The sequence below is a fragment of the Parasteatoda tepidariorum genome, chromosome 7, assembly GCF_982258835.1.
Source record: "Parasteatoda tepidariorum strain Cologne lab strain chromosome 7, Ptep-v5.0, whole genome shotgun sequence".
Taxonomy (NCBI): Eukaryota; Metazoa; Arthropoda; class Arachnida; order Araneae; family Theridiidae; genus Parasteatoda; species Parasteatoda tepidariorum.
Window position 1 is genome coordinate 72,162,514 of NC_141761.1, and position 288,358 is coordinate 72,450,871.

The 288,358-nt window shown below is 28.5% G+C and overlaps 5 protein-coding genes across 6 annotated transcripts; 3 read left to right on the forward strand and 2 right to left on the reverse strand.

Moving 5' to 3' along the window:
* The first annotated feature begins 23,630 nt into the window (after positions 1 to 23,630).
* LOC107455609 (protein sax-3) lies at positions 23,631 to 178,866 on the forward strand. The gene is made up of 29 exons (XM_087168058.1): positions 23,631 to 24,391; positions 87,403 to 87,693; positions 100,271 to 100,552; positions 103,184 to 103,322; positions 106,049 to 106,176; positions 107,660 to 107,784; positions 109,327 to 109,483; positions 111,027 to 111,221; positions 111,330 to 111,419; positions 113,541 to 113,702; positions 113,823 to 114,002; positions 115,887 to 116,011; positions 118,501 to 118,720; positions 124,287 to 124,402; positions 126,886 to 127,057; positions 128,818 to 129,009; positions 130,751 to 130,778; positions 138,355 to 138,474; positions 140,906 to 141,038; positions 144,372 to 144,435; positions 152,602 to 152,664; positions 154,516 to 154,709; positions 158,229 to 158,490; positions 159,336 to 159,464; positions 161,939 to 162,079; positions 163,861 to 164,013; positions 171,805 to 171,995; positions 173,768 to 173,808; positions 178,588 to 178,866. Exons 1-28 carry the CDS (start codon positions 24,340 to 24,342, stop codon positions 173,786 to 173,788), a joined length of 4,125 nt encoding a protein of 1,374 aa, XP_087024184.1. The 5' UTR covers positions 23,631 to 24,339; the 3' UTR covers positions 173,789 to 173,808; positions 178,588 to 178,866.
* Positions 178,867 to 197,088: 18,222 nt separating this feature from the next.
* On the reverse strand, positions 197,089 to 203,770 carry Vang (Strabismus domain-containing protein Vang). The gene is made up of 3 exons (XM_087168059.1): positions 203,341 to 203,770; positions 199,938 to 201,221; positions 197,089 to 198,069 (listed from the first exon to the last, which is right to left on the reverse strand). The coding sequence occupies exons 2-3, from the start codon at positions 201,175 to 201,177 to the stop codon at positions 197,642 to 197,644; spliced, it is 1,668 nt and encodes a 555-aa protein (XP_087024185.1). The 5' UTR covers positions 201,178 to 201,221; positions 203,341 to 203,770; the 3' UTR covers positions 197,089 to 197,641.
* Positions 203,771 to 203,929: 159 nt separating this feature from the next.
* On the forward strand, positions 203,930 to 219,988 carry eIF2D (eukaryotic translation initiation factor 2D). The gene is made up of 7 exons (XM_043055193.3): positions 203,930 to 204,147; positions 207,407 to 208,561; positions 211,007 to 211,096; positions 212,984 to 213,073; positions 213,875 to 213,995; positions 217,046 to 217,217; positions 219,846 to 219,988. Exons 1-7 carry the CDS (start codon positions 204,092 to 204,094, stop codon positions 219,905 to 219,907), a joined length of 1,746 nt encoding a protein of 581 aa, XP_042911127.2. The 5' UTR covers positions 203,930 to 204,091; the 3' UTR covers positions 219,908 to 219,988.
* Positions 219,989 to 221,635: 1,647 nt separating this feature from the next.
* Positions 221,636 to 248,524, reverse strand: LOC107455623 (uncharacterized). The gene is made up of 7 exons (XM_016073252.4): positions 248,393 to 248,524; positions 243,143 to 243,296; positions 231,362 to 231,568; positions 230,076 to 230,342; positions 228,548 to 228,664; positions 223,265 to 223,648; positions 221,636 to 222,025 (listed from the first exon to the last, which is right to left on the reverse strand). Exons 1-7 carry the CDS (start codon positions 248,435 to 248,437, stop codon positions 221,928 to 221,930), a joined length of 1,272 nt encoding a protein of 423 aa, XP_015928738.1. The 5' UTR covers positions 248,438 to 248,524; the 3' UTR covers positions 221,636 to 221,927.
* Positions 232,749 to 239,679, forward strand: SC35 (SR family splicing factor SC35). 2 transcript variants are annotated; one of them, XR_001585610.4, is made up of 4 exons: positions 232,749 to 233,445; positions 234,035 to 234,118; positions 238,251 to 238,542; positions 238,924 to 239,679. XR_001585610.4 is itself a non-coding variant. In XM_016073253.4 (3 exons), exons 1-3 carry the CDS (start codon positions 233,069 to 233,071, stop codon positions 238,471 to 238,473), a joined length of 684 nt encoding a protein of 227 aa, XP_015928739.1. In that variant the 5' UTR covers positions 232,749 to 233,068; the 3' UTR covers positions 238,474 to 239,679. The 2 variants fall into 2 exon arrangements, 1 of the variants encoding a protein (XP_015928739.1); XM_016073253.4 differs by having other exon boundaries at positions 238,251 to 239,679.
* Positions 248,525 to 288,358: the final 39,834 nt, after the last annotated feature.

Below are 288,358 nucleotides of genomic sequence, written 5' to 3' on the forward strand. Positions count from 1 at the left end.
CCGGATCAAATTACAATATAAAGTACAGGCACTTTGGTTGCCTCATCCGTAAAATCCCTCTTGCCGTAAAATATTCAGTAATTTTACAGTAATATTTATTATAATTATTATTATAATTATTATTATAATTATTATTATAATTACTATTACAATTATTATTATAATTATTATTATTTATTAGAATTAATGTGACTTAGAGATTTTACGGTAATTATTGTAGTAGAAATTACGATGCATTAGGTGTTTTGTTCCGTATCTTGCTCCTGTAAAAAAGGATTTCATGGGTAAAGAGTACCGACACCCAGAGTGCTTTCTATCATAATTTGATATGGAAATATTTACAGTGAGGCTACCAAGATTATACCATTCCATTTCAGTGGATTTTTTTTTATCTGGAATTATCTTAAATGATTGGTCTCCAACCACAAAAATTTCATGACCATAAAACAGAATTTGGTCACGCAATTGGCGCGATAAAGGCAGATTTAAGTAGGAAAGTGGAAGAAAATTGGAGATTCAAGATTAATTTTCTAAAAACATTTAGAGATGGTCATTTGCTTGAAGTGGTTTATAATTAAAATGCGTACTTTTTTTCGTTCTTTATTTTCTTCAAGAAATTTATGAAGTAATAGTTATTTTGCAAATTTCAGAGATATGAATGAGCGATGGAATGATATTTTTGTACTTGGTTTGCATAAATTAAATCATTAGAATCTATTATTACAGCACTATTTTAGCAACTCTTTGAAAATATATAGCAACTTCAAATTTCAAAAATTTCGTAAATTTCACAAAAAATTTATTAATGTAACGTTTTATTGAAACACTAACAAAAAGCAAATTAACTATTAATAAATCATACATTTTATTGTAGAAAATAATCCAGACTGTAGTTTGATAAAGATTTTGTTGCTTTTTATTAATTAATTATTTATTAATTATTAATTTTAATAATAAAATTAAAAATTAATGAAATATTACATTTTTATACATATTGCTGTTGCAATACTAAATATGCTTTAAAAATGACTATTCAACACACTTTGCATTTAGATTAAAACAATGAATTCATCAGAAATATTTGTTTTCAATTGTTTTGATAAGCTTTGATAAGAATTTATAAGTTGTTAATTTAAACAAAAAATGAAACGCTATTAAGCTGAAATTACGGCACAGTACTTGTCTAATTAAAATGTTTCTACTTCTGTGTAATATTTTGCGTTCCATTAAGTACAAATACAATCAATGAGATTCGAGTTAAAGTTATATATAGAGAAAATTAAGGAAAATTATAGAATATAATCACATTATAGTAGATTTTTGTATGTAGTTTTGAAAGTTAATAGAATGAAAGAAATAAACTAATATTTTTTCTTTAAAAATGAATATTATTTATAATTATTTGACATAGAATAATCACTTTAATGTTATACGATACATGAATTAAAATACTTTTGCTTTTTATTTAACAATAGCAAAAATTGTGTTCGACTACGGAAACTGAGATATTCATTCAATTTGTTTTTGTATCTTTACTGCTTACGTTGATTTTACAAAGGAAAAAATCAGAATGAAGCAGATAAACTTGCTGTCTAATCAGTAAGTTTAACCAATACAGCTTAAGAAAGAGGTGTATGCCCGATCACATAATCAAATGCAAAATCTCCAAGGACATCTCCACTCTTAAACTAAATCGAAAGTGTCAAGTAGGGAGTATGCCCGGCCATAATCTCTAAAGAATAATAGCCAGTTTTTAGAAATAGTATTTTTTTTTTTTTGGAAGAGGGATACTCATTTTCTAAAAAAATGTGTAATGCCGAATCTTTTAAAATAAACAAATATATTTAATAAGACTCAGAATAGAAATGCCTTCTCATATAGTCAACTTTTTAATGCTTTTCCAAGAGCTAACGAATTCAATAAAAAATTAATAAAATATTTAAAAAAAATTATATTTTATTTATTAGCTATTTTCACCCTCAAATAAACATTTTGGTACTGTACAACACAGAAATTAAAATACCTTTACATTATATTTAACTATAAAGTGCATTGAGATTGAGGGTGACTAAATAGGACTTATAGTGACTAAATAAGACTTAATAATTTGAAGTAAAAAATGATTCGCGTTATCACTGTAATCTCTATCACTGTGATTGCTTTACCACTGTGAATATCTGAATTTATGTCTTAAATAAAAGTTCTATGCTTTCATAAAAATTTTGCTCTTTGAGGCTGTTACAAAACTTGAGAATCTTCCACAAAAGAAAATCTTTGCCAAATATTTACCTAATAAGAACCTTTCCCCCGACAAATCAGTTTTCTGTATTCGAGTTTTAATAATTTTATTGAGAAAAAACACACTGACAAAATACATTTGCATGCAATACAGTATTCTGTATAGAAAATTATTTGTTATGATAATAAATTATTGCTCAATAGCATAAATATTCAGTAAGATATTCAATTTCTCTATACAAAACTTACTTTAATAAAATTTAGCAACTTTTTGGTTAAGCATATTTATCGCTTTATATCAAACGTAGCTCTGTGTAATTTAGTTAGAAAGATTTAGAAAGATTATATTGGTATTAATAACTTTAGAGTTATACTGTATTTAAAATGATTTCATAGAATTGCGATAGTTTAAAGTTATAGAGACATCAATGTTCAGAGTTCAAGAAAAAAAGATGAAATATATATTTAAGCTTCATGTTAAAAGGATATATTTATGTTTTATATTTCACCAATGATTTAAGATTAAGACTTAAGTTCATAATGTTTACCGAGTCGTAAACTTTTCTTAAATTGAAGTAGATTATGTTTGAAATATAGCAACTGTCTTTAAAATTTTGGATAAAAATGTCCTTTATTTTTAAGACTGTCCATTTGAGGGATTTTTCTCTATCTGAAAATGGATCTTAAGACTACCTTTTTTTTTTTTACTCCAACTATATTATAAGAACTCAATATAAATCCCAGAATCATATTTCTGCTTATCTCTAATCACCATTTCAGCTCTTTAAGCCTCCTTTTGTCTTCTAAGTGCTCACCGTCGAACCAGTAGCATTTTCTGCAGAGTAGACAGAAAAAATCCCTACTTCTATTTTACAAAAGGGAAAAAAACCGATAAAAGAATGCTAGAAAAGAAGTGAGAGCCTCATTTATTTTAACAATTTAAGACTTTTTACTCTAAGGAACTATAAAAATAAATGGGTGGAAAAGCGGAAAGAATGGAAAAGGTAGAAAAGGAAATGCAAAAAGAAGAAATTGGTTGGGGATAAAAAATTGCAAAAAGAATTGCGTGAAAGATCAATGCCTGAAATTTAGCTCTTATAATTGACGTGTAGCAGGGAATTTCAACTTAGTGATTAAGGAAAAAAAGAGGAAAAAAGTTCCAAAGCGACTTAGAGAAAGCGCGTGACAGAAACCGATTGTTAATGAAAAGATTTTAACACTGGAATTAAGGAAAACTTTTAAAAATAATAGTCTGACGAAATTCCCCCGTAACTGCTTTCCCCCTAAACAACAGTTAAGGGTCGCTTGGGGGGGAGTACCAAATCCCCTTATCCCCCTCATAACCTGCACTTTTCCCTGACTCTATGGTGTTCCTAAAATCTCCAGAGTCGCTCCCTCCCCTAACGCTGCCACCCACACATAAATCTCTCCGCACTCATCTTCTAGCTTGCCCCCTTTTGAAATGGGGGTCTTCGAATGCTTCCTACCTACTCCCCTTTCTGCTTCTTTTGCAAGGGCTATGTTCCCCTTCACCGACACCCCTCACACACTTACAGCCTCGGCTACTCTCAATCGATTCTGATCCCTGGTTGTCATGGTAACCGCTCCCCCGATCCAGCGTTCATCAGACTTATTCAATAGAGTTTGCCAGATTGGCGTAATTTTCGCCCGCGAGGATTATTTCTTTTTTTTGTTTTGTTTTGTTTTTATTATTTGCTCTTTTCGAAGATTTCGACCGAATTTCGAAGGTTGTTAGCATTCGATTTGAGTTTTCTTGAGCAAACTAGAGAACCTTTTTTATTTTAGTTTTCATCATAGTTCTCTGTTACTTTTTTTTTGTTGCATTTATTAAATAAAGTAGAAAAAATCTAATTAAAGTACAGTAAACTTATTTGGGGAAGGAAATCTCTTTTTAATATAGATTGTCAAAATGTTTGGAAAAATAATCTCGGAGTATAAAATGATATTGAACTATGAATTTTATTACAAATTGCATATTTTTTTTTATCATAACAGAAAATTTCCTTAGAAATAGATGAAAATGAGAAGTTGATTTTAAAATGTTATTAAAATGTGCACTGTAGAAATAGATATACAAATTTCACGAAAGAAGGGCATATAGAACAGAGAGAAAAATTACACCTATGCCCGAAGCGGGTTTCAAACCTGTGATCGTTTAAGTTCATGTACAAATCCTTGACCACCATAGAGCCAAGTCGGTTTGCACCGTTACTTTATTTTCAATTGTCTAGTCTGCTTTATAATTTCGTTATTGTAGTTAGCTATCTCCCACAAAGCATTAAAATGAGGTTTCAAGTTAGGGAAACATTTGAGGGTTCGCGTTTCGACATAAATCACGCGATTTAGGGACGAAATAATTCTCAAATTTAACGAGATGTAACTTAAGGATTGCTGAATCGTCAAAAGTGAGAATTTTATTTCTGAGAGTATGTAGTTTCACATAGAAAATGGATTGCTTTTTTTGCAAATCAAAAACTTGTTGAGACAAAAACATGCAAAATCCTTTTAAGCAATAAAGTTTTTTATTTTAATTTGAAAAAAGCCTCGAACCTAAAAGTTAATGGTAAAATGTAATTCAGACATATTCTTAGTAATTATCCCAAATTTTTGTACCTTAAAGTAAACACTTTTCTTTCCTTTTATTCCGGAATAACTTTTTATGATTCAAAATACTAGTAATTTAAATTCGGTGAAAATTTAGCTTCGAAATTCCTTGATAATGTAAGTTTAATTATGATAATAAAAAAAAAAATAAGTGCTTAAATCATTATAATTTAATAAGATAAAAACTGTACCTATACAACACTTTTCATCTTCAGCTCTTGGTTGGTAAATGATATATTTTAGTAAAAATAAAAGGAATAAAAACCCTTGTACAATATTTATTGTACAAAGCGCAAAAAAATCGTGTTTTTAAAATTCGATTTCTCAGGAAACTAATCCACCAATTTTGCTCAATTTTGTTTTGTCATGTACCGTTGTTTATATACCTTACAATTAAAATATTTGTTTGACTATTATTAAATTAAATAGAAAAAGATAATAAATATTTACTAAAAGTTATTTTATGCATGGAATTATCTTCGGATAAACAAATTTCGTAATTCTGTGCAAAATTTTTTCAATTCATTTAAAAAGTTCTCAAGATATGGTGAAATACGCAAAAAATAAAGAAAAAATTAACTTTGGAATAAGGTGTCTAATCATTGGCCAGCTCTCCTGGCAGGATTTCCTATTTGGATCATATATATTCCTGAGTGTCGCTACTCTCTATATTTTGGGGGTAAAAAATCCGAATCGGTCGAAAAACAGGTATGTTAATTTGGAGAAAGTACGGTTTTGTGTCTGATTTTTCAACTTTAGATATAGTTTGCACTAATTAATTAGTATACTTGAGGTCACTCCCTTGAACCATTAAAATGTAGTCCTAGAACGTAAAGATCCGACCATTAAATTAGAAGTTATTCAGGGTCGTCCGTTTTTTTTTGCGCACTGTACTGTGATAACATATGATCCTAATCCTCTCTGGTATTCTACAAGTTGTAGAAACTGAGATATAAACTATTATTGTTATAATGGTACGCACTCTGATTTAGTTGATACTTAGTATAAATTTTTATGTACGGTATTTTCATGAAAATCTAGGGCACAAAAATATTGTGTAACTGATTATTCAAGGAAACAAATTAGATATATTCAAAGTAAAAGTTCAAAAAGTTATATTTAATCAATAAATGCTTTGCATTCCCTTCAATATATATAAGAAGCATACATGCAAGCTTTGTTATAGTACTTATGTTTTCTGTTCTTAAATTTCTTTATAAAATTTAAGAAAGAAAATGTAAGAAGAACATTTGTGCAATATGCTGTGGAACAATTTGTAACATTACTTTTTGAACAAAATACTGCTATAAACTATGGGTACTAAGGTAATAATAACAGTAATAAAAAATAATAAAAATAATAAAAATAATAAAAATAAAAATTATAATAATAATAATGGGAATAATAATAACAATGGGAATAATAATAATGAAGGGAATAATAATAATAATAATTATACAATAATAATAACAATAATAATAGCACAATTTTGGGAAAATGATTGTATTTAACTGAAACTATATTTATTTGAAAATTTTTTTTTATCCGGGAGTTAGAATCACCGCAATTGGGAGAAATTGTTATTCATATTATTTTCATTATTCTTGTTATTATATTTCTACTTCTTTTTATTGTATATCTTATTATTTATTTAACCGGGAAAGTTGCTATGATTAAGGCAAATATTAAACAAAATAAAATTTCAAGCATTTAAGTATGGTTAAGTAAAAAAAGAATAAATCAAGCATGAATGAAAGAGAGAGTAATTAATGATTAAATGATAATGGTATGATGATGAAAAATGTATACATGAAATTAGTTTCAGGATAAAACCATAAGGTTTATTAGCTGTTTAAAGTAGAAAAATTGAATATGATGAATTATAAATTATTAAAAAAAATGATATTTACATTTGCATTATTTTTAATCTTCAAATTGTTAGTTATTTTTACAAGTGTAAAAAAAAAGTAATGAAATTTTTGATTATTTGATTTTTTTATTAAAATTTTTTTTAAAATTTTGATAATGGCAGCATTCTTCAATGTTTTTTTTAAACGGTAGAACTTTACATGCACTTATATGTTTTGATCTAGTAAAATATGTGTATTCTCAAAATGCACAACACGTATCAATAATTTAGTAAATTTGATAAACAAAAATAAACATTATGCAAATAATAATGGTACAAAATAAATAAATTAGCAAACGGAAGTGCTCAAGCTTTTCCGTTCGTAAAATTAAATTCAGATTAAGAAAGTATTCTGCTTTATTTTTACAATTTCTAAGCAAAACAAAATTATGTATGCCAGCACATTTACGGACTCTGAATGTATTCCAAATGAATAATAACATGACTTCATCTTAACTTTCTTCAGTTTATTAAAAAACTGACCACCTTCTTAGCTCTTACCAAAATCTGCTACACTTTTGTATAAGAGAATTGCTCTGTGTACTCTGTATGGAATAAATATTAAACATTGTAGAAGATTGAATTTTCTCAAACTTAATAGACTGAACGGAAGTAGCCAATTATTTATATTATGATTTGTGCAGCAATGAACGAAGGCTATATAAAATTAATTCCAATAATTAGTGGAAATAGGGGTCAATTTACAAAGCATTTATTTCATGGGAATCTCCAAACTTCAAAAGCTATCGAAAATTGCTAAGCCCCATATTTTATTTCACAACCGTTGTTGAACAGACGACCCAATGTTGAGTTTACCGTAGCCTTGTAATTTTGAACAAAATCCTGAATACTCCTGGGTCAAATATTGTGAAAAGTTGCTTGATATTTTGATACAATTTAACTTTTTGACAGAAATAACCCGAATCGTGTTAAGTGGAGAGGAAAACCACAAAAGCCTCCCACGGTTAGTTTGGCGGCAAGGGGGTTCACCTGTCCACTATTGAAGATATTTTATGTCAGCACAGGGGTCGGTTCGAGCCATGGGTGAGGAATTCGTATCAACCAGTTATCGCTGGAATTCGATTCTGAATTGATTCCCAGAGCAACCACTGCTCTAAGCTCTATATTATTATATGAATAATAAAGTGAAGTTTAGAAATTTCCGATAGCTTATTTTTAAAAATATTTAAATTTAGTCTTTGTTACAAGGTTGCCACTATAGGTAGCCACCAGCCCTGTTCGCAATGAGTTTTTTCAGATGTACAAAATTCACTATCATTAATATTTAGCATGGCATAAGATTAATTTTAAATTACATTTCCAATCCATTTTCATTGCAATTATGAAACCAATTTGAAATTTGTAATTAATAATTAAATTATACTAACCATGTATGGGTTCTAAAGGAACAGTTTGGACTGCTTAAATTTTTAAGATCATGTTTAAAAAAATTTAATAATATTTACAGCCCGACTGAAGAAGCTATAAAATTACTTCTAAACTGTATGAAACCATTAACTTGGTAACTAATTCAATCACAAGTTAAAGCTACATGTTTTTAAAAGCCATACCGTTGCTTTTATATAAATGAAAAACTATAAAAATATTTTTATTTTTTTCTTTGACTTCAAAAATAAACTAACAATATAAATAAAATATACTAATTTGGAGAAGATTCAAACTGTATAATATATTTGATGCAATCATAAACTAAAAATATCATTTTTGTAACTTATTTCGCAGCTTTTATATAAATGCTTAAATAAAATGTTTAAATAAAAGCTTTTTACTATCGTTCATTGATTTTTAAAATGTATATTACTGTAGAAGAGATTTAAATCCTAATGCAACTGCAAATTTAAATCACGCTTTCATATTTTTTATCACTAAGTTTAAATTATATTTAATTAAATTATATTTCGGATAAACCCAGAGTGGTTTTACGCTACTTTCCATTATATAGTCTTTTCTGGCTTTGAAAAGGAGTTTTTGATAATTTAACTATTTATTTTTTCCTTTCTGACACATTGATGATATTACTAAAATGATTTTTTTTCTTCATATTTGTATCTCTTTATAAAATTTTAGTCAGTCAGTTACAAATTTTAAAAATTTATAAATACATATTTAATTTGCTTTAAAGTCAATATATGGTATTTCGAACAACTGGCTGTATTAGCTTAATATGAGTAAACTTTAATATGAATAGGCTTAATATGAATAAACTTTAATATAAATAAACTTAATATGAATAAACTTAAACAATAAATCGGTAGTACACAGTATTTAAATTTGTGTTCTAATGATGAAAAAATTAAATTAGATTAATTAAATTTATTGAGTACTTGTGCATGCTCATTAAAATTTTAAGTAATGTATGTTTTAAAAATTTATATTAAAAATTAATGCTTAAAATTTGTGATCTTTTTCTCTTCTTTTTAAAAGAAAAAAAAGTGTAATAAAGATATAAATTGATAATGTTTGTAATTATTAAACATATAATTCTAATTATTAAATATATAAATATATAAATTGTATATATTAAATATATAAATTGTGTATATTAAATATATAAATTGTATATATTAACTATATATTCGTTATAAGAATACGAAAATACATATCAAGTACAGCAAATACCTAATATATATATCTGCATCCCAAGGATACACAATTTCACACTGCTTTCAGAAACTGCCTTCATTACTTTTAAAGCTGTATTTATGAATTTAAGACTACTTCTTAGAACTATAGCACCTTCATAAGGCCGAAAAATAATATAAATAGAAAATTAAAAAAAAACTTTTTTTTAAAGCTAGGCAAAATTACAGTGCTGTATGGTTATGACACTTCTGGTTAAAAACACCCATTAAATATACTGTATTTTTCCGTTCATATGGTAATGGTTTACCGGAAATTCTGTTTCCAAATTAAAGCTATATATTTAATAAAAAATACAAAACTGAAAAAAATAAATTAGCAGAATAAATGATTTTTGTGCCATAATCTAAGGTATCATGAAAAAATTACTAAATTTTACCACATTTGCCAAATTTTATCACATAATACAAAACCATATTTTATTGATAAATTGACTAATATTACTGCCAAAGTGCTTCTGTAAAAATTACTGAAGCTACCATAGGGCCAATAGCTCGAGCTACCATACCTATTCTGTCAGTTTTGACCATAATTTTTTTTCTAAGTACAGAGTCGATTTTTTTTTTAAAAAAGGCTTAAATACTCTAGTTGTGGTGAGTTTTTTTTCTAAACCCAGGTTTAGTGATCTCTCTTTGTTATAGTACACTGTTTAAAATTTTGAATTTTAAAAATAATTAACTAACTCAATATATATTATTTAACTTAATACTTTCTATTACTATAATATGATGCTAAGTTAACTTACTTACAACTTTTTCTTTAAGGACACTTTTCACATTGCTACAAAATGTCATTGAAAAAAAAAAGAAAATGGTAAAGGAAATAACTTTTAACACTCGATTCGATTACTTTCTACTCAAAAGAGTGATACAAATGATGCCATTATAGATAATATACAACATAAAAAACTATACAATACATAATAATACCTTTTTAGAATCAAAACTTTAGTTACTAAATAAAAAATCTGATAAAATTGACTTTTGATATTAATGTCAGTTACTTACGAAGTAGAAAACTATCTTTTGCACGTCAACTTTTAAAAATATCGTTTTCCAAATGATATGAATATATTTTTGTCAGATATATTTCATCTAAACCTTTCTGAAAAGAAAACTGACATGGAAGAAAAAAAATCAAGAGCCATTTTTTATCGCACCTTAAGAAACGGTGGAGAATCTAGACTGTGAGGAATGACCATCTACCATATGTCCATATATCATCGTTGACCAAAAGCCTAGCAGATATCAAGAGTATTAGCTTTGTCAGATCATGAGCTGTGATATTTATCTTACTTTATCTTTCATAACAGGAGAACATCTAACCGGGCATGTATTTGTTTTTGTTTCTCAAACAAAGTCACTTTGCTGACAAGCTAATGCAAAAGTCTCATCGCAAGTCGAATGTAATTATTGTCTCCTTGCCTTTTCTTATGCACGGAATATATTGTGGTACGTATTTGAATAAATTATAAGCTACGGGGCTTTTTGGAATAATAATACTGGATATTGCTCAAATGAAAATGTATTGGAAAAACATGGATAGTGCTTTTCAGGCTTTTTTTTTGCTGTATGTGCATTTGAAATCATCTGCAAATCTACTGAGTAACCACATATTTTACTATTATTTTTTATTATTATGTTTGGCTTTTTTTCATTTTGCCGGTAAAAGTAAATTCAGTTATTTTATTTATTTATTTCACTTTTTTAAATGCCCATTAAAAAATAAATAAAGTAAAAGAAAGTTTAATTTACTAGCAACCGTGGACATTGCATTGGCAATTGCATCGCTTGTGCCGGTGATATGGAAAAGATCCTTATATTTATATCATAATGTCATACAATTCAAAATTTATCAACATATTCTTGATTTATTATTTATTTATTTATAATCTATTTATTCATGATTTATTTACTTATAATTTTTTATTTGTAATTTATTTGTTTATCATTGGATAGTAAGTTTTGCTTTTAACTATTTTTATTTATGCTCAATATATTGTCATATGCATTTTTTCATCTGACTGATTGTTTAGAGTATTTTCATTTCCAATTCGACTGAACTTTGAATTTTAATAATTTTAATTAAAATAAATCATTATAAGCAACGTAAAAACATACATGGCATATCACATATATTCTATGCTAAGGAAAAAAATTAGGGTAAAATTACCATACTTAATTACTATACACAATTATCATGATAAAATTTAGCGTGCTTTTGGTTTCTATAGAAACACCAAAAGGCTCACTAATTTCTACCGAAGCACTTTGGTTATGATTTTGGTTAAATTAGCAATAAAGTATGGTTTCAAATTATGTGATAAAACTTGGTAAATGTGATAGAATTTGATAAATTTATCGTGGTACCAGCGTGGCATAAAACCCTTCCTTTGGTTAAAGTAATTTTTCAGTTATGTATTTTTTACTAAATGTATGGTAATTCGAACTATAATTTTGAAAACTAGAATTTCTGGAACACCGTATATTTCGATTTCGTTAACCAAAATTATGTTTTTATTTATTTATTTATTTTACACCAGAAATACTTTATTAGCAAACAGTACGGTAATTTTACCAGAATTTTTTTCTCCGTGTATTTAATTAGAAAAAATTCTGCAGGCTGTGTTATGATTGATAATTATATTCCACTAAAGTTTAAAAAAAAACCCAGATAAACTCACTACAGACAAAATAAAAATCACTTCATTAAATGATTTTAAATAAATATAAAGTACCATTTATATGTACTATTTTCAGAAGGATTCCATGGTTATAAAAGGTTTTAATAATAGTAGCAAAAATTGAACAATAATTTAAATTGAAATTATTTCGTGACCATTACTAATTATTATTATTTAAGGAAAATTTAGAAATTATTCCGAAATTTACTTTTTCTTCCTATCTTAGCATTTAAGTCATAATTTTAAATTAGTAACCTCATGTTTCTGTGAATTAGTAACCTCAATTAAAGTTTTCTAATAGACCCGAAGGAAATTGGTTTTAGACTAATTCTTTTCAATGAAGAGCGGAAAAGTTCCTAATATGAGACACGCTTTTTGAAACTAAGATTGGATCATAATTATTGTAATGTTTCTTATCATTATATCGAATGAACTTGTGAATGGTGTAAATTATTTGGAATCAGCCGAATTTCCAAAAAACTCAAAAGCAACGCAATAACTTTAAAAAAAATAAAAAAAGAGCTAGCAAATTTACAAATTCTAAAAAGTGTTTCCTACACTGAGAAAAGCGTATGATTAAAACTTTTTTTTCTCTACTGAATTTACAGTACTGCTTCGATATTACTTTTGGTAAAATTAGCTATAAAGTATTGTCTTATAATGTGTGTTAAAATTTAGTACATATTGTAAAATTTAGCAATTTTTCATACCTTACAGCATAGAGGATTGTTGTAGTTGTTGTTTCTAATGCAAGTAGCCACACGGGCAAGCCTGCGTGGTGAAACCGAGCAAATTTAAGGCAGAGTATGCGTTTCTTGTTTTTCAGTGGTGCAATCCTATGGCCAAGAATTCGTCTTCAGCCACACACAGCCTGTTTTATGGGGTGGACCCATTCATTCATCCACAGATCGTAATTTGGACCTGAATCAGAGAACGGTCGATTTCCAATCCAGTACCCCAAGAGGTAATGATTTGTTATGGGAACATGGAGGACTTTGCGACTCGATAGATTTAACGTGCATCAGTCATCATTTACTACACGAGGAGTCTTCGGCCGGCGGGGTTCGAACTCACGAACTTTCGGACATGGGACCAGCGAACTACCGACCTGGCTATCCCGGCCTGCACAGGGGATTAAAAACCATTTATTCGGTAAAACTTATTTTCCAGTTTTGTATATTTCACTGAATGTTGCAATATGAACTATTATTTTGAAAACCAGAATTGCTACCTTACAAACCGTTACGATATGAGAGGAAAAATTGAAAAATGAATTTATTTAAATACCGTATATTTTGGTTTTTATTATATTTGGTTTATTAATACCATATATTTTGGTTTTATTGTGGTTTTTATTTACCAGAAATGCGAAAACCATGCAATGGGGTAATTTTACCAGAATTATTTCTCCGTGTTGTACGGAATAGCACTGAAATATATCAAATACGTAAGTTACAATTGTAAGTTCTAATAAAATCATGTTCGTAAATTTTTTATTTATTATTTAAATAAAGTTTTTATCAGAATTTTTTTTCCGTATAGCATGGGAATAAAACCATGCTTTTAGAGAAATTAATATTTTTTAAATAAAGTTTTAAAATAAAAATTGCTTTATAAAATATATTTGCTGATATATGACATTCTAGGGAGCAAACCGTTCAAATAAAGGGAATACACATTTATCTGAAAGTATTATAAAATATCTGCTTAAGAACAGAGAGATATAAATGATTATCCAGGTTACAGCTTCAAAAATTCCATTTTTAGAATTTTTCTGTGTTTTTCTCGGATATTTTTCTATTTTTGTTTCTTTTTGATGAAAAATAAATAAATACAGTTTTATCATGAAAAATGGCAGCATTAGACAGAGATGAAGAAAAGGCGATAAAGCCAGATGCAGCTTTTAAAAATGACTTTACAAAAACTTTCCGATGCCATCAGAGCGTTACAGTAGGAATGAGTGTAGGCATGTCAAATATTCCCCCTCTAACTTGATTAAAAACTTCATCAATTTCAAAAACTTACAAACTTGAAATAACAGTCGATATGTTTCAAGCGCTTTAAACTTAAGGAACACGATAAGTATATCTTTTATCAAGAATATGAGAAATCATCAGTTGCTGCATATTATTGGAATCTTGAGCATAAATTCAATTTCGACACTGCCTAAATTATTTCACCTCGGTTACAACAGCTTATCTTGATAACCTGGAATCTTGTTTTATTCATATGAATGCTGATTCCCTTGCTAACGACATTAATTCCATAGTTTTCATAGCCCGTGGAAATACATTTTACCCCAATTTGCTCCTCTCGGTCGCTGTGGTTTTTCTTTTTCTGTTTTTTTCCTTGTCTACTGTTGTTTCTCACCTTTATTTTTTCCTTTTTCGTTGGCAACCTTACGTTTATATGTTTCAAATCACTTTTGCTTCTTCTCATTCACGTCTGGCAAATCTTGAGAATGGGTGCCTGTTTTTGAGCGCTGGATATATGCCAGTTGTTATTTCCAATTTGTATATATTTGAAGCAAATTAAACTATTAATCAAGTATTATAATACCACTTCAGTTTCTTGATATTATTTATTTGATACTCTCCTTCTTCTTCTAATTTTTGCCTTCTTCATGCTTAAAATATGGTTTTTTTAGCCAATATTATTCGAATGATTTTTAGTGTATTACTGGTGGATAAAGTTTAATGAAAAAATATAGGTGTGATCTTTAAAATAGTCAAATAGGTGAGCAACTCTGACATCCCATTCGTAACCATGATAGTTAGAGAAACATAGGTAGACATTTTTTAAGAGCATATTTGCATATTTTCTCGCATACAAAAGTTTATTCCATTCCCTCAAACCGCATGATTGCTAAAAGATCATATGTCACCAAAAATTTTCATTTCATGATCAGCCTACTTATTTAGGCGGTACTGTTTATTTATTTTAAGGGGATGCAATTTCAATTTTCATTGCTGTGGTTCCTCAACTAAATAAATTTGAATTTAATTAAACGAAATAATTGATCAAGTGATGGAGAAAAGTTTTTCTCAACATATTCAATCAAAACTAATTTGATTTTAAATATTATCAATTAAACTTAATTTAGTTATGTTTTTTAGCATATTTTCCAATGTGGACTTCATTTATGAATCAACTAAATTTTACTTGTAATAAACTTACTTTAAAATAAACAAATTAAAGGTTTAAATGTTAATAACAAAATTTAAATATGACCCTATATCTTTGTATTAAAAATTCCATTGCAGTTTTGGGTGTTCAACTTTAAGTTGCCTTTTGCTTTATTTCTCAAAAACTGTAATACTTAGAAACTTGAAATACGAAAATGTGTAGAAGATATACATGGAATATGATGCAATAAAGTAATTATTATTCGAATTCATTGCTATTGCATTTGAGTAAAAACTTAACAATTCAACTGTCAAACTTTTGTTTTAATTAACAGTCAAACTTTTAGTAAAAATATTATGCTTCCATTCGGCTACCTGCGGAAATGCAACAACAGAAATTTGATGTGCTTCTTTATTTATTATGTTTTTATTTATTATATTTTTATTTATTATATTTTTATTTATTATATCTTTATTTATTTGTAAATTTAGCTCAAGTTTTTTCTTCTAAGTTGTCACTTGTTTGAAAGTTTTTGCAATTTAAAGTGTTTTTTCTTTCATAATTTTTCTCATTTCGCCGTAAATAATGTTTATTGTTCCATATTGTTGTAAGAAATCTAATTTAATAAGAAATTAAGAAACCATATAATTATCTATTAATATCAAATTTTTTAGGAAATCTTGCTTGACATTTTTATTTTATAAATTCGCATATAAATTGATACTGAAAGCAATAAAAAAGGAAAGATATTACGTGGTTGAATATAAATCTTAATATTTGTTATGAAATTTTGCAGTACATAAAAAATTAAAGAGAGATAAAAATATAATGATATAAGGTTATCGCTATTATTTATTTTATCTTATTGTGTTACGCATTCATTATTTCTAAGTTTAAATTTTACTCTTAAATTACAGCTGATTATTTTTTAAATCCGTGTAATCATTCATTTTGCTACGATAAACATATTAACAAAATGTTCTTACATAAAACTTTTATTATTATAAAGAAAATGATATTTTCGTTAAAAAAAATATCGATTTTTAAGAAAAAAACATGACAACACAATTACGATGATTAGTGAATAGAACAAGTGGGAATTAAGAATCTTTATCCAAATAAAAAAATAGCAATTTCAGATGGGCTGGCTAAATAATATCAAGAAGAATGATCACATAAATATTGCTGCCGCATATGAACCTCTTGCGTTATAATTTACCCATTATTATCAACTCATTTCCCCGATGTTTATAGGATAAATGAATTGGTAATAATTGAACACAATTAATTAATTTGTGTTGTGACTCTTTATACACTTAAAGGAATATTCTTTCAAGATATGGAAGGAGGTTCTTGTTTTATCGAATCAAAACTATTCACGTTGCTTACATACACCGAAGAGTCATTACATTATGACCACCCTGCTAATAACATGTAGGACCACCTTTAGCCCTCAAAATTGCTAGCACTCGCCGTGGCATTGATTCCACAAGGTGCTGATGGGTAGTCTGAGGTATCTGGTGCCAAGCGCTCACCAACTGGTCTTGCAATTGCCTCACATTGCGAGGGGGTAGCGTGGCAGCACGAATTTGGTTTTCCAAGTAAGACCACAAATGCTCTATTAGATTCAGGTCAGTTAAATTTGGAGGCCAAGACAAGACTTGAAAGTCACTGTAATGTTCCTCGAACCAATCCATGACGATTCGACCCTTATGACGTGGTGAATTATCCTGTTGGTGAACACCATCCCCTGAAGGAAAAACTGTTGTCATGAATGGGTGAACCTGGTCTGCAACTATGTTCAAGTAGCTTACAGACGTCAGGGATTGTTCTATGAGGATTATGGGTCTTAATGTGCCCTATGAAAACATTGTTCCTGGGCGAGAAAGACCTGGCCATGAAGACCTGGGCAAGCCCACTGTTGTAGATGAAGGGTGGTCATAATGTAATGGCTCTTCGGTGTAAGGCTTATATGCAACAATAAGCTTCATTCACGTTGTTTTGCTATTTTTATACATACCTAGCACAAAGTATACTCTTGCCTCATTCAAATATCTTTTTTCGCAAACATGCTTTAAAAAACTAAGTGTTTAAATGTAAAAGAAAAATTGTAAAACACGAATCACATACAAATTAAAAGCAATATAATTGGATGGCCAAATATTAGCAAGAAGATTAAGTCACATAAATATTGCTCTCGTATTTGAGTGTCCTAAGTAAATAATCAACTCATTATTACCAATCCATTTCCCTCATGATAAAGTCTCAGGAGAGTATCATGCTTTATCATCCCCCTAGTGATATAGGCTTTCCGACTTTCCATATATACCTGATTTTGCGAAGCAGTTTTGACTTGAATGATGAGCAGAATAGCCTAAGTAAGGATACTGGTTTATAGAGGGTTCATTTAGATGGTTAAGAAATCCGATAGACGGATGCACTTACTTTTGACAATTTAAAGTATATTCCCAGAGAGTAAAGTTTTTTGTAGCCCAGAGCTTTTAAATTAATCGGTTTCTATGCTTGCGCATTCACGAATTCTATGAAATTTTGTAGTTTTGTATAAGTAAACATACTTAATAATTTGTAACACATATATTAAATAATTTGTACACTTTTATTATAACTGCTATTAATGAAGATACATTTAAACATAATATTTTTATTTGAAATCCGATTTTGAAGCGGAATAAAAAAAAACTAGTAAAATAACGAAATTTCTGTAAAAAAAACCCCATAATTCTGTTAATGAAACCATAATATAAGGTATTTAAATCATTCATATGGTATCGGTTTCCGTTCCTATGGTAACGGTTTGCCAGAAATTCCGGTTTTCGAAATTATAGTTCTTATTACCACATATTTGAGTTTAAAAAAAAAAAAAAAAAAAAAAAGCAAATTTAATCAAATAAATAGTTTCTATGCCAGGCTTTAAGTAATAATGATAAAATTACAGCCATTGTTGATTTGCCGACTTAATTTTGAGTTTACGACTATCAGTTATCAAATCTCTAGCCTTTAATTTTGAACCCATTTTTGGAAGACAAGGATGAAGTATTGGGAAAAAGTTTGCTTGCGTAGAGGACTTTTTGATGGAACTAACCCACATTTGCGTTACACGGAGAGGAAAACCTCGTAAACCTCCCACGGTTAGCCTGATGGCAAGGGGACTCTAAACCATGATTCGTCTAACACTGAGGATATTTTTCGTCAGCCCTGTGGTCAGTGCGAGCTGAGTGCAGAACTCGTATCGACCTGCCATCGCTAGGATTCGAACCCTCACCTTATTGGGAGGCGAGTGCTCTATCCCCTGAGCACCACGGCTCAATGACAAAATTTTATCATATTTACTAAATTTAAGCGCATATTACAAAACAATAATTTATTGCTAATTTTACCAAAATCATTACCAAAGAACTTCGGTAAAAATTATTGTGCTTTTTAGTGTTCCCATACAGTCAGAAACACGATAAATTTTACTAATTCTGGTAATTTTGACCATATTTTTTTCCTCACTGAGGGAAAATATCAACATATAAAATAATAGCTATAATACACCTGTATATTTTTTTCATAATAATTTTTTATTGAATTGAAATTATTATTTAAAAAAATAAATATTAAAAACAAGCTTAAAGGTTTTATGGTTATATCTAAACAAAAACGAAAAGCAATGGAATCTGAAAGTCTTCTACACAACTTTCCATTTGACATTTGAGTACGATCGTAAGATTTGTGGCAGAAGTGGGTAATAAATAAATGGCTTCAGATGGTTACTTTTCTTGAACTGGCCAACACACTAATCAGAATGCTTAAAGAACAATCTCAGCTCTCGAAATTGTTCGTCGGTAAAATCGTTTGGAAAGAAAGATAGCGAGACAGAAAGTACCACATTCTTTCTTGTTGCTAGATTTTGTTTCTGTTTTTTGGCGATTTCGGATTTCTGGTCTACTTTTTAGTACTTCTTCTAAAAGGAAAAAATAGAATTATTCCTTTTTCTAAAAGGTACAATGGCTTGATTTGCTACATTGGTTGTTTCTTTAAAAATGTTTACTCTGGTAAATCCTTCTATTTCAAACTATTTCTAATGCTTGTAGATCAATAGAACATTTCTTAGATAAATAGTTTTGTTTTTAATTGAAGATTGAAAAGAAAAAGACTTAGTATCAGACTGTAAATGAGTTAATCATTAGAAAAATCCGTTGGAGGTTGTGGTGAGACACATGTGAAATCATTGTTACGGTTTTTGTACATCGGAAACAAATTTTACATTCTTTTTGACGAAAAATATTTCTTTCAGCAAAACACTTATTTTATTCCAATTTATAATTATGGTAACATATTACAGGATGTTACCTAATGAAATGCTTTAAAAAGTGTAAATGTTTTAAAAAGAAAAATTTAGAAAAAAACGGTAATTTTAGTGGAATAAAACTACAATTTGGTTAAAGTTTATTTTAAATAGCGTTTGAGCTAGCATCACAAAATTTGGACAGTTATGGTATGTTCAAGGATCATCCTAAAAATTGCACAAAAATTTCAATTAGATGATTCGAGAGAGATGTTTGAAAATTAAATTTTCTCATTGGTTTAGAATTAGCCATTGATATAAATCAAACAATAAAATAATTGTTTTTTATTTTATTTCAAATATTTGAAAGCTGCTACTCGTGAGATTTGTTTACTTTCAGCTCAATTGGGTATAATATGAAAAAAACACAACTACTTCGATTTAGTAGGAACAACATATGACGCAATGCTAAACGAATGGAATTTAGTTGTTGTTTATTTAGTTATTGTTATTAGTAGTTGTTGTTATTTGTTTTAGTTGTTGTTGTTTATTTAGTTGTATTTAGTTTCAATAACTTTTCTTTATAATGCAATAAAATCTGGCGAGCAGCTATTTAAACGATCGAACACTTCGTTTGTTTATTTGTGGCTTGAAGTTAGGCTCGCAGAAAATGCCGTTCATGGGTTAAATTTAGTAGGAACAACACAACCTGTGACGTAGGCTATATTATACCCAATTCAATAAAAGAAAGTACTTATTGCAGGTTTTTTGATATTTAATTAATTCTATTCGCTAGTTTAGGGAAAATAAATGATAAACGTCAATGGCGTGATGTCGATGAATTAGTATTTCTTAAGTATTCTGAAATTCAGCTTTTAATTTCCATAAATTTAGGCTTTTGAAAGATATTTCTATCAATATAAAGTAAACGATTTTTGAATTAAAGGAGGTAAAATACTAAAAAGCATAACATAGCGTTATAAGTATGAGGTAACATTGGAGTTAGGTTGGAGTTGAGCTGTATTTATTTAAGCGAACCTTGGAATGTGACTTAATTATTTTATCTAGTAGTGCCATGTACAGTTGGAAAATTAATTTGAATTTTTTTTCGTGTTAAGAGGTACTGCCATCATTGTGGAAATGAGAGTGTCGTATTTCGTAATGACGATTTTTCCAGGGCCACTAATTGAGGAGTGTAAAACACTGAAAATTTTTCATGAGTTGGAGGGATTGAGGAAATATTGTGGTTTCAATGCTGGGATTTGAAACCCCGTTTAGCTGGTCATGAGATCGACAGATTTTCCCTATCGACCCAGTTGCAAGGAACTAAGCGGTTTTATAAAGTGTTCACCACACACTTATAAAACTAATGCGCATCCGATGAAAGAAAATAAAAAAATGAGCTCGCAATCATTATCAAATGGCTTAACTTCAAGTTTTCAAAGAACGTGTGCTTGATTCTCATTTGTTGCGAGTCTAGTTGTCGCGGAAAAAATTCTGGTCGTTTAACCGTATTAGATGAAAAGAGTCAATGATTTTTCTCTAAGTTAACGGCATGAATATCATTTTTTTTGTAGTTGTTTGATTATTTTGGTTGAATATGATAAAATAACAATTACATAAACTGCTATTTAACTCTTTTTTTTCTGTGAAATTTTCAACAAGGCAGAGAAACATTGCAATTTATTTTAGTAAATAGTCCTACTGTTATTGTGACAATAGGTTTTGTTTTAATAGACATTAAACATGCAAATATTTAATTTCGGAACTGTGATAATAGCCCCCGAAAGATACATAATAAATTACTTGGTTGAGGTAAATTTTGATAATCACGAGTAATCCACAAGCCATAGCAACATGTCAAATGATACCAAATACACTTTATCCTCATTTCGATTGAATGAACATCTTAATACCTGTTTCGATTAATTTAATAACGTAAAGAAAACATTAAATGTAATAGATAATAAATATAAATAAAATAAATTTAAATTTTTAATTTTTTTTATTGTGTTTAATTTCATACGGTATTCAGTTTTGTGCCCGATTTCGTAGTGTTGTTAAATAGCTAGTATTGTTTATTGATATCGTAATATTGTTTATTTAGCTTTTTTCCTCCCCCGAAGTATAGATATTTAAGTTCGTGAAGTATAGGTACTGTAGTAAATTCATAATTTATGATATGAGGTTGAATGTTAAAACCTGCCAAGTACACTGAAAAAAATTATGGTCAAAACCATCAGAATATGGTAAAAATTACTGAGTTTCTGGCTCAATGAAAAAATCAAAAAGCTTGATAATTAGTACCGAATCACACTCTTATGATTTTGGTAAAATTAACACTCAAATATGGTTTTATGAGTGATTAAATTTGGTAAATGTGGTAAAACTTGGTAATTTTATCATGATACCTTAGAGCATAGCATCAAAGTCGGTTCAAGTTACTTTTCAGATTTGTTTTCTTTACTAAATTTGTGGTAATAAGAGCCATAATTGAGAAAACCAGAATTTTCATTAAACCATATGAACGGAAAAATTAACGAATCAACGATTTAAATACTATAAAATTTAGTTTTATTAGCCAAAACTGTTCTTTTTTATTAAACTATTAATGTCCTTATTAGACATGAATTTTTTCTCCGTATGAATGAGAAAAAAAGTTACATTTATTTTATTTAATTCATAAAATGCATTAAACTCAAGTTTGAATATGTTGGTAATAAAAAAATTTACATTTGCCTGATTTGATCGGTATTGTAATTAATTTTACAATTTCAATAACTATATGAAGGTTTTTAAAAAAAAAATTCCGTATGGAAAATTAAAACAATTTCATTTTAATAAATATAAAATTGGATAAATAAATGATCGAAATGGATTTTAATAATTTTGTCCACATGACATTTGGAAAATTTCATTTGGACAAAGTTTTATTTGGGCAATTAATTTTAAGATATGAGATAAAACATTTAGTTTCAAAATCTGAAATTTTACCAAAGATGAGTCATATTAGCATGCAATTAATTACAAATTGAAGTTTGGATAGTAATAGCAAATCAATTGCATTTATAAATCCGATTTTTTTCATATATATTTTGAAAAAAGATATGAAAAATATTAAAAAAATAAGTTAAAAAAGAAGAGTTATTCACAAATTCTTTCAAAAACCTTTTCATGCAACTAGTTCAGTATTTTAACAAAATTTAAAAAGAAATAGCTAATTAAAAGCAGATTTAAAAAATAAATAATAAACGGTTTACCAAAAGAAAAAAATCAAAATGCAAAGAGGCCAGCTGTCACAGATTTTCCGATTAACTTTCAATCTTAGAAACTTCCTCTTTACTGTAATCAATTAAGCTTTTGTCAAACAGACTTGATAGATTAAATTTATATTTAAATAATCAAAGACCTCGTTATAATACTTCTGTAGGATGTTCATGGCATGTTTCCCGAATGTTCTCAAACGAATCTTTATTTAAAATTAATGTTATAATTCATCATTTTTCATGATGGTAAAATATACGAAAGGATGCATTAGATTATGAAAGTAAAGACAATGTCACTTTGAGATTGATGGCATTTTATAATTTCCTGTCTCCAAGAATTCGACGAGGAAATAATTACTCTACATTTAAAATTTACTTATTTCATATGCATCGTAGATAACCGATTTCTTAATTAATATTCATGTAACATGTCACACCCCTGTCCTAAGTCTCTTTCAGGGATCCCCATCTCTTCTCCGTATCGATTAAAGTAGAAGTGCTTAATTTTATATCTTATTAAATCCTTGTTTCGATGAAGAAACAAGTTAAATAATTGTTCCTTCAACCACCCCCACCATCCACTTTCGGCAGCTTAAATTCAAAACCACGAGCAACGAATTTTCTAAAGCTTTTCTGTTTTTTCGAATCATTAATTTTTATTCGCACCAGTACACTCTGTAAGGTGTATGTATAGCCATTCTCCCCATTTCTGAGAAGATTGGAATTTCAAAGATAGGGTGGGGTGCAGATCGAGGAAAAAAAAGGTGAATTTATTCGCCAATGTTTATAGGTCGCCAATGCTTGGCGATGATTCGTGAGGAGATCTTGAATGGCAACCCTAATTGAGGTTACAATAGATCTCCAGCAAAGAAGGAAAATGCTCCTGGATGGGTAGACGAAACTACAGGGAATGTACACATCTTTGGCAGGAAAGATTGGCTGTCATTGGACGCTGTCGATAGACGAAACGATGATACTAAATTTAACTGTAAACAATTCATTGGCCCAGTGATTGCTATGGTTCATAGATCAAAGTTGGTACTGGAAGTAAATTTCTTTTATCTTTCTTAAGATGTTAGATTAAGAAAGCCGGATATATTTTAAAATTAAAGAAGAAACAATATGGAATTAAAAGAGAAACGGTGTGATTGAGATTCTTTATTACTGCTTACATACAAATATTGATAAAAAAAATTTAAAAACACATTCAATATGCGATTTTTCTGAAATTCATTGAAGGCAAGTCATGATATATACTTAAATAAGCCATGAGCAGCGTTACAGAAGCACTTGTTTGTTGTGAATTCATCTTATTGTTGTGATTTATGTGATATTTAGAAGTTAGAACTTATTAAAAGTTAGTAAAATAGTAGTTTATTATAAGTGGAACATATGTGTTGTAAAAGAAATTTAAATTTTTCTTGTTGGTCAGCGGCTGTGAATCAGGCAGTTATGTTTACTTTTACTGTTTGTGTTGGGATTAAAGATGACGCTTAAAAGATGCTGGAGAACACTGGAGGAAATGAACTAAAATAAAGAAATGATGTTGTTTTTGGCTTGGATTTGCCTAGGATGCATTCTACAATCAAGAGGTATAGATTTTTCGTTATTCAAATATTTTTTTAAATCCTTTTAGGAACTTTCATGATAAAGCTAATACGTTTATACTCGCGTAGCATTTAAAAACAAAATGAACGAAAACTATTTTGAATGTGATTATTTTATATATATAATATATATATATATATATATATATATATATATATATATATATATATATATATATATATATATATATATATATATATATATATATATATATATATATATATATATATATATATATATATATATATATATATATATATATATATATATATATATATATATATATATATATATATATATATATATATATATATATAATGAATTAGTAATTAGAAAATATTTATAAATTCTTTAAAAAATTATTTAAATAAACTTTATTCCCCTATAAAAACGGGGAATATCTGCCGACAAAAATAAGAACAGGTGTATATATTATGAAAATTATAAATAATAAGAATATAATGAAAATTGTTGATTCTTTCATTGAAAGGTATGTACTATTGTTGACTGCTGATGAGTTACAACAATTTTTATTATTTGTATCTTTTTGTTATAATATATTAATTATATATATATATATATATATATATATATATATATATATATATATATATATATATATATATATATATATATATATATATATATATATAGCAACATTTCAGTTAATATGCATCCTTTTAATAACTCTTTTTATAATGGAAAGCATTATTTTATTCAAATATGGATGGAATTCCACTAAGATCTAATTTTTCGATGCTTCTCTCTAACTTATTTTGCACTATTTATATTCTCATTTTTATTCTTAGACTTATTGGTAATTTAATTATCTTTAAGTTTCCAAATAATCTAATTTTGTTAGATAATATCTTTTCCGAGGAATTACTAAATTACTATTGTTTCATAATCATGACGATAATGTTCATTTTAATTTTTTTCTATTGACGTATTAAAAAGGAAATAAAATGTATGCATTATTGACAAATGCTATAAAAAGAATGATTTTAGATTTTTTATAAATAAACTAATTACATGGAATTCATATGTCTCTGAAAACATTAAATTTTAAAAATTTTTTTAATCAAATAAATAAAATTAAGAGAACATGTAATATTATTTAATTGCACAAAAAGCTAATAGACACGTTTTGCAAAATTTGATTAAAAACAACGTGTATCCAACAAATGTAATTAAATTCTGTTTAAAATCATTGATTTAATTCTGTATTAAAAATTAATAAAAGAATATGCTTATACACAAATCTTTTTGTAACCTAGATTGATATCTTAGCCATGTGCAAATCCAATTCGAAAAAATCCATGGCGGAATTTTTTTTAAATTAAACTTACAAATCGAATGCGGTTTTCAACTTCAGTATAGAAGCATTTAAAAAAATATATCCCACTACTTTCTATTTATGTCTTAATTTCATATTGTGCACTCTGGCAACTTTATGAAAATTTTTCTAGATTATTTTTGAAAGTTTTTCATAAGTACATGACATCCGTTATCCCTTCTGGCTTTATTCGTTACTAAGTAAGAATTTCTGTTTTTTCTTTTTATTATGATTTTCTTTAATTCTTCCAATTTTTACTTGATAAAATTTCTTTCTGAATCGGTTTCTTCCTTTTTTCCCCCTTTGCACCTTCTCACACTATATTATATTGATATATTTTGCTTTTATTATATTAGTAGAATATTAGAAAACACTATTTTTGCGGTTATTGCCTTATTTTTTCTTACAGTTTGGAAATTTTAATATGCTGTTTCGTTTCTTTTACTTATTTTTTCTCTTTTTATTTTTATTCTCTGTTTTCTTTCTACTTTTCTTTTTTTATTGATTTTATGTGCTCGCAGATAATTTTATATTCTTAAGTTTTCTTTGAAATTTTCTCTTATCTTTCAACCTTAATTGTCACATATGTATATACATAATCAAAAAATTGAATTATTATAAAAATATCTAAATATATAGATTGTTTAACTTAATAAAAATACTCCTTAAAGTAGATAGACTAAAAAATTTCATTAAATTTGTTTGCAATTATTACTAGCATTGAAGTTACTTTTTTTATTTCATCTCACAATCACACCAATTAATTATTTTTACCTTAGTCTTAGCTTCTCAGTTTATTATTTCTGTTGTTCAAGATAATGCTTTTTTTAAATTAAACCCATTTGATATATTACTAAATTTATTCATATTTATTAAATTCATCTAAAGTAATTACTTGAAGTTTCTCAGTCAATATAATACTGTGCCACATTTTAATATTATTCAGAAAAGCATTAACAAAAAACGTCGTGATTTCCCTGAAAGCAATAAAATGTTCTAATTTTTGTGTTGCCAGTAGGTTAAAACTCTGGAAATTTTTAACGTATCTATCAGAAAACAATACAAAAATTGTTTGAAAGTAAAATTTCTCTTTTAGAAAAGATATGACTTATTACATTATAGCAAGTTCTTTAAATATATGGCCATTTAAATAATTATAGTCCGACAAAATACTGCAATTTGAGAGAGTTCTTAAAAAATTTGCATTGTTGTGTTGTAAATTTAAATGGAACCACTATACATCAGATAGCAATTTTGTGTAAAAAATACAGAAATTCAGCTCTAATATTGATTGATGCGATGTATTTCCACATAAATATTTTTTAAAAGTAATTTCTTAAGTAATTCTTTAAGTAGTACATTTTTTCTTTTTTTCGAAATAAACGAGTAATTGAGTTCACGCATATTCTACATATGTAATTGCCATGACTTTGCTTAGCATATTGAACTTCTCTTACGCATTGCATTAAATATGAATATTATGCACCCTCGGTTGGGGAGAAAGAATATGAGCAAACACTAATGTAAATCATCCCTAATAAATCATAAGCTTATGTATTTCACTCCCTCCTACCTTTATGCTTGTCTGTTGCTTAGGGTTCAACCAATAGAAAAACTGAATCTCATTCTTTGCATTTACAGTCCTTAAAAAATAACGCAATTTGACTTAATTCCATATTCTAGCAATTGATTAAAATTCTACTGATAAAATTTTTGTCGATGTATAGAACGTTTTTCTTTTCCTTCCTTCTTCCTTTTTTTTAAAACAATTTTCGATTTAGTTTTGAATGCAATGTTTAAGTTTTCATGCTGCAATGATTCATAATCTATGTATTCTCTTGTGTGGCATTATAAACTCTGATATTTCTCTATCTATTGGCAAAGCTATACTTATTCGTTTTGTTAGTTTGTCTTAAGTAATCAGTTATAATTTAAGTATTTATACAGATTCGTTTTTTTAGGTTGTCTTAAGTAATAATAAGTAGTGTTGAATAGTTTGTTGAACATTAAATATATATATATATATATATATATATATATATATATATATATATATATATATATATATATATATATATATATATATATATATATATATATATATATATATATATATATATATATATATATATATATATATATATATATATATATATACATATATATTATAGTGCCTAGCTGACCCATATTTATCACACTTTTTACTTTTGCTTATTCCAAACTATGAAGCAACTTGAACGGAGATATCACTCTCAGAAATAAAGCTCTCACTTTTGGCGATTCAGCAATCCTTGAGCAGTTAATTTTGAAAATAATTTCGTCACGAAATCATATGATCTGTGACAAAACCCGAATTCTCAAATATATGAAGAAATGCATCTTGGGGGATTATTAACTAAGATTACGAAACTGTAATGAAGACTAGATACTCAAAAATAAAGTAACCAACCTCTATGATGGTCAAGGAGTTGTTCTCTTTCCCGGAAGATCCCGTGTTCGAATCTCACTTCTGGCATATTTTTAATTTAATTCTCTGTTTCACATGCCTTTCTTATGATATTGGGGCGACAGTGGTTCACCCATATAGTGCCCATGATAAAATGACAGTTAAAAAAGTTAGATACTTCGGGCACTACAAGTTTAATTTTATTTTTACTTTCGGTAAAAAATAGAATGACCAAATATATCTTTAATCTTTGCGAAATTTGTTGCCTCGAAAAAGTGACGATAGTTATGTTGTCCATTTGACGAAAAATTCGCTCGGGCGCATACTAAGAAACGGATTCGTCAAAAACTAAAAAAGTTTCCTGATATTTGACTATGCAATTTTCACAGTGTAGAGTTTAATTTATTACCGTATAAAAATTTGAGGAAGTTTGAACTACACCATGGTTCAAAATACTAGTATTACAGTTTAACATTGAAACGAATTTTCTAAGAGTGAATAATATGTGAAAGAAGCGTTATCAATTTTATCATGGGTGAGGATTCCAAAATAAATGCTTTCATGAATATTCTTTTTTTAATTTGATAACTGAATTATCTCTAATTTTGTGATGCACATTTTAAAGAGGGTTTCGAAATATTTTCGTAATTTACCTTCCCTGTTGAATTTTAAGTTAATAATTAGTTTTTCTCTAGAAACAAAAATAAATTGATGTCATTTTTAACACAAAAAAGCACAGTTTCATGGTAAATATGTTACTTCCATGATCAAGGCAGAGTTCATCGAATTTTCGCCACATTCTGAAATGCATCTGACCTTAAAATCTATTTATATATAAATAAAAAATTAGTATGGTTAGCGTGTTATATTTTGAATGCCTATACTTTTATCCATTAACATTTATAAAATACTTTTTATTAAGCATAAACGATGCTTTATTATGCATCTTAAGATACAGATCCTAGCTTTTTATAATAAGAATTTGCATTTGCTATATCAATGTTATATTTTTAGAGTCCATTTTTATGCTTCTTGTGATATTCATCCCAGTTTTTGAGGAAAAAAAATTAAACGGTATTGATAATTAATGTTACGAATGGACAGTTAAAATTACGAATTATATTTTGCATTTATATTATCAAAATTTGGTCTTTTTACGTACCTAATAATAGATTTTGAGCACTAATGCATTTAAATAATTGTTTTTATGTATCTGAGATTTAGGCAGGTATTTGTGAAGATGAATTTATATTTAAACATTTGAATATTAAGACTTTTATAGATTATTATGTCTGCATAAATTATTATGAATTAAAATATAACTTTATGCGTTTATTATAATTGATTTAAATTTTGAAAAAGTCAATCTATGAACTAAACATACAAAGAGAAAAAAAAGTGTGATTAAAATTGCCAGGATATGGTGAAATTTAAAATAATTATTTTTCTGGTTCTATGGGAACACTAAAAAGCATGGTAAATTTTACCCAAGTGCATTTTTGATAACTTTTGGTAAAATTAACCATAAAATGTGGTTTTATTATAATGTTGTTTGCTAATAAATGGGGTAAAATCTAGTAATTTTATTATTATACTTAAGACAACGACATAAAAAGCCTTTATTCGGAGAAATTTACTATTCAATTTTGTATTTTGTCTAAATGTGTGACAATAAGAACTTTTATTTTGAGAGCCAGACTTTCTGGATTATATTTACCGTATAAATGAAAAAGTTACTTAATTAACTGCTTTATATATTTCGACTGTATTAACTAAAATTATGTTGTTGTTTTTTTACTGGAAATTTTATTACTGTACAGTACTGTTATTCCACCAGAATTAGTTTTCCATGTGAAGATGTGGATACTTTTTTAAGATTTTTTTTTTTGAAAAACAAATTTAGTAATCATTCGTTTCGGATTTCTTGCATCGTTTGCATTTTCCATATCGACCATTCATATTTTTAGTATCTATTCGAATGCCTCAAACATATTTTAATTAAGCACATTAAGATTGTAATTCATATGATTCAATAATGATAAATTTTTGTTTAAAGAAATTTAACTAACATTTGTCGCTTTAAATACTGAAATTTTTTTCAATGCTAAAAGTACAGCACACACCTTCTGCGGAAGTGTTTGAGGAAATTAAAAATTTAAAAGTTTATTATTTTTTTTAATTAACTTATATACTCGATTGTTATGCTACTCTCAAATATTTTTATTTCTATGTTTAGCTCACTTGCTCACATTTTTTAAAAAAAAATATTATTGAATTTTAGAGCAAATATTATTTACATTTTAATATTTAAGAGGTTTCAGAATTCGTGTAAGGTTCTTTAATCACCAATACCAATTAAATTTAAAGACATTACGCACTGAAATATGAATCTAAGCGTTTAAGAAGTAAAAGCCTCCCTTCATCAGGCGCTTAAGTAACACGCTAATTACAATCGACTGCTTGTAGAGGTAAAGCATGCTTGTCATAATACGCATAGTCTAGTTCTAGTACATATTCATATATTTCACTCTAGCTATAATTATTAAATTAGTTTAATTAAGACTTTAAAAAAGCGAAACATTTAATTTTAAAGAAATATCGGAACATACATTTTGAAATGTCTTAAAAGTAAAAATAATTTGTTTATGAAAGTAAATTTGCTTTTAAAACATTTTTAGTGAAGAAATAAGTAAGAAAGACAAAATTAGGAAATAAAAGACACATGCAAAATACTGCAAGATTATTTCTTTACGAAATATCTACGTACAAAATTTTTTTTGTTTTTAGAAAATAAAAATATAACCTTATTTGCAGGCTGTAAATGAGAAACAGTTAGAATGTTTATAAACAATATAAACAATATGATTTATTAAAACATAACGATAAATAAAATTAAAATTTTCATTTTCTTTAAATTGATCGTATTTCACACACACGCATTTAAATTAGTTAAATACAGCTGTAACAACTTAACTTTCTCATAGAAATTTTAATAAGATGTTTGGTCTTCATTTTTATTTATTTACTTTTTAAGTTAAACTTAAAAAGTAATAGATAATATTACTTTTCATGTTTAACTTAACTTATGTATATAAATAAATATTTTTAGCGTGGAATATTTCTTTTTCACAATAAAATATTCAGCAACTCCATAAAATCAAGTGAAAAACTGAAAAAAAATCAAGGTTATGTAGCATAAAAAAAGAACACAACTTTAGTACCAAATTGAAATGTTAACAAGCAGCAGTCAGGTAAAATAAACATTACTTTTTATTACTTTTGCCTGGGTAAAGCGAGCGCATTATCTGGAGTAAATAAAGTCAACAAATGTATTTATATTTACTTTTTTACACGTATTTTTTATAATCAGGTTCAGGAAAGATTTGTAAAATTTTCTTTCACTACAGTATCAGTTCACTTTATTTTTTCAGTTGGATTTGATACAATTTTTAAGAGTCAAAATAAATTCATCAGTTAATTCATTAATTTGTTGAAATTCTTTTTAACAAAATTATTCATATTTTTCAACGAGTTTATCTTAGATAAGTGTTGTATATTATAATGAACAAGCCATCTTTGGCAACCAGCTAGTACCAGCCCTTAAAAATCGTCTAGTACAGGCTAATGCTTGGTAACCTTCAAAGGTTACCAAGCCGAATGCTCAGCACAATTGTAATTGAATGTTCTAATTCTTCAGCTCATCCTATAATCTTAGCTCTTTAATTAATTTTAAACAATAACAACAAATCTTAACAACCTTCAAAATCGTATTTGTTAATAATCTTAAAAATTTTTTCGTCATCTAGCTGTTGCCCGCTACATTACCCGTGCGGAGGAACCTTTGATTTCAGTTTAAGAAATTTTTAAGAGATGGTCGAGATATTATCAAAGTTTTCTGTGTATTGAATTTTAGTTACAATTTAAAATTAATCATTCAGCAATTAAATCATATAAACCACCGGAAGTATGAGTTGGGGGAGATTTCAGCATAGTAGGCAGCAGAAATATCAAAATTATTTCCACTTTAGTAGCGAAATAAGATAGGAAAACTCATTCCAATGCTCCACTACGTGCTGTACTACTTTCTCACAACGTACCTACAATATATATATATATATATATATATATATATATATATATATATATATATATATATATATATATATATATATATATATATATATATATATATATATATATATATATATATATATATATATATATATATATATATATATATATATATATATATATATATATATATATATATATATATATATATATATATATATATATATATATATATATATATATATATATATATATATATATATATATATATATATATATATACATATATATATATATATAGCATAATGAATAAATACAATAAGGAAAAAAAAGGGGGGAAAGAGAAAATAATAATAAAAATAACAAGAAACTGGAAAAAAAGTCCGAAAAGAAGAAGAAAAAAATGAATAAAAATCCGGAAAATAAAAGATATAATCTTTTCATCAGCTCACACGATTATATCCGCAAAAAGGAGTGCTTTCTAATATTGTATCAATATAGCCAAGGCAAAATACATCAATACAATAGTGTGATACAATATTAGAAAGATTATATCTTTTATTTTCCGGATCTTTATTTACTTTTTTCCCCTCTTTTCGGATTTTTTTTCCAGTTTCTTATAATTTTTTTATTATTTTTTCTTTCCCCCCTTTTTTTCATTGTTCTGTAATTTTTTCCAAATTTTCTCTATTTATATTTCTCCAAATTCCTCTCCTATATTCCTATATTTCTCCAAATATATATATATATATATATATATATATATATATATATATATATATATATATATATATATATATATATATATATATATATATATATATATATATATATATATATATATATATATATATATATATATATATATATATATATATATATATATATATATATATATATATATATATATATATGGTAATGCTTAAAAAAGCAAAGGCATCATCCGTCACCGATAATTGTGCGATAGCACTTACCACCATAGCACCCGTTATGCTTACAATCTCTACAGCCATTTTAGAAAGGATAAAAAAGGAATCTAAGCAATTACGCCGTAACTAATTTTTTATTTCTATAAAAAAATGCATAATTATTCTAAATAAATATTTAACGTTTAACTAACGATTCAACATTACTTAAACTATCCCTTAAGACAACCTAACACAATGAATATAAATAAGTAGTTAACGTATAACGAATCTTTTAACATAACTTAAATTATTACTTAAGACAACTTACCAAAATGAATAATAACTATAGTGTTGTAAATAGATAAATACCTGAGTGTATAGCGCCACATAAGAGAAATGTATATACGTAGATTTTGTTATGATTGACTTAACTTTTTAAATTGGATTTGCATCAGTTTTTAAGAATCAAAACAATTTGATCGGCTAAACTATGAATTTGTTGAAACGAATTTAAAATAAAGCGATTTATATTTTCCCCCTGTTTATATTTAATAGAAGTTATATATTATAATGAATTATGCATTGCCTCAGTCCTCTCATGATGAGGATAAATGAGAATGAAATTAAAGCATTTATCTTCATAATATTTTTTCTTATCAAAGAAAAGCCTCGTTCTTCAAATCAGAAAAATGATCAGAGCTACAGCTTCAGAATAAGATAAATCATCTAATATCACATCCACCCCTTTTTATTCCGCTTTTTAACGATCAATATGTGTTATAGGATAAAAACAAAGACACGATCGAAAAGCGGGAGGAAAGGAAAAAAAATAACCTTCGATTGCGTATAAACAGTTTATTCCGTATTTTTTATTTAAAAATGAAAAGCTGAAAAAGTTCTACCCAGTTTACGAACGCCTTAAAAAAAAGTGAGAAAGATGGGGACTTGAGATAAAATGCGCATAAATTTCAAGCTGCCTTCTCCGTTTCCAGCACTGTGGGAATTCATTCAATTCAAAGGTAATTCTGGTGCCTTTTTTTCACACGAATTGTGAAGCTCTTGAATAAATATGAATATCCCGGCGGCTGCGAATACATATATGCATTTTTGCCACTTTTCTAAATTGCTTACGAAATCAGAGAAGGCGTGTTTACATTGTTTTGTATGTATTAATAATTTTTAAAAGGTTCAAAGTTGAAAAAAAAAGCTTTTTTTAAAAATATGATAATAACTTTTTGCTTTCATGTGTTTGTGTAGGGTTTACTTAAGATTACCATGCTATTCTTCTTTAAAATTAATGTATAAACAATTACAATTGGCTGTTTTTTGAACGCTCTATACTAAGAGCGAAAGTAAAAATACCAGATATCAGATAATCTGGTTAAAAATACCAAAATATGTTAAAATTTACATTATTTTTGACTCTATGGGAACACCAAAAAAGTTCCAAAAATTTTACCAAGGCACTTTGGTGATGATTACGGTAAAAATAGCAATAAAATATTGCTTTATAATATACGATAAAGTTTAGTTAATGTGGTAAAATTTACTAATTTTATCATGCATGCATTACATGAAAACTATTTATTCAGTTAAATTTACTTTACAGTTTTGTATTTTTAACCAAATGCGTGCTAATAAGAGCAATAATTTTGCGAACCAGAATTTCCAGTAAACCGTTACCATATAAATTAAAAAATGACCAAATGAATTGTTTAAATACCGTATATTTTTATTTTATTTACCAGAATTGTGTGTGTGTGTGTGTGTTTTTTTTAAATCAGAAATGTCATTGCCATACAGTGCGGTAATTTGGCCAGAATTTTTTTCTCTGCGTATAAAATAATGTTTTTTTGGCAAATAGTATGCTATTTTTAAAATTCTTTTAGTGTTTAACAATTAATTTTGGTTATTAGATTAAATTATTTTCTCTTTTGGCATGATAAGTTGATTATGATAAAGGCGTGAAATATGTAGACGAAGAAAAGTTGACAAAATGAAAAACGATTGTAATTTTTAGTTATTTTTATTATTTTAAAATTTACTCAAAAGCTTCATTAAGCCGGTGATGACTGGCCCAATCGTATTCTGCTCGCAGATCACACTGACCACAGTGCTGACGTAAATTATCCTCAGTGGTAGTCCATTCATGGATTAGAATCCGCTTGTCATAGGCTAACTGTGGTGGGTTTTCGTGGTTTTCAATTCCATGAAACTCAAATGCAGTGTATCTTATTAGAAAGTCCCCACTCATAATTTGTTAGTTTCCTGAACTAACAAGTTAGTTTCATGATGGAACTAATTAGTCTTTTCAAATAAGTTTCGTCAGGTTAGTCTGTCCTAGTCCTTGATATATTTTAGGACTTCATCGTACAACAAATCCCTTACATGATCAGAATAATGTTTCAGGTAGGGAATCCCAAATTTGCTGCCCTTTCTCTGTGAGAATTGCCACAACACTGTACCTGCGATAGACTGTGAAACAGCAGTAGTTTTAATGATGCAACAAAAGATCTAACCATAATAATAATTATCAATTGAAAATACAAGGCTAAGTACAAGAAGGTTTGGAGTAACAAAGATCAGCAAGGCAAGAGTCACAGTCGGCGGTAGCTTTATAGAAGAAGAAGACTACAGGTTAAAAGTATTTTAGGAAGTCTTTTAATAAAACAAGTTAAATAAATTGTTACATCTTGACAATCTCTGTAATTTTGAATCTAAAATCAAAATTTCAAATATTTATGAAGTTCATTGAGTATCATGATAAAAAGAAATATAATTAATTTAAAATTATTTTCGGAATCTTTTAAACCAATTCTAGCTATTAGTAATTTATTGTATGAAACACATCAACAGCAAATTCAAAAATTTTACTAATAATAGTGAAAGTCAACTTAACGTCTGATGCGATATTAAAAAGTACAAATGATATTTTAGTCATCACGCAGCAAGTCTATTCTGTTAATTATAAATTAAATATTATATTCTGTTTTACGAATCTGAAATTGCCTTTACAAATTACAAGGCGTATTTTTATTTATAACGTTACATAAGTATACAAGAATACTATTAATTGAACAACTATTTCATATTTTGGTAAATATATTTAGTTACATTCTTTTTTACCTTAAAAATTAGAAATTTCTTAATTAACAACAGATTTTTTCTTTCTTCTTTCATGTTACAATAGAAATTAATTCAAAAAATTGAAGTCAATTAATAGAATTAACAATTTAAAATGACCAGTAAAAATTATAGAAAAAAACAGAAGAATATGGCAACTCCTTCCAATTTTCGATACCAGCTCCCTCTATCGGGCAATCTTTGTCACGTATAATTTCTTTTTTCTAACCCTTGACTTGACGTTGAATAAAAAGATAAGAGAGAAGCAATGCCTTTTACAACTTGGAAGAAGCGTCTTAAGGCCAAGGAACTGATTGATTGTACGATATACCGGGTAATTGATCAATTGTCCAGTCTTAAGGAACGCTCTGGCCAATTGGGCCCGGGATAGTCAGGCCCTTTTGTGAGATGATCCTGTTTTCCCGTTTCTAAATAGCCGTTGGTGACATCCGGTAATTTATCGCTTTTCGGGATATATCGATGGCGGTTCTTGTCTCCCAGGATAATTGGAAAAATATATTCGATGGAATAAATTTTGGATGAAAGAGAGATAGCTTTTACAAATCCAGCGCCGAGGGAAAATAAATCCAAACTAATAATAAATCTTCTATTCTCATCTACTGTTAAATTTAGCTTGTGTTCCAGACATATATGTATCCTTGCCTAGCTATTTAGCAACAACAAGAAAATGTTTTACTTAATCAAATCAAATGACAATTTGACTTTTTTAAGAAACACCTGTTTTTGTTAAAATTAAGAAAGATAAATGAGTCACGCTAGTTTATTAATATGGGACATATTTTGAGATTTTTTAGGGGCTTACGTTCAATAATAGGCTATTGTTATTAAAAAACCTTAAAAAAAATTCTGCTTTTCTCTTTCAGAAAAAAGGAAGAAATCAAATCTAATATATATATATATATATATATATATATATATATATATATATATATATATATATATATATATATATATATATATATATATATATATATATATATATATATATATATATATATATATATATATATAATACTTAAATTTCCAAGATATTAGTTCATTTAAGTTTATAAATTTATAGCATTTCAATCAACAAACAAGTATGCACCTACCCTGTGAATCCCATCACCTTCGGCCGGTATTTTTTTTTTTATCATTGTAATTATTTTACTATTATTTAAAGGGTTTTAGAATTTTATAAATGGCCTGAGTACTCGTATGTAGGGGTTCCAGTGGGGTTCCAAAAAATAAGTAGACGCTTTATATATGTGACGCAGAAGTAAGATAGAAAATGAAGCTGAAGTCTACGGGATGTGCATGTCGTAGGCTTGTTGAAACAAATCTCTTTTAAAAGGCCGCGATCAGTTAGCAATGTATTAGGCTGATTGTAAAAGTTTACAGTATTTTCTAATATGTATCATATTTTAGGCTTATTAAAATCAGTCCATATGATTTTAATCAAATTAAGAAATGTAAGAAGTGTTACTCTATCAAACTGAATTCACTTAGTCTTAGAGAGCCCCTTATAATTTGAAAGTCCATTTACGAAAAGCCTTCTCTGCTCTGGGCTTAAGCAAAGTGTCTGAAACAAAGTTTATTGAACCATGAATAATGCACTTTCTAATTAGCCTATATATATATGGGCTCCTTGAAATATGCCAAAAATTTGCCAGGGTAATTGAAAAATACTGAATAATTGTCCATATAGCTTGGTGCATTGCAAAATGAGGGTAACTGTTTACAAGGAAGCAGATTATTCAATTAGCTTACTGGATGAATATCTAGGTAACAATAAAAAAGGAAAATATTATTAAGAAAATTGAATTTTTTTGTAAGTTTTTTCACCTTGCTTTTATTTAATAATATTTAAACTAAATAGTAAACCACGAAAAATATTTACGTTTTTCTCTTATTTTCAATTTATAAAGCTGTACTGCCTTTATTTATTTATTATTTTGTTGCTTTAGCGTTATTTTTTTTTTGTTTAACTGTACTACTTGTACTGCTTTTGTTAACTGTACTGCTTGCTTAATTATTCATGTGAAATAATTAATATTGCTTGATTAGTATTGAATGACGTAAGACATCATAATAGTACCTTAGATTGCTTTAGAAAGGTAATAGACAAATTTAATTCAATTAAAAAAAAAGACAAAATATGATTATTTTTTTATTTATTTATTTTGGTTTCATTGAATCAGTAGATATTAAGAAGGCCATATAAAATAATTTACAAATATTCACAAGTATTGCAATAATTGTAGTACATAAATAATAATATTTATTCATGACTTGACAAACTTCTCATGCAATTCCACAAATACACTTTCAGATTCTGCAATAAAAATTTCATAACTCTTCTTCTTCAAAAGTGAAAACTCTTTTAAGAACAAATACAAGTTTATAATAGTTTTTCTTATAATCAGTTGCTAAAAAAAGTAAAGAAGTCAAAAGCTGAAAAGAATGACACCGTTTAAAAATACTTTAATTAGCACTGAGAATAACAATGAATATTAATTCCAATGTAATAATAATAATAATATTTATGGCCTTAGATTTAATTATATAAATAATTTATCGTTAAAAAGAGTCACAACATTATTTCGGGAAATGAGATGTAACAGTTTTTAATAAGGCTGTTAAAAAACTACTAACGTAGTTCCCACATCACTATGAATGATAATCAGAACTGTTTTGACCGTGGCTCTAAGTCAATGTCACGAACCTTTTTGGAGCTAACTTATAATAACAGTTTTACTTACAGATTAATGATAACTAATGACCTCATTTTCATGAAGACCCCCAGACATCACCACCCCTCCTTCTTTTAACAACCACACCCACTTACGAAATTAAGCGGAACCCCTTAAATTTATAACTTCGATCTGGAAATAAAGTAAAAATAAAAATTGGCTAACAGACTGTTAGAATTAGGGAGAAATAGAGATGGAATAGGGAATATATTGCCAGCACTTAGTAATTCCGTGACATCCATACCTGATCTCTTTTACTACCTGTTCCTCAGATAATACCCGTGAACTTCAAAAACCAGTATTTGATGGATTACTTGGAAATGGGCAAAAACCTTCACTGCTAAAATTGGGAGTTCTTTGGAATGAAGAGGAGGGGAGCAAATATCGATCGCAAAGAGAGGTGGGGGATGAAATTTTGGGGGTGGTTTCGTAATGAAACGAGTTGGGATTGGAATTGATCGTAGGGTTAAAGGGTTACTTTTGGCGCGAACGGGTTAAATTACGGTGGGGATTTTGTACGAAACGTTTTGTGATGAAACAAGGGAAAAAGGAAAAGTAATTTAATCGAAAGATTGGTGGGGAAGAAAAGAAGAATGGTCTGAAGATAGGAATGTCCTTTCTGTTTCAGCCTTCAACATAAGAAGATAATTTTTTAAATCTTTCCCGAGTAGGAACTTATGAAAAGGATTTAATTAAAGTAGTAAAAGGATTTAATTAATGCATCTATTTGTTGATATCTCTTTTAATAGTTTTAGAATACATTTATGATAGTAATTATAAAGCTACAAGGGGGTTTATTGTAGTCTGTGCTGAGTAAATTGAAGTAATTTATTTTGAATTCAAAACTTTAAAAACTGATTATAAAAGTTTTAATTAAGATTATTTTTGTCATTTAATACAAAAGTATTGTCGAAAAAGACAAAAGCAAAATTAGCTCATTAAAACTACACAACTTACTAGCATCAGCAGCAATTCATCATCAGTGCTATAATGCAGTACGTCCCAAATAAAACACAACTCAGAAGAACGAAACATGGACAACTAAGAAAAGGAATGCTTATTGAACTCAAATTACAAGAATTGTTGAAAATGACCTGCATTAACGTTTCTGCAAGCATAGGCACTGCTAACAAGATAATGGTTAACTTAAACCAACATTTGTGGAGAAACTTTTTTGATCTCTTGTTTAATTCTCTCCTTTAGTTGGGTGGTGGCTGTTGGATATTGTGCGTGCGCAGCATTTTTTTAAACGTCCCCATAGAAAATAGTCCGGAGGTGAAAAGTCTGGATCTCGGGGAGGCCACAGTCGTTTAGAGATCAGGCGGTCCCCAAAAAACTCTTTAAGGAAAGACATGGTTAAAGCAAATGCATGGGCATCTTTCTGCTGGTTCTATTAGACTAACTCTTGGCGACTGATATCTGCTTGCGTTGGCGCTATTTCCCTGTTTTTCATGGGTTGTGTTTTATATAAGACATACTGTATGTAACGACTTCAGTTATCATCTCCCTTAACATATACACTGATAGCTATTAAAATTATCTAAAGGCTTTAAAGCTTTTATTCATAAGTATCAGGAAAAAAGAAAGAAACGAAAAGAATTGAACAATCATGATGTTGGATGTCTAACTGGACATGGATGCTTAGTCAAGCGTCTAACATCATCTTTGTCTGTTGTAAAATAAATCGCCTTTTTTCCAATTTTGTAGCATTTTTGCAGAATAATTATGAGAGAGTATTTAAGGTCTGAAACTACTGAGTGTTGCTAGTTTTACTAGAAATTTTTTCTACTTCAGCAGAAAAAAATTCTGTTCTGCTAACTTAATTCACAAAATGAGCATAAACAAATTTTGTCACTTAATCAATTTATGCGTGTTTAATTTGGTTGTGTCTGTTTATGTCGGATTCCACTTGACATCATTCAGAAAATGGAAACCTTTAATTTCCTTACATGCATAGAAAAAAAATGTTTAAACATTCAAATATTAATCTTAACAAGTTATTGTACATAATTATAATCAAGATTACTAGGTAATATATAATAGATTAATAGATAATATATAATAGGTTCAATAAGTAATAGGTAAAGGTTTATTATACACTTTTTGCAAGGTTTATTATACTACTCTAGGTTTATGATACTTACCCTGATTTGTCAGGCAATACCCTAAATATTACCTGACGAATTATTTAGCTCATTACATAGAGTTCAAGGATTTAAAATATTTTAGTAACATATAACGAGTTAATAGGTAATATATAATAGGTAATAGGTAAGTCCGCTTTAAATTTTCTGAGGTAGAGAAAAAATGCTACACCCTCAAAATTGATTCAACATTGAATCATAGTAGTATTGCAATTTTAAACCATAGTTTCCAGCAAATTTAATTCAACCTTAATATGGTGTTAAACCGAACATTAGTTCTGTTCAAGTTGAGTCATACTATCGTGTAATCAAGGAAAAACTAATTTGCACGATAGTGTGGTTCAATTTGGTATTGCATTAATTTTGCAGCAAATTTGAATGACATTATGGTTGGATATGCTCCAAAATTTTTAATCATACCCATTTACTGTAACAAGTTTGTAAGAATGAACAGCTAAATTTTTGTGTTTACTTTTGACCCCCTAAGCCACGAGTTTTTTTTTCTCGAAAAAACTGGTAAAAAATTACCGAGTTTTTTTTTTTTTTTTTTGACAGAAAATGAATATATAGGTATAATATAAGTTATTTTTTGAAATTCCAGTTGTGAGGGGTGACTAGTGAGCGGAGGTTGGTGCAAAAGTTATAAAAAATTACTGTACAAACAAAGTTTAAACAATTTGACTACAGTTTTATTTTGAATTTTGAAATATTAAAATCAAATTAAGTCAATATATCAATTAATAATCAAATAATAATCAGTAAATTAAATTAACATATCAAATAGCTAATCACCAAAATGCACCACGTGGTTTACATAAGAAAAGAGCTGCGTAGTGCTGTCATCCATGGTAAATAAATTTAATTATAATCTAGTCTATCCATTTTCATTAGAACAGATCTCAGACGGGCATTAGAAACAACACGAGATACAACATTGCCCTTGTAAGACATGGACACGTGCAAATTTTCCAGTAACTTTCGCCCGTGTCAGACACTGGCAAATGCTTTAAGGGGTTAACCCATACTTTAAGCTATATCCAAAAATCGTATTCGGTTTAACCAAAGTAGTTTAACCAAAATTTCCTTAACCGCCGTTAAAGTTCTTGGTCATATTTCGTCTAAAATAAAACACCAGGGTCACAATTCAGTCCCGATCTCTAAATATCTGAAAGTCTCCAACAAAGTCACTTTTCATAGCTTAACGGGGGTTTTAAGACAGGAAAACTATTAAGAAATCCAACCAAACTTCTCAAGTATATTCAAAGTCCACAACTTTCCTCCTTAAAATATCTTTGAGAAATCCTGTGCCGTCGAAACGTCTTCGCCAACGCACTGGACCTCAACGAATAAATCACACGCATTTGAAGTGTGTGAGACGCCAGGTTTCCGATATGCATCTATAACAGGCCAGACTTGAGCCACTCTACTTCTAGACGGTAAAGGGTCGTTTCAGTTTGGCATTTGGGCGCTCCAGAAATTTGCTCCACGAATGAATTTTCCCGGAACATTGCTGGAGGAAGAGGACGGTTATTCTCCTCGAGAAAGACGTGCCGAGAATCTCTATTTTTGACGTATGGGGGAGAGGAGTATCCTGAGTGCAGGTGTCCAGGAGGGAGAACCTTCCCACGGGTTGTCTCTCCTTCCCCGCTCCCGTTTTCGGGAGATGAGATTCGAGAATCCAGTTTTCGTCGAGTTTTGATCGTTAATAACGACAACAGCGAAAAGTAGATCTGTGAGAACGTTTCTTGGGTTTCTCGGAATTAGATTTGGGGTTGGCGAGGAAAAATCACTCGTTCCTATCTCGGCCAAGGAGGAATCTTCATTGTTGTGTCTTCGTCGGAATTCGATTTGGCGAACCAATCTGCTTTGAGGGATATAAGCTGTGCTTGGATATCTCACTTTGGGTGAAAAAGGCTCAAAGTATTAAGTGAGACTTTGTTTGGGAAAACTTTATGTTATCTTATTAGAGTAAATGGATACCTTCATATGGGAGATAAATTTGTAAGCGCACCTGAAATAAGTATCTTATACTGCCTGAATTGTAAGTCTTCATTATGAAATAAACATGTACGATATACGCGGAGAAAAAAAAATTCGTGTAAAATTACTGTGCTGTATTGTAACTACATTTCTGATAAAAAAATTGGTTAACAAAACTAAAATGCATAGTATTTAAACCATTTAATAATTTTTCACTTCATTAACGGTTTACTGGAAATTTTGGCTTTTAAAATTATTGTTCTTATACTACACGTTTCGAAAAAAATTCAAAACTAAAAACTTAAAATAAATTTAACCGAATAAATGGATTTTAATCGAATGGCTTTTCTGAAAAAATGGTTTTTGGTTTTTAGTATCATGATAAAATTATCAAACGTTATCACATATTATAAAACAATATAGTACATTTTACCGAAATCATTACTACAGCAACCTGGCAAAAATTACCGAAGTGTGTTCCCATAGAGCCAGAAACATGGTAAATTCTACTATATTCTAGTTGCCTTGACTATGCTTTTTTTTTCTTAGTGCAGTTTATTAGCAGCCATTATAATGATAAAAAATGCTTTTTTCATTTTTACCTAAACTTTAAAAACTAGATTTATTTATTTTAATTTTAAACCTTATATAGAATGAAAAGTAAGATTTTAAAAATGTATAGCAAAATATAGCAGCTTAATGTAGCAAAAATTAATGTGCAATAAAACTCTACGAAGTAGTTAAAATATACTTAAAGATAGTTATCAAAAATATTTAAAATTATACTGAAAAATATACTTGAGTTTACATTTTAAAAAAATTAAAAAATGCAAAAGGGAAAGTTGAACTTTCCTGAGAAAATAAACACATTAAAGATTTCGTTCTCGAAATAAATTGTTCAATAAATTTTTTGCATTTCATTTATATTCTACTTTCATCTAACTTAATCTAATATAATCTTTACTCTGTTCAACAATACTATACTATACTATACTATACTATACTATACTATACTATACTATTTAGTGAATGAGAGGAACTATAGTCGAATTTTAGTATACTATCCTTCATTTACTAGTTTACATTCATTGTTTATTCATAATGAAATGTAGTGATACAAAAAAGTAACAAAGTAAAGGCAATATCGCAAATAGCTTCAGTTGCTCTAAAATCTAATTGATACTTATTAGAAATCTACATAGTGTTCAGTATCTGCAGCCCTTAATGCGTAATTTTAGAATTTCTGTCAGAAATGAAAATAAAAAAGTATACACATTAGGGCTTGCAAATTAATAATTAAGTGAAGGTCGAATCAATAGTGAGAAAGGCGGAATGAAAAACATTAAAATCGGTTTGATTGCCGAAAGAAATTTGGAGAACGTTTTTTAAAAATGCCATTTATTTAAAAGAAAAATTGGATTTCGTTAGCATTTTTAAAATAAATTTATCAAACCAATACTCTCACATTTTATCCATGATAAACTTCTAATACTGAATTTCTATTAAACGTCAATATTTCACCTTATCCTTTTATGAAAAGTAACTCTATTCAATTTTAAATCTTATTAAAAAATTATAAAATCATAGAGCAAAATATGTTTAACCGTATAATTCTTCTGGACATGAAAATTTGAAAGTGATTTAAAATTTAGCGAGACTATTAAAGCGTTTTGAAAACTTTATCTAAAAACTGAGTTGCATGAATGGTGCTAAATAAAAAAAAAACTTGATTGGACAATAAAAATTAAAAATGAATACCTTTAGTCACGATGCTAGAAACTTAGTTTTAAGTGCTTAATACATACGTACCGTAAACCGGGGTGAGTCTACCCATTTTTTCAGTTTGTCAACTTTCAAGTGGTCAAACTTTTGTAAATATTAAAGAAAAAAGGCTTTTAATAGGTGTTTCGGAATCGCTATTTATCCCTCTTTAAAGCTGTGAAATCGATTTTAGAAAATATTAAGAGTTACGCTGTTACTGTATATTTTTATAGAACTGCTGACAAATCTTTCGTATGGGGCGAGTCTACCCATTCTACTAAAATGAATGTTAACATTGTAAATAATCAAATTTTACTATTAAATTGTTTTTTTAGTTACTATATAGGATATTTATGAAGTAAAATTCATAATTTTATTATATATTCCATTTTTTTATTCATAAAATAACACAAATTGAGTATTTGATTGATTATCACATTTTGATCACAGTTTTGTTTTTATAATCATTAACATTACAAAATAACATTTTTTTCTGATCAAATTTGATAAAAATAAATTAAAATTAATATAAATTTACAATTAAATAATTAATAAGTAATAATAATTAAAGATTATTAACAAAATCGAAATTCAAACATTAGGAATCATGAAAAATCCTTTTCCCATTCTTTTGGGAGGTAATAATAATTTATAAATAATAATTTATTTAACTTGCATTAAATAAAAAAAGTTAATTTTGTAATATAAAAATTGAAAAAATAGGTAAAATAAACATATTTTATATTTACATTTATATTTAACCTATAAATTTTCCTAATAATGATAAATTTATCAATGCAGAATTAAAATAATATACTCAAATTCATTTAAAATGACTTAATTTTAATATAAACAAAGTTCTAAATTATATTATTATGCTTTATTAAAACTGAATACGAATGGGTAGACTCGCCCCGCGAATTCTGGCTTTTTGTTTACAACAGCAAAACTTACATTCTTTTTTTTTCATATAAAATTAATGTAATCTTAGTCTTAGATAAGTTTATCACTTAACCAAAGTAAAAATAGTAATAATAATAATATACTTACGGAGCACCAACTAAAAGTTTGCTGATTTTCAATACAAATCTCTCAAAAGACGTTTGAACAGGTCGGTTAAAAAGACACCAAATAAATAAAAACGGATCAAACTACTACAGCGCCATCTTCCTTAGAGTCTGAACTAAGTCCTCCATCGGAAATTTTTTTTTTATTTGCAATTTAAAATAGTGAAAATTAAATAAAACTAAAATGGGTAGACTCGCCCCTGGATGGGTATACTCGCCCCGGTTTACGGTAATACAGTGACATACATAATACATATGCTACATAGATACATAACATACGTCATACAGTGACATACATAATACATAACATGCGTCATACAGTGACATACACAATACATATGTTACATAGATACATAACATACGTCATACAGTGACATACATAATACATAACATGCGTCATACAGTGACATACATAATACATATGTTACATAGATACATAATATACGTCATACAGTGACATACATAATACATAACATGCGTCGTACAGTGACATACATAATACATATGTTACATAGATACATAACATACGTCATACAGTGACATACATAATACATAACATGCGTCATACAGTGACATACATAATACATATGTTACATAGATACATAATATACGTCATACAGTACAACAAAATTAAATAAACGGACCACATTGTACTTTTGATCTAAAGATCGGATCTTCACGTTCGATGATTTAATCTTAATGGTTCTAGAGGGAGACTTCAACTATGCTAATTTGAGCAGATGATAGTTTAAATTATGAAATCATACTCAAGGACATACCTTCGCTGAATAAACAACTTTTTTTTCTTGTTTTTTTTAGACGGATACGGATTCTTGACCCTCAAAATATAGAGGGTAGCCACATTGGATTCCAATAGTTTAGTCAGGAAGGGGGCAAAAGTTTAGACCCCTTAATGTTAATTAAATTTTTATGTAATTCACTATATTTCGAGAACTTTTTAAGCAAATTAAAACTTTTGTTAGGATTGAATACGACTTTTTCAAAATTCGATTTCTCAGAAACTTTTCGACCGATTTGCTCAAATTTTGTATCTCGCTATTTAAAATTGCATTCATATGAATGATGAAAACAAATGTGTACTTTGGAATAAAAATTTTTTTCAACAACTGTTAAATAACATAATAAAAAACTAAAAAATATTTAATAAAAAATATATTTTGCATGGAATTAACTCTTAATAACGAATTTTATAATTGTGGGTAAAAAATTTTTTTCTATTCGCTTATGTTCGCGAGACATGATGAAATACGCAAAAAGGAAAATTAACATTAAGGTGTCAGAACTTTAGACTGCTCTCTTGACTAAACTATTAGGACTCCCCTTGTATTTCGGGTGCCAGAAATCCGAATTTGTCGAAAAAAAGATATGCTTTTCCAGAAAAAAGTTCATTTTTGTGTCTGATTTCGTAACTTGAAATCTCCTCTGCACTAATTAATTAGCATATTTGAAGTCACCTTCTCAAACCTCTAAGATTGAGTCCTAGAACGTGAAGATCCTAGTCTCTTTTTTTATTTCGAGCACTGTACACACATAAAATACTTAATGTGTTGAATTTCACAAAATAATATTACTAGCATTATAAATAAACAAATAAGAATCCATGTTCTTTTTAGATTTCTTTTTATGTAAAGTCATTATTTGTTTTAACGAACCAGCTACTAATATGACTCTTTATTATTTTAAGTAATCGTATTAGTAATCATTTTTAGTAATCATGTCAGTAGTAATCATATTAGTAATATTATTATATACAGCTACATTAAATTCCCCCCCCCCATTCATTAAGAGAAAATTTGATCACATAAAATGAGTGATGGATTTCATCAAATTACGTGTATGTTAAAATATTCTTTTCCATGAACCCATACTATAAATGCTTGCATAATTTGCTTGGAACCAGATATGAAAGAAATAGGAAACTATAATGGATTTTCCACTTTGTTTGTATTATGATTGTAACATAATATTAAAAGAACTAATTTATTATAATAATATATGTGATGTTTAAAAGACATAATTTTGAAATAAATTATTTAATCTCTTCACGCTCGTTTGAGTTTTTTCCATTAAAAAGAAAAATATTCTTAGATCAGTCGGAAAATATTACACAATACTTCAAATAAGAAAATAAAACAATAACAATTATATTCCAATAAATATTTTCTGTCCAGACTTTTAGATAACATATATTTATTACGAACTAATGCAAATATAAGAGTCTTTTAAATTAAAGGACTCAGAAAAAATTGAATAAGGATATGAAATTTAAGCTACTTGTTTCATAACTTAAGGAATACAAAACTTCATAATTTGAATTAATTATTTTAGAATCGAGCCAATCAATAAGCATTTCAAATGAAATTCTAATCATTTGATCAAAGCTCTTCACATCCTTTATGTCTGGAATTTCTGAGATCATTAGTAAGAACCTTTTGATCTATAGTGATCAAAGATGTCATATTTCCCTTAGAGAACCTTTTCATCAAGCTCGTTGCTTTACATTTAGAGGGTATATATATGTACCTAATTTTAATGGTTGATTTCATTAATTTCATTGGAAATACTGGGTATTCCATAATAGCCACTCTTATTATATATATTTGAAAATTTTTGTCAATAGAGAAATCAACACTAGAGATGGGGTCAATCAACAATGAACATTCGATATTTTTTACTTAATAGCACCTAATAGCAGTACTTAATAGCACCTAATACTTTTAATGAATACGTCATGAAAATAGCTAGTACATATTGTGTCAATTCATTTCTAAAGTATAAGGTTAGCTAAAACATAACTCTTAAAAAATGAAAATTATTTTTAATTCTCATTAATCTAGATGGTGGCACCATGTAAAACAATCTTCTATTTATTTTGCAATCATATAATTTTAAACTAACTCTACATTAATATCAATGAAGAGCAAGTATCGACTTGAATCATTTTAGTATCGATACGTAATAATGGAAAAATTGTTTTTAAATATCATTAATCTAGATAGTGACACTTTGTAAAACAATCTTCTATTTATATTGGAATCATATCATTTTAAACTAACTCCACATTAATACCAATTATTAGCAAGTATCGACTTGAATTATTTTAGTATCGATATGTAGAAATTGAAAAGTTATTTTTAAATATCATTAATCTAGATAGTGGCACTTTGTAAAACAATTTTCTATTTATTTTGGAATCATATCATTTTAAACTAACTCCACATTAATATCAATGAGGAGCAAGTATCGACTTGAATCATTTTAGTATCGATACGTAAAAATTGAAAAATTATTTCTAAATATCATTAATCTAGATGGTGGCACTTTGTAAAACAATCTTCTACTTATTTTGGAATCATATCATTTTAAACTAACTCCACAAGCAAGTATCGACTTGGATTATTTTGGATCGATTTGTATCATGCACCGACTTGGATAATTTTGTATTTACTTGTATCATTTTACTAACTTCGCAAAGCGATTACTCTCTGGATGCGGCTGTATTCAGTAGCTGCGGATTCATTAGTTCCAAAAAGTTCCTCTTTCAAGCTTGTTATAAGGAAGTTGATATTTGATGCAGATTTGATCTGCAATCGTCACTGATTTTCAAAAGGATTAATATACTATATGAATGCATTTTCGTTCTATATTAGATTAACCGCACGATATTTTAATTTGTTTCAAAATTATAAAAGAATTTCTATAAATATTTATTGTAAGGCCATCTATTATAATTGTTTTTAAATGTTTATTTCGACTATGATTTTTGCTTCCTTTTTTTAGAAAAATATTCCAAATATATTAAAAGAGATTTCTGCGGTACACTCTGTATGTATGATAAAGTTAAAATAAATGTCATTTCGTGACATTGTTTTTAATTGAAAATATCCCTCTAAATATTGATAGTGTAAGAATCCTTAATTTATGCATTATCTCATTCAAGTTCGAAGTTAATTCGTAGTTAATTTTGTCATTAAGTAGTTAAATCATCAGTCATTCAGATTGATAATTTGATTTTCTGTCATAAAATCTATTAATTTCTCCATAAATTTTCATAAAATCTTAATCAAAATTTTCTTTAAATTTAAAAATTAATAGATGATAACCTTAAATATATAAATCAGAGCAATCAATTCTAAAGATAAAAGCCAAGCTTAATTCTGCATTTTTTACTGCCGCTGTTTCCGAGAAAAACAAGAACAATTTTTAAAAGTTAGCAAATGTAGAATGGTAAACTTTTTGGTGACCAAAACTACAATATGCAGAAAAATTGTCATACGTTTGTTGGTAAAAATTAATGGTATTATTTATTTAAAACAAGCTTCACATAAGGTTTAAATGATTCCTGTATCATCTACATCTTATTAAAAGTCATTAAAGTAAGAAAAACAACAGAAATATTTCCATACTTTTAACACTTCGTGTTTGTCAATTAAACGAATCGGTTTTCTGAAATGCCATGAATAAATTTAGGAATTGTTAATAACATTTTCTTAGAGATACAACTACCATAGAAAAGCTAATTTGTAAGCGGATTCCTTATTTCAAAAGCTAAAAGCAAAGGAAATCGACATGTTTTATGAACAGCTTCCTGATTTTTCCGTTCTTTCTAAAGATTACTTTTTAAAATTATATTGTTTTACTAAATTCTACAAATGAGTCATGTCTTAAGAATAAGAGAGCATTACATTAATTAACTTTCGATTAAGTAATGAATAAATTAATTAATTTTTAATTCATTCAATGAATTGTACAATGGTACAAGTTGCCGAAAATGAGATAGATATATTTTTTAAAATTTTGATTAGATTTTCTGGATTACTAAAAAGTAATAACATGCAAAGTCGAAATACATTACTATTATTTTTAGTTATTAATACTGCACTGACAAAAAGTATGGTCAAAACTACCAGAAAATGGTAAAATTTACCATATTTCTAACTCGATGGGAATACCAAAAAGCTTGGTAATTTTTACCTATGAGCTTCTGTAACGATTTTTCTAAAATTAACAATGAAATATAGTTTTATAATAACTGATAAATTTGGTAAAAGAAGTAAAAGTTGGTACTTTTATTATGATATCTTAGAGCCTGGCCTAAAAAAACATTTATTCGTTTATACTTTTGAGTTTTGTAGTTTTTACTGAAGGTTAGAACTTAGTTTTTAAAGCAGAATTTCGGGTAAACCGTTACCATATGAAAAGAAAAATTACCAAATGAATGGCTTAAATGCCGTAAATTTTATAACTAGAGTTATGTTTTTTTCTTTCCTTTTTTTTACCAGAAAATATCGGTACCATACAAGTACTCTAACTTTACTAGAATCTTTTTCTTTTTGTGTTGAGTTTAAAAAAAAGAAACTCGATTCAAAAGAAGGATTTGACGAAATATATTTTATCCAAGTGCTCCTCAATGAAATATGTGTAGTATCTTTTTTCATTTGTATAAACTTAGGCGTATCTTTCCAGATAAATGATCTCAGATGGACGATTTATATATCTTACTTTTAAAATTTGGCTGGATTTTACTTTTAAAAAATCAGATTTGGATTTTTTTCCCTTAAAATAATAAATTTGCATTTTTATTCTGAATTATTTATATTGGAGCAAACACAAATAAATAAAAGGCGAAAGAACAAAATAAAGCGATAATTCAGTTGGAATGTCATTTGCATTTCACTACATTTTCAAAAACTAGCTTTCGTGTCTGATATGATTGAATTTTGCAATCAAAATTTCAAACCCTTGACAACTAGCTAAAAATCTCAAATTTAAATGCAGCTTTATGATTGATTACAATGCAAGTTTTAATCATTTTGCAACTGATACAAGCAAAGTTAATCGAAGCATTACTGCCCAACCCGATAGAGATTATCGCTAACAGAAATCCCGATTACTTTTTGTTCGTCTGCAAATACGGAAAACTAAAATTTAAACATCAAATATTGTTTTCTGGTGGAAAACATTTTGGGAAATTACTTGGTTAAAAACTTCATTCACTTCAAAAATTTATTAATTGGAAATAAGAGTTTACATTTTTCAGTTGCTAAAAAATAGACGCTCATTTTCAAGACTTGCCTGACATGAATGAGACGAAACAAAAGCCATTCGAAATATAAAACTTTTTTTCCAGCATATTTGAAATATAGAGTGATTTGAAATATTTGTTTTGTTTTTTATTTCCTCTGGCAAGAAAATTACGTAAATCATCCTTAAAGACTTTCTGAAAAAAAATCCTATTTTTGAAGTTCAATGAAATAAATATTGATAATTACTTTTCTTCAAAAATGACTACATAGACGCGTAACTTTATATGAATAGAAGTCTGGCAAAAAAGTTTAAAGTTTGATACATTCAGTATTACAAATTACATAACAAGTCGAAAATTTGCAACGGTGCATTTGAATTACGAATGAAATATATCTTTCCCAAACACGAATAACATTTATCTTTGCTAATGTATTCCAACATAACTGAAACTCATTCATTAAATCTTAAGTGTCCACTACCCCACCCTTAGCAGCACTGTAACTCAGTCCAAAACAGTAACATATCTACCATTATCGCCTTGCACCCGCAACAATGTCAAAAAGGAAAACAAAATTTATAAATTTCCATATTTGTATTACTTTAAATCAAGTTAATTATTTTCAAAAGGATAATATATATAGTTTAAAATTAATGTATTTTTTCGAGTTTAAGGTATTCATAGGTTTGTTTTAAATACATTAATAAAAAGTGCCTTACGTATTCAAAGGTACTTATTACTTTCCTTGACAAAAGAGCTTCGTAGATCACTCCTGGTTTCGGAAAATAATTTTATTTTTGAAGTTCAATTCAATGAATAATAATTATTTTGCCAAAAATGGTGACAAAGGCACGTGATTCGTTTAAGGAGGAAGTCCTGCGAGAAAAGTTCAAAGTTCGATACAAATTACATAACATGTCGAAAATTTGCAGTTGTGTATTCGAATACAAAGTTAATCTATCTTTCCCAAACACGAATAACATTTGTCTTTGCTAATGTATTCGAACCTAACTGAAACCCATTCACTAAATCTTAAGTGACCGCTACCCCGCCCTTAACAGCACTGTAACTCAGCCCAAAACAATAACATCTGTCACTTTCGCCTTGTACATTTACCCGCGACAATGTCAAAAAGAAAAACAAACAAAAAGAATTTTTGGAATATCATCTAAGATAAATCAAATAGGAAAAAAAAAATACATAATAATAAAGGTAGTAGGCAATCACGAAAACGAATTCGAGTGACAGCACAGAAACTTCGCCCGGAAACTGACGATGGGGCACGCGATGTGAACAAGGGCGGTTCCGTGGAATGCGCCCTATCCTAGAGCGAAAATTATCGATCTAGAGCAAAACTCCCCGTTCGGCTAAAGTGAATTATCGGTCTCGGGGAAACACAGGAGAATTTCGCTACCGTATTATACATATCTTGTGAGCATTTGCTGACTAGTCTATAACTTAGACATCCTTCGCAGAAAGGCGTGGTTATTAGGGGGTGGTATGAAACCCCAGGCTATGTTGATGTGCCGAACCCTCGAGATTGCAGGAGTTCTCTAAAATTAGACAGACTAATTGTTAATATGTTTCTCTAGATGGCCCTTGGCAATGTGGAAGGTGGTGTTTTCAAAATCAATTGATTCAATTAAGAAAATTTAATTTTTTGGTGGCAATAAAAATCATTGGCTCAAACCCCCCAACCGATATTGGATCTTAAATTAAATATATTCTTTAGGGAGGGGTTAATTTGTGGTTTTTGTAGAAAGATTATCAGACTTTCTCTCAAAATAATGACTTTGGAGGAAAATGTACAAAAATAATATTTTTTCTGCTTTCTTAAAATAAATAATAGAAAAATTGCTTTGATTATTGATCTTTTTCCTATATATTGTTTTTGAAAAATTTAATGTAGGCAAGGAAAAAGGAAAAAAAAGGAACAAACCCTTGAGTAAGGAAGAATTCGTGAAGACATTTTGTGTACCCATATTTACGAATACTTAAGTTTGGTGCATTACATTAATAATGCAAAATAAATCGGAAAGAAATCAATACAACTCAGCACCAGTGTCTATTGCATTGACAATACATCAAAACAAACCCGAATGATACACAAAACGGACAGTATAATTATCTTATTCCCAATGTAACAAAACAAATTAAAATTAAAGTCATAACAATACATATGAGTGTTTTTTACTTTTATGATTTCACATTAAAAACTGGCAGGAAGTAAATCATATTTTTGGGCATAATGCAGTTGAACCCAATAAATGAAAGTTTATTGTAAGTAAATAAATATAAGAAAAAATTACCATTTCAATGCTCTCACAGCCAAAAAAAACACTCATTGTTCAAAGAAGAATCTTCCTTATTCATGCTATTTCACTAAAACCTGGCAAAAAACACTATATTTTGATATTTTTCATACTTTAAAACACAATGCATTATTGCCAATTGTGAAAGTTCTCTGTAAATTTACTATATTAGCACCAAATAGTGTATTTCAATACCGCTTTGGTGGGAACTCACTGCGAAAAAAGTGGGTGCCATTATTTTTAGTGACAAGATAGACTAAACATTTTAACTCTGCATATAGTCACATTTTTTATTTACTGTTTTATAGTTACAGATTTTTAAAAAAAAATTGTTTATTTTTTTTGTTCGTTTATTTATTGAAAGCACAGATTTTCATGCGCATTCAGAATTAATTCAATAACTCCATTGTAAAAATATTTCGTTTAAAAAAAACACATAGTAATATATTCACACTAATTCCTTCAGACAATTGTTTTGTCAATTTTATGTAATTTTTTTGAGATGTAACTACAATTCGGTACTTAAAATTGAATTTGCAATTAAAATATAAAACTGTCACAAATATATTCGCAAATATGAAATTATTATAAATTCTTTTTTAAGTACAGGTCATTACTATACTGGTGCTCAAAAATGTATTTGTAATTAAGTAGGACTTATCTATCATAAAATTATACAAAATTGACAAAATAATAAATGTTATAAAGAATTATTGCAAATATATCACCAAAAATGAGCTTGTTTTTTTTTTATCAAACTGAAATTGATTTTACAGAAAACTACAACAGTGGAAAAGTAAAGAAAAATTGTGATTGCATACATTATAAATTTTTTAGTCCATATCAACACAGAAAATGGTGGAAAAAACTTTTTTTGCAGTGTACTTTACATCCAAATGGTGTTATGGAGCAATATACAAATTTATTTTGGTTTATAACATAATTCCTGGTGTAATGATACACCAAGAAGGCCCTTTTGCGTTACTTGGTGTAAAGTAACTGGCACCATTTGCTAGTAACACTAAAATTAATAATAACAGTGAGATATGATACACATACGAGTGAGTAAAGTTGTAATATGATACAATATATTTTACGATGCTATATAAAGTAGGAATCATTAATTTAGAATGCATATATTTACTAATTCTTAACAAACATACACACAGCAGAGAGAGATTATTAAGATGAATATTAACTAAGCTTAACAAAATAGAAGTGAATAGAAATTTTATTTTATGAAACTATTTTATACAGATTTTTGTAAATCTTAGCATGCGAACATGATTATCTGTATTACAAAATTAAAAACATACACGCCTTTTAATAACAGTTTACTGCCAGTTCTGCAGAATGATCAGTAGCAAGCAAGACAACAATAACTTTCTCCTCGTGCAAACATTGACCGTTGCCAAAGTAGGCCGAAATTATTCATGAATGGAGTAAATGCATATGAGCTTGGTGTAAAATTTCTCAATTATTGAAGATTTCTTATTATTGCAGATTTCATTACACTTTTTAAGGCATTCATTCAATTCAGTTTTTTGAGATTTAAAAAAAAAAAAATCGAAATTCGGATAAGAATTTCATAAGTATCGCATAAGTATTACAGGTTTTTTACGGTGCTGGTGTAACGTCTTTGATCTCTGTAAATCAGAACTTTTAAGATATTTGGTTAAGAACAGATAAAAGTAAGTTAACTTATTTTTATGTTAAACAAAATATCTATTTTAATATTTTTCCTTCTTAATTATTGTGAAGGAAAAATGCTTTATTAAATTATTACTATTTTTTAGAAAATACTAAATTATGAAAAATGTAACATTACTTTAAAAGCCGCCGTATATTGATTAGCTTATATTTTAATGTCTGATTCATTGTTTTGTGTATTTAATTTCAGGTTATTTTCCTCACCACAACATTTACAAAATGATTCAAAAGTTCATATGAAAAGTTATGTTGTTCTAGTTCTTTCGGGGTGCGGCTTTCGAAAGGTTTATAAAATTATCAAAAAATCTGAACGTTTTAGTTTTTAATAGACTGCTGCTCTAAAAAATATTTAGTCGAAAAACGTAATAGTTCGCTGCCCTGCTTACGTAGGAAAGAATATGATTGTTTTCTCGAAACTTCTGCTAGTAAATATTCAGTAATTTTTCTCCTTATCGGTTTTTGTGAATTTTTTTAAGCAAACAAATAGATTATTTCGATAAATAGATCCTGTTAACTTTAAAAACACATGCTTAGTTCCCAGACTTAATGATTGTCTGGAAAGTTCTAAGTTAATGTATTTCATTTGAAAATATACAGGGATGTGTATTACCAAAAGAAGATCTATTGCACGTTGTAATTAATACAATTGAAAAAAGTGGATGCAAAAAATTTATGTTGAAATATATAATTTATATAAACTTGTGTTATAGTTTAAAAATCCTAATTATTGTGAGACGCAAGTAGTCTTAAAATGAATTATAGTGTTCTTAAAATCTGGTTACACAATCACGTACAGAAAGAGTGTATTGTAGGTTCATAAAAATTCCTTAAGAAAAAATATTAATAATAATAAATTATATTTCAGTTAAAACAATGAATTAAAAAATAAAATCTTTCTTTAATAATAAAAATAAAAAATAAATAAAATCTTTTAAAAATTTTTAGATCTTTGGCCAAGATCTAAAAATTTTTGGTAAAATATGTAGCCAATATTGCTTGAATAAGTAGAAATTATTTTTTTAAGAAAATCTTTAACTCATAGTCCGTTTACCCATCTTTATTGTCATCTGTATCATCTGTATTGTGCAGTTATGAGCTTTGTGCGAGCTAGACTCTCGTCCAGACGTGGACTATACGGTTAAGGGTTTTGCAAACCTAGGTACGTGTCCACGTCTGGAAGAAAAGAAAAAGAAAAAAAAAAGTCCATTTACCAGAAAATTGATTTAATCAGTTACAAATAACCATATATTTAAGGATATTATGAATATTTGGTCTACTACGGTAAATTAAGATCTCGGTTAGAAAGTTTGTGAGAACCATCAACTATTCTTAACATTTTTGAACTTTTCGCATACTATTTCGTTCGAAATGTTCAACGGAAAATTAAAGTTATCATAAGTTATATACTCTGCTCTACACTCGGTAAATTTCGCGAAACTAAATTTTATAAAAAGGAGGTTATTTGTATGTTGTTTAAATGTTATGTCAAGTTCCTGGGTTTGCATGACGACTATATTCTGAAATAGATAATAGCAGTATTATCTCGGAAAAGGAGAAAATTCTGTATGAGTGTTTCTTACTTGGAGACAAAACATATACTTTGTTAAATATGACTAAATAATGGACAGGAGAATTAACTATTGATATATTTTTAATATATGCAACAATAACAAGTATTTAATTGACATCCATAGTTTTTATTATAGGACGCTCACCATAGAAAATCCTCAACGAAAATCGAACAAGAAATAATAATAAAATAGAAACAGAAACATTATGCAAAACAGTTGCCAGAATTTTCGAACTATCTTTCACTTGGCGACAATAACAATTTTTCATTTATGAAACATACTTTATGAAATATTATGAAAAAATTTAAAAAAAAGCCTGTTTTTGATTTTTTTAAAAACTGCATATATATATATATAACATATTGTGGTTTTTAGTTTCCAAGGCATTTTAACGCTGTTGATTTTTTATATTATTCGTTATAAATTCTCCTGAAAAATTTCCCTTCAGATTATTTGATTTAAATATAGCTCATTTTGAGAATGCAATCAATTAGTTTGTTATCAGTTTGCTTTTTGAATGAGATATGTTTACACAAAATCTCGGTAAAATGTAAAATAAACTAAGAGCTGACATATTATTGTCCTTACCCTTTTTTAGACACAAAGAGAAAAGAAAACACTGCTATCTTTTACAGTTCAGTTAAATCAACTCTGAAGGGACTCTAATTCATAATTCTCTTACCACTGGGTTATTTTTTTGCCTTTTTTTTTGTGGTCGCTGAACTGGATCTGCATTTGAATAAACCTGATCATCAAAGGAATGCATACATCTCCTCAGTGGGAATTGGCAGCTCTGTCTCCTAAGCACAGGAACTTATTTCTGCTTCCTTATTTAATGAAACAAATGAAAAACATTAAAAATTTGGACTTTAGCCAATACGGTGGGAGCATTTAATTCCTCAACTTCTGAATTTAGCTACCTTTAGTTTATATATTAACGATATACCTAATTTTATTTTAGTCTTCCTCTTTTATGCAATTTTAGCTTTCTAATAAAGCTTCTCAATTATGTAAGGAAAAAATACACGCATCTCTCACGCACTGCTAGATAGACATCCACCAAAAAACAAGAAACACTGGACTGCAACAAGGGAAATATGGTGCACGAGGGAGAAATAGATCCATCTTGAATGGTCATTTGTATTGCCGGACATTTACTTACTTATAGGGAAGTGGGGGGTCAGCTATCAGGTGTTGCCATTTCCAGAATTGATTATTATGCTGGGCATTTCGTGATGGCGGTGGCTTTTCGTGCGTGGGCGGCATAAATGAAAAGATGTATGTCCGAGTGAGGGGGGAATGCTTATTTATCCTCCCCCCTCCCAACGCCAGAAGAACCAACAATCAACTTCAATCACTGATTGTCACGCTTTTGATTATTAGACGTAAAGCGTCGTTATTTTTAAGTAACTCTTCCGACAACTTTTCCGTCAACACTGATGTGAAGAATTAGAAAGTATATATTTAGCTTTAAATACCTTTTCAACTGAAAGCACGCGGAATCTTTTTTTTTTCCTCTAGAAAGTTGGCAGTAATTTGTTAATTTCTTTATTAAATGCATTGTAAATTGATATATTTTTTTGTAACTCTTAATAGTTTATTGCTATAAGACTTATATTTTCAAATAGTTAAAAACATGAATTTGTTAAACTATTAAAGGATGTGTTGTTAGTTTCTAGTGACATTTAGAAAAGCAAACCTCACCGGTCATTGGCATTGTGCGAATTACGTTAGGAAGGGGTGCCTTTTGTTTTGACAAGAAAGCACCACTAGGGTGAAAGTAAGTCTGAGCTCCGAATCCAACCGATAGAGGGCAGACCTTTCATTGGCGAGGCCACTTGAATTTTTACATGGATCTAAAGGGGAAGGAAATTTCTTCCAGATCCCTGTACTTATGCCACCTCTAAGTGACCGACCGCAGGATTTTCGATTTCACATATTTTATGAGCAGGTATATCGCCTGAACTCGGTATTTAAAACCATGCGAAGGATTTAGAAAAATGTTAAAATAACTTAAGCATTTATACCCTATTTACAGTTTTTAAATTTATCCCTGATTCTGTATTGAATGTGTGGATTAAATAAAATTTATTTTAAAAAACACATAAAAGCTCAAGCTTTTACATACGTTAATAGACCTTCTAATTTCTCCGCTGTGGTGTTATTATGGGTTATAGCATTTCATTCATGGTTTTAATATATTTTTAAAAACTTTAAAATCGGAACAAAAGACATGATAAACGTAAATAAAATAGATGATAAGCGCTTACAAAATTCCGACCACCAACCCAAATCATTCGAAATAATAAAATTAAAGTCTGCATTTTATGTAAATTAGGTTATATTAGTAAAGATTTGAATTGCAATTTCAATCGAAACATATAAATACCTGCTAAATTTAATAATACTTGTTCCACATTACTTATTCAAAACTTTTGAACATTCTCTTTTTTTTTTTTTTTTGATCATTTGCCGCGTTTTTGTTTGAACAAGCCCGCTAAAGTAAACGCTTATACTTATGCATTCAAATGACTTTTTAACTCTAGAAACCGCAAGGACCACCCTTTTATAATCCCAATCCGGAAGATGTAAGGTTTCCGATTATGACTAGAACGTGCGCATAGCTCGGAAAAACAAAACAAAATAATGCCAACAAAGAAAAATGTTTCAATAAGTAATTCCTTGAATCAGATACTTATTCTTTTTTATTATTTGCGTTAGTACCCATGTCCCCTAAGAAGTTTCTAAGAGAATAGGAAACCATTTGGAATAATTTCCTTCTCCCAAACCCCTTCAGAATAAACTGCAGATTGTTCCACGATGCTAATGGTAATGGCTACTGTGTTGGCAGCAATGTCTTGAAACGCACCTGCTGCCCCCTCGCGGTCGATATTGAAAGCGATCGAAACTGTGTTCCTCGATCTATAGTGTATTGTACTGCAGGGAGATGGAAGAATAGGGGCATGGATGGCGTATTGGGGAGGGATTTTTTTTCTTCTTTTTTCTTCCCTTGTCTTATCTAAACGTATTCTTTCTTTTATTGCAGCGGCACTAGAATTCGTTTGGGAGAAATAGCCGAAGAAAAAAAATATTCTTTTGTTTCTTTTATTCCCTTTATTTTTAAAATACGAAATTGGAATTGTTGGGAAATTAATGAGATCGGATAAGAAGTGTAAGCACTAGATGTTTATATATCTATATATATGCATAAGAAGCAAAACTGGTATTTATATAAGTGCACTATTGCTACATAAGTTTATTAAAATTAGAGGCATACATATATTTTTTCTCTAAATACATTTTTTTATATTTTTGCAAACTCCAATTCTATGTAACTTAGAAAGACTAAACTTAATGCATATGTTACTCTGTAAGTGCGGATTCCATTAATCTGTGCATTTTCTAATTTTATTTTATCAGGTTAAAAAGTAATATCACCTTATTTTTATACTTAACTTTGCTGCTGAGTACATCAACTTAGTCTGAAACGTAGGAGTCTCGAAATTTTATTCCTAGGAACCAAAGACTAAACTTAATGCATATGTTACTCTGTAAGTGCGGATTCCATTAATCTGCACATTAAGTAATGTTGACATCATCTAATTTTATTTTATCAGGTTAAAAAGTAATATTACCTTATTTTTATACTTAACTTAGCTGCTGAGTACATCAACTTAGTCTGAAACGTAAGAGACTTGAAATTTTATTCTTAGGAACCAAGGACTAAACTTAATCCATATGTTACTCTGTAAGTGCGGATTCCATTAATCTGCCCATTAAGTAATGTTGACATCATCTAATTTTATTTTAACAGGTTAAAAAGTAATATTACTTTATTTTTATGCTTAACTTAGCTGCTGAGTAAATCAACTTAGTTTGAAACGTAAGAGACTTGAAATTTTATTCCTAGGAACCAAAATCTGAATATAATCAGAGTAGAGAGGCTGCTATTGTAACTTTTGTTGCCGAACATCCATTACGCAGATAAACTGTTTATTTAGAAAGATGGCATTAGTATTATTGACTATACAAAACCAAGATTCAAAATAGCTTTTGCTACTCATGTGTTTGAATTCTAACGAAGACTAATTGATTCTTATACAATTCCCGGTTTACAATAACTACATTGCTTGAATAAAATATTCAGAGAGTGTAGACAAATCCTGGCTTATAAACCCTTTGCTATCGGATTAAACATGGAATGAAGTTCCTTTTTCTTTACTCCTTGTAACGCCAATGCGGGTTTGTTTTGCCCAAAAAGTTTTTCCTGGAGTTTACTTCGTATCTTGCTTTTGAAGTTTCCTTGTATTTTTGGTTGAACTTTCATTTACAAGGCTAAGGAATTGCATATCGAAAGCAATGCATTGGATATTGATTTGATTTTATGCACTAGTGATAAAGTATTAAGTTTATGTAACGATTTTCAAGGCTTAATATAAGTTTAAAAAGAAGTTATATGAAGGTGGATAATCAATAAACGCCGCGTAATTTAGGTATGGTTTATTTGATCGAAATAGGTCTACTTGTTCCAGAGAAATCAGATTTTTCAAAATTCGATTTCTCAGGAACTATTCGACCAATTTTGTTGAAAATTTGCATTCTACTATACTTGGTACAGTGCAAAAACAACAATGGAGCATAGCACAGCTTATAAATACAGCAGTTGCGCATAATTTAGATATTAGTTTGCTTTCCCCCATGTTGATTTTTAGTGCAGATCATTGCAGCGACAAGCTGTAAAAAAAGTTTGCGAACGTTGTGGCTGTGCAATAATAAGCATCAAATGTATCAATAAACATATTACTGAAAGTATTCTATAGGAACATGTTGCTAAAGTATTTACTGAAAATTTGAAATAGCGAAATTTTTTTGTAACTATTTACATTTAAATGACACGTCTTAGCCTTAATAGGTATTTACAAAATCGCGGTAATGACTGGCGATTACGAGATGCGCCTTTGAACTGAACAAAAGTAACTTCATCTCGTGATTGCCAGACAGTAGTCATAATGTTAATCACCGTGCCATCGCGACTATGGATACCAAATAAGAGAAAAGAAATTATTATAAATTTTGCAACTATTTACATTCAAACGACACTTTTTGGTCTTAATAGTTTTTTTTACAAAATCGCGATAATGTCTGGCAATTACGGAATGAACTTCTGAACTGAACAAAAGCAACTTCATCTCGTGATTGCCAGACAGTAGTCATAATGTTAATCACCGTGCCATCGCGACTATGGATACCAAATAAGAGAAAAGAAATTATTATAAATTGTGCAACTATTTATATTCAAACGACACTTTTTGGCCTTAATAAGTTCTTTTTACAAAATCGCTATAATGTCTGGAGATTACGGAATGAACTTCTGAACTGAACAAAAGCAACTTCATCTCGTGATTGCCAGACAGTAGTCATAATGTTAATCGCCGTGCCATCGCGACTATGGACACCAAATAAGAGAAAAGAAATTATTATAAATTTTGCAACTATTTATATTCAAACGACACTTTTTAGCCTTAATAGGGTTTTTTTACAAAATCGCGATAATGTCTGGAGATTACGGAATGAACTTCTGAACTGAACAAAAGCAACCTGACGGAGAGCTTATCTCTTGAATGACTGAGAGTAGTTATACTGTTAACTACTGTGCCATCGAGGCAATGAGCATCAAATAACAGAAAGGAAACAATTATAAATTCTTAAATTTGCTTATTAAAGCGTAATATGTATATAATGTAGTGAGAGGTTTAAGAGAATAAGAAATATGATACGACTAAAATGTTATTTTTCTAATTTTGATTTCACGCATAATATTAAATATTTTCATTCCTGACTGAATCAGTCATACTATTGTTTTGTGTTATTTTTAATGTTATTACATTTGTGTGGTGAGAAATACGTAGGTTTTCAAACATTACAATGCAATTGCACTATTATTACACATATTTTCAAAAACTTTTTTTAAAATGAAAATAGTTCAACTATTCAAAGAATCACAAAAAAATATGTTATAGAAATTTAATTCTGAAATATCTAAAATGAAATGCATCTTTTCTCGTTTTTAAATAATACAAGTAGAAGAAGAAAGTGATTAAGGATATTATTAGTTCGATAAGCAGTTTAAAAAAGAGAACAAATTCAGGCATATTTTTTTTATTTGTGTAGAAAAATAAATGTATTAAATAACCAAAATTACTCATTTATTATTCATTTTTACCCAGATTTAAATATTTTATATAATATTTAAAAGCTGTTATTCATTTGGAGCAATATTTATGCAATTTACTTGAAAACAAACAAATCTTTATTTATTATCATCTAAATTTGATTTGCAGTACATTTCTTCATAAAAAAAAATTTAAAAATAATTCAGTGCTAAATTGCTTTTATCATAATTTATTTTTAGATATAGGTTGTTATTCTTATAAATATACACAATTCAAATTTCTTCGTGTAACAGATAAAATGTTTATAAAACTTTAGTGATTCCAAATTTCAGAGCAATCATTTTATATAATAACTACTTAGCTCTGAGGGAAGAAATTAATTGTTTAATTTTAAACACGAATATTAATAAAACGGAAAAAATAGAGGTAATTTCTGAAATACAGTAGTTCAACGATCTTTTAAATTCCGTGTCCCTTCATTTTTCGTTAAATATTGCATTTCCTTTTACGTCAATTCAAGAATATTGATGTATATGTCTTTACCATTATGTCCGATATGTCTTGCTCGTTTCCTTCATCAACATGAAACTTTAATGAGGCTTCAAAAACAAAACCAGACTTGTCTCACATATATCATTAAATATTTATACCTTACATAATACATTAAAATATAAGGCCACTTTTGTAATACTTGGAAAGTAAAAGAAACAAACATTTATGATTCAATGAAACAGAATTGATAAGTTTGAAATAATTTCGATTTTTTGGATGTCAACATGTCTTCAGAAATATTAAGAAATAAACACAAATCCGTATTGAATAGTTAAATAAACATTAGTAAAAATTTGTGTTTCATACTTGCAGTGCTTGAACCAATGTGTATAATATTCCCTAACAGATAAACAGTGATCCATATTTTATGTATATGTATATATATATATATATATATATATATATATATATATATATATATATATATATATATATATATATATATATATATATATATATATATATATATATATATATATATATATATATATATATATATATATATATATATATATATATATATATATATATATATATATATATATATATATATATATATATATATATATATATATATATATATATATATATATATATATATATATATATATATATATATATATATATATATATATATATATATATATATATGTGTGTGTGTGTGTGTGTGTGTGTGTGTGTGTGTGTGTGTCTTCTTCCATCTTGTTCGATATTAAATAAAAATCCTTTAGTTTGATACTAAATAAATAAAAACTCATTTTATCAAACATGTCATAAATCAGTTTCAAAGCATTATAAAATATTTTTAAATGCGTTCCATTGTCAAAAATAACATTTACGAATGCATTTATTTAAAATACGATGGCGTAAAATTTGTAATACTCGTAGATAAGAAAACCGTTTATTAAAAAACAAACAAATTATACTTCAGACCTAAAAGGTAATCTGTTTCCTATATTATGCTACTATGATGTAAGGATATAACATAATATAAAGCTAATACTATTAGTTACTAATGATGAAATACGAAAATATGCTTCTATTTAATCAAGTAAAAATTTTTTAATGTATTTTGCTTCACTTTATTAATTTAAATGTATTATGATGTACTTGATTACCGAATTTTAAATTATAAAGATGTAGGCATGGACATCGTAGTAAGCAAGTGGGTAAGCATCTGGTTAATGTGGGCAAATGCAATAGTTCTAAGTTTTTAGATCTACTAAAATTTCTAGTAGATTCTCAAAATTGTTTGGCTTTTTAATATGCAGTAACATGATATACGTTGCTAAAAAGAAACTTTATTTTATTTTATAACCGTCGTTGAACAGCTGACTAATTTTGGGTTTACGGCTATGGAGATGATCATTAGATCAACTCCGTAGTCTTGTAATTTTGAACCCAATCCAGAAGATAATTGAACTCGTGGATCAAGTATTGGGAGAAATTTTCCTTCGTGAAAGACTTTTCAGATGGAACTAATCCGCATTTGCGTTACATGGAAATGAAGACCACGAGAACCTTTATGTATATATATAGCCTGGTATGTATATGGCTTTATGTATATATATGGCTATATATATACTATATATATATATATATATATATAGTATATATATAGCCGTTTAGCCTGGTGTCAAGTGGACTAACCCATGATCTGTCCAACACTACTTTAAAAAAGAAGATTTTAGTCTTGAAATTTAAAATTTTATACAAATTTAAAACAACTGTTTCAAAGAATGAAATGAAACAAACATTCAAAATTGTTAAATAGTTGCCTTATAAATAAAAGAAATTGCGTCATTTACATAATTCTCAGTTGGCTAACAAGGAAAAACTAGAATTGTTTCTTTTTGTTCTAAAAGGCTAATAAGTTAATGGATAGCTAAACGCACTAAATCTTTTTTTCTGCTTATTGAAAAATAGTGCTTTTAAGTCGACTTTATTAACCTTTATTAACTAAAAGCAATATTATCCGAACATGTACTGTTTTTAAAAAAATTTCTAAGAAAAAAATGTTTAAAAATCATTCATATTGTGAAATAATGCCTTTCTACTAGTTGATAGAAGCATAAGAAATAAATTAGTCTTTTCTGATGCAGTGGTGCCAGTTTATCAACACTTAATCCAAAAATGTTGCAAACCACTATAAATATAAATCTGTTTGCTTCTAAGCGTTCACTAATTTTTAGCTACCGCTACTCGTAAAGCTACAAAAAGATAAAGCATGCGTCTTCAATAAGAATGCTCTATCTGAGGTAACATTTGATAATGCGTGACCTGACTAAAATTTTCAACCGAAATTTTCTGTTCCCCAAAGAGTTAAAATCTAATTCTTAGACCAAGAGTTATAATAAGAGTCAATAAAAGAAAGTCGAAATTACCAAAGCTTAATTCTCTCCTTTTATTATTCTCTAAAAACAAAGTAAAACTCTTAAACTAAATCATAAATAGAAAAAGGAATTTCATAGAAAGCCTTCTCCCCACATAAATAGGATGGAGAAAAAAAAATTATTTTAAAAATAAATCAGTACAGGCACGCTTTTATAATAACCTATGTTCCTTTAACTTCAATTCCTCTTCGAATTTCTTCTCCACACTTAAGAGGACACAATCCCCTCTCAAAGCCAGTAGCTAAATGCTTTTTCTTTGGGAGCTTCATTTGTAAAAAAAATTTTTCGCATTTTGATATTTTGATATTATCAGTATTTGAAATTTCATAGTTTACTCTAATTTTATGTGATTTCACTTTTTTTTAACTATAAATTTTAAATTATTAATTGAGTTGAAACATCGGTAATCGAGTTATCATTTAGAAATCCGTTTTTTGTCAAAATCCATTCAGTGAATCCTTATTTCTGAGATCAAGTACACGTACTATACATTTCAAGCTTCCAAAAAAAATACTTCGTAATTATTTTCTTCAATTATTAAATATGTTATTATCAAAAAAAGATTTTCTTAGAAAAGATCTTTTCTAGTAAAATTGGCTTATTTACTAGAAATTACCAACTCTTAATTCTTTCCCTTTGTTAAAACAAACTGAAACAAACTCTGAAAACGAACTCTTTGAAAACAAACTCAAAACTTTAAGCTAATTCATAAATATTGAAAATAATTCCATAGAAAGATATTTCACCACATATATAGGATAAAGAAAGCAATTTATTTTAAAAACTAATCAATCCAGGCACGTTCATAATAACATATGTTCCATTAACATCAATTCCTCTTCGAAATTCTTCTCCGCACTTAAGACCGAGAATCGCTACGAAATAAACCAATTTTACTAGAAAAGATCGTTTCTAGTAAAATTGGCTTATTTACTAGAAATTACCAACTTTTAATTCTTTCCTTTTGTTAAAACAAACTGAAACAAACTCTGAAAACAAACTCAAAATCTTAAACTAAATCATAAATATTGAAAGGAATTCCATAGAAAAATATTTCACCACATATATAGGATGAAGAAAGCAATTTATTTTAAAAACTAATCAATCCAGGCACGTTCGTAATAACATATGTTCCATTAACATCAATTCCTCCTCGAAATTCTTCTCCGCACTTAAGACCAAGAATCGCTACGAAATAAACCAATTTTACTAGAAAAGATCGTTTCTAGTCAAATTGGCTTATTTACTAGAAATTACCAACTTTTAATTCTTTCCTTTTGTTAAAACAAACTGAAACAAACTCTGAAAACAAACTCAAAATCTTAAACTAAATCCTAAATATTGAAAGGAATTCCATAGAAAGATATTTCACCACATATATAGGATGAAGAAAGCAATTTATTTTAAAAACTAATCAATCCAGGCACGTTCATAATAACATATGTTCCATTAACATCAATTCCTCTTCGAAATTCTTCTCCATACTTAAGACCAAAAATCGCTATGAATTAAGCCAATTTTACTAGAAAAGATCTTTTCTAGTAAAAATGGCTTATTTACTAGAAATTACCAACTCTTAATTCTTTCCTTTTGTTAAAACAAACTGAAACAAACTCTTTGAAAACAAACTCAAAGTCTTAAACTAAATCATAAATATTGAAAGGAATTCCATAGAAAGATATTTCACCACATATATAGGATGGAGAAAGCAATTTATTTTAAAAACTAATCAATCCAGGCACGTTCATAATAACATATGTTCCATTAACATCAATTCCTCTTCGAAATTCTTCTCCGCACTTAAGACCAGGAATCGCTACGAAATAAGCCAATTTTATTAGGAAAAAAATCAACAAAAAATTATTTCCCTATTTGTTTTCCGTTACAATCTGTAAAAGTTGCATTTTTATTTTATTTATTATTCACTACATAGATATTATTTTACGTCTCTGGGGGGAAAAGAGGAAAGGAAAATATTTTTCGCTCATAACCCATCGAAGTTTTCTGAATACTTTTGGTTGCCAAGGCAAACCAATTTCCAAGAAAAGCTTTCCTCTCTTTCCCTTTTTTCTTCCCTTCTGCCATATTTTTTCCTGTTCTCGTACCCATGAGCCAATATATACTGGCAAATATAAAATTCAATAGATTTCCCCTTTCATCCGCGGCTGAAAAAGTTGAAGATAAAAAAAATATGGTAGAAATGTATGGGCTTTTGTTTTGTTATGAAGGGAAAAATATGAAGGATTGTGAAAAATAGGCCATACTATTCTTATTTGCAAGACTAGGAGGCTAGTTGAACGAAGGAGAGAAACTGTATTTCAAAAATAAAAACATGAAATAAACGTAAATATAATTTTGAGTATTCGTCTTTTCGTAATGTTGAGTTTTCTACTTCAACTAAGAAATTCTAGAAACTGCGAGAGACATATTTTATTCCATTGGCATAAAATTCACACTTTAAATTATTTTTTAAGAATAATTATTTATAAATCATTACTTACTCATCATTATCATCTCAAAAGTAAGTTTTCGTATAAGATTATATAGTATACGAAGAAAATACAGAAAAATAAATTATGTAATTTATTAATTAATTTAAATAAAACTTGATTATTTTGGCAAATAGAGAAAAGTAATATGGCTCATAGGTTTGTATGAAAGTGTTAAAAGACACTAAGATAGATGAAATGTAGAAACTACAAAAATATTTTATTCCATTGACTTAAAATCCACACTTTAAATTATTTTATAAGTATAATCGTATACGGAGAAAAGGCAGAGAAGGAAATTAGCTAATTTATTAATTTATTTACATGAAACTTTATTATTTTAACAGATGGAAAAATGTAATATGGCTCATAGGTTTGTACGAAATCTTTAAAAGGTACAAAGATAAATTGTAGAAACTACTAGAGAGATATTTTATTTCATTGATATAAAATTAACACCTCAATCATTTTAGAAGTATAATCGTGTACGAAGAAAAGAAAGAGATAAAAATTACATATTCATTAATTAATTTACATAAATGTGTGTTTTTTTTTGACAAATGGTGATATTATGAATGATATGAATGATGATATGATTGAAAATGGTTTATAGATGAAATGTAGAAACTACTAAAACATTTTATTCCATTGACTTAAAATCCACACTTCAAATTATTTTCTAAGTATAATCGTATACGTAGAAAAGACAGAGAAAGAAATTAGCTAATTTATTAATTTATTTACATGAAACTTGATTATTTTAATAAATGGAAAAATGTAATATGGCTCATAGGTTTGTACGAAAGTTTAAAACATGCTTAGATAAATAAATTGTAGAAACTACTAAAATATTTATTCCATTAACTTAAAATCTGCACTTTAAATCCTTTTATAAGTAAAAATCGTATACGAAGAAAAGACAGAGATAGAAATTTTATAATTTATTAATTAATTTACATAAATGTTGATAATTTTGGCAAATAGAAAAATGTAATATGGCTCATAGGCTTTTACGAAAGCTTTAAAAGATACGGTCGGAAAAAGCAATTGTGGTAATTGAAAATGGTTCATACAATGGTTCTTCTTGCAATAGATATTTAGTACCTGATAACTTGAGTAACATGTTACTTTAAAAGATTACTCAGCAAAGATAGCTGTTATTATTTTGCTAGCAAAAACTTAATTTCCGACTTATTGTTTTAAAGTATTTCAAGTATTTACCAATTACTTGAAAATTATGAAATTATATACACTTTGTTTTTAATGTATTTTGTAATTAATTAGAAAAATAATATTTTCTTTCTTGAAAAAATTCCTGAAAATTTTTATTTGCAGGAGATTAATTTGTGAGACAAGATGAAATACGCAGTAAAAAATTTTCGGGAACACTAATAATGGTGGCAACTACTTTATAATACCAAGGTAATGATTCACTAAGATAAGGTATAGAGATGTTTCACTGAGATACGGTATAGTAGAGCTTCACAAAGATACGTTATGGAGGTGTTTCACTAAGATTCACGATACAATCTAAAGCAAACCATAGGTTTGGGATTCATCTATACAATATTTCTTGAAATAAAATTAGTTTGTGAATCGAACATACACAAAGAACAGAATATTATTACGAATTCGAAAAGGAAGTGAATAGAAGTTTTAAATATTATAAAATTACTTTATACAACTGACAGATATAGGTAAATCTTATGAACACACAAACTTCTTCCTTATGCAACTGAAAATATACATGCATTTTATAACAGTTTATGTGAGTAGTTTGTCAACCAATCCGACAAGAAGAGTGAAATTACTCGGCAAATAATCGACCACAAACAATATTCTCAATAAATTAGTAATGAGTATTTAGATTTACTTAGTATTAAATTAGGTGATGAACAGTTCGTCAATTCGATTCGACAAGAAGAACTCATTCTAACAGCTAACTTCAATGTAAACAAGCTGCCATCTTGTCTCTATCTTGAAATTGCACAATTATTCGCCTTTAAACTTCTAATGAGATGATACAAATGCATTAGTTATCCGTTTAAAACATTAACTACCATCATTTCATACAAGAAATTTTAGTTAAAATAGTTTAAATATACACTAATTATTCAGCAAATTCAAGGAGTTCTGAAATAGATACTCAAATTTTACGAAACTTTCGTTGTTTTTGACGAAACTACTTCTTGGTATAGGCTCCGAGCGGACATTTTATCAAATTGACGAAATTACTGTCACCACTACTTCGCGGAAATGAATTTCGTCATTTTAAGATATATTCTATCATTTTAAGATATATTTCGCCACTTCATTTTATTTTAAAAAATATATCATGAGGCAGATATCTAACGGGAGGCTTTGTTGATCAATCTTTCGTGGGCGCCATGACGTAGGAGAATCGACGTCACCCCAATAATATAATAAAGGCAGATAGAGCAGAAAAGTAAATTACATCCATGCCCGAAGCGGGATTTGAACACGGGATCTTCCTGGTATGAAGCCAACTCATTGAGTCAGTTTAGTTTCGATCGTCTGGTTTTCATCCCACACATTCTTCACTCTAATTAACAATCTCACACAAATCACGAGATTTTATGACGAAACGATTCTCAAAATTAACGAAATGCAGCTCAAGGACTACGCAATCGTCAAAATTGAGAGTTTAATTTCTGAATGCGAATAGAAAAATAAAACAGTTTCCACTGTTTAAACCTAATCAATCAAAGAAATTTGTGCTATCTAAAGTTAAACAAATATTTATTTTTCAAGTTACAAATTTTAATTACGCAGTTGGATAATAAACAAAAAAAAAAGAGTTTCTGATTAAAACTTTAATTGCCTCACTATTATTTTTTTAGTAAAAAAAAATGTCAGTTATCATTAATGCAAAGATTAAAAAGCACACTGAAGTCATTAAAAGCGAAGATGGCGTGCAAATTTCAATTTTAATTGTTCCTCTCGATAACCAGTTCAAAATTCTACAGAGAATAATCTTCAAAGAAGGGAAAACATTTTCATTAACGAAACAGTCAAGAATTATTTTTGAAAGAAGAAAATAAATTTTTGATATTAAAAACCTCCGCCATCAGCTGGGAAGGAAAATTTTTAAGAAAGTTAATTATTCCCTCGGAAAGAGTGTGGTTTAATTAATGATCTAAAAATAAAATTACATTTTCTTTCTTTAAAAAAAATACAATAACTTTCTTTTCATTTTTGGTCCTTCAATATCCTTCTCGTCGTTAAAATATCTTTTCGATTTTTATTTTCTTTTTACACTTAAGTAATTATTAATTAATGCATCTGAGCTGTAAGCTAGGCTAAGGGAATTATGGAAAATTTTGAGTAAAATCTTATTGTTGTGTTTCTTTCATTTCCGCTTAATTGTGTGAGTTTTCCCGTGTTCGAATAATTTTATTTCTCTTCTCTTAAATTTGCAGATGTCGTCTCAACTTTTTTGACTCATTAATTTTGGCGAGTTCAGAATTATCTTTTCTTTCTTCATATCATTCTTTCCGCTTTAATCTCACCATTTAGATCTGAGTTTATTAATTTTTAAACAGGGTATAGCGCAAATTGAGTAATGTTAAGTCAAATAGAATCAAAATGTCTGTAATTCCAAAACTCATTTTTACAAGTTATGTTGACTGTAAATTATTTTCGATGAATATTAATATCCCTCTGATCTATTTGTTCAAATTTATGTGAATATATGGTGTCAAAAAATCAAATTTCGGAGCTATGTTTACTGAAATATAACTTATTACACTTGTTAAAAGTTATGAAAGAGAATTACTAGAGACCATAATTATACTGCAGAATATGGAAAAATTTAATTCATATCAAATGAGTAAGGCTACAAGTGATAATTACTTGTAACTGTATTAACAAGTAAAACTTATCACTAGTTGTGATTAAAGTTTGTAATTATTTACAATTAAAGTTTATCTTCATTTACGATTACAAGTAATCTAAATATATTATTGCAATTATAGCCATGTTTGAAAGCGTCTATAATCTGTAATTATAACTAATGGGGATCTACTATTACAAATAATGATTATTTGCAATCTTGAATATTATTGATCATAACATACGATTACAAGTTACTTAGTGTACTTATTCGTTAAATTTTCTTTATAAAATTTTGATTAAAAGCTATTAGCTGAAATGATGACTCAAAAAGAGAACATTCGAGTAGGTACGAATAAAATTTATTGCACTGCGTGAAATCATCTAGAGAAATCTTCTTCCAAAAAAGATTTGCCTTGTCATTTCTTTGTAGACGGAGGCTTTAAAGCACCGTCACTAAGAGAAATGTTGAATCCATCCGTTTTTTCTTGAAAAATAAATGGCTCCTTTTTACTATTGTTTTTCAGATAGGAAACTTCCAAATTCCCATCATCACGTACGAAGATCAAGGTGGAAGAACGGTTTATGTTAACAAAAAACTGATTCTGAGAAGAAAAAAAAACGAATTTTGCCCGCGGACAGGAACCGTTTTTCTTCAGCACGTCGATTTTCACTATGTAATAACTCTCGGATAAAACCGATTTTCCTCATTATCGATTTGTCAAAACCACTAATATCCACAATTGCTAATCCCTAAACTAACATACAAACAATAAACTTATTAATTGTCAAAATACAAGAGATGGGGGAAATTATTTTTGGGGAAAAGGGATATAAACCGCGATTCCTACTTTATCTTCATGTTTAAATATTTTTCTGAAAAAAATTGTTTGTGTAGAAGCTTCGCAACCTTCATTTCTCCTGTGCATCAATTTGAAAGTTTTTTATTTTACCTCTCTTTCGCTCTTTTTTCATTATAACTGATCAGACATAAGTGTAGTGTCAGCATCCACTTTGAGACAGATTGACATACTATATTCTATTCAGCAAGAACTAATAAATGAAGTAAACACAAAGGTTTGTCATTTATCATTAATATTTACCAATTTTGGCCGGTTTCACGTTGAGTTGGCGATTTTTAAAATAGTGCTATTTGCCATACAACATTGCTGCCCATCAGTCAAAAATATTGCCAAATGTGTGGTTACTTTCTACACTTTCGCTATTCGTTTCCCTGTTCAGAGAATAGTCAATTTGACTCACTATGCTTTTTTTAAGGAAATGAACGAAATTATTCCAATGAGAAAAGTAAACCCCGTCGATATCATGGCTATTTTAGTATGAGTTGGTTTGGAACATCGGACTCACCTTGAATAAATTCCATAGTACTTTCTAAAGAACAACTTTAAACTACTTTATTGCCTTCAGCAAGTATCATGTACTAGCACTTTTAGTTAGCCCTAACTAGATTCAGTACTTTTGGCTGATTGCTACTTGAATATTTAAATTCTATTAAATATAGGTAAATATTGTGTGTTTTATAGCTTTCAACAAGTATTGTGTATAAGCACTTTTAGCTAAGCCTAACCAGAGACAATTCTTTCGGTTAATTGCTGCTTGAATATTTTTATTTTATTAAATATCGATAAATCAATAAGAATAAAGACTGAATTTAATTTCCCTTCCAAGTGACCAATGAAAATGTTCCTTAACGTTCGGACTATTTTCACCGAAGTACAGGAAATTAAACAGAACGCTTACATCTTTTATCGCCAAGCATAGTCTTTGTTATCAATGAAACGGTAGTGGACCGTTTCTAGTTTTGTGACCAGTTTATGACTCCCTGGCAATGGCGTATACGATACAATTACTTCACTGAGATAATAAAGTCGTATCCAACTTAATCTTGAGGATGGGGCTTGGGCTCGCTTATTTTAGCGCTAAACGTCAGACCTTTTAAACTCAAAACACGTAATCCATTGTTCTATTTAAGATGAGAATATTGCTGAAAGCATTTTAACGATCGCGTTCGTACTTACAGAGAGTTCGAGCATTGCGTGTAATATATCATTCTATTCATTTATGATATTTTTGTATGACTTTCATTTGTGTGAAATAGTTTATATTTGAGTTGGAACAGCATAATTTAAGTAAGTTTTAGAATAATAACAAACTTAGTAAATGAAGATTATCTGCGTAACTTTGGCACGCAGTTTAATAGCTTAATTATGTTGTTTTGATATGTAACTTCGACACGTGAAGTTTTATAAATACGGAGTTTCTGACGCTTTATTTTCCTGTACTTTCGCGTCATTCTTAATGCTATTTTAATATGATTCCTATTTTAAGCGTTCTTTTATATTTTATTTTTTAACGAATACATTATTTTTTTAACGGATTTCTTGTTGTGCTGACGTTTCCTATAATTTCGTTACCTATTTCACGAGCAGAAGGCAAGATCGAAAAAAAAAAACTTTTAATCTAATGATTGGACCTTTCATGTACTAGGATTTAATCTTTAAGGTTCGAGAACCGAACTTCAAATATACTAATTGATTAGTGCAGACGATATTTTAAGCTGCGAAATTAAACACAAAAATGGACTTTCTCTGGATAAACATATTATGGACAGATTTTAATGGGCAGATTTGAGTTGTGTGATGTAGTAAAAAATTTCATAAATTACAATTTAATATTTTTTGATCAAAATAAAATAATGATAAAATAATAAACATTAATTAGAAATTTTATACTGAATGTAATCATCTTTGAATAAACGAATTTTATAATTGTGTGCAAAAAAATTGATTTGCTTAAGTAGTTTTCGAGATATGGCAAAATATTCAAAAAGTTAAATTTACATTAAAGGGTCCAAACTTTCGACCTCTTTCCTGATCAAACTATTGGGAACATATATTCCAGATTACAAGTACTCTCCACAGAAGGTCAAGTACCCGAATTCACCGATAAAAAAAGTATGTTTATTCAGAGAAGGTACATTTCTGTAACTGAACCCTTAACTTGAAGTACCATCTGCACTAATTAATTAGAATATTTGATGTCAGGACTTCAAACCTTTAAGATTGAGGCCTGGGGCGTGCAATTCCGATCATTAGATCAAAAGTTATTCAGGGTATTCAGTTTTTTATTTAGAGTGCTGTTTTTTATGTTCTTCATGCTTCTTTACAGTTTTCATGAGTTTTTTCACGTGCTTTTACTTTCTTTTTAAGGGAATAAAATTTCGCTTGTGGTTTCAACAACAGTAATTTTATACCTTACTTCCTTCGTTATCGCATTTTTACATGTCTTTTCTCACGTATTATTTCGCATGCGTTTTGAATGTTGATTCATGCGTTCCCCGTGTTTTTCTTTTCGTATTTCATCATGAACTGTTACTGGTTTCTTCTTATTTTATTTATATTTCACTTGTCTCCATCTCTTTCTTCGAGTTTTTCAATGCATAACCTCATATTTTCAGGACTTGCTTCATGTTATTTTTTACTTACAAATTTGTTGTTTTTAACTTGAAATCAGTGATACCAAAATTTCCTACGGTTGCTTAATTTTGTGCATTTACAGATAGCAAAATCTCTTTATTACGGTTCAGCACATTGAAAAATTTCAAACTGTGTATTTTCTGCAATTCATCTTTGAAAACAAATTTCCTCAAATTCTCTAAAATATACATTTAGTTCTTCAACTGGAACAGTTGATGCATAACAGAAAATAATATATATTATAATAAATAAATAGTCCTGAGAAACTGAAGCAGTAATATATTACTTGACTCAAAACTTGACCCGCTTTAAAAACATACAAATTGGAAATAAAAGACAAGTTTAAAGATCTCAAATATAGGTGCCCATTTTTTGCCAGGCGTGAATGAGGAAAAACAAAAGTGATTTGAATTATAAAACGTAAAGTTGCCAACAAAAAATGAAAAAATAAAGGTGAGAAGCAAAACTAGAAAAAATTTACTTACTGAAATATACTTTCTGTGCAACTGTGTTTTACACCTTTATTTTTCCATTTTTCGTTGGCCTCTTTAAGATTTATATTTCAAATCACTTTTTTTCTCATCATTCACATCTAGCAAGTCTTGAAAATGGGTGCCTATTTTTGAGCACTTTATACATGTCGACTGTTATTTCCAATTCGCATATTTTTGTGGGAATGAAGCTTTTAATAAAGTAATGTGAATTATATTAGTTTTTTATTAATTATAACAGAACATGCAAAACAATTTGGAAATCACCTTTTTAAAATATAAAATGGTACTGAATTGTTTGTTTATAGCTCTTCTCTATTAAATTCGATTAAGAAAAACAAGTTTGCTGCAAAGAATACAACTATAAGAACTGATTTCAGTATCGGCAATTTAAGCGTTTATGCATGGTGAAAAAAATATGATCAAAAATATGATGTGACCAGAATATAGTAAAAACTGCCATATTTCCGGCTTTATGCTCGTTAATTAGCTCGTTAATTTTTACCTAAGGTATTGATTTTGGTAAAATTAACAATAAAGTATGGTTTTATCAAGTGTGGTACAATTTGTTACATATGGTAACATTTGGTAATTTCATCATGATGCCTTATAAAAGGACATAAAAACTATCAATTCAGTTAAATTTACTTTTTAGTTTTGTATTTTTTACTAGATGCGTGGTAATAAGAACTACAATTTTGATATACTAGGATTTCCTGTAAACCGTTACAAAATTAATGATTTAAATACCAAATATTTTGATTTTATTAACTAGAATTTTTGAATTTTTATACCAGTAATGCCATTACTATACAGAACAGTATAGTAATGGCATTTAATAATTTTACCTGATAATAATAATTTTACCTGATTTTTTTTCTCCAGGCAAGTAAAAAAGTTTGAGAATACTGAAACCTTAGGGGGATCATTATTTTCTAGATATGTTAGTTTTCTAGTTAATTTTCTAGTTAAAATATTTTTTTAAGCTTGAGAATGATTTAGAACAAGAAATTAATTTAGTTTAATTACCAAACCTTTAAGACTATTTCTTGGTAGAAAGGTGGATGGGATTTTCCAAATTTTATCTACTGCAAAGAATTGGCCGTCAACTTGAACTTCTTTGTTTATAAATAGTCGAATTTACTAATTCGGAGTTTATAACTACAAATAAACTAGATGAGAAATGATGAAATGAAGGAAAATCTTGAAAATAGCTTCTCAGTTTTTGAACCCACGCCAGCCTTTACTTTTGTCGAGATTTATGGAAACGAAATCCCTCATTGTTTTATTTTCGTATTTTCTAAAGATATCAGAAGGCGGCTGCGGGAACCATAAGTATAAAAATGACTTCCCATTAACGTTTAAAAATTGAGGAAGGTGGCGGGAAGTATATTTCTCACGGTCTTATAAAGGGTTAATGCTAACTGTTTAATTGCCCTAATACAATAAGATGCATTGCAAATCTATAAATATAAAAATTGAGGGAATAGTTAACGATGTCCCAACAATAAACGATGTCATTCTTTTAAGGTTTAATGGTCTAAGACAGCGGTTCCCAAAAGATGTTCAGCAGAACCCTAGTGCTCCGTGGAAGGATAAACAGGGTTCCGAGAGTTATGACATTTTTAGCTGATAATGCTCACATTTATATTCAATCAATAATCCATGATATATTTAATATTTCGCTTGTTTATAGGAACTTCTGTATGTAAAATGCGAATGAAAAATAGTAGCAAGATTTAAAATATATTTATATTTTCTTAACAACAATAAATTGAATAAATTATGAAAAGAATATACATTTATAAACATTCATAAGTAGGGAGGTATTTTATTTACGTTGCACTAGAGCTGTACAATAGGCTATTGGCGACGGTCTGGGAAACATCTCTGAGAATGATCAGAAGACATGTCATCACAATTTTGATCCTCTGCAGAGAGGATGGCCTCTCTGCTTTGGACGACTTGTACACGAAGTCGAGCACTTTACGGTAGAACAGTTTAACGAGGATCTTCGGTCCCTACTTAGGTTGATCAAAGTGGTCACCCACCCACTCACTGACCGCAGCCAGTGATACTTGACTTTGGTGGAAACCATGTCTTTGCGATCAGTCTATTGCGAGAAAATTTTCATAAGTATTTCTCATCGAGATTTTAAATTTAAAACAAAACAACTAAATTTGAGAAGAAATAAATGCGTTTCCCTCATAACTATTCTCATTGTTTATAAAAGTTCTTTTTCTAAAAACCATAATTCTGCTTATTTTATTTATTTTGAGCATAACCTTTACACTGACATTACACCAAGAAAAAATTCATAATATTAAATATTTCACTGCACGAATTAAATACTTTGAAAATAACTAGTATTCCTTCTTTTGCTGTTAGTATGATCACAGCTGCTAATGAACTTTTTCTATAATGCCGAGGGTTCCACCAAAAGAGACTCGATCATTTAGGGTTCCATAACCAAAAAGAATGGGAACGCTAAGAAACTTATTTTAAATTAGATATTATTTTTTATATTTATTATCTGTCTTTTTGAACATTCATAAACGCAATTGAGCTCTTATTAAATTGCTTGCAAGTATTTAGGAAATTCAGATAATTGAAAATAAAATAGCATAAGCTATTTTTTTATTATTTGTTAATGAATTTATGAACATTTAGAGAAGAAAAAAAATGTGTAAGAAAATATTTTTCCTTACGATCAATATTAGAGGGATTTTGCCTTATACACATTCCTCTATTCCTTGATAAGCACGTCTTTTTCTGATATCCTATTGGTTCGCTCCGTTGGCGCGAACAGAAATACGAGATTACGCTCGTTGGTCGCATTTTATTGTGTTCTGTCCAACACGATCGTCTGCAAAAAAGTCAGAAAAAAAGAAAGAAAAAATAAAATCTTACGACTGAGGCTACGATTAAATTGCAGAGCGAGCCTTTGGTTTTTCTTTTCATTCCTATTTCTATTTTTATGTCAGCTTCGGTTATAGTTCCGATGAAGGAAAAAAAAGAAGAATAAAAATGCGCAAAGATTGAATGACTAAAATTTTCTTCTTTTTTTCTTTATTTTATTAGATCGATTTTTTTTCTCCAACCTAACATTTTATGTTTCGTGACTTTTGATAAAGGCCAAACCGTAAAAGATGTAGGAAAAAATTACGTCTCATTTAATGTTATCAAATCTTTTACGACTGCTTTTAGGGAAACGGGACTTCCAGAAATGAGAAATTTGAGTTAGCGCGTCAAATGATGTCTTTCATTTCGAAATTTTGATTAGTGATGCATGCTTACACTTTTTATGTTTTATTTTCAATTAGGAAAATCTTTTTATTTTTATTTCTAATGCAATCAGATATCAAATGCCATGCTGAATGAAAAATTTTATTAAAATGCTTAGGTGAAAGATGTTTTACAACTAAGGAGCGGAGTTAGTGTTGTTGCTTTATTTAAACTAAAACAGGAAAAATATTCAACTAAATCAACAAAAACTGTAAAAGAGGACGAAGAAAGTTTAATAACTTTTCGAAGTTTTTTACCTTTAAAAAGTCGCTAAATCTAAAAAATTCTATGGTTTTCCATTATCTTTATTTAAACCATATATCACAATAATGTTCCCAACAGACTTAATTCACTTTCATTTTTCATTCATTTTTCATTCTTAATTCATTTTTCATTCATTCCTCACTCGTTTTTCATTCATTTTTCACTCTTAAACAAGTTATTCTTTAACCTATCAAATAAACTCCCGTGTATTTAATTTATATTTAATTACAATCTATTTTATTTTCAAAACAAGTTTCCCACACCCAGAAAAACATATTAAAAACTACCAGAATATGGTAAAATTTATCGCGTTTCTTGCACCAAAAATTGCTTTGGTTATAACTTTTGGTGAACTTAACAAGAAAATATGATTTTTTTACCTAACTGATTGATAGTAAATGGGGGGAAATTTGGTAATTTTATCATGATACCTTAAAACATGGCATGAAAACCATTTATTTGGTTAAATTTACTTTTCGGTTTTGTATTTTTACTAAATGTGCGGTAATAAGGTAAAGGATTATGATTTTGAAGACCAGAATATACGGTAAACCGTTATCACATGAGCGGAAAAATTACTAAATGGTTTAAATACCGTACATTTTAGTTTTATTAACTAATTTTTAACCTTTTTTTTAACCAGAAATGTTGTTACCTTACAGTATGGAAATTTTGCAAGAATTTTTTTCTCCATGCAAATAGTCGATAGAGTTTGAGAATAATGAAAAATATTATGAATTCCGCTGCACAGAACTCTTGGTGGGTACTCTAAATTCTTTCACCTTTTAAAATGTCAGCAATCATTTGACTATCGACTTCTCGAACAATCCAGATCATACTTTCAGGGTGACGTCATTATTTTTTATTTAATAATAATTCATTCATCAATATTGTAATTAATTCCATCTGAAAAACAAACTCTGTACAGATATTTTAATATACAATAATCTCAAATAGTAAAGTATAAATAAAGTTCAAAGCGTGATTTTTGTTGTAAACTTCGGGAATATTCTTTCTGGATCTGATTTTACCATTCTGCATTAAATACACCAATCAAATTTTCAATTTCTAAATATATAAGTTTACTTAGAAAGTGTACCTAACAGCTTTTGAGTAAAAAGAAAATACGAGCATCATACATGGTAGTATGAAAAGGTGCTCCATTCTCGAAGAAGAATGTGTTGGAACTCTTATGAATCCTATGGTAGACCACACAATTTTTACTGCATGAATACATTTCTTTGCTTTACTATACAATGGAGTTTGGAAGTATTTCAATTATACATTCAAAGATCTGTGGCCAATATTGTATTAAATTTTTACTCAACTGCTGTTTATGCATCATGCCAGATATTTATTGTATAATAATGGCTTTCACATGAATCAATTTAAAAAGAAAATAATGGCGTAAGATTTGTATTTCGAAAATATATTTAAAGAAAAGAATGAATTAAAAAAGGAATTAATTTAAAAAAGGATTAAATAAAAACTAATTTTGTATTTTTTGCATTCTCTGACTTTTTCATAAATAGAAAAAAAAAAAAAAAAAAACCTTATATTAGCAGACGCTTCGTAAAACGAGTTCATTTATATCCTTCGCAGGGAGAAATAAAACTTTTCTATATTTTCTTTTTCGAGAAAAAAAATTTCCGATTTTTCTATTTTAAAAAACTTTTACAATTTTAAAAAAAATTTCCCCAAAAAAATATTTTAGTAATAAAAAAATATTTTTTTCGACATGAACGAAAATTGCCCGAAATATTACTTTTCTGTATGAATAAAAAAAATTACATTTTAGTACATTAACTTTCAAAAAACATTTCTTGAAGAAAAATTCCTTTAATAATAATAATATATATTAAAAAAATATTTTTTAAATTTTTTTCTTAATTTTTTTCTTTTTTGTAAAAAAAGAAATTCTTATATGCACAAGAAAACTTTTACTTTAAAAAAATATTATCTTCTTTAGTTTTAAGAAACACTATCTGAAGAAATATTTTTTATGTAAATAGAACTTTTCTCATGCATAAAAAACAGTTTCAAAATTTTTCTACGAAATTACATGAAGAAGAAACTGAACTTTGAATGCGACAACAATAATTTGCTGTTCGAATATTTATTTTTAGAGCTTTAATCACGCATTTCTGCAATCGAATAGAGCAGTTTTTTTTTAACAATTCTATTTACTCTATATAATTTTAAGTGGCATCGAAATATATTGATAAATTGAACATAAAATATATATTTTTTTACATGAGCTGATTTTATGTTTCTTAAAAATTTGTTTATACGATTCAAAATATTCTTTTCAGGCATCTTCATAAATAATTTCTCTTCTAGTATTTCAAAGGACAGATTGTTTCCACAATCTGTTACATATTTTTGGCTTTTTCTTCGAAACCGAGCTGGAATTCCAGTTAAAATTTTTCTTCCAAGTCCACAGTTTCCTTTTTTATCTTTGAAGAGTCTCTTCTAGCTAGTTTGATCACTGGATTCTTTATGTTTGGAATTTCTATCTGATTCTTATTAAATTCTGTTATTTAAAAATGTGTATATTCCTGCAACTTTTGCAATTACAGAATTGCTTTCCTGATCTGTTGTTATCTTGTTCTGATTTGTGAAATCCACTTTCTGAAAGATATTTTTCGTCAGTTGACGTAATTTTGATAAATGATTTGTTACTTCGGATCTTTCTTTATCTTTATTCATTTGGACTTGCATTAAATAATTTTAAAATTTGGAGTAAGTATGCATTTGAATTTGGGAAAAGAACTGAGATCTGTTATGATTTTAAACCTATCTCACTTAAATATTTTTAAGACGGAGAAAAATTTCCTTCTGTTCCGTTTGGGTTAAAAAAACACATGAAAAAATGTTTTTAAGGCTTATTTTTTATCTGCAATCCCTTCCATTATTTTCGTTAATGAACTAACTCCAAATTCTACAGGTATGATTTTTCTATTTTTTTTTCATGTAAAAAATAATAATTGAAAAATAAAATAAGATTTAATTTCGTTTTACATAACAAAACAACCTCGGAAAGAAATTTTTCTATAATAATAAGGCAAAGAATATTTTTTTTACCACAAAAAGCACAAAAATTACAATGAAAGAAGGTAATTGGCAGACAATGGTGTTGCCGATAAAAGAAATATACATAAAATTAATTTTCCAATGCAGGAAAGGCATTTAAAAAAAAAAAACTATTTTTCAATTGGATTCCTGCTAGTGACGTCACGCGTGGGTAAATTGTAGCTTCTTATGATGGCATGATTTAGTAACAAATCAAGTTTGACAAACACGCGTGACGTAGCATGCAGGTATCTAATCCCTGAATTGATTCAGCGTGATAAGACAAGCCTACAATAGCTATAACGTTAATGCGCCATGCACAACCATGTGATTTTAGCGGTCTTCTTCTCGAGTTGCAGTTGCTCAATTACTTTTATCGTATCGTTTGATTGGTCGAATCAAATTTTTTTCTGTTTGTTGTTAACAACACATTTAAAATTGTGCAAAATACATTTCATTAAAACAATTGTTTTTTTTAACTACAATAGTCTTCCCTCGCACCTATCTTCATTAATGTTTTTAAACCAAACTGTTTAGATATAAAGTAAATTTAATGCATAATATTTTATATTATACATTAATGTATAATATTAAAAATTAAAATAATAATGTGTTAATGTGTATAATATTAATATTATACATAATATATATTATAAATGAATGTATAATATGTATTATGTATAACTAGGAGGCTCCGCCCCCTGCTCGCTAACGCTCTCCAACCCCCGAGAATTGCTACGCAATCCTATGTGGTTCACGCCGTGAACAATGGCTCGCTGCGCTCGCTCACCAATGAACACTATGTTCTAGCACAAAGACACTGTATATTATCATCAAAGACATAGTATTTTATCATCAAAGACATAGTATTGTACTTATGTAGAAGAATTCTATCAATGTTCTCATTGGCTTTTAAAAAAGTATAGTAGCTATTCAGATTGTACATGGTGAAAAAATCAAAACATTAGCTAAATGAGAAACATATTAGCAAAATAAATGATGAAATATTGCAGTTACTCACCTAAATTCAACTAAATGTGTATAATAAATTAGTTAATGCTAGAAATTCTGAAAGTTTTAGAAAAAAATTTTATTATTTGAAAATATAAACTTTAAACCCTACCTTTTCCTTGTGAGATAATAACCCTCAAAAAGTCTTTCATTTTCAAGAACACAAAAATTTGTTTTATCGCCAAATGAAATATTTTTAGTGATCAGGCATTATTGAAATCAATTTCTATATTAATTAACATTTGTGATAAAGTACATAACATTTTAGAACAAAATAAGGATGTCTTACATACAATAAATTAAAATGCATGACTGTTAGCATTACCCGAGAAATACCACGTGGAGGTCGGCATGCTGCATTTCTAATCGGGGAGTTTTGATTTTGGCAGTTCCCCTTGCCTACTGCCAATAGAAGTTTCAATTAAATTTTTTCCAATTTTTTTTTTTCTGCAAAGCTCTAAGAAATTAACACTAAGCATTTAGAATTTCTTTGAAAACACAATTATAGATTTGGCATCTTGGAGCAATTACTGAAAGTCTGTCAAATGACTTAACTCTTGACAGGCCAACATAAAGTTGTCCATGACTAAAAACTTGTTTAGTCAATACTAAACTGATTTTCTCAAAAGTTTGACATTGGGACTTATTTATAGTCATGGAGAAGGCCAGCCTAATTAATTCCTAATTGAGTTTAAATTAAATATTATCATGTTTTTAGGGCATGAAACTGAATTGAACAACCTGATAATGCTCACTCTGGTTATTGTTTCCTTTTTTAAAAGCGCTATATGTTGAGCCACCTCATGTGACATTTGCCATGTGACATTTTTAACAGCAATCATTGGTCGATTTTCTAACGTTGCCATTCGGGGAGTTGTAATGAGGCTTTTTTTTGGTGCCGTGTAAGAGAAATATATACACTGGTTATCATAAATTAAGGAAAATTCACAAAAATCGCGATAACTCAAGAAATTACACATGGAATTTTATGAAACTTACCCACAATATACAACACATAGTAAGGTATTAAACAACATAAAAAGAAATTATCAGACATTAATAGTAGTATAGAAATTAGCACATGTATAAAATAAACAAATTGGAAGTATCGGTTTGCAATAGAAAAAGTACCTTTAATATGGAATATGATTGCCTCTAGAAGCAATACAGCACAAACAGCGATGTGTGATGCTTTCAATTATGCGGTCTATCAGTTCAATAGGAAGTGAGAGCCATTGCTCTTGTAAAGCAGTTGCAAGCGTGGCAAGGGTCTGAGGGGGCGGATTGATGGCAGATACACGCCTCCCTAGAGCATCCCAAACGTGCTCGATAGGATTCAAGTCCGGGGATCGAGCTGGCCACTCCATGCGAGTAATTGTTTCCTGTTGAAGATAATCATCAACAATGCGAGCTCTGTGTGGTCTTGCATTATCGTCCTGTAACAGGAAGCAATCACCAATTGCCCCGGCATATGGGCGCACATAAGCATCAAGGATGTTGTCTCGATAAACCTGAGCATTCACGGTTCCCCTTGGAAAGACATGGAGGTATGTGCGCCCTCCTAAGGATATGCCTCCCCAAACACAGACACTGCCTCTTCCGTATGCATCTCTTTCACGGATGTTTGATGGATGATAACGGGTCCCAGGTTCTCTCCATATCAAATAACGTCTACTGTCACTTTCTAGACTAAACCTGGACTCATCCGTAAAGAGAACAGGCCTCCATTGATCTGACGTCCAGTGGACATGTTGTCGGGCCCACTGCAAACGGTCTCTCCTATGGCGTGATGTGAGCGGCACGCAAATGGCTGGTCGTCTCGCATACAGACCACCTTCGTGGAGCCTTCTGCGCACAGTTGACGTTGACACCAACCTTCCGGTGGCTGCAGCAAGAGAGGATCTAAGATGTGTCGGAGTAGCGGTTCTATTCCTGCGTGCACTTAATGTCAAATATCGGTCATCGGCACTGGTCGTAACAGTTGGCCGTCCTTGACTGAACCTCCTAGATGCCGAATCTGTGGTTTGAAATTGCCTCCAAAGTCTATGAACCACAGATGGACTCACATTTAGCCATCTGGCCACTTCTGATTGACTCTGCCCTGCCTCTAGTCTCCCGATGGCTCTCCATCGTAGTTCTTCAGGCAAATGATGCCTAGAGGTCATTATTACGAATTGGCTATCTCAGATTTTCAATGTCGCAATCACAGTAAAATTTGTGTGCTTTCTCTCAAACTTGGACTTTTATGCTCCAGGCAGATGACGTAAGCCGAGTGCAGCGCCACTAATTTGCATATTGCAATTTTACTCAGCTACTCTTAGTGGACAACATATGCAAATTTTGCACGGTTTGGCTTACTTTTGAAAGAGTTATCGCTATTTTTGTGATTTTTCCTTAATTTATGATAACCAGTGTATATAGATATTAATAATATTATTAATGTATAATATTAATAATTAAAATTTATAGTATTTTTATCAGAATACATCAATTATGTATGCTTTAGTTTTAAATTAAGATATATTAATTCAAGAAGAAAAAAAATTTATAAAAGTTTTCATATCTTCCCGAAAATACTTAAAATACGCTTACAAATTTTTTTTAAAATTTTGGTAAAAGTTTATCTTCAGTTACAGATGTATTTTATTTTAGAGTTCACTTAATTAAGATGAGTTTTCTTTCTTGTAGCCCAACATCCACCTCGGATAACGGAGCATCCATCAGATGTCCTGGTGCCAAAACATGAGCCCGCCACGCTTAATTGTAAAGCTGAAGGAAAACCAGAGCCAAACATCGAGTGGTTCCATGATGGTAATAAAGTGCGGAACAATGCCAACAGAATGGTCTTGCCAAGTGGATCACTCTTTTTCCTGCACGTACTTCATACCAAAAGAGAGCAAGATACTGGTACATATTGGTGTCTGGCAACAAATGATTTGGGAAAAGCTCGCAGTAGAAATGCTACGCTTGAAGTTGCTGGTAAGATAGCTTGCTATTATACTTCACTGTGCTTATTATACATAAAAATATGTGTTTTTTAAATATTACATTTAAAGGAACCCCTTTCTGTGGCTTTTTGGTATCCTCACGTGCTATCACCACTCGTGACACATTGACTCTGATGATGATTTGATGCTTTTAGCTGTTCTATCTAAGATCCTTGAGCAGCATTTTTCTGTATATTTGGATTACCCTCATAGACTCGCCGCTTCGTGGGTCCCTATTGATGATACTTAGAGATTAAACAAAATAAGTTCTCAGATATTCAAATATTTCAAAGGCCTGTTGTTACACACTGTAAAAAATTACTGATAAAATTGCTGCAAAAAAGTACTGGCAGTCAGGATGTTTTTTACCGTAACATTTTACGGGGGGTAAATCTGATATACCGTAATTTTTATATTATTTATTTTATTTTATTTTATTTTATTTTATTTTATTTTATTTTATTTTATTTTATTTTATTTTATTTTATTTTATAACCGTCGTTGAATAGCCGACCCAATTTTCTTGGATTACGACTACTAATGTTCAACTCCGTAGCCTTGCAATTTTGAACCCAATCCAGAAGACAAGGGAACTCCTGGATCAAGTATTGGGAGAAATTTGCCTTCGTGGAGGACTTTTTTGATGGAAGTAATACACATTTGCGTCACATGGAGAGGAAAACCTCCCACGGTTAGCTTGATGGCAAGGGGACTTTAACCCGTGATCTGTCTATCACTGAGGATATGTTTACGTCAGCACTGTGGTAGGTGCAAGCTGGATGAGCAATTCGTATCGACCAGCTATCTCTGGGATTCGAAACCGATTCACCTCATTGGAAAGCGAATGCTCTATCCTCTCAGCCAGCACTGCCTTATAATATTTATTGAAAGACTGTAATTAAATATATATTTCTGTAAAAAATATGGTTTAAAATTTTATGGTGAAAATGAATTTTACGGTGAAACATTCTGCCACGCAAAATGCCTGTACTTTTTACCGTAATTTTATCAAGCATTTTTACGATGCATTCTCACAAACTCTCTAGTTCGCAGGTCCGTGTTGACCTTAATGGTTCTGACATTCCTGCACTGAATGCTTTCTTCAGCCACAAAAACTTTTCGAGTTGCATTATTTTATATGTGCTCTATAAAGAGTAAGTATTTCTTTCCTCGAATTATGATCGTAAAATTCGAAGTCAGAAGTGAAAGAATTACTATGTGAAAATTATGTGACAAGTGAAGACTAAAATTTTTTTTACCTCCGAAGTGATTTTATATAATTGCCAAATTAAATGTTTGAATTATTTTGAATTTTTACCGTAATATAGCTTCCTATTTATTTTCATTTTTGAAAGCAGAAATTTTGGAAATAGTTTTAGTTGTCACAATCGATAAATAGATCGCTAATAGGTCCGAAATAAATAATAGTTGAATTTGAAAACTTTATGTATTCGAAATTAAAACAGCATATACTCATTTCTCTTGAAGCAGTCTTGAAAAAGATGTGAAGGGAGAAATGTGTGAGAGAGACATTCGTTGGCTACCGGCAGGTTACGAACCAAGAGCCTTCCGGATAGCAGTAGGATGCCTTAACCACCGTGAACCATGGTACACCATGAACCAGATAAAGTTAGAAAGCTTTATATAGTTGCCACCACAATTATACATCATGGCATAGTAGTTTCCAATTTCAATGGTACTAAGGATTACAATTTGGAAAATATGAATCCAATAGCTTTTCACTATATCTTAAAAACTTTTAAGAAAATGGAATATATAAAGCTTCTTTATTCTTTCGGGATTGAGATGTGCAACTATGGTGGTTAGAGCATCTTACTACCAACCGAGGTGTCCACAGGTTTTTAATTGATGTCTCTCTTATACATTTCCCTCTTGAGAGACTATGTATTTTGCTCAAAACTCGGTGCATTCTATTTCAATTTTGGGGTTTTCAAATTCAACTATTAATTCTTTCCGAGCTAATTCGACACATTTTTGCTCAATTTTGAGAAACTCTTTTTTAAAATGACTAGGAATAATAATAATAATAATAATAATAATTAAATAAATAAAAGTGCCAGTTTTTTACTGAATCGTAAAAGCAAACAATAGCTCAATTTTATCTTAATATTCGTGAGAATAAAACAAAACTATGTTTTAATTACTGTACCATTTCATAAAATGAAAGCTTAAAATGTTTTATCAGAAATATATATTTAGAAAATGAAGTAAGTTAGTTCCAAAGGCAAATTATCCAAACCATCAAAGTACAATAGATATTGCCAATCATTTTTTCATGTGAATTCAGAAAATTCTTTTAAGAATAAGCAAATTAACTGTATTCCTATTACTAGACTTTTTCATCAAAGCATCTTCGAATTAAATTTTTCTACTTTATTTGTGTTCATATCCGTTGCCTCTAACACACTATTATTAAATCTGAAAAATCAAAGAAAAAAACTGTGTACTTCTAATAGGCTCATTTTTAAGGAGACAAATTTCCTCCTTTTTTATTTGCTCAAATCTATTCAAGATAAGAAAACCTAAGTAAGTATTTATAGTGATACGAAAAAAGTATTTTAAGAAAAATATTTCTTTTGAAAATGAAGTAAATTACTTTCGAAAGTAAACTATTTAAACTATCAAAGTCCAATAATTATTGTTAATGATTACTTAATTTGAATTCACAAAATTCTTTAAAGAATAAACAAATTAACTGCATTCCTATTACTTGCCTTTTTCATCAAAGCATCTTTGAATTTTTGTCTACTTTATTTGTGTCCATGTCCGTTGTCTTTAACACAATATCATTAAATCGGAAAAATCAACGAAGAAAAACTGTATACTACTAATAAGCTTATTTTTAAGGAAGGAAAAATATTTATCTTTTTTATTTCTTTAAATCTATTCAAGTTAAGGAGGCCTAAGCAATTACTGATAGTGAAATGAAAAAAGTATTTAAGAAAAATAAAAATACCCTTTTTTGCTGGCCGCAGGCTTAGAAAAAATAAAAGGATGTTACTTTTCTCCTGTTTTCCTGAGAATTTTCATTTTGTTTCCTTCGTCATTCGCCACTGTTCTCTGCCTCATCTATCTTTAAATGTTTTTAGAGTTTTTCTGTGTTGTATTGGAAAGATTTTTATGACCGAAAGACTGACAGAACAAATAATTTCTCGCCAAATTTTTCCTCCCACGAAAAGCATTGTTTAGTTTCAAACCTCAGGCAATTTGTACCTTTCTTTCAGCTCTCTTTTGTTTTTTTTTTCTTTCTCTGTTCTGTTCAGAAAGGAATTACATTTTATTGTAGAAGAATTGGGTAAAAATATTAACGATAGTATTTTTTTTTATCTTTAAGAGATCAATAAACAACAAATTGGTAAGTTTATATGACTTCTTAGTTAGTAACAAAAACGAACTGTCGTAAAAATATTTCATGACACTTTGTTACAAAGGTAATAAAAAGCCAAACAAAACAGATTTTAGAAATTAATAGAGGGAACTTTTTAAATTTTCAATTTGCTTTTAAGTAGCTTTGTGAAATGTTAATTGTTTTCGAACGAAATCTTCCTGTCTCAGCTTCATTTTAAGAGTTTTAGTTTGTCGTAGCTTTGGGCCACTGTCAACAAGAGTTGACAATTGCTCATATTTTTTAACGGAAAAAATTATAATAAAAATATTTCACAGTCAAATAAATTATCCCAAGAAACTGTAGCGGTAATATCTAAAATTTCATTCACTTCAAAAATATACGAATTGGAAATAACACTCGACTTGTTTCAGGCACTCAAAATCAGGTGCCTATTTTCAAGATTTGCCAAACGTGAATGAGAAAAAGCAAAAGTGATTTGAAATATAAAATGTTACCAACAAAAGATGAAAAAATAACGGTGAGAAACAAAATTCGAAAAAGCCTGCTGAGAAAAAGACTCGTTGTTAACTTTACATTTTATATTTCAAATAATTTATGTTTCTTCTCATTCACGTTTCGAAAATCTTGAACTGATCAAATATTATTTTGAATTGTATTAGGTGCAACTCGGTAACATGTTACTTATGTTACAAAGTGAAAGAAAAGGTACGGTCGAAACTACCAAAATATGGTAAATTTAACGTGTTTCGGGCTCTATGAGAGCACCAAAAAGCTCGATAATTTTTACCGAAGTGCTTTGATAATGACTTTGGTTAGATTAACCATGAAGTAAAGCGTTAAAATAATTGATAAAATTTAGCAAATATGGCAAAATTTGGTAATTTTATCATGATTTCTTAGAGCTTGACATAAAAAAAAAACTATTTATTCGGTTAAATTTATTTTTCAGTTTTATTTCTATTTTTTACTAAATGCTTGATAGTAAGAAATATATTTCTGAAAACCAGAATTTCCAGTAAATCGTTGCCATATGAACGGAAATTACCAAAAGAAAGGTTTTTAATTGTATTTCTAATGGTAGATTGAAAGACAACTGTAGACAGAAAAATAAACAATAAAATTGGAACAAGAAACAGAGACAACTGCAACAAAACTGAAACTACAGTAAGTCTATAAATCGGCCATCTTGTGCCGAGCTCTCAAGTATTTCTCCCCCTAGTGTCCCGAGTCCAGTGCAGGGTATTGACCCACAGGGTTCCGTCCATTTTTTCAAGAATGTTGCACAATTGGTAGAAAGGACTTGAAAGAATATTTATAAATGAATGGCTTTTAAGTACCATATATTTATTTTATTTCCAGAACAGAAATGTCATTACCATTCAGTACGGTAATTTAAATAGACTTTTTTTCTCTCTGTATAAGCTAATATTACCCAGATTTGGTTAGGGCTAATAAAATGTATAAATTTCCGGAACATATTACGGTAAAATGTACTAGCACCCTACGTGTCCCGTAAAATTCCTTTTTACTGTAAAAGTTTTGTAGTTTTTGCAGTAATATTTATTAATTGCAGAGATTTAATAGTAAATATTACAGTAAAAATTACGATACATCAAATTGATTGTTCCGTAAAATTTTACGATAAAAAGCAATTTGACGGAAAAAGTACTGGCACAATAAATGCCGTTATTTTTTATAGTAATTTCATCCGGAATATTTTACTGTGCAATTGTCTTTGTTTTCATTTTTCCTACTTCATTTAATTTAATAAAACTCTAAATGTTGTACTTTTTATTATAAAAAAATAAATATAACTTCGAAATCGTTGTTTAGAAAATTCCATTAGATCAAAGAATTTTCTTACACGACCAAGATAGTTAACTATATTGTAAATAAATATATTAGTTTTAATTCAATATTTAATTAAAAGTTACTATTTTCAAACCTCTAACAAACAGGAAAGATAACTAATCATAAGAGGTGTTTTAAATAAATCAAATAAATGTAATTAAAATCTTAACTGAAAGCGTTGATAGTTAACTATTACAAAAAATAATTAAATATATTTTAACTAAGTAGAATAGTTAAGTAATGCTTCAAAGGTATTTATCTTATTTCTTTTTAACTCTTTTTTATTTTTCCACTTCTGAGTTCAGAGACGATCCATTTAATTTCTGTTTTTTATTATTTTCCATTGATGTAAATTTTTACACAGTTTTTTTCCGAATGAATTGTGAATTTGATTCTTTATCTAAATCAAATCATAAGGGCTGTTAAACTTTCAAAGAAATATTTTAATTCTTAAAATATGTTACATTCTCTTTTAAATTAGTAAATTGTTTTCAGTTTGTTACCTTAATTATTATTTTTTTAATTCAATTTGTTTCGTTAGTAGCAAACGATTCAATATAAATACAGACTTTGTTTTTCAATTAGTTAGTCGCATCGAATAAATTAATGTATCTAAACTAATGTTCCAGTTTGTAATAAGTAATGAGTTTAAGAAATAATGCTTAAATGCAGCTTTACATATGCGTACGAACCACAACAACGGTCTAATTTGCAAACTCACAATTAAACTGACTCATAGCTTTACGCAATCTGAATCACATAATCGAGTATGAAAACAAAATTATTAAGCCTGTGTAGAATAAACTAGTTCAAATCTCACTTTACTAAAATTTAATAAAATTAAAGCGATATTTTTTTAACATAACGAAATTTTTAAAGAAATATATTTATAAAAAGAAAACATTTGCGCACTTAGCAAAAAGTTTGGTCAAAGCTACCAGAATATTATAAGATTAAGTGCATTTCTGGCTTTATTGGAATAACAAAAAGCCCATTAATTTTTATCAGAGCACTTTGGTAATAATTTAAATAACTTTAGCTATAAAATATGGCTTTATGATATGTGATAGAATTTTGTAATTGTGGTAAAATTTGGTAATGTTATCAAGATGCCTAGGAGCACGGCATAAAAACCATTTATTTGGTTTAATTTACTCTTCAAATTTGTATTTTTTATTAAATGTGTGGTAATTAAAACCATAATTTTGAAAACCAGAATATCTGGTAAACCGCTATCATATGGACGGAAAAATTACTAAAAGAATGATTTGGATGAACGGAAAAATTAAGGAATATTTTGATTGTATTAATCAGAGCTATAGTTTTTACGATTACCAGAAATGTCACGACCATACAGTACGATAATTTTACGAGAATCATTTTCTCACGAGATAATACTAATACAATTTCATGTTCTTAGCTTCCCGACATACATAAAGCAATAATTTTTTTAAAAGATTTCTTTAGATTCTTTACACATGAAATAAAAATTATATTACTAGAGTATTATAAGATTACTAGAGTACAATTCCTACAGTAATATAAAAAGTTATCTTGTAAATTTAAAAGAAAGTGACAATGGAGAGTGTTTAGAATGTTTATTATTTTTCTTTAAAAAAATGTGGCGATTTTTTTGAAATAAATATTTTTTACATTTTTTGTGAATTTCCGAAAAACAAATATTTTATAAGATATATATTTAAAATTTGTAGTAATCTTACATCATAAGCTTCATGGACAAACTGATGGCTAACCCGTTGTTTTTAAAAACTTTGGTGTAATATAGTTTGAATTTCTTTCCGCTATTTTAAACAAATAAAACAGTTTATTTAGGATATTTATTGTTATCAAGTTGAGAAAATTTTATTTAGAAAATCGTATTTTGTTTGGAAAATGAACGTTCCAAACTGTCATCATTGTTAATATTTTCTTTTTAATTAGTAAGTTAAATTTAACTGCGTAAATTCCGTTTATACTACATTCACCAATAAATAGTTAGTTATTAAATAGTCCATATTAGTATATATGTGACTATTTAAAAACTTTTAACTATTTAAACCCCCTAAACCGTTTCATTTACGACCCAATTAAGAGAGACCGAGTATCAACTATCGGTACACTGTAAAAATTCCAGATCAAATTATGTTAAAAAGTACCGGCCCTCAGGGTGTCTGCAGTTTTTATCGTAAAATTCCTTCTAACCGGAGAACAAAAATATCTAATATACCGTAATTTTTATTGTAATAATTATCGGAAAATAACTGAATCACTCTATTAAGATGAATACGTATTACTGTAAAAATTACGGTGTACTATTTTACGATAAAAATGGATTTTCCGGATGATGCACCCAAAGTGTAGTTTTAAATACATTTAGAAAAAAACCATGAACACTTTCCAAGGTTAGAACAATGATCCCCTTCTTCCTATTGTGGCAGTCAATCACTCAAATTTGTCATATTTACTCACAGAAAGTACGATTTTGTGACTAATTTCGAAACTTAAAATATGACAGCAGAAGGAAAAAAAATACACTTAATAGTTAGCCCAACGAACTATGAAGATTAATATTTCCTGTATGATTTATAAGGACTATATTTTCTAAATTGTGTTTACCCTGCTCCCTATTAATGGTCACGAATTAGAAATTACGGTAAAGATTTTCAGCACTCGGGGCCCCGGTACGTTTTACCTTCAAATACATTTTTACCGGAACATATTACGGGATGAAAAATCTGATATACAGTAATATTTACAGTAATGACAAAGTCACAGAATCATTCTAATTAAATAAATATTACTGTAAAAATTACGATATAATACTTTACGCTAAAAATGTGTTTTACGCATGAGGCACGCTGCTAGAATTTTTATTCTAAAATATGATAAAATAATAATAATTTATAATTATTATATAAACAATTACAATTAAATTAAAGTATGTATTTTATGAATTTTAACTTTTGTGAATATAGACAGTCTATGCTATTTCCGTTATCAACATATATGTTTAGAATTTTTATCTAAATATAAGAAATTAATATATAATCAAAGAAAGAAAGAAAACAAAAGACATAAACATTATAAAAAGTTTATTTACCAACCAGGAGAGCAAGATTGAAGACATCAAACTCTTTCAATTTTGCAATGTAAAGTAAATGTAGTTTTTCTGCAGATTCATCAGAAAATATATTTCTGAAACAATAACTGCATAATTACTTCAAATTTACTGCAGAATAAACACGGATTTAAAGTTTCAGTTTTTTCTAAATTTATGATTTTAAAGTGACCTCACTTTGACTACAGTAATTTTGTATTAGCTGCAAAATAACTGCAGTGCTTTTACAGTTAGGATTGCACTACAGAAAATCTGCAGTTAACTCTAGAAAAACTACAAAACTACTTCAGTTCTGTAGAAAAACTGCTATTTATTTTTAGCTGAGATATTTGGTGAAAGATGTTAATAAACGGTTTTTCTGACAGTTAACAGTTTGACTACCGTCTTATTTACGGTTATTTGACTGTTTTGTTATAATAAGGTAAAATAACAATTAAATAAATTGTCATTTTATCATTTTTTCCGAGAAATTTCTAGCAATGTACCCAAAATACCGGTACTTTATACCATTATTTGATTCGGAATTTATTTTTTACTGTGTATATTTATTCGACGAAATCATGTTTTTATGCTTAATTTTTACTAAATTAAAGTATTGTCTGCACAAAAAAAGCTAGCCCTTCGAAATTGAATCTTAGTACAAATTAATCATTACATCAAAAGCTATGGCATTCCTTTTTTTTATTTTTGCGCACAGTAAAAACATCAGCTCCAAACAAAATTTTTATTCATCAAATAATATTTATTAAAATTATTTATAATAATATTTATAATATAAAAGATATTTTATTTTTACTTCTGCCTGAAATTAGTTCTTTCACCGAATCAATAATCTTAAAATAGATTAAATAAAAAGTTCTAAAAACTGACCAAGTTGAATTTGAAACCAATTAACAAGCATCTTATGCACTTTTGTCATAAATATATTGAATATTTACCGTATTAATTTATATTACTGGAAAATTAAAAAACGTCACAAATTTCTGTAATTTCTTTACATTAATAAAATTTAGAATAAAAGCAAATAAAAAAAACTCGTATATGAACGTTTTTTATATAGTATATTTCGAAAATGAGAATCGTTCTGTGCAAGGTGTGAAAGCGAGACGGAAGAGAGGAAATGCTGGTATAGTAAAACCATTTCAGTTATGGCTAGTTTTCGGCAGGAGTTTATTTAATCTTTTTTTCTAACTATTCAACAATATCTATTTTATCTTGGAAAAGAAGCAGTTTTATATTTATGCTGGAATTATAAAAGAAATCCTGATAGTTACAGATATTTTTTTTTCTCGAAAAAAATACTACACTGAAATGTCTTTCGTTCCAGTTCTTGCACTTTTCCTTCTTGCTATATAAGCACTTTCAGCCATGTTCCGTACCGTTAACACCCTACTGTCAGATCGATACATACAATTTATTGTTTCGAAGCAAGCACAAAGAGCAACGAAAATTTATTTTTCCTTGCACTTTTATGATAAGCATTGCGAGAACTGCAGTAATAGTTAAAAATTGCTGTTCCAAACGACAAAAACAAAAAATGGAAATTTAGCTGTCTAGACGTTTTATAGGGAATTATGAAACTTGTCATTGTGAAGCTTATCTATATAAATTTACTAACTTCTAAAAAGGTTTTGTCACAATATTACAAAATACTAGTTACTGTTTAGCGAAATTTTATAAAACAGTATAAAATGCTTTGAAAATATTTCTATATGTCGATAGGAAATAATTTTTTTCCCAATCCTTTTTTTTCTAATCTTTACTTAAAATGAATAAATCAATAAAACACACTTTGGAAATCGTTCTCTTTACATACAATTAAAAATGATGCGTCAGTTTGTGTAGTCGAAGTTGAGTAAATGGAATTATTTCGGAATTTTAGATTTAAATTTTTCAAAAATAATTTTGATTTTGTAGATGATCCATATAAGCTCAATATTAAAACCTTTAGCTGATTCAGTTTCGATGAATTTATTTTGTTTTAACTGTATCCTACGAATTGGTGCATTTCAAAAGGCATTAAAAGCAAATTTAGAGCAATGCTACCGGAAACATACCTGTCTTCCTTAAATTTCATTACGAAGGCGGATCAGCTATGCGCCAAAGGTAGCTAGTTTTTTTTTTAAATAAAATATTCTTCGTAGAAATCCTTTATTAAAAATAATTATAACATTTTTTGTATGGTTAAACATATTGTTTTTAGGATTTGCTAAAATAATCTAGAAATGTTTCAAACAATATCATTTCAAATCATTCAATGCAGCAAAACAAACCTTTTTATTAGTACGGTAAAATTAATTAAATATTCAATAAATATGAGTATCCTATATCGCAAAAGCTTTAATGCAAAATTTAAAAGTTATTAGTAAACCTTACTTAAATTCATTATTTGAATTTCAGTGAGTAAAATTTATATTTAAAGCATCTAAATTAATTTATGGAATAACCGAAAGTCACACATTACTGTAAAAAATTTATATTATATTAATTCATATTTTGTTACAAACATTGTATACATTAATTTACTTAATATCCTAATCATTCTGATTTAACACTAGCTGAATACTTGTTCTTAAAACGGAGTGAAAAAATCAAATCCATAAATTAGTGTTGATAAACTGTGCAAAGTCATTCACAAAACTAAAAGACATATTTCATTACTAATAAAACTTAAGTAATTCCATTTTTTTAAATAGTACTTGTTTCCCGTCCCGGTGACTTTACATTATGAAATTAAGCATAACACGCTTTTTTTAGAAATTCATCCCAGCAAGAAAAATTATCTGTGTTCGGAATCATTTGTCATGAAGATCTTGCTCGAGAGCAACACATAATAGTGAAAATTTTGCACAATCAATAAATTGCCTCCACTATTTAGAAATTTTCTCCTTTCAGAGGGTCGTAAAAGATTTACCACTGCGGTACCTTTAATAGGTACTTTGGTACCTATATTAGTTTATTTGGTACATATTGAAACAACTCCAATTACTATATTTCAAGATTACCAATAGTACCTATATTGCAAGGATTAATTCAGCATTTTTGGCGTCAATTAAAATATGGTGATATTTTATGCTTCCCTAAGCGAATAGGTACCATTTCTCCACTAATTTTGCGTTTTAGAGCATATCTTATTTTCTCTTAATTCAGGGTTATCAAGGTTATTAAATTGCTTAGTTTCATAGAAAAACGTTTTTAAAATGTTCTTAAAACGAATAAACACGTTGTTTCAAATAACATTAGAATTACAAAATTCGGTGACGTAGCCTTCTCATGACATCCACGTTGATTGGATTGACGTCACATGTAATTTATAATACTATATTAGATTGAGATTAGCACTAAAAGTAATAGATAAATGCTTAATAAATTTAAACACCAATTATAATAAATTTATTATAAAATATAGTGTTTTAAGGTAATATCATGGAATTACATTATAATAAAGAAACAATTGTTTTAGTTTTATACTCTTAATTCAGGAAGCAATTAAAATCAAAAACGTAAAAATAGCAGAATAATAATTAGTGATGCAAATAATTAACTACTTTAAATTACAAAATATTTTATTGGAAAACAATACCTTTATGATTTATATTAATTTTCGCCTGATGGCAATCAAAAATTATATAGAAATTAATGGGAGAAAAGTGAATCCTACCATGTGATTTTTCAGCTAATGGAAGGGCATCGATAACAATGGAAAACTCTGTTAAACTATTCAGTTTTTAAGTTATATAGAGGTATAAAGCTCTTATTTAAAGTTCATTAAATTAATAATAATTTCTGATTTAACAACGTTCCCATTTCTGATTGGCTGGTTGATGCAGTCAAAAATTTTCCGTTTGTCAACGATTTCATTGGAACCTGCGTCACCATCATTCAATTTATACATATTTGACCAGTACCTTGAAGAAAAAAAATTAAACCGGAAGTCTTACAATCCTCTTCTAACGTCATTATTAGAACGTCGTAATAGCTCAGTTTAGTGTAAAATTACCATTCGTAATATCCAGAGGAAGTTATAAATGCTTCTAATTGTACTGCCATTTACTGATAATAGGAAGAACTAATGTCAGGAATAGGACGAATAGTTAGATTACAAATTACATGTGGCATTTTCGTGAATCTGTTGTATTGTTTTTTGCATTGTTGTTTGTTCGTGATTTTTTAAAAATTGCTTTTGCAAAATTGTATGGTACAATTTCATTTTTTTCTCTCGTGTTTCAGTTTTACAAAAAGATTTTCGACAGAGTCCGAAGCCTGTGCAAGCTGCTATGGGGGAAGCAGCCATTTTGGAATGTGTGCCCCCGAAAGGCCATCCTGATCCAACGGTCCGGTGGAGAAAAGATGGAGAGTATGTCAACACCAACAAGGGAAGGTTCCGGATAGTGAGTCCGGGAAATCTAGTTATTAATGATGTCCGGCAATCTGACGAGGGTCACTATCGATGTGTAGCTGAGAACCTAGCTGGATTTCGAGAATCAGTTCCAGCAGCTTTGACTGTTCAAGGTATGAAACACGTTCTGAAACTATGCGATAGGACTGTCGATGACAAAAATTAGCTTTTTGAAATTTTAATCGCGCTTCTTATATTTTTTCGATATTCTTATAATTTTATTTCGCTATTCTAATAATCGACATTCACATAAATTATTTTGTGCAAATATGGGCGTTTAAATAACGTTTCCTCTAAAAATATTAATTTAATAATTGTAAACTAAAAAAACATTTTTTTTTCTATGTGGGTGAAAATGACGTATTTTGAGAAAGAACTGAAATAATAGTAATAAAATATAGTACATATAATTCAGAAACTAAAGCACCTGACCAAACTTTACAATTTATGTAGTTTACTTTATAAATTATAATGAAAGTTCAAAAATCCAAATATGTATCAATTAAATTCAAAATTTGTAAAACGATAATTGCTTGATTTCATGAAATAAAAAAGAAAACAGTAATAAATAAACTTAGATTGTCATGTTTATTACTTCTGACAGGAACTTGTTTCAAAAACATGAAACAAGAACCTCTGCTCAATTGTTTAAATTTAGCTAAAAAATAGAATTGTGATTGTTTTCACAGCATTACTATTAATATTTAGCTAAAAGTTGAACTCTTTTTAAATTGAATATTTTAAATAAGGAAATATTTATTTTTACCTTTTTTCATTATATTTAAAAGAGTAATATATGATTATTTTATAAAAATATATAAACAGATAAGTTTAGACTGAACTAACAACTTAATTAAAACAAAAACAATGTATTAGTTGTTCAGAGTTTCTAAGTAGATCGTAAGTTAAGATAAGTAAGCTAGTTTTTAATAGAGTTTCTATACAGATTTTAAATATATATTTATAATTATTTCTAATTTATATTCTTATTCTTCACAAATTCCAAAATCACATTAAAAATGATTTCTTTAAATCATTTTAATATTTAAATATTTTTAACTTATTTTAATAAATTCTCTTAAATTCGGTTTTAACTAATTTTATAAAACATTTATTTTTGAACTTCTTGAAACTGATTGGTGTCCTAACAATTCAATTAATGCTTTTAAAGTTTACATTTCTTGTTGATTTCTACATACATCATTGAAACAGATAGCAAATAATTTAACTAATTATAATACGAAATGACTTAATTGTTGACAAAATTTATACTACGGAAGTAAGAGAATAACAAGTGGCACAGAAAGACTTTCAGTTGCTTGAATTAATTATTTAGATTCGATGGAAAAATGTTTGATATATTATTCATATTACAGAATAATTAGAAAAGTTAATTACTATTGAACTCAGTAATTAAAATGTCTTTACATGAACTAAAAATGATTTAGGAATGTGAATTTTTGTAAAACTATTAAGATAATATAATCTTAATAGTATAATTTTAATAAAAATTGCAATAACGTTAATACCTTTATTACAAAAAATTGCATCTAATTCTCTTGATACATTATGCTAAACTATTAATGCTTTTGCATTTTATTTCCTTTTCTTAATTTACATTTTATTTTATAAACTCCATTAACTTCACTGATCAACCTAATCGTAAATAATTTAATTTAATAAAAATACTTAAAACAATTACCTTTTATCTGAACAATTCTCTATAATTTTCTGTACAGTGAGAGTTGGGTCAATTGTAAAATTTTTTACTTAACTATTTTTAACTAACAAAAAATCCAATATATTATTAGTATGAATTGACAGACGAGTAAAGTAGACTATCTTCTACTAGAAAAAAAATACCTTATTTTAAATGTTATTATATTAGTTATTAACAGTTTTTGACAGTCGTGCACTTGTTACAATTGTCCTCACTTACAGGGTCAATTGTAACAGTTCATAAATTCAACTAAAACAAAGTTAATTATACTTATTATCATAGTTGTGATAGATTTTTTTATTGATCGAAATAGTAGTGATATTTTAGGAGTAAAAATAATAATGAGCAGAGACCTAAAGGGACTTTTAACTTCAAGGGGTTAAAAATTTTAATTTATGCTGTGAAAGGTGACAAATAAAATAATGCACATGCAAAATAATATAAATGATATAAGAAACTATTGGTGGTTCTTAAAGAGTTAAGTAATGGTTTGTAAACATAAGATTATTTATTTTCAGCTGTTACAATCGTCCCTTTACTTGTTGTTACAATTGTCTCCAAGACGCCATTTCAGCTTCATTTGTTAAAAACAATGCTAGTTAATTAACAAAACTAATCTTCCTTTTTTGAAATGTTAATTAAGGTGTCCACTTACATATTCGGTTAATGATTTTTATTTGTTTAAACAAAATTACTTTGTTGCAATATAATATTCTAATACCAAAAAATGTACTTACGTAGCGTGAAAATATCTTTTGTGATGTAACTCTTTCAAAAGTACATAAAAATGGTTGCCAGCAGGGGTGTACATGTAGATTTATTAAATACAAATTGTGCGCCACCTAGGAACCAAATCTAGAGCTCAACACGCAAAATTTTTGCTCTGATACAATCGTACCCTGTTACAATTGACCCCACTCTCACCTGCTCACTATTTAACGATGAGTTTGAATTTTAATATGTCACTACAGTGAATAAAACTGGGTTAATCAAGATTAATAAAACTGGAAAAATCTCTTTGCAGTGAAACCATTCTTCGTTCGAGAACCTGAACATGTGACAGTTTTGGCTGACGAAAACGTTCAATTCGAATGTAAAGTTGGAGGGGATCCTTTACCAACCATAACATGGCGAAGGCAAGATGGTAAAATGCCAGTAGGAAGGTAAGTAACAAGAAATTAACTATTGAATGAAAAATTTTAAATTAAACAAATATTCAAATGGCTAGTCTTTTTTTTTTTCTTTCTTTCTTTCTTTTTTTTTTTTTTTTTTTTTTTTTTTGCACACAAAAATATCTGTCAAAACCAAAATTATAAAAAATAAACGGTTACAATTATAAAGTAAAGAACCCTAGTAACAGCGAGTTGTAAACCGAGGGGTTCAGACTTCACATTTCTATAGCTAACAGTATAGCGGTGGTAATGTAGTTAGCATGGTGAACCGACCACCTTTAATGGTACCCATCCATCTAAATCTGGATAATCTTCATGCCGACTCTGGGTGTAGAACCTGGTTCTTACTGTCTTAACCGCAGTACTAACATGGATCCGTTTATACTTTGATCTAAAGTGTGACTATGAAAGAATAATGATTTATACCATTTGCTGAAAATCGGAATAACAATTTTTTATTGTAATTGTGCTAAAATATTGCATTTATTAAATTCGAATGAAAACAAAATTGCGAATTAAAAGTGACTGAGAATGAATGCATATATCCGAGCAACTAAAGTGATGCTTGTAGTTGATTTATTCATCAATTGCCATTACAGTTACAGAGGATACTTGTCTATTTCTGCTTTAAACGTCGATTTTTATTCGATATTGCCTAAAATGTCTAGCAAAATTTTTTTATTTGATATGTCAATCATTATATGGACCCTTTTTATAATTTTAGCCGTATCGTTAAAGTAATATAATTTTAAATTTATAGAGTAAGAAGATATTAAATGCTAACAAAAATTAGTTGTAAAATGCGTAAAAATTATACGATACGTATGAAGTTTTTCTTATTTATTTTCCTTTCAAGAGCATTCTCACAGTAAAAAATTCCAGATCAAATTACGATATAAAGTACCGGTACTTTGGTTGCATCATCCATCAATTTCAATTTACCGTAAAATAGTAAAACGTAATTTTTACAGCAATATTGATTTAATTAGAGTGATTCAGATTTTTTACGATAATTATTATTGTGAAAATTACGACACATCAAATTTTTTGTTCCGGTAAAAATGGATTGTACGATAAAAAGTACCTTCACCCTAAATACCAATACTTTTTACCGTAATTTGATCCAGAAATATTCACAGTGCATTGTTATTCTCTTTTATGAACAATTTAACTCTTAGTTTTATATGATTTAGTAAATAAATATTAAATACTACTTTTTCACTCTCTCCTCAGAGATTATTTATTACATTTCTGATAATTTTTAAGAATTAATATAATGCCTAAGCATAAGACATTACTGGAACATTCAGCACTTTCTTTCAAAAACTCCTTGTAAACGTGATAAAGAGTTAAAAATCAACCACTCCATTTTCTCTTACAGCCATGAATAGGCTACTTCATAAAGAATAAGATGTGTAGTTAAAGTGAATAAAGAGTATTACAAGTCATATTCAAGTACTCTTTACATCCATTTAGAAAAAGATTAAAAAAATATAAAAGTAGATAGCACTTTGGAGTTCAGATTTTTTTTTACTCCTCTTGATTAAATGAAACACGTTATTTGAGTTTTCTTAATTTAAGATGATATTTTAAAAATCTGTTAGTAACGTCCTCGTTTATTCTTTTATTATAATATAAATTTAAATTATTCTAAGTTTTACTTCTTATTAATAAAGCAAACATGTCTTGGCAGAACAATGTATTTAAGCATCTGCATAATGTATTAAGAATGAATAATTTGCTGAATTTGAAATTGAATAGCCACATTCCCAGAAACATCAAAGTATAAAAACTCAGTTAAAGAACAACAGAAGGAGATAAAAAAAATATACGGTTTGCTGCTTATTGGTTATGAAACCAGGGTTCTCAAATTTAAAAGTCCTTTACATAGTTTATCAACAGATTATGCTGTCTACTAGAAAAAGTTTATAATAATGTTTTTTGACAAATATCATTGTAATATTTGTTAATATTTGGTGTAACTAAATTACATCTTCTCCTAAAGAGATAGCAGAAAACCATTTTCGTGATTTTTATTCGATTTTTCAAAACTTCAATCAGCTTTGGCGTAGAAACCAAGTTCAGTTAAAAAAAAAAATTTAAATTAAGGACTGAAATTGCATTTAGGAAATTCCTTTTCTCCTCGTAATGATGTGACGCAGGTTCGAATCCCAGCGTTCGATGGTCGATGCCAATTCTTCTCTCGGCTCGCACCGAATCACAATGCTGGCGTAAAACATCCTCAGTGGTAGACGGATCATGGGTTAGAATCCTCTTGCCATCGGCCTAACCGTGGGAAGTTATCATGGTTTTCCTATCCATGTAACGTAAAAGCAGCTTAGTTCCATCAAAAAGTCTTCCATGGAAGCTAGTTTGCCCATGCTTGTTCTAGGAGTTAAAAGCTCGCGACCAGGTTTATTCTTTGACATTTTAATTATTTCCTTTATATGTTATCATCTTAGCATTTGATGAAACACATTGTTTCTTTATATTTACGTTTTCTTATTGATTCGCAATAATTTCTTAGTAATTTGGATTATGTATTTCTTTTTGGCATTAGTCAAATAATTAGCTTCGAGAACATTTGTATAAGTTTTATCATATTTTAAATGCTCTAACAAGTATTAATGTCAATTTTCTTCCCATTACCCTCTTTTTACAACGTAATACTTAAAAGAATGGATTTCTACCTATACCTTTAATAAATACCTTTACAGAGCTCAAATCCAGGAAGACACAAGTTTGCTTATCAAGGATGTTCTTCCATCAGATGAAGGAACTTATATATGTGAAGCAGAAAATCCTGTAGGAATAATATCAGCCTCCGTCACCTTAACCGTTCATTGTAAGTTTCAGTTATGTATGTACATGGAGGAAAAAATTATGGTAAAATTATGATTATGACATTTCTAGTAAAAAATCCATAATTTTTGTTATTAAATTCAAAATATATGGTATTTAAGCTATTCATTTTGTTAATTTTTCCGTTTATGTGATAACGGTTGTCTGGAAATTCAGATTTTAAAAATTATAGTTTATGTTACCACATATTTAGAAAATATATAAAGCTAAGAAGTAAATCTAACCGAATAAATGGGTTTTATGCCATGCTCTAAAGTATCATTATAAAATTAATTCAATTTTACCACATTCATCATATATATCTCATATTATAAAGTCATAATTTATTATTAATTTTACCACAATCATTATAAAGGGATTCGGTAAAAATTACTGAGATTTTGGTGTTCCCATAGAGCTAGAAATATGTTAAATTTTTATCATATTCTAGTAGCTTCGACCATGTTTTTTTTTTGCTCAGTGAACATTAAATACCCATTAATATTTACTTTTTTGAAAAATAGTTGATTTTTTAGATTGAATATGATTTGCATTCATAAGAACATATTATTAATGCAGAATGAATTCTTAAGAACATATTATTAGTCCAGAAGGCATTCATAAGAACATTATGTCAATACAGAATGCATTCATAAGAAAATGTTGTTAATACAAAATGCATTCTTTGGAGAATGTCATTAACACAGAATACGTTATTCCAAATTCTGTATTGATACCAAAATCATTTGTACAATTAGTAAATAATACACCGCTATTACGTAATTTGGTATACACTTATTAAATTATAAATTTTTGTATACTCCTATAAAACATACATATTATATACATATATATTATATAAATATTGTATACGATATGTTACATACAACATACCATTAATATATAATTTACTATACGTGTTTAATATATAATTAGTTGTCTAATGTAAAACTAAGAACAGCGTATTAACAATGAATTCTGCGTTTAGTAGTGGAAATAATTTCCTTAACTTTGTCAGTGATAATAGCTTCTGACCAGGGTTTTTTCATAGATATAGCATTTGCTATTGAATCCACTGTCTCATTGCTACTAATATCGACATTAAAGGAGATCCTTAGGATGTGCAACTCCGCATTAACTGAAAATCTGGAGAGTAAGTTTAGGAGGGATCTGTCAACCCTGTCCATTCCGTTACTAAACTAAAATAAATATAATTACAAAAAGGAAAATTAAAATTTCCCATTATTAAAGGAAATTACATTTACTAATTAGTTCTGCAAGTTGGAGAAAATTATATCCAATGAGAGAAGACTACTTAAAGAATTTTCTAAAGGATGATTCCATGAGTTTCTTAAGCAACTGTATAATCGTAGGAACGAGTATATGAATTCTGTGCTTCTTAAATTGCTACAAAATCATTAAACTAGCTTTTGTTTACACACAAAGTCTAATAAAGGAAACTAATATAATTATATTTTCCTTTTTAGCCCGACCCATTTTTCTCAAAACGCCTAAGGACCAGAGAGTTGGCTTGAACGGAATTGCGAAGTTCGAATGTTCTGCAACCGGCAACCCTCCTCCTTCGGTGTTTTGGTCGAAAGAAGGGAATCAGGTAAGAATCTGTTAAAGTTAAAATAAAATTTGTTAAAATAGAGATCTGTTCCCTCCGTTTTTAAGAGAAAAACTCGAATAACCATACTATTTGGGATTATTTTGTGCATTTTAAATGCCAAATGCCAAGTACCATGTTTTGTTTTCATAACCTTTAGATTACACTGGTAGAATTTTCATTCTGAAATTACAGTAAAATATTTTGCAGCACTCTGTCCATCCGATTAACCATAAAGTTTATGGTTAGAAACATTTCTAAATTTACGGTTTTGAAACCGTTTGTGGTGCGGTTAAAAAATCGTGAATACAAAACTATACGGTTTTGTATCTATTTACAATTAGCATAGTTTCTAAACCATAAAAATGAAACTGGTGTTAAACGAACTTTGGCGATCTGTGGGTGCTGCGTCATCTATCGTAAATAATAGTTTCTTCAAATAGTCCAGCATTGAAGAGTTTAGAACACTGGAAACTCTTTATGTATTCAAGGAATGAAGGAAATATTGTATTATCACCGCTGAGATTAGAACCCCTGGTCAAGAGATTGACCGATTAGCTCTCTCAGCTACAGTATGTATGTGGCTGCACGAAACAAAATAGCTTTAGGGGTTGGTGGAGCTTGTTGGCGAGGATAGAATTCTGGTTGTTTAACCGTATTAATAGAAAATAATTATGAAGCTATTCTTTTCACACTTAACAGCTTGAATATAATTTTTTATGCTTATTTGACTGTTTTGGTTGAATATGGTAGAATAATAATTAAATAAATTGCTATTTAACCATTTCTGTCTAGAAATATTTTAAACAGGTCAACTTGCAATTTATCTAACATAGCAGAGCTTTTGCAGAAATTTTCTTAACCAAATTTTTACTACTTCAACAAGCGGTGATTGTGAAGCGAATAACCTGACTGCAAGGGGACTCTAACCCAAAATCCTTATTGTTAGTTAGGGTATGAATCCTTAGTAAACGTATAGTAAAAATAATTATTACAACTGTAATGATAATTAAATAAGGTTAGTTTAAAAACAAAAGAATATTAGAGAGTTGACATAACAAAATAAACTTGTCTGCTCAGACGCCGTGAATTAATCAGCAACAACACACTACTATGATAGGTAGTTCTTTTTGAACAGTAAAGAGTAATTCAGAGCTTGACATCTAGAAAAGAGAATTAATTTCTACACAATCGAGGTATCCGAACGCAATTTTCCTATCCAGTGAGGTTTAATGACCTGCTCTTCTGCCTGGCATTTTCTTCGATAAAATAAAAAATTTGATTTTTGACTATTTTTAGTTCAGATAACGAATTTTAAAAGAAATATAAGCTTACATTATAATTGTGGCCAAATACAGCCAAGAGAAAAATCTCCAAAAAAGAACTAGTCATTAAAGGTCACTAGATTGTAAACTAGCTACCCGGATTCTCTCCCCCCCCCCCCCCAAACCCGGTCTAACCCCTATCTCCCCGACATATTTAGTGTGATTAAAGAACATATCAATATCTTTTAAAAACTAATGAGAATTATCTGTTGTTCTTTAGGTTCTCATGTTTCCCGGATCGTATGGTAGGTTTTCAGTGTCACGGGAAGGAACACTGATGATTTCAGGTGTCACAAAAGAGGATAAGGGTTACTATACATGCTCAGTTGTGTCTGTTATCCGATCCACTTTTGCCAAAGCCTACTTGGAAGTGACAGGTAAATACTGTTTTCAATGACTCGTGACACGTTTGATACAAAGTTCGTAATGTAAAAACTTTTACCAGTACGTAATAAAGAGGAATGTACTTAATAGTCATAATAGTATATGTCCTGTATATTCATGAAAGTCTATGTAACGTATAAGGAATCATTACATTATTCTGTGCTTGTAAACGTCTTTATTGAATGCACACTATAATGGTTTCAGGAAATTATGAGAACTCTTAAGGCATAACATATTTGCCATAATGCTCTGTGTTGGCCTTGTGTATATATATATATTGAAATTTAATTCGCTAATATATTATATTATATTATATTATATTATATTATATTATATTATATTATATTATATTATATTATATTATATTATATTATATTATATTATATTATATTATATTATATTATATTATATTATATTATATTATATTATATTATACACTAATTAGTTGATGCAATAAAACTAAAAGAACATACATAATTTTTTCCTTTTCGACAATTTTCATCAACTGTTATATTAGTAAATCTATTTTAAACGAGTATTTTCATTATACTTTATATCGGTAGGTTTAATTTCTACTTTTCTTCTTTTATTTACGTTATTTTTCGTTGTTTTTAGGCACAAATACATTGTAAAGAGTAAATTTTATCATATATATATATATATATATATATATATATAAACTAACTAACTCAGTGGCGCGACAGCCCATTAAGAGGGCCAAGGCCGACTGTGCCCATCTCAGTTTTCTTGACCTTGGGCTCTGGGGTGCAGGAGCATATGTTCCGGTCAGGTGGTCAGCCGAACGCGGAACCCCCAGTGTTAGTTCCCAAGCATGCTTGGTACTCATTTTATCGACCCACTGAAGGGATGAAAGGCTGAGTCGGCCTTGCCCGGCCCAAGGATCGAACCAAGGACTTGTGGCACGACAGCGCGAAGCGCTACCGCTCAGCCACCGGGCGTCATATATATATATATATATATATATATATATATATATATATATATATATATATATATATATATATATATATATATATATATATATATATATATATATATATATATATATATATATATATATATATATATATATATATATATATATACTGGTTTCTGTATTTTCTGTCCTACCTTCTTCTGAAATGAGTAATTAGATTTCTAAAACAGTTTTTGTTTTCCCTTAATTTTAATGTTAATTTGGTACCGTTAATATGTATACTTTTCTAATTCTAGCATGAATTTTTAAAACTGTATGTTACGGAACCCTTAGCATGTAGCATATATAATATATTATATCAGTTGGGAATAGCATATAAAAACTAAAAATTTGGTTTAGACATAATACAATTAAATTACAAAAAAAAATTCCTCTCTAGTATAAGTCATAATACATATGATAATATATTACGAATATATAAATGTAGCAATGAATTTAAATTTAACAGTAATGAAATCCCAGCACATGTTTATGTCTGTTGCCAAAAATAGATCTCAAATTATTTCTTCACTATTTCATTCCAACGTTTAATATTTCAGCAATGGGAGATGTACCACCACCCATAATCCTCCTCGGCCCTGCCAATCAAACTCTTCCATTGAACACCGAAGTGAAGCTGCCGTGCGAAGCATCCGGAAACCCGACTCCTTCAATTCGATGGTTATTCAATTCTGGACCTATTCCAAACAACCCCCGATTTAAAGTTCTCGAGTCTGGAACTTTAAAAATCGATGGTAAGAATACGAGATATATCCTGGTTGGATTTTATTGGTTATCGAAAACTTTTCGAAATTTGTTGGAGTGGATTGAAAGACAATGCAAATATTCCATTTTTTTTCCAGCCCTTCAGTCAACAGATTCTGGCTTATATTCATGCACTGCTTCAAGCGAGAGTGGTGAGACATCATGGAGTGCATCTTTATCAGTAGAATGTGAGTGCTTTGCTTTATTTTACGGGAAATATTTTGCTTTACATATCGAATTTACGCACAAAATTTGCTTTACATGAAAGAATTCATGGCATTTGAATATATTTTTGCGAGATGCTCATTGTGGTTTCAGCATATTGTATAGAGCATAAGAGTTGGATTTAAGCCATCAGCTATTATTAGTTAAATTGGTTAAGCCTCTGAGCATTAGTCGTGGCTTTTTTCTAAACTTTAAACTAGTGCTTTTGTGCATAAAAATAACCTTTCTCGTGTTATTCAATCAGAAAAAAGCATACAACTTGGAGTTTTTGTATAATTTTACTCAGAATTGAAATTGTTTCGAAAAAATAGTTTTCGAAAATTATCAATGAATTTAAAGATGGCGTATATTGGACAGTAAAAAAATTGTACAAACATACAGGGTGTAACGAAACTAATCGTCTCAACTATATAAGATTACAGAACTTTATCAAACAAATAACTTTCCCCCTGAAATAATGTGGGATCAGAATACATTCAGCAGGTCACAAGAAGACGCGAGCTCGGTGAAACTACCTTAGCTAGGCATCGTTTTCCTGCAGAGATGGTTTAGTGAAGGTGAACTCTTCTTTTGGACACCCAGCTCTCCCGATCGTTCTTGCCTACCCTTACAAAAATTAAAGGTGCTCTTAAGGTGTTAAGGTTAGTTTGAGGTTTGTTTGAAGTTGACTTTAAAAACAAACTTACAAAGTCAACCTCCCAAGGTGTATGAAGTTGTTTTATTTATATTTGCGATAGTTTTGAGGTTGATGGAAATCTACTTTAGAGCAACCAGCTTAGAGAGGTTGTTTCTTAGGTGCACAGGTTATTTTTTTTTACACTTCAGGCAAATAAGCATATTTGAGGAGAGAATAATTTCTTTCGATCTCAACTAAAAAAAATCACCGAGCTATATATGAGATTGATTTTATAAGGTAGAAATGAGATTGAAATTGAGGTTTATTAAAGAGGTTACTTTTGGTGCAAAACATAACCTCATTTTCTATCTCAGGGGTGCTTTGCACATCTGTCAACCTTAAAACAACCTTTTTTATTAAGGTAGAATTTTTTTTCTCTTGACATCTAAAAAGTACCGTTTAAAAATCGCCCATAGAATCATCAGAGAATACTGTAGCTCGAATAAGAGTAGCAGCTGCAAATGTACCATGAATCTTCTAACTTTAACATTATTCAGTCCGCTAATGTGAAGTTTGTGTTGTTGTTAATGGAAGCTCATTTGAGCATTTCTTGTACTATTTTTAATTATAAAAATTACTAGTTCATTATTTTTTGCCATTATTGCACTCCCCACTTTCACCGAGCAGACGTCATCTTGACGTTTATCCTTTGCTTTCCGATCTCATATTATGCAGTAAAAGTTGTTTGTTTTAGCAACTCTCAGTACAGTTGTGATCATTAGTATTTTTACAGCCTGTATAGCGTACTCTGCATCTTGGGAATCACATTACAACGTAGGCATTAACAATTTTGGCTATTTCAATAGCTTGCACCAAAGAAAAACGTCCCCGATTTGTATACATTCCTCATGTTATCTACAAACACATTAGGTAGAACTTTAAAAACTGTACAGATATCTAGATCTATGCTTTAAATAAGGTAAAAAGAAACTCAAAAGTAACCTAAATAATCTATAATAAGTTTTTACCGCGTTAAAAGCGTGTAATAAGAAGTGCATCAGAGCATGACCCAATGACCAGAGCATGACCAAGAAGAAAAAAACCAATATCTGTGATCTATGAAAAAATCTAATATGTGAGATACTCAAATGTAAATTTTATTGAGCAAAAATTAAAAGTGCATCTCCTTCGTATAAATAATCTGAATGTATTTTGCGCCACACTGAAAAAAGTATGTATAGATAAATCCTTATACTCAGACACAATATTTCGGAATGAAAATCTATTTTATAAATATGTATGAGTACATGAGCCACTAGTTTTGTCCGTAAGGCAGTTTTGGTGCAATCAATGAAGAGCTTTTATTTTTGATGCAGCTTTTTACACAAATTTATTTTGATTAAATTTTTGATACAAATTTATTTTGAAACAACTTTTGATTGTTCACTTTGAACAAATTTTTTCGCAGCACCACGGAATCCAAATGTGATATTTCATCGAGCCCCTGATCCCTCGACTTTTCCAAAACCTCCTGGTCAGCCGAATGCCCTCAATGTCACTGAAACATCGGTTACTTTGCACTGGCAAAGAAGCAATAACATGGGTGCTTCCCCACTCATTGGATATAGAGGTATGACTTTTGTTTAATTCTATTTCCAATTTTATTCCGAAATTCGTATGCTTATATGTAATTCCAAATTATTAGTTCGATATTTGGTTCGTTATTAAATAATATTTTCCTTTTTTATAGTGGAATACTATAGTAGCGATCTCCAAAGTGGTTGGGTTGTCAGTGCTCACCATGTCGCCTCAGAAACTCATGTAGTCCACAACTTGAGGCCAGATACACACTACCAGTTCCTAGTGAGAGCCGAAAATTCCCACGGTCTAAGTCTTCCCAGTCCTAGTAGCAAAGTCATCAAAACCCATGGTATGTATTCAACTTCGCTAAATTAATTAAGTACTCCACAAACACAGGAAATAGATTTTTAAATATTGTAATCATCAATAAAAAGCCGCTTAAATATTACATTAGAATGTATTAGGGGATTTCGGATATCCTTTTGGCCATCGCAACCTTAAAAAAAATCGTAACCTTTCTTCTAACCGATCTATACATTTTTCAAAATGTAAAATTATTCATTAAATGATTTTTTTTTAGTTTACTAAATAGATTTGACCATAAAGAGAATTTAATGACCTACGCTAACATTATCCCGACCTCTACTGCTGGTAAAAAAGTTGCTGCACCCTTTGGCGTTCATGTATATATATATATATATATATATATATATATATATATATATATATATATATATATATATATATATATATATATATATATATATATATATATATATATATATATATATATATATATATATATATATATATATATATATATATATATATATATATATATATATATATATATATATATATATATATATATACTAAAAAAAACTATCAAGTTTTATTTCGATTAAACAAGCTGGAAGTACATATTTTTTAAAAAATGAAGTTTAGTATTAGACCTTCTCTAGGTTACTAGATTAATGTATACCCTGAATTTTTTTCTAAAATTAACTTTTTCTTTTTTGCCTTTACTATAAGTCTCTAACAGAGCTAAGATGTTGAGATAAAAAAAATTTTCGCAATTCAAACTTTTTAAGAAGTTATAGTGGCCGAAGCAGATGTCGCAGATAGCATAAATTGAGGGAGAAAAGTTATTTACTAATTTAAAAAGCATAGGTTTAATATAAAAATGATCTTGTGCGTTTTAATTGATTTTTTTAGTGCATACTACTGTCGTTGTGTCACAATCTTTAAAGCACTGAACCATCATTGTGAAGGATCGGGGTTCTATCCTTGGTGAGAGCTTTTAATCCACTTAGCTTTTGATGGATGAGTACCCACTTCCAACTTCTTAACTGGGAAGTATAAACGCAAAGCTGATCACACCATGCAGTTGGTCATAAAATTATAGGCTCTAATCTCCAGGAATTTCCTGGCCCACAACAGGCTGTTGCGAGAGCGATTTGATGTTATCTCAACTAGAAATTCATGTCCTGCACTGCTAGATTAATTGAAATACTATTTTTATGACTATAGCTGTCACAGCCTAATGTTAAAAGCGTATAAATGTATTTACCACTCTATAGTAATGCTTTTTATATATGTTATAGTGATGCTATATTCTATAGTAATGCTTTTTATGTATTGGAAGTATTTTATGTATTGATGCTTTATATGTATTTTTCAAAAAAAGATTTTAAAAAAAGATTAACCAATAAACATTCTTTTAGTTCACAACAGACTATTCTAAAGTAAATCTAACTTTCTTCTTAACTTACTTGCATAAGAAATCTGATAAGTTATCTTTTCCAGAAATGCATTATTTATTTCGATTTAATTCGTCCCTTAAGAAAAAAAAATCGGTCGTATTTTAATCACCTTTCGACTTTTTCAATTTAGTTTTCATTCACATAGAAAATCCTTCCTATCGAATTTCGAATTCGTTGAAAAATGGAAAATATCTTACAATAATAGAGACGTAGGGATATTTCCCTTTTTCCAATGTTGCAACCCTATATCCAGATCAGCTCAATCACTGATGGGAGGGTAAAAAATGCCTTGACTAGCGGGAAATCAATACTAAACCTCCACAATTTTTCCTTTTTGTAACACACAGTCTCATTGATCTGAAGCTTTCTTATATTTCCTTCCAGTATTGATAATCGATTTTAAGAAGCTTTTTTCCCCTCGCTTTTCTGTTTTCCCCCATTTTCCTGTACTTTTTTTTTTCCCTTTTCAGGTCTCCCCCCTCACATGCTTCCTGACTATGATTTGGAAGAGGCACGGATTCAACTGAGCAGCATAGCTGTGGAACTTCAGGATATTCGAGCCATTAGTTCAACGGCTGTGAAATTGTTCTGGAAGGTAGGTGGCGCCACCACAATTTTCAAGTCCGATAGGAATTTCAAGCGTTAAAGGATTATCAGACATGAATTTCTCAAATTGAGAAATCAACGATTTGGAATTCACTGAATTCGAAGAAATAGTTTGAGGAAAGAAAAATATCGCTTTAAAAACTTTTAATCGCTCATTAACTTTGATTTTATAAACAAATTATCTTTCGCTTAAATGTGAAAGTCAATAAATTAAGATTTGAATACACGTGAAAGTTTTTGCTCTAATAATTTATAGAACAATATTTTTGAAAATTAATTTCCCAACTGACTAGTACAAAAAGTAAGATAGCCTTATATCAGTCTTTTCCTTATTTATAATTTTTTTTAAATAAATTATTTTTCATTCATAATGTACATTAGATAATCTTTCAATTATTTTCAATGTTCATGAAAAGAAAATGAACAAATGCCCCGAAATATATTGTGGTTATGAATTCAAAATGTTGAATGGAAAAAGTACCACTTTTTTAACCTAATTAATCTTTATAATGATAATATGTATGAAAAGAATGAGATATAAAGGAATTCCGAAAAACGGCCAACGTGTTTTTTTACATTATTATTTCATTATTTATTATTTTATTGTTATTATTATTATTTAAAGATATACTATCAAATTACAATTGCTACTGTGGGCAAATAATATGCTAGAGACACTTGAGTTTATATTCATTTTGCACCAGATTCTTTTTCTTTTTGTGTTTTCCTGAGACAGAAGATTATCTAGTTTACATCTTGACAGAACTCAATGAATAAATTGAGGCATGAACCCTTAAGAAAAAGTGAAAAATGCTAACTGGCAGTAAAAAGTTAGACACGAGAGCTGAATAGAAAAAGTAAGACATAAGGAGCTTGGAAAAGTAAGACAGATTTCGAAAGAAAAAGTAAGACACGGGATATAGTAATGAAAAATTAAGTTACTGGAACTCACAGGAATTAGGAAACAAGAAGTACGAAAGCAAAGGCATGAAAACTGCCTAAAGCCTTCTATTTCATGAAATAATTTTAACGACAAATTCTTTTTCTGATTTCTGAAGAATTAAAATGTTTTTTTTTTTTCGAACTTAAATTCTTAATACCCTTCCTTGAACAATTTTATAATGCGTTGCTTGAAGCTCTAATAAGAATGAGTTTACCTTGTTTGAAAATAAATTGCTTAAATTATCAATTCCTAAGGAAGTAGACATGCAAGATGTGTGTATAGATTAGAATATCTGCTCTTAAAATAAGAAGTAATTTGATAATTTAATGAATCCAGGCGAAACGGATATTTATAAATTATGTATTATTTTTTCATTATGTGGTGATTCTGAGGAATCAGAAATATTCAGAGACGAAGGTATCTGGAGATATTTCAGAAAAAGAAAGACTTCAGCAAAATATAAAATTAATTGAAAAAACGAAGATATTGACATTGCTGGAAATAAATTTATTTTAAAGTAAATACTTGTTAGACAACTTTTGAAATGTCAGTAAAGTTATATTATTTTATTGTTAATAAAATATTCAATATTCGATTTTCGATATGCCGAATCTTCGATATCGGGGATTTTTAGGGTCTCCTTTCGTATTCGTAATACCGAGGTTTAACAGTATTTTATAATTTCTGGAGTAATTAGGAGATATTAATTAGCCTAACTGAAAGTGATGCCATATAACACGTTTTTAACAAGATAAAAATTTCAAATTCGGACCATGGGTCAGATTAAGGGATAAACTAAAAAAGTTTCATTTTAATATTTTGTATCGTTTATCAGGGAGCTTTTATAAAACCAGGTCCCTAAACATTTTCTATACAAAGTATATTTAAAGGCTAATACTTTTGGCGAATGTTTAGATATACATTTTAAACTGTAAATATATGTATGCTTATTTTAAAAAAATTATTTTAGTCACAATGTATTGCATCTTGTTGCTGTTTCTAATGACACATGGACAAGTCAAGCTCGCCAGCCATTGGCCTTTTGCGAACAAAGTCAGGAAGATGCACCTTTCGTGTGACAAGAGAGCACCGCTAAGGAGGAAAATACGTCGTAGCTCAGAGTTCCACGGATAGATGGCAGCACCACTCATTCTTGAGGCTACTTTTTCAATTTAGACGTTAATCGAAAGGGGAAATGAATTTTCTCCAGATCCTTGTACCTATGGTACTGCTCAGCGACAGACCACAGGATTTTCGATTCCACAGAATTTACGAACGATTATCGAACCATGGCTCCTCTGGAGCGGAATCTGACTCTGTAACGGCCCTATTGTATCTTATTGTGACATGAACAGCTTTTATTTTGTAATCTCAAAATAGCTGTTAAAAAAGCCACACTATTTCATTTTAAATATAATCCAAAACACAGAAAGGCCCAAGTTTCATAAAAATATGTATAGTAATAATAATTTGAAGGTAGGTTGTTAAAAAAAAACTGTTTGTTTTATATAGTTGTCTGTCACAATTGTTTTCAGGGAGCCGAGGAGCACGTGGAGGGATTTTATATTCGTTTTCGTGACCTCAGCTCAGGATCACAGAAGTACAACATGGTGACTGTTCTAAACGGCGGAGCTTCTTCCTACGTCCTAACTGATCTCAGAAAATACACCAAGTACGAGTTTTTCCTGGTTCCTTTTTACAAGAGTGTTGAAGGCCCACCGAGCAATTCTCAAACGGCACAGACTTTGGAAGATGGTAAAGCTATATCAATGAGTTTTCTTACAGTATACAAAATGAAAAATGATTTCCTCCTTGAAAAATAAGTTGACGTTGAGCCTTTATATCGGAATTTTGGATCTTAAAAAATTGTTATAGTGAACCACTAGATAGTATAAATTGCGGTAATCTTAAAAGGATCTTATATTGAACCATTTTCATTTAAGTTAAAATGTATTATCGTGTTATCCGATTCGTTGTACGATAATAAGGCTAGATTTGTTACCGTATTAAGGTGCTGAAAATTTACCTGATATTGTGGTTCAGAGTTTCAATATATCAAACAATATAGAATAGTTAACTTAATAAAATTATCAGTTATATTTTAAATTAAAATATATAATGGTTGAAAAGATTACAAGTGCTTGAACATGGGGAGGTGTGACCTACTCACTTCAACTAATAAATTTCAAGTCACCTTCTTATTTTTATTTTATTTTTTAAAAGAGTCTTTGAAGGACCATCTAGCTATTCCAAAAACTGCATAAACTTTGGAAGAGGTTTTTAAACACTATCTCTGACTCTTCGGACATTTATTACATACTAATTAAAAATCAATTCCATTCTTTGAAAAATAAGTTAACTTTTGAACTATTGTATCTGCACTTTTAAACCTTAAAGAAGTGTTATATTAAAACACTATATCGTATAAATTTTTAGTAACCTTAAAACGGTCTTATATTGACCTAGTTAAAAGTTATACTTGTTACGGTATTAGGGTACGGCAAATTTGCCTGATATTATGGTTCAAAGTGTTCCAAAATTTCAAAAAATGTAGAATAGTTAACTTTGTAAACTGTGCAGTCGTATTTCAAAATTAAGAGATATAACGGTTAGAAAGATTTTATCCATCAGAACATGGGGGAAAGTGGCCCATTCTTTCTAATTTATCCAATTTAAATAATTTTTTTAAGAGAGTATTGAAGAAACCCTATTTGTTCTCAAACGTTTCAAACTTCGCAGAGATTTAAACGCTATCTTTGACTTTCTTTAAATTAATAATATACCAATTGAAAAGCAATTACATTCTCTACGAAATAGGTTCAACATTGAAGCATAATATCGGCACTTTAGACATTTTTAAGTTGTTGGATTGAACCGTTATATCATGAACCCGTAGCCTTAAGAACGGTGTTATATTGAACCCTATTTCTGGCTAAGTTGAAGCAGGGTTTCGTGTATTATGATTTGAAATAGATTAAGATACACGGTAAAGAAATTAATTTGGACTCCGTATTAGGGCTCCTGTTAATTTTTCTGATGATTGTGTGCAATGCGCGTCGAAATTTCAAAGAATGTTGTTGTTGTTGTTGTTTATTTACGTCACACTAGAGTTGCCCAATGGGCTATTGGCGACGGTCTGGGAAACATCCCTGAGGATGATCAGAAGACATGCCATCACAATTTTGATCCTCTGCAGAGGGGATGGCACCCCCGCTTTGGCAAAGAATGTTGAATAGTTAACTTTATAAAATTGACATCGATGTTTTAAGTTAAAATATATTATAAAGAAACTTGAGTTGTTTGAGTTCGGTGGAGATGTGAGCCATTTAGTTTAATTTATTATTTAAATTAATTTGATACGTTATCTATACCAGATATAATGATTGGATATATTCATGCTTTAAAGTACAATCTTTATGGACTAAGTTACTTCTCCCAAATAAATTTACCTCACTCTTGTTCTTAATTTTTTTTCTGTTATTATTTTATTTTAATTTTATTTTATAACCGTCGTTGAATAGCCGATCCAATTTTTTTGGATTACGACTAATAATGGTCAACTCCATAACCTTGCAATTTTGAACCTAATCCAAAAGGAACTCCTGGATCGTGTATTGGGAGAAATTTGCCTTCGTGGAGGACTTTTAGATGGAGCTAACCCTCATTTGCTTTACATGGAGAGGAGGACTGCGAGAACCTCCCACGGTTACCCTTACGACAAGGGGACTCTAACCTATGATCTGTCTACCACTGAGGATATTTCTCGTTATTTCTCGTCAGCACTATGGTTGGTGTAAGCTGGATGCGGAATTCATATCGACTGGGATTCGAACCCGGTTCACCTCATTGGAGATCGAACGCTCCATCCCCTGAGCCATCGCGGCTCTAATGTGATGGGTTTTATATCCGTAGTTCAACAGCCGACCCAATTTTAGGTTTACGACTACTAATGTCCAATTCCGTAGCCTTGTAATTTTTGAACTTTTCCAGAAGACAAGGAAACTCCTGGATCAGTACCGCCAGAGGTATTGATTTGTTATGGGAACATGGAGGACTTTGCGACTCGACAGATTTAACGTGCATCAGTCACCATTTTCTACACGGGTAGTCTTCGATTGACAGGGATCAAACCCACGAACTCTTGGACATGGGCCCAGCGCCCTACCAACCATGCTATCCCGGCCTCTTTCTGAATTTCTGACATTGGAAAATATGAGCAAAATAGTTTTATAAAAGGAGGATTTACAAATTTGGATCCACCATATTGTTATTTTTACTTTTTCGCGTGCTGCAATATTTCTAAAGCTGTTTAAATAATTCTAAGAGTTTTTGCACACAATTTAGAACTCGATTATCTCGGGTACATACTTAATGGTATTCTGATTCATTAAATACTGGTAGAAAGAAAATGTTTACAAAAACATTTTAAAATTACCTAAAAGTGGGCCTTTTTTTGCCTCTATTAAGAATTTGGGGAAAATTTTTGCTCAGATTAGTGTTCCGCCCTAGTGATTGCGATGTTTAAAAGCTACTAATGATGTAAAAAAAAATTACCATTCAATCATTTTCAGTATATATAGATTACAGAACATAGGTTAAAAAAGTCTTGATGAATTATTGTGTAAATAAATTTATAAGCAATTCTTTAAGCTATTTAAAATTAGAACATCTATTTTTTTTCAACGATATAAGTTCATATTTTGGCAAATATGAAAAAAATAAAACTGAAAGCCGATAATTTTACTTGATTTAAAAAACAATGCATCAGCAATTTAAGGAATTAAAGCGTAAATATTACTGTTACTAAAAAGAAAACAAATTATCTACCACCATATTTCGAAAGCTGAAGGGTGTTCAATCCCTCCCCCCCCCCTTTTTTAGCAAACAGCAAGAATACAAAAATTTTCTTTAAAAAAAGCAACGTGAAAAAAACCATTGTTTCAAAAAAGTTCTTCGTGAAAAAAAAAACAATAAAAAGAGTCCCTTTACGAACATTAATTGATATAGTCTCTTGTGTATATAGAATTTCGAAGATACTGCTTGTCATGCCTATAACAAACAGAGAATCCCGAAAATCTTTTTTAAAGCATAAATTATTCAAAAGAAATTTTAATCGATCTAATACTTTGGCATTATTATCTAGAGAGTAGGAAGTAAAAAAAAATTATTTCTTTAAATGATGTAATAAAAAATGTTGACAAAATTAAGTGGCAAAAAATATATCTTAAAAGGAATAATTTTTCTGTGTAAACTATTTTATTTACAATTGCACTTATTTTAAAAACTTATGTACACATATTTAAAACTCCAACTCCATTAATTACCTTCATAATTATTTTAATTTCTATGTTTGTGTAATGCATGTAAGAATCGCCAAGTTTGTAACTGATTTTAAACTTAATTTATAAAATATTGTTCGAATTAATGAAAGTTTTGTCACCAATTTAACATTTGCGAATTATTGTCTTTATTTATGTTATAAATGTTTCTTTAATTTTGAAGAGACATTGAAATTTTTATGGTCTGTAGGCCCCAATTTATCCATCAGCACGAAATATCTTCCTGTTTTGATCCTTATATTAATTCATTCAAAATAAATCCTTATTTTTATAAAAAAGTATCTCGTATCTCAACTTCTAATATCTCATAAGTGAGTTATGTATTAATTAGAACTATAAAAAATTTTTTATAAACTACTTTTAGAGAATGCTTTATCTTCTACTTCTTTGTCAATAAAGTTGTATTTGCTTTACTAAATTTAAGGTAATTTTAAAGTATAAATTATATTCATCAATTAATTATTTGCTATTTTTCTTAAAAATAAGTTTTGAAGGAATCAACTGTAACTTTAAAGGATTAACTAAAACTTAAATAAAGGCATAATTTTTTTTAAAGGTAATACGGAATTAATTTAAATTACAATTAAAAGATGGAAAATTAATAAATACAGAAATAAATAAAACAAAAAATTCGAAAAAAAAGTAAAACAATTACTAAAAAATAAATTATTATAACAATTATTAAACCACGGTAAACAAATTTATAATAATACACTTTAAAGAATTTATTAAAATTTAAAGAACTAAATTATGATTTTTTTAAAAGTAATAAAAATTTAGTTTAAATTACAATTTAAAAATAAAAAATTCGTACTAAAAAACTTAAATAAAATAAAAATTCGAAGAAAAAAAGTTAAAATAATCACTTAAAAATAAATTATGATGGCGATTAAAAAACCAAGGTACACAAATAAATAATAATGAACTTTAAAAGATTAACCAAAATTTTAAGAAAAAAGTTTATGATTTTTTTAAAGGTAATAAAAAATTAATTCAAATTATAACTTAAAGACGAAATATTCGTAAAAAATAAAAAAAATAAACAAAACAAAATAAAAGTTCGAAAAAGTTAAAACAATCGCCTAAAAATAAATTATTATGGCAATTATGAAACCAAGGTAAATAAATATATTATAATAAACTCTAAAGAATTGACTAAAATGTTACAAAATTTATATTTTTTAAAAGGTAATAAAAATTAATTTAAATTATAATTTGAGGAAATATTCTACTAAAAAAATTAAAAAAATAAAAGTTCGAAAAAAGGGAAAACAATTACTTAAAAATAAATTATTATGTCAATTATTAAAGCAAGGTATATAAGTAAATAATAATAAACTTTAAAAGATTAACTAGAATTTTAAAAAAAATTATGATTTTTTAGAAGGTAATCGAAAATTAATTTAAATTATAAAAGAGGAAATATTCGCAAATACTAAAAAAATTAAAACAAAATAAAAATTTGAAAAAAGTTAAAACAATTACTTAAAAATAAATTACTATGGAAATTATGAAAAAGGTAAATAAATAAATAATCCTTATTTGCGAGTCGCGAATCGAGGCATCCAGTGCACACATCAAAATTTCCAATTCTTCTATGGAATTAATAAATAATATTTTTTCCTAAAATTTATTACTTTCTCCCACAAAATACAAACGAGATAAAATGTTTGTAGAAAATGTGGCTCGCTTTTGGAAAAGGTCAGGACAGAAAACAATTAAAGAAGATTATTTTTATCCTTATTATGAAACTAAAGTAAATAAATAATCCTCGTTATTTCCGAGTAGCAGCCCGAGGTAACGGGAGCACACGTCAAAATTTTAAATTCATCTATGGAATTAATAAAAACAAATTTCTCCTTAAGCTTATCACTTTCTCCCACAAAATACCAAAAGGATAAAATGTTTGTAGAAAATGTGGCTTTCTATGGAAAGGTCAGAACAGAAAACATTTAAAAAAAGTTTATTTTAATGTTTTTCAGTACCATCTGCTCCCCCAGACAATCTCCACGTTGAAATTTTAGGAATAACTAGTGCTGCCATCTCATGGTCTTCACCGCCACCACAACACATCAATGGCGGTTTGAAAGGATATCTGGTAAGATATCTTCTGCCACTATTTTACTGTACATGTTATGTTGAGTATTTTATTATGTGCTAAAATATTTTTAAAAAATCTAAGAATACTAAGAGAATTATCAATTTGGGATTACGAAAGAAACTTTTAAATTCAATATTTCAATCATTTATATTAAATTTTATTGATTAATTTAATTCGAATTTTTTTAAAACAATAATCTTACGGTTTGTTCACAGAATAAAGGAGGCGGTTTATTTGATAGGAAAAACGAGAGAGAGAAATCTAAAAGCATGAGGTCTGTCAATATGGTGAATGAGGTAGAACATCCCACTAAGATATAAAAACTGTTGTCGAAGTGTTAAGGCCATATATTGTCCTAACGAAACATTACGTCTTTCATTCACCTTATTTTAATTAGCTAATTTAAACTCTTCACTCTTATAAGATAATTTTTAATACCATCATAATTCAAAAAAAAAATTTATTTATTTATTTATTTTATTTTATTTATTTTTTTTTTTTTTGAACGTTGAATTTAGATTTTTATTGAACGTGCTTTACTAATTTGTGCATTTATAAAAATTATTCTTAATGTCTTGTGGAAATATCTTATTCATTATTTAATTTTATTGAAGCTAAATATTCCCTACATAATTATTACGCGTATACGTTTTTACTGTTATTTAAAAATTATTAAATAAAATGGATAAAGATTACAAATTTTCACAAAATTCAAATTTCATTTTTAAATATATATTCGAAACTAAATATTAATAAGAAGTATTTAAACTCAGTATCTCCTCCAACTCCTAGTTCAAAGCAGATTTTTGTAATAATTTAATTCATTAAAAGTGGTTGATATCAATTTCTTGAACAAGCAGAAATCAAGTGGTTGATCATTTGATATCAAATTCTCTAAAATGTTACAAGTCGATGATAAAAATAATTAGTAATCAATCAAACTATTACTTATACGATTACAAGCACACATAATTTTGATTACAAGTAGCTATGGTTTCAAAACATTATTATTTATTATATCAAGTAATCAACATTCTACTTAAGTAATCAAGCAATAGGGATTACAAATAATAATGCATTCATGGGTAATTGTTTTTTGTCATTTCATGTTAAATTCTATATTTAATGAACTTCATTTCCTTCAACAAAAAAATACACAGAGAAATAAATATTCTCTAGTAAAAATTTTAGTATTTAATATTGCTATGATAAAGCAGTAGCGTAGTTGCTACAGTGACCTATGATGACCTTTACAACCATGGCTTTGAAATTATTATTTGATAATTTGTAATTACAGATTAATATTATCTACCAATACATGCAATAATATTTACAAATTATTCAACAAAATGGATAAAAATTTCCAATTTTCGCAAAATTTAATTTTTATTTTAAATATATATTCGAGCCTGAATATTATTTGGAAGTATTTAAACTCATACTTTCCTCTTGCTCCTAGTTGAAAGTAGAGTTTAGGAATAAAGTAATTGATTGCAAGTGGTTGATATCAATTACTTGAAAAGCAGTAATCAGTGATCACTTGTTATCAAAGATTGTTACTAGTTACTTTAAATTGCTACTTGAAGGTGATAAAATTAACTCATAATCAATCAAACTATTATTTATACGATTACAAGCACAGCAAATTTTGATTACGAGTAACTATGATTAAAAGACATTACTTATAATATCAAGTGATCAGCATTCTACTTAAAAAATCAGAATTACATTAATGTATTAATTAGCTAGTATTTCATGTTTAAGTTCTATATTAAAAATTATTATTTCCTTCAACAAACGTAAAAACACATAACGAAATAAATATTTTCTGGAAAAAAAACTTAGTATTTTAAATCGCTATGACAAGGAAGTAGTTTAGTTGCTACCGTGGGCTATGATAACCTTTAAAAACGTGGCCTTGAAATCATATTTTAATAAGTTGTTTATTGCTAATACAGGCTAATAAAAATAATAACAATAGTCATCGCTAATTATCTGTTTTTGTCATATATTATGATTAATTATTCAGTAGTAATTGTAAAACATGATTACCAAAAACGGCGATTTTTAGATTTTTCGTAACGCAGACAGTTTATTACCATGTAGATAATGTTTGTCATGAATTACAAATAATTACTTTTTGTAATTGACGCCCGATTTGCGAAAATCTCTTTTAACCTCAAAACCCCACGAATTTTCGTTAAATATTTCTAAACTTTAAATACTTATTACTAAAGATTACTAGACTCTCTGTTATACTATTAATTCATTACGCTGCAGTTAATATTTTTAATCAATTACAAATTGCAATTTCAAGAACTCTCTTTTCCTCGAAACTCCACGAATTTTTGCTAAATATTACTAAACTCTCAATGCATCTAACTATTATGTATTACTAGATTATCTGTAATAATACTAATATCTCTGCTAATATCTATAAACCTTCAATTTGGTAATTAATTAATTACCTAACATTTTAGTTGCAGATTTATGACAACACATCCAGTCTACACTCCAATATTACAACAAACAGCACAACTACTTCTGTGACATTAAGGAATCTCACAGCTGGTGTACTCTACAAAGCTAAAGCGGAGGCCTTTACGCATGTTGGAAAAGGTCCGTCAACGTCACTTCTTAATATTCTTATAGGTAAGGTGATATTTTTCTTAAATATTATGAATTTGAATTTTTGTATTTAATTAAAAATAGAAGAAAAAAATTCTCCGAAAAAAATAACTACACTAATCTTCTGGGACAGTAACTTTTTATAGTCTTACCCTTTTCATACCTAATGTATAACTATTAATTATAAAATTTAGTTTTAAAAATTCAGTTTGAGGAAGAATTTTCTTCTTTTTAACATGGTAACACTTATTTTCTGCTCACTGCTTTTTTTCTTGTGGTTTGCGTACTCATTTGCTTATACAAACGAAAGCTTTCAGAAAAGCCTTTTGTTTAAAAGTAGGTAGGTGACATTAACTGATTTTTTTTTTTTTTAATTTTGTAGTTAAGTAGTTTTTATTTATATTTTAAGAAACAAATTACTTTACTATTTTTAACCTTTTGATGTAGAATTTTTACTAAACCTATTTTTTATACTTTTTTTATTATTTTGTATTAATTTAGGTCAAAATAAGTTAAAAGTATCATATTTAGCATTATAACAATTTATGGTTATAAAATTCAGTCATTTCTACATTAAAGGTAAAATCTTCCTAACATGGTTCACTTCCAAACAATAATTTTTCAAACTATCAATTACTTGCTGATATTTAGATCTAAGAGAAACGGTAATTGTTTATTAAAATTTCTTTTATTTACAAAATCAATTGCTGATAAATTTGTGAATGTGAATGGAAAAAAATCTTTTTTTTTTCCCCAACTACTTTTTTTTTATTTTATATTTTAGAACAAATATATTTCCGATAATCAAACAGATTGTTTTAGAAACAATTCAACTATTTTTAAATAATTAAAAAATACCAAAATGACCATTGTTTGTAACTAGAGCACCAGAGAAAAAATATACAAAATGGTTACCCATTTATGTTAAAGGATTACGAAGAAAATTGGAAAAAAAAATTTAAATAAGAAAAATAAATAAATAACCAAGTAAATAAATAATAATTTTTTTAAGTAAAATTGGAATTAATATTCATATAAGTTTTTTTATTTTAACTATAATTTTAAACAAAAATTCTATTCAAAAAGCAAAAAAACTTCTCGAATTAATTATAGAACTTATAGCAAAATAAGAGATTCACCTTGGTGTAGAACTTTTGCGACGGATATTTGCGTTTACTTAACCAACTCACGTTATATTATCATATAGGTACTTACGTTGCGTGATCATAATGTTTGCGTTACATTATTACATCGATATTTGCGTTACATTATATAAATATTTGTTTTAGATTATCATATGAATATTTGAGCTAGTCCTGTCGGTTGGTCGGGGTGCCTGATGTCGGGGTGGCCCTTTACCAATACTAGAAGGTATATCTAAAAGGTATTGCCTCATCATGGAATGGAGGATCCTTGAGGTGTTCCCTTGTGGTCCTTGAATCCTAAAAATAAAAGTAGAGAGAATATTTGAGCTAGATTATCATATGGATATTTGAGTTACATTATCTTATAGATGTATGTGCTGCAACATCATATGCATCATTGCGTTGCACTGCAAGGCATTAATCTCTCAGTGAGAATATTTCATGCAAGGCATGGGATCGCATGGGAATTCCCTGGCATTTTTAATATTTCACATATTAACTAAAAGACTAATAGCTGCATCAATAAAATTATTTAGAAATATTTTGCAAGTCCTTGTCTAAATCTTGAAAGAGCTGAAGTCTAAATTATAGCTAATGTGTGTATTTTCATAGTGAAATGACTTGCAGTAAATTTTTCAGATCCTCATATGATTGGAGCCATGGACAGTGGTTTGTCGAGGAGATCATCTTCCATTCATACTATAGTACAACAACCATGGTTCATTGCTGTTCTAGGTAGCTTCATTTTCATTCTATTATCTGTCTTCCTCGTTGCCGTTTTCTTCAGGAGGAGACTTGCTTGGAAAAAGGCACTGGGTGTGCAAATCAATGGTAAGAAATCTCCTCCTTCCAATCAGAAGCAAACTGTATATATATGCATATATATAGGCTATAATAATTTTTTATTATACACTACGCAAAATAGAAATCAAATCTTAAATTAATAAAATCCTAAATTAAATAACGAAAGCAGACGCTAAAAGGTACTTTCTCTGAAGAAAACAGACATACTTTAATACGGATTTGGCTCTTTAACCCTCAAAATGAAGGGGATTATCCATCATCAGAAAATATGGTCGTAATAGTGAGGGAAAGGGTCAAAAGTTAATTTTTCACGTCGATATTTTCGATAAATTTACACGTAATTAGATTTTCCTTTCTACTTTGAGAGGTCAAAAGTTTGGGTTACATAATACTTAATAATTTTCGCTATATAGTAACAAAAAAGTCATATTTTAAAATTTTTATGTCTCAAAAACTAATTGAATCAATCTGTTCAATTACATTATGCAAAATAGTATACCGCATTTCCACATTGCGGCTACCCCCATCCTCATGTTTTGGGGTTCAAAAATATGTTTTTTTTTCTGAGAAAGTAGTCCGATTACGTAACTTAAAATATCGTCGCACGTTTAGGTTAGACCCTCAAATAATTAAGATTGCATATTAATACGTGAAAATCCAATCAGTGGACCAAAAGTTATTAAATATTTTCTTTTTCATTTTGCGCGCTATATATCATTGGATTTTGTCATCCGGAAGCTAAGTTACTAAAGGCCCATAAAAAAGAAATGTAACATAATTTCGTGGAAATATTTGTTATAATTTACAATACATTTATTACATAAATTATTATATTACAAAAAACGACTTCAACTACCTCTCAACATATGAACCACGGGTATTGTAACTCTCGTTATAGAGTAATTTGAGTAATAGTAGTCCATAATCACAAAAATCTGCAGTATGAAAATACACTGAGAGCGTCATAGCTTTTTTATGTCTTCGTCTATGATAAAGTTTCCGCCAGTCAAGAATTTCGTCAGTTATAAGAGCAAGTAGAAATCGTGTATGACAACGCTCGTCCCCAAATGGTGAATTCCACTAAACACCTGATGCAAAAGTAACACTGGAAAGTGTTTGACCATCCACCTTGTGGCCCCTATCTTGCTTCTTGTGACTTTCACTATTTCTTGCATCACCTAAAGAACTTCCTGTCCACTCTACACTCTTCAAGGGGCAAAAATGTGCAATCAGACAATTGTGACACTCTGGTTCCATTCCCAGGTGGCAGATTTTCATCTCATGTTGAGAAGTAGTTGAAATGTTGACGTTATGTAACTTTTTAATGTAATAAATGTATTATAATGTAAAATTTTTCGATAAATCTTTTCAGGTAATTATGTTGCATTTCTTTTCATAGTCCGTCGGAATTCTTTTCCGGTAGACTTATTTTTTACTCTAATATTTATTTAATTAGAGAGATTCCGTGATTTTACTGTAATTATTATTACAAAAATTACGGTATATCTGGGTTTTTATCCGTATGGTAAAAATGAATTTTACGGTAAAATGTGAGTGCCGGTACTGTGAGTGCCCTGAGCGCCGGTACTTTTTACCGCAACAGTGTATTTGAATTAAATACTGGGGAATCGAATAAGAATTATTTCCTTTATTTAAAAAAGTTGTTTAATAAAATTCTTTAATTAAACAATTTAAATTTTTTAGTTTCAATGACTGTGTTATGTGAAAATGCATCATAGCTAAAAAAGTATTATTTTTCTCTCTTTAGTGCCTATTCACAAAACAGAAGGATTGAGGTGAGAATTTCTTATCAATGTGTAGCAGATAGTATTAAAAATAATATATTTGCTGTATTAAAAAAATAATTATGGAAAAATAATATTTTATATATATATATATATATATATATAACTGTATCTTAAATTAAAAAAAGACAGACGTGTACGCTAGAAAAAAAAAATTGTGAAAAAGGGTGATAACAAAATTGCTTGGAAGAGTAACTATGAAAGTATGATAATAAGCGTGCCAAGTTGGTTTCTTTTTTTAAATTTCCAACGCGAAAGCATTTTTAATATTTTCCATATTATAATTTAAGAAATTTTCATGTTCGTGATTAAATTCTATATAATTACTAATCATTTTATCAGTAGAATCTGTATTTGTTTATTGTCTCCTGTTTAACAATTTTATGAACATTATTAAAGCGAACTATTTTACAGAGGAGGAACGTAAAATTACTATAGATTAGGGTTGCCGCGAGTATAGCTAAAAATAAAATTAAAATGCAGTGATGACCTTAATATATACAACGAAAGGAAGTAAATGAATTGAAAATGAATTTAAACTGCAGGAAAAGGTTAACTTTTACCCATTAAACAAGAATAAACAATCCTAGTTGTTAAGAGTAAACATTTAACCGAAGAAAGAAAATGAGAAACAAAAACAAGACAGCTTTTGATTTGAAGACTGCATTGCATGCTGATAAAAATAAATACATACAACAGATGTCAAACAGCAGACTCATTGCAAAAGCAGTCAGATATGACATGTGCTTGTCACAAAACAGATGAATAATATCAGCTGGTGGCCATCTTTTCCCAAAATATTTAATCCTGCCATCCTGTCATTTCACGACAAATCTTTATCTGCATATAAAACCTCAATGAATAAATTTGAATTATAATAAGGTACGTCGGCGTCTCTTGAAGAAATGCAGTCGGATCAGTGTTTGGCCCGTCCTCAATGCTGTGTTTGTGTTAATTTGAGAAGAGAGGGTGAATTTAAAGAGAAGTAAATTTCTAAAACAAGTTTACGTTGCACATTAAGTGACTTATTGTTTTGATGCCTGATCGACGTCTCTTCATTTGGATAGGTGTCTGCCCCGTCCTCAATGCTGTGTTAGCTTGAGATGAACGTGTTTATTTAAATCCATGCACATAAATTTATGAAAGAAATTTAAGTTGCAAATAAATTATTTTTTTGTGATAAAATAGAAGTAGGATTTTATAATTATGATACTTGGGAAAATTTAGCGCCAGTGTAGAATAAAATACTTTTGATTTCATAATAGTATCATAAGATTTACAAGCAAATTATTTCATAATAAAAATTGAATATTAATAGATAATGCGTAAAATACGGCTGCCGTTTGGTCTATCCTACTTCAGATTCATCAACTGAATACTACATGAGTGATAGTCAGGGCCGGATTAACCTATAGGCGCACTAGGCACGTGCCTAGGGCCTACGAAATTCAGGGGCCTACGAAAAACTTCGGAGAAAAAAATTTGTTGACAAAAATAATTTAGCTTTTAAAACAACAAGTGTATTTTGCACAAAATTATGAAGATACAAATAAAAATATAATATTTTTCGGTAATAAATTATTTTGCCGAATCTTATGATCTAATGTATTACTTTTTTTGCGATTTTTGGATTCAACGAAATCTTGTATTATGCTGTCGAATTCCAAACTACACAAAATGTCGTATTCAATAGACATAAGTGCGAGCGATGCTAAACGATCTTGATTCATTGCTGAACGCAAATAATTTTTTATCAATTTTAATCTGGAGAAAGATCTTTCTCCTTCTGCATTTGATCCAAGAATCGACAAATATATTCTTAATGCAATGTGAGGAAAAGTATTCACAAGTTTATCTTTAATTGCCTAGGGCCTACGAAAATTGGCTATGCCTATGGCCTACGAAAGGTATAATCCGGCTCTGGTGATAGTTATTGATAATAGAATTTAACAAAAATAACAGACAGAACAAAACTAACAGGAAGTAATAACCTCATCCATAAAAATCACGATAAAATCTTTAGTTAATAAAGAAAAATTAGTAAGATTTGGTTATCATTAGCATAAAATTAATAAAATTTGTAACTGTTTTCGCCTGTAAATTATTTATTAATCCTTTATTAAACTCATAAATTTCAATACATCCTTTGTTTAGATCTTGCAAGAAACGCATAAAGTAGTAAAATCTTGCAACAATTTATCTTTAGTTCAAACAAAGAATAATACCTACATAACATAACACTTGCATAATTTAGCAACAACAGAATTTAATATACAACAGAATTTCGCCTAAAATCTTTACTTATTCTACGTAACCTTTTTTAAGGGGTGACTACACTACACAATTAGGACATTTTATTGGCTAGTATGCAATAAATTTTAGACCTAATATAATTCCAATTGCAATGAGCTACTTTAACAAATAATTTTAATTTGTAATAAATTTTAATGCACTTTCCAAGTGATTTATTTAACATCAACTGTAATGATATCTCTGGTGCAATTGACCAAATGATTCATAAAACATCATGCGCGTTTATATCATACACTTGTTGGAAAAATCGAAAAATTCTGTGCAAGGAGCCTGAGTAGCACGATGGCCTTAGTAATGACAGGAAATTATTATAAGGGTATTTCTAGAATTTTAGTGTGATACTAAATTTCCTACTAGCATTTTTATACAATTTTTTCGTTTTTAAAGAAACTTGATCAAATAAATCGAAACTCATGACAAAAGTTTGTTCATTTAATAATCAAAGTTTCAAAATGTATCGTAAAATAATAAAAAAACTAAATGTCGACATTTTAAATATTAAATTTCTTACTAAAATGACTTCTTCTATCATTCATACTTAGGCAAAGTAATGCTATTAAAAAATATAATTTTTTAAGTAATCTAAAACAGAAATTTCCAAGCAGACAATACAAATATTCGAGCATTAATCAAAACATTTTACGAACAATAAAAAGATTCTAAAATATTTATGAAAGCTGTATAGTTTTAAAACGTTCGGTGGCCGAGCGGTAGCACTTCGTGCTCCCGTGGCACAGGTCCCTGGTTCGATCCTCGGACCGGGCAAGGTTGACTCAGCCTTACATCCCTTCAGTGGGTCGATAAATGAGTACCAAGCATGCTTGGGAACTAAACACTGGGGGTTTCGCGTTCGGCTGACCACCTAACCAAAACATCTCCTCCTGCACCCCAGAGCCCAAAGGTCAAGAAAACTGAGATGGGCCCAGTAAGCCTTGGCCCTTTATGGGCTGTCGCGCCGCTGAGTTTAGTTTAGTTTAGTTTTAGTATAGTTTTAAAATTTTTATTCAAAATATCCCAATAAGAATCCGTGTATACTGAATATAGCACATCTTCTATAACGTTATTTAAACTTTCATACTATTGTTTCTTTATTTCATTTTATTTTATTTTATTTTATAACCAACATTGAACAAGCGACCCGATTGTGACATGTTTCCATCAATACTCAACTCTGAGTCTTGTAATTTTGAACCCAATCCAGAAGACAAGGGAACTCCTGGATAGTGCATTGGGACTAACTAGCCTTCCTGAAGCACTTTTTGATTGATTTAACTCGTATTTGCATTACATAGTGAGAAAACCTATGAAAACCTCCGACAGTTAGTCCGAAAACAAGGATATTCTAACCCATCATTTCTGAGGTCTAAAACTGAGGATATTTTACGTCAGCACTTTGGACGTTGAATTCGTTTCAACTAACCACTGCTGACTATATCTGTTTATTTTTTTATCTCAGTGAAAAAAAAATTTCTTTTAAAACTATCATTTCTTTCATTAATAGCTCAGTTTTTATATTCAACTTTAGGACCTGGCTCGTCATTTTTATTACGTAGAAAGCTCTTACAAAACTAACAACGAAAAGCAAACATGATTTTGATTTTCTTTGTTTGTATTTTTGTTTCTCTTTTAAGTGTTGCTCTCTTGTCGAAATATCGATAAGCACTTATCGAAAACAAAGACTGAGAAAGGAAACATCTTTTTAAGGATCATGCTCATGGGATTTTCTGAGGTCAATTTATTTGCAAGTTATTAGTCCCTCGGCTCCTCCTCTCAACCAAGTGAATCTCTATAAAGAAGAAAACTTTTGTTTCAGTCAATAATCAATAATTGGAAAAACATCCTAAACGCTGCAGTAGCGTCAGACAAGTTTCAAAGAAAAGCCATTATGTATCTTTTTACATCAATTATTGTAAATGAAGAAATTTAATTAAAAACCGCCAATGTGGAATCAAAAACCAATATGCTAAAAATGGGGCTATATTTTATATGATCTTGTTTAATGAGATAATATTCACCTTAGATTTTGAAAACTGACACAAAGCATGTTATTTTAATCTTCAGTGCTTACTAGAAGATGCATGCCTGAAAATTTTATTTTAATACAAGTTGTTTTAACATTTTTTTAAAAACCCTGCCTCAAAGCTATTGTTCTTAACTGACCTACTCTAGAGGAATGATTCTAGACAGGTCTCTACTTTTATAAGGAAATTATACTTATTGATTCGAAAAATTATTAACATCTTAGATATTCATGCATGTATTATCGTATTTATCCTAAATATGATTTTCAATTTCAATGCTGAATTAACATTCTAATCAATGATATAAATGAAAGCATGTGAATTCCCAGGTATAATTTTTAAATGCGATGCTCAATCAATGTGCAAAACATCGTTTTTAATATTTATCCCAAACATTTTCATTTTTGGTGTCCAAACAACATTCATCAACGACCATCTATGTGATTCTGGACATATTTATTCACAAATATGGTTTTCAAATGCGTTGATAAATTAATATGTCAGTCATCGATTGCAGCTTATAATCAGGCATAATTTTTAATGCAATGATCAATCAAATTTGCAAACCATCGCTATAAATTTAATACTTATTTCAACACATAATTCTTATATGGGTTGTGCTCAATAAACATACAAACTATCAAGTTTAAACATATTTATCAACAAACTTAGTTTTTTAAATGCTGCAATTAAGTTTCAACCTATTAATTGTTAAAGAATTATCGTCCCATCGTAATATGTCTAATATTTCACCCAAAATATGATTTTTTTTTTATAAGCGATACTCAATTAACACACAAACCAACTATATAAGTTTGAACATCGTTATCCTCAAATATAATTTTCAAATCCGACGCTCAATCAACATGCAACCTATCGAATTAATTGTAAACGTGTTTATGTCCCACCACAATTTTTAAATGCAGTGTTCAATTAACATTCAGTTGATAATATGTTTCATACATTAAACAATATCCATTCATTAAGATTCAGTTAGCAATATGTTTAATATTTAACCCAAAATATGATTTGCTTTAAATTTTCATATCCGATACTCAATTAACAAACAAACCATCTACATAAGTTTGAACATCGCTATCCTTAAACACTAATTTTAAATTCAGTACTCAATCAGCATGCAACCTATCGATATATCTTTATTATTTGTCGATGTATTTTCTGATTTTTATATACTGTACTCAATTAACATGCAGACTACGTATATAAGCTTGAACATCGTTATCCACAAATACGATCTCCAAATCTATCAATCTATATGCAACCTACAAATTTGCTTGATTATTTTTTTCATCTGAAAATGTGATTTTTAAATATAATGATCATAATTAACTAAGAACTTCTAAACTATTTACTAAATTTGAAACGTAAAATAAACTTATTATTGATCGTTCGATTCTTAGGCCTGATATTGCACAGTTTAAAGAGAAAATATCAAACTCATGCTTTTTGATGGACACACTATCATATTTCACAGATTCATTAGCATTTTTTAAAAAGTCATTTTATCAAATTATTTTGGAGACTATAAGTTTTTTGAAAATGCAAAAAAAATATTATTGAAAACTGTGGTTTACTATTCCTTTGATCAAACTAGTTATATTTGCAGTTATAAATTGAGAAATGCAAAATAGAAAATTTGAGCGAAATTAGTCAAATAGTTTCTCTGTCAATAAATTTCGAAAAAGCTATATTTTTTAACCTTAATTCCACCAATTTTGTTTAATTTTTGTATTCTGACATTTAAAATTACAGAGTTTTAAATAAAGAAAAAAAAATCACACTTTCTAATTAAAACATTTTTCGATCCTTATTAAATAATAATATAAATATTTATTAAAATCTATTTTCTACTTGGAATTATATTTGGAAAAAAGAATTTTATAATAAAGTGCACAAATGTTTCGATTCCGTTAGGAATTATTCGAAACATGGTTAAATACGCAAAAAGGAAAACTAAAGAGCTGCTGTAACTTTTAAGCGGTCTCCTGTCTAAACTATTCGAACATATTTTATAGGTTTCGACTTGTATAAAAATTCATATCATATATATATATATATATACATATATATATATATATATATATATATATATATATATATATATATATATATATATATATATATATATATATATATATATATATATATATATATATATATATATATATATATATATATATATATATATATATATATATATATATATATATATATATATACATATATATAATAAATAAATACAAGAAAACACGAAGAAAGTTAAGAAAAACAATAAGTATCATTTATTGCGCATAAGCTGCAAGTAAACAGTACTCATAAGATAAGTTACAGATGAAGATAAAACAAAGACAAATTATAGACATATATATATATATATACAGTAAGTATAGTGATCGCTTTAAGGGACGAAATTTCGGTACACTATATCCGTACCGCAAACAATTTTAACTAATTTTCTGAACTACTCTCTTTTATTACACATTACTTAAATAAATAGCCAATAGAAATAAATAAAAAAAATTTAAAAATCAATATGTATTAAATAAAAATGTGTTAACTTTTATTTTTTATTACTCTTTCCCTTGCGTACAGAAAATTTAGGGATGGCCTTTGGGAAACTGAGATAGAAGAATGGGATGGGAAACTGAGATGGAAGAAGTAAGCAAGAAAAATGCTTATGGCTATATTCCATTCAATAGATGGTTTTAAAAATTAGTGTCAGTCGTAACCTTTTACAAAAGAAATAACGCAAAATTCTACAAAAACTAATTCACCATTTTATTATTCTTTTTCATCCATTGTGTTTTTAAACCAAAACGAGAAAAAATGATCATATCTATAATATCAAGCTTTTAGCTCGCAACATCAGAAAATGCGTGTTATTACATCACGTGACCCTGACAATTAGTATATGTATTTTATGTAGAAATTTCAAAATTACCAAAAAAATGGCGAAACTATTCAACTATTGCGGGGTTTGACTATATATATATATATATATATATATATATATATATATATATATATATATATATATATATATATATATATATATATATATATATATATATATATATATATATATATATATATATATATATATATATATATATATATATATATATATATATATATATATATATATATATATATATAGACGTTGTACACGTTTGCAGTTATTAAATAAGACTAAATTCTAAATTATATTACAGGGAGGTAAATTCTTGTGAGACATTATGGATCAACCCATCTCATGCGAGCAACGCCAACAGCATCAGTGAATCCAAATTACTAGAAAAACCAGATTCTTCTATGGAGCACAATTATTACAGGTAAAGAATCTAAACTCATTCATTCGTGTCACAACTCAAAATATTACTTTTTCTTCTTTATGCCCCTCCTCCCTTTTACCATTAAAAATGATCTCGTATAAGATAAAAATGAAATTTTTCTTTAATTTATTCGGATTCGAAAGAAAAAAATGCTCTCCACCCCCTAGCCATCAAGTATAGGCTGTGTAATCTTTATCTTTGTTGGAATCGCCTATAATGCTTTGTATTGAAGTAGCATTGAGAAGGAAATGATTCATATCGAACAGAGGATGCAAAGATTATAGGATTTGAATATTTTGCCTTTTAGAATGTTTTTTATATTTTATTTATATTGTATTTTCGTTTATATTTCGGATAGGAAAGTTTTTTGCTCAATTGAATTGGTTTATTTCTTGGAAACTTTTGAACAATATTGTGTTTTTAGTTTTTTTTTATCGGAAAGATTGAAAGATATATATCGGTCCAAAGAAAGAAGGGCAAAACAGTTCGTTATGTATGCATTTTATTTTTGAGATAAATGGTATTTTCAATCTATAACACATATATTAATACCAATTTAAAGTTTTGGGCAATATAATGATAAGCTACGGTTTCGAAATGTTTTCGAAAGTATATTTTCAGAAAGTGTTTATGTTAAAAATTCCTTGATTTCCATATAGGCTATAAGATGTTTCCTTAGATTGTGCTATTAGTATAGTGAAAATGGCGGTAAATGGCATGTATATGGAAGCAATACAAAAATAAATACTGCAAAAATATACCCTAAAAAATTTGACTTATCGCTATATCGCAGTCCAGCCCTGTAATTTTAAAGAACTTTTTTTCATACACCGGTTTTTATAGAAGTGAGAAAATGAAGCTTTAATTAAAGTTAATTCATAAAGACAAAAAAATTTCGGCACCGTGTTTTAAAATTTATTTTCTATTTAACTACGATGGATATTTTATATTGTTAGCTGTTTATTTATTTAAAATTTCTTGTAATATATTTTGCTTCATAGATTCCATTTTTTTCTGAACATGATTTAATAAAAGTTTATATTTTTATATATTTGTCTATTTAAATTTTTTTTATCTAGATCAATTAGTGCTCAGAAAATTATTTTGACGTCATGTTTAAGTTCTGAAACGAGGATTTTTTTTTCAAGGCATGTATGCTACATTGTTTTCAGGAAGAAATTTAAGTAGAAATTAAAATATAAAATTTGAAACATGTACAATACACAAGCAACTCTAAGAGATTCTCACTAATTTTTGCAGTAATTGTAAAAAATAGCTGCCTGAAACAAATATATTTGTTTAATTTACCGAGTAACAATGCTTAAAGAAAAAAATTCTGGTAAAATTATTGTACTATATGGCAATGACATTTCAGGTAAAAAGAGCCCTAATTATGGTATTAAAAACCAAAATATACGGTATTTAAACCATTCATTTGGTAATTTTCCGTTTATATGGTAACCGTTTTGCAGCAAATTCTGTTTTCCAAGATTATAGTTCCTATTGCCTTACATTTAATAAAAAATAAACTTTACAGAATAAAAAGAAGAAAAAAATTCTGGTAAATTATTGTATGGTAATTAAAAAAATTCAATTCAATTTTGATAAAAAAAGAAGCATGATTCTGATTGATAAAAGCAAATTAGCGGTATTTAAACCATTCATTTGGAAATTTTGCCATTCGTATGGTAACGATTTACCAGAAATTCTGGTTTTCAAAACTATAGCTCTTATTACCGCACTTGAGTAAAAGAGACAAAACAGAAAAGTAAATCTAATCGAAAAAATGGTTTCTATGCCGTGCTCTAATGTATTATGATAAAATTATCTAATCATACTACATTTACCAAATTTTATCACATATTATAAAACCATATTTTTTTTTAATTTTACCAAAATTATTAACAAAGAGCTTCGGTAAAATTTTCCGAGCATTTTAAAATTCCCGTGAACCTAGAAACACGGTAAATTTTACCATAACCTAATAATTTTGATCATTCCTTTTTCTCAGTTTTGCATTAATTCTTGATTTAAAAGATTTACTATTTTACTAATATAAAGCTACTACATTTATAACTAATGTACATTAAATTATATTTAATAAAAGAAATTGAGTTAACTCTCATAAGAAAAAGTAGATTTTTTTACCTTATGTCAAAGCACTATCAAACCGAAAAAAAATCCTTCAAAATTGTTGTATTATCTGATAAAATATGATATAAAATCCAAAATTGTTTAACTTTATTTTCTTTTTAAAGGTAAATAATTCTTTTTTTATGGTTTATCCGACTTTGTGAGAAATTACTTTCAATAGAAATGGAGGTCATATTTATTTTAACTACTTTTTGCATTGAACTTATAAAGTGTGATGGAGATAAAAGTATTTCTTAATGATTTTCGAATTACTTATTTTTTGTGTATTTCTTTATAGCGTTTGTGCTCCTGATTATGCGGAAGTAGACACACATAGTATGGCTATATTTTACAAAAGAGATTTACCTTGTGATTTGGCGCCATACGCAACAACAACGTTAATCAACGCAGCCAAACAAACTACAGGATCTGTAAGATTTCATTTTTGTCTGTTACACGCCTAATCTTGAGCATATCTGTTTTTCTTTTTAAAGCACATACATGGATTTGAACAATTATCAAACTCTATTAAGTTTTGTAATATATAGCAAATCAATTGAAATATTTATCCTTAAAACATAGAAAAAGTAGAGATCTTGAAGTATATTGTTAATTAATTTGGATCTCCCTGGGGTACAAGAACGTTCAACAACTCTGCCAAATAAACAATATTATCTGAAGAACTTATTATAATGAGTTTATGAATGAAATGAAAGAATGAAAATTATTTTATAAAACAGAAAAATAAAAATTATTGCCAAAATAATTAAAGTTTTTTTTAAAAATTACTAAAATTAAAGGAAAAATTAAAAAGCCAGAGGAAAACGAAAAAGATGTAAACTAGTCGTCAGCTCACACGATCATATATTCAAATTAGAATGGTTTCTAATATTGTATTATGCATTGTATTAATATAACCAAAGCAAAATATATCAATACAATAGTGTGAGGCTCACAATGTGTGTATATATATATAGAAGTACTTTTTACAACTAAATAAGATTCTTTTCACAACACTTAAATAATTACTTTATTTTCTTCATATATACAGAGAACAGTCGGCAAAGAATTCTGTTAGGTTAAAAAACATTTCGCTAAAAGAAAGAACGAATTCTAAAAAAAATAAAAATAAACTACCTAAAAAATATAAATGCTGTTAACAGCCATAGATTTTTTTGAAAGTTAACTTAGCTACACAAATCAAAATGACATAGAAGCGCAACTAGATCAAAATTATGATACCTGAGCGCTTGACGTAACAAATCCTTCAATTCTATAAGTGTTGTATCGCCAAATGCTCAAATTAACAATTGTGTTTTTAAAGAAATTCTATAAAAAGTTTTAAATTAAAAAAACTTCTATCCAGCTACTTCTACAACAGCTTCTTGAAGAACTTGGCTCATTGATTAAAAATATTGTTTTAATTTTACAGTACTAACTTTACTTCTACTAACATAATTGCTATGACACTCTTTCATTAAATTTTACAACTTCATGCTAAATTTGAGGACTTTAAGTTGTTTTGTGGTTGAATACTGACATTTAGAAATTTGCACATAAAAAAATAATATTTAGAGATTAAGAGTTGCCTCAGAAAACTTTGAATAGCTGACACTGAATTTAATAATGGAAACAATCGTTTTTGTGAAAAATTGAATTGTATTGCTGACATCAAAACTAAAAATATTGTGTTTCAACTTAACAATACTGCCTTAATTTTACTGACATTTTGAACAAAATTAAGGTTTAGAATTGCCTCGGAGAAATTTAAATTGTTAACAATGACTTAAGCAAAAAGTTTAATTTTAACTGACAAATACTATATTATAATTTTAACTTTTTCTATGACTATACTCATTTTCTTACTATTTTCTTTTTTTTTATACATTTTAAATTTTTGCGATATAATAAAAAACTTATAATTGTTCTGCTTCTGAACACTGATGAAAACACAAAATGATGGGCTTCATCAACAATCAAAAATATATACATTTATTTTACAAATTCCATATTATTAGAGTGGAGTCCTTCAGAGAATTAAAAATACAAAATTATCTTCATCGAAGCCGATGCTTTACATCCGGCGTTCAGTGGCAGACTACTATTTCATATTGTTTTACAACACATGGCTTTAGCCCTCTGGTGGAAAAGACTTTAAAACAAAACTTACAACTGTTAATTTTCTCAACAACTGAAATTTAGAATAGTGTGATTAAGCAAAATATGTGAACTGTTTGCAATTTCAAATTAATATTGAAATGTACAGGTTTAGAATTTTCTACAGTGAAAAGTTTTCGGAACTTCGGTATTCTAAAAAGTATACAAAAGCTAGACATTAAGAACGTATCCAATGAGCGAGCAAAGCGAGCGTTGGATTGCGAAACAATCCGAAATGAACTGCGAAAGCAGTTCTGGGGGTTGGCGAGCGCCAGCGAGCATGGGGAGAAGCCTCCTAGTAGTATATGTAATATACAAGAAAAACACAAATCAATCTTTATAATATTGTGAAATATACAGCTAGTATATTTAGACATGTATCTTTAAAAAAGATAGATAAATTAGTAAATTAGACACTTTAAAATATAAAGCTAGTTAATTTGGCTCATTAGGCTACAATAACTTCCATCAACACTGATAAATAAGAGACTGGATCTTTAGGCTTTAATTTCGGCCTATTTCCAGTCAAGTTTACTTAATATCATCTTAAGCCAAATTTTGTTTAACACCCATCAAATTTTACTAAGTCTTGAAATAAATAATTCGGTTATTTAAATATATATGTGAAGGAAATAGATAAGATGACACCTTGAAATATATAGCTTGTTGATCTAGATCCTTGAGTTAGCTCCTTGAGTTGAGATTCCTGTAAAGCTGCCAAAACAAACCACAAAATATGCTTGGTATTTTTTTTTTTTTTTTTTTTTTTTTTGTTCCTTTGATTGATATACACTGTAGAAAATTCCGGAAAAAAGTACTGGCGCACTGAATACCACATTTGTAATACTTATTTTACTGTGAAATTATTTTTTAACGTAAAATTTCGTTTTTGCTGTAATTTTTACAATAATATTTATTTAATTACAGTGATTCTACGGTAAATGTCACTGTAAAAATTACGCATTATCAGATTTTTTGTTCCGTAAAAGTTTACGGTAAAAAATACCGGCACTCAGGATTCTAGTACTTTTTTTCGCAATTAGATTTTACAGTGTAGCGAAAAAGGAAGATTTACTTAAAAAAAATTCTTTTTTACAGATTTTAGCAGGGAAAAATTATTAATACTTATAAGAACTTATTTATTACTAAAATATTACTATATTAAAACTTGTAAATTACAGATTATAATCATACTGCAAAACTTATTTATCATAGGTTTTTTCCTATGATTAATAATTAGTTATTAATCATTGTTAAATATGTCTAGTATAATTTCTCACATAAGATGAGATAGGTATACTACTCCCATGCCTGCAATGAACTTGTTTTATCAATAAAATTTAAATCGAATTTTTTTTTTTAAATATTTTATAGTTTCTCTAATTCCTGTAAAGCTGCAAAGGAATTTTCGAGCAAAAACGTTACTGTCTTGAGACATTTGTTATAAGAAAATTTTTATTTTTACTGTAAATTCCCCGCATTGTATAAAACAGTTTATGTTCTATAGGTTTTTTATATTATCTGGTTTAATGTATGATAATTACTCTATTTATTTTGTTTTTATGTTAACTTTTAAAAAATATTACTTAATTTTTTTTTTCAATTAGACTCATGATAGCAAAAGCAGCAGTTCTGAATTGAGTAAAAAGTCAGACCTCAGACTAACTGAAGGTAAGTAAACTCTATGCAACTTAAATAAGATAAAATTAATTATTTAAGAAAATTGATTTATTTATTAACTACTGAACCAGGAATTTATTTATTAATACACGTAAAAAAAGGCACATTTTTTCTCAAGTGGTTCGCATGTACAGTATGTAAATTTCCAAAATAAGTACTTGTAAAACAATTTTAAAATCACTTTTGGTGGCCAAAATATGTTATCTTACTTACCTCTTTTTCAGTGCTGCTACAAATTTTTTTCGTTCTACTGACATTTCCGTTACTTAAACATAAAAATCACGAAAACATGTTTTAGAGGAGCAATTTATCACTACAAAATTTTATTTAAATTTTTAGACCTATTACAAATTAGTCAAAGGAATAAGAACTTACTACATAGCATTTATTTTTATTTGTCGTTGCCCTTTCATGTGACTTTACATTATTGAGTTAATAATTGTTACATACCTAGATTTAGCCCTGCTAAGTTCGAGTTTAAAACTTATTTTTCTTGGTGCCCTGCGATGAGGCCAACAATATAATGGCAATCGTTTTGTTTATTCTACAGTTTAAATAATTTATATTTTGCTACGTACGAAAATTTTTAAAATCTTAAAATAAATTTAAAACTACTGTTTTTTTTTTAACGCAACGTGATAAAATTGGTTGAACTTATTGCAATGATTTTGCTTCATTCTACAATTTATATTATATCGCATAAAAATATTCGAAAAAAATTAAAATAATTTTGAAATAGCTGGTTTTTTATTTCTTGACGCAACACGATTAGACAGGCAAACATATAGCTATCATTTTGCTGTCATCATTTAATCGTTACAAATTATATTATATCAGGTTCTACAAAATATTAGTAAAGTTTAAAATTAATTTAGAACTTTTTTTATCTCTCAGTGCACCATTAAGGCGGGCGGCAAACTAATATAACACAAAGAAAGAAAGCATGATCAAAAATACCAGAATAAAGTAAAATTTACAGCGTTTCTGGCCTGTGGGAACGTCAAAAACAGTTGTAAAGTTTAATTTTTACCGAAGCGCTTTGGGTAATGATTATTTTAAAATTAGTAATAAAATATAGTTTTGTAATACGCTAAATTTAGTAAATGTGGTAAAATGTGCTATTTTTATCATATCTTAGAGAATGTTTTCAGTATTTTATGTATTCAGTTCAATTTACTTTTCAATTTTATTTTTTTTTTTAATGCGTATTAATAAAAACTATAATTTTGGAAACAAGAATTTCCGGTAAACCGTTACCATATGAACAGAAAAATTACAAAATGAATGGTTTAAATGCCGGATATTTTTGTTTTTATTACCATAATTATATATATATATATAGATTTTTACCAGAAATGGTAATTAAATTGTTAAAAAAAATCTCGAAACGTTTCTAAATATAAGAGGTGCTAATATAAGAGAGATAAGGTGCTTGTCCTTTTCAAAAACGCTTCTGAATATTTCGAAAGCCTCTGAAACTAAATCAGCGTCAATGCGATTTAGTTTCATTGATGATTTCTTTTATTTCAAACAATGTTATGGAAATAAAAAAAAATGTTTTGCAGTTATCCGGAATCATACTATTAAATGAAATTCTCTGTGAATTTCGGAAGCAGTTTTGTCGATTAATAATTAGTTTCCGAATTTTCTTACAGTGTGTGTACGGTAATTTTGCCAGATTTTTTTCCCTGTGAATAGTATGTTTTTATTATTATTCCTATTATATTACACTATATACAGTGTACAAAATATTACGAAACAATAAAAATGACAAAAAATTTGAAATTCTACTATAATTGAATACTTTTAAACTATAATTTAGTCAAGTGTGATTTTTTTAAAATTTTATTACCTTTCTTTCTTATGCTCGATTTCACTTTATTTTAAAAAAATATAGCGTTTTTAAATTTTCAATCAAAACTAGATTTATCTATTATTTAATATAAACAGAAAAAATTTATAAAATGTCTGAGTGCGGTGAACATTATTAAACAATATCTCAAACTAAATTTTATCACATTTGTCAATTAATAATTAGTTTCTGAATTTTTGTACAGTGTATGTACGGTAATATTGCCAGAATTTTTTTCTAGTTTAGTCAAGTGTGATTTTTTTTTTAAATTTTATTTCCTTTCTTTTTTATGCTCGATTTCACTTAATCTTTAAAAAATATATTGTTTTCAAATTTTCAATCGAAGCTAGATTTATCTATTATTTAATATAAACAGAAAAATGTATAAAGTGCCTGAGTACGGTGAACATTATTAAACAATATCTCAAACTAAATTTTATCACATTTGTCGATTAATAATTAGTTTCTGAATTTTTGTACAGTGTATGTACGGTAATTTTGCCAGAATTTTTTTCTAGTTTAGTCAAGTGTGATTTTTTTTTAAAATTTTATTTCTTTTCTTTTTTATGCTCGATTTCACTTAATCTTTAAAAAATATAGTGTTTTCAAATTTTCAATCGAAGCTAGATTTATCTATTATTTAATATAAACAGAAAAATGTATAAAATGTCTGTGAGTACGGTGAACATTATTAAACAATATCTCAAACTAAATTTTATCATATTTGTCGATTAATAATTAGTTTCTGAATTTTTGTACAGTGTATGTACGGTAATTTTGCCAGAATTTTTTTCTAGTTTAGTCAAGTGTGATTTTTTTTTAAATTTTATTTCCTTTCTTTTTTATGCTCGATTTTACTTAATCTTTAAAAAATATAGTGTTTTCAAATTTTCAATCGAAGCTAGATTTATCTATTATTTAATATAAACAGAAAAATGTATAAAGTGCCTGAGTACGGTGAACATTATTAAACAATATCTCAAACTAAATTTTATCATATTTGTCGATTAATAATTAGTTTCTGAATTTTTGTACAGTGTATGTACGGTAATTTTGCCAGAATTTTTTTCTAGTTTAGTCAAGTGTGATTTTTTTTAAATTTTATTTCTTTTCTTTTTTATGCTCGATTTCACTTAATCTTTAAAAAATATAGTGTTTTCAAATTTTCAATCGAAGCTAGATTTATCTATTATTTAATATAAACAGAAAAATGTATAAAATGTCAGTGAGTACGGTGAACATTATTAAACAATATCTCAAACTAAATTTTATCATATTTGTCGATTAATAATTAGTTTCTGAATTTTTGTACAGTGTATGTACGGTAATTTTGCCAGAATTTTTTTCTAGTTTAGTCAAGTGTGATTTTTTTTAAATTTTATTTCTTTTCTTTTTTATGCTCGATTTCACTTAATCTTTAAAAAATATAGTGTTTCCAAATTTTCAATCGAAGCTAGATTTATCTATTATTTAATATAAACAGAAAAATGTATAAAATGTCTGTGAGTACGGTGAACATTATTAAACAATATCTCAAATTAAATTTTATCATATTTGTCGATTAATAATTAGTTTCTGAATTTTTGTACAGTGTATGTACGGTAATTTTGCCAGAATTTTTTTCTAGTTTAGTCAAGTGTGATTTTTTTAAAATTTTATTTCCTTTCTTTTTTATGCTCGATTTCACTTAATCTTTAAAAAATATAGTGTTTTCAAATTTTCAATCGAAGCTAGATTTATCTATTATTTAATATAAACAGAAAAATGTATAAAGTGCCTGAGTACGGTGAACATTATTAAACAATATCTCAAACTAAATTTTATCATATTTGTCGATTAATAATTAGTTTCTGAATTTTTGTACAGTGTATGTACGGTAATTTTGCCAGAATTTTTTTCTAGTTTAGTCAAGTGTGATTTTTTTTTAAATTTTATTTCCTTTCTTTTTTATGCTCGATTTCACTTAATCTTTAAAAAAATATAGTGTTTTCAAATTTTCAATCGAAGCTAGATTTATCTATTATTTAATATAAACAGAAAACTGTATAAAATGTCTGTGAGTACGGTGAACATTATTAAACAATATCTCAAACTAAATTTTATCACATTTGTACCAACAAATTAGTTTAATCCCCCGAGTTCTTTATCACGACTTGTAATAAATTGTTCAATAACAGTGTTATTGGCTATTTTTCTTTATAAAAATAGGATGAAATAAATTATACTTCTTTGTTATAAAATACAGTTACAATAACTCAGAGCCATTTAAAGCATATTTATATAAAAACGTACGTGATTAGAAATTTTCTTCGAAAGAAATAAAAGTTCCTTTGTTTATCACAGTGGAACTTCGATTGTTCTCCTAAAAGGTGCAACACCCTCACTTTATTCCATGGTCAATGATTTATGACTCCCCTCGAATACCATTGTTTCAAGCATGAGGCGTTTAAATCGATTTTCAACACTCTGCAAATAGAATAGAACACATTGCTTCTTTGTCGCCTGAAGAATTGTAGTTCTGTGTAGAGGAATTTTTAATATTCTTTTCAAGAATGATATCTGATATTAGAGCTGTTGTGAAAATGGGGCAAGCAGGATATTAGCCCTGGACCTCACCTTTTTAGCACTCTTGGATAACCTAGCGTTATATATATATATATATATATATATATATATATATATATATATATATATATATATATATATATATATATATATATATATATATATATATATATATATATATATATATATATATATATATATATATATATATATATATATATATATATATATATATATATATATATATATATATATATATATATATATATATATATATATATATATATATATATATATATATATATATATATATATATATATATATATATATATATATATAGGCTGCAAGAACATAGAACCCATACAATGTGATAAAAATACAAAGAAAACAAGAAAAAAAATATTTTGAAAGCGAAAAAAAATTAATAGATATATTTATTTTAAAAATATTAAAATTAAAAAAAAATAGCAAAAAAATAAATAAAAATACCAGAACACAAAATAATGTTTTGTTATCGGCACACACAATTAGATCCGGAAAAAAAAGTGCTTTCGAATATTGAACTAATGTAGCAAAGCAAAATATATGTGAGGAGCACTAAAAAAATTCGAAATGAAAATAAAACAAATCAAGCAAAAAACTAACTCAAAATAAAACAGAAAATACAAAATAGGAATTCAAGAAAAATTTAACGTATTTTTACTTACTGAAGTCTTGTAAAAATTATTTAAAAATATTTTCGTAACCAGTTTGCCAGATGTAAAGTATGAAAATAGAAGCAGAAATAGAGGATAGTGGGATTTATAGTACATATATATATAAAAATTCTGTTTTCTTTTTACTTATTTATTCTTGGTATTGAAAATAAGAAAACTTTGTTTTCTATTTAAATCATAAAGATAAGAGAAATGACCTTGAACCTGGGCATTGCTCTTGAAGAGAGAAATCTCCGCATTTCAATTCATAGTTAAATAATAAGTTCATAAGTTTTCAAATAAGCTGTACTTAAAAATTTTCAAATGAATTTTTAAGCGGAGCTTTTCAACATAATCTTTCTTACGCCTGACACGCTAATAAAATTTAAACATTAATCCATATTATGAAAAACAAAATCGAAACCAATAATTATGATAATGATAAAAAAATTTATTCGTTCTTAAATTAAAAAGAAAATCATATAATAAATTTTGAAATTGTTGGTGAAAATCTAATGGAATTCTATGTTTTTCTATGGAATTCTATGTCCAAATTTTACCTATAGAATCTAGGATTGACCTAAATGGCTTGGTAAAAGTACGACGTGTGCTTTCATTCTATTTTGGATGTTCATCAAGCCATTGCGGTAAAACCTATCGTTCCGTTAAAAGCCGAAACAAGGGATTATTTATGATAGGTGTTTAAATTGTAGATGGGTACAGTTCTATTAAAGGGGACCGTTAGTTGTTATAATCAATGCCAAATTATTATAAGTTGTTATAATCAATGAAAAATTGCCAAATGAATGATTTCAATACCGAATATTTCGGTTTTATTAACCATTTTTTTTTTTTTTACAAAAGATATCATGACTATACAGTACGGTAATTTTACCAAAATATATTTCTACATATAGAAGGGCGAAAAATATAATGTATGGGATTAGGTCTTTGCAGTAATTTCTAGTTACTGTTTTGTATCTTGAAGGCCTTATCGTAATAAAATCCCCTAAAAGGGAGTGGTTTAACTTGCTTTAATGAAAAAAGAATTAGTGCCATTTTCGTGTTCATACAAGACGTATCTCGATCTTATTTAAAAACTAGTACACATCCTGCTTATTTTTTTCAGCCAAGTAAAGGCTACCAGAAATCAAAGTTGGAAAACCAATATGCTGTTTATAAGATCCTGTATCTCAAAAAGAACTGAAATAGATTTGGACTAAGCTTCAAATACTGCCTTCATTTTATCTCCGCCTAGCCTATAATGAAAAAAGAATTAGTGCCATTTTCGTGTTCATACAAGACGTATCTCGATCTTATTTAAAAACTAGTACACATCCTGCTTATTTTTTCAGCCAAGTAAAGGCTACCAGAAATCAAAGTTGGAAAACCAATATGCTGTTTATAAGATCCTGTATCTCAAAAAGAACTGAAATAGATTTGGACTAAGCTTCAAATACTGCCTTCATTTTATCTCCGCCTAGCCTATAATGAAAAAAGAATTAGTGCCATTTTCGTGTTCATACAAGACGTATCTCGATCTTATTTAAAAACTAGTACACATCCTGCTTATTTTTTCAGCCAAGTAAAGGCTACCAGAAATCAAAGTTGGAAAACCAATATGCTCTTTATAAGATCCTGTATCTCAAAAAGAACCGAAATAGATTTGGACTAAGCTTCACATACTGCCTTCATTTTATCTCCGCGTAGCCTATAAACGCAATAAATTTTGAAATATTAAAGCTTAGCTTTATACATACTTTTGAAAGCAATTTTAAACGTAAGAAAATTCCTTAGACATTGGTTTTTTTCTTAGATGCATTTCTGGAAGTTTTTGTAATTGTACTAATTCGCATTTATATTACACGGATCAACAGACCTTAAAAATATCCAAAGATTAACTTGATGGCAATAGAACCTTTTGACATAATTGTTCTGCTTATAAGAATATTTTAATTGGATAATGTTTTATATCTTTTAATCACGAATCATGTATCCAAAACCGATGTTTAAACTTACAGGTCACCCCTAGCTGACACAAACGTTACGTTTCTTGCTACAAATATGTAACAAATAACTCTGAAAATTCCTATTTGTATTAGCAATCAAAATATGGCACGTGGTCATTAAGAATTTCCTGTCCCATCATATTTATTAGTCCTCGAGGAAACGTCATATAAATAGTGTTTAAATTTTATTTATTTAGTCTTCAGATTAAAACAAAATGTTTGCTGTTGGCTTAAGGACATGATCGTGGTAAGTTGAATGTTAAACTGCAAAATTTTTAATTCATTGTAATGAGTCTTAGAACAAAAAGAATAGTTGGAAATTAATTACAATTAATTGAAAAATGATCTTCCAGCTATCCGACAGTAGAGTTCGATTAAAATTAGGGGAAAATACAATATAATTAAAATGCACATTTGGTTGGCTGACTTAGAATTTTTTGTAATTATTTATTATTCATTTCCTTTCATAAACATTTGCACTATAAAAAATTCTTGATCAAATTACGGTTAAAAGTACAGACATTCAGGATGTCGGTACTTTTTACAGTAAAGTTTTACGAAACAAAAAGAATATAATAAACGTAGAGTTTACAGTAAATTTTTTTGTAAGATCACTGAATCACTGTAATAACTAAACCGTATAGAGTGCAAAAAAATTTACGGTAAAAATGGATTTTACAGTAAAATGAATTTTACGGATACTGCACTCTGGACGCCACCGTAATTTGATTTGGAAATTTTTACAGTGTAGACTGTTATCCGTTAAAAGGATTTTTATTTTCTGAAACACAGTGCTGAAACCGAAAGACCTACGACAGTCATTTTGGTTTATCTTACGAATTAAAAACATATTAAAATATATTAAAATAGTTGATATATTCAGACGATTTTTCTAGCTCTAAAATAAATAAAACTTAAAATGTTTCAAATTAGAGAGATTCAAACCAACTCATACCATTTTCTTTTTTTTTCATAAGTCATATATTATGATAACTAACTGTACTTAACCTCATCATATTCAATTATTCCTTACAGATGATGTGTTTGAACATTTCCTCAGTAAGGGACAACCATGTAACTCTGTCAATTATTCTAATGGTGAGTATGTCGTGAAGATGAATACCAAATAATTAATTTGAATAATAAAACGATCATTTCTCTGTGGCTAAGCCGCGTCATTAGTAACTTATAGATAATTTATGGATCATTAGGTCCAGGTGACCTACTTAACTAGGACAGTGAATGATATCTTAATACGAATATGCAACTAAGAGTCGAGAAGTGTTAAGTAAATCTAAATCAATATAAACGTTGCATAAAAGTAGACATATCTAAAAGTATAGCCTTATTATAAGTTGCATTTGTATTAATGTCTATTTTTGATTGCAAGTTTAGTATTTATTTCAATTTAAAGGAGAAGTTATTTATAAATAAATGCACAAAACTACAACTTCCAAAATAATTTAAAAGGCTTTCAATACTATTTGTTAAATTCTACGATATTCTTTAAAATGATCCATTTTGATGATTATGATAGTTAACAATTACTCTAATTGTTAAATGAAAATGATTACGATAAACTTTATATTCTCATTAAAAGTATGGATAGATTAAGTATGATAATAATCACTACTTATGGTAACTAATAAAATTATCTCTTAAAACATTTTTTTTCTAAAATTCGAAATATTACAAGAATATAACTTTAATAGTAAATTGTAATAGTAATTTACGTAGAAAAAGCACTTTTATTATTTTCAAAAAAATTACCTAGCTTATCTTTCAATTTAAATTACTAATTTGCTTCAATAATCTATTATTTTCACTCAAATTTTAATTACCAAATTAATAGTTTTAATCCTTACATTTCACACCGAGAAATGATATCGATTGCGCAGGAATTATCACCATTTAGCAATTGTAGCACTCATTAAGGGTGCCATGCATGTTTATTTTTTTTCAGTCTCTATTCTCATTTATCTGTGTATATTCTCATTTAAATACTATAAAGAGCATTCATTTTGTATTAAATAATTCATGAATGTTAGTTTCGTGTTAATTTAAGAGTGCAACGCACGTTTTAAGTTTCTAATATTCTACAGTAAGTCAACTACTATTCTACTAACTAACCGCTTTCATTGCATGTCATCGGGTTTTAACTTTTCTGTTTTATAGCATAGCTTATATTTTTAAAATGGAAATAATTTTAAATTCACAAAAGAATGCATGTTTTAATCGGCTATAACTTGAACCATTTACCGTTACCTGTTATCGTATTTAAGAAATTGTATAGAATTTTGATTTAATTTGTAGGCTTTAAGGTTCAATTCCGCATATATAACTCATCGAACAAAAAAATCATGAAAAGCATCATTCAATATCGATACTTCGTCCTCTAGTCCTTACAACCATCTGCATTTGGCTAAGAATTGAATTTTGCATCAAATTCCTGCAATTTGCTGAAGATTTTATAACGCAAATGCACCAAGTTTTGGACATACCGATTTCAGTATTTTACCCTCTGTTCCAACAAGTCTATGGGGTTCAAGTCAGGTGATTTTCCTAGCCAATCAAGATGTATGTGTGAGAATTCATAACATTCCTTAAGCCACGTGAATTTTTCTAATTGTCCTCCTGAACAAGTGCTAATCATGTTACTACATTAAACACCACTTACTTATTAAGCAATATTGTAGTTACTTATTAAACAACAATATTTATTACATATTAATAGCAGCACAAAGGTGTTAACTGAAAGATAGCATGCGGTTATTCAAAAGAATAAAAGGAACAATTTAAGTCAATAAAACTCAGTTAAACGAACCCTCATAACATCTCAAACCCTCTCCATAAATGATACTTTTTATGATTTCAATAGAGGTGAATTTTTTTTCCTGGTGAATTTATTTATAATGTAGAACATCAATAAAATATTGACGTCTTTTACAGAAGAGTGTGGTTACCAAGGAAGGCAAATGAAGAACAAGTTTCTTCCAGGGACATCAAAAGCTTCTCCAGCAATGAATTGGGTAGATTTCATACCTCCTCCACCAGAAAATCCTCCAATTGATCTCACCTCTATTCCCGGAGTACCACCTGGAGGAAGAAATTTGTCGCCTGTAAAATGCGCCTACCAAGCCCAAGTAAGCTGTTCTCAAGTTAATTCAGTCTAAGTTGTTCTCAAAATGATACCTATCGGCATTGTTGCATGATTCTCAATGGAGACTTTTCTTAAGACTTTTTCTGTTTAGTCATTTCAACCATTTAATTTCAAATAGCTATTGCCCACAGTTCGTGTGGAAATAATTATATTTCAATTTTAGCTAGTTTTAAAAGATGTCCGCTATATTATAAAAGTTTTCTAGGTATTGAACTTTAGTAATAATTTAAAATCTGCTTTTCAGCCATTAAATCACACAGATCATAGTGTGGAAAATTTCAGCATAGTAGACAGCAGAAGTATTAAACTTATTTACATCATTGTCCCTAGATAAGATAGGAAACTCACCCCCAATGATCCGTTACGTGCTGTATTACTTCCTCACGCTCCTCTCGAACCATAAGCCACGTATATGCGTAATATAACTGTGAATTTTACTTCATTTTGATGACACTACCATTGATTTTTCGTAAATAGTTAAAATTTAACTTGAATCATAACGCTTGGTCTTAAATTTATCTGTTAATACAGGGTTATTCATAATTCCCTCCGGGGTATCGAAGCGTGATAGTAAAAAAAAGAAGACGAATATGGCAACAAAAAAAAAACATATGAAAGTATTCAAGTTTTAATTTAAGCAGTTACCTGTAGATGGCAGTAACATGTACCACTGGAGCCAGTTGTAGTAAATATTAGGTTGTAGTAAACGGAGGGAATTTTGAATAACCCTGTATAGCTGACAGAAAGAAAAATTTTAAGTTATTGGAAGGAAACATTTTACAGAGAAAAAAGTGTCGTGAAAACTATCAAAATGTAATAAAATTTACTGTGTTTCTGGCTCTATGAGAGCATTAAACAGCTCAGTAATTTTTAGTAAAGGGCCTTAGTAATGATTTTAGTAAATATCATAAAATTTGTTTATTTTATCATGATAAATGGAGCATAGCAGAAAGATCTTTTATTCGATTGAATTTAACTTTCAGTTTTCTATTTTTTGCTAAATGTGTGGTAATAAGAACTAAATATTTTATATTTATTAACCAGAGTTTGGTTTTTTTTCTTTTACCAGAAACGTCAGCACCATACTATACGGTAATTTTACCCAAATATTTTCCTCCGTGTATTATCATGTCTGTTAAACAGATATTCAATATTATTTCACATTTTTGTATAAGTTGTAAAAGTAGAATGTAAAAATGCAACCGAATAAAAACCATCATAATTGAAACTTTAAAATATTGACCTTCCCCCAGTGTAAAATACAAACTTTTTAGAGTCGCGTGCGGTGACAATTGCGCAAACTTTAAAATTTCACCTTGAATACATTTTTCGAGTCATTTTATGAAGTTAAAAAGTTAAGACAAGCAATTCCAAAGTGTTCCTAGAGTGAAAGATAGCAAAGTTGCTTACCACATTTAAAGATTCTTTCAAACTTCGTATTAACTATATCCAGCTATGTTTTTTTCGTTATTTTATCAGCCAAAGAACATGCGTAACATACCAAAGTTCCATAAATTATTGATGAACTTTATTCAGCTCATCAAATACAAAAATATAACTTTATTTTTTCAGTTAATTTGCAAAGTTTTTTGTCAGGAAAAGTGCTTAGGACATGAAAACTAAAAAAGAGAAAAATAATTTAATGCTAATATAGCATAATATAATAAATTGTTTGATAAAAAGAACAAGTATCGGTATCTAGCTTTTAAAGTCTAGTTATTTCACGAAATATATAAATATTTAAAAAGAGTTCAACACATTAGAAACTTTGATTAGTTGTGTTTAATTTTTAAAGTAAGAAAATAGATTACATAATTTTGAGATTCAAGCTAGTCAATGATTTCACGTACAGTCGAAGAAGAAATTTTAGCTTCCTTTCTCTTTCAATAAATTTTAGCTTTTAACCAATCACTCATTGTTATCCGTGTATCTGAAATATTTAATTAAATGATATACTGGATCTCTATACATTGTCAACATTCGGTCTATCCAATTATTGCTGTAATTAAGATGTATGCTGTGAATTATTGATGCAGTTAAGATTATTTTTAAAACAAGAAGAAAGATTGCAAAGCCATGATTTTGAAAATCCACCGGATAAATGTACTTTGCCAATGACTTATCGTATAGCCGATGAGGAAATTTTTCTTCTCTTCTTTTCAATAAATTTTAGCTCTCAGCCAATTACAAATTGTTACCGGTATATCATAAAGCTTTAATTACATTAAATACAAGAACTCTATACATTGTCAACTTTCCGTCTATCTGATTAGTACTGAATATTATTTGTAGTTAAGATAATTTTTTAAAGCAAGAAAAAAGATTACATACCTATAATTTTGAGATTACGCCGGGTAAATATATATCTTGCATATACACACAACGAATTGCTTCGTTTCTTTTCAACTTATTTCAGCTTTCAACCAATTACAGATAATTACCCGTATGTCTATATTTACATAAATACAGGAGCTTTATACATTGTCAACATTCGGTCTAACCGATTATTGCTGTAGATATATGATGTATATGTTACCGGCAAAGTATGAAATGCCGGCATTGTATAGAATGCCTAGGCATTGTATAGAATGCCGGATGTTTTTAGGCAAAGTATGAAGTGTGAGAAGTATTACATACTTTCCCTAGGCCTTGTATAAAATACCTTGGCATTCTATAGAATGACAAATGCTATTTAGGCAAAGTATGAAGAGAACATACTGATGAGGTTATTATGTAAATAATGTTCATTTCTCAAAACTAAGAATGTTATTCCGAAACAATAAGGAGAGAAAAAAAATTTATTCAAAATGAAAAGATGAAAAATGAAAGTTGTACAAAACATAATTTATGTCTTTCTTATTATGGGAAACAAAATGTTCACATCAAAAATTCACAATTATTTTCAGTTTAGAAACAAATATTGCACAAAATATCCATTTCATCACCTTTACTAACATGGCCACAGAAGATTTTATACTTTGCCTGTTTCTCATTTGGCATTCTATGGAATGCCTATGAAATGTGTGAAATATAAATCGTTTCATACATTGCTGGCTAGTTTTAGGCATTGTATGCAATGCCTAGGAATTCTATAGAATGACAGATTTCAAACTTTGCCGGTAACATATATATATATATATGATGTATGATGCATAATGTAGATATATGACGTATATTTTTGATGTTGAGATTAATTTTAGAAGCAAGGAAAAAGATTACATACCTATAATTTTGAGATTCCACCGAGAAAAATGTACCTTATTAATAATTTCTCTTTTAATCTTGGGGAAAGTATTTTTTTCGTTTTTTTTCAATAAATTTTATCACACCGATATCTCAGCTAATTACACATTATTACCCGTATGTTGTAGTTCTGTAATCACGTTAGGCACTCTATTCATTGCCAGCATTCGATCTGTTTTATCATAGCTGTAATTATTGTCTATTTAGGCAAAATATATTCGAAATATTGGCTTTATCTAATGCATAATTCCCGTTTCAGAGTTATCAAGGGAACTTCAACACGAAGCCTTTAAATACCACTTCTCCGTGGAGCACGTTGGGACGAAACGTCGATAATGACGTTTGCAATGGGAGCTCGATCTTCGGAATAAAGGGTCATCCTGGACTCATGCCCCAACGCACTTTACCCCAAGGAATGGGAGGTGAGAGAGTGTTTCAAGGATCTTTAACATCTCTCCGGGGAGATCAGTTTCCAGCAATGGCCAGGAGAATCAGCCAGAATGGTGTCATCACAAACACGGGTAAATATGCACCACTTCAAACTCTTCTCTTTGGTGCAATAACGTTGTGTAGTAGATAATTATTAATCAAGTGCTTAATTTAAAGCAACTTTTATTTTAGTTTTAAAGTAATCTGACCATAAGAATATTAAAATATAAATGCATTTAAAAAAAGCATTTTATTGAAATTATAAAACATAATGGTCAGAAACCGTTTCTCAGTATTGACTGCGCAGTGTTATTGGCTAATTAAAAAAAATAAGGTTCTTTAATTACTAAAAAAGATTTAAATTTCATTACATTGTCACCAGTGTAAAGTTAATAAAAGTTAAAAAGATATTTTCCATTTAATTATTTATTTATCCCTCAAGTAACTGTCTATACCAACAATGAATATTTTCGATTCCTTCTTATCCCTTTGACGCCGATAGGACACGAGTTATGTAGGCCCTTTTCTACATTTTTTTTTCTGAAGCCCTAATTACGAGTAAGAATATATTTTAGTATTTTAATTATGAAAAACAGTCTAATAGTTATAAAAAAAATCAGTTAAATTTCTGGAATTAAATTCGTACTAAAATGTAAACTCCAAAAAAGGTAGTTCGAATTTTTTATTTCATTTATATTCCAAAAATTTATCAATAATTACAAGCAAAAATATAATTTGGTATTTTTTCATTCTAAAAAAAAAAACAATCTAATAGTTATGAAAAAAATATGTTAAATTATTGGAATTAAATTTGTAGTAAAATGTAAAATCTAAAAAAAAGTAGTGTGAATCTTTTTTTTTTCATTTATATTTAAAAATTTATCAATAATTACAGGCAAAAATAAGTAAGTTGTATTTTTATTTTTTATATTCCCAGGTTTCCCTTTTCCCTTTTTCCTCAAATCAAGTACTAGCGGAGGTGATGTTCATCAGATCTACACTGGCATCGCAGCCCTGCAAGACCCAACACAGTCGGCAGAAAATGGAGAAGATATTGAATTAAACAGTAAGAATATTCTGAAATGACATTTTAGATATATAACTTTATATGTGATCACAAGATAAAAAGATAAGCACTTATTTTATTAAAGGTAATAGACTTCTTCTTCTTCTTTGACAGCGCAACAGGCCCTTGCAGGCCTTAGCTGCCTCAACAGCTGACAAACGCCAACGCCTCCTATCTCCGCAGCTCCTAATTTCTAATCTTTAGGGTTTTTAGGTCATTTTCGATATCGTTGAGCCATCTAGTGGGGGGTTTACCTCTGTGACGTGACTCTTCTGGGTGACGATTCTCATGACCATAGAGGTGGTATAATGAGTTAGAGGGAGCATCCGTTTTCGAAAAAGGGGACAGACACCACAGACCACTGAACAAGTTTTAATCACGTGACTGGGTGACATTTCTTTCGACTGGGGTAAGATTTTACATGGAGTTCAGTGGTGTTTAGTTAAAAACCAGGCTAAAAAATGGTTAAATATTGCTGTGCCTTCAACTGCAAAGAAAAATTCATTAAAGGAGGACTTGTAACGTTTCACAGGTGAGTTAATTCATATTTTTTATACTTATATTTTTAGTTAAGAAGTATTTTATAGGTTTTTTCTTTCATTTGGCGCAAATTTGGCGATTTTCAAATTCTTCTCTACATCCCTCTTCCGTAAGGGGAAGAATTTTTTCTTTTAGGGAGCAAAAGGAATTCTTTGGACAATTTTCTAATATTTCGAAAACTTAAAGTAATTTTTTTTTTGGTAGTACAACATTTAACGTATCTAAATACAAAGCTTGATTTTTTTTTTTTTTTAACTTTTAACTCAAAATTATTAATTTATATTTTTAATGAATTTTTTTATTTCGATATACGCATAAAAATTTAAGTTGACATAGTGAACCCTGAATTTTAAAATATGTTAAACTTACTTTCAGATACAAAATGCAGATATGTGTCATATATTTAAATAACAATAAAGCTAAATTTTTGTTGTCTGAAAAAATAATAAAAAATAACATTTGTTTTGCATATTAAAAGCAAATCTATGTATACTTACCATAGAATCTACATTTTTATCCATTACAGAAGGTCATCTTTATGTTACTTAAAAATAGTGACATTTTTTAGTAAAAATTACTTATACTTTAAATGCCGAAGATAAATTAAATTTAAAAAAAATTTTTCAGCAGCATCAGATTAAGCACCATATAAATATTGAGAAATTTGCAAAGTTTTGAATTTTCTTTTAATTTAAAGGGGAAGGTAATTCATATTTTCCCTTTATATTTTTTATTTTATGTATTTATTATTTTTTTTAAATTTATAGTTTTATTTAATTTAATATTTTATATTTTAAATGGAACTTTTGCATACCATTTTGAGAGAGTTTTAATTCTTTTAATAACTTAAATATTTTATGTATTTTTTTTTCTTAAATATAATTCAATCTAGATTTATCTTTTTTAAACCATACACATATTACATTATTTAAATATATTATATTCAGTTATTTATTCTAAAGCTTGTATTCTTGATGCAAATGTGTGTGTTTTTCTGTTAAAAAAAATAAGAAGAATTGTCGAGTTGCGAATAATTGTATGATATTTTGAAATGTTTTTCATGCGTAAAAAGTTTCATACCGATAACAAAAAAATTTATCAATGTTTTTTCTCTATGTGCAACTTTTTATTTTCTTATTCAACTTTCAATAGAATTTCAATTAGAAAATCCCATTTTTTTTTTCTGTATTTATCACAAATGTGAATAAATTATATTGGAAATTGTCTTCCTTTTTTGGTAAAACTGTTTCACTTTTTTTCTTCTTTTCTTGTCCAACATTACCGGAATACAATACTTAACAATTAATAGGGGAAAACAGTTTTTATTTCTCTTTTCTTGATGTATGATCGTAGATATTTGAAAGGAAGTAAAACAAAAAACAAAACCAGATTGCGATTTTGTAACCAATAACGCAGTCACTCGCCAAATGCGGCCACTCTTCCAAACCAGTCACGTGCTACATGTATGACCCCACTTCTTTCCCCAGAAAGAACTAAGAAGCTCTCTCTACCCCTTTATATCACCTCTATGCTCATGACGCTATTTTCAGGACTTCTCCATAGATGACCCAGCCTTCTCAGCCTATTTCTGCGGATTACTTGTGTATGGGTAATAGACACCTTAGGGTAATTGAACATTGACGCGAAGGGTATTTTGTGTAGGCTAATCTTAATGCATGATTTTAAATTCCTTATCAAAAGCGTAATAAAAAACATGCATATTAGGGATCACAATTAAATATTTAAACGAGGACAATCAAAATTTGACGTAGCGCTACAGAACTGAAAGAAGTGATAATACTGCAGAATGTATTTGTAAGTGGAGATTTTGTGATGTATCTTAAATTATGCAAATTCATAAACAATACATTAGTAAAAGTAATTGTATAGGTATTTCTGGAATATAAGGAGTCAAAATCTCTTTTTTTTTTCAGATCTTTACATGCATCGCACAAGCCTCACTGATCAAGGAGTAATTCCAACTGGCAACGCGTTTTTTGTTGAAGATAATCAAAATGTTCGACCATGCACGAATGAATACAGCAACAATTTCTTCATTGCAGAATATAACGCTGGTAATGTATTTTAATAACAATAAAAGTATAAGTTTTGCTCATATTATTTGCAGTCCCAAAAGCAGAATTCCTCTAATATGGCAGCAAACTGCAAATTTATTTTTCATTTGAGTTAAATTAAAAAAGAAAAAAAACAAGCAAATAAATATCAAAAAATTGCTAAACCTCCTTTTAAAAACACTAAAAACTAAAAAGCTGAAATCGAATAAAATCTAAAAGGTTGAATTCGAATAAAAACTAAAAAGCTGAATTCGAATAATATCTAAAAAGCTGAATTCAAATAAAAACTAAAAAGAAGAATTGAGAAAAGGCCGTGAAGAATTGTTCTTCTATTAATTGATTACAGGCTCATCTGTTAACCTGATTACATGCTTAACTTATTCCAGGGGCCCCCATCAGGGGGGAAGGTGGGCGCACGATGCGCCCACTTAAAGCTTGGGAGGGAATTTTTACACTAAATAAAACGAATAGTTTGGGGGGGGGGATTTAGAATTTGTCCAAGAATGCGCCCAAGAGCTTTGGGGGGGGCACTGACTTATTCTATATTTTTAGAATCGTATAAAATTCAAAGCACATTTAAAAAATACAAAGTTTTTTATAAGAACCTTATATTTGAAAATTTTGCTACGCGTATGTTAGATTAAGCAAGATTTCTATAATAATAACATCTGTCTGACTGCGTTGCTATGGCACACAAGTTAGAATTTATGAAAATAAAACTAAAGATTCACTCCGTAAATTCTGTTAGCTGGTTTAAGGTCATTTTCCAGAAACATGTCATGCGAATAACGAACATTTTCTCCAGATATGATTTTTAAAAAAATTACTAAACCGTAGTGTTACTTAAGTTTTGTTTATTAATATTAATCTGAAACTTGTTATCTAAATCGAAATTTGCAAATTGTTATAACGATCTAGGATTATGTCATATAAACTTGCCATACTTCGAAATATGTCATAATTTTATTCTTTTTTCTCTTTGGATTTCCGTTAGATGCATAAACTGATTTTTAAGATTTTTTTCTTCACTGTGATTCTTCTCGATAATAATCCGCCAAATTTTACAATTTTCTTTTCTTTTTTTGTTTCAATATTTTTAAACTTTGATTCGAGAACTCCTAATGTGTAATTTTTGAAGACTTCGTTTCTAATAAAGGAAAAAAACGCATTTTAAGGGCCATGAATACGAAACTTCCCGTCAGTTACTTTTGGCTGAGATTCCCATTTCTCAAACGAGTATTCAGCATTATGAACCAATTTAGCACAAAGAATAATAATACAAAAATAATCTATAAAGTACTGCACGATTATTTTTAAATATGGTTTCAAATTCAAATTCGAACAAAAATTCACAATGTTTTCTTTGTAATTTCATTGATAGCAGAACGCACTTAAATTTAAATTTTAAATAAATTATTTTGCAATAAGTATATCATGTTTACATTATTCAGCGACTTATGTATTTTCTTAAGAAATAAAAATAACGCCCTGTATTTATTTTGCAGATGCAGTTATTTGTTATAATTTTTGTTTGCATTTAGTGGCTTAACTTTCTTTTATTATGATGTTTATATGAAAATATAAGTTGCTCAGAGTATATTTGTTGATACGCATCAGAACATTCTCTCTGTTCAAAAGCTCTAATGTAAGGTGTTCAATGTGAGTGGTATAAATACTCTATATAAGCTACTTTCCTACTTGCTATTTCATGTGCTGACGAACAATAATATTAAAACTTAAAAAAAAAAAAAATTATTAATTGAATCAACTCTTGCATACAGGTAGGGCACAGACAACGCTACGAAACCGAAGTTCAAGACCGCCCAGCTCTTACAGTAATGAAGGTAATAACACAGGAACAGTGCCTTCCAGATCCGCTGCCCAATCCAAACAAAAATGGAAAGAAACTGAAGCGAAGGAGAAGACACCGAATGGTATTAAATTTGATTTTAAAATGGCGGATAATGAATCTGTTTCTTTTCTTCTTTTTTCTTGAAACACGAGAGTAAATTATCTTTTGAAAATACGTTACAACATAGAAAAGGGATAAGGCAGATGGTAAACAAAGCGTGAATTTGTTTCTTCGATTCGAACGATTGCTTTGATAGCAGGTGGCTCTACAGATGTTCTTTGAATGGAACTTGTTCTTCTTGTTTTTTCGTCTTCTTTTTTTCTTTTTTAATTCCTATTTAATGAAATGAAGTGTGGATGGTAGAATGTAATTAGAGTTCGTGAAAATAAAATAAATACATGTTTGCTGTATGTTTTAGAATGCAAACTTGAGATAAATCAACAAAATGAAAGTTTATTTTCTATTTATTAAAATATTTATCCTTTCAAGGTTAAAACAATCAATTCAGTTTACGTACTTTTTTCACATTCTTGAGTCAATGATATAATACAAATAATAGCTGACATTACAAATAATAGCTGAATGGAATGTAAGAAAAGTTGCAAAATGGGTGCGGAAAATAAGGAATGCATTAGTTAAATATAATGTTCCAATAACTATAATAAAATTTTCTTCGTTATTAGTCACTTACGCAGTTTACACTTATTTAAGGGACAAAAAATCTTCATTAATTATTTCGAAACTGTTTCAACTTGTTAACAAGATATTAGTTCAATATTTGTCATTTTCATAAACATGATATTTTCAGATGTTGTTCTTCAAGTATTTATTTTGTTAAAGTTACATGCTAATATTATAAAGTTGCATTGCTTTTTTACACTTAGTCTCTAAAGTATCTCTTTTAGTAAAAATGTTGTATGTATTTTAGTTTAGAATTATAGGCACACATCATCAAGAACTAAAAAAATATAAATAACAACGAGTTTTCACATGAAATTTGAAGATATTATTAAAGCTTTTTATTTACAACAGAAATACAAGATAGAATCGTAATACTCGTATCCAGTGGCGTACGCAGAATTTTTTCAAGGGGGGGGGGGGGTTCATAATTTTCAGAAATTACTAAAAGAAATTCGAGTATGTAATAAAGCACTATTATTTCCCTAATTTAGACAGCTAGACAATTTTGACTTTTTATTTAGGCAACATCGTTTAGTTAAATTTTGTTTTTATTTTTTAAGTTTAAGAATAATTTTTTTTATAATAAGAGGTAAAATATTTTATTTTTATTAAAAAGTAGGAAGCCAGAAAAAACTACTCATACTGTAACAGCTGCCTAAATAATAATCGTATAAATGCGAATATTCCATAGAAAACCAATGAATTTAACCAAAAAAATAACTTACCAACAAATAGGGACTTAAACCAGTATGCAAACCAGCTGAAAATTTATTGATTTATACCGTAATATCCAAACGACGGGGTTTTTTTGCAAGTTCGTTTAAAATGTCTTCTACAGCTGGGGTAAATTTTCTATGAATGCTTAAGAGCGCCAATCCATTCATTCTATTATTTCTCGTTGAGTTGCGTAAATAAGTCTTCAAACGGCGTAAAGTCGAAAAGGATCTTTCGTTTGCATTCGTTGAAACAGGTAGAACGACCAATATTTCTAAGAGTTTGAAAATGTTTGGTGTTATATCTTTATTGCACATTCCAAGAGCATCCGCCGCAGTTTTTGGAACTCTACCTCCGTCTTCACTAATCCTTTTTAATCTTTTATACCAGAGTTTTAGTTCCGACTTAAGGCTTTCTTTACAGGTATCCAAATCTTGAGCGTAAAATTCCACTAGTGCTTCAAAGGCCTTTATGTTTGAAGGTTGGCAAATGAAAGGATCGGCAGGTAGAAGACACTGAAATCCTTTCAAAATATCACGATGCGATAATAATCTTAAGTCTAATTGTGTTATAAAATTTTATATAAATGGAATAAAAACACTAACTCTGAAATATGTTTCCGGTGTCGATGAGGGGAAATTATCGCGATTTTCCTGCCTTCCCGTTATTCTAGGGATTTGCATGGAAGTGAAAGATCCAATGCTTGATAGCATAAGAGAAGAAGAGCTGAATATTTCAGAGAATGTTTCAGTGGCATTTTCACGCAATAATTTTAGATCTTTAATGACATCTTCTGCAAGATTCACTGCCTCTGTCAAATCTATGCTTGTTTTTTGTAGGTACATATCTACAGAGATGGATTGTTATGGTGAAAACTTTGTAAATGCACAAAAGAGATATTACGAACTGGCAATTAGATACTGTGCACAGTATAGAATTAGCCAGGGTAGCTGATTCCTTATCCTTCCATTCTGATATTTTTTGTAGTGTTTCGACGATAGGCTCGAAAAGTTCAACCACAGCGGTTACTGAGTCGTATCTTTCCATCCAGCGGGTTGCACATAGCTGTTTAATTTTCTCCCTCTTAGAGCTGGTTTCCATCTCCTCTATTGCTGAAGATAGGACATACTGTCTTTTTGGCGTATTTAAAAAGTCGTATAATGTTTTAGTTGTCCCTAAGCAATTTCTAATGCCAGTTATTTCGCATGTATTTGATACAGCCAAATTGAGGCTATGAGCAGAGCAATGTACATAGAGTGCTAATGGGACAATACTTCTTACGTGGGCTTGTACACCATTAATTTTTCCACTCATTGATGCAGCACCATCGTGCCCCTGTCCACGTAACTTTTTTATATCAACTTTCATAGACTGTAATTGGTCTAATATTGTTGTTGCTATTGCTTTTCCGGTTAAGTCATGCACCGGAATGAATTGCAAAAACTGTTCGGTGATGTTAAAATTTTCTTTATCGACATATCGAACGCATAACGATAATTGCTCTATACCTGCAATATCAGTTGTTTCATCTGCAAGAATGGAAAAGCAAGTTGCACCATTAATCTTGCTGACTAGTTTTTGCAGGATTAAAATATTGCAAACCCCAATAACTTCGTTCTGAAGTCGAGGGCTGGTATACTGAGCATTTTTTCTGCTTGACTCTAAAATGTTCTTAAGAGTCGAATCGTTCTTACTCCGGAAACGAAGCAATGCCCGAAAATTTCCGTCGTTCTCTTCACCTGGTTGTTCAGCAATTATTCCCGAACCCTTATGTCCTCTTAGAGCGAGACCTTGATTTCCACAAAATAGGATGGTTTCAGTGATTGGAGTAATGTTTTTTCTATTTTCTAATTTTCTTCTGCTTGCTGCGCTGTCAACTTGTTCATCCACAGGTTTCATCTTTCCAAGTAAAATATCGTTTAATGTCCCTGCAGTTTCGATCGATTTTTTGTGAGAAAGACATTTCTCGTGTTCAGAAAATCGCTCTACAGCATTTTTCCAGTTGTCAAATTTTACATTGCACAGTTGGCCTAAAGGTTGCTTTCCAGAACCGGCACCACTTGGGGCGAAAAGTACACAAAATTTGCAAAAAGCACCACCCTTAACCTCTGAATATGCAAGCCATTTCCAGCGATAAAGCCATTTGTATTGAAATTTCAATTTTCCTTTTCAGGAAAAACAAATGCTGGATTGGGTTCCCAAACATTTTTAAGTATATCCAGTTTTTTATCCTCGCATGTATTATCTTCTGAAAAAAGTCCAGTGTCGTATTGGTGGGAAGTAACACTTTGAGGGCCGCTTTCACATTCATCAGATTCTGTTACGCTATAAACGTTTTCTTCAACGGAAGTATCACATTTCTGTTCAACAGAAAAACTTACATTGGTACTAGATGCTGTCACCTCACTAATTTCAGGTCGTGATTTTTTCTCAAAGTAATTAAAAATTATTAAATTCTTGCGTTTTGACATCCTAAAGATCCAAGAACAGCAAAAATATATACATATATATTGGCACAGAAATATCCGCTAAGCTACGATCTCAAAGTTTCGAGCTGGAATGAATAACTTCAACAAGCACAGTATCTCCAAAACAAAACAGATTTAGAAACAAGCTCCGAAAGACAAGCGGCAGAGATAACTCTTAGTCTGACTAACTAACTCCACTGTAATCCGTTCCCCCTTTCATATAATTTTTTTTACCGCATCTACAAAATTCTCGAATTGTCTCAAAGACGACAGAACGTCTAGGATTCCAGACCTCGCGAATGCCAGCTTGTCTCGAAAACTATCGCGACTGGCAGGGCAGAAAGGAACCAGCAATCGGGGCTCGCCCGTAACAGTATCACGTGAATTTGATTTCAAAAGTACAACTCTATTATAGTAAATGTTTTTTCAGTATTCTGAGAAATACCGTGAGAGAAAAAAAGTAGGCATAAGGCGAATAAAAATATATAGTCTTAAAAAATAATAGCCAGCATAATTTCTACTGAAATTTTTATTTCTGTCTGTATTATTTTGTAAGTTCACTTTGTCTGAGCTCAAGGGGGGGGGCTAAACCCCTAACCCCCCCCCTTGCGTACGCCCCTGCTCGTATCACTTACATATTCACATAAAGTTATATTCAGAAAAATACTTCCTAAAAATATTCCGTGTACTATGTAAGTATGAGTATTTTCTGTATTTTGTAGATATTAGGAAGATTTCGCACTTTTATGTTAATTTCCGTATGTAAGATTTGAATCAACGTCGCATGTTCGCTAACGCTACAAAGACAAAGTTACAAGCACGTTGTTTATTGCTGTTAAATGTTGCTTCTGTTGAAGCCAACCTTCAAACTAAAAACATGGACACGGAATGCGAATTTGAAGAAATGTATAAATGAAATTTAGAAATGAATCACGCTAGATTACTACTAACTTACCTGTGTAGTTTAAAGCCAACTACTGTAAGTTATGGTTATTTATGGACCTCATGCTTAAACTAAATTTCTTCAATCCTCGACCACAAATCTGAATAATAAGCCGCATTCTTTATCAAATTCCACCAATTTTTTCTGCTTACGGAACAGCAGTTTTACGTAGAGAAAAGCATCTTGAGTCGTATGCCACAGTCGTATGCATAGATAGTCTACGTCCATTGTAAATTTTTGTTTTGATTTTGTGTTCAAAGATAAAATGATATTCCACTACGTTAGCGTTTTTAACTTATAGATTTTTGCAGAATCTCTCATTTTCCCTCACGTACGTTTGATATTTTTTCACGGGCGCATGCGCAATTACTTAACCTTACGTATGGAAGCTAACGTAAAGTTGCTAAATCTCAGTGTTAAATCGAGGACCTAACGATACATATGCTTATTAATTGGTGCAGACGATATTTTATGTTACGAAAGCAGACATAAAAACGTATTTTTCTCTTAATAAACTTACATTTTTTTGGTGCGTTTATGACTCAAAATTGGGGGGAAGCCGCAATTTTAAATATGTGGCCCCAATAGTTTAAGAAAAAAAGCCGTTCAAAGTTCCAACATTTCATGCTAATTTTCCTTCTTGAGCCCAGTTGTCATCGCTTTTCTAAATTTTTATTTCTCAAAAGTTATTCGGCCGAATTCCTTTGAATTTCTAATTTTATCCTTTAAAATTATGATAAATAAATTATTGTAAAAAATACATACCTTACAATTCCAAATCTTTTCGTCCATTGTTAAATTGAAAAAAAAAATAGTTTATCAATATAAATTATTTTTACATTAATAGGTTAGATAGTTCCGTTCAAAAAATTTTTGAGTCTCTTAAATAGTCCCGATGATGTAAGAAAATACGTAAACACATGAACAATTTGAAGTGAAAAAGATTCAGTATATAGTCAATATAACTATGCTCCTTTATCTGTATTTTGTAGAGATTAATTCGAGGACCAAAGGATAATTATGCTAATTAATTAACGCAGACGTTATTTTTAGTAACGAAAGCTGGCAGAAAAAAAGGTTTTTTTTTCTGAATAAATTTGCTTTTTTCAGACGGATTTAACCCACAAAATTGGGAATTAATTGCCGCAATTGGAAAAATATGATCCTAATATTTTAGGCAAAGAAGGGGTTCAAATTGCATACATTTCATTCTAATTTCTTTTCTTGCGTATTTCGCCATCACAAACAAATCGAATTTTTAGATTTTTATTTCTCAAAAGTCATTTGAACGATTTCCTTTGAATTTTAGATTTTTGTCATTTAAAATTATGCTTAAGAAACTGCGGTAAAAATTTTTAAACTTTATAATTTTAAATCTTTTTAACCATTGATAAATTGAAAAACAAAAAAACAAAAAAAAATTATCATTTAAAAAAAATTTTGTTACATAGAATAAACGGATTATGAGTTATGCAACTTCGTTCAATCATCATCATCATCGAAATATAACTGGGCGCCTGGGGCCGTTAGCGGCCTTTTTCCCATTCATCTTGTATTTAATCTTTAAGGTGGTTCTTTCTGGTAATTGGAATAAAAGGAAATCAAATATTTTGTATTTTAGTTAAAATTATGTCACTACAAAAATGAGCTGCAATCGGCCTGAGGTTTATGTCTTCTCTTAAGTTTTCGAAAGTAAAAATTTCGTTGAATCCTGCGGTGTCACAATATATGGTCTTTTCAAAAAATCTGAAGTTTTGCTTTGCAATGTGATGATCTAAAAAATCTATGTTGAGGTCGCTATGTATGTTTTTATTGCGGATAAACCATCTTGCTTTTGTTATTTTCCTGAGGATTTTGTTCTGGCATATTTTGAGTTTTTTAAGGAGTGATGTAGAGATGTTGCACCAAGCTGAACAACTTCGTTCAAAAATTTTATGAGCTTCTTAAATAGTCCAGAAGATTTAGCGAAATACGCAAAAAAAATAAACTAAAATATAAGATACTTGATACGTCATGAAATGATACAAACTTTCGACCGTTCCGCTGCCAAAACTTTACGAACATATTTTCCAGGTTGACACTACCTCCTATTTTAATTTTATAACCGTCGTTGAACAGAATTGGTCAGTACACCTTTGTATTCGCTATTACCGGCTCGCACTTTAGCCAGTGCGAGCCGGGTGCGGAATTCGTATCGACCAGGCATTGCTGGGATTCGAACCCGGTTCATCTCATCTGATGGTGAAAGCTCTATCCTCTGAGCCACTACGGCACCCTCGATTTTTAATTTTATTTTATAACCATCGTTGAACAGCTGACCCAATTTTATGGGCTTACGACTACTAATGTTCAACTCCGTAGCCTTGTAATTTTGAACCAATCCAGAAGATAGGGAAGCTCCTGGATCAGTACCCCCAGAGGTATTGATTTGTTATGGGAACATGGAGGACTTTGCGACTCGACAGATTTAACGTGCATCAGTCACCGTTTACTACACGGGGAGTCTTCAGACGACGGGGATCGAACCCACGAACCCGTGAACATGGGCCCAGTGCCCTACCGACCAGGCTATCCCGGCTGTCCATTTTTAACTGTCAAAACTCCAAATCTATCGAAGAAAATATATGTTTATCCAGAGTAAATTCGCTTTCTGTTTGGTTTCTTAACTTCATCACCCGCACGTTTGTTTGCACTAATTAACTAGCATAATTAATTAAGGGTTGACTTGCTATTTATTAGTAAGCTAATTAACTAGCATTAATTAGCATACTAATTAATAGCAAGTCAATCGCTCGAATCATTAAAATTGAGTACATTGTACGAGCAAATCCCATCATTAAATCAAAAAATCATTTAGGTGTTCGCTTCTTTTTCCGACAATGTGCTTGAATTATATTTTAAACAATGCAGTTTCGCCCACTGGAGACCAAAATGTAAACATACTTTTACCATGATTAATTATACTTCACTTATGGATGCCATCCATATAATGAAAAAATGACCTCTATTTTGCATGAATACCTTTTTCCATTTTTAATAAAGTCATTTGTTTCAATACACTTTTTAGATGACATTCCATCGTACAACAAACCAAATTTCCCATCATGTTCTAATAGTACTTCATCTCAAAGTCAAGGAAGGAGAAGAAGGGAACTAAAAGAGACTATTAATGAACTATCTCCTCTCAAAAATTTTTCTAGTCTCACAGAGAAATATGGTGAAAAGTCATCCCCTTCTGAAACATCAGAAAATAAAGAGGTAACTTAAATTTTGATATAAATAACTAAACATATCAGTTACTTTTGGAGCCCTGATTCGAATAGTATGTCAATTCATTTTATGTCCATTTTAAGGTACAGAACCTAAAGGTCGTATGAGAATTCGAGTCTTTTCTTGTCTTGTCTAACTTCTGAGCCTTCTGTTTGGCACCAGAAATAAGATAAAGGTGTACTAGATTTGAATATAAAAGTAGGGCAAACAGCATTTCTTAGTTGGACCATTAATCAAATAAAGCCTTTTTTTTATTATGAAGAATATAATTCTTACGTTAAAAGTCCAAGTCTTATTGTGCAGCTTATATAATAATATTTGACGATACAATATTCGGGACTTGAAGTTGTGCAATAAGACTTGAGAGTGTAATACTTCGACTTGAAGATGTATGCACAAAAGGACATTAAATAATATTGTATGGTGTACAATATTTTCATTTTTTTTACAAGATGGCAAAATTAAATTCCAAACAAAATGCTATTTATTTAATTTAATAAAAAAAATTTGCATATTATTCTAGAGTAGATATTTTGTTGTGGATGGAACAGCATATCTAGTAAATATTTTCTTTTTAATGCCAGTTTCGGGAAGATTGTATCATTGTTTTTTCTTTCTCTTCTTTGTAATTTATGGTTTAAGCGACTGGAATTGATCATCTAGGTCACGTGACTTAACTCTTTTTGAGTTCTGGGTCTTGCTGAAATCATGCGTTCGTGTTTACCAACAACCATCCAAGCCTTGAGGACGGATTTTAAACATTGAATCACTGAGCTTCGGCTACATTTTTGTCAAACTGAGTTGGAACTTTAAAAGGATGCAAATCTGCTGGCAAAACTTGCAATTACATTGACCATGCGTATTGTTCCATACATAAGTGCAACGTATGATTGAATTTAAATTTTAGTACCAATAAAAAATTCGTTTTACGTGGAACAATTTTGTGCTCATATTGAAACACTTTGCAGAAAAAAAAAACTGCCATAATGGAATTAAGGCTTGTTAAAACCTAATATTCTAATGGAAATATCATTTTTCTATTTTGTATAATTACTGATGATACCTTTTTGTCAACTTGGCATCGTATTGATTTGAAAATAAGAGAGTTGAAACTTTTATGAACATAAAAGTTATGTTCATAAGGGTTCTTAATACCGCTTTAGTTAGTGGAGAGTACCCATTATTCCAATTAAAAAAATATTTAGACTATTTGAAAAATTATTATTTTGCTTAATTATTTTATTGAGACCGGAAACTTAACTGCTGTGAACTATTTTATATAAAACGTTCTTAAATGAACTAAACTTTTGACTAAAGATGGTGCCACTGAAAAATAAGAAACGCATCTTCTGCTTTAAATACGTTTGGTTTCACCAAGCTGACTTCCTGGATTGGCAAGTACCATTAGAAACAACAACAACATGAACTAAAATTATCAAAAAATAATTGCGAATCAAATTGCAGTCAATTTTTTCAATCGGTAAGTTGGTTTAGCTTCTGGGTCACAAATTCAAAATATTCTTATTTCGGTTCATAATTACAGAATTATCAGTTGATTTTAAATGAATTTCTTATTTTTTAGTAATGTTCTTCAGATCATTGAATATTTGTTATATTTCTTGCTTTTACGCTGTCTGTGTGCTCTCATTATACTTGCTTTTGAATTATTCTCAATTCTCATAATCATTTATTATCTTACCATATCAATATAATATTTTAAGTGTAGCATATTTAATGTTTTTCAATAACTTTCGTTTCAGCAACAAGAAGAAAAAAGATGAAAATATAAAGATCAAAAACGGTAATTTTAGTTTTTTAAAAGTACTACTATAGCGCAAAAAAAATTTTAAAGTTACATTATTCTTAAAAGAAGTTTTTCGATTGTTTTAATCGCTCAGAATTTACTAAATTGTGTTATAAATTACGTTACGTGTCAAAGAAAAAAATTTATAGGAAGTAAAAAAATTGGAAATTTTCTCTCAATTGCTGCTTATGTTAAAAAATATTTTGCATTTGAAAATTAGATCAGTGGCGTTTTAATCCTATATCAACGTCTGACCAGTAAATTTTGTTAATTTAATCTGGTCGCTCTTCTGAATCACGAACTAGTTTCAACTTAATGGGAAAGAGGGAGCCGCGGTGGTTCAGAGGATAGAGCATTCGTCTTCTAATAAGGTGAACAAGGTTCGAAACCCAGCGATAGCTGGCCGATATGAATTCCGCAACCGGCTTTCCCCAACCACAGTGCTGACGTAAAATATCCTCACAGGTAGGTGGATCATGGATTTGAGTCCCTTTGCTGTCATGCTAACTGTGAGAGGTTTTCGTGGTCTTCCTCAGCATGTAAAGCAAATGAGGGTTAGTTCCATAAAAAGGTCCTCTCCGAAGGCAAATTTCTCTCAATACTTGATCCAGTTCCCATGTCTTCTGGATTGGATTTAAAATTACAAGGCTCCAGAGTTGAACATTAGTTAGTAGTCGTAAACCCAATATTGGGTCGGCTGTTTAGTGACGGTTATAAAATGGGAAAGAGGGAGTCGTGGTGGCTCAGGGTATAGAGCACTCGTCTCCAATCAGGTGACCCGGTATCGATCCAAGCTATGCCAGGTCGATACGTTATCCGCACCCGTCTCACACCGACCACAGTGCTGACGTAAAAATATCCTCAGTGGTAGACGGATCATGGGTTAGAATCCCCTTGTCATTGGGAAAACAGTAGGGGTAACGCAAATGTGAGTTAGCTCCATCAAAAAGTTCTCTGTGAAGGCTAGTTTGCCCCAATGTTTTATTCAGGAGTTCCTTTGTCTTCTGGGTTGGATTGAAACTTACAAGGCAAATGAGATGAGCATTAATAATCGTAAACTCAGAAATGGGTTCGTCTTAAAATAAAATAAAGTGGGAAATATTCGTGTAAACATGAATTTTCTAAGCAGACTTGCGCGGAATCTAAAACATTTAAGAAATCGATAAAAATTAAGGCATTTTAACTATTCCATTTTTAGATACATTAAGGAATTTTATTAATGTTGAAAATAAGTTTAATTTTAATTTTTAATGTTGATATTTATTAAAATTAATTCAGTTACATGAAATTGGAAAAACATTGCATCACATGATTTTATGTACATTCTTATGCTCATAATCAAAATTTCCCTTGCATCCATGAAATATTTTTTATTTATTTATTTTGTGCAGAATCTCTTTCAATAAAATTCAAGCTCAAGCGAACTTATTAAATATTTTAATAATTTTAAGTTTCAAACTTTTAATATTTTTCGCAGCATTAACAGATTTAATTTTAGACATATCTTAAATCCACTCTAACGTAGTTCTATTTGTATGAATATGTGCAAGTTCAAAATACTTTTAAAGTCTTCCAAAATGCATCAGCATTTTGTTTGAAGATAATTAATAAGATTTGAGATACTTAATAGCCACGACCACAAAGTAACCAACATGAAAAGTTTAGTTAAAAAGATTCGGTAATTATTGGTAAATTATAAGTAAAGCATAATTATAGTAAATCATACACGGATAATTATTGCGAAATTCTTAGAGCTGTTAGTTTCTGTATGGGAATATGCTAAGAATTTTCTATAAGAAAAACTGTAAGAATATTACCTTATAGCCTTATTCCCATAGCTTATTATTACAAGCCATGGAAAAATATTTTTTATTAGTTTTAAACCTTCACATATGTACTCCTTTATCACATCACGACCTCACTAACTATTAGAAAATTCTAACTATTAATTAAACAATTCGCAGAAATTTATCTTTTGAGAATGGCAACGAGATAAACAATCGAATAAAAGAACCTAAAGGGCATACTTAAAGAGAAAAAGATGATTACCATAGTGATGACACATTAAAATATGCACTTTACTAACGGAATAACGCACTCTGCAACAAGCATCAACATTGTTTTAATGCCAGGAAAAAAATACTTTAACTAAAAAGGAAAAAAAATATAAAAAAGTGAAGGAGAAGAGTTGAATAACCGCTTTTGTTTCTTTGATTTCTTTTAAGCATTGTGAGGTAATTAAGGACTTCATTATAATTAGATTTTTGAAGTATAGCTCTCTGGGAATTAAACAAATTTCTTTTAGAGATAAACACATGTGGTCCCCCCCCCCCTTTCTTCTTTATATTCTTGCTTCTTTACGGTTGGTTGCAACTTTAAGATTAGACTAAAGTTCTTTACTTCTGGGAATAAACTGAATGAACCGTTTGAATGAAATATATATAATTTTATTTCGAAAATATGCTGCAGTGTAGCAAAGGTTATGCCATTTTAACGCAGTTAATTTGAACCTTAAGACATCTTAAATTTGAATATTAGATGTTAAAAAATATTAATTGAAATACTTTAAAAATAAATATATAATTATTAAATATCGATATAAATTTAAAATGGAAATACTATCATAAACTTAATCATTGGATACGTTTATGATTCGGCTGTAGATGGCAGTTAGTTCGGCTGTAGATGGCACATAGAATTTTGATTGACATTCATTTTAGTTGCTCAGTTTTATTGCTATCCTCAAAACGTTTTTGAAATAGATTTAAAAAGCATACATTTTCTACAGAAGAAAAATTTGATAATAAAAATAATAGCAATTCAAATTAAAAAATATCATAAATTGTAACTTCAAATTTTATTATATTATTATAGTATTTGTTAATATTATAATACCTAGTATCGTGAATAAATTAAAAAAGGGTTAAGCCATTTAACTATTGTTATTTGTCTTTAATGTTTTTATGGTATTAAAATATAAATTATTTGATAATATAGGATGGATAATATAAGATGGATTAATAATGGAAAAGAATGGTTTTTTTCTTTATTAAAAAATGCATTTTCATTAAATTCTAATAATTTTCTAAGAAAAGTATTCTGTTAGTAATTTTTATTTAACTTACTGTCACAAGTTTTCATTCCATAGTTTTCAGCAGTATCCATACAATACTTCAAATTATATCGAAAGAAAAAATCTGAAAGTGAGATTACACTATAAATATTACAATGCAGCATGTTAAATAATTGTTTTTATGTTAACCTTACACTTATGCTACTTTGCACGATAGTGTATAATTCAGTTGTGAACGCATTTGCTAATTTTAGCTTTACTTTATTGGAACTTTCCATAAAAGTAATCCTCACAAAATTATCTTTATAGAAAGACAATATGTAGTTAATCCCCATATATTTTAATTTTATTTTCGCACGATAATTGCATTTTACTAATATCTACAAAAAATTGACATTGACACAAAAACGTGTGTTACCAAAAATCGGTAAAAAGTTCTGAGAAGATCAGAAACATTTAATAAACCAAAACAACAAAACAATGCAATTTATTATCTACAAATAACTTATCTTCTACAAATTATGCCATACATTAACTTCCAATTATAAATCTACAAAAGATATATTTAAATCAAAAATGTGAATAACAAAATAGTACCATATCCTTCTCAAACGGAGAATGTTCCTTAATCAGTAATGAAATGGCAACTTATTAACGTATCTATTTTTTTTTTTACAAATGATGGCGTACAGTAAATTCAAATAATATTTATCACTCGATGATGTGCCTTAAACAGGAATGCTAAGGGCAAACCATTAAAACTGAACTCAGTGGCGCGACAGCCCATAGAGGGCCAAGGCCTACTGTGCCCATCTCAGTTTTCTTGACCTTGGGCTCTGGGGTGCAGGAGCAGATGTTCCGGTCAGGTGGTCAGCCGAACGCGGAACCCCCAGTGTTTAGTTCCCAAGCATGCTTGGTACTCATTTATCGACCCACTGAAGGGATGAAAAGCTGAGTCAACCTTGCCCGGCCCGAGGATCGAACCAGGGACCTGTGGCACGACAGCGCGAAGCGCTACCGCTCAGCCACCGGGCGTCAGGGCAAACCATTAATGTAACTTCAATTCCACAAAAGGTAACGTACAATAACTCCTAGTGATAAATCGCCGGGGAATGTATCAGTAACGCAAATGACAACTTACAAATATCTATTTTTTCTTACACAAATAATGACGTACAGTAAATTCAAATAAGAATTCCCCCGATGATGTACCTTAAACAAAAATGCGAAAGGCTAACCCTTAATGTAACTTTTATTCCCCAAAAGGTAACGTATAATAATCCCTAAAGATAAATCACCGAAGATTCTTAATCACTAATGCAAATTGTTGTATAATATCAATGAATGCATCACATCTATCGAAATAGGAACCGAATAATAATTCCTATAATAAATTTCTAGATGCTCCTCAATCAAGAATGCAAATGAGGGTGAACCATAGTGATTCTTTTTCTCCAAATATATCATGCAACTTTTTAATACTTAATGAAACAATTCAAATCTGAAGAATTTAGAGAATAAAGTAAATACAGAAAACTTAGATGATCGTCTAATAAAATAATACGTATGCTCGATAATTTTTTTAGATAAATTCTGTTTAAAAACAAGGAATATCCATATCATTCTAAGTTCTGAAACAAATTATTATTCTATATTCATTTTTAAGTCATTAGTTTTTATTAAGTAGACATTTCTATTTACAGGATTGATGTAAATGAGAGCCTAGGGCATATATTCTTCTTTCTGTCTCTAAAATATATATCCTGCGCCATTTTTCATCTTCAAAACTGTAGCTCCCAGAACTCCTCCCATCTGGTATCCTGCAACCCACCGTGGTTAAGAAAGAAAATAATTTACATATCGAAGACATGTCTAGTCATTTGAAATATCGACAGATAAAACTACATTTCTCATCAGAAGGGTTATCCGACATATCATAAATTGTACATTTCTCATTAAATAAATGTTTTATTTTTGTGTGATATGTGCGCCATTGTAACTCACTCAAACGGTTGTGAAATTTCTTGAGATATTATCAATAGTTAAAATGTGTGTGTGTGTGTAACTATGATATAGTTTAATCAAATCTGATTAAATCAGAAGTTAGAAAAGGGTTAAATATTTAGGATTTTATCCCCTAATAATGAATAATCCTAGATTAACACAGTTTTTATTAATTTCTATTTAAATTGATATCATTAAAAATTATCTAATTTTTGCTTTTTGTAATTCGATAAAATTTACTAAGTTTTGAACTACATATCGTATCCGAGGATTTTTTCCTTATATTTAATTTTTATTCTAGTTCATTTTTAAATAATATGTTTAAAAAAAGCTAGTAAATTTTAATGAAAATGTTTTATTCTTTAATCGCGATTTTGTGAATAAGAAAATATCTTAAATCTATAGTTAAACATTATATGCTTATAATGTGTAATTGTTACTAAAATGCTGTATCACTGTCAAAGGATTATTATCATAATCTTAACCCTAGGCTTTATTGTTCGTCGAAATTTTAGAGACAAACTGCATTATTTTGAATTAAAAATAGCAATAATTAATTCATTTTTTTATTCCTAGTTTTATTGCTTCTTATTTTATAAACTTAAACTTGGAATATAAAAGAAATTAGACTCATAGGAAAACAGTATATTGAGTCTTGTTACATCACAGAGGGACTCAAAGTTATTTCTATCATATGTTTCTTTTAATTGTAATGATTTTTCCATATTTTTCACAAGAACTTTTATTTCAATATTTGTTTGATTTCATAGTAATGAAATATCAAAAGTAATTGAAATCTTAGAAAAATATTACCGAAACGTTTTGTATTCCTTTATAATCATAACAGACTTTAATTTCTTTGTTTTTCAATATATTATTGAAGTTGATGATAAAAGTGGTAAATAATGTAAGTGTGCAAACATAAGCAGCATTTTTGAGGAGTTAATTTGGAATGAAATAATTGCCTAAATTTTCATTTCCAGTAACATCTTTCGCATTTGTAACAAAATAGCAGCTCGTGTTTCCAAAAGTCTTTGAAAATAGTTGGGCAAATGATAATGCTCATATGTATTCTCAAAAGGTTATTTTTTTGTTTCTAAAATTTTGTTTTAGTCAAACAGCATTTCATTTTTATTTAAGCTATTCTAAGTACAAACAAATAAAATCAGAAGGCAATTTACTCTGAGAAAAAATGTATAGTACAATATTATCAGGATATAGGAAAATTTAACGTATTTCCGGTCCTTTTTAAACACCGGTCATTTTTACCGAAGCGCTTTGGTAATGAGTTTGGTAAAATTAATACGATATTAATAAGAGGAAAACCACTTCTTAGGTGAATCGCCAGTGTTGAGAAGTACACCAAGTTGAGAAGTAAACTGGAGGAAACAGTTACCATTACCTACTAATACACTCGCAATTAATTTGGTAAAAATAAATAATCTACTTTTCTAATTAGACCTCATCAAGCCATACATTTCTATCTCCTTCTGTGGTTCTTCTAATTGAGTAATTAAATCGTTGGACATTTTTTGGGGAACCCTGCATCTTGAACAGTTGTCCGCTGCAAATTCATCTTCCATTTAGAAACATACTCTTAAAAGAGGAAAAAGTCAAACAGTAATTTGCATATCCATGTTACTTTTGAACAGGTATTTTTAACATCCGTTATGCAGTTATTACTCTTATGATTCATGTGTAGAATTGGTGATCCAATTCTACGGAAATACCATCTGATTGGAAATCTGAAGTCAGTGCAATTTTATTTCTTTGTAATAACCAACAAACCACAAATCGCGTCACTTACCAATAGTTATTTTTTGAATAATTAAAGGCTTTCATATTAAATGCGCCCCATCTGCACAGCAACAGTTTATCATGATGTTGCAAAAATTTCATTTTTGGAACTTACAATGTTTACCCCTTTTAGCTCTCAATTAGAGAGAGAAAATTCGTTTTCTCTTAAATATGATTTAAGATATAGTATAAATTATAGTAAATATTTAAGATATACATAAATATTCAAAATTCGTTTAAGCTTTTTAATAAAAGTAAAAATTTGAGGTTAGTAAATATACAAAATAGCTTATCAGTTATTCCATTAGATGCAGTTTTTCAATCATTCAAGCAGCTTTAAATGTTTTTTTTTCTTCTTTTTTTAGGTACTTCTCTCTATTTAAGTACTTTTTTAAAAAAAACAATATCAACAGGAAAAAAAGAGCATATCGTTCTAGGATTGTTCAAATACTTCTGATTATGAGATGATAGCTATTATTAGTGTTGCCTTACCCAATCAAGCTGTAAGAATATGAAATTAGTAAATCAAACTTCTGTAAAAATGTTAATATGTATTTAAGAAGTCGGATAATCCACGTCATTTTATAAAAGAAAGAACATGTGTATACTGTTGGAAAAAAAACTTTGTTTAATGTTTGCCTTTTTACCTAAATGTGTAGAGGTTAGAATGGATGATTCAGTGTTAAACTGTATTCGAAAGTGAGCTGCAAAATGTAATTCTTTCTATGCTAAAATTATACTTAGCCATTAATATACGTATTAGTTTTCTTGCAAGTTGGACAGATAAATATTATATCAAATTTAAAAATTATAGGGCGGAGATATTTAATTTGTAAAAATATTTATATTGTTAATATGCCAACTTTAATAATCATATTATTAAAGCTGGTGGTTGCAGTTAACCGGAGACCATCTGAGATTTTACTTTACTTCTTGAGTAATCGCAACATCCCTACTGACAAAACTACCAAAATAATGGTAAAATTAACTACGTTTCTGGCACTGTGAGAACACGAAAAAGTACGGTAGTTTTTACCGAAGCGCTTTCGTAATGATTTTTATAAAATTAACCATAAAATATAGTTTAATAATATGCAATAAAATTTAGTAAATGTGGTAAAAATTTGTTAATATTACCATGAAACCATAGAGCATGGCATAAATACCATTCATGCTAGGCAGTTAAAATCGTGGGTCTGCAGACGATATTAGTCTCTATTATCGATAATTAATAAATATTACTGTAATAATATTTCAAAATATACTCTTACAATGCATTGAGAATATCATACCTTACGATTATAAAATATCACACGAAGATAATATCGTAATTATTATTAGCAGGGATAATTATTGATTACTGTAATATCTTGATTATTATTGTAGAATATTTATTATAAATATCTAATTCTTAATACAATATAGGGAAGTAAGATTTTTTTTTTGTTTCCTTGGCTTTTAAGATGTATTTGTTTCTTTTCGGATTTCAGAATTCTTTGAAAAACGTATTTTTTAACTGAGTAATCTTGTTGGTTTCTACATTTATTCAATTATAAATTTATAATATCGGCTAATTTAATGAATATCGGCTGATCGATTTGTTTATAACTATAAAGTAAAGTGATCTTAAATTTTAATTACTGCCCTTGTAAAATTATTTAAGAGGATAAATAAAAAAAATAATTATTATAAAATTAAAATATTGATGAAATCATGTTGCATAAATATCAAATTTTGCGCCACAGAAATTTCAATTTGACACAAATTAACTTTTACTTTAAGCTTTAACAAGTTTAAGAATATTTAACTAGTAATAATAGCAATAATAAAGAATCTTTTTAGTAGAGAAAGTTTTATTTTGGGCTCACTTTTGATTATGTTCAAGTTTGTGAAAGCACTTGAAATTAACCCTTCACCGAATCTGTTTATCATACGTTTCAAATTTACTGATATAACAGCTCTAAAAAAAGCTGAAAATGATGTGAGGTATGAAAGGTATTATTTACAAAGCAATATATGTCATTTTTAAAATGTTCCTGTTTATTTTATTTATTTTTGATGCCAAAAATAACGAATTTAGTTTACATTACTCATTTATAAACGGGTAGTAGAAAGAAAAATTGATCTTATAAGAATAAAAATAAATTAACATTTGAAAACTTTTCAATTTAATTAATGAAGTAAAAAATTATTTCAGATTTGCTTCACCAAATCGTTGTTTTTGCTTATGTTTTTGTTCAAATCTAGTCATTATTTTATGTTTTGATACTTTAATTTTTTTACATTTTTTTTTCTTTCTAGTCAAATGAAAAATGATTCTATAATGACATAAAATTTATCTATTTTCATATTTTAAATGGTTTGTTTTATTAATTTGAAATAACAGCTGAAAATTAAATTAATTTTACACCTTATACCAGGATTCCAAGAGTAATGTTAGGAATAGGTTTATTACATATTATATTAAAACTTAAAAAGTATTGCTTCTGTTAGAGTTTTATTTAAAATTCAACAAAATATTTACATTATATTTATTTAAATTTAACGATTTGTTTTAGTTTTTTTTTTTACATTAATAACAAGTTTAACCTTAAACCTTAACAAGAATTTGTAGAATAATGTAAGGAATGTGGTTTTATTACATAATACATTTCGTTTTATTCAAACCATGTTAAAACTTTTAAAGAACTTATTTTTTAAATTTTACTTAAAATTTAACAATTTATTTACAATTTTTATACATATCGATCTCAAGATAGAAAACTTTAGATTAGGCTGTTGATATGTTATGGGTAAAAAATTGTTACTAATATGTGTCAAAGATTATAATATAGAAATAAATGTTGAATTTAAGATTATCCAACAACATTCGTAAATTTGTAGGCGTAGTAAATAGTATACTAGTTAAAACATGTGAAAAATTAACTGCAAGTATGTGCCTGAATTACTATATTTAAACTAGTGCTTTATATGCTATAATTTTTTTTGCTAATTTTTTTTAACTATGTGCTAGTGTCCTTTTAGTGTTCCTTAATAATATCAAGTTCAGGATACTGTACAAAAAATCAAATTTAAACGTGTTTCAAATTTTAATTCCAAATTCGAAATAGCTTTAAAAAAATTCATGAAATCTCAATACGTAATTTAAGAAAAACAGATTTTTAAGGTTTTGATATTTTCTAAAGATTTATTTTAAATGCATACTAGCGTCCATGTAAAGTAGACCTGAAAATAACCTCTTTTCAACAGCAACAAAAAAGTGGCGACTTAAATTAAATAAACAACCGGTCACTTTTTCCAATCGGTCACTTTTTCCACCTATCAACATCGATCACCGACTCATTAGATGGAAGAAAAAGTGGCTTCTAAATCATTAGAGTCTGCCGGCCACTGGCTTATAACTGAACATTTAAATTTTCAGGTCTAATGTAAGGTCTAGTGCAGTATTACATATTATACTGCAAGAAAGTTCTTAATGACTCTAGTATCTGTTAAGCATATTATCATGCTAAACTTTTATGCAATATGTAATTTTATAAACATACTACAATACAGTGAATATGAAACAGAAATATGTCGATGCTTTTTAATTTATCAAATGTACTTTTTTTGTCTTTTTAACGTCTTTAAATAGTAAATCTAATATAGACCATTTATTAATTATTTCGCATAATAAACACATTTTACGATTATGAACAGCGCTACATATTTATAGCATTTATAACACAAACAATAAAACATAAACAATAAAGGCCAAATGAATCAATATTTATTTATGAAATATTTCTCTTAATAAATACATCCTACACTGAGAAAAAAAGTATAGTGAAAACTACCAGAATATGGTAAAATTTACCGTGCTTGTGACTATGGAAAAACCAATAAGCTCGGTAATTTTTACCGAAGTGTAATGATTTTGATTAAATTAACCCTGAAACACAGTGTATGTGATATAATTCAGGAAATGTGGCAAAATTTAGTAATTTTATCATGATTTATTAGAGCATGGCATGAAAACCATTTAATTGGTCAAGTTTAATTTTAAATTTTGTATTTTTTACTAAATATCTGGAAATAAGAACTATAAATTTGAAAACCAGAATTTCCAATAAACCATTACCATTTTAAGGAAAAATTCCTAAATGAATGGTTTATAAATACATTGTCAGAATTATGGTTTCTTGTACTAGAATTGTCATTGCCATATAGTACGGTAATTTTACGAAAATTTTGTTCTCTGTGTAGTATTGTAATTATTGAGGCTACAATCAAAAGTCAAATGTATTATTTAAAAAAAAAAGTTACATTCTTACGAATTGTGTCTGCATAACTTGACTTTGATGCATTTCTAACATTTAAAATTTTTTCAAAAATAACTAGTTTTACTCTGTATATTTGAAATTAAACATGATTTAATATTGGATGAAAATCATACATATCATGCAGTAGCTAAAAAATTTCCTACTTTATATAAATTTTTAAATACAAAGTATTTATGAGTTTGTATTTTAAAAGTAAGCTGAAATTTAGAATTTTATATGAGATATTTATTGCTTATAAGTTCCTAACTTAAAAATATATTATCTCGAAATAAATTGTAAAACATCTAACATTCTTAAAGTATCTTTGAAGTTCAATTTCGATTTGAAATGCGAAACTAATAAAATTGAACTTATGATAAGTATTAGTGTATGAAATTATTGCAAGGGAGACCAAACTTAGTTGTAACCGCAAGAAAAAATTATTTCCTTTAATTCCTTGAGGTTATTATAATTTTATACATATTTATAATAATGCTCAGAATTAACTTTTACAGGATGAATCTAATATGCACGCTGTAAAAAGGGTTTCTCAAAATTGCTCAAAAATGTGTCAAAATAGCTCCGTAATAAATAAGAGTGGAATTTGTATTCAAAATTAAAACAGCATTTACTCATTTTTTTAGCTAAATGCATATGGAGGGATGAATGTGTGAGAGAGATATTCGTTGGCTGCCGTCAGGATTCGAACCATGAACCTCCGGGTTCGTAATAGAAAGCTCGAACTTCCACAATTGTACAGCCTTGTCCAGGGAGAGTTAGGAAGCTTTATATAGTGGTTGCCGCAATGAAACCTCGTGACATACATTCCATTCGCTTAAAAGATGTTAAGATATAGCGATTACCGATCTCTTGAATGAGCTATTGGGCCCATGCTTTCCAAATTGCAACACTTTATACCGTTGAAATTGGAAATTAGCTTATATAACAATAATAAATCCTCCAAGAATTAGATAGGGAGTGGAAGAAAATATGAATGTCCATTTGTGATCTAGTACAGCTTATCTCTATTGCTTCAGAGACCTATCTTGTATTTAAAACTCAGCTTGTATTTGAAACTCATAATTTTGTGTCATTATATCGGACAGCTTGTCCAACTCATGCTATTACAACTGACCTTATACTATAATGCGATACTATTTCATTTATAGAATGTTAACAAAGAACTATTTTTATTTAAACTATAAGCTTATAGAATATCAATCATCAATTGCTACACATAGATAAAATCTTGGTCATAAATTCAATTTTGACAATGCTGAAATTACTTCTCCCCCCCAGTCACATCAGCTCATCTTGATGCCCTGGAATCATGTTTTATTCATATGAATTTTGATTCCCTTGTTAACAACATTAGTTCTTCACCCCTCTTCATTGCGCATTTTACCCTGATTTGCTCCTTCGGCCACTGTGGCTTTTCTTGTTCTGTTTTTTTTTTTTTTTTTCTCTCTTGGCTATTCGTTTTCTAGATCTTGTTCCTCATCTTTATTTTTCCACTTGACGTTGGCAACCTTATGTTTTATATTTCAAATCAATTTTGTTTCTCATCATTAACGTCTGGCAAGTTTAAGAATGGGTGCCTGTTTTTGAGCGCTTGAAACATTTTGACTGTTATTTTCTATTTATATACTTTTAAGACAAATTAAGTCTTTAATCTGGTATTATCACAATGCAGAATAATATAAAATAAATAAAATAAAACTATCGACTGAAGAAAAAAAAAAATCGCTTTTGACTGACAAAAAATGTTAAAATCAAAATTCTAACTAGCTAATGAAGACATATGACTCACGCCTAGAAAATTACATAATAATCACGTACACTAAAATTGTTCAGATGACATTGCTTTAAACAAGACAAAAGAATAAGATTTATGACAACTAACCCCTGAAACAACTAACTTTGGTCTCCCTGTATTAAATGTAAAATCTAGATAAAACTAAACTGAACCCCATTGTGTAATTATTACATGCAGAATTATTAGAACACGCTTAATACTTATTTAATTATTGTTCTTCAAGAAACATTTTAATAATTCGAATAATTAATAAATCTAATATTGTAATTGTTTTGTGGATTTGTAACATACATTTATTAATTATATGCTTATTCATAAATATTTATATTGATGATAAGAGTGTTTCGTTAAATGAAACATTTTCCAAATCTTTTATTTCATACTATTGTTGTCATGATGTAAATAAGAACCTAAAAATTTATGAATCTACTATCAATTACTTTGGAAAATTTCGAGGTATTTTGTAAATGAACAATTTGTATAACTCACCATCGTACGTTCAAATGAAACAGTGTGATTTGCGTACGAGTTCAACTATGCAACTTTGAAACAGACGTAATCAGTTCTTGTGATTTAAATCTCACCCTTTCTGTTCACAGAAAAATGTCATGTTGTTTTTATACTTTAGCTCGTTGTCACCCATTTACTTTACAGAAATTCATTGTAAATATGTAAATCAGAGAAACTATTTTTATACCATATGTGTAAAATTGATGACAATAAATTCAGTGTATAATAAAACATTGTTCTGTTTTTCTTTCTAACCAATTTAACACTGTTATTTCGTATAATCATTGTAAGCGTTTTATGGCAATTTGCTATTAGCCATCGACTTGTAGAGTCCCTGTATACAACGCAGTTTGGGAGTTACGACAGATAACATCGAAATTGTCTAGATTGGGTAGTAAGATAAAGGTATCAGAGTCAGTTGCTACTCTTGGCGAAATTTCTCGAATATTTGGCTAAAATTTGTTTTCGAACCTCGTTCGCCAAAGGGGAAAAACTACACTTACACTTGAAACAAAGTTATAATTTTAAACTATAAGTACCATTTTGCCATAAAATTTATCTTGTCTTAATCATTTAATTCAGAATTTTTATTAAACATATTTTTTTCATTATTCTGAATTAATTTAGGTCAAAATAAGTTTAAAAAAAATACTATATTTAGCATTTTAATAATTTATGGTTATGAAATACAGGTGTTTTTTTCTGCGTTAGAGGTAAAATCTTTCAATCACGGCTAACTTTCAAACAATAATTTTTCAAATTTGCACTAATTTAGATCTAAGAAAAACAGTTATTCATCATAAAAATTTCTTTAATTTACAAAACCAATTACTGATTAATTTTTTAATATGAATATTCTTTTTTCTTTTTTTTTTGAATTTCATATTTTAGTACAAATATAAATCTGATAAACCTAAAAGTCAAAAACACGCCAACAATAAATTACTGATTAACTGATAGAGCTCATCAAATATAAAAAAATGATTTTATTTTTAGTTCGTTTGCAAAATTTTAATTTAAAAGCAACTTCTTATTAAATATCAATGTTTTATCCAAAAAATTAAATTTTTATTTGGTACTTAATACTATGAATGGCAAGTATAGCTATCATAATTTTCAAAAGCTAATTATTTCACAAAATGCATGGTTATTTAATATGATTTTTGCGTGTAATAGATAATTTGAGTTGTGAAGATCATTTTTTAAAGCAAGAGAAAAGAATAAATCTCATAATTTTGATGTTCTACCCGATAAGATAGCTTGTCTATCACTCCAAACTTTGGTCTAAGAGGAAATTTTAGTTTCGTTTCTTTTCGGTAAATTTTGACACTCAGCCAATCACAGACTGTTAAAACTCTATAACATTGGATACAGTGATCTATCTATTACTACGGAATAGGGTTTCAGCTGTGATTATTATCAGTTTACCAGAACAAATAAATAAATAAAATAATTAAAAATCTGTTTCTTTAATTTACTGGCTTATTTCTAATTTTAAATTAAATTGATTTTATGAGTAAAATGTTTACAAAAAAAAAAAAAAAAAAAAAAAAAAAAAAAAAAAAAAACATATTTTTTTATTCATTACTGATATAAGTCTTCTCTTTTGTTCATTTTGGAAGTATTTTTAATCCAGTAACGAAACGAGAAAATGTTTTCTACAACATATACCAATTGGGTACCTGCAAGTGACGGCATCGTAGGTAAATCGTAGCATTTGTTGATACGGAAATCAATCTGGTTCGACAAACATATGTGACATCGCTTACAGGTACCCAATTAAACCCGATTTAAATCGTATAGTTAGACACAATCAATGAACTTCTTCTCGAGTTCCAAGCACCCATTTGGGTACTTACACTTCAAGAAGAGGAAGATCGCGGACACCCGCATATGTGATCTATGACGTCAGCTGATATATTTATAAGCAAAATGGCATGTTAAAGTTGAGTTAAGTTTCTCCACATAAGTTAGAATGTTAATTGAAATAAAATTAATTAAATACAAGGCCAATCGCACATCGAATTTATTGAAATATAAACCTACGTCTTTTATTTCACTTAGATTTATTATTTGTTTATGTATTTTATTGTAACTGTAATATATTTTTTGTTTTGTGTACCAGGTAACTTCGATGAATAATTAGTTTGTTTATGTTCTACAAAGCTTCATGTCTGTTTTTGCGTTAAGTAAGAAAGTTATATTGAAAGAATTGAAATCTTTGTGTCAGAATATAGAATGTGTCACTTAAGGGAATTGATACTTGACGGGCTTGACTTACTCGAAATAGAATGGTAAAAACACTTGCTAACATAAACAAGTACCACGTTTGAACAACTAATCAGGATCGATATATCCACACTACGTCACTTGCAGGTATCCCATTATGATATTTTTTGGAAAACAAATTAAGAGATTTATGTTATTTATATCTTGAAAAGCAACTTTCATTTAATAAATAGGGTTGGCTAATCAACATAGTTAACCTACATATACCGAGCGTCTGGTTGCATATAAATAATTTAGCATAATGAAACGTAAAAGCAAAAAATTGGTATGCTGCAATTCCATTTTAAAACATGATAGATCTTTAAAATTTTGCCTTTTTCTTAGTTAGTCTTGGAAGTTAGTACATTTTTTTAACCTTGGTTTTGGGTATCATTCAACATATCTGCTACTAATAAAACTTGGCGGGGGAAATAATAAATTAAAGGCGTCAAAACCAGTGCGATTGTCGAAAGGCGTTTCTACCAATCTGCTTTTACCACCTTTCTGATATCATCCAATAACTATCAAATATTGAAGTTTTTAATTTCATTGAGATCGAATTCGATGAGAATTCGCCAAACTTGGATAAAATTTTTGGGCTCTTCACATAATATAAATGAATTTTACATCTTTATTGGGACAGATTCGCATAGTTGAAAACGGAGCTTAAATAAGAATTATAAAAGCTTAAGCGGAGAATTATAAGATTTAAGCGGAGCTTAATTTATAAAATAATTAAGTTTATAAAACACCTGTATTTTTTTAAAATTCGTTTTTTACTCAATAAAAGTATACAAAATGCGAAGTTTGAGAACTAATCCTTTTTATTGATCGTTTCTTGACTGAGGATGGTTTTCAGAACTCAATTGGCTTCTAGATCCTTTTAATTTCTAATCGCAATTGAAACGTAATGTGATTTTGAATTCGATAATGGAGGATTTTTAGAACACATGTTGTGCAGCCTTTAAATATGTTTTTTAACCAACAACTATCTTCCAAAATACTTCAAATGGAAATCCCTAAAAGTTTCGTTTTAAATTACCGTAACGATTCCCTGCAAGTGAAGAAAATTATTCGCTACAGCATCACAAAAGCCTGTAATTTAGTATTTTAATAAATATAATTCTATTCCAATCGAAGAGTGCAACATTTGAAACTTGAATAGTCAATAAATGCAAATCGTTAAAAGTATCCAAGCAATAACTATTTAGCCAGAAATGATAGATGTTTTCAATACACAACCAAATATCAAAGGCTAAAAAAGGAAAAACAAAATTGAGCGAAGTTACCTCTTTTAAGTATCTCGACCAGTTTCTTATCGCAATTGATTGAACGAAAACACGCAAACTATGCTGAATAAATTCATAACTAGTGACAAAGAATAATTCATCAAATATTGAAAGCCAGGCGGCTATCGTAAAAGAAGAATCTTGATTAATAAAAGGATTATGCAGGATTGTCGAGGTGCGTTCCAGAAACTAGAACCACCTACAGAATCAGTCAAATGAAACAGGTTTTTTATCAACAGAATAGCCACTTGATGAATTGCGCATTTAATTTAAAATAACATATAAAAAGAGACTTTTCAAAGTTCATTACTCTATTAGTTTTAATAATAGCAAACAAATAATGCTATAATAGAGTATAAATCAGACTTACCAATTTATTTCTTTAGTTTTGCTAAGGGATTGTGTTGACCAAAAAACGCCTGTAACCAATTCACGGAGTTATAGTCGACTCGTTTTTTTTTTTCATTTTCTTTTTCAATTATACTAGGAGGCTTCGCTCACCAACCTCTTAATTGTTTTGCATTCACAATTTTTTTTTCAAATGCCGATATTTATCAACAAAAAAAAAGAACAAAAAAAAAAAAAAGAATAAACAAATAATTAAAAGATAATTTTGTTTATAAACATAGTAATCGTCTTAATATGATGGAAGAACATTTTGTTAATATGTTACTCATAACAAATAAGAACGAATACCTAACTTTAAAAAAAATTACCTTATATTATTAAAATATATATATATATATATATATATATAAGAAGCAATTTTACTCATTAATATAAAACAATAAAGTTATCATTAAAGTGATCGAACTGAAAATAAATTTGTCAACTAGTTAATTAATTCTATAATTAAGCTTTTTATCTTTCGAAAGCAGAAAAACAGAAGCGACGTCGCTTGCGATGATTATAAAATAGTAAGCGACGTTAGCTTCTGTTTTATTAGGTGTTCGTTATCTTTTGTTTTGCAGAGCGAAAACTACAGGACTTAGAAACTTGACATTACGAAGGTGAGTAGAAAAACGTACAAGAAGTACGATGGTATAAAGAAAGATTAACATCCGATAATTAGTGCAAGAATTATTAATTGTTTAACTAGTAGTAAAATATTATATACGGACCACCCTTCAGCCTATAGAAATGCAACTGCAGAGTTGAACTTCGGGGTGCTGAAAACTATTTGATTCATATTTTATTTAGGAATTTAACACAAGTTCTTTGTTTCGAAATGCTTTCTCTTTTTAAAAAAAAATTACAATTATCTAAATTTAATATCGCTCTCTCGAAATCTTTAAGTTAACGCTTGATGTCAAAAGTAAAAAAAGCCACATCTAACTCAACTCATTAGAAGCCATATAACTAACTTTAATATATCTCTCTCGAAATCTTTAACGCTTGATATCAAAAGAAACAAAAGCCACATTAAACTCATTGGAAGCCATATATCGAAATTTAATATATCGCTCTCGAAATCATTAATTTAACGCTTGATGTCAAAAGTAACAAAAACCACATAAAACTTATTAGAAGCAATATATTGAAATTTAATATATCGCTCTCGAAATCTTCAATGCTTGATGTCAAAAGTAATAAAAGCCACATGTAACGTATTAGAAGCCATATATCTAACTTATATATTTAATTTATACGAAGCCACAAATATAAGTATTCAAAAATGTTTTACTGTATTCAGAAATGTTTTAGGAGATAAGTGACCTATCAATAAAACTAGAGAATGCTGCAAACATAGAATATTTTAACTGTGACTTAATCAAATTCCGGAATTGTCTCAGAGAAATTTGCAGAACTTGACAAGAAAAGTGAAGCGAATGTTCTGTGCTGCCCAATGCACTCGACATGAAGTGTTTGTATCCTGCAGCAGGCAAAGTTTTAAAAAACAAAGTCAAAATTTGATAGAATGTTTAGCTTCTGGATTATTTTCACTAAAATAAACTTCAATAACCACCGTGATGTTAAATATGAAAGTAAGGTAACTTAGTTAAAATACGAGGGTTGTAAATTAAATAGTGGCAACTTAACCTTTAAGCTCACAGAAGGACGGGCATGCGCAAATTAGATATGGGAGCTGTGAGGTGGGGCTGTTGTCGATGTGTAGAGTGCAAAAAAAAGTCGATTAGCTTAGAAGGGTAGTTGTTGTGTGGCGTTAAAGTGAGGAGTTTCGTTTTATATTTTGGTATTTTTTATCATAAAAAAAATCTTTTTAGATCGTCGGAATTATGTGTACTAAAATATAAAATCCCAAAAAAGTAGTTGAAATTTTTTTAAATTCATATTCGAAATTTCATCAATAACTGATTTTTTAAATAAAAAAGAAATTTCAATGACAAATAACTTTCTCTTGGAACTAAATAACTGCAAATTTGAAAAAATATTGTTTAAAGAGAGCTCTGGAAGATTTTACCCTAATGCAGAAAAAGACACCAGTGTTTTATGCTGTATTTCTTAACCATGATTTATTAAAAGGCTAAATATAATTTTTTTGCTTATTTCGACCTAATTAATACAAAATAATGAAAAAAGTATGAAAACCATGTTTAATAAAAATTCTACGTCAAAGTGATAGTAATTTTAAAAAACTGCTGCATCCTTCTGCAGCATTGTTCTAAAACATTCCTGCATAATGTTATGAAACAGAAATATCCTAATTTTAACTACAAGCTGTAAAATACTTATGAAAAATAAGATTAATTTTGCATAGATTAAGTAAGAAGAAAAAGTATTTAATTCATTTTTATTTAATTACCTGGTTCCAAAAGTACAAATTTACATGAAATAACTCAGACATGATCACATTTGTATAATACACAACACCGAGAATAATTGTATAAAATTTTATAATATTTCGATCGAATAGCGATTGTCAAGTTTATCAAAACAGTTCACATTAAATTATTTTATCGTAAATTCTGGATATATATATATTGATCCTTATATAATAATCTGTTTATACAAAGGTTTAGAAAAAAGGGAGAAGTAACAATTTTTTAACAAACAAATGTAAAGTCGTTTTTGTAAAAAAGAATAAAAACATGGCAAGTATTTACAATATAAAAACAAAGATTTAACAAAAATAGTATAATAAAAAATTGTAAAGTATTATTCAAAAAGAACATACAATACATCATTGGCAGACAATAGAAGAAAATGCTGACATGGCATTAATGAATTTACAAAGTATTTTTTCAATGTGTAGTTATATCACTATAATAATAATAAAAAATGCATTTTAAAACTAAACTTATGTCCTTCCACAAAGAATATTTAAACACATTATATTTTTAATTGCTATAATATGCTTGTATAAAAAAAACTTACAAAAAAAATAAAACAAAAGCCATTTTTAATTTAAAACAGCAAGAATTTTTAAGTGTGAGTTAATTAATAAGCAATTTGATAAAAAGATTTCAATGAAATAGGTCAAGCAAAATTACATTTTTACTATTAAACATTAAAAGGAGCTGCCAAAAATTTAATTATTCAAAATTTATTTCATGCAAAAATGAGGTCTTAGTACTGTATACTATTTAATTCGTTAATTATCATTAACGATAGAATTAAATTATAGAAATACTATAGGATTCTAAAAGATAAAGAAATTTATCATTTCACTAATTTTTAAAATAAAATTTAGTAAAAAAATAATATTCTTAAAACAGGGGTGATTGTGAGCCCAAGTCAAAATTCCGGAAAATTTCTTGAGTTACACATACCTATACCATTTACACATACCTATGATGACTTGGAGAAGTAATTAAAATTTACAAATATGTCTTTCTTTCGGGAGTTTATGATTATAATAACTATTTACTGATAAAAAAATAAATATTAATCATGAATATAAGCTTATAAAGTAACTGGCTCTCCCTTACAAACAAATAAACTGTGTTTTTAAGTTCCACCTTTGAAAATTTGATTTCCGGAAATTCTGTGATCAATTATTTTTTGAAAAGTCTGGACCTTCGATCTCCGGAAACTTCCGGATCACTGTTAGCGAAAAATCCGGAAATTTTCCGGAGCACAATCAGCCCTGTTAAAACTTAGCTTTTTTCCCCTTTCATTTTAATAAAAAAATAAAAAACTTCCAACTTTTTGTAAGGCTGTTGCAAAATACAGAAGCCTTTCGTTAAATTGTAAATTTACATTGTATCACTATCGAAAGTTAAAATAAACAGCTTTAAAAAAATTAGAAAAAAAATATGAATAGAATCTTTAATGCCTCGAATAATTTAGCATCTCATACCATATTATTTGAGCAATATTTCATTATTTCTTAGGGTCGACAACGGGGAGTAAGTATCATTTATCACCATTTGTGGAAATTTTTAAAGTGTTATTGTAGTTTTATTGAAGATTGCACATGCAAAAAATAAATACAATAAATGTTTTAGTTAATCTTAACAAAGTTGGCCTAAAATGAAAATTGCATATGCTTAAAGAAATTAGTTATTTTTAACCAAGTTACCCTAATATAGCTGCATGCTTTCACAATTTTACAATATCCTTAGTTACACAAGCTTCTATATGCCAACTCTGGTCAATTTTTAACTACAAATCATACAACTTAGCACACATTTTAGTGTCATTACTATTTTAAGCATAACCTTAGTATTGGATTAAATAATAAAACGAAAGAATTTCTTCAAAAAAATGATTAAGAATATTTATTTATTATTATTACAAATATGATATTTAGAATATAGTAATACTAATAAAAAAAATCACTTAAGATTTATGGAAGTATTAGTATTTTAATAATAAACAATTAAAATAAAAAAATTAAAATTACAAAATTTGATGCAAAATATTTTTTCAGATATAAAATAAAATGCACTGCACACAAGCAGTCAAGTTAAAAAACAATGATGTCAAACTTAGTTGTCATAAAAATGAGCACATTCAGAAAAGTACTTATATTATAAATGAATGAAAATAAAAAATAAATGCAAAATTTTAAAGCAATTACTTTGAAGCTCTTTAAATGAAAAATGCCTTAAAATTATGAACAATTTCAAAAACGAAAAAAATTACCAAAAGGAGAAACATAATGATAAGTAAACAAAATAATGAAAACAAACTTGAGAGTAACATTGTTTTAATAACACTGAAAAGCATGCATTTGCTGATAGTACTTAATAATTCAGACAATACTAATTTATCAATAACAATGCTTTGCATTTCATTTCTTATCAATGCTTAATACTTCCTTATTAATATTTAATATTCCTTTGTTACTAATACTTAACACTTCAGATTTACATTTAAAACTGTTAGCGTAGACGGATATTGATGAAATATTTTTTAACTGATTAATATGTAGTACATTTATTTGCTTTTGCTATTAAAAAAAAAACTGTAGAACATGTATCTTATAGGTTCAACAGAGAATGTAAACACTTTGAAGTTTTACAGACTCTGTTAATACTAATTACTTTAAGAAATTTATGAGATTGAGTGTGTTAGATATGAAAACATCTTTTTAAGTATGGCTTATCACTAGGTTGCTCAATGCTGATAGCAAAGAGAAAAATAAACAATTCAAATACATTTAAAGGGATATTATATAGACTATACATTACATGCTTAAAATACAATTTTATATTAGTGTTTTTTACATTATTTTCTGGTTAAACATTTCATGGATGGAAGTTTTCATACATTAAAAATATGCCATATTCTTTTAGTTAATTAGTTTGAAAATATAATGTCCTCTTTATAATAATAAACAGTATTAGAATGAATTTATTTTTATACATTGGAAAATTACTTTAAACACTCAATGTAGAAAATTAAATTATGATAATTATTTACAAGTTAAATAACTTATAAGTTGCAAGAGTTTAAAGTTTAAATTGACAAAAATAATAATGACCATAATTTTAAAATAAAATTTTTATTACCCCAAAAAAATTTTATTAAACACTTCTATAATGCAAATTATCATCTAATTAAATATAAAAATGGGTATTTTAAGGTTATAATTTGAATGAAGAAATTTAAATGAATAAAATTGTGCGCATATAACATTTTTCAATGCATTTTTGCAGACATAAATTATGTAATATCAAATTTATTACAAGAAAAACCAAATTAACAAAGAAAAAAATAGTAATGTAATAAGTAGACCACTTGTTGCCTTAAATGCTTAGATAGTAGGCAGCTTCTTATAAAAATCCTAATAGGATAAGAGAAAGCAGGATATGCCTATAAATGTGTCCGTACCTAATCGCTTAACGAATTATGATAATCTAATTCTTATACGAATTAAATAAATAGCAGCAAGTTTAAATTATTTGGTATGAAACTACCTGAAGTCCATAAGATAATTTTGAATTTTTATGTTAAAGAAACATAAAAAGAAAAAAAAAATTTATGCATAGTACTATCTTTACAAATAGTATAAAAAGAACCACTTTCTTGTCATACAAGTTCTGTACAAAAAAAAAAATTTCCCCTAAAGGTATTAATTTTAAAGTTACGGAGAAACGCGTTTAAACCCCTTAAGGCAAAAACCATATTTTAAAACTAAGATGTTAATAACCAGGCAATTTTAAATAAAGCCTTAACTTAGCAACCTTTACTAAATTTTTGCTTAAAACAGCAAAGATACAGTAAAAAATTCTACAGGCTTACATGCAAAATTTCAAAAAATTCAAAATCTACTTTTAACAGAGTTAAGCACCACTTAGCACTAATATAATTTGATATGCAGAAATAATATAGCTGTTACCCAAGGGAAAATAACACAGATTTTTTAAACAGATGTTTCGGAATTTAAACGTAGTACAAATTTATTGCTTTTAGGGTCTATCACTTCCTCTGTGATACACAAATGAGGTAAACGAGATATGGTGACTAACAGAGAAATGTCATTTTGACGAAGCATGAAGATGCATCCATGTTCTATTGGTCTTGAGAGCAAAGTGTCACAGACCAGAGACCAAGTTTGACTTGGACGATGTTCCCGGTCGTTTTGAAGGACAGGTGAAGAAATAAGATATTTTTCCAAAAAGGCTTTGGGGCTTAAATCATGGCTTAAGCATAATGCAAGATGATCTAAGATGGATTGCATTGTATGTCGTGGTTGTTGACGAGTTATACGTAAGTATTTCTGGAGTGATTTAGCCATAGATGGAAAAATTGCTTGGGCTGCTTCTGATGCATCCATTGGTATTGCAGGACCTAAAGGAAAAATTACAAATGATGTTCCTGATTAAACAAATTAAAAATACACATTTATATACAGAATTGTTTTTCAGAATATAAATTATAACTCAATACATAAAATAGCTATTAGCAATAATAAAATAGTACATAAAATAGCTAAGCAATTTATACATAATACCTTATAATACATAAAATAGCTAAGCAATTTATCTTATAACCGCAGTTGACCAGCCGACCCAATTTTGAGTTTAAGACGACCAATGTTCAACTCCGTAGACTTGAAATTTTGAACGCGATCCGGAAGACAAGGGAACTCCTGGATCAAGCATTGAGAGGAATTTGCCTTCGTAGAGGACTTTTTGATGGAACTAATCCGCATTTGTGTTATGTGGAGAGGAATACCTCTCACGGTTAGCCTGGCGGCAAGCGGACTAACTCATGATCTGTCTACCACTGATATTTTTCGTCAGCACTGTGGTCAGTGCGAGACAGGTGCAGAATTTGAATTGACCAGCGATCACGGAGATTTGAACCAGAGTCACCTCATTAAGAAGTGTGTGCTATATCCCCTGAGCCACCACGGTTCGAAAAAAAAGCAATTAATCAAATATAATCTAATTAAATCTCCAACTTAAAAAAACAATAAAATTAAACTTTCATGCCAAATGCTCAATAAAATTAAGCTCAGTATTTGAGAGTCGATAAAAGTTTAAAATTTCTGGAAAGCAGCACCAGTATTATGGAATGGAAAATAAATAACATAGCTTTTTATTATTTTGAAACTACATAAAGACCAAGTTTTACATTTAATATTATTAAAAATTAACTAATACTTGTTTCAATAAAAAAATTTGTCATCTTTATGAATAACGACAAGGTTTTAAATGAAAAGACAGACCCACAATTTTTTTCTACTGTTTGAAAATTTATTATTTTTATATTAAAAAATATTTATTTTTAATTTGTGTTCTTTTAATTTTCTTTACTTTACTTTTTTATTTAAGTTCCTTTCTCCTTCTTTTGGTGCTATTACTCCTTTCATTTGTTCTTCTTTTGACCATTTTTCTTACATGGTATTTCAGAAAGGATAAAAACCAGACTAACAAGAGCAATCTCCTGATCTCCCATGCCCGAAAACAACTGTTTTTAAATTCCCACAAAAGTTGAGAATAGTGATTTGCTAGGATAGCTGAAAAATAACCATGTGGAGAAAAGAGATAACTTTTATGTGACTGAATAGCGGCCTGACAAATACTAGTTTTCGCCCAACTGTGCTTGTCTTAAAGTAATAAGAGTTGAAAAATCAGGGTTGCAAAATATGCCCGATTGCAAAACAAAGTTCAGGAGCAATTCAGGCATCCCTGGTGAAATTTTTGGGACAATTAAACAAAAATAAAAAATTCCTACAGAAATTTTTATTAAAAAAAAATTTGCTTCACAAATTATCATGAATTATTACTATTTTAACATAGCCTGAATTTTAACACTTGTACAAATTTATTCAAGAATAGTATTAAACCAAACGAAATTTTATTTTTGTTGTTGGAGAAACTTTTTTAAGAAAATGCAAACTTAACTTTCTACAAATATTTTGAAAAAATTATAGTAACTAAAAAATAAAAACGCCATAATTTTGGGCAAAATTTTAGACTAAAAAAACTGTGTTCTAGGGAAACATTAGGCTTCATATCAGGCCTTGCGTAAAGGATGAGTAGCATCTTATGTGAGAAAACTTGCTCTACCATTAATGCAAAAAAGTATTTTTTCTGTAAGAAGTTTAAGTCACTATTTCACACACTTTTAAAAATAAAAAATTTAAAGGCATAAACTTAATTTTACTATTTTTACCAACCCAGTTTCAACTATTTTATTTCAACACTTACCTTGTTCATCTTGTAGCCTCTTTATGTGTGTAAATGATTCTTCTGCAGCCGAAATGAGACGTGCCTTTCGTTTTCTCACTCTACGTTCATATTCATGCTCCTCATAGAATCGTTCATTATGACTAGAGTCTCTACGATGAATGTCACTGCCCATGATACTACGATTTGTACAATTCATCGGACTATTAGGCACATTGTCCACGTCATACATCTTAAACCCAGGAGCAGATTTACGAGACTTGGTTGGTATTGTCTCTAAATATGGATTGTAAATTGAAAAATCTCTATAATAAAATTCTAATATCAAGGCAGCAGCTCGTTGTATACTCAGTTGGCCAATAGTATAACATCGACTTTCTCCATCTGGTGATCGGACAACTTTAATAAAATACTGAGCACTGAGTTGTCTGACTTCAATTAAAATAACAGCCAGATAATGAATAAATAATAAAGTATCTACAAGCGATACAGCAAAGAGCACAATGCTGTGGTAATCATCGTGGCGCTTTTCGACAATGCGAACACCATAGAAAAGCCAATAAGCAAATGTGAAAACAATCATCAATGCTAAAACAATTGCACGGAAAATAAATATTCTAGGAAGGGTGACTTTTGGCCTCCTAAAAAACAGAGCCCATGATCCAAATAGTAGTATTAAAAGTTTAAAAGATAAACTAATTAAAAGACCATCACACTCTGGTCCACACTTTTGGACTTTCCAATCCAATGCCTCCAATTTGGGTAAAATTACCATCGCAATTGGAGAAGCAAAGGCACAAAATGATAAGAGGGTTGTAAAAACAGTTCCAACCCACATGTGACAGTAAAAGCTAAGGCTAGTTTCATAATCTCCATTGAGTTTTGAAACATCGTCCATTGAGTCGGAATGATCACTCGTGTTACCAGTAATTGCTGTAGTATTATCACCCCAATTGTCATCTTGAGATAGTATCTGAACCTCTATGACTTCCTCATGTCCTCTATCAGTTCCATTGCTACATTTGCTTCCTAATGTTGAGTTGTGAGAGCGATCCAGTTTGGGAGTTCGATGTGAATGCTTTGAAGAACGATTTCGATAGTTATGATGATTTGAGCTACCATGAGTACTGTGAGCTCTACTACGACGAGATCGAGAAGATTGTTCACTGTAGCAAGATCGTACAGATTCAGTTTCCATGTTGGGCTTGCGAGGCAGATTTATACCTGTGCCAACATGGATATCTCCAGTCCATAAAGACATATCAGTCAATATGCAATAGTATTCAATCAACCATCTTTAAGAACCTAAAAATTAAAAAGAATGTTAATAAAAAATTATTACATAACTGAAATATTAATCATACTAAATAAAAAAAATTCCTGATAGTTAATGATAAATGAATTAGAACAGTATGAAGATATGAGTGGATTTTTTTTTCTTCCTTTTTTTATTAAGAAATTTTTTAATTAAGTTTTCAATATGATGGGTGTAATCCCTTCTTATTGTTAAGGGTGAGATTAATAATAAACCAATGAAAAATTAGAGACATGCTGTATGTTGGTTATAATAATCTTTATCTAATTAATTTTTTAAAATTTAAACTTTTACACAACAATAAAATGAGATAAATATTTTTCGGTTACTTTCCAAAAATAAGCAAATAATTAAATACTAAATAACTCTTCCTTAATACACTTTCCCATACACAGAAAAATGGGAAAACTAGTTTGACAAAGTGACAATAGCGGGTCAAAATTAGGAGTTCAACAGGCATGCAGTCAAATAGCTAACAATCAGTATCTAATCTTAACAATATCAGTTAGACTGTCAGAGCAGTTTTAAAAAGAAATCAATGAAAAGAAAATCTGAGAAATATTTATATTATAGAAATAAATAAAGTTTCATTTAAAACAGGTATAGGATATTTTGAATAATAAGGTAAAAAATAACAATCAAATGATTGTAATCAAGATACAGTAGAGTAATAAATATACAGTGTATATATCGTTTATACACAAATAAATTATTGGGCATTTACAAGTAGAAATTAAGGCTATAACTTTCATTTAAGAACAAATTAAATAGATAATAATTTAATGAAGCAATCAAAGAATCGACACATACCCAATGCACAGATAATTTATAGGAGAAATTGAAAATAATACTAAGACTCCAATTACAATGCGACTTTCCTTTCAGTCAAATGTTGGATCAGTTATAACAAAAAATTGTCATTTCAAAAACTTTTTTTTTGCTTTGTTTTATCTATAAATAGATGGAATCTTAATAAATGTGCATATTCATAGCTGAGTAAATGAGAAAATTTATTGTCTGTCAATGTCACAGATAGTATCTTTTCCCAACTCTGAGACTACATTTCCTCGAATTTCTTTATTATTAAGAAATCATTTTAAATGCAAATTTATTTAATTTTATATAGAAATAGAATTTTATAATTTTTGTAAATTTAGAAAGATGAATTGTATTATTTTAAAAAGGAATCTTCTTAGTAAAAAAGGACCCGAAATTTCAAAACAAAATGAAGAGGGTATTACCATACTGATACTTGTTCAAGTCAACTCTTATCACAAAGATGTTTAGGTGCCACATTTAAAGTTTATTATTTAACAAAATGAAAAGGGAAGAAATTTCAAAACAAAGTGAAGAGGATATTACCATACTAGTACCTGTTCAAGTCAACTCTTATCACAAAGTATAGGTGCCACATTTAAAGTTTATTATTTAATAATTAAAGTTAAAGAGTTTTTTCATAAAATGAGGATTATATATTGAACATAGTCCTTATAAATTGTAGACAATGATAAAACATCAAATTATTTCAGTAATCGATATTTTAAAAAATAACGCTATACCTAAGGGCGCATAATTCTTTTTTTTCTTTTTCTGTTGTTCAATCACAAGTTAAATAATCAGTTATAAATGCACAAATTTTAACAAAATTTCAAATGTCAATACATAACCTCATAGATTGTAATATTCAATGAATGCTGTTTCCAACTAAAACATGTACACGAAGAACAATGAGTTTCATTAATAATGTGTTTTATTTCGCTAACATGATGAATGCAATTCTTACGAATATTCAGCTGGAGGGTCATTAATTTTACTGAATATCGTTGACCGATTAAATTGTTATATAACTTAGAATAACAATAAGGTAAAAAATGTTGTTTGATAAATATTTCACATAATTTAAACACATATGCAGTGATACAAGTAATTTTTACGGGAATATAACAAACAATATCGGAATTCGTTAATGAGATGTAATTTGACCGGAGGGTAATCAACTTTAGCAAGTATTGTTAAGAAATAAATATTTTTATAAAATTTTAAATAACAAAAAAAATCACTTAACATATTAAAATGTAAGGCTCTATCACACAAAAATCAGAAACATACATTACAATTGTCATCGGCATTTCTCACTCATCTTTAGGCGTCTTGTCACATTTGCGGTCGTGGAAATACAATATGGTATTTAGACAATGAATGCCCCTTTAATCCAGACAGGTGTAGATAGAACATAATACATACTGTCAAATAACACATAAAAATTTCAAGTTCACGGATTCTGTCAACAGAAAGAAAGCAAACAAACAATTTCAAAGACTGTCATGGCGCGAGCAAAGGTTATCCTCGGGCAAGTTCATTAATTAGCACATTGTCTACATTTTCATGGCATTTTTGTGTTGATTGGTTCAGATCTGATCAAATGAGCTAATTACTAAGTTATCACGGACAAATTCATAATAGTAATAAATTTAAGTCCCATTTTCTGTCAAATTTTGATTGTTTGACTGTTGACAACGATGATTTTAGTTTAGAAAACAAAACCAAAAACAAATAATTTTTGTAAGCGATCTCCAAAAGTTAATGCAGATTTCAAATTATTTTATTTAAATGAATAAATCAATTTTATAACAAAAAAAACTCTGTTAATTAGTTATTTTAAAATAACTAAATTATATATATCAAAATATTAAGAGCGAAGTATAAACTGTAACTGTGTTCATTACGCAATGTGTTGTCTAATTTGTTTACGTTTTGCATAGACTTCGGAATCAAAATAATAAATTTTCCCATACAATATTAATTAAAGATCAAATTTAATATAATAATAAGAGGTTGATATACCACATTTTTATTTAAGATGTTTCGGAAACCTTATAAAGTCAAAACAAGTACTACAGTCAAAGGCTCTGACAGGTTAACTACTTTCGAAGTTTTCGTATAATGACATTTTTTCACTATGAAATAAACCTTGTAAAAGGAAGCAAAATAACATAAAAAAAATTGTTATACATCTTTAATGATTGGCCTTGTTAAAAAAAATTGTACTACAACTATGTTTTGAGCTTTAAGACAAATAAAAAAAAAGCAGACATAGTTTAAACTAAGTTTACTTTTCTATTACATTTAGCAGAATTACTGTATGAAGTAAGACGGAATAATTTCCGTATCGGTATTTGTGCCTCAAAAATTGCCAAATTTTTCTCACAGCCGGCAATGACCTACGAGAAGCTTAGAAAAAATAAATCACTAAACTGTTATAACATGTAACCACTTCCTGACAAACCATATTGTATATTTGTATGTATATATCAGGGTTGGCAAGTTTTTGACACATGACGGTTTTTACCGTCATGTCAAAAACCCATAGTTTTGGTAAAACTGTTTTTTTTTTTTTTAGTTTAACTGATTCTAATTTGAAATTAATTCATTTTTGGGCAATAAAATTAGAAAAATGTTGTTAAAAGATATTTAAGAACAGATTATTGCATTTTCCCAACATGATTATATCAGAACATACTATTTGAAGTAAAATATTAGGATACTAAACAAAATTTTCAACATTTCCAAGCATCATTTTGTTTCACATATTACGTTACTGAAGAATGTCAAGTCATTCTTGACTTAGGGTTTGTTAGTTGTAGTTACAAGTTTTGAAAGTTTTGTTAAGCTTAATTCTAATATTTAAGAAATGCCAAATATTAAATTTTTTTTAGTTCTTGAATTTATTAATAGTTCCAACCTTTTTTGTTTGCTTGTTCTTTTCCAACAATTAAGAAGTGCAAAATTTTGAATCCTTTGCAAATAAAGCTATAATGATAAAAGTGTCACTATTTTCAATAAGTATATAACAATATTTCTATATGAATGTATATTCTTCTATAAGAATACATGTATATAGTTGCAAAATCAATAGCAATCATTTACAATATTCATTTATAAAGGCAATTATGTGAAAATAATATATTGTCCTCTACATGCCATAAATTAAAGAAAACAGTAGGTTTTTGACGGTTTCTACCACTGTCATGTCAAAAACCTGTTTTTGATGGCAAAAACCCAACCCTGGAATATTATATTTTGCTCCTTATAATACCCTTAGGCAAAGGTAATTCGCAAAAGTTGGTACTAATAATTATAATATTTCTCCTTGAAACAAATATTATGAATTAAGATATTTCTATATCATGATTTGTCACAACATTAAAGTTGCCAAAAGGGTCTTAGACTTACTATATTTTTTAAGAAAAAAAGGGATGTAGAGGTTTATCCTGAGCTATAGCTTATAGCTATGAGTTATACCTTATAAGTCGGTTCCTTTCTGCGATATTTTTACTCTCTCCTTAGTTTCTCACGGGCCACTGCCTAAAAGTCTGCAAAACTTGATGATTATTCTGCCACAGAGCAGGATATAGATATCTTAATAATAAAGATGTAAATTTTCAGCTATCCTCAGCTAATTAAATGACAACTTAAGATTTTAAGACATGCTGCTCTAAAATTCAAATACCAAAGAGTTTACGACAACTGAACTTTTAAACCTGAAATTTGAATTTAGTTATAAAAATGAGAGTTTTTTATTTCCAGCAAAATTTTGTTATGTATTTTTAAAAAAGTGAAATATTGCATTCTAAATTCTCTTAAATAAAATTTTTTTGATGATTTTAACTCCGTTTTGATTTGTATTTTTACGAGTTAAATGTTGTTATTATGAGTATTAACTATATTTTTAGTTCAACACAGTTAAATATATATATTCAACAGATACATGTTCAAAACAGTTAAATTTTCAAAGAAAAAATTACTGCATTTTTTATAGTTTTTTCTTTTAGGAATATTGTACCAAAATATTAAATAGATTTGTGTTAAAATGTAAAAGGCACTGCCTTATATGTCTAGCATAACACAGGACACTCCGTGACAAATTATCTTCCAAAAAAATATGCTGAAAGCGAAGATGACTGCAAAATTCTGGCTGCTACTCTAACAAGCAAATGGCGTCACAAAGAGTAGATTGACTGGGAGCTTGAGTAGCTCTCGAGACTGGTTAAAACGATGGAGAATAAGCATTTTCTAGATCTGATATAAATGCACTATAGTTAATTGCAAAATTTCATTTATTTATTTGGATTATATTGATTACAAAGCTTTGAATGTAATTTACTCAAAATAATGTCTCTTACTTTCTGTATCTCTAACTATGTAGTACAATTTTTAACCAATATACTGCTTAAAATTTTGGCAAAATGTTCACAATAGATATAGTTTTGGTTGCTTTTAGGAATTTTTTAATTGGGCTGACTGGTTTTGAATAATCCACAAAAATGTAATTATTTTGTGTCACGATTTACTTTTTTAAAAAAATGCTGCCATTTTGTAAAGAAATAGTATATATATTTTTAAAAATCCTACATGTAACGAAAACTACATTCATATAGTTTGAAAAAATCTTAACAGAATCAAATTCGGATTAATTTTTTTTAATGTAAAAATGCAGCAAGTTATAGAAAATTTTAAAAAACAGTTATAAACATTATCTTGTATAAGCTCTAAGTTTTTAAATTTTATATTCGTAACATGAGAAAATGAAGATTAAAATATGTAAAATAGGATAAAGAAAATGCATTAACTTTATCATAATTGTCGCAAAATTCTTTCTTTTTCACAGGCTTTTACTATGTTGTTCCCCCTCAATTAAATCTTTATCGACATATTTGTTTTTTAAATTTTTATTTTTTCATTTAACGCTACTCTGTGGTTTTAGAAAATGTCTGCTGCTTTGTGTTTTGCTAAGGTTGGCAAGTCTGGGCAAGGTAATAAAAGTTTTTAACTGATTAAAATCAGTTAAAAACTTTTAGCACTATTTAGTAGTACTAACTACAAATTACAAAATTTTGTCTTAAACAGTATCAGGCAAGATAATTTTCGATCTATCTAAAAATTACATTACATATGCTTGTATAATTTTCAAATTATCCCAAATTAAACCTTTTTTTTTTTAAAAAAAAAATCCTTAAAATTTTTTAATTAAAATTATACTATCATTAATCTATCTGTTTATCATTAATCTAAACTGTGATGGTTTAAAAAAAACTGTTACCAAAAAAATTATATTAAATTTAGTAAATTGTCTTTGGTATAGATATTTAATTCTTATCAACCTTATTTCTAATAGGAGAAAGCTGAAAAGTCTTGTAGAAAATCATTTTCCTTCTATACCTGCTGAAGATCTTAATGCGTTGATCCCTAATAAAGGTGAAATGAATCAGGTGAAAGCTTTAACACATTCAGGTACTATTGCTATGATCTATTATTCAGGCTTAAATCCAGTGTTCTTTCAAATTTGGGACACATGTTATCCTACATTATACACACTTTGGAAATATCCTAGTCTACTCCCAACAATAACTATGGTTCCTCCAGTGACAGAAAAAATTGCTAATGGTGCTGACTTGATGGCCCCTGGAGTTGTTGTAAGTGATTCAACAATTAAAGAAATGAATAATTTAAAAACAAAAGATGTTTGTGCTGTAAAAGTAATAGGCAATAAGGCAGCTTTTGCTGTTGGTACTGCTATGATGTCTGTAGAAGAGCTATGTATAGATGGGGTAAAAGGAAAAGCTATGTCTATAGTTCATTTTTATGGTGATTTGTTACATTTATCTGGTGAGCATCAAGAAATGCCTTTACTATTAGAGCCTGCAGAGGTTCCTAGTGATACAGAAGATGATTCATCCAAAAGTCAAAATGATGCTTCTCCTGACAAAAAAACAGATGATTCATCTTCAATGGAAATATTAAGTAATTGCAGTGAGAATAAGGTTACAAATGAAATAAATGAATTAAATCTTAATAAAGAAAGTAGGGCAGAAGAAGAGATTCCTGATTATTCAATGGATGAAATACTTCTTAATTGTTTCTTGGCTGTTGTTAAAGTTTCTGGAAAGAAAATTAATCTTCCAGTTTTGACTAGTACGTTCTATGGTGCCCATGTTTTAAAATCATGCCCGTCCTCGTTAACTTTAGATATTAAGAAAACAACTTATAAAAAGTTTTCTGTTTTTTTAAAGAAAATGCAGACAGAAGGTGTTATAGAAATCAAAGAACTAACCAAAGGTGTTGAAAGCATTATTTCTATCAATATGGATCGTGAAATTGTTACTTCATTTCGTCTACATCCTATTTTCAAAAAGCACTTAAAGGAAGAAAAAGAACGACTGGCAGAAGCTTCCTCTGAAGGTGTCCAGACATCATATAAATTTCCTCTAGTTACAGAACTTTATGTTATAACTGCACAAGTAAAAGAGCTTTTCACGCCTTATCAAATAAGGTATAAAATCCAAGTAATTAACTATATTAGTTATAGTTTTTTTAATGTATGATTAATATCTGTTAAATACTTGTTAATATAGGCTATAAGTGTAATACATATATGTGTTGTTTTTTTTAATAGAAAATTAGGTATTTCACAATATCATTTTGCTCAAAAATCGAATTCAAAATTTAAATTTTTGTGTAAAATTTATAATTTTTTATGTAACTCTAGACTTTCATGCAAAAACTAATATAATTCTTAAATATTTTTTTCAATTTCTTAAACAGTATATGTAATAATAAATGGCTGAAATCGACACATGAATGAAATCCATTATTTATTAGTTTAAAGTCTCTGAAAAATAAAAAAGTAAAAATTTTTATTTTGAATTTTTTTTCTCTGAAACTTGAATTGATTTCATTTAAATCTAGGGTAAACAAATTTTATTCTGAGAAATATTATTTTTGTGTCCAATTTCAACACTTTAATTATATATACAGTAGAGCGCCGATTATCCGAACTGCTCGGGACAGAATATGATTCGGATAATTGGAAAGTTGTTTAAAATCTAGTGTAAAAGATTATTATTTATGCCCTTTGAACTTTTTGTAGGCTTAGGACTGGCAGTACTATCTAAAATAGCTCTGGCGTGTTTAAAAGTTTTTTTTTTCCCATTTTTAAATATTTTTTATTTATTTTTTTAAACTTTTTTTTTTTTATTTTGAACTATTTGTATCATATTTCAGCTTTTTAGAATTTTTTTGTCAATTACTAATTGTACTACATTTTTCTTTATTTTTCATTGCAAAAGAAATCCAACAAAGACTTTTGTTTCTAAGAAGATGCTCTTTTTTGAGCAGGCATATCCCTTATTCTTTTTAGATAAATCAACTGAACTGGATCAACATCATGTTGACATTCTAACCTGTTCATTGCAAAATCTAATGAATTGCATGCTTCTATATGAGAAGTCCAATATCTTGAACTTGATCACCTACTTCTTCCTCTTCGTCTGTGGAGTTCCGATTTTCATTCAAAATTTCAGCAACAATTTCATCATCTTCATCCGAAAGATCTACTGCTTCAGAAACTTCAGTTTAGTTTGTTTTTCTGTTAAGAATTTTATTCCAAGATTTAAGATTCCAAGCACTGTAATCACTAATCATTAAGCATCAATGACAACTACCCATCCCTCAATTGTAGAACTTCAGCACTTATCTATTCATAAACTCCTTCCACATTTCAACCATTGTGGACTGTCAAAATAAAGCTGGCATTCTTGGAAAATAATTTTCAGTTGAAGAGGGCAGGGTATGTAGCTTTGACTGTATCACAATACATGTATGTATGGCTACTATAAGAAAACTGCTAAAAAAGGTTGTAAATTAAATATGGTCTTCAGATGTAGCGGATATTATTTATTCTTCTAAATTTAGAAAGATTGTTGATAGGTTAAAAAATATTCTAAACTTAAAAAAAAAAAATAATAATCACGAATTTAGGCATAGTTTGGATAATTGGACGTTCGGATAATCGACGCTCTACTGTATGTATTAATTTTTCATTTATTACTATTATATATTAATTTATAATAATTCATAATATTTAAAGTTTGTCCCACCATCAATCTTAATGTATGCGTTTTTTTGTTATTAGATTAAAACTAATTAACATTTGGATTAGTTTAGCACAATAATAAAACTGCAGTTTGCATTCATTAATATAAATGTTTATTAAAACAAATTCAAAAGGAAATTATTTAAACAATATGTGTATCTTTCATATTAATAAATAAAGTGATACAGACTTTGTTTAGAAAAAAAAGCAATAATTAACAGAAATTACAAATTTTTAAAGCTATTTTATAAAATAGACATTGTCAGCAAATGAAGATTTTGAATTTGAGATAAAATATACATTTTATTGAATGTTCATTATTTTCGCATTTATGATTTTAAAATCATTCCTTAATTTAATTTTTCAGTTTGATTTGCCACTAAACTATTCTTAAATTAAAAATCAGATTATCAAATTATTAGTACAATTTGTGTATCTTTCTGATTAATAAAGTGATATAAATTTTTTTTAAAAAACAATAATTAACAGGATTTACAGATTCTTAATGCTGATTTACAAAATCAACATCATCCACAAATGAAAAATTTAAATTTGAACTAAATTGTAAATTTTGTTGAATGTTTATTATATTCTCATTTTGACTTTAAAATCATTCCTTGATTTAATTTTTCTATTTTACTTGTGAATTGATTTGTAACTCAAATATTCTTAGATTAAGAATTGATTTTGCCTTTAGCTTATTTATACTTTTTTTCCTGAAACTGTTTATTTATTGATTGATTTGAAATGCTCAATAAGGCAATTATGATTTTATGAAGAAACAAATAAAAGCTAAACAAATTAAAGAATAATAACAAAATGTTTTGAATTTTTTGTACTTAGAAAAGGAGACACAGTGACGGCTATTACTATACGGGATGTTATGAAGAAATTCGTCAGGGAAAACTCTCTTCAAAATGAACACAATCCTAAGTAGAAAGTGTTTTTTTTAATATTATATTTTATATAATAAATGGCCTGAAAAAACCTTTTTCTAAGTTAATTTATTAATTGCCTAGTAAATAAAAACACTTATGTATATATTTTTTCTACTTTATTCTACAATTTCTACTATATTTAAAATTTTGTTTTGCTAGAAACATGTATGTTCAATTACGACTTCTTTGTATAGATTAGATATCACTGGGCTCAATAACTTTTTATGTAATTTACTACTTGTAAAATTTTAAAATTTAATTTTCACATTACATAATGGTGGTATGCTAAACAATAAAACTCGTAAAAGTTATGGTGTATCGTTTAATTAATCATACTATAAACACAAATTTACAAACTCGTTTGTACAGTTGAATTTATTTTCTGTTAAATTTGCAATTGTATCATGTGAAAATAAAAGAAGTTATCACTCCAGCACAAATCATAAACAATATTCAAAAACACCAACAAACTTTTGTTTTACTCATCTTCTTGTCAATTAAAATTATGTCATATCTTTATAAAGTATGAAGTTTCAACATTCAATGTCTAAAAACAGTTTTTGTGTGTAATCTCCAATTTTACAGAAAAAAGTATTCCTTTCTCTTTCATATGTAGTGGTGCTTTTCTTTAATGGTCCTTAACTCGCCAAACTTGATATAAATAGTATGCTTAAAACAGTTTTTGTGTGTAGTTTCCAATTTTACAGAAGTTTTCCTTTTTCTTTCATATGTAGTAGTGCTTTTCTTTTATAGTCCTTAACTCACCAAACTTGATAAAAATAGTATGCTTAATCAGCAATTATCATGTCATACCTGTCCTATAACTAATGGAAGAAAGTATCAAAATAATTTCATTTTTTGTTCCATCCTTAAAATGACATATTGTCGTAACAAAATTGTAGTTTATATTAATGCAAATAATGTGAACTTAGTAAGAAAATGTCCTATAATATAACAAATAGGAAAAAAAGTTTAAATTTGATGTTTACTTTCAATTTCTCACATCTTATTAAAAAAAAAACTTAACTTGCAATAGGGAAGTAAACAAGAAGCAAAAATATTGCCCTTACTGTAAAAATATATATATGTATATGTATACAGTAGGGAACCGATTATCCGGAACGATCGGGACCATCGCTATTCCGGATAACTAATTTTTCCGGTTTTCTGAATCACTACAAAAAGCCGTTTTTTTTTTTAATTGTTAAACCCATTTAAAAAACATATTTGGAAATAATCTTAAAAAGAAGAAAAAACGATGAAGTTATACACTAATGATTATTTCCATAATGATGGTAAGGTAAACATCTTTCAAAAAAGAAAGAAAAATCCTATGAGGAAAAAAGAATTTTTTTTCTTCAAAAAATGGCGGGAAAATTTATCGAATTTCATTCCGGTTTTCTGATTTCCGGATAACGGGTTCTGTTCTGTATTTACATTGAGACTTTTTCCTCTGTTATTCTTTCTTTGTTGTGTTTTTGCAGCACAACATACTATTATTTTCACTTAGAAAGTTAGAGATAAAAATTATTTAGGTTTTAATAAACTAACGCTTATGAAAGATTTAATGTGTTAACATTTTATTCAATTATGATTATTTTATCCTAGCAATATTGTGATAAAACAATTTAGAGATGAACATACATTTATGTAGATTGTTTGTTTTAGTAAATATATCAATAATATTGCCATTTTTCAAAACAAATTATATTGTATGATTCTTAATTTAAAATGCACAAAATATTATCAAATTCATTATGTTAAATATTGTTAGTGATATGTTCATTTATATTATATCATTGTAGTGTAAAAAAAACTACTTTTGATTAGCTACTCCTAATTTAATGATGCTTTCTGCATTTCTAATATGTATTTATTTTAGGGAAGTTGTTCTTAATCCGATTTTATGTGATTGTGTTTCAAAAAGAGGAGAAAATAGAACAACAATGCTATGGGATGAACTTTTTGATGCGTAATTATAAATAAATTTCTTAATTTATGTTAAAATTATGTGAATTACTTTGATAATTTTAGTTTTTCATTCTGCTTATCTAAATGCTAGGGCCTCTTTTTAAAGACTTTTCTGAAAATTCATAATTTTTTTTTTTTTTTTTTAATGTTTTGTTTAAGCACACAATTTTTTTCAGCATCCATTTATTTTATTAATGACTTGAGCTTTCTGTTGTTATTACCTTTTTTTTCGTATCTCTAAGTCTTATTTGTATTCAAAAATTATTTTTATTAATTGTAACAATTGAAAGAAAAGTTTTATTTACTTATTTTAAAATTTCACATAATTTTAGATTTTTTTTTCTTTTCATTTTGCTTATGCATTACATTATTATTTAAAAGAATTAAGCTCTTTTTGTAATATATATATATATATATCCCTTTTTTTATACATACTTTTCCAGATTATTTTACAATTTTTGCATTATTGAGTTAATATGAACATTTGGAAACGTTGGATATTTTTTTTAAAGATTTTAACAGTAATTTACTTTAAAGTTTTAACTTTAAAGTAAAGTAAGTTTTACTTTAAAGTTCTTTAAAGTTTAATAAAGTCAGCATCAAGTATATTTCCATTTTAAACTTGTATTTGATTAATAGTTGCCTTACAGAGATTTATTTTACTAACTTTTTCTGTTTAATTTAAAATTATAAACTAACTTTTTTTTTAAAAATATGTGATTAAATTTTATCAATTTTAATGTTGTTATTGTTAATTTAAAATTCATTAAATTATGTTAATACATTTTTCCCCCCTTTTTAGAATAACTTCGAGGATGACCCATGCATATCAAATCGAATTTGAAGACAAAGAAGCCATTATTAAAAAAGGGAAATTAGAACCTATAAAAGTAACTGTTGATACAAGAACTGGAAATAAAAAGGTATATTGTAGTCTAACACATCTTTCTATTCACTCTACATATATTTTCCTCTTTATATTTTTGTAGTTTGTTAGAGCAAATTAAAATTTATGATTTCTTTTTCATTTAACTTTTGTTTTGAATTTTAACAATCCTATATGTTGAATTCTGATAGTTATTCTTATCAATGAAGTGTTGCAAATTTTTATTGTGTGTCTATCAATATTTTAAATTCTTTTGTTACTGTTTAAAAATAGTTATAGTACTTTAAGCTTATCAAAATATCTGTGAATAAATCAGTATTATTAGCTTTTAGTTCTTTTTTTTTTTTTTTTGAGATTGTTATATCTATGTAGTAATATAGTACTATAAATAAGTATTGTAAATTAGAAATAAATTATTTCTAATATATCCAATAGATACAGTTTAAATTTTCAACATCTATTTTTCATACATATGCTTTAAAACCTTGTAAAAACATTATTGTAAGTTATAGCTATTTACTTGTAAAAACATTATTTTAAGTTATAGCTATTTACTTTTTACCTTGTTTTGTTTTAAAACCAGTATATCAATTTCTACAGGTGTTTTTTCTTTTTTTTTTCTTCTTTTTTTTAAACATTCAATGCAAGTTTGTTGTTTTTTTCTTTCTTTTTTTATTGTTAAAAATAAATTTATTTTGAAACTATTTTAAGAAAGGAAGAAGTTCATTTATCCATTTTTATTATAGTAAGAATATGTTTTAACCTTTTTTTAAGCCAATTGAAATATTTTTTATAAATATTAAAAAAATAGTTCAATATAAAACTATTATACTTTCTCTTACTATTTTTTAGGCTGACTTCTTTGTTTTTGCACAATCTTTTGAATCTTCCCATGTTTAAAGTTTAAAAGTTCCTTAGTATAAAAAAATTTTGCATTTGCAATTTTTTTAAAACAATTCATAAATATGATTTAACAGTTTCATAAATATGCTTTAACGTATGCATATTAAATGCTATTAACTTAAACCATTGAAGCATTGAGCCTCAGGATAAAGTTGTATTTGAATTTCTTTAATAAACATTGATTGCACATAGGAAAATAAGTTTTTTGATCAGAAAAGCTTGTAGTATAAAGTAATGAAAAAACTGTGACTGTGTGTTCAGAAGATTAAAAAAATAATAATAATAGTAATAAAAATTATAAAGTTTTATATATTATTTATAAACTTGTTTTGAAAATTATGTTTTGTAAAAAAGGGAATTTTGACATTAAAAATGATTTTTAAAAAATGAACATATCACATAAGGACTAACTTACTAGAGTTGTTTTATACAATTAGTCAAATGTTGTTAATGTTCAGTATAATGTAAATAATGTGTTGTTAAAAAAATTCTTTATATAATTTAAAAATACATTGGTAGTTCATAATTCATTAACCATAATTTGTTCACAATTCACTGATTTTCATTTTTGAAATATTTTCAACAATGACATTAAATCTTATTATTGCAATACCATGCAGAGTTTTATATCATGTGAACCATAATAACTTTCAACAAACGCTGAAAAGTTACAGAAAATGTTGTCTTACGACGGAAGTCATGATAGATTTAATCAGTAGTAATTTTTGGTACTTATTGTAGCTCACTGTTATGTTTGAAAAAGACTTTTTCAATTACACTTACTATTTCTACATGCTTTTAAAAACTCAAAGCTTATTTTGAGTATCCATATTTTTAATTATTTGTAAAAAAAAAGATTTGAGGTAGAAGCGAGAAGGCAAAGGTAGGTGATGTTACTCGCACGAGACAAGCAACGGCAAGAGAACTATTACAAATGTCCATGGTATTTACAATACATAATTTGCATATTATCAATGCTATTGAAAATTATATTAAAACAAACTGCTGACAATGTACTAAAAATTTTAAGAAATGCAAATTACAGCTTGTTAAAAAGTCTTGATGTTGCAACCAATGAATATGTTATCTAGCAATGTGCCACACAATTACCACAAGAGGTAGATAAAGATAAACCCCGATGTAAATAAAATTTAATTTGGTGAGTTACATTAGCAATTTGATGCATTCAATACTGTCAATCCACAGAATGCCACAAGGTCGATAAAAATCTTTGAATTTTCCCTTTTTTACCCAATTTTATTCCATGCTTGTTAAACACCAGACTTGTGTAAGCCCTTACAAAAATTTAAAGTATTTTTGAGGTGTTAATGTTGATTTGAGGTTTATTTGAAGTTGACTTTAAAAGCAACCTTAAAAACAAACCTCCCGAGGCTTATAATCAAGGTGTATGAAGTTGTTTTATTCACACTTTAGGATGTTTTGAGGTTGATAGAAATCTACCTTAGAGCAACCAGTTAAGAGAGGTTGTTTTTAAGGTATACATATTATTTTTTCTGTACTGTAAGCAAATAAGTTTATTTGAGATATAAATAATTTCCCCCGATTTCAACTAAAAGTATTACTGAGCTATAAAGAAAGTTGATTTGATGTATAAATAAAGCTGAAATTTAGGTTTATTGATCAGGTTATTTTTGGTGCAAAACATGAGTCTAATTTTCTACCTCCAGTGTATTTTTTTACATCTGTCAACCTCAAAACCACCTCAACTCATTATTTTTTTTAATAAGGAGATTTTTTTTTAAATATTACTGAATTTTTTTTTATGGTTCTAAATCTACTAAACCATGATTCCTAGCAATTCCAAACCAAAAATAATCTATGTGTTTTATTTATTTTAAGAAAAATTACTAAATTATTTACTAAATCTGATATTCTTTTTACAACAGCACTTGATAGGTTTGATTTCATTGTATTAGTACATTTAAAAACTTAATTATTTACGAAGCGCTTCCAAATTTGATAAAGTTTTGTTCACTCACATAGTTGTGTAATCAATATTTTCCTATGCAATACTCAAAGCTACTACTTAGTTTTAATAGTATGTTAGAGGAAAGATTTGTTTTATTTGACTATATTGCTGTGAAAATTCTTATTTGGTAAATGTTCATAAGAGAGTTTTAGTCAAGATATGATAATGTTTTAACATAATTATTTAACTTTTAGGTAACTCTGATTCAGAACTTGGAAACATATGGTATAAAGCCAGAATTACTTGCCCAACATGTTGCTGTAGCATGTGCAGCTAGTACTTCTATAACTCCTACACAAAATGCTAAGGGAACATTGGTGCTTATTCAAGGAAATCAAGTTCGTTATCTTCAAAAACTCTTTTTAGGTAAGTGTTAGAACTTGTTTTACCTTACTTGAGCTTTTCATATATTCATTTGTTTTTTATATTTAGCTTGATAAAGCTGCGACTTTATTACTGATTATATTTTTTTTTCCTTTTTTTACTTGAATTCGCTAATTATTAGACTTTTTCTTGATGTAAGGGAAGAAATAAATTAATATTCCACTTGTCATTGTAAAGTAAGAATTTTCAGTCAGAATAATAAGTCCATAGCTGCATTAATGATCTAAGGCTGTTTTTTAAAAACTCTGCTGTCACGTGAAGTAACGCTTTTTATCGAATAATATGCTCCTTTTTTTATTGTTGTAAGTTTTTGTAACTGTTATTCATGTATGTTGAGTTTTGCTTATTTTTTGCAATGCCTTCCTTGCCAATTCTGAAAATGTGACATAAATCAACGTGAAGATAGGCAAAAATAATGTTTTTGTTTTTTTGCAAATAATATGGTATTGGCATGAGTTTGTAACTGTTATTCATGTATGTTAAGTTTTGTCGATTTTAAGCCAGTGCCTTCTATGAAAATTATGAAAATGCAAAGCAGTTTGTGATATAATTTTGTTATATTTAACGAGTTACTTCAATACTGCAGTATCTTAGCTATAAAAAATTTGCAAAAATTTAGAATTGTTCACTTCTTTTAATGATTTTCTTCTATATGAAAATAATCTCACCAAATTGGCAATTTGTGAAAAAAGTTAAATTGTTTTTAAAATATTTAAGCTGTTTATCCATTCTAAGGACCAGTTATTTCTTTACAGCAGGATAACATATATTGTTTATAGTAATAGCTTTGCTTCGTGTAAAAGACACTAAACAGTAGGGTAGTTTTTTTGTTTTTTTTTTTTTTGTTTTATTTAACCTGGCAAAAGAGCTTCAAGAACACAATACATAAAAAGGAGAGGAGAATCTGTATTGTACATCTGTACTTGGGGTCTTCTTTATAGAAAACACAATAAGCATTACTTCACTTACAAAGAACTATCTCTTTTCTGTGAACTGCATATGAAATTTTGACTAGTTTGTATATGTCAACATTTTGTTTTTCAAAGAACTGGTCATTTAAGTAACAAAAACTTGTTTTTCTAGTTCTAGAAATTGATTAATTTGATTATGATAAAGGAATATTATGACATTTGTTATTTTTCCTTAATTTATTTTCATGTTCTATAGTTTAACTAGATCTTCATGGGATCCACATCTAAAAAGGAATGTAATACTGTAGGGGAGGTCTGGGTTTATTTGTATTTTTACCAATTCACATAAATAATGAAAGGCCAGAAATTAACTCTAACTATTTATTGAAAAGACAAAGCAAGGATAAAAAAAATAAAATAAAACAAAATAAAACAAGGATATAATAATATAAAATAAAACAAGGATAAAAAAATACAAGAATTTGGAAGAGAATTTGGGCTCTAATTAAACGTCCATATTTTACGACTGTTCCTAACAGACTGTCTTAGTTCACCGCCAGAGGCGCTGTAGTAGGGGAAAGAGGAAAGTTTTTCACAATGCATAATTATCTTGATTCTTAATTCTAAAAAGAATTAAATACTAAAAGTTGATGATTTGAAGATTTAAATTATCCAAAATAGTGGTCCCAAATATTTATTCTTACTATTTTCACAATGTCTTATTAACTTTTTATTGTAAATGGGGCAGAAAATGGGTAAACTGTTACTATAATACTCATTCAATCTTGCAAAGATTTGCTTTGCTCTGAACATATAATTGTTGAGTTTCTATTGTATTTTGCGAATATGTGAGCAATTTAAAAATAAGAACTATTTAGCCAATCTACCTTGGGAAAAGTAACATTATGCTTTTTTTTATCTATCGGAAATTTGTTCATATGAGAATGTTTTAATAATTACCTTATTATGCTACTGTTTTGTTAACAAAATCATGAAAACCAACTTTTTTTAATTTTCATTTTACAAAAACATTTTTGTTAGAAAAATAATATCTTTTACCACATCAACACTTTCAAAGAAAAGATGTTTAAAAATCACTCTCATAACCTTTTCTGATTAACTTATAAATTAAAAGAGAGAAGGTATCTTTGATAATCTATTTATAATCTTAAGGAATATTACTCTTGTCTAAGTCTATATATTTGTTGATAAATAATTACAGCTTTTTTAACTGCAGCAGAATCCTGGTTATCAAAAAAGCATAGGCTCAAGGTATAAAAAAATGAATAAATAATTAATAAAAAACCGACCGGTTCATTAATCACCAAGCAAAACATGAGTAGTAAAGTGAAAGTGATGTTAAAAATCCTGAGAAGACCTAGATTTGAAAGCTACTTAAGGTTAGAAAGCTTTTAAAAAATAATGAATTAAAAAAATTTAGAATTAATGTATATCAAAATCCTGTATTAAAAACAGTTATACTTTTGTTTTTTCTTGATAATAATATATATTTTATTTCATAATATATTTTGTCATTCAAAATTCATTACTAGAAATAAATTGTTATCAGTTATTTTAACTTCTTTTTTTCAGTTTCATTTGTAAAAAAAAGGGGGACTTGTTTTTTTAATAACTGTGATCCTGCTGTAATTGTTATAACTGGCTGCCTGATTAATAGTTTTTTGTTCTTTTTTCATAGATATATATAAAGTCCCAAGAAAGTATTTGCAAGGACTAGAAAATATTCCTAAGAAAAAATGACATTCTTTATTGTTTTTAAAGAAATAATTATCCTAAACTTTATTATTATTTATAATAAATAAAGATATTTATTTGAGAGACTCCATGAATATTGTATTATTTATATTTGGGGGTCTTTGCCTTTTCCTTTCTTTCTTTCTTCAAATGCTTCATATGTTAGTAGCATTCATCCATAGCAGCAACCGTATATTAAAAATTAAAAATTTGTGTATTACACAATTACATATTGCTTTTGTAATTAGAGCACAAAATTATTGTTGACTGTTTTAAAATATTCAAATGTTGAAGGAAAAAAATGACTATCAGAGCTGCATTTTGGTACCAAAATATATGCAAAATATTTTCTCTCACCTTCTTTCTTGCATTAAGGGATGATATTCATTATCCAAATAGTTTTCTATAAAATTTATAAGCAATATTTATAAGCAATATTTATAGTTTATTATCAGTTGTTAATGGAGTAAAATCACAAAATTTTTTAGTACATAAAGAATATGATAAATACTTTTGTTTTCAATTATACTAGGTGTTTGAAATTGAAATATCCATCTCTTTATCTAGTTTTAAGTAGAAAGGTTAAAACAAATTATTTTTTATTTAAAAAAAAATTTAAAGGATCCACATTTAATAGTAAATAATAGTTTTGTATTGCAGTTTTTCTTATTTTGCAGATTTAAGCATTAACTTCTAAATGTGCAGAAAAATTTGAGTAAAAAAAAAACCATAGTTTTCATTGTATAATTTACCAAAGTGTCTGAAATCTAATTAATCCTATGAGTAACTTAAAACTATGCAAATGCTAGTGGAAGGCAAATGTCAATAATAAATATATTTATTTGAATGAATATAATACATTCTGCTAATTAAATGCCTTAGGTTCGCTAAACTTTTTTTTTCTTCAAATAACTAAGAATTTACAAAATTGCGATTAGGAAAGTTGTGTTTCTGAAGTCAATTAAAATAAGATCTTAATCAAAAAATGTTTTATTTGTAAAAATCAATTGTAAACATATAAAGTGATTTTTTAATGAATACTTGTTTAAATAATACAACATTTACAGTATACTCTAAAAAACTTGTATAATGTTTCAGAACATTTAAAATATTTTTCTTAAATACATGGGGCAAATATATGTAATTAGTTACAACATATATTTTTTGGTATAATTAAGTTTCTCAAATAAATATGGCAATTAAACTTTACTAAGTGTTTTAAAAAAATTATGTTGAAAATTCCTTTAATCATTTTTTTCCCAACATATCAGAGGGTTTAGTATATTTCTAATATGTAGCAAATTGTGTTTATAAAGCAGTTTTTACCATCCTTTACATAAATTTTAAACACCTGAACAAGTTTATGCAGAATGTTCTCTGTAATATATTAAATTAAAATTGAATAGGTTGGGAGAAACTAGCTGTATGGGAAAGTAGCTATGAGAAATAAAATAAAGAAAATTCTACTCAAATACCCAGAGAGTTATATATATTTAAAATATATTTATTCTTATGGCCTAAAACTTCTTCCTTTTCATTATTTTAAAGCTTATAATTTAAATTTTATTTGTTATTTTAAATCTTCATAAAAAATGAATTTTCGTAAAAATATTCTTGCCCTAATACTCAGAGGTTTAATATATTTAAAATAGACATATTCTCTTGCTCTAAGACTTCTTTCTTTACTTTATTTAAGAAATTTTAAATTTTGCTTTTTTTTTTAAATTTTGTCATCAATAAAAAAGTGTACTTTAAAGAATAGTTTTTAAAAGTTGTACCATTAAAGAGAAAATTGGTGTATTTTCAATGTTTTTTTTTTTTTTTTTGTACCTTTTTAGAAAAGAATATACAAACATTTTCATTATGTAAACTCAAATTTCTTCCTTTCAATATTGAAAAGTGAATCTAGTTTTGCTGCATCTTCTTTGAAGACTCTTTCTAGCCACTTGAGCCACCAATTCATGACATAGATTTAAAAATTTGATTGCTTGCAGATTTTAATTTATAACTTCAAAGTTGTGTTTTTTTATTTACATGGATTTTGACGATAGGTGAAATGAAAGCCTCTTGCATTGCGAACTCCATTAGAGACAAATCTCACTAGGAATGGCCCAGGTGTAGAATCTAGAAATAAAAGTAAATGTACAATAATGGAGAAAAAAAAGCATGTATCAAGCATAGATGAAAATAAGCATGCTGTTTCATTCGTCATAAACAAGTATTGCCATCATTAGTATCAAGACACATAATTTAAAATCTAATATTATAGAACTTCTGGGATTAGCACTGATGATAGTACTTGCTACAGACATGAAATTCTTTTTTGGATTCATAATTTTCTACTTTTTTATATCTATATATTTTTCAACATTTTGCCATTTAACATAATATGTATTAGGCTGTTAAAAGATAACCACACTGCCAAAAAGTTTCTACCAAACACACTACAAATTTTTTTAAAAGTATTCAAATGAAACCTAAAATTCATTGATTGATAAAAAGTGATTGAGATCAATTTCTGAGAACTTGGATTTTTCAATGTGCTATGCAATAAGGGGATTATTCATTAAGTAATTTTGTTGAGTTATAAGTCTGATTCCTATTGCCAGTTTTACAGTCTCTTTCAGATTTATATCATGTACTAGTTTTATTTTTGTCTAGTAGTATAATCTTATTGAATTAAAACTTAAATGTTACTAATATTCTATTATTTTCAAAATAATTTGATCGTTTTTTTTTTTTCAAATTCTATATTTTCTAACTTGTTCACCTTTTAGTGGTATAATGCATCAACCATATTTTCAGTAAAAGTTTAAAATTCTTACTGTGAATGCTTATTATGTAGTATATTAAAATTGATATTTTTCATTCATGAAGTAGTATTTAAATTTAAATATTGTTAGTTAATAAATTTTTTGCTCATAAACTAGTTTTCTACCTTTTTTTTCAAATGCAATATTTTAATTTTGCATGTTTTTTTCTATTTTTTGCATTCTTATTCTTGTTTAAAATAAAGGCTCCCTATTTTTAGTTTGTGTTTATTACATTTCTTTCTTTTTTATCAATTCGAATTGAAAGATAGCTCTTCCTTTTTATAGTAAATATCTTTTTTAAATAAATATAGTATATAGTCCTTATATAGTTTATAAACTTTAAAAAACTGTGAAGTTGAAACTTAATAATTTAACTTTTAATTATTATTCCGAAATGCAAATATCAGAATCATTAGTATTAAAACATGTAATAAACTTGTGATTATAAATTAATTACATATTTTATATTTTTTATAGTGTATTTCATATTGATCTATATATAGTATTAATTTAACTGTGTGTGTCTTTGTGAGAGAAAATATTTTTATACCTGTGAGTATGTAGGTAGACGTCACATTGACTTGATTAGCTATTGGTCGGTTGGCTGGTCCTGTACTTGCAACTCTACCAGAACAAACTCTTATACCAGTAAAAAGAACATAATCATCATGGCATTCAGCTGCCACTGGACCTGTCAATGCTGTTGCTGTGGCACTTGTTGTCCCTGGCAGTGCACCAACTGCAAAGGGAGCCACATTCCTTCCTTCTGCGGATAACTGATAAGTGATGGAACAAAAACCTGGTTCTTTTCTGATGCAGATAACGTAATCCATATTATTTGGATATCCTAGACCCAACAGACTTGTTTCATCATAATTGAAGCTTTTAATTGAACCTCTTGTTCCTCTGTGGTATTGAAGGCAGTGTGGAGGTGCTAAAATAAATAAAAAGTTAGTGATTGTGTAGACACTTTAAGTTACACATTCTCTGCAGTGTTTTCACTACAGCGCGAGAACGCGAGAATCTCGCGTATTTTTTTCTTTTCTCGCATTAAAAAATTATTAGCGCGAGAAGATCGAGTAATTCGCACTCTATTAATCAATTTCAAAATGAGCGAATTTTGGAAAAAAATTCGTCTTCTGCCATTTTGAATAAAATCCGTTTCACTTTTCTTCCTTGATCTTTCATTATTTTCAACATGGATCCATGTTATCTAGCTTCCCTACCAGTATTGTTCAGAACCGGTGCGAACCTTAGAGGAGATATTAGGGTAGAGAGAGTCAGTCTATTGTTTGGGCTCGGAAAACTTGTTCAAAGATGGGGGTTACCTTTTTGGCGAAAAATTCATAGCTGGCGGTCGCATCGTACAGGAATATTTTTAAGAGTACCTAAGGATTTTTCTCTCTTTTTTTATTTTTATTTCGAATGCTTTCCCAATTTTATTCGCGATTGTAAGAAATAAGTTTTCTAATAAAAATACATTATAATATGTGCGCTACATTTAATTATTTGCTTTTAATTGCTCAATCATAAAAAGCTAATAACATATTAGTTAAGCATGATTTTACCAAACAATGAAATAAAAATAATGATTTTTTGAATCGAAGATACATTTGAAAGTATGTAAAATATAAAGAAACAATTGCAAATGATTATATGTATTAATTATTTTTGTCAAAAGCTCATAAGAGATAAGAATCTTTGTCTATCAAATGAATCCGCAGTAAAATGCTTAGAGCATAACACACTATTATTGGATGCCGTGAATTTTTCTCTGTGGACATTTACTTCCCATATTTTTCGTTTTATCTCATCTTTAGGAAATCTATGTATAAACAGTTAGCTATTAATAATGGGTGGTTTTAAAATTATTATTAGACAAATAAAATAATAAAGAAACATGCTGAAAAATACATAACAATTTTTTTTTAATTAAATTAAAGTTGAAACTATTAACTGAAATGATTTGAAAAAATCTCATAATACACTACACATTTAGTATCTGATTTTTAAAATGCAGAATATGTGTGAATAAAAAATTAGCAATTTTATATTTGAGTTAAATAATTATGAAAATTGTTACTAAAAAACAAAGTAATTTGAAAGAAAATGTGCGTCTTCTATTAGTACAAAGAAGAATTATTAGTTCAGGTTCGATGGGTCAGCTTGTCCATGAAGTAAAGGCGGGCTGTACGCAATGCTAACCACATTGCCACTATTATGACTGTTGATCATTAAATTGTGCTAGCTTAACCTTCATGACTTTCAGGCACTCAACAGGCTATTGTGGGAATGCTTTACTTTAAGAATTGTTAATACTTTACTTATCTTTGATTTTTTCTTAATTTTTATAATAAAAATATTTAGTTAAATTTTTAAAACATATTTCCCTAACATTTATACATACTTTACAATGAAAGCCTTTTATAATTAATTTTAATCAATGCATAATTTTTCTTATTTGGATTACATATAATAATTAAAAAAATTTAACAGGACAACTAAAATGGCAATTTTTAATTTATATATATATATATATATATATATATATATATATATATATATATATATATATATATATATATATAAAAAGCAAAATATTTTGTTTCATTTTTAAAGTAAATATTAATATTTTTACATGCTGCACAACTTGGAATTCTAGTTTGCCTGCCATGTGATAATAATTTATTTCAACCAATGCATACAATTAAAATTTTACTGAGTTAGCATAACATAATAAAAGAATTAAAATTAAAACAACAAATTTTGGTTTTGTTATTTGTCACTTTATTTTATGTAAAAAAAAGTATTACGAAATTCCATATAAGAACATACTATCTACCTGTTTGAAATATTGATAGTTCTCGACTTAATTAACATTTTGTATTAAAAAAATTAATTAATGTTCAAAAAAAGAATTATTCACTTTTTACTTTTAGAAATCAAAATAAAATACGCATAATAATAATAAATAGCTACTCCTTTGACAATTCTATAACAATTATTTAATAATAGGACCTATTATCATTAATATAACCTAGTTAATATTTTCTTGAATAAGAAATGTACAGTAATAAATATAAAACTTTCTACATAAATATGAATATCCAAACAATTTTTCCTATATAATAAAAAAAATATTCTTGGACTTATAAATTTTATTTAAAAACGTAATTTTAAAAAGATAATTTTATTTTTGATCCGAAAAATTATTTTTTACATGAAATGTACTTTCATATCTTTTTAAGTCTGTACAACTGAAATATATAATTAAATTCGCTTGAAATTATTAAAAAAAATTATTTTAACGCATCATTATAAGTTACAGAGCGAAAATAAAATGCGATTTGCTTGTAAACATTGGCGTGAAAAAAATGCGCCAAATTCGATGCGCGTGCTCATCAAAAAAGGAGTAAAAATATCCGAATATTTATATCAATATGAAATTTAATTGTAATGAAAATGCCTATAAATGTTAACTGCATTTTAATCTATTAATTTAAATAAAAATATAAAAAAATAATAGCTATTTTGCTAGTTAAAAACCAATTAAATTCATTTCATAACCTAACGTGCGAACATAAAAATTGCAAATAAATGATTATAAGTGAATATAAAAAAATAAAAATCTTATTTGTGAGATGTAAAATGTCCTCCTTTAATGAATTTTTCGTCACACCCGTATGCACAGCAGTATACTACCATTTTTTAAAAATTTTATAGTTCAAAACGCAGCTCATCAATCCACCTCCATAGTAAAAGACTAGGGATAGGGTTTACTGGAGGGAAAGTCGTCCAGGAATCACGTGACGATGTTCTTTGCAAGGAGGGATGGGGGACTGGTGCTCCCTACATCTCCTCTAAGCTCCCTACCTAAATTACTCCTCTAAGGTGCGAACCAGAACACAATCCCCCCCACGAATGACGGAACACCTTTCAGAACACATTTTTCTGCAATCACGTGTTCACGGAAGGTAAGATTTCTTCATGTAAGACGTTAAAAAATTTTTCAATGCTACAAATTTACTAAGTGATTCCGAATTGTTCAGCATATGTGGCAAGGTTATTTAGCCCTCAAAACCGAATTAAGACAAAATATCGTATACAAATGACTGATAAACATTTGAGCAACCTAATGAGAAAACCTGATGAAAAAGTAGATATAGAGCGTTTTCCATATGATGATGCAGCAAAAATATTCAATGCTTTAAAAATTGGAAAATGTTAAAAATGTATTATAATTTAAGAAATATTTTTTTTCCAAGTCTATTTGCGTTTTTTTAATTTTTAGAAATCTCACTTAACTTTTTGAGATCTCACCCTGTTTTTGAGAAAGGGTGAAAAATTCTCTCTCATTTTTTTTCTGTAATGAAAACACTGCTCTGTATTATGTAATTAAAATGTATTTCAAAAATTTTTTTTTTTCAAATGCTATTTTTCAAGATGATAGATATTTTAGTAATTTTGATAGTTAGCTGTCTAGGCTTAACCACCCTCCTGAAAAAACTGAACAACTAGTTGTAAACTCTCTAAAAAGACCTTCCAAAATGTGTCCCTTTATCTTACTAATTTTAAATTCTCTAACAGGCATTTGTTTTGTTGGAAAATTAAAATTGTAAGTTTTTCCAGCCTAAGTTGCCCATTACTGTGAATATTCATACCTTCACACACCCACTTTATTTTTCCATTTAAATTATCTTATATTTTTTATCTGTTTCTAAACGTGTTACAAACGTCTAAACATTTATTTGAAAATTAAACAATACAATGATACAACTATAACAGCCTTCAGTCAAGATATAGGTTTTAATAAATATTATTAGATCATTAGAGATAAAAATGTAATCTCTCTAAGTGCGCTATTTAAGTATGTAAGTGCGCTCGCCTTTCTATGAATTGAACTAAGTTTGAATCCCAGCAACGGCTGGTCGTTGCAAGCCGGGTGCGGAATTTGAATCCATCAGCCATCGCTGGGATTCGATCCCGGTTCACCTCATTGAAAAGCGAGCGCACTGAAAATACATTTTTATCTCTAATGATCTAATAATATTTATAAAAAAATAAAACATATCTTGACTGAAGGCTGTTACAGTTGTATCGTTGTACTGTTTAATTTTCAAATAAATGGGATACACGTTTAAAATCATTTGGCTAGTCGATTCGAGTTCCACACCCGGCTTGCAAGGATCACATTACTCACGTAAAATATCCTCAGGAGTAGACGGATCATGGATTAGAGTCCCCTTGCCGTCAGATTAACCCAGGGAGATTTTTGTGGTATTTCTCTCAATGTACCGCAATTGCAGGTTAGATACATTAAAAAAAGTCCTCCACGAAGGCAAAATTTCTCACAATACTTGATCTAGGAGCTCCCTTGTCTTCTAGATTAGGGTCAAAATTACAAGTCTACGGCGTTGAACATTGGTAAGAAAAAAAACTGAAAATTGTGTCGGCTGTTCAACGACGGTTATAAAATAAAAGAAAATAGGTCATACGTGAATTTGAACTACTTATTCGCATTTGAAACAAAATTAAAACTGTTTTGAATAAAATATCCATTAGCGTAAAATACACTTTCATTTAGTACTTTTTCTAGGATTAGTATTTACTATTTTGATATGAATATCACAAAAATGATAATTTTATTGGTCTTCCTTTGGCAAAAAAATTGAGATTAGAAGTTTGTTGTAAAAACTGGAACAAAAGGTGTAGGTTTGTTTCATTGGTTTTCTTAAAAGAAAATTTTTTTACGTAACATTCGTAAGAAAAAAAATCAGAAAATTGACAAAAATTTATTGAAACTGAGTAAAATATTGTATATGAAATATCTTACCTGCTTCTCTGCTTGCACATCTTACTTGAGTAGCTTTAATGTTGAATTTTCTTCCATAAGTTCCTACCATTGTCACATGCAAACTAATTGCTCCGGAGTCTTCAACATCTACATAATCTATCAATAAAAAAGTTAAGTTTAAAACATGGCCTTTGTAAATTTCATTGATTATGTGTGCTGTGAATTTAAAGAATGTAACGTGATATTCGATATTTAATTTAGAAAATGTCAGAGTAAAATGAAGTTTTTTCGGAACTACGAAAAGTCAAAAGTATTTATTGATTCGTAGATAGAACAATAAGACCACATGGTTAAACATGAACAATTCTTATGTCCTAAAAAACATTAAGTGTAGAAAAAGTTGGCTTTAACAGAAGCTGGAGCAAAAATGGAAAATATTTCGTGATGGTATTATTTTTGTATTCTTTGTTACATGTATTTATTTAATTCAGAATTAATAAAGCAGTTCCCGTTGTAATGTAATTTGTTAATGAAATGATCATATTACTATATGATTTATAACAATGATCATAATTCGAACATATTTTATAGATTATTGAATTTCGTTTTATATAATTTTTATTTTTCATTTGCCTTTTGATAGTTATTAATTCATAAGTGAAATGCTGCAAGTATTAAATTCTTCAGTCCTTCTAATTTCTTTTCGAGAAAGTTGTCAAAAAAAGTTAGTTTTTTTAGTATGAAAAACTTGAAAAAAATTGAGCGTAGAACCGTTTTTTTTTTTTTTTTTTTTTTTTTTTTTTTTTTTTGCTATGGAACCCTAAATGATTGTCCTTCTTTTGGCGAAACCACGAGACGCGATGCATTGCATTAGCAATTGTAAACATATTAATATCGATAGATCATTAATTATTTAGGAAGTACGTAATGATCTAAATTTTATTAATTAGTTTGAATGAAGGGTGTAATTCATGGCGTTTTATCAATATTAATCTTTAAATTGGGTTTTGTGTCAGACAATTGAATTCACAGGTCTAAAGCGACATCTAGTCTAGAACTTCATTTGATTTTAGAGTAAGCATAAACTAAAACTTAATGAGCATATTATGATTTCCGTTAAAGTGTAAACAAACAAGGATAGAAATAAACGATGAGAATGGTAAAACGTTGAGAAACATATTTCTGCAATGTTGAATTTAGTTATTTTTATTTGACAAGAAATACTGATGCTTTTTTTCAAAAATGCATATCCTTTTCATTATATTGTTATTATAAAAAAAAACATTGCTTTGAATTTTCATAAAAATAACAGAAATATTAATTAATGTAGGATTATTAATTGGATGTAAATTTAATTGCTGATTTCAAAAATCATAAATGATTAAAAAGAAGTTCTAACTTTTGGAGCCCCTGTGACCATTCCACGGTACCCCAGAGTTTTACAGAGCACCATTTGGGAACTGCTGGCTTAGACCATAAATAAATAAAAAATTTCTCGCAGATTAATAGGAAAAGTATAAAAATGTATTATTTAACTCTCTGCATCCATCTATCCAATTATACTTACAATGCTGCCCACTGTTTAGTCCACATATTTTTGGAATAAGATTGTTTTCATTTTGACCAGTGATCACGAGCATGTCTTGTGAGCAGTTTCCTTCAATAGGACGAGCAAGATCGAAATCTAGGAATTCTAGTTTGATTTGGCAGATGGCTTCAGAATGTTTAATGATACGCATCTTGCATGTTCCTTCTTCTTCGTATGGTTCTGGAAAACTTGGACTGCGGAAATAAGAGACCACCTCACTTGTAGATCCACCACATACTACATCAACTGAAAGTAAATGATCGTCTGATAAAGAATAGAAATCTTGGGCAAGATATATTTTATTTTTATAAAATATATTCGTAAAATCATAGTAATAAAGTAAAAGCTAATCTTAAACAAATTTTTAACGTATGTGATTAAAATAGAAAGGGTGAAAAAAGTTATCTGTGGTTTTCTGCGAGTAAATATTATGGTAATATTTTAAAATTTGCTCAAATATACTTAATAGCTTGAAAATGGCGATATCTAAACATCTATAATTTAGTACAGTTTTAGAATATAACAAATGTTTTTTTTTTTATAAATTGTTGTGTGTACTTTAATTTTGAATATGTTAGAACCACTAATTAATATGCTTGTGATGCGTAATATTTTGGAAATAACTCGTTCTCTACATTTTTTTTCCGTGAATAATCCAGAAATAGGCCAATTAATCATTAAAAATGTATTACATTTTTTAAAAAAATGCTATCATTAAATTTAATATTACATGTGCAATTGAACTCGCCTATCTTTAACCTGTTTTTCTTTAAAAGCTCTATATTTCTAAAGCTCCCTAAATTTACAGTCTTATTTCAATATATTTTCCCTGTTTACCTAAAAAAAAGTGTTCCTTAAAAATCACTACGTCTTGAATTACAGTCTTTTTAACTGACCGTTTTGTTACAAAGTAAACGTTTTTTCGCTGAGCAAATAGAGAAAGTTTTTAATTGACCATTTCTTAAAACCTCAATTACTCAGAACATTTCATCTCGCTTTTTGTCGTTTTCTTCTTCTTTTTTTTCTTCTTTTCTTTTGCGAGATTTGAGCTAAGTTAGACTGTACTAGAAAAAGAAATGAAATGTGTCCTTGTTGTGAAGTAAAATTCATGTAACTTTTCAAATTATTTGAAGAAATTCATTGCAAACTTAAATGCATAAAGATTTTTCATTTATACTTATATCAGTAGTTTCTAAAAACTTTTAAAAATTCTACTCTCCAGCTTGCTATCTAGAATTGATCAATTTATTTGCCCTAGTACTTACAAATACAACAAACACCTTCTTGAGGACATCTGCCCATGGGTGTTCCTCCTGATACTACACAATCTGTTGTATCATAACATGTCCCTTGCCTGGAATCGGCTGCCTCACATGCATTGGAAACATCCGGACTTTGTTGATCACCACTTATTGGTCTTCTCAAAGAACTAAAATAGTAAGTTGCTGCTACGACGGGTTGAGATAATAGAGCTGTCAAAGATTTAAAAAAAAAATGTTGAGTTATTTTGTCAGTTAAATTTAAATAACAATTAACATTTTAAATTATAAGTAATACCATTTTATAATACAAGATAATAATATATAAATAATAGTACAAGATTTTTATTCTACAATTTTTTTCCCTTTATAATTTGAGTTATACGAAGCATAGTCGATTATTGGCGTGGGAAACAGGGTACCAATATGTCCTCCTCAATCATAGGCGTATGCATGAGGCGTACCTCAAGGTTTGTCATGGCCCACCCTAATGCGTTTCAATACAAAAAAATTTTCTTTTTTAGCTTTCATGGTTTAAAATATATTCACAAAATGTATAAAAATATGATACAAAGATTAATTAACTGATCTACATTTTCATAATTTGCATTATCTCTTTATTATTATTATTATTGATTTACTTTTCTTGTTGTTGAAGTTTTTAAGTTACTCTATAGCAATAGATACAATGTGTATTCCATTTACTGTATTATGGCCGAAACAGGTCTTCATAACAGTTTCTCCACCTAAATTATCATTATAGGAAAATAAATATTTAAAAATCATTATCTGTTTATTCCATTGTAATTTTCTTTTGAGAAAAATATGTAATTGGATAATAAAAGAGTTGTGAGCATATGGATAAATGAGAAATGCGTGAACTGCTTTATGAATTCTATATTTAACCTTTATTTTAACAATTTGTAGCTTTTTAATCATTTGATTTAATTATAATTGGGATATTATAAATTAATTATAAAAAAAATAATGAGTTCCCGATCATTTTATGCTGTAATTTTGCACAAAACGAGGTCGTTTGTTTATTCTTATCTATCTTTTAAAAATTATTTTAAAGAATTTAAGCTGCTTATCTCTCTCATTTGATAGTTTAAAATTTTAGAAATTTAAAATTAGTAAAAAGAAACGGGATACGTTCATGACTGTTTCGTGTAGTACAATTTTACGCAAAACAAGATTTTATTTTATTTAATTATTATTAATATTGTACTGTAAGTGTAAGTGCAACTGTAAGTGAAATTTCTTCAAAAATATCCTCGTGTGACCGTATTACCGTTTTTTACTTAAACTTGCCCTCTGATCAGCGCTCAAGCTGGCCTTGGGTACCGTTTTCAGTGTTTGCGAAAAATTTTATAATGCGAATTCAGTGATGTGAGTGAAAGACATTTTTCCTCGCGAAAACTCACGATCGGTTCTCCCTGACACGCCAGTTTTTCGCTAAATATATTTATCCAATCAGGGTCTCAATCTCCCTTGACTGTGATCAGAGTTGCGTGAATTGTATGCAGTGAGAATGACTATACGAATATTCTTTTTTTTTTTTTTTTTTTTTTTTTTTACAGAAATTGAAAAAAGCTTGGCAACTCAACCCGCCTTGATCGTTATGCTTCCTCCTTCGCCATTTCGTTTGAATTAATGTGGTTTAAATTTAATTAAATTTGTTATTAAACTGTGACTCTTCAATTAAAATCCAAGATGAGTTACTCAAGAGGTGCCCCTAATATTGATGGAATGACTTCTTTAAAGGTGGATAACTTAACGTACCGCACTACACCTGAAGATTTAAAACGAGTTTTTGAAAAGTACGGCGATGTTGGAGATGTTTATATTCCAAGACATCCATATACCAGAGAGAGCAGAGGGTTTGCTTTTGTTCGCTTTTACGATAATCGAGATGCAGAAGACGCTATGGATTCTTTGGATGGCTATATCTTAGATGGACGTGAATTGAGAGTTCAAATGGCTAGATATGGTCGACCTGGTGATCCTAGGCGAGGTTCAAGATCAAGACGCCGGCGTTCCCGCTCCAGATCACGTAGCAGAAGCCGACGACGATCTCGCTCCAGATCTAGGTAGCAATTCTAATTATATATTGAATAGTAAAATTTGAATCTTAATTTCAAAAGTTCTCTATTCTTTGTTCATTTATTGTTTTTCTCGATTTCCAGACAATCATTCTGAATAGGTTCTTTCATCAACTAACTACTTATAACGTCTTGGTTTTTAAATTCTTATAAATTTTTATTTTGTTTCAATAAAATAACTAAGCGTATAATTCTTTCAATGATTATTATTTTCTGTCTTTCGAAACTGAAAGTGTTATGTTCATAATTACCTTTATAAGGGCTAATTACCTTTAAAAGGGCTTATCTAAAGGGGCTATTTGCAATGTGTACGTAATAATCATAAGGGCGACAAAAGATTATTATATTTACAGAAAATTTAAAAATGTCATTCTTTTTCATTTTCAGTCTCTAATTTTATTTATTAGTATAGTTTGAAATATAATTTTACATGTTATTTCTCTTAATTATTTGTTTGGATAAAACCTTTATATTCAATGAAAAGGAATCACTCTAAAGAATATTTTTGTAATTAATTATGTATAAATGTTTTTGTCGGCCTAAGGTTTCCTTTTAAAAAAATAATTTATTTTTATAGGAGGTCCAGATCAAGATCACGATCAAGACGTCATCGTAGTCGCTCTAGAAGTCGTTCTGGTAGTCGTCATCGTCGAGATGAGAGGTAAGTTTATTCTTTCTTTTTCCCGTGCAAATGCTAATGTCGAGCTTAACTTAATTCTCTTTTCTAATGTTTTTTTAAACAAGCGATTGTCTTTTTTTTCTTTTGTTGTCAGATACTAAAATCCATAAGATGTATTAGCGAAAAAATTTAAAAGAAAATCAGTTAGAGCAAGTGTTAAGTCAGGGGTCTGTCCAGGGTAAATTTACTGCCGTTAAGCGGTAGTTTCACAAATTCAATTTTAGGAAAAACGGTAGTTTCACAAAATACTTTTAACATATTTTTGAAAATATTTACTTATTTTACCAGATTTTTGTGTTGATTTTTTAATATAATTTTTAAATTTCACAAATTATGTCTAAATTTTCACAAAATAGGTACCTCTAAAAAAAACCTAGACAGACCCCTGTAAGTATTTTGTAAGATCAGAATAAGGCGTAACTGTAAAATTTATGTGGAATTTGTTATTGGTTGCAAAAATCGAGGAATCTGATATAATTAGATATAAAAAGTTTTTTGTTTCGTATTTTCTTAGTTAGTTAGTATAAAATGTTGGCATGTGGAACTTTCTTGAGTACTGTGTCAACAAAATTAGGAAAAAGAACAAAAAATGTTCTTAAACAATATGAAATAATATATTTGCTATAAGAAGAAAGTGTATACTTTTTCTTTAATGATCCTTATAGCATAGAAATTTATAAAATGCCATTTCCATATATAGTGTTTTGTCATCAATAGCAGAGAAACCGATAGATTTTGAATAGATGTGAATAAATTAAAATGTATATGAGATGAGAATAAATCGATGAAAATAGAGAATATTTAATTAAATGTTGAAAATAGATGAGGATAAATTAAAATGTAGGAGTTCTTATGTTACAAGGGCTTGTGACAGGGATGTACCGAATATTCAGTTATTGAAATTGACTGAATAGCAACATTTTTTAGAATAAAAATCATCAATAAATATTTATGTAGAAGTAAGTTTAGTCATTGAAAGATAATCATAACTTAGATATATTATTGGTATATCTTATACCAATGAAACATGCAGGGGAAAAAACTTTAATAGTAATGTTTAAGACAATTATATATAAAGATAATTAAAAATATTTAAGATTCTGAAAACTTACACTAAAGTTGTAAAGTTGAAAAAAAGAAATAAAAAAAATCCTATTAATTCTTAAAACAAAACTTTAATGCTTAAATGTTAGTTACAGAAGCAAAATAGAAAAAGTGAAAGTGTGAATTTTTTTGAAGCTAGGCATTTCATTTTTTCAATTTCCGTATTTTCAAGAAAAAGTGATGATTAAAGTCTTATAGAAACCCTCTTAACTACTGCCTCCTAATAAAAGTTACTTTTAAAAAAGGAAAAGGCTTGATAGAAACCAAAACTAAATATTATGTATTTTTACGTAAGAGATATTACTGACAAAAATGTGAAATTAATATCAACCAGAGTAAAACAAATATCGCAATGTATTGTTAAATGTTAATATGTTCTGACAATACATCACTTATTTATATTTTGGCACTTATCAGCAGACATAGATAAAATAAGAAAATTTCTGTGAACTCAAAATTTCTATTAAAAAACTTTCGGCCCATATTAATTAACTCTTATGACTTGTATTGTCCCTTTTGTTGCCGCTTTATTTTGTCAAAATTAATTTTAAAATCAAATTTTTTTTTTCATTTTTTTATAAAACTATATTGATTTACACCACAGGGGTGAATTTGGCAAAAAGCTGAAATGCTTAAAACAGAAATCCAAGAATGTTATGTGCAAAAACACTTTTTACATAATAGAAAAATATCTGAAATATGAGCAAGAAAAAAGTGTATATAGGAAGTATTTATCTACAGAATGTTATTAACATTTTAATAAAAATATTGGTGCGAGATTTTATTAATTTATTTAAATTGTGTGATTAAGAATCTCAATGTGTGATTTTTAAATATACGAATCTTGCGAATGCGAATCTCAGCATTTAATTTAAAAATCAGGTGATTACAAAATCTGTTTGATTTGAAATTTTGTTGTGAATCTTCAGTATTTTAAAAACTGAGGGTTGGGGTCGGCAGATAATCAGATATGATGTTGACATTTTATCATGATTAACTTCAGTGAAAAATTTATTTTCAGACATGGAAACTATTAAAAAATTTTAACTTCTATTTAATTTCTTATTATTATAGGCATAAGATTCTTCCGACTTGGAATTTCCGACTGTTAAATTGAAGAAATGCTTTGTTGAATGTGTATTTTTTTTAACATTTCAAATTTTTTTTTTGTTTTACTTCAGAGATACACAACCACTTTTAGGTAGCTAATTGATCTTTTCCTCCTTTGCATTTCCTTCCTTTTAAATTACAAAGCAAATTATGGTGAATTTATCAAAACAAAAAAAAATGTAGCTTAAAATTTTCTTGTCTGAAAGGTAACATTTATTTAGAAAAAGAAATTTGTTATTAATACATTATTAGATAAATGTTATGATTATTGTTGGAATTTGAAATTGTTTTGTAATTTATCTTATAACTTATGGATTTTTTTCTTTTTTTTTAGTTGATTCGTACAAATTCATAAGCAATTACATTTCATTGAAACGCTGAACCCATTGCACAAATCGAAATTAATAAAAGATTTTGATACTTAAAGAATGACTGTGAACAAGATCAGTGCCTACAGAGAGCATGACAGAGTTCCTGTTAGGAGCATTTTGCTACTTTTTCGATGCTCCCTCGTATCAAAGAGAACAAAGAACACTTGAAATCGTCAGGGAATTTTAATTTGACTCTAAAATGTGGGGAATAGTCAGGTTAATTTGCAATTTATTAAAATTAAAGAGAAAAGAAAAATTGGAAAATGTCTACATCATATAAAAATGTCACATTTTAGTAGAACTTTTGTTTCCTTCCTCATTCGATTATATTTTTTACATACAAAATCTGATATTTAATGCAAGAAATAAACAAGGCCACTTTGAGTATTGGAAGGGCACTTACCACCATTAAATTTATCAAAATCTGTAATAGATTATGTAACAACTGAATTTGATCCTTGATTTTTAAATTACTTTTTTATGCTAATTTTTGTGTATACTTAGCAAAGTAATTTTCACTCATTATAAAAATAATAGAAAACTTTTACACTTTTGAAAATTAATTAAGCTAAAAGACAATCTTTGCATAGATTTTCTTCAAAAAAAAAGTCAACTAAAAAAATGGATTTATTGATAAACAACTCTAGAGCTTTTTTATAGGAAAACCACATTTAACAGTGCATATTTATATAAATAGTATTTATTTAAAATAAAATAAATAATTGTAAAATTTAAATAACTAAAGAACTTCTTAATATGCGGAGCCCCCAAGTAAAAAATGTGAATTATTTACCTCTGGGTGCGAATATCCTGCGGATTTTAACTGTAACTAGACAACTTTAAAAAATCTTACAAAAAATGAAGGAGAGACATGAAAAATTTGTTTCATTATTATAAATAACTAAATAAATCAGAAGTAGAATTTTCATTAGAACACGTGTTTAAAAAAAAGAACTTTTTCCTGAAAATGAATCCTGGTCCTGAATGCCAGCTTGATTTTACAAAAAAGAAAAGGTGGGTGCATTTATTGGGGTCAAAAGAAAGATGGGCAGGTCGCCCTTCTAAAAATGATTAGGGAGAACACTGACATTACAAATAAGGAAATCAGTTTTCCAATGGAAAATTACATGACCTAGATAAAATATGGTATAAATTTTCTTTGAAGTCTTCCTGATATACCTGGATAAGTTAGCAATTTTTTTTTTTTTTTTTTTTTTTAAATTTAGTGGGGACCATGTTTTCTTGTATAATTTTAAATATATGTTGGATAGTTAGGGGCCAAATTATCAAACTTTGTGGGCAATTTTCGGCCCATCAGTCTTAGGTTTTGCACTACTCTTGTTTAATTTTATTCTCTTTAATTATAATTTATAATATGAAGCTTGACAGTTTGTCAGACTTTTTGTTCTTTTCCTACATTCATGCTTGTTATGTAAAATAATTTATCTAGTAAATGTATCTAACATATAGTATTAGGTTATGGTATTTGTTTATTACTGGACATGATTTAATTACATATATTTTTTCAGATCTAGATCTGATAGTGCTGGGAAAAAGAAGAGAGATAGTAAGTCCAAAAGCCGATCTAGGAGCATAAGTAGAGATAAAAATGGTGAAAGGGAAAGAAGTTTAAGTCGAAGCAAGTCTCGAAGTAGAAGCAGAAGTGCAAGCCTTGATAAAGAAGTCAAGAATGATATTGACTTGAGAGATGGAAGCCGAAGTCGATCTCACAGCATTGAAGCTGAAATTTAAGCTCCATTAGTAACCACAAGAATTCATCTGTCATCTTCTAAAATGTGAAAGTGCAGCCCTTTTTTAAAGGTTATAATTTTTTTTTATATGTACTTTTTTGGCATGAACTATCACTCCAAAAGTGTTAAAACTTTATAATTAGTTCATACATATTATTTGATATTCATGCATAATGGTTCATTTAATTTAACTACTTCGCAGCTTCGAGTAAATGTGCTAAAGGATTGATAGGTATGTTTAAAATTAAAATTGCCTGCTAATATGAATCATGTTAAAAAAAATTTTCTTGTTACTTTGTATGAAGTGTATTATGATTAAGTATTTTTTGAATAAAAGTAATGTTTTTAAATTTTGATCGTTTATCCAATATTAAATTTATGGTGGAATTTGTGTTTGTGATATAATTTAAACTGCTTGATCTGACAATTTTTGTATTGTCTGTAACCACAGGCGCAGTAGTATGCTGTAATTGGTGAGCTGTGGCAGTCACATGGTGCTGATCCTGTGGTGTGCTGTCCTGATCCTGGTCCGGTTGCTGATTAAATTCCGGGTTCCAGCGTAGCAGTTGTTCCGGGGAATATGTGGCCGAAAGTTTACCTTTCTTTCTCTTTTTGAAAATTTAACTCAAAATTTGAATGAGTTGGAACCCCATTAAATTTAAATTTTAGCCTGAAATATTTGAAGCTATTGCTTTTCAGAAAATAACAGCATGACTTGGCTGGTTTAAATAAGTGAAAATATTTCAAACATAAAGAACTTGAAATAATTTCACTGTTACCGAGATCCCGAATGTATTACGCCAAATGGTAAAGTGTGATTTTTCTTTACAATCTTTTGTTTTAAGCACTTATATCTGAGACCTTATGCAAGTACAGCTAATGTGGGTTATTTGTAAGGTATGTAATTGCCTTACAAATATCCTAACAATTTCAGTTTAAGTAAATTTAGAAAATGACTGCTTTCCTTCAACCAATGTCATGTCATAAACATTAAAGTATTTGTTCCAACGTTATTTAGGAATTAAACAAAGCAATACCACATTATTTGTCCTTGCATCATGTCAAAGATTTAATAAAAGTTGTTTGTTTAATTGCTAGATTCATTTTCAGGTCGAAGCAGAAAAGTTCAGTTTGTGAAGTAGTAATTTTGTAGATTGATGTCTGATTTATTAGAAAAATAAAAATTTATCAACTGTCATGAAATAAATTGTGGTAGTGTTCATTTATCATAACTAAAAAAATTACTGCATATCATACACACTATTAAATTTTTTCTTCAATATGTTACATAGTTAAAGTTTGTAAATAAAGCTCGAAACAAAAAATTTTTTTTTATAGTTTTTTTTCATTAAATGTGTAAATCTAATAGACTGTTTTGGTTCAAACTTTTATACACTTAAAACTGTCTTTATTGACTATTCTTTCTGGTCCAATAAGTCACATGATAAAGAAAAAAGATCCATATATCTGTAATCTATAAATTGTCAATTTTGCTTAAAAATCTAGGAAGTGTTTTAGTATTTTTTTTTGTTATGTAATCCTCTTGTATTATTTTTGTTTTAGTTATTTTCCAAAATGAAGGCTTGAAACTAAGAAGTGTCTATATGAAATAATAGTGCCTGTTAAAAACAATCGTGCAATATAATGGGAGAACTACATTTTTATCAAACCTGAATGTATATAAATTCTTTTTCAAGGCTCGTTCAATAGACTATTTTAGAGCATGAACCTTTTTAAATTGCATTTTTATGAAAACAAAAATCATTCATGGGCTTTTAGTCAGTTCCTGTGATATAATATAATATTCGTGGGTATAAATAAGAAAAACTTAACGTGCGCAAAATTTTTATCCAATGTGATTTTACAATACATAGGATAAAAAATTTTCCCTCTATCATGGAAAAAAAACTTTTTTTTCCCCATCAGAACGTTTGGACTCCTGCCTTTTATTTTAGCTTGTAGAAGATATTTTATTTTCCTGCTATTGGGACAATCCTTACAAGAACAGCTCTTGCCCCGTAAATAGGTCTTCACTAACTAAAAAGCGAATTATTATAAGGGTGTGCTCATTCTGCCTTGAAGATTTATAATTTACATAATATTGAAAAAACACTCCTTCAATATTTGCACTTATTATAAAAAAAATACTGAATTCTATATCTTAATAAAATGTTTTTTTTTTTACTACACAAAAATACCGGATACATTTGTAAAAAATGTTTTAATAATTGTACACTTTATTGTAAAATGTTTTATAATATGCGTTAATTTATTAAAATAATAAGCACAATTAAAAGCTATTTTAATTTATATAGTACTAAAAAATATTTCTATTTCAATATTTTATAATTTTTCTTTACTACATGAAAAATACTGGATACATCTAAAAATATTTCAATTATTGAAAAATGCGCAAAGTGATCTATAATAATATTGAAATAAGTAAGGAAAAACAGCTATTTTAATAATGATCTTTCTTGTTTAAAAATTGTAAAAAATACATTCTTCCTGTTAAAAAATAAGTACAATTTCATTATAGTTTTGTTTTAATACGGTTGTAATTTTTATGATCTATTACGGTCATAATTAACCTTTTGCCGTCGCTTGGCTTTTTCTGCCACTAATTCTTGAATATCTACGAAAAATTACTGAAGAAAGGCTTAAATGTGGTAATATTTTTTGAAATATTTAACCTAGCGACACTCAACAGTTTACAATCAAAAGCTACTAAAACTGTTTACTTGTAAAATTATAAGTATTTTTTATCCTTAATGGAAAAAGTTTTTAGTGATCACGCATTTACAGATTTTTCATATTCTTTCGAAGGCTTCTCAAAACTACTTTCCTTCAATCAATGTATTGTTAGGAATAATAATGAAATCAAAGTGATAAATATTTGATTTCACAGTAAGCTCAATTTATGTTACTTTGGGTGTCATTAGAAAACTTTTTTGGGTAGTATAAGGGAAAAACAAGCAAAAAAATTTATTTTCTTAAAAGAGAAATTTTGAACACCATTCATTCCAAGATCTTCCCATTGGTATCATAAATCAGAAGTAATTATATTCCGTGGTTTATCGCATCATTCTTCTGGATCTAAAAACTAGAAGCAGGGCCTGTCATTTTCCCGCGAATCTCAAGACCATTGTTTTGCGGACTTCCGCGAATTAAAAGCTTATCCGGCGAAATTTGAAAACTTTTGCTAAATCCGATTAACGAGACGTTCACATACATGCGATTTTTCCACAAATTTCTTTTGGTATGGAGGAGTTTTCGTTTACGCCGAAATCGGCTAATATCACGATTCTTATTCATGTGATTTAATATCAAAGATTTTCATATTTAGCTGATTTAAAAGTTGCGATTTAAAAATTGTAAATTGCGATTCTTATTTACGGGATTTGAAAATCTAATATCGCAATTTATATTCACGGAAGTTTTAAATCCAATGTCGCCATTCGTATTCACGCGATTTAAAAATTGTACATTGCGATTCTTATTTACGGGATTTAAAAATCTAGTATCGCAATTTATATTCACGGAAGTCTAAAATCCAATGTCGCCATTCGTATTCACTCGATTTAAAAATTGTACATTGTGACTCTTATTTACGGGATTTAAAAATCTAATATCGCAATTTATATTCACGGAAGTTTAAAATCCAATGTCGCCATTCGTATTCACGCGGTTGTAATATCTAACATCAACTTTCGTATTTATACGTGATTTAAAAACTATGCATTCATGTTTACGCGCTCTGAAAATCATACATCGCAAAACTTATTGACGGGATTTAGAAATATATTTGCGCAATTTAAAAAAAAATCCATATAGCGATTCTTGTATGAAGTAATTTTTTCTTGAATTAGTTACTATAAAGGTGCAATATTCTTCATTAATTTAACTATAAATGCTACTTCAAAAAATTATGTTAAATATGAAACATGATTGGAATTTAAATGGATATCGATTTTTTGCTATTGAAATTTTCAGGGTTTTTCACAATTTGTGTCACAATCACCCCTGATTATTTATATTCTGGTCATTAAAAAAATTAAATTTTAGTGATTTACTTTTTAGTTAATTCGCTTGAATGTGTGTTCTTAATGAATGGTAATTCTTGCTTGAATCTACTTTGTTCTAATCACATTATTTCCCCGATATTACAATGGGTTAATTTGCTCTCTCATATAGGTTACTTAAAGGAAATAATTGAAATGTAACTGAGGAAATTTTTTTTTACATATTTACTATGTCATAATATTTTTGCATTTTAATTATTTACTTTTCTTGCACAAATAGTACAGTTAAAAGTTGACGGTGTGCAGCCAACACAAAAACATACAAATTTCCAAAACTATGCAAACTCTTAAAATTAAATTCTTCTATTTTCTTAAAATTTAAAATTCCCTCCTCGTTCTTTAATTGTGACTCAAAAAATAAATTAAACATTTTTTCCGACCTTTTGTACGCAGCTGCCGTGGTCGTTCGAATCTAAGAATTTCCCATTAAGTGTAATTTATAACTTTCTGTATTGTTTCTCAAATAGTATATGCTCTCAAATTAGTTATTTAATGTATGAAAACTGATGAGTATGTTAGTTTTAATTCATTACTAAACTTACTCATTTGAATTTGATTGCATGGATTAAAAAAATAATTATTACTTACACATGGGAGACATTTGTATGGAATCACCAGATTCATCTTGATATACTATTTGTTTGTCTTTGATCAAGTTGATAGCTTTTGCTCCATTTAGGGATCTAACAGAACTCTCGACCAATATTGTTGTGACATAGTGCAGAAATATGTATACTAGAACCTGCAAAATAATTAAAATAAAGGTTGAGAGATGATTGTGCTCCGGAAAAAAATCCGGATTTTTCGCTAACCGCAATTCGGAAGTTTCCGGAAATCATCGATCACATTTATGTATAAAAATTCTTGTATATTTTATTTAAAAATATTAGAACTAGAATTTATACTTGGCATTTCTTTCGTTTGTAAATATATTTTCTGGTAGAGTAATGAATGTGATTAGTGATAAAAGTGAACTTATACATAATTAGTCATTTAAATTATGCTGCATATAATTTATTTAGAATGTCATGTTTTGAAAATATCAATGATTTAAATTTATCAAAACATAAATTTTTTGAAATGCGTCATTAATTATCTTGCTCAAGAAATTTTCAGGATTTTTGAGTTGAGCACATAATCACCCCTGAAGGTTCAAATGAATCATAGGCAGTTGGCTTGGTTTTTATTTATTTATTTCTTCTGTAACAATTGCACCAAATGCTGTGGTTATTTTTGCGGTTTCACTGAAGAATAAGAACTAGATTTATTTGAACGGAAAAAAAAAATTCTGCTAGAAAATAGGAAAATTTTCTGTCATTTCCCTTTGATTCGTGTTATCACACTTCAGAAGATAGTAAAGAACTTTCAGATGATCTGATTAGTAGCTGTGTTCACAGTGGTAGAAACTATGAGTTGGATATCGCTCTGCCTCTATACTTGTTAGTAAAAAGAGAAATAAGAAAAAGCTTATATACCCTTGAAGCTGCAACTAATTGGGTGTTAAAAAAATAAGCCAGAAAAAAAAAAAAAAAAAAAAACGCGGTAGCCATGAGTGAAAAAAAGTTCGAAGTGTTTTGTTTCATCACGTTTTTTTTTAAAATTCTCGGCCATCGTGATTTTTCTAATTTTGTTTTCCACTTTTATTTATCGTTGCAGGCCCGCAGTGGACTGATCGTTAAGACACGGTTCCCAGCAGATCACCGAAGTCAATCATCACTGGCTACGGTCAGTGTGCTGGTGGGTGACCACTTGGATCAGCCTGCGTAGGGACCGAGGGTGTGCGGTATTGGTCCTCGTTAAACTGTTCTACCATAAAGTGCTCGACTTCGCTTGCAGGTCGTCGGGCTACCGAAGTGGGGGTGCCATCCCCTCCGCAGAGGATCAAAATTGTGATGGCATGTCTTCGGATCATCCTCAGGGATGTTTCCCAGACCGTCACCAGTAGCCCATTGTGCAGTTCTAGTGCGACGTAAATGAACAACAACAACAATTTATCGTTTGTAACTTAACGTTTTTTGTTACAATCAATTTTGTTCCTTCATTTACGCCTGCGAGTCATCAGAATAGGTGATTTTTGAGAGCTCCTAACATCTTCGCTCTTAATTACCATTTTCGATATTTTGAAGCGAAATGAAGATTTTAAACCATCTAACTGAATGGGCAGTTGAAAATTATTTATTTAGTGAACCTCTAACTATTTATATCATTAAGAAAAGAACTTCAACCTGTTCAGAAAGTTTTACATTAAGACAAATATTTTCACAATAAAATGTATATAAGAAAGTAAGCTTTTTGTTATTTAAAAAATATAAAAGGAAATTAACACTGAATTTTGATTTATTCAAGAGCATAGAAATTTAATAAAAACTCTGGCAAAAGTGAGTAAGATGCAATAGTGATTTTTTTAAAAATAATGATTGATTTTTAGTTATTGTACATTGATTCGTGCTGAGGTTTTAAAGTGACTAATAATCATGTGAGCTTTTGTGTTACAATTACAGAGAAGTGCTTGTTTGGTATTCATTTGCAAACGCTGTGGTTATTCGTATAATGTTGGAATTACAAAGTCTAATTTTCTGTATCTCATTTTAGGACTTCAGTTTAGAAAAACACATCGCGAATGATATCTTCCATTGCTAATAATCTTATTGGCTTTCATATGCAAGATTTTTAAAATAGTGTTCAGATAAATTTAATAATTTTTTTTTTAAAAATGACTTAAAATAACCATGAACCATTATTCTTCCGTTTTTCATGCTGGTACGACGCTTCACAAGATTTCTAGTTATAGTGAAATATAGAATTTTTTTTTCTTACTTTGAGAAGTGCTGGTACATTCTGATAAAGTTTAGCAAAATGATTTTAAAAATTCTTGGTAAGAAACCGACTATTTATGCCGCTATTTAAACTGCAACAATGTTTTCCCCCCCTTCACTTTAAAGAACTAAAACAGAAGTTCACAAGAATGTGTAGTTTCATACTACAAGATCCGGATGCGACTAAACTGCACCAATCTCAATGTAAAATCAACGAAAATAATTTATCAAGTTCTATAAGTCTTCCTCAAACAATATTTTAATGCTATGGATGTACAGGTTTGCTTTAATTGTAATGCTTTCTCATAATTTGTGTGTGCGATTTTTTTTCTTACCAAGTATAAATCTAACATAAACAAAACATAAAACCTTTAACAGATTTTGTCGATCATTATGCAGTATTTGCACTTGCGCTCTGTTTTTATAAGATTCGCTTTTAAGTGTACTTCTCATTACAACTTCAAATTCTTTTTAGAACAAAATGTTTTGTCTGAATGATTCTGTTCTTTTTCTGTGTGCGGTTTCCTGTAGTCTTGCCATATATCGAAATATAAAGAAAAATATTAGGTAAATATTTGAGTTGACTAAAAATTATATGCAAAAATGCTTGATGACTGTATCGTAGTCGAAACCTAGCACAGGCGCCAATTTTGTCGATGACAAACAAGTAATTGTTGAAGTAATGGAGTTTCGAGCTACCTTAGCTTTGTAAGTAATGAATTTAGTAGGAAGAAGCTGAAAAGAAAAGTTTGGTGATTTGTATTTGTTTTTTTTTTCCATATTGATAATTAAATAAAATTTCTTGGTTTACTTAAGCAATGTTATGTTATTTTTCAGATAATATAGTATCTGTGAATATATTTAGGTATAAAATTAATCTTAAATTCACCTCGTAAATGAATGAAAACTGGTAATTTTATTTTAAAATGAGCAATTATTCAATTCTCGACAAAAATGAATAATAAAAAAAAGTTTTCTCATCAGGGATCACAAATTAATATTTAATCCAGGAAAAAACCAAAAATGCTATTGAAATCAGACAAACCACAATCGAGGAAGGCAGTTGTACGAGAGGAAAAAACTTGTTTGTTTGACAGAGGAAACAAAAATAAGTGAAAATATAAATATTAGACAGACCTTTATGTTATGGCTCAAATTAAACGCGTTTCAATTTCTTCTATACCCGCCTTCTTTAATTGTGATTTCTCAGATTTCAATGGCTCTTTGGTTTTCCACACATCGTGTGTTTTAATTTGTTTTACAAAGTTGGGTTGACTCACTTGTGCAAATTATAAATCGTTCAGTCAAAATTTTGACGACTTCTGAATAGCGAAGGTACTCGCCTCTTTTGGAGTTTCAGGCCTGATAAAAATATAAGTTTCAGTCGTTTTATGATCGTTATAAATAGAATTTATCGCTTAAAATAAATTTGTCAGCTACCGAAACTCTGACAACTTTCCGACTATCAAGGGTTCTCAAATTTCTATTGCAGCTCTGTGTTTAATGACATTTTTCAGTCATTTTCGGATCATTGCAAATGTAATTTATGTCACCATTTTATCGCTAAATGTAATTTCACCAATCGAAATTTCGTCAACTTTTTGACTTGTTAAAATGCTCGAATTTCAAATGGAGCTCTGAGCCTGATGCCAATATAAGTTATAATTGTTTCCTATAAATGGCGTTAGTAATATTTATGACCAATATAAATTTTTGTCCAATTTTTGATCTAAATGCACTAACATACAAAAGTAAAAAGAAGCAATGACAAAATAAAATAAAAAAATGCAAAAACTATGTTTTTTGAAAAATTTGCAGAAAAGATTTTTTTTTCTGATACTATTTTATTTGATAACCGTTGTTGAACAACCGACTCAATTTTGGGTCTGCGACTACTAATGGTCAACTCCGTAGGCTTGTAATTTTGAACCCAATCCAAAAGATAATGGTACTCCTGGATCAAGTATTGGAGGATTTTTGCCTTCGTGGAGAACTTTTTGGTGGAACTAACCCGTGATTGCGTTACATGGAGAGAAAAACCTTCCACGGTTAGCCTGACGTCAAGGGGACTATAATCCATGATCAGTTTACCACTGAGGATATTTTACGTCAGCACTGTGGTCGGTGCGAGCCGGGTGCCGAATTCGTATTTCTGTCTTATAGTAAGCGAAAAACATGGGCAAATCAGTTTTCTAATAAGTTTCTGTAAGATGGCCATCCCTTCTCTCGAAGTCTTTAGAAGTGATGCACCGTATTTAAAGCAGATAAAATAAATTATTTTTTCATTCGTAGTCTATATGAAATACGCAGTTTTTAAAATTTTTAATTTAATTATATTATTGGAGTAATGAAATTGTAATCTAAAGTTCAGTAAAAACAACAGTTTTTACGTTTCAAAAAGCAATTTCTTGTATAAAAAATATGAGAACTTAAAATTTTTTGGTTTCTAAGTATCTAGACCCAAATTCTATTAAAATAATCGTTTTTAAATTTCAAAAGCAGATTATGCATTCTATGTTTGATATGGTAACAATATTTCGGTTGTTTACTTTTGTAATAAAAAGCATTTGAATTAGCAGTAGAATTTATCATTTTCCTTTAATTAAAAATAATTTATAATACGTATTTTAATTAAGACCATTTTGTTCTTTATTGGTAAATTTAATGGGGAAGCGTATTAAATATATGTTAAACTTAAGCCGAAAAATAAACCTATTTTAAGTTAAGGCGCATTATATAATTTATAATAAATAAATACAACGTTTTCTGGCCAATTAGATAATTTTTCACTTATTTTAAAATTTCTCAAAAGTAATGAAAAATGCAATACTTTTATAAAATATTTTTTTAACTCCTTCATTCATTCACTGTCCTTCATAACTGCAAAAAAAATAAATAATACTTCCTTAAATAAAATGGTCAGAAATTTACAGAAAACTCTATCGAATTTATAGTGATTATATGTGTGGTAAAATTCAGAAATTGCCTCTATCTAAAGTAGATCCAAACAAAACTAACTTACCTTGTAATTGGCAGTAAACCTTAAGTCAAATATTTTTGTCCACATGGTTATGATGGTTTAATCCACGTTATTATTAGTTAGTTGAATATCAGAAGAGACTATCCGGCTATGGAATTATGTAGTATTCTGTCGATATGTTTGGCAGGTGAGAGGAGTTTTAAGAGACCCGAGAGATTAAGGTCAGCATTCAACCCTTTTCGGGATTTCATCCATTTCCGGATATCCTACACCGACCAATCGAACGAGTATTTTTTTTTATTTTAATCTTTTAGATATAAAATTATTTAAATGACGGCCTGTCAAGCTGTCAACATTTTTGTTGATTTCTAAATTATTGAAGTCATTTTTTTTTTGGTGTCTTATCGCCCGCTTTGGCATTTTCATAATTTTGATGTGATTACTAAATTTTTTTCACATTTCTAAATTCTGTTCATTATCGATTATGATTGCTTAATTATTTTTCACATTCTTTTTCTAATGATTAACTGTTATGATTACTGATAGTAAACAATTACTAAACTTATGTTAAATTAACAAAATGTAAAAAGAATTTAGTAATCATAATACATAATGATAAGAATATTTAGCATTGTATCAATGTGAAAAGAATGTAGCAAACATAATAAATAGTCATCAGAATTCAGTATTAATGTTTTGATGTCAGAAAAGAATTTAGTTAATTGCATCAAAAACATTCTACATTAATAATAAATTCTGATTATTATCTGATATGACTACTAAATTCTTTTCACATTGATACTATATTCTGATTATTTTGTTGATTATCTGTTATGATTACTAAATTCTTTTTACATCTTGTTAATTAAACAGTTTAGTAATTTTTACGGTCATTAAACTGAGACTGACCTTAAAATTGATTAATTTTAAAACAGAAGTTTAAAAAATTAAATCTTGCAGGTATTATACAATTTGTTTATTATTCCATTCGTAATTTGTATAAAATTTTGTCCAAGAAATTTAATTTGGAGTAAATTAGTTACTTATAGTACAAATAACGTCATAAACAATTTTATGATATGGGTCATTCTCACGAAAACTGTCATTTTTCAGTTCATAAAATCCCAAAAAAGTAAAGTGAATAAAAAGCTCTGAAACTTTTTATATTAATAGAAATTATGTAATGGCATTATAAAGAAAGTATATATCCTATAAATTATACTTAATATTTAAATTAATTAATTTTTAAAATAATTAATTTATAATTAATAAATTTATAATAATTAATAATTAATTATATAAATAAATTAATTAATTTAATAAATTAATTTATTAATTTTTAAATTTATTTTTCAAATTAATTAATAAGTAAATTAATTATTTTCACTATTTAAAAAGTGAGGGAATGATATTTTATTTTAATACATGTTTTTATCTAAGTTACATCTACCTAAAGTTTGAAAATTATAACATACTAAGTATATTAATTTAGTCTTATATATTTAATAGTTTTTACAGGTTTGGGAAATAAAATTGGCTGGCACGATTGAACAAAAAAAAATTTGATAATATACTCATCTTGAATCATTCCCTCACTTCAGCGTCATTCCCTCACTTTATACACTAGTGAGGGAATGACGAATTCAATAAAATTTAAGAATAACAGTTAGGCCTAATTAATTTCTGAAGTCAATCGCATACAATTATATTCATACAAGAAAGCAACATATAATTATCCACTTTCTCGATGAAGTTGTATTTTATTTCACTCTAAAAAATGACATGAGGGAATGACGAATGTAAAAAATTTTACCTGGTTTGATTCATTCAAATTTATTCCACAGCAAAGCTTCATTAAGTTGAAGATGGAAACATACTGCAATTTTGTTCTATGATGCCAGTTGTTAACTTCTGAAGTTTTTATTAAAATATTTTTATTCTAAGAAGATTGCAGGTGATAAGAACATTGTTGTGAGGGAATGACGCGAAACACTGGGGACAAAGTTTAAAATAGTGCTGTGTTAATATTTTTATCAGAAATTAAATTTAAAATTGATTTCTTGAATTCTATACTTCAGTATTCTGAAATAAAAAACACGAATTTGTAAAAAAAAAAAATTTATTTCGGAAACAATTTTTTTCTTTTTTTAAATCAGCAGTGGGGACAAGTGAGGGAATGACATATTGGTATATTTTAATTACCTAAAATAAATAAAATAAAAATTCATAATTTTATTTTTATTCTTTTGTTAGCTTGCATTCTGAAGGACACTTTCCCTGAATTTTTTTTCTTCGTAAGCTGTAAAACAAACATAAAATATACTGGGGACATGAAAATGACTGTTTTTGTGAGAATGACCCATATATTTTATTGCCAATGATGAAAATACAACAATGAAATATTTATTAAACCATAAAAGTTTTTTTTTCTTCTCATTTTAGCCCCTTTCTTGAAATCAAATTAAGTAAAATATTGATTTTACTTTCTTTTCTCACATTTTGCATTATTATCTGTAAAAATAACTTTCAGTGTTCACTCCTTATTGTACATGAAATTGTTTTGTACAAAAGTTAAAGGATTGCAAGCATTTCAATTAATTTGTCTTCCTTTTCAATTGATTTTTCTAAAATAACTTGGTTTTTAGCAATATAAGTAAAACTCAGCAATATAAGTAAAAATAAAATGTACATATTAACAAAAAATCGTTGCCAGTATTTTTTAAAAATTATTTTGGGAGGGAGAATTTAGCACTATACTCGGAAGAATATGTTTGCTTTACTGCATAATTCTAGATAAGTACGTTTTTTCTGAGAGACAGAGATAAAAATAAACAGTCACTTTCCAACATCAAATTGAAGAAGGATTTTTTTCTTTCTATTTCTGTAGTTGAGTGCCTCTGTTAATTCATATGCATATTGTATTATTCAAAGTCCAATAAATGTCATTTTTTAATTAAAGAAAATGTGTGAGGTTTAGAAGTTGAATTAGAGGCGCTTGAGTGATTGCGCTACTAAGACATCTATGTTTTTACAATGTTAAAAAATTACTATGTTAACTATGTTAAAAAAAAAGAAATTGGTTGTACACAGAACGTTTAACGTTAAGAATGAAGAAGCGAAAATGTAAAGCTTTCAACAAATGAGAAGAGATATTCATTGATTTATAGATTTGTTTTCATAATGTTGGAATTGAATTAGGGTTTATGATTCTCTTGTATTTATTCTCGAAACTGCAAAAATATTGTGCTCAGGAAAAAAGATTATGTTTAATCGTACAATACTTTTTAAAAAGGCTAAAAAAAAAAAAAAAAAGAAAAAAAAAGAAAAGAAAAAAGAACAAACAATTAGTGAGTTATAAGCAGTTAGTTTTTTAACGAACCAATCAGAAAGTTTTTATCATCCCTTATTAAAAACTGTTACTATTTCCACTCTTATTGGCAACCAATAAACTTTTCTTGAACCAGGGAGAATGATGCAAAACAGCAGTTTTAACATGATTTCAACTAAACACTTTATTGAAATGACATATTGTTGTATACTATTGTCTTTAAAGCATCACACTATTAGTAGCTTTATTTATGAATTTTAAGAGTATACTAACAATCTTCTGTCATTTATAAACTATCATTTACCATAGATAAATGACAGGTGAACGTTTGAGCTTAAAAAATAGCTGAAAAACTTTTGACTAATTTGTAACATTGGCAAAATGTCAGTTTCAACATTCTTTTTTATACAGTTTTTTAGTTTGTACTCCTTTAGAAAAATAATCTCGTTTCTTCACTAGATTTGTTGTTTTATTTATGAATTTTAACTGCCTATCAATTTATAATTTCATGATCAATGGTAGAAGGACGTTAGAGCAAAAGGAAGACGAATAGAATGTCCAATTTAGGATAAAAGATATTTTTTAACAACAGCACATTGACAATTAAGACATGTAATAGCACTTAGTCTTATGTCTTCTTTTCAGGAGATATGAACTCAGTTCATCAAACTGACTTGGCGATCAATGAGAAGATTTTCAAAATTACAACAACCCCGTAGACTGCATCCCATCCATGTTCTTTTGTTCCGCGTCCTCCAAAACTTCGATCGTTCATCCACCTAGAGGTCAGCCAACCGGAATGTAATGAGGACCGTTTAGAAATGACACAATCCTTTGTTGTCCACTTTATAGATAACCCACAAATTTCCCCCTTTAACCAATATTCCGGGAATCGTAGTTTTATAACTTCGATGGATGCATATTTCAAGTGCCGCTTCCTCTTGTTCGTCTGGAAACTCCCAGTCATTGAGATATTAGATCAATAGGAACTTTTTTTTATTTACCTAAATGGTTATGGAATTTTTAAGAGTTATTGTATGAGATTCGAAGTGTCCTCTCTTTCACAGTCTGCTCGTTGTATTTACTCGAGAAGATTTATGGTATTAGTTTTGCGGACGGAATGTTGATGCAGCCGAATTATTCCACAACGGTAATGAGTTAAAGGGGGTTTTGTTCGTAAATGTATAACCTATTTAGCTTGGGAGAAAATGTTATGTCGGTCCAGATCAGTCTGGCAATCTCTGAGGCAGTAGGCCGACCGAACTTATGCCGTGAATTATTTCTGATCAATCAATTACATTTAAAAGTTGGAAAAAATATAATGCCGTTGAAATTGTATGAGATTGGAAGCGTCCTCTCTTTGACAGTCTGCCCGTTGTAATAAGATTAATAACATTCATTTGCTGGATGGAATGTTCATGTAGATGAATTATTTCGCAACGATAAAGGGATTTTGTTGCTGAAAGTATAACCCATATAGCTTGACAGAAAAAATGTTACATCCGTCCAGATCAGTCACGTTCTCTGAAGCAGTACCCCGATAGATTTTTCCTTGAATTATTACTGATCAATCAATAGAAAACAAACCAGAGGGTCAACTATATCACTTGACTAGTATAATTCTTGACCAGTATAATTCTTGACTAGCAACTTCGTGACTAGTGTTCGCCTTCCAATGAGGTGAACTGGTTTCAAATCCCAGCAATGGCTGGTCGATACAAATTCCGAACCCGGCTCGAACAGACCACAATGTTGACGTAAAATATCATCAGTGGGAGACGGATCATGGGTTAAATTCCCCTTGCCGTCAGTCTAACCGTGGAAGACTTACGTGGTTTTCCTCTCTATGTAACGTGAATGTGGTTGGTTCCATCAAAAAGTCCTCCACGAAGGCAAGTTTCTTTCAAAACTTAATTTAGGAGTTCTCTTGTCTTCTGGATCAGATTCAAAATTACAAGGCTGCAAAGTTGAGCATTGGTAGTCGTAAATTCTAAATTGGATCTGCTGTTCAACGACGTTTATAAAATAAAATAAAATAAAATGAAATTCTTTAACTCCTCCAATCCTAACACCTTAGTTTAAATATTGCCAATTGATAAAGTTTTACTTAGTGTAATAATCTGCCACTGCTATGTATATGTTTTGAAATTCTTCCAAATTTGATTATTATTTGATTATTCTCCCAAATTTTCAAAAGTTTGATAAGGAAATAAAACAGTTTAGATCATATTCTAATGAAACATGCCAAAAAAACACACTTTACATTTAAATTAAGTCGCGAAAAAATTATATTTCGTACGACATGGATTTTACAGGGGTTGGACAAAAATATGAAAACACTTTTATGCCAATTCTATGTAACAATATTTCTTTAGCAGCAAATGTTTTGGAAGATTTTACATGCCAAAACAGTTGGTACAATTTGAAAGATCATGTTGAAGCTTTTGGAAATGATGTCCCCTTTTTACCCATTCCGAATTCGGATAGATCAAAATGAGGAGACGAAGTATATAACTTCTTTCTAGCTTTAATACCAGCAATTTTGAAATTTTTTACTAGGATCACCCTTTTATATAAGAATGATTTTGAAATTATTGTGGTATTAAAAAAGAAGAAAAAAAGCTTTTAAATATCTATGCTTATTTTGTTCGAAGGGAATTTTGCACGGATAAAAAAAACACCATTTCTCAAAGTTTCAAGCCTAATCATTCAAATTATGCCAACAATTTTGTCACGGAAAAATCTTCTGAAACAATTAGTGCTAAGAGAAAGATTGTTTACATAGAGTTAGTATAGAAGTGTTTCCATATTTTTGTCTAACCTTCCTAACTTGGTTGGTAGGGGAACTGGGCCTATGTCCAAGAGGTCGTGGGTTCATTCCCCGCCGGCCAAAGACTACCCGTCTAGTAAATGGCGACTGATGCACGTTAAGTCTGTCGGGTCGCGAAGTCCTCCCTGTTCCCATAACAAATCATACCTCTGGGGATACTGATCCAGGAGTTTTCATGTCTCCTGGATTGGGTTCAAAATTACAAGTATACGGAGTTAAACATTAATTGTCGTAAACCCAAAATTGAGTCGGCTGTACAACGACGGTTATAAAATGGTATTAAAAAAATACCTTTGTAGATTATAGTTATATGTATATAATTAACAAGTAAAATTACTTTGCATTTATTTCTTCTTATTATTCTATCTTATTACACGTTCGGTATTTTTTCTTCCTCTTTCAAATACAGTTGAATATTTTTCAAACCTAAGTAATTGTTCATTTCGTTGCGATTAGCATAGTAACATAAAGTTCTTACACAAAACTGTAATTATTATATATTATATAAACAAATGATTTTTTTAGAAAGAAAATATGGGCTTTTAAGAATAATGAAAACCAGAGATGATTGAAAGGCAACCATGATGATTGGTGAGCAAAGCCTCCTAGTAATTAAAAATGATACTAAAGAATTTTGAGAGTAATGTAAAGTGTTGACAATTATTAATTAAAACTAAAAAAAACGAAAACAAATTATATTGTGCTTATACTAAACTAAAATAGACGCTACCTACAATTATAATCTCAATTAATAAATAAATATTGCTCATTGGAAGATAGATTGATTGTTCTTAAATTTTGTTCCATTGAGTTCGAATTGCAACAACTTAAAAATAAAAACAAATCTTTAACTGGTTTTAAAGACAGCCGTTTACATAAAAGTGATTATCATGAAATATTTTTGTTCAATTATATATGAACTATCAAAAATTTTGGATTTTTTTAAGGCTTTTAAATAAAAAAAATGGCTTTATTGAAACTATAAATTGGTTTCGGGACATAAAAAATTAATAACTTAAAAAGAATTATGAAGTTTAGGAAAATTATTGGAGGGCACGTCCCCCCCCTATGCCCCCCGACGCTACTTCTGTGGGTGCCACGCATAATATACATGTATACACACTTGGTTTTATTAAGACGAGAAATGTTTCTTAGCAGAATACTTTGTGATTTGTATTGCAACAATTTTTTAGATTTTAGTATTTTATAACTAAAATAAGATTACATAAGCGTTACATAAACATTAATATTATTGATAGACGCCCGGTAAAAATATTCCTTGCAAGTACTGGAAGATATACGACAAAAATAAAATGAGAAATGCGAGAAGTGTAATACTTTATTGCCAAATTTATTAATTAGATGAAATTTTCTCACTTGAAAAGTAATAACAACTTGAAATAAAATGCAATTATTAAATCTGTAGTTTCAATGCTTCAACATATTTTAATAAAAATATTCTTCATATTTTTTTCTTATTTTATTTCAGTCTAACAGAAGTGTTTTTTTTTAACAGAAGTTTTTTTTAAGTATCTTTTGATATCTATTAGTTATTTTCTACTTTCAGTTCATAGATGGCGTTGGCATGTTCTTCAAAACTACCTGGACATAGAACATGAATAGCTTATAAGAAACTAATTTACTATTTTGTTATTTTTTTTAAATTGAAAAATTACTTTAGCATTGTTTTTAAATTATTTGATAGTGGGATTAGAAATTACCAAATTTTAAAGTGATAGTTTTTTCGTGTTGATAATTTAATTTTTAAAAGTAATTTTTGAATGGTTTACAACTCTTAGAGAATTTTACTCTTCACAACTTTCAATTTTAATAGATAAATAAAAAAAATAAAATAATTTAAACAATATTTTTATTTATTTTTAAACTTGTATGTATTAAACTTGTATGATCAATTGTACTATATTCTTTATTAAGAATTGATACTTACAGTATCAATTCAATCAATTTTAAGAAGAGTACTGCTTAACTCTTCTTTAAAAAATGGTGCTAGGTAATGTGCCGATTACATTCCAGTAAGGAGCATATATGCTCCATACTGACCATTAAAATTATGGCATTAATGCCCAAGTCACAGTTTCCCAATCATGTTTTAACTGGAAAATTGAAAATATAAAAACTAATTAAAAAAAAATCCAATAAAATTTTTTTTTTTACTATTCGAAAAATTTAAGTATTAATAGTTTGAGCTCACTAGAAGAGTTGCACAAAACTTATAAAATTTGAAATAATGCGGGATTCCAATAATGATGATGATCATTATTATAACAATCAACTTTTTTTCAAATGAAAGGCATGAGACATAATACGGAAAAGTCGCACCTTTTTCAAAGTTGATATCTTTAGATCGAATTGTTCCTTAGAATTGTTGCCAGATGGGTACATTACAAGTCTTCAGAATTTCTTCTTTAAAACAATGCCATATGCAGAAGCATCTTGAGTATTGTGGCGTTTTATAATACCCCAAACTTTACTAGTTATGTTTTCCCAAATGCAAATTAATTAACTTTTAATGCTTAAACAAACTAACACTTTTATTCTTGACATGATAAAAAAATACTTTATAGTCTGTCTGTAAATAAATTGAAAAGAATTTAGTACTTAAAAATCATTAATGCGAACAAAAACCCAACTTGTTAGGGATTATAATTAGCAAAGAAGACCAAGGATATTTTACTATAGCGTGAACTATAGATCAATGAACGAGATTTAAAATAGGATGTTTTTGAATATGTAACTCATTTCTAATTTTAAAAAAAATCTTACTTTATAATTAAAAAAGAAATGCAATACAGCGCAGATCAAAACAGTGAGAATTAGCAAAATTTAAATAAAATAAGTTTAAATGAAAATAATAAGTGTAAATAATAAGTTTAAATAAACTTAAATAAAATATGTTTTGTTTCAAATGTATGAACTATTCCGAAATTTAATCCCATTCGTAAACTAACTAACTAAAGTTCATTTTTCGCTAACAATGAAAAGCATCCTATTTTAAATCTCGTTCACTGACCTATAATTCACGCTGTAGCAAAATATCTTTGGTCTTCTTTGCTAATTATAATCCCTAACAACTTGGGTTTTTGTTCGTATTAATGAATAAAGAAATGCAATATAGTGCAGATCAAACAAGTGTGGATTAGCGAAATTTAAATAAAATAAGTTTAAATAAAAATAATAAATTTAAACAAATTTAAATAAAATATGTTTTGTTTCAAATGTATGAACTATTCCGAAATTTAACCGCATTCGTAAACTAACTAGCTAAAGTTCATTTTTTGCTTACAATGAAAACGAAGTTAAAAAAATTGAAGCATTATTGTTTGTATAACGGTTAATACTTCGTTATCTTAACCACAATTTTCCCCCCATATAAGTTATGTCCTAAAATTAGCATCTTCAGTCTCACTTAGAAGGCTGAGAAACGTGACTTTTAGATGTATTTCTTCGAAATATACATCTGTAATAAACATAATTAAGAAGCTGTATAGGATGGAGAGTATGTCTTCCAATGAGGTGAACTGGTTTCGAATCCCAGCGATGGCTGGTCGCTTCGGGCTATCGGTTTGCACCGATCACAGTGCTGACGTAAAATATTCTCAGTAGTAGACGGATTATGGGTTAGAGTCCCCTTGTTGTCTAGCTAACCATGGGAGGTTCTCTTTTCCGTGTAATGCAAATGCGTGTTAGTTCCGTCGCAAAGTTCTCCGATAAGGCAACTTTCTCCCAATACTTGATCCAGGAGTTCCTTTGTCTGCTGGATTGGGTTCAAAATTACAAGGCTACGGAGTTGAACATTAGTAGTCGTAAACCCAAAATTGGGTCGGCTGTTCAACGATGGTTATAAAATAAAATAAATCAACATTTAAGAACTTTGTGAAAAATGCAACATTTTTTCTACGAGGAGCACTCTGAAAGCCTTTAAACATACTACATCCGCTGAGTGCTGGTAAGCCGCATCTTACTAGTGATGTGATGTTGTGTTGAGGGGAAAACCATGTAAACCTATTGAAATTTTCAATATCTTTAAGCTCTCGTAAATAATTGGGGAATCTGGACTTATATGAAGAACTGCCATTATATTATTACCTATTATTAAAATTATATTATATCACCAAGCCGAGCCAATCCCTTGTACATACATGCGTGATGAAAACTTCTATAGATCTAAGCAAACATGTATATATATATATATTTTTTTTTTTGCAAAAAAAAGAAAAAAAAAGAATGTCAACTTTGTATACGACTCTACCAGTTTTTAGACTACTTTTTCATCTGGAAAACGTTCTATCTCCAATCAATCCTTGGCCATAACTAATTCTTTCCAGTGTTAAAAAGGCAGGGGATTATTAGGGCGCGGGGAGAGGACACTAGACCAAAATGAGCTGTGAAACAGATAGGGCGGCGAGGTCTATTAGGCGCCCTATCTGTTCACTTGATAGATGAGGGTCGACCGGTAATGGCCCGGTGCCGGCAACACCGTCTCTGTCTTCTCACAACAGTGGGTGGTACGATTTATGACCATCCAGATTAAACGGAGGGGGATGCTTTATAAAAGCTCGCAAGACTACCACTTGGCTTGTTTTAGCCCTCATTTTCATAAACATAAGAGAAAAAATATTTTGAAATTAATAACAATCTTACCGTGGCAATCTTTGATTTTAGCAGATCTGATTTAAGTTCCAATAATTTCAAACTATTATAATATTTGTTATTATTTGAACATTTTGTTGATTTACTTCTTTATCCCGAGTGTCTACTACTGCGGTTCTTAATCTCACGTCTACGGAACCAAAAATGATCGAGCCTCTTTTGATTGAACTCCAAATATATATATAAAATTTATTATCGGCTGTGAACATATTAATCAAAGAGAGACTTATTTATAGAATATTTAATGTAAAGAATGAATAATTTTTCAATAATCGTTTTATTAATAAAACTCTTATAAAATAAGGTTTTATGTCAAATAGTTGAATTCGCAGTCCTAGAATGGTATCTAGTCTTGTCCTGAAGTTGTTTTTGCTGAATACATTCGATGAAAATAAATAAAATAAACAGAATATGATTCGTCATTCTTGAATTCGGTCATTTTCTTTCGAATTGAAAAGTTCCATGAGAAACACTGTTTAAATTTTTTTCAATAAATTTTCTTTTTTATAGGCATTTTACTTGCATAATTTCATAAAAATAACCGAACTATCAACGAAATTATGATTTATTGTTTTGATATAATTATACATACATTATAAATATTACTTATAGACATTATAAATATACCTATATTATAAATATACATTAAAATTTCAGAAATCATTGCTGATTTAAAGAAAATTAAGTCTCCTTGACCCTCCCACGGAACCCCAAGGTTCCACGGAGCACCATTTGGGAACCACTGGTCCACTACATATGTATGCTACACATTCAACGTTAAACACTTGAATTTTTCTTAGAAGAAAGAGTGAGTTAATAGGCGTCTTATCTCTCAATTTTTGATTTAACCAGCTAATTTGCTTTCGGAAATAGGAGCTTCAAGACGAGTGATTAACAAATGAACTTTTCAATAGCAAAGAGAGAGTTAGATTTGTTGATGAAGATATACGAATTTAGATATACCTGAAATGATACTTATGCATTGTTTTTTCATAAACAAAAGGGAAATAAAAGTGCAATGCTTAATAATTTCAATGATGTTTTCTATATAAAAAGAGAGAAAGGGAATTTTTGTGTCTATGCTGACTCCAAGCAAAATTTTCGATTATCTTTTCAAGCAATTTTTTTGAAAAATTTCACTATTCACTCAGCGATCTCTTGAGACCTCCTAGTCCAGGCCCTGTTTGTCAGTAGGTACACTCTAAGGAAAATAAGGCCCAAGTTTCATCCGGCATGAAAAAAACCTCAACTACATCTTGCTCATATATTTGAATTGAGATTTAATTTGAAATTCATCTATTATTTAGCGGTGTCTGGTATTGCAAGAAATGTCAAACATAACCATTTGCTTCTATTTTTTGTTTTGTGGAAATTATTAAGAAAGTTTAAATGTGTCTGTGTGATCAATATCAGTCTTGATTTTGAAAATTCTTATTTTTTATTAGAAATTTGTATTTATGTACTTATTATTCATTTGAAATGAGATTTAAATTGAAACCAGCACATTATTTAACAGTATTGCATTAATGCCAAATATAAGCCCAGAAGTTACTTCTGTTTTTTGCCTTGCTAAAAATATTTAAAAAGTTTTAATGGTTGTGTGCAATATTAGTCTTAAAAATTGTAATTTTTCATTGGAAATTTGCGTTTAGGTCCTTAATCATCTATTTGGATGGAGATTGAAACCGATATCCACACATTATTCAGTAGTATTGTGAGAAATTTCAAATATAAGCACACCATTTGCATCTGTATTTTGCTTTGTTGAAAATATTAAAAAAGTTTAAATGGTTGATTGTAAAATCAGTCTTAATTTTGAAAAGCTGTAATTTTCCATTAGAAATTTGTGTTTGGGCCTTTCATCATTTTTTTGAAATGAGATTTAAATCGAAATCTGTTCATCATTCAGAGGTATTGTAAGAAATATCAAATGTAAGCACACTATTTGCTTTTATTTTTTATTGTATTGAATATACTAATTTCATAAACTTAAATAGCTGTTTTAATTTTAAAAAAGTTTTAATTTTGAAATGCTTTAATTTTTCTTTAGAAATTTATATTTCAATCAAATTATTATGGTCAATGGTTATTATTACGGTTATGTTTACGTCAATTAATTTTTAATGCATCATAATTTCCTTCTATTCATTTTTATTTTCCTTCTTTTTTCATACTCTATAAGAAAAATAAAACAATTATATTTTTCTAGAAAAAATATTTTCCCAGTTAACTTTTTACGGATCTAAAGACATACTTTTGTCCATGTTAAGTTTATTCATGTATATTAAAATTCAACATCATCATCTTTTATACTAGTCAAACATGCCACGTCATTTTTACGCTTGATTAACCCCTTTCAGTACTCCCCTAAATTCATAGACATGTCCCTTTCTTTCCCCTTGAGCCCGACCACCGTCCATGATTTCAGACTCGATTGCTATTCCTGGCGACGTTTGTGGTCGCCGGATTCCCTGATTTGATTTAGCTGCCCGGACCTGGATTCGGAGTTCCTGTTGTTGGTCTTAATACGTGTCCGGACGTTATTTCCTGGTGGACTGTTATCGGGACTTTTCTTTCACCGTAAGGGCATGATAAAATAAGAAGGGAGTAGGTACTTTTTCTTTGAAAGTGGCTTTTTCTGTCTTTATCTACGTGGGAGGGATTCCTAAGAATCCAAAGGGATAAAACTGCTATGTTAGGGATTTTTCCATCCAAATAGGGAATATTAGAATACTTCAGAAACTAGCAAATGCACGCGAATGGAATGAAAGTATATTACTTTTGTTTTAATTATAATGTTTTATCTAAAAATGCTTTTAAATTAAAATTATTTCTATTTTTGTTGACAATAAAGCAAAAATTGTGCTTAATGAATTAATTTGTTCATTAGTTAAATAATTCTAAGAAACTTAAGCGGGTAGATAGTAATTGATAAAAATAGTGCGTGGAGTCCCTCCGCGCGGAAGAAGTAACCTGCGACGTTAATTGTAGAAGAATCAGCAGTCGTAGAAGGATCACTAGTTCTATTCAACGACTATTTTTCCTGCTCCCCTCGCTTCCGTGCTCTGTAATAACGGTAATACTGTGCATTTTTCCCTCGTGAACCAGTGGAAGTGCTTGTGGTTGCCTCATCGTCTCGCCATGGAAAATGTATTTGCATTAATAATGTATGTGAATGCGTCATAATGTAATTTCAAAAGAGAAAACCTAACAATCAATTGATATTCACAGGAGACGTACATTGACATAACCTTAAATCCGTCGCATTGTCCGTGGGATTGTTTTCACTCATTTTTTACAATTGTTATCCACTAAATTTGAAAATGAAAAATACTGTCCTATTAAATTATATGTGTATCAAATCAAACTAAAAAAATATTTATAGAAAAACAATACTTTTATGAGAATATTTTTATGCTAGTGAGAACCAAAACAATATGGAAATAAATGTGGGAAAACTGGATCCTACCACGTGATTTCCCGGCCAATAAAAATGTAGCGTTAAACGTTTAACGCAACCTTGTTGGAAGTCGCATAAGAAGTATAACTTCAAAAAATTTCATTCGCTTTGAAAAATATACAAATTTGAAATAACAGTTATGTTTCAAAAATAGGTGACCATTTTCAAGACTTGAGCATGTTCAGTAGAATGCAGCTATTGTTAGGAGTGATAGATACAGTATATAATTCTTTAATATAATAATTAAACAGAGTGGATGAAATAAACCTTTGTAAAACCGTGACATTTTCCACTAATTACGTATTGGATAAATTCTCTTTTATGGAGTTTATTTAAAAATTCAATATTATGTATAAAATAAACTACACTGTAAAAAATTCCAGCTCTTAGTAATAAAATACCAGAACTTAGGGTGCATTATCCATAAAATTCCTTTTACCATAAAATCCACTTTTATTGTAAAATATTATACCATAATTTGTACAATAATATTTATTTAGTTAAAGTGATTCAGTGATCTCACGGAAATTATTTATACTGTAAAAGTTACGATAAATCAGATTTTTTTTGTTCCGTAGCATGTTCCGGTAAAAACAGATCTTACGTTAAAAAGTACCGGCATCCTAAGTGCTTGTACTTTTTACAGTAATTAGATCCGGAATGTTTTACAGTGTAGTTTACCATAAAAAGTTATTTAACATAAATATGGAATTCGTAAAAAAAAAAGATTGCCCGTATTAATTAAGTAAACTTATAATTTGTTATAGTTTAATTGTTTATTATTATGAGTAAAATTTATGAATTCCGTAGCATGATACGGTAAAAATAGATTTTACGGTAAAAAATACTGGCACCCTAAATGCCGGTACTTTTTACGGAAATTTGATCCGGAATTTTTTACAGTGTGGAGTTTTTACTTGGTGCAATAGATTCTGATGCTAGAAAAAGTTGATTTTTAAAACAATTATTTTTAATTGTTCTCACTTTAAGTTAAGATTTATCCCAACAAAAAACATTGTAATCTTGTAGAAACCCAATATTAATTAATTGAAAAAAAAGTGACCTACCAAACCTGCCTGTCCCAAATGAATTTTGCGGTAGGATGCGGGTACTCTTTACTGTACTTTGAACCGGAATTTTGTTTACATTGTTGTTGCCATAATTTTTTTTTTTTACATAAACATGGAATTTCTTAACAAAAAATGCCACTATTAATTTAGAAAACTTAGAATTATTATAGTTTAATTGTTTATTATTATGATTGTAAATTATAAATCCCTCAGCATGATTCGGTAAAAATGGATTTTACTGTTAGAAGTACCCTAAGTGCCGGTACTTTTTACCGTAAAATCCATAAAAGTCAAGATACTGTAAAAAGTACCGGCACCTTAAGTGCCAGTACTTTTTACCGAATTTGATGCAGGGTTTTTTACAATGTAAAGCATTTACTTGGTTCATTGCATTTTGATACTGGAAAAAGTTATTTTTTAAAACAATTATTTTTAATTGCTCTCTTAGTTTCTCGCTAGATTTTTTAGATTTTTTTCTAAACAAAACTTTGTAATTTTGTAAAAATCCAATATTAATTAATTGAAAAAAGAGTGAAATACCAAACCTAATATCGATCAATACCCTGAAAGGGATTTTTCTTTCGGAATGACAGGGAATTTTTTCTTATCGAAAGGCAAGAAAAGGGAAACAAATATAAAAAAAAAGGAGCGGAGAAAATGTTTTCCTTTTTCCAACTTCGAAGATAACCAATCAGCAAAGTCTGGTGTTCCACTTCTTTCCTGTCCTTGTGCAGATTCAACTTAATGAAGAGTGGCCACTTTCCTGGTCAGAGAGTATGGGGGACTGTCTAAAAATCCCACCCCTAATAAGCAAATAAAACAAAACAGAAGATTGTCTACTGGACCAGAATGAAAATCAAAAGTATAAGAGAAAGTTCAGGGACAATGGGCGGAAGGTACGAAGGTTTTTTTTTCTCTCCTCTTTTTGTTAGTTTTCACTATTCCCAAGGAACGAATTTAGAGTAGGAGGGATTCACAAATTGAAATTTGAAAAGAACCAAAGGTTAAACATTTTTATCACGCTTGCATCTACAATTAAGATCTAATCAAGGTTTTTAAGTTTTGTTTCTCAACTTTATTTTTCCACTTCTTGTGGGAAAATGTACGTTTTTATATTTCAAATCACTTTGGTTTCTTCGAATTCACGTCTGGCAAGTCTTAAGAATGGGAGCCTGTCTTTGAGCGCTTGAAGCATGTCGACTGTTGTTTCCTATTTATATATTTTTGGAGCGAATGAAGATTTTAATCAAATAATTAAAATCTCCTTTGTCAATTTTATAGGGACTTATAAAAGTTTTAGTTTGAAAATTACCTTTGGATGTTTTTGTTAATTTTATGATGAAAAACTAGGGCAGGTTTTAGAATAAGTAAAAAACAAAAAGAGATATCTCATACATTAAAATTTAAATTTTGAGAATAAATTTGTCTTTAGAGCTAGCAGGGTATTTTTGCAGTACTGGACAGCATTTTGAGTTATTACGTCTGAGATGCATTATTTTAAGAGCATTTCAAAATTTAAATAAATGGCGAGCTCTTAAATTAAGACTATTTAAAAATTCACAAATTCCTCGAAATTGTGGACTATCAAGAACATAAATTATCAGTAATGATATAATTTCGTTTTAAATAGACTAAAATAAAAAAAATCTTTTAAAAACTTATATGTAAATTAAGCTTGTGCAGATTGTTACTGAAACTGCATATGATGATTTCTATAAAATTTCCAACTGAATTACCTTAAAATTTTTTAAAACCGTTTTAAATTCTTGTTTCAGATGTTACAAAGTTAAGGGTACTTTACTATTTACTTAACCTTTTCATACTCTTGTGCACATAAGAAAACGATCTTGCTTCATCAGACTCTCTTGTTCTTGGCAACAGATTTTGATTCCTGTCATTCAGCAATAAAATTTGATGGGATATCTGGATGGCAGGAACTTATTCAAAATCATTCTTCTATACATCAATTTGGGTCTCCGTCTCGACTATTTTTCCTTTAGGAGCCCAAATAAGTGTGATAGATGGTAGGACATACCTAAGTCAACTCTATCTGTACTTCAAATTTCCTGTTCAATTTTTACAACTCTGGCTCTTTTTAAAAAATTTTCAATAGCTATTTTGTTAGGAGACAATCTGTATCTTAAACACTTATTTTGAAAAGTTTCTATTCGTTTTTTCCACTTTTGCTTGTTTTCAGGTCTTGCTGCCATATAAAAGAACTGCACGCACAATGGGTAAAGAAGAAAAAAAAATGGAAGAGCCTGAATAACTTTTGATCTAATGATCCGATTTTCTCGTACTAGGACTCAATTTCAATGGTTCACGGTAATAATACTAAGTATGCTAATTAATAAATGCAGACGATAATTTAAGTTGCGACTTCAGACTTAAAAACGCATTTTCTCTGAATAAACATAAATTTTTTTCGACGATTCTTGAACCTCAAAATATGGAAGATATCGGCAATCTGGGAAATATGGTTCCAGTAATTGGTCAGAAGAGTATTCTAAATTTTAGACCCTATAGTTATATAATTTTAGTTTTTGCGTATTTCACGATATTTCGGGAACTTTTTTAAGCAAATCGAAAAATTTCTGCACTCAATTATAAAATTTGTCAATCCAAAAGAAATTCAAGGAAAAAATAATTTTTAACAATTATTTATTATTTTATTTAATAATAGTCGAGATTATTTTGAATTATAAGATCTACAGTTTTTTGGATTATTCTAATGAATGTAATTTCTTACGAAAAAAAGCAAAATTTGAACAAAATTGGCCTGAAAAATCGAATTTTTATAAAGTCATTGAAAGTCGATCATTATATCAAACTTTGTTAGGGTGTTCCATTTTTTTCTCCGAGTTGTATAATGTGATCGTAATGTGCAATAGCCTAGTATTATGTGGTCATTATTTGACTATGAACTTCATTTGCTTCAAAAATATACAAATTGGAAATAACAGTCGATATGTTCCAAGTGCTCAAAAACAGACACTCATTCTTTAAAATGGGTAGTTTGGAAATTTTTTTCGAATGTCCTTGTTTTAATTCAAACAATCTGAAATCTCCGAAACTTATTTAATACTTTACAACAAGTCTGTGCCTTGATAATACGTTTATTATACCATCATTGCTCTTCTATCAACTTATCAACAACTGGGCCTATAGTTAGAGGTACTCAATTATTTATTTATTATTATATTATAAACGGACTGATTATATAATATAATGATTATATTAGTGATCATGACTTATAAAAACTTATTGCACTGCTAAAAATTCAGAGAAACGTTGCACCGAAAATTGGTGTTCTTTTGCTGGCTACATAAAATAGAGTTTAATTTTACCATATTTTTGTATTTTCACTAGATCTAAATATCAGTAGAAATACACCTATTTTCATTCTTCCGTTTTTTTCTTTTATAAAAAAAGGGGGGGGGGATTTCACCTTTATTAAGTATTTTTAAAGAGCTCAAATGCCAACAAGATTGCTATTTACCATAATAAAACTATTTTTGGAAGTAGGTCCTTTTATGACATATCTTTAACCATTTTATACTGTTAACCAAATTTAAAAAAGCAACATAAGAGAAATGAACTTTAATTAATGCAAACAAAACATTTACCTACCTAAATAAGTTGATACTTAAAACAACATTAGTCGTTCCGATACACCGATACCGAGTTGTAAAGGAAACGTGGCGTCGTAAACAAATATCGTTCAGTTTACAGTCACGGTCAAAGTTTTGTGTCTTTTACCAAATTTTGATGCAGTCAGTTTCACCGTGGAAGTTTTTCTCTATCATGCTTCATAATTTATGGTGTAACCAAAATAAAATGATTCATTTAACGTGATTCATTTAACGTAAAATGATTCATTCGTTTCATTTAACTAAACTTTAGGATAGTGAGGAACTTTGCACCAGGTACTGGTAAAAGATTTACCGAGTATTTTTTTACAGTGTTATCTATTATGTTAAACAAGTTTGTCTTTATGTAATGTAGTAAATTGGAAGACAACATTTGAAATACAAGAATAAATAAATAAATGCATAAATGAGAAATCAATAAATAAAAACTTATATCAAATAAATTATATAATTAAACAAAATTAAATAATGGTGTAAATTAATTAGTTAAAAAAACTGGTAGATGTTTCCGTACTGTAAAAAATACTATTCAAAACTAATTTTTCATATGATAGGGGAGAGTGGGGTCAATTGTAACATTTTATCCTTAACTATCTTTAACTAACAAAAAATCCAATACATTATTAGTATTAATTGACAGACGAGTAAAGTAGACTATCCTCTACTAGAAGAAAAAATACCTTATTTTAAATGTTATTATATCAGTTATTAACAATTTTTGACAGTCGTTCACTTGTTACAATTGTCCCCACTTACGGGGTCAATTGTAACAGTTCATAAATTCAACTAAAACATAGTTAATTATGCATATTATCATAGTTGTGATACATTTTTTTATTGATCAAAATAGTAGTGATATTTTAGGAGTAAAAATAATAATGAGCAGAGACCTAAAGGGTTAAACTTTCGACTTTAAGGGGCTAAAAATTTTAATTTATGCTGTGAAAGGTGACAAACAAAATAATGCACGGGCAACATAACATAAATGATATAGGAAACTATTGGTGGTTCTTAAAGAGTTAAGTAATGGTTTGTAAACATAAGATTATTTATTTGCAGCTGTTACAATCGTCCCTTTACTTATTGTTACAATCGTCCCCAAAACGCCATTTCAGCTCCATTTGTTAAAAACAATGCTAGTTAATTAACAAAACTAATCTTTTTTTTGTAATGTTAATTAAGGTATCCACTTACATATTCGGTTAATAATTTTTATTTGCTTAAACGAAATTACTTTGTTACAATATAATATTCTAATACCAAAAAAAGTACTTACGTAGCGTGAAAATATCTTTTGTGATGTAAATCTTTCAAAAGTACATAAAAATGTTTGCCAGCAGTGGTGTACATGTAGATTTATTAAATACACCTTGTGCTCCACCTAGGAACCAAATCTAAAACCCGACACTCGAAATTTTTGCTCTATTACAATCGTACCCTGTTACAATTGACCCCACTCTCCCCTACTAAAACATTTATTCTACTACACTTTTCAAATATTGGAGTCTCATTAAGCTTGCAGCAAACTTGCTTTATAATATGGTAAAAAGTATTGATTATTTTGATTCCACGTTGAACTGATTCTGATATTATAAGAATCTCCTTAAATTTATATTTATAAGACTATATGCTATAATACTAATATTTGCATTTTCGGCATTAACTTGAAATCCTTCTGCAAGTCAAAACATCCCATCTTGCCCATTCTGAGTGATGTATCGTGGTGCAAAACGACCTTTCTAGCAGAAACGAACTACTTTTGGGATTCAGGCATTTAGTAAATGCTCCAGAGGAACATAAATAAAACTAAATTGTGACATGGGCGGAGGTTTTTGTTCCTACGATTGTTTAAAGTTGAGCTTTAGTAAATGACCTCTCTGTTTCTTATGGGACCTCAAAACAAAACCCTTCACTAAGCCGAGGACTTGATTTTCAATTCAGGAGAAGGAGATATTGGGGAAAGAAAAGAATGAGAATTTATTTGCAGCAGTTTGGAAAATGTCAGATTTAATGAAATACGTTTTTCTCTAACACTTATTATTAAATGTTTGATAAAGAAAATAATTATAGTTTGAGTAGTGTTTACTGGCTTTATAACAAGACGTGAAAAAAGTTTTTTTCCTTTCAAATCTTACAATTTTATTTATTTTTTAATTTTTTACGACTGTTATAAGTTGAGTTTTTATTTTATTTTTATGACTGTTATAAGTTGAAGTTGAGTTTTTATTTTATTTTTTATGACTGTTATAAGTTGGAGTTGAGTTTTTATTTTATTTTTTATGACTGTTATAAGTTGAAGTTGAGTTTTTTTTAAAAAATTTTTATGACTGTTATAAGTTGAAGTTGAGTTTTTATTTTATTTTTTATGACTGTTATAAGTTGAAGTTGAGTTTTAGTGGAAAATATTACTTTAAAAACGTTGGACGCGCTCTTAGTTTTAAAACACGTTTTGAGTTAGTTTCAGTTTTGCTTCGATTTAAATAATTTATCTTTATTGCATTATTGTTGAATCGGTTCTGAATTTACTTACATTAGGGTTTTATTTATATTTATTTATATTTATTTATATTATATATATTTATATTTATTATATAGGGTTTTATTTATATTTATTATATTTATTTATATCGTGGTATTATTATATAGATAACAAAAGTTTTTAAATTGTACTAAATTTCAGAGTTAGTTATTATAGTCATATATTATTAGTATTTTATAGAAAATAAAATTGCAGAGTTTACCTGCATTGTTATTTTAAGAAACAACCACGTTAAAAATGCTATATGGTATTTAAATACATTTTCTTTAGAGCTGGTTATAAATTTATAAATCTTAAACAAATGGTGAAAATGGTATGAAAACTTGTTTAAACAGCAGAATATGATAACATTTATTACATTGATAATAACTTAAAAATTTATTTTATACTTAATATATAAACGTTATTTTTTTGTGTTTTTTTAAAAAAAAATATTAAAAAAATGTATAGAGTCATTCCATTGTGACTAATGTAACATTTACAGATTTTTGACATGCTTATTAATTGGAATATAAATAATGAAATTATATGTATTAAATATTGAAATATATTAATTAATAATATATTATATTGAAATATAATAATAATTTTATTCCATTCTTGAGTATTTGTGATGCAAACAATGCTTACTCCGAGAAAAAAAAAGTATGTTCAAAATTACCTGAATATGGTAAGATTTACCATGTTTTTGGCTCGATAGGAACACTAAAAATCTCCGGTAATTTTAACCGAAACCCTTTGGAGATGATTTTGGTAAAATTAACAATAAAATATGGTTTTATGATTTGGCAAATTTAGTAATTTTAGCATGATATGCACGACATAAAAACCATTTATTCGGTTAGAATTTACTTTAAAATGTTATATTTTTTACTAAATATCTGGTAATAAGAACTATAATTGCTAAAACCGGAATTTTCGGCAGTTACCATATGAATGGAAAAATTACCAAATGAATGATTCAAATATCATATATTTTGGTTTTATTAACCACATATTTTTCACCAGAAATGTTATTACCATATAGTGTTGTAATTTTACTAGATTTTTTTATTCCGTGTATGTACGAAAATGAAACGAAAAAGTGATATAATTAAACAGTTATTAACACTAGAAAGTCTGAAACTTAGTATATACCTATATTGGCCAAAAGCAGTCATAATGACAGGATTGTGAAAGAATAACTAATGTGTAAAGAAATTTGTTTAAAATTAATTTTTAATACTTTTTATATTATTTACAGTTATATAACAAGTTATTAGTGAGTATTAACAATAAAAAAATTATATGTTGTACAAACAGTCACAAAATTCTAAGAAAGTGTGTCATCATATACATCAAAAAGCAGTCAAAATGACCTTCTTGGGCAATCTAGTGTTATGAGCCATTTCTCCAAAATTTATATTGAAGTTAATATAATTTTTTTTTTAAAAAAGGGCAGATAACATCTATTTTGTGAGCAATATTTCTCTGGAAGTTTAACATATATTTAAATTTTATTAATAGCATAGTAAAGGCTGTATTTCTGAGAAAACCTCATCAGAAAATTTGGAAAATAAATAATTTTGCTAAAGTTGAGCTTTCAAAAAATTCCAAGTGACAGCAGCAACAAATAAACAATAAGCAATTGCACCATTATAATTTAGCATTGGTTGCTGCATGAAATCATTTTAATATCAAGAACTATTTCTGCAAAATTTGCATTAAGGTTAATATAACATTTTTTAAAAACGTGAAAGGTAATATCTCTACTGGGTGCAGCATTTCTCTGAAAGTTTAGAACACATTTAACTTTCATTAATGTCATAGTAAAGGTTGAATTTTTCAAAAACTATATTAGAAAATTTGAAATTTTTTTTAAAAATTAGAGTTAAAAAATTTCTTGAAACTGAAGTAGAAAATAAACAATGAATAATTGTACACTGAAAAAAAAAATTGGTCTAAAACTACCAGCATATGGTTAAATTTACCATATAGTCAAAAGCTCGGTAATTTTTATCGAAGAGCTTTGGTAAAGATTTTGGTTAAAAAACCATAAAATATAGTGTTATAATTTGTGATAAAATTTAGCAAATATGGCAAAATCTCATTATTTTGTCATGATTCCTTAGAGTAAGGCATATAAATCATTAATTTGATTAAATTTACTTTTCAGTTTTGTATTCTTTTAGTAAATCTTTGGTAAAAGAACTATAATTTTGAAAACCAGAATATCCAGTTAACCATTACCATGTGAAATCAAAAATTACCAAATGAATGGCCTTTAAATATTTTGGTTTTATTTAGAGAATTATGGTTCCTTTTACCAGAAATACCTTTACCATATAGTACGATTATTTTGTCAGAATTTGTTTCTTCGTGTACTATTGAAATTTAGTATTTATTGCAACATTGAATTATTTCAACATGAAAAGTGATTTAGTTAATGAATATACTCTTCGAATTTTTTATACTACATTTCTTCTGTTTGAAAATAAAATATAAAAGAAGTAGTTTTCAAATTGACCTTTTTATCAATTCAATCTAACAATCTATTTTCAATTTATTTCTTAGTCAATTGTTCAAACAGAATATTTTTTTTAAATTGAAAAAAAATCTGGTTTGAGGTTGTGACGTCTGTGATAATTTTTATGAAGAAATTTCAATCTGAATAATTTTTTTGTTCTGTCATATTTTATAAATTGTTGAATAAACCTATTGTCGTCTTAAAGTAGACCACAGAATAAGCATAATTCTAACATCTTTGCATCTATTGGAACCATTACTTCAATCAGTTGTTTTTCTAAGTGTGAGAAATGCAAGTATAAGAAAATTAGAAAATAAAATTGCAAATACTTTATATGTAGTATAGACTTACAAGCTTCTTGTGGAGTTCTTTTAAGAGAAAAAAACTATTGTCAAAAGTACCAGAATATGGCAAAATTTGAAATGTTTCTGGCTCTATGGGAACACCAAAAAGCTTGGTAATATTTACCGATGTGCTTTGGTAATGATTTTCGAAAAACTATCAATATAATATGATCTTATAATATGTGATAAAATTTGGTAAATGTGGTAAAATTTGCTAATTTTAGCATGATATCTTAGAGTATGGTATAAAAACTATTTATTTGGTTAAATTTACTTTTCTTTTCTTTCTAATTGAGCGATAAAAATAACTATAATTTTCAAAACCAGAATTTCCTGCAAACAGTTACCATATAAGCAGATAAATGATTACCAAATAAATTATTTAAATACTATATATTTTAATTTTTATAATCAGAACTATTTTTTTAATTTTTTAAATTTTTTTTATTTTTTAACAAGGAATGTCATTACTATATGGTACGATAATTTTACCAGAATTTTTTTCTCTGTATATAAACTAAAACAACCGTAAGCTTTGCAATAACACTCAATTATAATTATTATTGCATGTTATGCAGTGTATGCGCAGTAAACATTTCGGTGTATAGTTGCCGCCATTTTTGATGTTGAGGTAAATAAAATGCATGTTTAAATATAGAATTGTTTGAAACTGACAAAATAACAATTGTTTGGAAGAGTTAGTGTGATGTATTACTAAAAATGCGCTTGTTTTTAAACGAAATGTTTCTGCAATAAAGCCATTAAATTTATTCTAATGTGCGGGAAATATGTGTTTTCAGTAAACAAACAAAAAATGAATGTATAAATAAATAAATAAATAAAGCAATAATAGTGATAAAGTAAATAGAAAAGTGTGACTACGTGTACTGTGAAGCATTTTAGCGTACCTCAACACCAAAAATGGTGGCAACTACACACTGTGACATTTTATATTATGCAATGTATTGCATATTATGTGTAGTGGTTATACAACAATGTTTTTAATCGTGCATAGTTTCAAAATTGTAAGCATTTGCATTTAAACTTAAGATTTTCACAATATGGTTTCTTTTTTTTAATTTTTGTGAAAAATATTTGTGAATTCAAAGATGCATTAAAAAAAAAACTATTTAAAATATAAAACTATGATAGACATCAATTTTAGGTGAACAAAATGGAAGTGGAACTAAGGAAGATAAAATACTATTTTCACAATTATTAACTATTATTATTACGTGGATTAGTATTTAATGCAAAAATAACTTGATATTAGAGAGCTTTCTAAAAATAGTTTCTACCTATTTTTCTTCTAAAAAGGGACTCTACTCGATTTTTTTCCCTCTTTCCTGAAAATGGGAATGAGTTCAACCTTTTTTTTCCTTCCAAAGAAAATCCCTCCTTACTCTTGATTCGCTGGGACAGGGAAAAAAATCGTCTTAGGTTGTTCCTGGGATGCTCACTGGGTACTCCACCCTCACAGACGTCATAGCTATAGGAGATGCGTAGGTGACTGTTACACATTGAAGAGGTGGAAAAAAAATATGGAGAAATAGCAAAATAAGAAGAAAAAAAGCTGCTTTTGAGAGGCATTGCGACTGCGCTGTTGAAACTCTTACCTCTTATTGGTTGACTCCGAGAGACTAATGAAACGTTTTCGTATCTTCTCTATAAATAACAGCTTCCCTAAGTTTAAAAGGTTTCAACTAATTTTGTATATTTAGATTGTTTTCATTTGCTATGTAAATTTATTTAATTCTTTTCTTAAATGCTGATGCATTTAAATAAAATTTTTCTATGACATGTTCATGAAATAATATCATTTTATTAAATATTCATGAATTCAAACATCGTTTTTCAATTAAATGTTCATTAATGAAACATATTTTTATTAAATTTTCACGAATTCTAATTGAACCTTTCTATTGAATATTTATGAATTCAAATATCATCTTACTACTGAATCTTCAAAAAACTTTTTCTATTGATAAATTCTAAAATTTTTTTATTAGATATTATGTATTTAAATAATATTTTCCTAGAACATGTTCATGAAATAACATCTTTATATTAAATATTCATGAATTCAAATATTATCTTTTTTTCAAATGTTTATGAATTCAAATATCATATTTCTACGAGTGTTTATGAATTCAAAAAACTTCTTTCTATTAAAAGCTGATGAATTCTATAATATTTTTTTTTATTAAATAGTGATGAATTTAAATTCTATTTTTCTAGAACCTGGTCATGAAATAAAATCTTTATATTTAATATTCATGGATTCAAACCGCATCTTTCTATTAAATGTTGATGAATCAAATATTATTTTCTGTTCCATGTTTGCAAATTTCAATTATCCTTTTCTACATTGTGAAACATTCCGGATCAAATTACGGTATAAAGTACAAGTATTTAGGGTGCATCTTCCGCAAAATCCCTTTTGTAGCAAAATTCATTTTACACCGTGATTTTTACAGAAATATTTATTTAATTAGAGTGGCCAAGTTATTTTACGGTAATTATTAGAAAATTTAGTAAATTATTAGAAATGTTACCAGATTTTTTGTTGCGTAATATGTTCCAGTAAAAATAGATTTTACGGTTAAAAGTCCGGTAATTTTTAACGTAATTTGATCCGGAAATTTTCACAGCGTAGCTAGCCATGAAAAGTTACTTAACATAAATATGGAATTTCTTTACAAAAAAAATCGACTGCCTGTATTAAATTAGCTTATAATAGTTTAATTGTTTATAATAATGTGTAAAATTTATGAATTATAAAACGAGAATGCAAAACTAGGAAGAATGCAGTTTTGGAAATTTTTTATACATGTTACTTTGAATGACCGAAATTGGTTGCTGTTGACTTCCACCTGTGAATGTTGACAATCAAATAGTCGCTTTGGTAAGTGCTCGAAATATATGCTATTTCTAGTTAAGTGCCACTGCCCGGTATACCCTACACTAATGTTTTTTTAAGGTTCAATGCCACTGCCCGGTATACATTTGCACGGTACTACGAACACTGATGTTTATCTTAATCTATTCTCAGCAGATATTAAAATATCAAATGAATATAATAATATCAACGAATAAATTAATATCAAATCGGATATAACAAATATTTCGGACATTCACCGAAACGACTAAGTGATTGTTAAAATTCATCGGTGAAAGTCAACATTCTCTTGATTTCGGTCATTAACGGTAACATGTTATATACACCGAAGAGCCATTACCTAATGACCACCCTCCATCTACAACAATGGGCTCGTCCAGGTTTTCATGGTTTCTCGCCCAGGAACAATGTTTTCATGGGGCATATTAGGACCCATAATCCTCATAGAACAATCCCTGAGGTCTGTAAGCTACTTGAATATAGTTGCAGACCAGGTTCACCCATTCATGGCAACAGTCATGGATTGGTTCGAGGAACATTCCAGTGACTTTCAAGTCATGTCTTGGCCCCCAAATTCACCTGACCTTAATCTAATAGAGTATTTGCGGTCCTACTTAGAAAACCAAATTCGTGCTGCTACGCTACCCCCTCGCATTGTGAGGGAATTGCAGGAGCAGTTGGTGAGCGCTTGGTTCAGACTACCTATCAGCACCTTGTGGAATCAATGCCACGGCGGGTGCTAGCAGTTTTGAGGGTTAAAGGTGGTCCTACATGTTATTAGCAGGGTGGTCATAATGTAATGGCTCTTCGGTGTATATAATTTTGTAACTAACTTTCATTATGAGGAGAATTTTGAATATTTTAAGAATCTTTGTTAAAGAATACTTGTTTACAGTAATATTTATTTAATTAGAGTGATTTAGAGAGTTTACTGTCATTATTGCTGAAAAATTATGGTAAATAAATTATTTTGTTCCGTAGCATGCTCCGGTAAAAATGGATCTTACTGTAAAAAATATCGACACTTAGGATGCCGGTGCTTTTAACCGTAATTTAATATGGAATTTTGTTTACAGTGAAGTTTTTCCGTAAAAAAGTTACTTCGTATGGAATGGCGTATAAATATGGATAATAGATATGGAATTTGTTAACAAAATAGGCTTGTTAGCATTAATTTAGTAAATTTATAATTTATTAAAGTTTTGTTGTTTCTTATTATGAGAAAAATTTATAAACTCAATAGCATGCTCCGGTAAAAAGGAATTTTACAGTATAAAGTACCAGCACCCTAATTGCCAGTACATTTTACCGGGATATCCTTGTCAAAAATGAAGTAAAAATACACATTATGAGATGCAAATTATTATTAAAGTTAAGAAAAATTAAACATACTATTAAAATATAACGAATCATTTTAAAGGAAAAATGAACTGAAAATATCAAAATCAGTTTGTATTTAAATAGTTGAAAGGGATATATAAGATTCATCTCCAAGTTTCCTCCTTTTTTGTAGTGATTTTATAAATTTTGTAAACGATATTGTTTTTCGAGGTTCAAATATCAATTTATGACTTTTTGTATATTTTTTTTGACTTTGGTTTTTACAAAGATTTTAAAAATATAAATTAAGGTAGCCATGTCGTAAATTCTGCACAGGATGAATAGAAAGTGCGGAAATAGTAAAATATATTAAAAAGGAAATTTAAACAATAAGGAAGACAGGAAAGAATAATTTGTTTTTAATATTAAATGATAATAATAAAGACTATAGATACATCTATAAATACAATTACTAAAGTTACTTTGAAATTTTGCAATAAATGAACTTACAAGTAAGTAAGTAATTAAGGAATTACATAGCTATTTAAATATATGTTACACAAATAAAACTTAAGTTCGGAAGTGTTATTTTATTTATTTATTTTTTAAAATTCAAAATCAGAAATTTTGTTTAATTTTGAAATAGCTATACATAAAATAAATTAAAAAACACTAAATTATTTTAATTAAAAATACTTTTTCTCAACAGAAATTCTCTTAAAAATATTCTTGAAATATTGCATTTGAAGACATTTAACCCACTTTTTAAGCCTTCCTTACCAAAGAATTCTGTAAAACTTCCTTAAGTCTAAAAATATTTCGATACTTTTCCTTTTATTTTAAAATATCTGAAAAGTTTTCGTAAACATTTCTTTTTTAGTTTGAAGACTCAAGTTTCTTTTTAAATATTTGAGTAATCTTGACTTCATTAACATACCGTCATGTGCTAGTCAATACAATGTAATTAAACATTTATTAATTAATTTAATTCATTTTGTTGGGATGATCTTCATATCAATACATTAAACCACGAAGCACAGTAGCGAAATTTTTAATATTTATAATAATTTTCTTTCAGATATTTTTGCATCTTATATTAGCAATCTGACGAATATTACCTTTGCAATCAAAATTGACTATTTCAAAAGTAAAATCTTATGTATGTTTCATATTATCATAATTTTTTTTCCTAAGTAAAAACAATAACGGTTGCCCAAAAGTCTTTTTTTTTATAACATTCTATTGAATTGGATTAGAAGAATGTTACTCCCAAAACAGAGAATTTTTCAAAAATGCTATTTTAACGAAATTTTCAACACGTCATCATTCAATCAATTTTGAGAACATATTGAAACAATGTTAAATTTTTCGGACATAACACAGTTTTTATTTGTTTTAAAAATAATTTCATGTTATCCTGTTTTAAAAATGATTTCATGTTACATTAAAGGTTTTTTTCAGGAATTTCTAAGTTAAAGCTGCAAAAATAATTAATAATTAATTGTATGCATGTTTTTATACTGAAATTTTTTTTTATAACAAGTGGGAAGAGTTGTTAGCGAAAACTTGGATCAATTCGAAATTTATCATTCTCAGATGAATTTCTCAAATATTAAATAAAGTATCTTTTCTCCGTGAATTAATCCCCAAACAAAACATAAAAGGTTGCATAATTACATAACTTTCCCCTTTCTACCCTACTTGCTTGGCGACATTTGATCTAGCCTCACGCTTCACCGGATACCGCCAACAAAGAAAACAACTTTTGTGCGCTTTACTTAACCTTCGAACTTTGGTGAACAATATCCGGCTTGGAGTATCTCTCCTTCTAACGTAAAAGCCACTCGACCGGACAAGAGCGAGTTGTCGCGTCCGGCAGATACGAGAATTTTTGGTCCAAAGAGGGAATTTACAACCTCCATTATTGGCGGGGAAAGCCGACCGTTAAAGCTAACTAATGAAAGGCAGGGCGCTTTTATTGGAGGAGGACCGCTTGCTGTAAAGGTTCGCGAATGGGGATTTCATTTGGGTCTCTGTAAAGAGAAATTTGTCACCGGAGCAGCTTGTGGACCTCAATTGTTTAGTAGTTGCCTTTCTACAAGTCTCTAGATATTAACCACGAGCTACTGCTTCAGTTTTTATCACTCAAGAAAAGTCTGTGAGGATTTAGAGTATTTTTATAGAATCGCGCAATATAATTAATTCCTCATGGACTTCTTCTGCCATTCGAAATTAATCAACAATGTAACACTCTTTTCCATTTTGTAAATTTAAAAGTGAGTTTTCAACAATTATAATAAGTTATTTGGTGAAACTCTAGATCAAGGTGACCAATTTCACGAATTTTACTAAAACTAGATAATTTTTCTCTCTCCTTAATTAGACAAATCCCCTTTGGTTAAGAAATTTAATTCGTTTTAGTTTCCTGAAAAACAATCACAAAATAAAATGCATTTTTCTTTTAGTTGCTTGCCCTTAAACAAGCATTAAAAAATATTCTTTGAAATTGAAATTTTCATCTAATTCTATTTTTATAATTCATCATTTATTTCAAGTGTCTACAACACTAAAACAAAAATTTGGATCAAATTAAGGTAAAAAGTACTGGCACCTTGGATGCATCATCCACAAAATCCATTTGTACAATAAAATAGTATAGCTATATTTTTAGAGCAATATTCATTTTAATTAGAGTAATTTACAGATTTTACGGTAATTATTATTGTAAAAATTACTGTATATAGAATTTTTTATTCTGTAACATATACCGGCAAAAATGGATTTTACGGTAAAAGGTATTGGCACCCTGAGTGCCGATACTAATTTGAATCAGAATTTTTTACAATGTATGCCCTTGCAGCACAGACACCTACTTTATAGGATTTGTGCTCTCTTAAGCCTCTCTAATAATCAAGAGACATAACCTCCATGAAGTTTTGAACTCTGAAAAAGTCTTTGAAAAATACTTACAGCCTTAAACTTTTAAAATTCGTTAACTAGGTTCAATAAACTGTATTTCAAGGAATAAAAAAATGATCAAAGTTATTTGTTAGTTACTGAACAAAAAAGTAAATTGCGTTCTCGTAATTCTTCGCTCATCTTGGAGGAAATAGCATCCCATATCTATCTGAAGAGAGCCATTGAAATCGAAGACAAATTTCAAGTGAAATTCGGGTATTTAGAATGTAAAATTACACCTCAATTGTTTTTAATAGTTTTTTAATCAGATCTTCAGGGCAAATATTTCATTACATAAAAATAAATTTGTTGCTTTCAATCTATAGACAAAGACTTTAGCTTGTAGTAGTTGGTATTTTTTCTTAACGAAATTTGGATGTAACAACCATTATTCATCATGAAGCTAAATTTATTTAGGAGTTAAATATACTTATGTCTAATCCAACGAATTAAAGTATAGGATATTAAGAAAATAACTCTACATTTCTCTGAGCATTTCATGTTGGATACATCGAGAAAAAGAGCCTTCGACTTTAAATTTTAAATATTGATCAATATCACATCATGACTTGGCCTTTGGCTATAAAAATGTTCCGCTTAGATGAACTAGATGTTAACTGGTATAAGTTAAGAAAAGAAAAATAAATAATTTGCTTGAAATTTTTTATTGTAATGTTGTCATTGTGTGGAAAGCTTTATGTCACTTTGAAAGGTTTCTAATGTGGTGAATTTCAAATCTCATGAATAATTAGAATTTACATGAATATTAGTTAGGATACATGGGCAGGCCCCGGTGAAGAATGCAGTATTATCTAAAAAAGAACATCGTCATTGTTTTTTTTTTTCAAATAAAAAAAATGTTATTTTACCACGAAGCAATGATGAAAAAATAAAATCCTTGTAAATGCTTAAATTTTAAAAGTTGAAAAGAAAGTTGAAGTTAAAAAAATTTTAAAAGTTGTTGGCATTAAAATTTTGTAAGAATCTCACTTTTACTTTGTTAGTAATTTTACAAGTGAATTAATACATTTTTCTGGCGTATGAGGAAAATTAACTTCAAAATTTTGTGAAATTTGTGAGCGATAATGTTTATAATTAAAAATATTAATAGCAGAATTCTTACTAAAAATTACCTTACAATATTTTCTTCAAAAAATGCCATTTTCTTTCGAAACTTACGTTATTTAGTAAATTTTACTTTAATAAAAATAAGCATTTCTCAGTACTTTTGAAGACTTTAATTTTAAAATGTTACCGCAATTCTGTCTTCATTACCAAACATCAAGGGTGCGTCCAAATGTTACTTAAGTACCTAATAGAGAGGGATAGTTTGTGATTTTCTTATTTTTGAAGACAAGGTAGAAAGAAGAGCTCTATTTCTGTAAGACATTAAAATCCATTTATTTTTAGAATTTTCTTAAAAACAAAATAAAAAACGCAAAAAAATTAAACATGGAAATTTTTTGAATTTAGAAAAAAAGTTAAATATGGGTGAAAATTTTTTTCGAAGAGTTTCAAGGATCATCAGCTTTGATAACAAAAGGTAAACATTAATAAAGAATATTCTACTCAAAATTCGATAAAATAAATCACATCATAAATTTTGTTTTAACGTAACAATTAATTAACAAATGATTTTATGTAATAAATGTTAAAAACACTTTTAATAAAAAATACAAACTAACAAATAAATTGAACCGAATAAATAGTTTTTATGCCATTCTCTAAGGTATCATGATAAAATAACATGATTTTACCTTTTTTTTAAAGCAAATTTCTACATATATTATAACACCATTTTTTCATTATTAATTTTACCAAAGTCATACGAATGAGCATCGGTAGAAATTGCTAAGATTTTAAGTGTTCCCATAGAATCAGAAACACGGTACAAATTTTGGCATATTCTGGTAGTTTTTACTATACTTTTCCCACCGGGCAGCTCCCACTATGAAATATTATATTTTTATAAAGTATTCCAGAATTAAAATAACTTCTTTGTATCAAGTATTTGCGAATTCAAATAAAGTATTTTTATTTTTCATCCAAACATTTTAATAACTCTTATCACACTAACATAAAGTGTCACTTCATCAAAAATACCTTTGAATCGATCTAAATTCTAAAATAAAGCGTTTCCTAGACATAGTCCATAGTACTTACACTAATAAAATACAAGTAGAATTGTTGCTTCCACTCTTCGCTAAGTGTTGAAACAGACAGCTTCCATTACCATAAAATATAAACAATATATATCTTGTCCTAAAACTCTTTGGCTTTTGTTGTAAATTCAAGGACCGATAGTATAAATAAGAGTATTAAATTTAATTATGTACTCTGAGCAATAAATGTTAGGGTTTAGAGGAAACACACATTATCTTGCGTTTTCCCTAACTTTGGAAAACGGATTGAATAGAGGGGAAAGTAATGTAAACGCCGTCCTATTGTTTGCTTTTACTCGAAAAGATACCGTTTTATCTTCGCCAACTAGAGGGAAAAATCACTTTAATTTTTTGTGGTTTGGCGCTTTATACTTGTTTGCTAAATAATTAAATTTCATTTTTGTCTAAATAGTGAGTAATTGAGAAAAAAATAGTGTTAGATTTTTGAAATAAGTGCTTAATAAAAGTTTTTTGGTGAAAAAAAGTTTTATAAGCTGGAATTTAAATGCATTAAATGTTTCTAAATAATATTTCCAGTTTCATTAAATCTTTTCTATAAAAGGTTAAATAAATGTTGTTATATAAATAAGCATAAAATACGTTTTAGTTTGAAGAAAGAAAATTTTTTTTATTAATACAAAAGCTGTAATGCAGTAAACAAAAATATTATTTTAGCCCAATCAAATGTTAAGTAAACAAATTTTATTTAAGGATAATAGAGATTCTAAACCTTTCATTTTTGAATTAGAATAAATTAGGTGCAATTTTCAAGCTACCTTAGAATTATACTTTTGGATAGCTTATTTAGTCTTAACCAAATTGACTAATGTTTTTTGCTTTAACACTTTGAATTTGGTTTAGAAAAATGGTTCTTAGCTGCTTTTCCATGGAATTGTGCAAATAACACCAGGGTTTTTGCATGAAATCGACAACGTTTAGAAATTGTTTGGAATTAATTGGCATTTTTTTTCTAAAATTTAATATATTTAAAAAAATTCAACGAATCTTATTTGAATTTAAAATGAAAATTCAAATAAAAATACCAACAATAAAAATTAGAACTTGTTAATTTTTTTGTCTCAAAAATTTTTTTTTGTTATGAGAGTCATACAAAAATTGAAATGAAAACTTTAAAAAAAAGTAGTTGGGAAAATTTTATAAAATATGTACACTAAGTAAAAAAAGTATGGTCAAAACTACCAGAATATGGTAAAATTTACATTGTGTCTGATTCTATGGGAGCACTAAAAAGCTCGATAATTTTTACCGATGCTTTTTGGAAGTGATTTTCGTAAAATTAATAATGAAGCATAGTTTTTATATGATAAAGTTTGGTAATTTTCTCATAATACCTTAGCATGGCTTAAAAACCGTTTATTTGGTTAAATTTATTTTTGTATTGTTCACTACATGTGTTGTAATGAGAACTACATATAAGTTAGAAAATCAGAATTTCCGGAAATCGTTACCATATAAACGGAATAATCACCATATAAAAACTTCAAAAATGCATATTTCAGTTTAATTAACCAGAATTATGAATGATTTTTACCATCACTCTACAGTACAGTAATTTTTCTAGAATCTTTTTCTCCGTGTATGATGAGTTGTTATAATTATGTATAAAAACTAATATTCCAAGACTCTTGATATATGGAGAATTTCCAAGACAACATTTTACTCGAACTTTAGAGTCAGGTCAAATATCTAATATTATTCTTTTTTTATGCCTTCACATTACAGATTGAAATATTAAGGAATTACATAAATCATATTTCTTTAGCTACAAGAAATATTTTTTTATTTTTATGATATGTAGCGAAAATAATTTAAGAAAGAAAAGAAATTCCGTGATAAATTTATGAACTGAAAACTTTGCACCAAAACTTTTAAACTCCACTCTATTTTTTCAATTGATTTATGGGCATCCGGTAAACAAGACACAAATATTATTTTTTAAAAGTTACGTCTAAAAACTGCGCTTTATAAGAGATTTTTGTGAAGATCAGTTATGATTTATTTTTTTACACTTTAACAACTTCATAAATTATTTTTCAGAGCATTTCAGAGATTTTTATTCGTCAATTAATTTTTCCTTTTATTTATAAAAATTATTAAAAGAATTTATATAATTTTAACTAGAGTATATATTTTTTATAGATTATGAAATTTTTGTCATAAAACATATAACATTATACCTACGTTTACCTACGCTATACATTCGTTTTCTACGACTTATTGTCTTTTAATTCCTTTGCAAAAGTAATTAAAATCAAGTCAAAATATTAAATTATTAAAAAATGTTTTCTAAAATGTACGTTAATTACAAACTATCTGATTAGCCGTACCATATAAATTTAATCCAAAAAACGTTACTGTTTAATTTAGAACTTAATTATTTAAGCAATAAAATTGTAATGAATGCTTTAAAACCTATTATTATACCTAATATGAGAAAGTAATAATACCTTTAAATATCTAATATTAAAAAGTAATTATTTAAGAAGTTAAGAGTTTTAAGAGCTCTGTTGTAGTAAGGTAGAGAAATATTATTAAAGAAAATGAGAATAAGAGAAATGATACGGGTAAAAAAGAATCCATTTTAGATAAATAAATAAACTAATTAAAAATAAGATGTTAAGAATTGCTAAAAAATCTCCAAATCGCAAAACAATCAGCAAAATGTGCTTTAAAAAATAGCTGATTTGAAAACAAAATGATAGATTTATTTAAAAGTAAATCAATGATAAATCAAATAAGTGACGAAAAATGGGAATAAAATAATAAGAATTGGTAAAATCTAATTTAAACAAATAAAAAATTTAATTAAATCAATAAATTTATGGCAAGTAAGAAAATCTGAATAGAATCCTATTTAAATAAAATGAACTGCTGTATTTAGCATGGTTTAGGAATAGCTATTTTAATTGTGATCAGAGACGTGATACTATGGTATCCAGAGCGTTGTAAGTGTACACTCTAAAAAAATTCGTTTCAACATCGAACCATAGTATCATAATCCAGTGGAAAAATTTTCCGAAACGCTAATGAAGTGTAAAGTTGAATTCTGTTTCCGTTCAGCTTAAACCATTGTAAAATGCCATCAAATCTAAGAAATACGATAGTATGGTTCAATTTTGAAAGAAGGTAAGGAAGGTAATCAATGAAAACATGAGTGACAAAAAATGAGAATAAAATAAGAATTATGGAGGAAATTAATTCGAATAAATAAAAAAATTATAAATAAATAAATTAAGTAAGTGCATGCTAAAAAAGTAAAATAGAAAAATAAGAAAGAATTACTGATGCATTTAATATGGTTAAGGAATAGTTATATTGATGGTGGTTACTGAGATAGTTTTGAGGTATTCAGAGCCCTGTAAAGTCGGTTTAAAGTTGAACTGCAATATTGGTACCTTGAACCATAATATTGTATGCCGATTTGCCTCAACAGTAATCGAATGTTAAATTAAAGCAGGGTTTCGTTCAACTTGAACCATTGTAGCATACAAGAAAATTTAATAAAAACGTTAATATCGTTAAATTTAGCGTCATTGTTTGGTCAAAGCCAATTCAAATGATATTGTAACTCAAGGGAAAGCCAGATTTGTTTTAAGGAAGTAAATAAATAAAAAATTAAGTGACAAAAAGTGAGAATAAAACAAGAATTTAATTTGAATAAATGAAAGAAAATATAAATAAATCAATAAAGTTATGGATATCTGGAAAATTTAAATACATTAATAAGAAAGAATTACTGATGTACTTAACATAGTTTAGAAATAGTTATATTGATGGAGATTAGAGATGTGGTATTGAGGTACCCTGCGATATGTATATGTAGACAATCATACAATTCGGATTTACGTTGAACCATAATATAGGTACATTGAACCATAATACAGCATACAAATTTGCCTCAACGCTAATGAGATGTTAAATTGAATCAGGTTATCATTCATCTTGAACAATTGTAACATGCCGTTAAATTTAGGAAATACATAATCCGATTCAATTGAGCTTAATTTTTTCATCTCTATCATTTTTACCTTTAATGTGTCTCAAAACGCTCTAAACAGTGTGTTTTGTTGCCGAATCTTCCTGAATGTTGTTTATACAGATAATTGTACTGAACAAGCATAAAAAGTTTAAAATTTCCATTTATAAATCATATTTTTATTTTGTTAAGTATATTGTTTTAAAATGGTGCTTCTATGTTACAGAAAAAATAAAATAAATTCTAGTGTACCCTTTTTATCTTAGCTTAGTATTGGTGCAAAGGACTTACTTAAAGTTCCAAAAGGAAAAAAAAAGCAACGGAATACAATAGAACTACTTTTTCATATGCACATTTAATTTTTCAAAAGGCATTTAAATCGCTATTTTAGATCCAACACCTTTATCACAGAAATCATCGTTATTGACATGCACCATACCTACGAGGCGAACAAAGAAATAAAAAGGGGGAAATATTATCGCGTGATTACACATAAAAAACTTCATAATCGCTACAGCAAAAAATAACGATAATTTAAGAGACGAAAAAAGAGAGAATAAGACCAGAAATACTGGGAGAACCATTGTTTCATTATACCAGAGATTCAGCGAGGCATTTGGGAAATTCCAAAACATTTGTAAAACCATAGCTCGTTGCTACCCTCCAGATTTAAAAGCTGAGCATCCCCCCCAAAACCATTTAGTTGGGAATGAGATAAGGTTTTCAATAGAGGAATGCAAATCACAATAGTCTGGTATCACACATATGGTTCTGTTCCCGTCCTCGTTCAGATGGTGAGGTAGGCAAAATTACGGGCAGATAAAGTTTCAATAAAGGCTTTGTTCATTTTGCCTTTGGGTCAGAAATTTGCGACTAATGATCTATTGGCGAGGGAACAATGGAAATGTAAGCCTGCTTTTCTTTTGTGGCGTGGTTTGTGATCAATACGCCTCCATGTAATGGAAAGGTAAAAGCCTTTCCCCCTAAACAGAGATTTGTATTTCAGACGTCTTTTCATAAATGATGGCTGCTTTCAGGTACGCCAAGTTACTAATGGGAATGAAAGCACGCCAAATATAATTGTTTCACTTTCTTCAAAAATGATCTCTATAGATATTGAGATTCAAAACTATTCGATCTTCTTATCAATCGCATTTATACATAATATCAGATGTATATTATGGGTGAATAAATGTTGCCGTGGTGATAAAGTGGATTTATTTATTTACTTTGTAAGATTTTACTGATGGATGATTTGCGTTAATTTTGTTATAAATGTTTATGTATTATTATAGTTTTAGCAAGGAAACACTGACACTTTGATATTAGTCAACATAAATTAAAATTAGAAAAATTTAAAAGTTCCATAGGGTATCTAACTAACAGTTCAATAGGTATAAACAACTGGTATGGTTTTCTGGAGTGATTTTCTTTACGTTTAAATAGATTAAAATGTTTTTTTTGCTGAAAATTTACTCCATAAACAGGAAAAAGAGATTATATGGGTCATTCTCACAAAAACAGTCATTTTCATGTCCCCAGTATATTTTATGTTTGTTTTACAGCTTACGAAGAAAAAAAATTCAGGTAAAGTGTCCTTCAGAATGCAAGCTAACAAAAGAATAAAAATAAAATTATCAATTTTTATTTTTTATTTATTTTAGGTAATTAAAATATACCAATATGTCATTCCCTCACTTGTCCCCACTGCTGATTTAAAAAAAGAAAAAAATTGTTTCTGAAATAAATTTTTTTTTTTTACAAATTCGTGTTTTTTATTTCAGAATACAGAAATATAGAATTTGAATGAATCAAACCAGGTAAAATTTTTTACATTCGTCATTCCCTCATGTCATTTTTTAGAGTAAAATAAAATGCAACTTCATCGAGAAAGGGGATAATTATATGTTGCTTTCTTGTATGAATATAATTGTATGCGATTGACTTCAGAAATTAATTAGACCTAACTGTTATTTTTAAATTTTATTGAATTCGTCATTCCCTCACTAGTGTATAAAGTGAGGGAATGACGCTGAAGTGAGGGAATGATTCAAGATGAGTATATTATCAAATTTTTTTTTGTTCAATCGTGCCAGCCAATTTTATTTCCCAAACCTGTAAAAACTATTAAATATATAAGACTAAATTATAATAAATATTAGATATACTTAGTATGTTATAATTTTCAAACTTTAGGTAGATGTAACTTAGATAAAACATGTATTAAAATAAAATATCATTCCCTCACTATTAGTGTCATTCCCTCACTTTTTA

Excerpts from the sequence above, each read along its gene's own strand:
- eIF2D (XM_043055193.3), top strand. The coding sequence starts at position 204,092 with ATGTTTCGGAAACCTTATAAAGTCAAAACAAGTACTACAGTCAAAGGC. Across the intron at positions 204,148-207,406 it reads ACAGTCAAAGGCTCTGACAG|GAGAAAGCTGAAAAGTCTTG; the intron begins GTTAACTACTTT and ends TATTTCTAATAG. Across the intron at positions 211,097-212,983 it reads CAAAATGAACACAATCCTAA|GGAAGTTGTTCTTAATCCGA; the intron begins GTAGAAAGTGTT and ends TATTTATTTTAG.
- LOC107455623 (XM_016073252.4), bottom strand. The coding sequence starts at position 248,437 with ATGTGGACAAAAATATTTGACTTAAGGTTTACTGCCAATTACAAG. Across the intron at positions 231,569-243,142 it reads CATACAAATGTCTCCCATGT|CTCTATTATCTCAACCCGTC; the intron begins GTAAGTAATAAT and ends AATCTTTGACAG. Across the intron at positions 230,343-231,361 it reads AGAAGGTGTTTGTTGTATTT|TTGATGTAGTATGTGGTGGA; the intron begins GTAAGTACTAGG and ends ATTTACTTTCAG.
- LOC107455609 (XM_087168058.1), top strand. The coding sequence starts at position 24,340 with ATGATGTTGTTTTTGGCTTGGATTTGCCTAGGATGCATTCTACAATCA. Across the intron at positions 111,420-113,540 it reads TGCATCTTTATCAGTAGAAT|CACCACGGAATCCAAATGTG; the intron begins GTGAGTGCTTTG and ends ATTTTTTCGCAG. Across the intron at positions 127,058-128,817 it reads ACTTCTTAATATTCTTATAG|ATCCTCATATGATTGGAGCC; the intron begins GTAAGGTGATAT and ends TAAATTTTTCAG.
- Vang (XM_087168059.1), bottom strand. The coding sequence starts at position 201,177 with ATGTCTTTATGGACTGGAGATATCCATGTTGGCACAGGTATAAATCTG. Across the intron at positions 198,070-199,937 it reads GAGGCTACAAGATGAACAAG|GTCCTGCAATACCAATGGAT; the intron begins GTAAGTGTTGAA and ends TTTTTCCTTTAG.
- SC35 (XM_016073253.4), top strand. The coding sequence starts at position 233,069 with ATGAGTTACTCAAGAGGTGCCCCTAATATTGATGGAATGACTTCTTTA. Across the intron at positions 233,446-234,034 it reads CGATCTCGCTCCAGATCTAG|GAGGTCCAGATCAAGATCAC; the intron begins GTAGCAATTCTA and ends TTATTTTTATAG. Across the intron at positions 234,119-238,250 it reads CGTCATCGTCGAGATGAGAG|ATCTAGATCTGATAGTGCTG; the intron begins GTAAGTTTATTC and ends ATATTTTTTCAG.